Source organism: Tenrec ecaudatus, chromosome 12 (genome assembly GCF_050624435.1).
Source record: "Tenrec ecaudatus isolate mTenEca1 chromosome 12, mTenEca1.hap1, whole genome shotgun sequence".
In the NCBI taxonomy this organism is placed as follows: Eukaryota; Metazoa; Chordata; class Mammalia; order Afrosoricida; family Tenrecidae; genus Tenrec; species Tenrec ecaudatus.
Window position 1 is genome coordinate 52,769,273 of NC_134541.1, and position 280,546 is coordinate 53,049,818.

At 40.0% G+C, this 280,546-nt stretch overlaps 1 protein-coding gene and 3 pseudogenes across 4 annotated transcripts; all 4 read left to right on the plus strand.

The window, feature by feature from the left end:
* Positions 1 to 14,942: 14,942 nt before the first annotated feature.
* On the plus strand, positions 14,943 to 20,060 carry LOC142422661 (checkpoint protein HUS1-like; annotated as a pseudogene).
* A 12,905-nt stretch (positions 20,061 to 32,965) lies between these two features.
* Positions 32,966 to 207,945, plus strand: KIZ (kizuna centrosomal protein). Of its 4 annotated transcripts, none has more exons than XM_075564044.1 (13): positions 32,966 to 33,155; positions 35,581 to 35,643; positions 39,311 to 39,473; positions 60,481 to 60,573; positions 90,879 to 91,524; positions 92,573 to 92,885; positions 125,414 to 125,530; positions 142,802 to 142,883; positions 167,844 to 168,003; positions 190,761 to 190,865; positions 194,663 to 194,759; positions 205,102 to 205,145; positions 207,813 to 207,945. In XM_075564044.1, the coding sequence occupies exons 1-13, from the start codon at positions 33,067 to 33,069 to the stop codon at positions 207,917 to 207,919; spliced, it is 2,079 nt and encodes a 692-aa protein (XP_075420159.1). In that variant the 5' UTR covers positions 32,966 to 33,066; the 3' UTR covers positions 207,920 to 207,945. The 4 variants fall into 4 exon arrangements, with proteins under 4 accessions (XP_075420159.1, XP_075420160.1, XP_075420162.1 ...); XM_075564045.1 differs by having other exon boundaries at positions 90,879 to 91,455; XM_075564047.1 differs by lacking the exon at positions 194,663 to 194,759.
* Positions 125,563 to 132,024, plus strand: LOC142422222 (ubiquitin-associated domain-containing protein 2 pseudogene; annotated as a pseudogene).
* A 1,271-nt stretch (positions 207,946 to 209,216) lies between the features above and the next one.
* LOC142422663 (14-3-3 protein zeta/delta pseudogene) lies at positions 209,217 to 210,195 on the plus strand (annotated as a pseudogene).
* The last annotated feature ends 70,351 nt before the right edge of the window (positions 210,196 to 280,546 follow it).

Below are 280,546 nucleotides of genomic sequence, written 5' to 3' on the forward strand. Positions count from 1 at the left end.
GAAACAAGTGCTCATAAAAGCTGTCATAGGATGGAGGTTGGGGGGAAATTGGGAGCTAATAACAAGAAGTACAAGAAAGAAGAAAATTCTCTGAAATTGAATGGGGTGATGATTGTACAACTCTTCCTGGTTTGAGTGAACTAATGCATTGTCTGACATTTGGATTATGTATGTATATGTGCATCTTTATATAATCGTAGGGCTCTGTTCGTTCCCGGACATCCCAGTGGTGAAGGAGGTCAGTTCAGAGGAGCTGTTCAGAAGGAGTGATCTGTGTTCCTGGCTGCTCAGAAAGAGGCAGATGTGACAGTCCAGGCAGAAGCCCCTGTCCCTCAAACCCCCACATTTGGAAGAGAGTCACTGGGCAGGAGGCTGGTGGAAATGTGCCAAAGAGACAGGAGGAAGGGAGGTCCTGATGACTAGTTCCCTGATTTTAAATATGCATTTCTACACTCATGGATAGATTGAGGGACTAAACCTCAATAAATGCTCTTTGCCATCCCCTCCCCACCCCGCATTAGGTCAATTAGTCCTGCAAATTGAGGATCTATCATTCAACTGCTTCTGCACACATCATCCAATTTGACTCTCTGAGCAATAGAAAACAGCAAACAAAAGGGGGATCATTCTCCACATCTGGAGCATGGAATATATATATGAATCATCAGCCAAAATTTTTTGTGATTCTGTTTTTTAAAATAACCATTTTAAACATAGTGTTCAGAACAAATGTAATCCCCAAAAGTAATATTTTTCTATACACACCAAAGCAAAGTGAGAAGGCTAGCTCATTCTTGTGGAAAATGATGTGAATTTAGCTAGTTGGCAGTTTTCTAAACATGTAAGAAGTCAAGTCAAGGTATTATCCCTTTTTAATATGTAAAATGAAAACAAAAGTCAACCCAGTCAATGCATGTTCAAAATCTCTAGCAGTTAAATTTTAAAGGTAAAATTGCATTTTACCCTTTCTACAAACAAGTGATCAAATACCCCAAAAAGTATACATAAAATCTATTTTATAATAGCATATTATCAACAATAATAAATGTATCTGTGGCTATTCTTGTGATTTTTTCTACTTATCTGCACACTGCCCCTTTCTACCCTACACACAGGAGATAATATCAGACACAACACACACATAAAATATACCCTGTCAATGGCATTGAGTTTTGTTTTGAGGCAAAATTTTAACTCCCAAAGAAGCTAGTTGGGAGGGGTGTGTGTGTCAATAATATGATGTGCACTTATTTATTTACAAACCAACAGAGGGAAAATATCTTGACTATCTTTAGGCAGTACATGCCTAAGTGGGTCTAACAAAGATAGTGACAATTGTTGGCAGAGACTGAGAGAGGGAGGACATTTTATCCTGGGAGCCCTCTCTAGTTTAGTGGGCTATTGACAATAGCCTGCTAAAAAATGTATCTGAAGGCTTCACTTTAAGCAAAGTAAAGGGTGGGGAAGCTTTTTTACTGCCAAAGGCCATTTGGATATTTATACCATCATTTGCTGACCATACTGGTCAAACATTTAATTAACTCACCCCTCATGTGAGCTCTGCAGGTGTACTGGTTACACATTGGGCTGTTGAAATCAACAGCCACTCCTGGGGGAAAGACGGGGCTTTCTACTCTGGCAAAGAGTTATAGTCTCCCAGAGGGGCCGTTGTGCCCTGTCCTATAGGGTGGCAATGCATCGGCATCCACAGGATGACAGTGAGGTTTTTGTTTTGTTTTCTTTATAATGTGATAGCTGGAACTTTCTCTTTAGTGAGTCATGTGATGTTAGCTGGTATTGATTATTTTGAAGGTCTGGTACACCAAACATTGCCCACACCTGGCTTAAAGATTAGAGACTTTCAATAGAACCTGTATTACCCAGATCAGACAGAATGGTTTGTGGATTTGCAATTGTCTGCTTCTGAAATGTGGATTGAGGAAAGAGAAAACTGAGAAATTTGAGCAGGGGGTAGGTGGAGTGGGGGTCACAACACAATGTTTTGTTGAGTGAAGCCACTCCAAATGGGGAAAACTGAATTATACTCCTCACTAGCCTCATTCTGGTCATGATGCTACTTTTGCACACTTTTGCACCCATTGGGCTCTCTGAGGAATGCTCTGGTATGAATTTGGGATAAGGGTTTAATCTCTTTTGCTGAGGCTCAGTGAAGTTATATGACTTATTTAATACATACTACTCAAACATTTAAACAGTTTTACTATTCTGAAACTCTTTTTGAAGTTAAGAAATATGGAAAGTACCCTTGACTGGTGATTACCTCAGTCCTTAGTTTTACGTTGTAGCTTTGGATATGTCACTTTATAATCTGAATTGCATGCCTCCCTAAACAAAGTCCAAGGTGGAGATTCGAGTCTAAGTAGATGTTTAAGATGATCTCATGATGCAACACAGAGGGGAAGCAGAGAAGAGAAACTGGAAAGGAAAAACTAAATTATCAAGCCTGTGACTCCTTTATGTGCTTGATGATTAGAATTTAATGCTAGAAGAACTCTAAGAGGCAATATAGACTCCCTACCTGAGGGGGAAAGGAATTATATTATCCTAGTCTTGTTAGTAACTGGTGGAGAACAGCTGAGGGTGAGCTGTGTCCCACAACAGCAGAGCCGATTCTGGCCACCACAGAATGTACTTTGGCGAACAGTCACAAGTGCTGTCAGTTGGTCGACGGGTTATTATTCCTAGAAATGGCAAATGCCACTGTAAATGTTTTCCCGAAGTGGCGAGACTATCTCAGCCCACACGCTATTCTGCAATATGACCTTATCAACTCTCCATCAAAGGACCCCTGGTGTCACAGAGACGTTAAGTGCTTGGAGGCTAACCTAAAAGGTTAGCAGCTTGAACCCACTAGGTGCTCTGTGGGAAAAACACAGTTTCGGGAAACCTATAGAACAAGTCCTTCTATCCTCTAGCTTGCTGTGAGGACAGATTGACTATTGGTTTTGCTTGCATCCAAGAGGCCCCGGGAGTGCTGCGTCCAGTAGGGCACAGTGGAAATGACACTGTACTAGCTGCAAGCATAGATCATAACTGGCCTGGAAACCTCCACTTCCTGTTTCTTGAGGTGCTTTCTCCTGAGATGGTCCTTCACAGAACCCACCTGCAATGCTAAGATATACGGAGAGGACACACGTAGGCACTCTGGCTACCACCCGTCCCAGATGAGCTCCCAGCTCAGGGCCAGCATCAGCCAGTGTTCGTGGCAATGACTCAAGCTTTTTAAAAAAAATCATTTTATTGGGGGCTCGTACAACTCTTATCACAATCCATACACGCATCCTTTGTGTCAAGCACATTGGTACATTTGTTGCCATCATCATTCTCAAAACATTTGCTTTCTACTTGAGCACTTGGTATCAGCTCCTCATTTTTCCCCCTCCCTCCCTGCTTCCCTCCTCCTTCATGAACCCCTGATAATTTATAAATTATTATTATTTTGTCATATCTTATACTGTCTGATGTCTCCCTTCACCCACTTTTCTATTGTCCATCCTCCAGGGAAGAGGTTATACGTAGATCCTTGTAATCGGTTCCCCCTTTCCACCCCACCCTCCTTCTACCCAGTATAGCCACTCTCAGCACTGGTCCTGAAGGGATATCTGTCCTGGCTTCCCTGTGTTTCCAGTTACTATCTGTACCAGTGTACATCCTCTGGTCTAGCCATTTTTGTAAGGTAGAATTGGGATCATGATAGTGGGAGGTGGGGTGGGGAGGAAGCATTTAGGGACTAGAGGAAAGTTGTATGTTTCATCATTGCTACACTGCAACCTGATTGGCTTGTCTCCTCCCCGAAACCCTTCTGTACCGGAATGTCCAGTTGCCTACAGATGGATCATGGGTCCCCAATCTGTACTCCCCCTCATTCACAATGATTTGATTTTTTTTCCTTTGATGCCTGATACCTGATCCTTTTGACACCTCATGATTACACAGGCAGACAGTGGCCAACCAAAATCTAACTGTAATCACATAAAGAACACCAATGAAGAATCAGTCAGCTGAGTCTAGTCTAAAGAGCCAGAAGAAATTAAACACAACAACAATGTTTCTCATGAATCTATAGATAATAAGAATTGGTCCTTACACCATCTACTAAACTCAGCTTTTCAGAACCTCCATTCTATCATCTCTACACTGAATACTTGTCTGAGACTGACCTTTACGTCTTTTCAAACTTCCTCATTCTTAAGTTTCCAATACTCCAATACTCAGATAAGGAAATGGAATACTTTTGCTATCATGAAATTTATAGTATGTATTTTGTTAGTACTAAAAATAAAAATATGAGGAAAAAAGAAATAGGATATAATGGATGGATTACTAATTTTTTTTTAATTATGGGACCTGAATGGTCATGTTATTAATGGAAATAATTATCAGGATATGGTGCAGGACCGTGCAGTCTTTTGTTCTGCATAGGCTCACCATGGCTGGGAACTGTCTGGGTGGCACAACAAAAACAATATGTTTCAAAGGATCACAAAATAGTGCTTGATACTTCTCTTCTACTCGAAATTATGGCTACCCGCCACCGCCACTCCCCAGGCTGTGAGCTCAATGCAGCCAACAGCGCGGAGAGCTCCACAGTGAGGTTCTCCTCTTGTCTGGGATTCTGTCCCCTTTAGGGCGTCAGCCTGGAGAAATCGCTGCTCCTGGCAGGGGCGCAACTGGCGGCCGCAGGCTCGCCAAAGCTAGAGCGCTTTAAAACGTTCTTGGTTTGCTTTGTGAGTGGAAATCACACACCAAAAAGGGATTCAGGAGAGACCCTAGTACCCTAGTTCTAATTTCAGGACTCCACCTCCCCGTTTCCTTCACCTTACCTTCCAATTTTCTGGTCTGGTAGCAGGAACTCCGGATGGGTGAGTCCTATTGGGTCGCCATTTTCCCCGGTCTCCAATAATGCTTGATATTTTACCTAGATTTAAAAAAAAAACTTTGCATCATTTTTTTAAAAGATCATTTTACTAAGAATTTTTATAGCTCTTATAACAATCCATACATCAATTAGATCAAGCATATTTGTACATATGTTGCCATCATTATTTTCTAAGCATTTACGTTCTGTTTGTACCCTTGGTTATCAGCTCTGCTTTTTGTCCCTGCCTCTCCCTTACCCTTTTGACCCCTTGATAACTTATAAATTATTATTATTTTCATATATTACACCAACTGCTGTCTCCCTTCCTCCATGGTTTCTGTATCCAAAGACTTCTCCTTCCATCTAAACCAAAAAAAGTAAACAACTGCCATGCAGTGGATTCCAACTGATAATAACCCTGCAGAACAGACAAGAACTGCCATAGGATTTTGAAGGCTTCAGTCTATAGAGGTCGACTAGCACCTATTTCTCCACGAGCAGGTGGAGGGTTCCAACTGCCAACCTTTTGGTTAGCAGCTGAGCACTTACCCCACGCAGCCAACCAACCTTCTTCCTAAACCCCACAGAGACCATTAAGCTCTAGTGCTTCGACCCTATTCTTGGTGCAGAGGGACAGTTTAGCAGAGTTTCCTTTGGGGCAGGAATAGATTACTGTCACCCTGTAGTAAGTCTTCAAATCAGTGTTAGTTCTCCCATTTTTTTTTAAGTTCAACCTTTTCATTTCTAGAGTTCTTCTGAGTGGTGCAAATGTTACTGCACTCAACTACTCAAAGCATGGAAATTGGAGGTCAAGTTAGAGCAGCAGTTCTCAACCGCCAGATTCATAACACTAGTGAAATAATAGTGATGAAGTAGCAACAGAAATAATTTTATGGTTGGGGGGGGGTGGTCACCACAACATGAGAAACGATATTAAAGGATCGCAGGATTAGTAAGGTTGAGAACCTCTGACTGACCTAGAGAAACTTCAAATGAAGTGTCTAGTGATCTACTTGTGATAGTTACATAATTTCATGCATACTTGAAAAGTAAGTGTAGGGGTGGGATCTAGCCTTTCAATCAGGTCACAGCCACGCTGATACCAGCCAGAGCCCTGGAGCTGGAGAAGCCATGTGGAGACCCACACCAGCACTGAGATGCTTCCACCGCCACTGGATCCACAAAATTTTCCATCCACAGGCCTGTGATCTTCCTGCATTGGGCATCATTGCATGTGTTGTGTGAATCTGAAGAGAAATGTATAGATTTGTATCAGACATATGGGCTAATATTGGATTTATGGACTTGATCTGGACTGGGCTGGGATGTTGTCTTAATATACAATTACTCTTTGATATAAAGCTCTTTCTTATAAACATATGAGTGTTTCTGGATTTGTTTCTCTAGTCAACCTAGACTAATACACAAGACAAGACTGAAAGGGCATGACTCATATAACATGACTCATGACTGTGGTCCCCAGTACTGCCCATCAAGGACACACCAGGCAAACTCGTGGAGTAGAGTGGTGGTAATCTACTTTACAGTGCACGCTACGTGAGGGCAAGATTATCTACATCCTTGGTTAATGATCAGAAGAAATTCAATGGAGGCTTATTCTATGTAGGAACTCTGCAAATGGATTCAGGGCAGTCACTATCATCCAAAGCCTGCTGCAAACCAAGGTGCTCAGAATTTAAATTCTCATACAACTTTCAGTAACCAAGGATGTCTTATTTGCACATCAAAGATTGTTAGAGTCTTTCTCCAATCCTGATGCTGCCTACTTCATACAGTCAGTTTCTCAGATGATTTGTTTAGCATATAGATTGAATAGTTATACTTCAAGGCTAATTTCCACTTCCAGTACACCTCTCTTGATTTGAAACCATGCAGTACCCCTTGCTCTGCTTGAATGACTGCCTCTTAGCTCCAGTATCCAGGTTCCATATGCGCACAGCTAAGTGCTTTTGAAATGTTCAGTCTTTGAAATGTTATCCAGAGTTTGTTATGATTCACAGTCAAATGTCTTGGCATGGTGACAAATAAACATCTTTTGTATATTCTCTGCTTCAAATAATAGTCATCTGACATCAGCAATGATATCTCTCCTTCCATGATCATTTCTGGATCTTACTTGAATTTCTGACAGCTCCCTGTCAATGTTCAACTGCAACCATTTTTTAATTACCATCAGCAACATTTACTTGTATGCAATATTGAAGACATTTTCAATACTTCAACATTTTCAAACCTTTCTTTTGACATTTTACCTTTCTTTGGAGTGGACATAAATATGGATCTCTTCCAGTTGATTAGCAAGGTAATTTTCTTCCAAATTTCTTGGCAAGGGAGTGCTTCCAGCACTGTATTAGCTTGTTGAAAATTTTCAGTTAGCTTTCCATTAATTTCTGAAGTCTTATTTTTCACTAATGCTTTTAGTGCTGTTTGGGCTTCTTCCTTCAGTACCATTGGTTCTTGATCTTATGCTACCTCTTAAAGTGGTTGAATACATCAATCAGTTATTTTAGATACAGTCACTCTGTGCATCCCTTCCATCCTCTTTTTTGCTTATGTTGAACCGTATGTACAGTCTTCTTATGTACAATCAAAACCTTGTGGGATTTGGTTTATTGGTTTGGAGATTTGGGGTCTTCTTTCGTGGTACACCCCAGCCAATTTTCTGAATACTGGGTGGAGTTCTTCCATGATACCTCCTAGTTTATTGCTTAATATCTGAGGTTTTAAGAGCTTAAAAAAGACCCTTCAACACACAACAATTGGTCTCTGCTCACCTGGAGTCAGGAATAGGAGCATATAGAATGTGTGACTAATTGCTTCCATAAAGAACTATTTTTTCTCATGAAATCAGAACTGGACGTTGCCCATTATTGGTTATTTTGATCCATAGAAGATTGCTGCGTGAAATGGAGGAAAGGCAGAACGGAATTTCAAATTCTCACAGAGCTCAGCCACTTTGTAGCCATAGGGCTGGAGACATTCCTAAAACCCTATATTATAATCGTTTTTATAAATACAACAACATACAAATAAACATCTTTCTTATACTCTCTGCTTCAAATAATATTCATTTGACATCAGCAATAGAATGTTATAGCATAACAGTGATATTATGCAAATGAGGGGGGAACAACTCAGAAAAGTAAGGTGAGAGCACGCAATTGAAAGAATAGACTCTGCTTTCTTTTGGATTGAGGTGTTTTTGTTTTGAAGTTGTTGTTTTCTGTATGATTTTCTTTATATGGAATCTTGGTTGGTGAATCTATAGAGATAGTAACTATATTAATAGTTCCTTAGGGTTATGGCAAGAGAGGTTGTGGGGAAATAGGGAGCTAATGATAATAAGGACAAGAATGAAGACATTTTGTAAATGATTGTGGTGATGACTGCACAACTTCTCTGTATTAAAATTATTATTTACATGGTATGTGAATTATAATTTAATAAAACTGTAAAAACGACTAAAATATGTTACCTCTTTATAAAAAATAAAGAAAACTTTATGGGGACAATGTTTCAACTCATTTTCAGAAAGAATGAGATAATATTGAAGATGAAATCTACAACTTCAGACTATCCACATCAATTTTCAAGGAATCAATTTTGGTCATGACCTAATTGAAGAGAACCCACAATTAACAGCATAAAAAAGAGTCAACATAATAGGTATCCCAATTGGTTCATCTTATATAATACTGACTGAAAATTTTGTGCTAAGAAAACTTGCAACTTGATAGAGGCAAAACTCTTGCAACCAGACAAGAGCAGAATTTTCTCTTTTTTTAAATTATATAAATCATTTTATGGAGACTCTTGCAGCTCTTATCACAATCCATACACACATGCATTGTGTCAAGTACATTTGTACATATGTTGCCATCATCATTTTCAAAACATTTTTTCTACTTGAGCCCTTGGTATCAGCTCCTCATATTTTCCTCCCTCTCCCACCCTCTCTCCCTCATGAACCCTAGATAAGTTATATATATATATATATATATATATATATATATATATATATATATATATATATATATTCATGTCTTACACCAGCTGCTGTCTCCCTTCACCCATTTTTCTATTGTCTGTCCCCCTGGGAGGGGATCATCTGCAGATCATTGTGATTGGTTCCCCCTTACTCCCCCCACCTCCCCCTTACCCTCCTGGTATCACGACTCTCATTATTGGTCCTGAGAAGTTTATCCGTCCTGAATTTCCTGTGTTTCCAACTATTATCTGTACCAGTGTACATCCTCTGGTCTAGTCAGATTTGTAAGGTAGAATTGGGATCATGATAGTGAGGGGCTGGAGGGGAGGAAGCATTAAAGAACTAGAGGAGTGTTGGATGTTTCATCAGTGCTACACTGCACCCTGACTGGCTCATCTCCTCTCTGAGACCCTTCTGTAAGGGGATGTTCAGTTGCCTATAGATGGGCTTTGGGTCTCCTGTCCACACTCCCCCTCATTCACATTGATATGATTTTTTGTTCTATGATGCCTGATACCTATCAACACCTTGAGTGTTTCTTCCATGTGGGCTTTGTTACTTCGCAGCTAGATGGCCTCTTGTTTATCTTTAAGCCTTAAGACCCCAGAAGAGTAGAATTTTCTAAGGAAATTTTAAACAAGTAGAATTGAGAACCAGAAGAATTTCTTCAAAGAATTATAACAGGAAATGAAACATACCTTTACCATTGTGATCCTGAAGACAAAGTACAGTCAAAGCAATGGCTACTAAGAGATGAAAGTGGTCCAGTCAAAGCAAAAGTGGTCCAGTCAGAGCAAACAGCATGGCAACAATTTTTTAATCTTTTTATTAGGGGCACATACAACTCTTATCACAATCCATACAAATATCAGTTGTGTGAAGCACATTTGTACATTCATTGCCCTCATCATTCTCAAAACAGCCACTCTCCATCCAAGCCCCTGGCATCAGCTCCTCATTTTTACCTCTCCCTCCCCACTCCCCCTCCCTCATGAACCCTTGATAATTTACAAATTATTATTTTGTCATATCTTGCTCTGTCCCATGTCTCCCTTCCCCCACTTTTCTGTTGTCTATCTGCCAAGGAGGAGGTTATATGGAGATTGCTGTAATCAGTTCCCCCTTTCCAACCCATCTTCCCTCTACCCTCCTAGTATTGCCACTCACACCACTGATCCTGAAGGGATCATCCACCCTGGATTCCCTGTGTTGCCAGTTCCTATCTGTACCAGTGTAAATCCTCTGGTCTAGCCAGAGTTGCAAGGGAGAATTCGGACCATGATAGTGCGGGGTGAGGAAGCATTTAGGAACTAAAGGAAAGTTGTATTTTTCACTATAGCTACATCGCACCCTGACTGGTTCATCTTCTCCCTGAGACCCCTCTGCCAGGGGATCTCCAGTGGCCTGCAAATGGTCTTTGTGTCTCCACTCTGCACTCCCCCCCTCATTCACTATGGTAAAATTTTTTGTTCTGGTGATGCCTGATACCTGATCCCTTTGACACCATGTGATCGCACAGGCTGGTATGCTTCTTCCATGTGGGCTTTGTTGCTTCTGCGCTAGATGGCAGCTTGTTTACCTTCAAACCTTTTAGAACCCAGATGCTATATCGTTTGATAGCTGGGCACTATCAGCTTTCTTCATCACATTTGCTTATGCATCTGCTTTGTCTTCTGTAATTGTGTCGGGAAGGTGAGCATCATAGAATGCCAATTTAATAGAAGAAAATATTCTTGCATTGAGGGAGTACTTGAGTGTAGGCCCAATGCCCGTCTCCCTTAATACTAAACCTATAAACATATGCACATAGATCTATTTCCCCATCTTGATATATAAATGGATTTACATATGTACATGTCTTTATTTAGACCTCTATAAGTGCCCTTAGCCTCCTAGCTCTTTCCTCTATTTCCTTTGACTTTCCTCTTGTTCCACTATCATGCTCAGTCTTCATTTGGGTTTCAGTAATTCCTCTTTGTTACATTACCCTTGATCATGCCCTACCAGGCCTCCTACACGCTCCTCACCATCAACTTGGATCACTTGTTCACTTGTCCCTGGTTTCTTAACACCACTACCTTTCCCCCCACTTTCCCCTCTCCAATGTCCCCTCGGAACTGTCGGTCCCGTTGTTTTCTCCTCCAGATTGTTCATCCAGCCTATCTTATTTAGACAGACCTGCAGAAATAACAACATGCACAAAAACAAGACAGAACAAAACCAAGCAACAATATACAACAACAACAAACCAATGACAACAAAAAAATACACACAAGAAGAAAGAAAAGCTTGTAATTAGTTCAAGGATTGTTTGTTGGCCTTTAGGAGTGTTTTTCAGTCCAGTCTGTTGGGGGCACCAAGCCCTGGCCCCAAAGTCTACCTTTGGCATTCCCTTGGGACCTCGCTGCTCCATTCCCTTGCTGTTCTGTTGCACCCCTTGAGTGTTTTGCACGGCAACAGTTTTTGCGGATGTTGAAGGCATTTACTTGTTGGTGTCCTGGAGGACTTATTATGAGTATTCTGTGATAAAAAATAGACAAACAACAATCCTTCTGCTCATTCTTCTTGTCCCACAGGGTAATTTTATGAGCAGACCCGTGGGAAATCATTGGGCATCCACCATAATGTCGTGATTTGACACTTTATGACTTCTTTCCGTGCCCCAATTTAAAAAATGTTCGAAGTTCACTTTCTTCTTTTAATAATGTTAAAAAGGTTGCATCAACATGGTTAATTCCCAGCCCTCTCAGTTGCTTAGAGATGGACTAAATGGCTGATATCATTACTTTAAAAAGTATCTTATCATTTGATCTCCATTTGACCCATTTTAAAGTTGTTTCAATTTTTAATATTTTCTGCTGTCTTTTCTATTAAGGTTTATTTTTTATTTTGTCTTTTTTCTTGTTGTTTTATATGATTTTCTATATATGAAATCCAGGATAGGTAAATATAGAGAGACATAACTGGATTAATAATTACCTGGGGCATGGCAGGGGAGGTTGGGGTGAAATGGGGAGCTAACAACGAGTTTGAGAAAAAAGAAAATATTCTGAAATTAAGTATTATGATTGCACAAATATTCTTAATATGATTAAGAATGATTAAGTTGTGTGATATGTTGTGTGAATTATATTCCAGTAAATTTATATTTTAAAGCATCTCAAGCTTATTGGCAGCTATGTTGATAAAATTTACTTTTTAATTTAAAATTTTTAAAGAATATAATCAATGTCACTGAATTGTTGTACATATAGAACAGTTTAATTGTCTTATTTTTCTGTATATATTTTAATAAGAACACAACAAAAAATTAAAAATTAAAACTTCAAGAGACCAGAATCACTAGGGGATTTCATTTAACCTTCTTGTTGGTGTAGGTGCCATCAAGTTGGTGTCAACTCACAGTGACCCTCTGTATGTACAACTGAATGAAATACCGGGTAGCACATCATCTGCACAATTGTTATGTCTGAGCCCATTGTTGCAGCCACGGTGACAATCCCTCTCATTGAGGGCCTTCCTCTTTTATGCCGATGCTCCACGTTACGAAGCATGATGTCCTTCTTCAGGAACTGGTTTCTCCTGATACCAAGTCCAAAGGACATGAGAGGAAGTCTCATCCACCATTCTTGCCTCTGCTTACCATTAGTGTACTCCATGTCCTCATCTGGAAAAGTGGAAATGAGATATATAGGGGGCTAGGCACAAAGTAAAGCTCAATCGATACTAGCTATTTGGGGATAATTATTAGTGGACAGGTGTGCATTTCTAATCAATAAAAATGAACCTGCTGCCATTCTTTTAATGACTTTATTTTGCTTATGCACCTGCTTTGTCTTCAGCAATCATTTCGGGAAGTTGAGCATCATGGAATGGCAGTTTAGTGTTCTTGCATTGAGGGAGTACTTGAGTGGAGACCCAATGTCCATCTGCAACCTTAATACTAAAACCATAAATATATGCACATAGATCTAGTTCCCCATCATCATATATAAATATATTTACATATGCACATTCCTGTAATTAGACCTCTATAAATGCCATTTGCTTCCTAGCTCTTTCCTCTATTTCCTTTAATCTTCCTCTTGTCCCACTATCAGGCTTAGCCTTCATTTGGGTTTCAGTAATTCCACTCAGTTACATTGCCCTTGATCAAGTCCTACCAGGCTTCTTGCACCCTCCTCACCACTGATTTTGGATCACTTGTTGTTCCTTTGTCCCTGGGTTGTTTCCCCCCGCCCTATTTCCTTTCTTCCGCCTCTCCTTCTCTCATATCCCCCAGAACCATTGGTCCCGTTCTTTTCATCTCTGAATTATTTATCCCACCTCTCTTATCTAGATAGACATGCAGATATACATTAATAAGTGCAAAAACCAGGCAAAGCCAAATAAACCAACAAAGGAAGTCAAAACCAGTTAAAAAACAGTAACAACAGCAGCAAAAAAAAAACAACCACAAAATAACAGTAACAAAAAGAAAGCCACTGACAAAAATGAGAAGCCTATAAATAGTTCAAGGGCGTTTGTTGGCCGTTATGAATATTTTGCAGTCTGGTCTGATGGGGTGCCACACTCAGTCTCCAAAGTCTATTTTTGGTATTCCCGGAGATTTCATGCCCTGCTGCTCTGCTACCTGCCCTCAGTGCCTCGCCCCAGAGTGATGGGGCCAGACCATACACTATTGCCTCACGGTGTCTCCAGTGCTGTCCCGTGCGTCGCCATGGTTCAGTGAGGGACACCGTGTGCCGTGGTGGGGCCGGCCCTACTGTCCTCCCCGTGCGTTGTCTGCTCTTAGCAGGAACATCGTCCTTGGGGCTTGGTGGGTCAGCATGTCCTCCCATCCCTCTCCATCCCTTTACGTTTCCCCCGTGTGCTCCAATCCGATGCGCCCCCTCTCTCCAAGCTGTAGCCCCAGTGCTGTCGTCTGAAGGGCATTCTTCTGGGGTGGTGGGGTGGCGGTGTCCACATAGTCGGGATTGGGGCCGGCTGCGCAGCTCTCTCTGATGGTTCCCTAGTACATGCCGGTATGTTGTATTCACGTCTTGGCACATCAGGTTGAAGCCTGGTCTCTCTCTCTCCTTCTCCTTTGGAGATATAAACAATACTTTCCCCTTGGCAACCCTCCTTTTAAAGATGAGCAAAACCAGGCCTTCAAAATGTTAATGTGCTCAAAGTAGATGTGAATATGAGCCAGGATTTGAGCTCAGTTCTTCTGGTTATAAACCACAAATACTTGAAAACGATGATATTCCTGAAGCGTGGTAGGCTGGGATCTCTACAAACAGATGGAAACTTAATCAGAAGTTATGGTTTTCCAACTGAATGTCATCTAGTGCCTATCAGTGATGCGATCAGGTGACCTGACTCTGACCCTGAGTGAGAAACGGACGACGGCAGGGTTGATAAAGAATAGACAGGGAGATTAAGAAAGGATTTTGAAAGATAGAGAAAAATCATGAGAAGCATAACGTGGACCTGAAGCTCTGAAAATTCTTCTGACCTTCCTGAAGGGGTGGTGCTAGCTTATGCTTATTAAGAGCTTACCACTAGGTATGATTCTGGAATTAAGTGCACCACATGGCTTAACCTATGTGCTTCTCTTGACAATACTGAGACTTTTATCTTACCTTCTCAAGCTGCCCTTTAAAATCGCTGGTTAGGTCTTTGATGTCAGCTTTTCTTCCATTTGCTTTAGGTATTCTATGTTCAAAAGGAACTTTCAGAATCTTTCCTTACATCCATTCTGGTCTTTTCTTTCCTGCCTTCTTAAGGAGCTTTTGTTTTCTTCATATATAATGTGCTTAATGTCACCCCACAACTTACCTTATTTTCAGTCATTAAGGTTCTCTTGATATTTATCAAGCTGAAAGAAATGAAAAAAAATCAAATCGGGAGTTGAAATACTGAAGGCTTCTATAGGAAAATAGTGAATGATGCAGGTAGCATCAAGAGAAAATAGAAGGAATACACAGTCACTGCGCCAAAAGGAAGTGGTTGACATCCAACCACTTCAAGAGACAATATGATGAAGAACTACAATGTGATGACAATATGAGACAATATGATGACAAGAGACAATATGATGAAGAACTACAATGTAATGACAATATGAGACAATATGATGACAAAAGACAATATGATGAAGAACTACAATGTGATGACAATATGAGACAATATGATGACAAGAGACAATATGATGAAGAACTACAATGTGATGACAATATGAGACAATATGATGACAAGAGACAATATGATGAAGAACTACAATGTGATGACAATATGAGACAATATGATGACAAGAGACAATATGATGAAGAACTACAATGTGATGACAATATGAGACAATATGATGACAAGAGACAATATGATGAAGAACTACAAGTACTTAAGGAAAAAGTCCAAGCTGCCCTGAAGGCATTGATGAAAAACAACACACACACACACACACACACACACCATCCCCGCCAGGGAATGACAAACAACCAAATGAGATGTTTCAATAAATGGATACAAGATTGGAAGCAGCCACACATGTATGCAACCAAAATTGGAAAACAACTATCTGGCCAACCAATTGGCAGAGACCCACTGACACACTGACTGGAAGAGACTTATGTCTGTGCCCATATCAACGAAAGCTAACTCAACAGATTGCAGAAATTGTTGAAGTACAACATTGAAATCACCACTCACTCACTGTCATCGATTTGATTCTGACGATAATTCAAAAACAGGTTCAACAGTACATGTCAGGGAGCTGCCAGAAATTTAAACCTGGTTGAGAGGGCTTAGAATGAAGAATATTGTTGCTGACACAAGGTGAATATGGGCTGAAAGCACAGAGTATCAGAAAGATGTTTACCTGTGTTTTATTGACCATACAAAGATATTGGACTGTGTGGATCACAACAAATTATTCTATGAACGACATAGGAAGACTGGTAATCCCAGATCACTCGATTGTGTTCATTTGGAACACAAGAGGCAGTGGTTCAAACAAAACAAGGGAGAATTCATGGCCTAAAATCAGAAAACGTCTGCTGGACCCTTGTGTCCTCTCAGCATAATAGCAGTCAGCTGGGTTTTCTAGAGAAGCCAAACCCAGGCACTTATATACGCACATAAAGGGAGAAGTTCATATCAGGAAAGGAATTTGTACCAAGAGTGTGGCTTACAGAGTGGCTCCGTTCCGTAGGTCAATTGCTGGACTGAAAGCTTTTTCTGATTCAAGCAGTGCTGGGCTGAAGTGCCCACAGGCAAGAAGCAGAAGGGCAAGATCAGGCAGTGGTGGCAACTGTGTTGGCAGCAACTGTGTTGGCAACAGCTGCAGTGAGGGTAGCTGTGGTGATGTCAGCGGTGGTGACATTTCAGGCTATCCCTGAAGTTGTTGTTGCTAGGTGCCATCGAGTCAGGTCTAAGTCATAGCGACCCTCTACCCAGCAGAACAGAACACTGCCTTGTCTTGTGTTAGCCTGACAATTGTGGGTAACTTGGAGCCCATTGTTACTGCCACGATTTCAATCCATATTGTTGAAGGTTTTCCTCTTTTTGCTTTCCTTCTAGTTTACTAAGCATATGATGCCCTTCTCCAGGGACTGGTCACTCCTGATATAATGTCCAAAGTATGTAAGATTAAGTCTCACTATCCTTGCCGCTAAGGAAGAGTCTGGCCATTCATCTTCCAAGACAGACTTGTTTGTCCTTTTGGTACTTCATGGTACTTTCAATATTCTTCTCCAGCAGCACAATTCAAATGCACCAATTCCTTTTCTTTCTTCTCTATTCAATGTCCAATGTTCACATGCTTATGGGGCAATGAAAAATACCTTGGCTTGTGTCAGGAACACCTTAGTCCTTGAAGTAATATTCTTGCTTTTCTTTCTTTTTAAAAAAATCATTTTATTGGGGGTTCATACAATTCTTATCACAATCCATCCATCCATACATACATTGTATCAAGCACATATGTACATTTGTTGCCATCATCATTCTCAAAAATTTGCCTTCTACTTGAGCCCTTAATATCGGCTCCTCATTTCCCCCTCCCTCCCCATTCCCCCTCCTTTATGAACGCTTCATAATTCATAAATTATTATTATTTTGTCATATGTTACACTGTTTGATGTCTCCCCCCTGCCTTCTTTTCTGCTGTCCATCCTCCAGGGAGGAGGCTATACATAGATTCTTGTAATCAGTTCCCCCCTTTCCAACCCACATTCCCTCCACCCTCTAGGCATCACCACTCTCACCACTGGTCCTGAAGGGTCCTCTATCCTGGATTCCCTGTGTTTCCAGTTACTATCTGTACCAATGTACATCCTCTGGTCTAGCCAGATTTGTAAGGTAGAATTGGGATCATGATAGAGGGGGGGGGGGGAAGCATTTAGGAATTAGAGGAAAGTTGTATGTTTCATCATTGCTACCCTGCACCCTGACTGGCTCATCTCCTCCCCACAACCCTTCAGTAAGGGGGTGTCCAGTTGCCTACCAATGGACTGTGCGTCTCCACTCTGCACTCACCACATTTACAATATGATTCTTTTTTAACGTTCTTGCTTCTCAACACTCTAAAGAAGTCCTGTGCAGCAGATTTACCCAATACAGCTTGTCGTTTGAACTCGATGGTTGCTTCCATGAGCATCAATTGCAGATCCCAAAAGACAGACCTACAATCTGACAACTTTAAACTTTTCTCCATTTGTAGTAATGTTACCTATCGGTCCAGTTGTAAGGACTGCCAGTTCAATTGGACTAGTTATGTGCCTCCAGGTGGGAGTATTCCTCCCTTTGGAACAAGGACTTCTAAACTTAAAGAGCATGGAGTCACCAAGTCAGGAAGCAAAAATGATGCTGCTAATGGGTCACTAGGAGTGATCATGTGTGATGCCACTCCCATTAATACCCATTGTTTCCTGGAACCACGGATCCTAGCTATTAGAGACACAGCACCATACAACATATATTAGTCACTGGTTCAGAGAATAGTCAGCCTCCTGGAGAACATTGCCCCACCCTGCAAGGGGGTGCCGTGTACCTTGCTCCATAATTGTGTCTTCAGAAGGCCATTCCATTGTTCTTTCAAGCTTGCGGTGTATAGTTGCCGTTTGTGTTGGTGAAAAAAGGCTGTGTAATGAATAAGTCATTGGTCTTTCAAAGTTCTAGTATTCAATCCCCAGTTTCACTTCTATTTCCAACTACTGTCCCTTTCTCTTCATTTCCAACTTTGGTATTCCAATCACCAATAATTATCAATGTATTTTGATTGCATGTTTGGTCAATTTTTGAGTGAGGTTGTTGGTATAAGTCTCCAATTTCTTCATTAGCTTTTGTGGTTGGTGCATATACTTGAATTAATAGCTGTATTGGCTGACTTTCCTTGAGAGCAGATAGATATAATCCTATCACAGACTTGCTGTACTTTGATTTTGAATGTACTTTTGTACAATGAATTCAATGTCATTCTTGATTGTGTTATTCCTGGAATAGTAATTCAAATGATACCCTAATTCAAAATGCCCAATACAAGTCTACTTCAGCTTACTAATGCCTAAGATATCAGTCTTTATGTATTACCTTACATCTCTATGACTTCCAATTTTCCTAGAATCATATTTCACACATTCTAAGTTCTGATTATTAGGAGATTTTTGCAACTGTTTCTTCTACCTTGAGTCATATGCCATCGACAAATAAAGATCCCAAAGGCTTCATTCCCAAAGAATTTATTTTATCCACATCACCATGGTCTCCTCTACTCTGAGAAAGCAGCTCCTCCTCAGTCACACCTGGAGTGCCCTCTGACCCATTGGGCTCATCCTCCAGCACTCTCTCTGACCATGTTCTGCTTCCATTCGTTCGGCCTCCAGTATCTGACAATGTCTGGAAGACTGCATAGGATTTTCAGAGGCTCCTTTCTCTGAAGTGGGGAACTGAGACCTTCTTTGTTGTCTATTCTTTGTCTGGAAGCTCCACTGAAATCTGTTCATGTTGAATGATCCTGCTGGCATTTGAAATACTAGTACAATAGCTTCCAGCATCACAGCAACCAAGAAGCCACCAGTGTGAGGCAAACTGACAAAGAAGTGGTGGTGCAGGAAAGTAAGTGGTTTAAAAGGGGTGCTGGCAAGAAGAGCGATAAAAGGGAAAAAAAGTGTTCATAAGAATGGACTAAGGGATTTGTTAGCCTTGAAGTTGTGGGCTAATATCATGGACACAGCCTGTCTGAACAACTTCACATGAGAACTTCAATGAATTTCAAATGGAAAGTATTTCAGCAGGAAACAATGAGATTTATGTAGAACTGGCACAAGAAAATTTATCTCATGCCTTGAAAACCTCAGAGAATGCCAGAAGTTTGAAAATCACACTGACATAAGAATTTCCCCTGCCTTGCAGTCTCTATAGAAGTGTTGTCTGTACCAAGCAGTAGTCACATTTTGACACATGACATCCCATAAAAGTTATTAGTAGAAAGTTGTGGAAGGATTTACAGTAAACTATAGTACCAGAATCTAATGTTAACATTTACTTACCAGTGTTGAAGACTATGAAAGTGTTAAGGAAAAAATGAAAAATATTAGCAATTACCTTTATGGATTACAACTCGGTGCAATGAAAACAAAAGTCTTCACAACTGGGCCAATAGGTAACGTCATAATAAAGGAAAGAAAAATTAAAGATGTCAAGAATTTTGTCCTGCTTTGATCCACAATCAATGTTCATGGCAGCAGCAGTTACGAGATCAAACAATGTCTAGCATTGGGTAAATCTGTTGCATACGACTTCTTTAAAGTGTTGAAGAGCAAGAGTGTTGCTCTGAGGACTAAGATTATTGAAGTAAACCTAACTGGAGAATTGAACTTTTCTATTGCTATTGAAGTAGAAAACTTCAGTTCAAGATTAGTGTGTGGTACAACTCATTTTAAAGATCTCAAAATGCCCCCATTAGCCTCAGAAGCTGCTTCTCCAAGTAGAAACCTGGAAGAAATGCCTTTAGTATGCACAGATATTAAGAAGCTCCTACAGTTTCTGGCTGGACAATAAGTAAACCCTACAAAGGCCTTGTACAATGTTGTGAATAACTGGATTGCTTGCTTTGATTTGCTTCAAGATGTGTCCCCTCAGGATCTCATTCTGATATTGTCTCAACACCAATCTTTCCAGACTTAGTAGCTCAACAATACTTGTCATAATGAGAAAAGGTTATAGGTTCATGTTTTCTAAGTGATTGGCCTATGTGCTCAGAGTAGCATAAAATATACACACTTTATTATTTCCCCTTCTATAAAATTCTAAAGATCAAGTTAATGAAATACAGCTGGATAAGCACATTATTTCACAAAATGTTTTTATTCTCATATCTGTTTTGTTTTTCTTTATGATACTGACAAGAAAATTTGGAACTTATTTACCCAGACTTTACATATTCCTTTTTGCGGGGAAAAAGGAAAAAAAAAAGACATGGGTAGCAGAGAAACAAGGCACTAACCCACCCAAGGGGAGAGTATTGTTTATATCTTCAAAGGGAAAGAGAGACCAGACTTCAAAGCAGTTGTCCAAAACATGAATGCAACATACCAGCATGAAGTATGGAACCAATAGAGTTCTGAGGGGGCAGCCCAATCCCAACCACATGGACGGCCCTCCCTCCCCGCAGAAGAATTCACTTCAGAGGACGGCACTGAAGCTACAGCTCAGGGAGAGGGACATGTCTGATCAGAGCACGCAGGAGCAAATGAAGGGAAAGGAAGAGAGAGTGGAACACACCCTGGTCCACCAAGTCCTAAGAATGATAGTCCTGCTCAGAGCAGCCAAAGCACAGGGAGGACCATAGGGTTGGCCCCATTATGAGACACGACATCCTTCACTGACCCATAGCACTAAGAGGAATAACACTGAAGACACAGTGCAGGAACTGCGTCCTGACCCCACCACCCTGAGGCAAAACACTAAGGCTGTGCAACTGAACAGCAAGGGGAACAAACAACAAAATCCCCAGGGAATACCAAAAAAATAGACTTGAGGGCCAGGGTGTGGCAACCCATCAAACTCAACAATTGTTTTCTTTTGTTGCTTTGTTTTGCTCTTTTTTTGTGTGAATATTATTATCTCTGCAGGTCTATCAAGCTAAGAAAGGCAGGATAAACAATCTGGAGGATAAAACAATGGACTGGTGGTCTGGCAGGACATGGGAGGAGAAAGGAAGTGGGTGTTGACAAAACCAGGGACAAGGGAACAAGTGATCCAAAATCGATGGCTAGGAGGGTGGGGCTTGATCAAGGGCAATAGAGCCGAGAGGAATTACTGAAAGGCTGAACATGATAGTGGCACAAGAGGAAAGTAAAAGGAAATAGAGGAAAGAACTAGGAGGCAAAGGGCATTTATAGAAGTCTAAATACAGGTATGTACATATGTGAATATATATGAAGATGGGGAAATAACTCTATGTGCATATATTTATAGGTTTAGTATTAAGGTAGCAGGTGGACATTGAGCCTCTATTCAAGTACTCCCTCAATGCAAGAACACTTTGTTCTATTAAACTGGCATTCCATAATGCTCACCTTCCTGAAATGATTGCTGAAGACAAAGCGGGTGCATAAGCAAATGTGCTGAAGAAAGCTGATGGTGCCCAGCTATCAAAGGATATAGCATCTGGGGTCTTAAAGGCTTGAAGGCAAACAAGTGACCATCTAGTTGAGAAGCAACAAAGTCCACATGGAAGAAACACACCAGCCTGTATGATCACGAGGTGTTGAAGGGATCTGGTATCAAGCATCAAAGAACAAAAAATCCTATCATTGTAAATGAGGGAGAATGAAGAGTGCGGACCCAAAACCCATCTGTAGGCAACTGGACATCCCTTTATAGAAGGGTCACAGAGAGGAGATGAGACATTCAGGGTGCAGTATTGCACTATAAAACATACAACTTTCCTCTGGTTCTTTAATGCTCCACCTCCCACCCACCCCACAATCATGATCCCAATTCTACCTTACAAATCCGCCTAGACCAAATGATGTTCACTGGTAGAGATAAGAACTGGAAACACAGAGAATCCAGGACAGATAAACCCCTCAGGACCAATAATGAGATTAGCGATATCAGGAGGGAAAGAGGAAGGTGGGGGACAAAGAGATGTTAGACAGTATAAGACATGACAAAATAATAATAATTTATAAATTATCAAGGGTTCATGATGGAGGGGAAAAATGAGGAGCTGATACCAAGGGTGTGTTAGTCTGGGTACAGTATAGAAACAAATCCACAGAAACCCATATGTATAAGAGAGAGTTTTATATAAAGAGTATGTGCACATCAAGAAAACATCCCAACCCAGTGCTGCCCAAGCCCACAAGTCCAACATTAGCCCATATGTCCAACACCAATCCAAAAAGTCCTCCTCTATCTCACAAAACAAACGCAGTGATACCGACTGCAGGAGGAAAGCCAAATCAGTGAACGTATAAGCATCTCAGGGGTCTCCACATGACTGCTCCAGCACCCAGGGCTGCTTCGGGGCAGGTCCATGTGGCTTCTCGTTGGGGATGTCTTACAGGAAGTGAGCCTTGCCAGCTGAAGCAGGGAACTAGCTAAGGCAGCTGCAGCCTGTCCGACCATCAGAGAGCAAGAGATCCGAGAACTAGAAAGGCAAAGCTCACCAAGCCATTTATCTCTCCGTCCTTCAACTAATCCAACATGTGTTTATCAGCCAGGTTGACACAATAAACATTAACCATCTCAAAGGGCTCAAGTAGAAAGAAAATGTTTTGAGAATGATGATAGGAACAAATGTACAAATGTGCTTAACACAATGGATGGATGGATGGATGGATGGATGGATGGATGGATGGATTGTGATAAGAATTGTAGGAGCCCCCAATAAAATGATTTTTAAAAAGATATCCCTAACTCAGTAATGATATCTTCAATCACTTCATATGCATCTGAAGGCTGGGTAATAAATAAGGAAGGCCAAAGAATAATTGGTGCATTTGAACTGTGGTACTGGTGAAGAATACAGAATTTACCATGGAAAGCAGCAGCAGGAGAAAAATCTGTCTTGGAAGAAGTACAACCAGAATGCTGCTTAGAAGTGAGGTGGGGCAGACTTTCCGTGGACATGTTATCAGGAGAGAAAAGTTCCTGGAGCCGGATATGGAGACTGATAAAGTCGAGAGTCTGAGGAAAAGAAGATCCAGGGTGAGATGGACTCACTGATACAATGGTCGCAGCAACGAGCTCAAAGGCAGCAATGATTGTGAGTATAGTTTAGGACTGGACAGTGTTACATTTTGTTACATCTGGATCAGAACCCACCGAAAGGACAATGCCACCCTGAGAACAAGGCACTAACTCATCATTTCACAGGTGAGGAATTTGAGACACAGCATAATTAAGTAATCTGCTTAAGGTCACAGAGCTTATAAGAGGTGATGGTACTTTATCATGCATGAAGGGCACTCGAATCCATATTCTCCACCTCTATATTCTATTGCTTCTTTCAGGATAGTGCAGAATGGCAAGTAATTTCTGGAGCAGGCAAGGTAGTCTATGTGGTCATCATCACTGAGGTGGTTCACAAATGAGTGAAAGTAACATCTCCACAAAGGGACACACAGCACATAATGAGAAGTAGAGTATTCTACACCCAGCAGCCTGTCACCTTGCAAGCATAAATACATAGCTGTATTTATTTACACGGTCAGTTAAATTGTATATATTATTCATAGCCCTCTAGTTTCACCCTGCCTGCACATAGTATGGAAAGGCTTAGAGCACACCTTATTTTCATCCTTTGTAGTTAGAAATACTTGTTGAAACCTGATGAGAACTGTGTATCCAAGTGGTAAGCAATGATGAAATTTACCAAATGATTTTGGAGGAGAATCTTGGCAAAGATTACTTATATATGATATTGCCACCCAATAGCCTGCTGCTCATTCAGCCAAGGATCTAGGGCTGTGGAATAGTCCATTCCAGGTGACAGTGACTTACCCTGGGAGAGAGGGGAGGACGAGGATTTGCTACTTCAAGTTTATTGCTTCTGAAGTTTTCTCTCTGTCAAAATAAGAAATTTGGAGACATCTTGGAAGCACAAATTTCAAGATACCAGGAGCTCTACACATACAAGAGTGGTGTGGTTAAGTAGTGATTCTCTAGCAAGAGAACTTAAACTTTGTTTTTTTCTATTATTATTGTTTTGTTATTATTTAGCATTTATTAAAAACAAAAAAACCTAATTGCCACCGAGTTGGTTTTTTGAAACATTGCAAATGTTAAAGACAGTGTACCACTGCCCCCTTAGGTTTCTGAGACTTTAAATCTTTACAGGAGCCAACAGCCTCCTCTTTTTCCACAGGAGTAACTAGTGGTTTTGAAACTCTTGTGGTGAATGTCTTAGTGAGCAACTAGAGCTCCTTCAAATTCAGTAGAACACTCCTATTTTAGAGATTCACACACCTAACGTGTGTGAAGACAGAGACTCTGTCTTCCATTGATTTGTTGGATAAGCAGTGCCAGCTGTAGAAGCATAAAACACGGCTTATCGCTCATTCAAGTCGCAGGCCAGTGCCCGCTGCAGGGCATGCACTCTTCTCCCACAGCCTGCATCTGCACCCAGAGCCAGTACCATCTGCATCCACATTGACATCCAGCGGGCCACCTAGTGAATGGTTGGGGGAAGTCAGGAAATTTGGGGTCAGGTCCTGGAATTGGTTGCAACGCAACGGCTCACATCTCATCAGTCAAAACTTCACTGTACAGTTGACATACGTTTATCTAACTACCATACATGTGTATGTTAAAAAAATTCTTCCAGGTATCACAGTACACATCTTATACAGGGGAAAAAGTATATCACTAAATGTTAAATAATGAGTTTCTAAGCCATGTAGTGTTGAAGGTGGGAGAGAATGGACTTTGAAATCAGCAGGTCTCTGTGTGACTCCGACTGCTACCCCCACCTTGACTAGAACACATGCTCCATAGAGGGAGAGTGCAACGTACAGGTGACGCCATAGCCTTCCCCTGCCAGCTACACACTTAATTAACCTCTGCTTCCTAAGTGAAGGTTCGAATAGCAGAGGATAAAATGTTTGCATTCAAGCAATTATAGACTTAAATGTAGAGTTTAATAACAGTAAAATCATTGTAACATTTTAGATGTAAAATTCTAATTTATACATAATTGCAAAAACAATTTTTCATTCATCAATATAAGTGTTTCTGAGCTACAAAATTAGAAATTTCCTGTGAGCCATCCTAAGGGACTTATGAGCACTGGGCTTAAACATGAATTTAGCTTGCTGTTTACTTAATAAGGATATTAGAAACATAGGTTCTGCTGATTTAATCCAACTCGGAGATGCATATGCGTTAGAGTAGACATACACTCTACAGGGTTTTCAATGGCTAGGTTTTCAGAAATTGATTGCCAGGCCTTTTGTTGGAGTCACTTCTGGTTGGACTTTGTGGGGAGAGGTCAAACGCTGATGGACATCCTCCCCAGGGTAGTCACCAGACTACAGAGTAGCCTCTAGGGCAGTTAGTCAACCAGACTATATGGCAGGCCTCACTCCCTGCTACTGGGGACAATAAACTATTCCTCCTTGAGTCCTGTAACCAAGCGTTCTCACCCTACCAATAATGATCTCTATCAGTTGAGTCAGGGAACAGGCCGAACTGACTCTGTGACATCCATAGTTAAGTTATCCGCCCATCGTATCACATGTATTGCATGTATGTCCCTAGACCACCCCCTCTCATTACTGTATTACCTATAGCACAACCCCTCCCTGTGATGTAGGTACTCACCTCTAATTAGGGGGCTTGCATGTCCCCGGAAAATATAAGAAGCCTGGGCTACCATAGAAGGAAACGCTCTCCCTCCACGTGGACCATCGAGTGGAGCTGAGGTGAGCATGCTACCATGAAACGTGTCTGACTCCATTTATTTCAATACTTCACTTCTATCTCTCATGCTCTCTATAACTTTACTATGATCTTTACTTATTATCGCTGTACATTTGCGCCTACCAGACCCATAATGATGTGTTAGGGGCTGTCTTCCCCTGACAGGACTTAAACTGCGAAACTTTGGGTTAGTAGTAGAGCACATTAACTATTTATGCTACCTGGGAATCTTCCGGGTTTTAGGAACCTATAATTTGAATTACATTTTTTAACATTGCATCAATTACTAGAGTTTGACCCCAGCCAAGTCTCTTGCCTGCCCTGAACCTTTCTTCTCTATAAAATGAGCAGGTAAGGCTTGACACTTCCAGTCACTTTCAGTTGAGACATTATGTGACCTATATAGGAAACTTTGAAGTTCTAAGCAGACTTCTGATGACCCCCAGTCCCAGTATGGCTAAAAGCAGAGTAGTTTATACCTATATCCATATCAAGGAATTTAAGGAAAAACAATATTGAGAAGAATACTCCAATAGGCTAACAATTTTAACTGGAAGAATTTATTAAGTCTGTCACCATTCAAAATGCATAATTTTAGCATAAGCACTTTAGAAATACTCATTTACTTTACTATGCACTATTGTTAATAAAGAAGGCTCTGTATTTAGATTTGTCAAATGTCATTAATGAATCAACTACAGAATGCAAACTATAATTATTTTGAATTATCTATTTGCTGTTTACTTATAGTTAATTTTAGCCTTGATCTAATAAAAATGATTGCCTCATGTGCTTACTATATATTATTTGCTGAAAATTACTTGTTACATTAATTGTGGGATTTTATTTTCCCTTAAAAAAACTAATGTGAAAAAAAAACCAAAACAAACAAACAAACAAACAAAAAAACTAATGTGGATGGGGTAAACCTAAATAAAAAAATCCTAAAAATATAATGCATTGTTGGGTTGTAGTAACCTTATAATGCCTGAAATTTAATTTTAGGAAAAATTTTTGTTTTTATTCTTTACTTTCATAGTTATCAATATATATAACAACCAAAATATATTAAATATATATAATTTGCAATGTTTTTTTTAATTTTAACAATTTATTAGGGGCTCATACAATTCTTATCACAGTTCATATATATACATACATCAATTGTATAAAGCACATCTGTACAGTCTTTGCCCTAATCATTTTTTTCTCCTCTTTTCTTTTTTTACATTTTATTAGGGACCGCAATGTTTTTTAAATGTAACCAAATTGTCACATTCATCTATGGGTTTATAATACAAGAATAAAAAATGCACCTTCATTTATATATTATTTTTCATCTTATTTTATTATTAAATTAAAAAACAAACTGTAAGCTTATTTTATTTATAGAAACAATACAAAATTTATTTTTTTATAATTTTAGTGTGAACAAAATTGAACAAAACAATTTTTTCTTTTGTGATACAAAGATGAACTTTGCATTTGGTGAACCCTTGCAATTTACATTTTTTGCATCTTCCTCTGTTTGTGACCTCAGGGTAATGGTGAAGACCATCCAAACAGGTATCTCTTCCAGGGATACTTTTGGTGGCAGAACCTCTTTTCTTTTTGTTTGCCAACTCAGCATCAGTAAAGCTAGTAGAAGGTGTGGCTCTTTTTGTTGGTCTACTACTTTTTCCTTCAAGAAGAAGAGCTTCGGCGATGCTCATTTTGAACTCTTGCAGACTTTGTTTTTTTTTGTAACTGAAGGCTCTCACAGTCTCTACAATAAAGTAGCCAAGAGTTCACAACAGTCACTTTTATAAAATGAAAAAATAATTTGTGATAATATTTTTTCAATCTGATGTGAATGCTGTACAGTGCAATTAGCAAGTCTATCAAATCAACACCTCCCATAAACGGATTGTAGGTTTTCACAATAGGGGGGCAATCGATTGTGATGGCTTGTTTTGTCTTTTTGTCATATTGCTTACAGTTGGCCTTTGGTCTGCCAAGGCAAAAGTTGACAAACGGTTTACAACTCTGTTATCTGCCCATTTCACTACACGCATTTCAGTATCCTCAACTAGAGCAGTCACTTCTTGATGGGACCCTTTGCCTCTTTTCATCAAAGCTCTGTCCCTGATTAGTGGGATGCAGGCAAATGATTGATTCTAACAGTTCCCAAGCTAAATATTTTTTTCTTTGCTAAAGTTGTCATCAAAGGAAGTCATGTAAACCAGTTATCAAAATATAATAAATGGTTCAGTCCAACAGGAATTGATTAGGCCAATTTCAGCACTACATTTGAACTAGCTCCCAAGTCAGGTTCTCCTTATACCGGTCCAATTTTCTCTGAATATATGAAAAAAAATCATACATGATGCCTTTGTCATCTCAAAGAACAAACAATTCGTATTCCCACTTGTGTAGTTTTCTGGGTATATATTGTTTTATGCTTGATCTACCTTTGCATGCAACTGTCTGTTCATCCATGCATAGCATTTGGGCATTGGCATTTCCCGAAACTTTTTTTGTAAATGGTCTATCAAAGGTGGGATCTTGAATAAGTTATCTGTTTTCTCATTCAGTAAGGGAATTTTTGAATTATCATTGAAGTGAATCTTGGACTTTATATCTTCCCATCTATCTCTACTTATCACTTCCGATACAATAGAACAGTTTCGTTTGCTCTTCCAATATAAACGTGAATTTGAGAGCTTCACCATCGACATAGCAAGCAGTGTACCCCAAAATTGCTCAAGTTCCTGGCTACTCAGTGCAAGAGGTTTATTGGGATTTTGCTGGATTGCATAAAGATTTGATTGGTCGACAATATGAGTAATGATATCCTTCGAGAATAAAATTTCTAAAATATTCAACAGGACGTTTTACTACTCCAGAAGAATCTATTTGTCCTAACCATTCAGGCCTAGGTCTAGTTGTACCATCTCCAGAAATGTGCTGCCAAAGAGGATTTCTTGATGTAGCTGGCTTTGAACTTGTAGTTATTGGAATTTATTCTTCAACAACTGAAGTTTCTAACTCATCTTCACTAGTATTCTCATTACTAACTACGAGGTCTTCTAATTCATCCAAATCAGAATAATTGGGCATATATTCACTTCCTATCATGGGAAAAAGTAAATATTGTTATCAAAATAGTTTGAATAGCAATATAATTAAAATTTTATATTGTAAAATCAAAAAATTTAAATATAATACACATTTTATTTACCAGTTTCATCCATATTAGCATCTTGTTCCTTCTCTGAGTCTGTACCGCTTCCATTTAGGTCATAAATTTGCTATTTTCCATAAAACAAATCACAAGCCATGCTGTGGTAATTTTTGTCACCGTCGATTCAAAAGACGAATATAACGAAGTCGTTACGTTTTGAAAAAGCGGAAATATATAACAAATATAATATTTTGTATTAGTATTACACCTTTGACATAAAACTACAGTTTTATGAACATATACAAAATATCAACACTAAAACTTCCCTAGAATGAAAATTATCGTAAAATGCACTGAACGCCAACACGCACTTAACCTCAAATGCACAGTCAGTCAAAACATGTGCCACCATTCTAGCATTTGCCGCTAAAATGCGTGACTGGCGGCGTGCATTTGTACTAGGAAAGTGCGACGATTTCTCGCCATCGTCGTCGGCTCCAAAAGCTTCACAATTTCGGTACCAGATACGTTTTAATTAAATGTTACGAAAACGTCGCGCTCGGCGTTATAGGGGTAAAATATTGATGTAGCTAAAATCAATAAAATTAACCCTTTTACACTAACTTCAAATTCATTTGGTATAGCGATATGAAAGAGTATACAGTAGCGGAATGGATTAATCAGCGTTCGGTGAGTTGGGTTGATGAGCATGCGTTCGCAGGAGGCCCAGTTACCTAGATAGCACTCTGATATTCTCCTCTCAAATGGGTCCAACTTTTCGGAAGCCATCAAAGACCTCTTTCTTGGGGCTGCCCAGCAAAGTTGTGGCTATGTGTTGGGCTGCTAACATGAGTTTGAAACCACCAGCAAGTCCTTGGGCGAAAGACAAGGCTTTCTATTCCTGTAAAGAGTTACAGTCTGAGAGTCATACAGGGGCAGTTCTAGTCTGTCTTAGAGAGCCACTACATGTAAGAATTGACTCAATGGTAATGAATGTTTTCTCTTTCCCTCCCAACATGATCTTTGCTGTAGGCCTAAGGAGTGACCAAGAAGATACTGAGCTGGGACCATGGACCAAGCTTTGACTTGTGGCTGGGAGGGAGGGAAGTTACTAACAGAGAAGGGCTGAGCCTTGAGGGACTGGGGAAGCAATGTGTTGGGGAGGAGTCAGAGAATAAAATTCCAGCTGGGTTTGCCAAGTTGTTATGAAATATATTGGTCAAAGTAACAGAGAGAACGTAGTTCATTTGCATTTTGCTGTCTTTGTTTATAACTTTTAATATGTATGTGGATGATACTAGACCCTCCACTATACTTTTGCCTTGGACTTGAAAAATATGAGGGAAAGTTAAGAAATTTTTATAATTTTACATCACTGCCTTTTGAGAGTTTCATATTTCTTACTCCTGATCAATTTACTAAATTTGTCATACCTATCATCTAAGCTGGGATAAAGAGATGGCTTTCTACTCCCATTAAGAGACGCAGTTGTGGAAACCCACAGGGGCAACTCTACCCTATCCCACTGAGTCACTATGAGCTGTGATCAACTTGATGGCAGTGAGAGTGAGAACCATGCAAACAAGAAGTCCCAGGGGCACTATTAACTGTTGGATTGCTAACCTCAAGGTTATAGGTTCAAGCCCACCAGCCGCTCCTCTGAAGAAAATGAGCCTATTAGGTTGCTATGAGTCCGAATTGATTCGATGGCAGTACGTTTTTTTCTTTTTATTAAGTAAATGTGAAATTAATGACTATGAAAATAAATCAAAAGAAATAAACCATAAGTGACTAAAGAAATTCTGTGCATAACGGTTGTCTTTCATTTTTTAAAATTCATTTTATTGGGGGTCATACAACTCCTATCACAATCCATACATACATCAATTATATAAAGCACATTTGTACATTCGTTACCCTCATCATTCTCAAAACATTTGCTTTCCACGTAAGCCCCTGGCATCAACTTCTCATTTTCCCCCTCCCTCCCAACTACCCTCTCCTTCATGAACCCTTGATAATTTATAAATTATGATTTTGTCATATCTTACACTTTCCAACGTCTAATGCTTAGCTTTCTTAAGGAAGCTGTTTTCCTAAAGTATTGATGATAAAAGTTGAAACTATGCTCCCTTGAAACAAGAACACTTTGTTCTATTAACCTGGCATTCCATGATGCTCACCTTCCTGACAGAATCACTGAAGACAAAACGGGTACATAGCAAATGTGGTGAAGAAAGCTGAGGATGTCCGGCTATCAAAAGATATGGCTTCTGGGATCTTAAAGGTTTGAAGGCCATCTATCTCAGAAGCAACAAAGCCCACATGGAAGAAGCACACCGGCCTGTGTGATCACGAGGCGTCGAAGGGATCAGGTATCAGGCATCAAAGAACAAAAAATCATATAATTGTAAATGAGGGTGAGTGCAGAGTGGAGACTCAAAGCCCATCTGTAGGCAACTGGACACCCCTTACTGAAGGGTTGTGGGCAGGATATAAGCCAGTCAGGGTGCAGGGTAGCAACGATGAGGCATATAACTTTCCTCTTGTTCTGAAATGCTTCCTCTTTCCCCACCCCACTATCATGATCCCAATTTTACCTTAGAAATGAGGCTAGACCAGAGGATGTACACTGGTACAGATAGGAACTGGAAACACAGGGAATCCAGGACAGATGATCCCTTCAGGACCAGTGCTGATATTGGCGATACAAGGAGGGTGGAGGGCAAGTGGGATAGGAAGGGGAACCAATCACAAGGATCTACATATAACCTCCCCCCCGGGGGGGGGGGAACAGAAAACAGAAAAGTGGTTAAAGGGAGACGTTGGACAGTGTAGGACACGATAAAACAATAATAATTTATAAATTATTAATGGGTTAACAGGGAGGGAGAGTGGGGAGGGAGATGGAAAAATGAGGAGCTGATATCAAGGGCTCAAGTAGAAAGTAAATATTTTGACCCCATTTAGGCCTTCCATGATTGTACATCTTGCAGAAGCAGCTTTTCCCATCTTTCTCCATCAATGGAGTTGTCCATTTGAACTATGACTGTACAGGAACATGCCTGCTTCAGGAACAAGTTGTTTGCAACTTTTCACTGGCCATCATTTATGAAGCTATCTGCAATACTAACCAGCTCCTTACGTTGTATGTTGTTTTTTACTGAAGTAACAAATACAAGGGAATAAAAATATAGAATTTCATCAAAAGTATTGAGTTTTATGAAGTGAATAAATATTACACACATTAATTTTTTTAAACAGAAGGATGGAATGAACCTTACTACCGGCACATAGAATACGTTGTTGTGCAGATGAATATTAAGAGACTGAGGAATGTAAACCTGTGATTTCCATACTGGGCAGCTACCCAGCCAACCGAGAACCTTGATTACCGGTGACGTTTTAAAAACAGGTTCGGAACTACACAAAAAATTAGTTATGGTTCTGCCCAACCAGTGCAAACCGGCTGAATACCATCACTGAGTTGAATACTAAAGATAAAAATGAAGTGGATTGTTCCTGCCTAATTCCCGTTGTCACCTGAGATTTTGGTGCCTAATGGTTATGCATTGGGCTGCTAACTGCAAGGTCAGCACTTTGAAACCAACAGCTCTCTACTTCCTTAGCTTTGGGGAAAAAACGCACAGGGGCAGCAGTGCATTTGTTTTTTGGTCATCCCCGTTCTCTACCCAGAGGGGATCAGGAACCGGTTTAGAGTTGAAGTTCCTCAAGACAGGTCTATCCTCAGAGGCGCCACTTCAGGGCGAATTGTGAAGCGTGCGGAAGAGGCGGAGGAGGCGGAGGAGGAGCCGGGCTCCCACCCGGAACTGGCGGTTCACAGCCCTGCACAGCTGCCGGCCCCGCCCATCACAGCGCCTCGGCCCGCCCCCTCCTCCGCGGCCCGCCCCCTCCAGCCTCAACGCCCCGCCCACCCCGTTCCTCCGCGGCGCCCCGCCCCTCCGTGGCCTCGGTCCCACCCCCTGCGCCGCGGCGCGGTACCTTGTTTACCCGCGGTGCATGGTGGGGCGGTCGCCCGGGACAACCCGGGTCTGCCCGTAGGCCGCGCGCCGGGAGCACGGCAGCCACGGCCACGACATGGGCCGGACCTCCGCGCCATCCGCGCCCCTGGGGAGCCCCGACTACTACGAGAAAATATGCCGCCTCCAGCACGGGCTGAGGGACAGGTACAGCAAACCGGGACGGAGGCGGAGGCGAAGGCGGTACTCGGCTGGCACGGAGGGTGTTGTGGGTGCCTTGCCCCATCCTTCTTCACCCTGGGTGGCCCTGTGATTGAGTCCGCCAGAGACGCCTCCAGCATCGGAAGGGTGTGTGTGTGTTTGTGTGTGTGTGTGTGTGTGTGTGTGTGCAGAGATGAGACACTCCGCGTTCCCACCCCGATCGCCAGCCGCCACCACGAAGGCTCTCTTCCTGGGAGGCCCGGAGTTCTCCTGCCTGTCACTCTTAATCAAACCTGGTGAATTTCTCTACTCCTCCTCTGCCAGGCCCCCTCCCAGTCTCTTCAAATTGTCATCCCACCTGACAGCTGCACTGCATCAATGATGACAGGTTCAGGAATGCAGACGGTGAGAAAGAGTGTGCGTGTGTTTGCACAAAACATAGGCCCTATTGACATGCAGAAGGTATTTCTGGCCTTCCCCGGAAGGATGACCAGGTTTCCCGAGAAGTTATGAAATTTCCTGTGGGAAAAGCCCAGCTTCCAGAAGATACATGATACCTTTGGGACATGGAAGAAAGGGATCACTGAAAACGGTCATACTTAAGAAAACGTAACGGAAGAAAATTTAAAAACTAATTTATTCCAACTGCTTAAAACATAAAGTTGTTGAGACTCTTATTTAGTTGCAAATGTAACTGGAGTTAAAAATCTCAATAGTTGGCAAGGAAGGAAATTGAATTTTTTTGTTTTTGTAAGCAAAAACACTTTATAAGTGTTAAGAATAGCAATTTTAGTGGACAGACAGGTATGTGTGACATTTCTAAAGTGCTGATAATTACATGTAAGGTAATGGTGGAAATAAGTGGTTCGGAAAAGGAATTATGTTCATCTTTTTTTAGATTTCTTTTTGCCAAATATTTATAGAGCATTTACAATGGGCCTCTTCAATTGACACCACCATGTTGTACCCCTTAATCCTTTTTGACATGCTATTTTCTCTAACACATCACCTCTTGCCCTCCCCATGACCTCTTCATCACAAACTTGTGAAACGTTATTCCTTAAGACCCTTTACTGCCCTGGGTTGATCACTCCCATTCCCTAAAAGATGTGACCTCAGTATTATGATAGCACTCTAGCTTAAGTGACCATTTATAGTAACTTGCTCCCCACTTGGATTGAGAATTCCAGGAGGGTGGAAGCCATAGATGGCTCGATCTTTAGCGCACAATGGAGTACCCAAGGAAGAAGGGAAGATGCTACATGCTAAGGGTTTGTTGAATGGGTAGTTGAAATCTCTGAGCCAACTAGGGTGTAGAAATTACAAATGTTCTGTGGAGCCCTGATGGCATTGTCAAGTAAGCATTCGACTTGGAACCACAAGGTGGTGTTTTGAACCCACCACCCTCACCTTGTGAAAAGGTGAGGCTCTAGGCTCCGGTAAAAATTTAAATTGGAAGTAGATCTGTGGGAACAGACAGCCTCATCTTTCTCTTGCAGAGTGGCTGTTGGATTTGAACCCCTGACCTTGTGGTTAGCAGCTCAGTGGACAGGCCACTATGCCATCAGTCAGTGACGAATAATGGCAACAATAAGAATAATACAATGAAGTTTCCCCAAATTCAAAGTACTAGTGATAGGGACCTTGTATTTATTAAATGTGAGACAAAGCCTTTATTTCAGAGCTAGTTTCCTAACTTAGCCACCTGATTCTTTCTAGGCTTATCTGGTTAGGAACAGAGGAGAGAAAGCCACCAACCTTTAACCCAGAGTAGATTTAGGGGAGCATTGCTTTCAGACATGGTTGAGCTCTTACCACTAAAGTATCACTGTGTCTTAAAATCTGGCCATATTGTGTCTTACACTTAATTATACATTGTATACTTGTTTATTGTATGTTGTCCTCTATCCAGTCAGTGTCTTCTGAGTGCTGTTATGTTGAGAAGATTGCAACTAATGCTTGAAACAAAATGTTTATCACTTGTTGAATGGAAAGCAAATTTATTCTGTAAACTTTCATCCAAACTGCAATAAAAAGTAAAAAAAAGAGACAGAAATATAGCCAGAATTCTCAATATAACAGGAGGGGACACAGTAACCTTCAGGCTTTAAACCAAGCCTAGCTCATCATAGACTTGGTAAAATATTTGCATAATAAGTAAACATAATTCCTATCCTTTTCCTACTTTATCTCCCCATTAACTTTGAGTCAGTTTTTTGCCTTTATATTAGTGTCTTTATTGCCTCGTAGATTTGACTCTGAGGTATTTCTGTATCTAGACTAGAGGTTCAAACACAGCTGGCATTTTTTGCTTCTGGGAGAGATCAGAAGAAACAGTGTTACAAAGGCATTTTGAAAGAAAATAATGTTCTAAGTTTGACTACCTAAAGCTTATGAATATAATTTGTAAACATTTTCTTTCTGTATTTAGTGAAAAGAAGAGATTGGACCTAGAAAAGAAACTTTATGAATACAATCAGTCTGATACTTGCAGGTAAGAAATGACAGTGGTAATAGTCTTCAAGCATATTTGTATATGCTAACCAATAAAATTTGTTGTTAGTTACTGTCCGAACAAGTTGGTTGCCACTCACAGTGGCCATGTATTCAACAGAATGAAACAACGTCCTGGTCCTCTGCCATCCTCACAATTATTACTGTGTGTGACCTCATTAGTAAAGCCACTGCATCAATCCATTTTGTTGAGGGTCTTCTACTTTTGCACTGTCCATCTGCTTTAACGAATATGAAGTCCTTCTCCAATAGCTGGTCCCTCCTGAGTACGTGAGATGCGGTTTCACCATTCTTGTTTCTAAGCTGGCTCTGTCAGCTCTCGCTCTGTCTCTCTCTCTCTCTCTCTCTCACTCTTTAACCATTTATTGTAGTTTGCGTGTAAGTTTTTGAAATAAATTAGTTTTTCATTCAACAATTTATACACATATTGTATTATAACATTGGTTATGACCCCTCATTAGAATAACCCTCATCCTACTTCCTCCCTGGTCACCTTGTTTCCATTTATCCATCTTTCCTGCACTTGCCTACCTTCTGAGATTTGTTTTTGGTCTCATATAGTTGACTGTACTAAGGAGTTCGTTTTAAGATTAATTACTGTCATGGATTGAGTTCCAGGTTTGAAGGGTTTCTTGCGCTGTACTGGTCTATATCAGACAACTAAGTCTGGTCTTTTTTATGATTTTGAATTTTGTTTTACTTTCTCTTCCCTCCCCTCACCTCACCCCCATTTTTCCTCTGTTTATAAGCTTTTATTGTGATCCTGATCAGAGCTGTTGGTAGTAGTCTGGCTGTACTTCCTCCAAGACGGACTTGTTTGTTCTTCTGTCATATTCTTCCTCAGCAACATAATTCAAATGCAGTAACTTCTTTGGTCTTCCTTCCTCATTGTCCAGTTTTCACTTGCGTATGAGGCGGTTGAAAATGCCATGACGGGGGACAGATAAGCTGTGTGCGCCGTGTGGCATTTTTGCTGTTCAGTGCTTTCTAAAGGAGATCTTCTGCAGCAGATTATTCCAGTGTACTAAGTTGTTTGTTGCATTGTTTGTGGATCCAAGTAAAACGAATACTTGGCAACTCCATCTTTCCTTCGTTTATCATGAGGTTACTTGTTGGTCCAGTTGGGAAGATTTTGTATTTTTTATTTTGTGGTGTGACCCATACTGAAATTTTAGTTTTTTGTCTTTATCAGTAAGTGCTTCAAGCCCTCTTCACTTTCAGCAAGCAAGGTTGCGTCATCTGCATATTGCAGGTATTAATGAGCCTTCCTCCACCCCTGTTAATGCAGTTGTCTTTGTATGGTCCTGCTGCTCAGATTATAACTTAGGAATCTAATTATGAGAGCCCCACTAGCTCATAATGTCTGCGGTCCTGGGATAGTTACTTCAACACTCTGTGCCTCCAGTTCTGCATCTGTAAAATAGGGGCACATATCTGAACCAAAGTAAAAGTCAGTTTATTACTATTTTTCTCAATGTCATTGTTGTTACTGTTTATCACCTCTGAATTTCAATCATTACTGTTTTCCCTACTTGGAATGTTTTACTCTTTAAACTTTTTATTCATACCTCAGATCTCAGTTGAAATTTTTCTCAACAGGAAGATCTCTTTGACCCCTCAGTTAGGTCAGGTTGTCCAGTACATAAGAGCCCCTTGTGTTTCTCTCCTAGCATAATCCTACTTTATTGTGCTGATGTAACCATGTCTCCTGTTGACTCTTGCTTGGTTCCTGCACTTACAATATGAATGATTGGCTATATGATTTACTTATATGATCAGCTTTGAAGGTTATTGTGGGGACAGGAACAAAGCCTCATGTAAATCAGTGATTCTCAACCTCCCTAACACTGTGGCCCTTTAATACAGTTCCTCACGTTCTGGTGACAACCCCACCCCCCCAAACCATAAAATTATTTTTGTTGCTACTTCATAAGTATTATTGTGCTACTGTTGTGAGTCAGATGACCCCTGTGACATCTTTCGATGTCATCGAGGTTGCATCTTTTAATAAAACTATGTGGTCTTATATGCTGAGCAAATAACTGACCTTTTAGTTAGCTGCCCACCTATTACACCACCAGGCCCCACAAGGAGGTGGGACATTATAAGGAACGCATAACAAGTAGTTAACAAAGCCTCCATTGTGTGCTCCCTGTTTTTTTTCACCCATCACCATCACCATCATACTAACTTTTATTTGAGGGACAATCAAGGACTTAGAATCTTCCACTGTCTCCACACTCAGGCACTTTGTAAAGTTGTTCTACATGGAGTAAGTACAATAGTTTAAGTATTTTTAGGTGAACAGCTTGTTTTGAAATTTGCCATTTAAATGAATGCTAATAGACTACCGTATATACTCATGTATAAGCCGATTTTTTTCAGCACATTTTTAATGCAGTTTTTGTGGTAAAATTAGGTGCCTCATTCTGTGATGCTCATCTTTCCTACATGATCGCTGAAGACAAAATGGGTGCATAAGCAAATGTGGTGAAGAAAGCTGATGGTGCCCAGCTATCAAAAGATACAGTGTCTGGGGTCTTAAAGGCTTGAAGATAAACAAGAAGCCATCTAGCTCAGAAGCAACAAAGCCCACATGGAAGAAACACACCAGCCTGTGTGATTATGAGGTGTTGAAGGGATCAGGTACCAGGCATCTAAGACCCAGAACAAAGTCATACCCAATGTGAATGGGGAGTGAGACATGGAGTAGAGACCCAGTGCCCATCTATAGACAATTGGACATCCCACTACAGAGGGGTCACAGGGAAGAAATGAGCCAGTTAGGATGCAGTATAGCACCAATAAAACACACAACTTTCCTCTAGTTCTTTGGTGCTTCCTATCCCCCACTATCATGACCTCAATTCTACCTTATAAATTAGCTTAGACCAGAACATGCATACTGCTACAGATAAGAGCCTACAACACAGGGAATTCAGGATAGATAAACCCTTCAGGGCCAACAATGAGAGTAGAATTACCAGGAGGATTAGGGGGTGGTGAGGGGAGAAAGGAAGAACCGATCACAAGGATCAACCTATAACCCCCTCTCGGGGATGAACAACGGAAAAGTGGATGAGAGGCGATGAAGGATGATGGAAGATATGGAAAAAATAATCTATAACTTATCAAGGGTTCGTGAGGGAGGTCTAGAGGGGAAGAAATCAGGGCAGGACGGAGCTGATATTCTCAAATGAGAAGAGAATGCTTTGAAAATGATGATGGCGGCATATGTGCAAATATGCTTGACACACTGGATGAATGAATGAATTGTGATAAGAGATGTAAGAGCCCCCAATAAAAGTAAGGGAAAAAAAATTAGGTGCCTCGGCTGATATTTGGGTTGGCTTATACCCAAGTATATACGGTGTTTATCAGAATATGGTTGTTTAGACCCTGCTCTTGAAATCATTAAATTTTGTGAAGTAAATCTATATAAATGTTTATTTTATGAATGTTATAATGAATGTTACATACATTTCTCAGTAGAGTTATATTAGATATAGCCATGTGATATCCCATGAGACTCCATTAATTTTCTCCCCCTAAAAATTACATGTATAATGTATCCTTTGGGTTTCAGTATTTAACAGTAAGGTAAATTCTCTTAAGCTTTTTCAAGTAATCTGTTTTTATTTTTTTAGACTAAAGCTGAAGTATATTAAATTAAAGAAATACCTAAAGGAAATATGTGAATCAGAAGAGAAGGCTCATATTCGAAACCAGGAATATTTAAGACGGTGTGAGCACTTCCAAGCTCATGTTGGACACTTCACTACAAACACAGACAAGCTTCAAGAGCTGAAGGTGATGTCTTATTTTATACTATGCCTTTTTAAATCTTATGTTAATAAACTTAGAAGTTCCAGGTCACGGCAGGTTTATTTGTTCATACAGAGGATTAAGTATCAGTTTTCTCTGTGAATTAACATATAGCCAAATTTTGATCAGAAAACTTTAAATTATATTTTTGAAGATGTCCTACTTGGGCTACAGAATTAATGAAATATGTATTATTTGTAGTGTATTTATTAATAGAAACAGGCAGTCCCTAGTCAATACCTAGTACAGTACCTAACTCATGGCAGGCCCTTCCAGGATTGCTGGCAGGGTGATTCAATTTGAAGGGCACACAGATTCTCTTTAAGGTGCCCTTGTGGTGTGAATTAGGCATTCCACAAGGTGCCCTTGTGGTGTGAATTAGGCGTTCCTCTCATGGTTAGTGGTTTTAACCCACCAGCCTTTCTGTAGGAGAAGATGTACAGTCTTGGGAACCTTATGAAATTATATGGAACTGACTCAATGGAAATGAGTTTTTGAGAGGGGTCTCTTCAGAGATCGCTTCCTTGTTTTAAAGAGTTCTTTTGATGTGGTGCATTCTTCTGTGCTGATCAGGCAGGGAGTTGCATAAAGGCTGAGTGGTAGAAGTAGCCCCAGGGAGTTGTGACCCGGAGCCACTACTCTTCATGGCCTTTGTGATTCCCACACCTTTTTCCTTGGCCAAAGTTAGGAGGGCCAGGAGGCAGACCTTTCTCTTGCAACTTACCCTGGTCCGGGCTTATTGACTAAGTTAAGTGGATATTGGCTATAGAAGAAGTTGGCTTTAACATTTGTCATTTTCTTAGCTCTAGGAATTTCTTCCCAGCTTTTATTGTAAAAAAAAATTAAATACACAAAAATTGGAGGAATTACTCTAACAAATACTCTTATGCTCTAGTATTTTGCTATATTGCGTTTACATATGCTACCTCTCATTCTTTATTTGAATATTTTTCCTGATTAATTGAAAGTATGTCACAAACACTTGATCAGCCTCCTGAGAAAAGGACAAATCTTAATAATCATAATACTGTTAGCATATTTTAAAACATTAAAAACTCATGTATAATTTTATTTAGTTATTCCTGTTGAAAATTATCACAGCAAAATATGTACCAATTAAATAATTTCTACATATATCATGTTAATAAAATTAATAATGATCCCATAAAACCATTTAATATATAGCAATGATGGAAATATTCTGTACCTATGGGAGCCACTCGATGGCAGTGAGGTTTTTTAACTGTTTACTATAGTCGCCACTAGGCTAGTAAGCACTTAAAATGTGGTTTGTGGTGGTTGGGACCATTTTAATTTTGTTATTTTAATGAACTTAAATAGTCACAGGTAAGATTCTCTATGTCTTGCTACAGTCTATCAGGAGGCTTATACAAGGGGGCTTCAAAAGTTTGTGGAAAAAATGGAATTAAAATATAATGGAATTTTTCCATGAAATCTTTGAAATCCATTTGATCATCATGTTGTTTTTTTTTTATAAATTATAGTGATGACTATTATTTCTGTTCCAAATTAGGCCAGTGAGAGTCTTTTCAAGTCAGTTCTTGTCCTTTGGACATCAATCCATTAATTAGTAGCCTTCTTTGTTTTGGGACACAAGATGTTCCGGGTTTATCTTGAACATCAATCAATCAGGGGTTCCCTCTAGTGAAGAGAGGGATATTTAAAAACCAAGATCCGGAATTTGGATGTGCTCGAGCAATAGCAACTTAGCGACATAAAAACATTTGAAATTCCTTTTTTCATTTTCATTCTTTTGATCAGGATTCTTCTATAAAATCTGGAGCTTCAAATTATGTGAAACTGTTCAGTCATGGCTAACAGAAAGAAGGGCAGCATGTGAGTTGTGTAGCAATCAAATCTCTAGTATGTCAAAATTTAACCCAAATGGGAATCAGGCAGCAGTGACTCACTCAAAGATGGAATTGACCAAACTGTTTTCATTGTGTGTCATTGGCCACCATCATTGAGCAGGGCAGCACTATTGCTTCCTCAAAATCTGATAAGCCAGGGATTTGAATGCTATTCAGTGAATATACTGCCTTTCTTTCTGTGGGCCATGACTAAGTAATTTCAAACCAGTTTGAAGCCCTGATAGAATCTTTGATCAAAGTGCTCAATAATGATAGCCAGATGCCACAGAGTTCACAGGTTCCCAAAGTTACTTGGTCTTTTCAGAAAAAAAGTCACTCAATTTCCACATTAAAAACTTTTTGGACTATATCCCATACTCAATGATAAAGTGTAGGTATCTGCTTTTGGAGTTTTCTTTGATCATTTCAGGGTCTTCCCCTGCCACAGGGGGCAGTATTACCCATTTGGGGAAATACTGATGTAGTTCTTTTGATCTCATAGCAAAGGAGGCAGTTGCTCCTAAAGGCAATTATCCACACATTCTATAACCCCCTCCTCTTCCTAACTTCCTTCATTGTTCTAGGTGTATAGAAACCAATCTTGGATGGCCACTTGCAAGGCTTTAAGGTACATCAAACAAAGAGATAGATCAAAGGCACTAAACATGCAATTAAACTAATAACTAGGATGCCCCATGATCCTAAACCTCCAAACCAAGGAACCAAATTCCATAAGATTTTTTATTGTACACAATCAACCTTAGCAACTGCTGTTTCACTGTTATTGTTGTAAATATATCTATCATGCAGCTTCTGCCAGTTCAACTTCTTACAGGTGTAGAGCTTAGTGGCAACAATTGCAACCATCAAATGTGCAGCCCTACCCTTAATCAATGAGATTCTTGTCACCATTAGCCCTCCCTTCGGCTCTGGCGATTCCGAATACACTTGCTTCTCTATATATTTGCCTTTTCTTTTCATATAAGTGAAGTTGTATAATACTTGTCCTTTTGTAATTGAATGAATTCAGCATAATGTCATCCAGCTTTATTCATTTTGTGGCATGTGTTCGGATTTCGTGTATCCTACTGGCTGAGTAATAATATGAATGTATGTACCACATTTTGTGTATTTATTTGCTGGTAGGCATTTAGAATGTTTTGCATTTTGGCTATTGTGAATAGTACTATAATGAGCAGTAGCATGCAAGTCTCTGAGTCTTTGCTTCCAAGTCTTTGAGGTGTATACCTAGGAGTGGAATTGCTGGGTCATGTGTCTAAAAAGACAATTGCTAGTTCTATTTGTTAGATTTTTAAGGAACCGCTACGATGTGTTTCATGACAACTGTACCATTTTGCACTCCTGTCAGAAGTGGGTCCACCAGCACACCACTTGGCTGCCATTGAGTTGAATCCAATTAATAGCAAGGGTTTAAATCTTTACGGAATCATATAGCCTCACCTTGAGTGGCCTGGTAGGTTTTTTACTGCCAACCTTGTGGTTAGCAGTCCTATGCTTACTTGACAGTGCCAAAAGTACTTCAGTTTTCTCACATTCTTGCCCGGCTCTTTGGGGGAGGAGACAGGGAGTCCTAGTGGCATAGTGGTTGTGCTGCTAATTACAAGGTCTGCAATTTGAAACCACCAGCCCCTCCTTGGGAGAGGAGGTTTTCTATCCTCATCAAAAGTTAGAGTCTCAGTGCTTTGAGAATGATGATGGCAACAAATGTACAAATGTGCTTGATACAATGGATGGATGTATGGATTGTGATAAGCATTGTATGAGCTCCCAATAAAATGATTTTTTAAAAAACTCCCAAAACTAATGGGATATGATTAAAAAATTCAATGGAAATGGTCAAAAAAAAAAAAAAGAGTTACATTCTCAAAAACCCACAGGTGCAATTCTACCCTGTCCTGTAGGGTCGTTACGATTCAGAATTAATAACTGAGTTTATTTTTTTGGTGAGACATTGGAGAAACCCAATGTCAACAGCTGAAACCAGGTCAGGGGCCAACTGTGGACAAGGCCATCAATTGCCCATGTGCAAGTTCAGGTTGAAGCTGAAGAAAATTAAAGCAAATACACAAGCAAAAATACGGCCGTGAGTATATCCTACTAACATTTCAAGAACATCTCAAGAACAGATTTTATTCACTGAATATTAATGATGAAAAAATGTGATAAACTCTGGAATGATATCAAGAACAGCATACATAAAGATAATTAAAAAGTCAGGAAAGAAAGAAAAGATCAAAGTGGATGTTGAAGGAGACTCTGAAACTTGCTCTTAATTGTAGAGGTAGCTGAGGCAAATGGAAGGAATGAAATCAAACAGATGAATTTAAAATTTCAAAGCACAGCTTCAGAAGACAAAGTAAAATATTTTAATGAAATATGCAAAGACTTAGAGTTAGAAAACCAAAAAGAAAGAACATGATCAGCATATATAAGGCTGAAAGAACTAAAGAAAACATTCAAGCCATGAGTTGAAATATTTGAGAGACTATGAGCAAAATATTGAATGATGCAGGATGCATCAAAACAAGATAGAAAAAATACACAGTCACTGTCCCAAAAATAAATGGTCTCCATCCAGTCATTTTAAGAGGTAGTGCATGAGTGAGCGCCAAAGTAGTGAAGGAAGCAGTTCAAGTTGCCCTGAATGCATTACCCAAAAACAAGGCACCAGAGATTGATGAATTACTAATTGAAATGTTTCAACAAGCTGATAAAACACTGAAAGCACACACTCATCTATGCCAAGAAGCTTGCAAGATAACTACCTCACCAACTGACTGCAAGAGATTCATATTTGTACCCGTTCCAAAGAAAGGTGGCTCAACATAATGTGCAAATTATGGAACATCACCATTAATATCACATGCAAAAGTAAAAACTTGCTGAAGATCATCCAACAGTGATTTCAGCAGTCCATTGCCTGGGAGTTGCCGAAGATTCTGTTCAGATTCAGGAGAGGACATGGAACAAGGGATATTATTGGTAATATCAGATAGATCCTGACTGAAGACAGAGAATACCAGAAAGATGTTTACTTGTGTTTTATTGACTATGCCAAGGAATTTGACTGTGTAGCTCGTAACAGATTATAGGTCTCCTTGAGAGGAATGGAAATTCTAGAACACTTTATTTTGTTCATATGGACCTGTACACCGATCAAGAGGCAATTATGCAAACAGAACAAGCGAATACTGCATGGTTTAAGATCAAGGACGGTATACAGCAGAGTTGTATTATCTTATACTCATTCAGTCTGTATGCTGAGCAAATAGAGAAGCTGGACTATATAAATATGCATCATCAAGATTGGAGGAAGGTTCATTAACAACCTGCAATATGCAGATGACACCATCTTGCTTACTGAGAGTGAGGAGCGCTTGAAGTACTTGCCAAGGAAGACAAGGATTGCCGCCTTAGTATAGATTACAAATCAGTGTAAAGAAAACCAAAATCCTCACACCTGGACCAATAGGTAGCATCATGAGAAATGGAGAAAAGATTGAAATTATCAAGGATTTTGCATTGTTTGGATCACAATCAATACTCATGGAAGCAACAGTGAAGAGATCAAATGATGGATTGCATTTGGTAATTCTGCTTCATAAGACTTCTTTAACCTGTTGTGAAACAAAAATGTTACTTAGAAGACTTGGGTGTGCCTGACTAAGCCACGATATTTTCAGTTGCCTCAGATGCATGTAAACATTGGACACTGATTAAGGAAGACCGAAGAATCCATGTATTTGAAAGTGCTATGAATTGCTTAAAGAACCAACAAATCTGGGAAGAAGTAGGGCTGAAATGTTCCTTAGAAGCCAGGGTGGAGAGGCCTCATCTCACCAGCTTTGGACATGTCATCAAGAAAGACCAGTCCCTGGAAAAGGACATCATACTTAGTAAAGTAGAGGGGCAGTGCAAAGAAAAAGAAGACGTACAATGAGGTGGACTGACACGGTGGCTGTAACAGCGGCGCAGGCATAGGGACCGTTAGGAGGAAGGCACAGTACCGAGCAGTGTTTTGTTTTGTTGTGTGGGGTTGCTGTGGGTTGGAGCTGACCAGATGGCACCTAACAAAACGGCAGCATGTATTTATTTTATATTTGCTGTTTGTGCTTTTGTTCTCATGCTAGATTCCTTTCTGAAAGTTAGGCATAAATGTATTGTCTCTATTTTCTTTTAAGAATTCTATGGTTTATAATTGCTCACCCAGGTTTTTAATCCATTTTAATTTTTATATATGATATGAGGCATAGATCCTGTTTCATTATTCTTGATGTGGAAATCCACTTTTCCCAGGAACATTTATTAGACTCTTTCACTGTCACATGGATTTCACACCTCTGTATAGGCTTGTTTCTGGGTTCATGTTCCTATTTTACTGGTATGTATGTCTATTGCTAAGAGCACCACCCACGTGTTTTGATTACTATTGCTGTGGAGTGTATTTTAAACTCAGATTATGTGACTTCACCTACTTTGTTTTTCTCATTTTACATTGTTTTAGCTATCAGGGCCTCCTGCCATTCTGTATAAAATTAAATATTGGTTTTTCTTTTTCTGTAAAGAAGGCTGCTGAAATTTTCATAAGGATTACATTGAATCTGTAGATCCCTTTGGGTAGTACTGACAGCTTAATGATATTGACTTTCAAACCATGATAATGGAACATCTTTCCATTTATTGAAGTAATCGTTAATCTCTTTCAGAAGTATTTTATCATTTTTATTCTAAAGGGGGGCTGTGTTGTCTTAGTTAGCAATTTCTTATGTTACGTTTCTAGGATCTAAATCCATTGCAATGGCTACACAGAACCCACAGACAAAATTCATGGTTAAAGGGTTTATTAAGGAAGTTAACACTTTGTAATGCCAGTGAGAAATGCTCAGGGTACAGTTGTTTATCAGGATGTATTACAAAGTTCTTTAGGGTCTTCTAATAAATGCCCAAAGAGGCATACCCTTCTGCTGGAAGCCTACAGCTCCTTGTGTCAGCACACGCAGGCTGCTGAATTCAGTGCCTGGAGGCACCCCACTCCAGGAAGCCTCAGCCCAGGGGCAGTCAACTCCACTTCCAGGATTAGCAAGCTCAGCTTCCCCAACTAAGTGCCGGGAGACACTCACTTCACAAGCCAGCCTCCTACACAGAAGCACTCAGCTTTACTTGCTCTGTGGGAAATCCACAACTGTGTTCCATGATCTGGCTCCTGGTTCTGCTACTGCTCCTCTGCTGTTATAGCTGTCTTCTAGGGATCTTGGGCCCAGAGGATGTGTTCCACACCTGGCCACACCTGGCTCTTGCTGATAATGAGATCTCCTCCTTCTCATATATGCACAGCAGGATGGCACTCTAGGGAATCCTATTCACAATTGCCCACAGGTGAATCCTATCAGTATCTTCCCACTTCTTACTAGACCCATGCAGGAATAGGTCATTTGTTGGGAGTTACAGACTTTGGCTCAAAGAGCCACATTTAATAATTCATTGCCCCTACAGAATGGAACTTTTCCACAAAACTTTTGAAGCCCCTCATAAAAGTCTTTCATGTCCCTGGTTATATTTATTCCTGGGTATTTCATTGACTTGGATGCTTTTATAAGTGGAATAATTTGCCCAGTTTCCCTTTCAGATTTCTCATTGCTGGTAATTAGAAACGGAATGAATTTCTTCTTCTTTTCTTTAATATATAAAAATAAATTCCAAATGAGTTTAATAATTGTTTTCAAACTTTTTAAACTTAAGGTTAAAAAAAATAACACCTGAAATTATTGAGATTTGAAACAAGATTTCTTTAAAAAGTAGCTAAGTATACATTATAAATAATGGATACATTTGATCATAAAATAGGAAAAGCGTCATGTCTTTCTATACAATAAGATACTTAAACAAAATCAATTGGAAGATCAGAGCTTTGGAGAATATGGCTGCACAAATATATAACAGACAAGTACATACCACACAGTGTCTTCCAGACAGTGCGTGACATTGTGACCTTACATTCCACAGAACGAAACACCATCTCTTCTTCCTCCAACCTCACAACCATGCCCATGTCTAAGTCCATTCTTTTTGACCCATCACATGTCTAAAGTATCCGAGACAAAGTCTCCCCATCGTCACTTCTAAGGACCATTATGGCTATGCTTTGTGCACTTCATGGTATGGTTAATAATATTCTTTCCCAGCACCATAAATCAAAGGCATTGAATCTTCAGTTTCTTATCTTTTTTTAACTTATATTTTGGGAGGTTAAAAATACCATGGTTTGGGTCAGGCACATCTCTGTCTTCAGAGTGGTATCTTTCGTAGCTAATTTGCCCCAAGCAATTCGTCATACATCATTTGACTTCCTGACTGCTGAATTCCATGAGTGTTAATTGTGGAAGCAAGTAAAATGACAGATTTGACAACTTTCATATTTTCTCTGGGTATTCTGTTGTCTGCTGAATGGATTTTTATTGACCTTGTACCCTGCAACTTTGCTAAATGTCTCTATTTGCTCTAGAAGAGTGCTTATGGGTTCCTTGGAACAATAGCAGTTTCTAGCTTTTGCACTCTATTTTTTGTTTTGATTTTAATCCTTTTTATTTCTTCAATTTGTCTTTATTAAAAACCATGAAAAATCTGCCTTTTATTTTATTAGTTTCTCATGTGTGCAACAAAATAATTTCTTTGCATTCCCCCCCACCAGAATAAACGCATTTAAATCTATAGTCTGCTTCTCTGAAACAGTTTCAGTATATTGCATAGGTTTTAATATGTAGTATCCATTTTTAAATAATTTTATTGACATAAATCATATATCTTAGAATTCGGTAGCTAAATCATACTAAAACGAGTTGTACAAAAACCGAGTTATGCAATCATCACCACAATCAGTTTTAGAATATTTTCTTTCTTATATTCATTGCTATTAGCTCCCCACTTACCCCTAATCTCCCAGCCATGCCCCTAAGGAACTATTACTCTAGTTTCTCTCTCTGTAATAGATTTACTTACACTGGATTTCATATACAGAAAAACAAACAAGTAAACCCCATCAACAATAACAAAATGAACCGAATACAAGGATCTACATATAACCTCCTCCCTGGGGGGGATGGACAACAGAAAAGCGGGTGAAGGGAAACATCGGACAGTATAAGATATGACAAAATAATAATAATTTATAGATTATCAAGGGTTCATGAGGGAGGCGGGAGCGGGGATGGAGCGGGAAAATGAAGAGTTGATACCAAGGGCTCAAGTAGAAAATAAATGTTCTGAGAATGATGAGGGCAACACATGTACAAATGTGCTTGACACAATGGATGGATGTATGGATTGTGATAAGAGTGGTATGAGCCCCCAATAAAAACTATATATCAAGGGTTCAAGAGGGTGGGAGGGAGGGAGGAGAAAAAGAGGAGTTGATACAAAGGACTCAAGTAGAAAAAAATGTTTTGGAAATGATGATGGCAACATTGTATATATGTGCTTGATACAATTGATGTATGGATCCCTGTAAGAGCTGTAAAAGCCCCCAATAAAATGATTTATTAAACTTAAAAAACAGCAAAAAATCTCAATTTCAAAGAAAGCAGAAAATATTAAAAACTAGAACAAATTTAAAGTGGGTCAAAAAGAAGAACAAATGAGAATGTGTTAAATTTTAACCTATCTATGTCTTTAATAATCCATTTTCCAAATGTATTCTGTCTAATAGGAAGGCTATTCACATCCCTTATCAATGGTCAGAGGGAATTCACCAGAGATGTAATCTATGTGGGGATCCTGCAAATGGCTTTTGGGCTTTCACTGTCTTCCTTAGCATGATTTTCCCAGGCTGAGGTTTATCTACTGCACTGTGAATGTGCAGACGCCTGTGATTTCCCCAAATGTGAGAACCTTGACTGCAGAATTTGTGGTAATGGGGACTGTGTGTTCACTCTCTCCTTAAAAAAAAAGAAAAAAGGGTTTCAAGTTCTATCCTGAAACACCTGTCTGCCAATAACAGAACAATATCTACGCACCTACAAAGATCATCAATTACTACTGTATTTCAAATTTACTCACCACCAATACTTACTAAGATGAAGATACTGAAGAATTTTAGCAGTGTCTGCATTCTGAAACTAATCAAAGATGCAATCAAGGTACATTGATATCACTGCTGATTGGAATCCAAAAGAGGAGAGAAAATAGGACTTGCATGATAAAAATAATGAAGATCTCAACGTAGAATTTTGCAAGACCAATGCGTTAATCATTGTAAAATAATATTTTTCAACAATATAAACAGCAGTTATACACATGGACCTACCTGATAGAATGCATGAAAAATAAATCGACTGTATCTGTGGAAAGATACAATGAAGAAGTTCAATATTATTAATCAGAAAAATGCCAGCCCAACTACAAGATAGACCATTATTTGCTCATGCAAGTTCAAGAAATTGAAATCCACAAGGGCCCAATATGAGCTTGAGTGTATTCTGCTTGAGTTTAGAGAACATCTCAAGAATACGTTTGAAACAAACAACAACAAAAAACCGTAGTGGGTAATGGGGAGCTGATATGAAGGAGTTCAAGAAGGAAGAGAATGTTTTGAAAATGAGTGTGGTAGCAATTGTTCAATAATGCTTGATGTGATTGATCTGTGAAATGATAAGGTATTTGTATTAGCTCCCCCCAAATTGTGTGTTTTTTTAAAAATATATTTGACATGTTGATCAATAATGACCAAAGATTGTATGAGTTTTGAGATGACATACAGACATTATACATGAAGAAAGTAAAAGGTTATAAAAATACAGGAAAGAAAAGACCAACACAGATACCAGAATACTCTGAAATTTGCTCTTGGATGTAAAGTAGTTAAAGCCAATGGAAGAAATAGTGAAATAAAAATAAAATATGAACAGGTTTCCAACAGTGGCCCACGAAGAAAAGTAAAGTATTATAAAATATTCAAAGATCTAGAGTTAGAAAACTACTTAGCATTTCTTAAGCTTAAAGAGTTGGGGAAAAGAAAAGACGTGGTCAGGCCTCTGTTGAAGGGCCTGTAACCACAGAGGGCTGTGAGTAGCCTTGTTAGCGGACAGAGAGCTGTCACTTGATTGTGGTAGACTGGTTATGTGAAAATGCTGTACCGTGTCATTTTAGCTCCCTTTTGATTCATTTAAAAATTCCGGTTTTTTTTTAAAGTAGTGAAGGATAAATGCATGTGGAGTAAACCTCTGGTGAAGCCCCTCTGACCACAGATCAAGGGGATAAGTAGCCTTACTCTCGTGCAGAGGGCATTGGAAAGTGGATTATTACAGACACAATTAGGTTTTAATTGAACAGTTTATCATGTAATCTCCCCTTTGACCCATTTTAGGAACCCTGGTGGCATAGTGTCTGTGCATTAGACTGCTAATCTGAGGTAGCAGTTCAAATCCACTGGCTGCTCTGCCAGAGAAAGATGAGGCTCTGGACTCCAGTAAAGACTTACAGTCTTTGATACCTACAGGCTAGTTCTACTCTGCCCTACAGGGTCGGTCGCTGCATCACAATCAACTCGAGAGGGTTTTTTGGACCCATTTAAAATTTGTTCTAGTCTTCAGTATTTCTGCTCTCTTTTCCTTTTTTTTTTTTAAACATTTTATTAGGGGCTCATACAACTCTTATCACAATCCATGCATATACATACATCAATTGTATAAAGCACATCTGTACATTCTTTGCCCTAATCATTTTCTTTTTTTTACATTTTATTAGGGGCTCATACAACTCTTATCACAATCCACACATATACATACATCAATTGTATAAAGCACATCCGTACATTCTTTTCCCTAATCACTCAAAGCATTTGCTCTCCACTTAAGCCCTCTGCATCAGGTCCTCTTTTTTTCCCCCCTCCCTCCCCGCTCCCCCTCCCTCATTCTGCTCTCTTTTCAATTGAAGTTTCTCTATTTTACTTTGCTATTTTTTTTTTCTGTAAATGAAATCCAGCATAGGTATATTTATAGAGACAGTAACTGAATTAATGGTTTCTTGGGGTATGGCAGGGGAACTTGGGGGGAAATAGGGAGCTAATAATAAGTATAAGAAAGTGTTCTAAAATTGATTGTGGTTGTGGTGGTGATTGTATAGTGTGTAAAAATAAGACTGAACTGTTGAATTGCGTGCTATGTTAATTATATGCCATTAAAAATATTAAAGCCTCAAGTTGTAGTATTGAAGCATTCTATGGGCAAAGTATTGAATGCAAAAAAGACGATAGAAGGACGACACGGAGTCACTGTACCAAAAAGAAGTGGTCAACGTTCAGTCATTTCAGGAGATAGAATATGATCAAGAACCAATGATATTGAAGAAAGAAGTCTAAGATGTACTGAAGGCATTAGCAAAAAAATGGGCTCCATGAATTGATGGAATGAATACCAATTGAGATGTCTCAAGAAATGGATGGAACACTGAAAGTGCCCATTCATCTATGCCAGGATATTTGGAGAAAACTACCTGGTTAAGTGATAGAAGGAAGTCAATTTTTATGCTTATTTTAAACAAAGGTGACCCAACAGATGGTGGAAGTTATTGAACAACATAAATGTTCTCACATACATGTAAAAATATACTAAAGGTATTTCAAATATGGTTGCAGCAGTTCTTCAACAGGAAACCACCAGAAATTCAAGCAAAGTGTATAAAAAGGATATAGATCAAGGGTTATTTTACCTATGATAGCTGAATATTGGCTTAAATTAGAGAAGATGAGGGTGATGCTTCCCTGTGTTTTGTTAACTGTGGGAAGACATTCAACTTTGTGGACATGATAAATTATAGATGACATTGGGTTATAAAGCATGGGCTTTCCAGAAGATTTCTAACTACAGTTGTGAAGTATGGGCATTCCAGAACCCTCTTGCAGAGACTGTATGTGACCAGGAGGCATTATCCCTGGAACAGAACAAGGGGACACTGTGTGATTTAAAATCAGCAAAGATGTCGGTGTTGTATTATTTCACCATACTATTCAGTCTGCATGCTGAACAAATAGTCTGAGAAGCCAGACTTTGTGAAGAAGAAAGTGGCACCAATATGAGAGGAAGTATAATTAACAATGTGTGATATGCAAATAGGCTACATTGCTTATGGAAACAGGACTTTAAACACTGATGAAGATGAATGACTACAGCCTTCAGTATAGATTATGCTTCAACATAAAAGATTACAAGAACCTCACAACTGGACCAATAAGTAAAATCATGATAAATGGATAAAAGATTCAAGTTGTTAAGGATTTCATTATATTTGGATCTACAATAAATGCTCATAGAAGTGGTAGTCAAGAACTCAAATGATATATTGGAAGTAGTAGTCAATAACTCAAATGGCATTCTGCCTTGGGAAAATCTGTTGCAAAAGACGCCTTTAAAAAGTTAGAAAGTGAAGATTTCCCCTTGAGTAAGATATACCTTAACCAAGTTATATTTTCAATCCTTTCAAACACATGGGAATGCTGAAGAGTGAAAAAAGAAGACTGAAGAATTGATGCAGTAGAATTATGCTGCTAGTGAAGAATATGGTGAAGTATACTGTGACTGCCAGAAGAACTAGCTGTACTTTGCCTTAAATGAAGTACAGCCAGAATGTTCCTTAAAAGCATGAATGGGCCCAGACGCAATATCTTTTGATAGCTGGGCACCATCAGCTTTCTTCACCACATTTGCTTATGCACCCATTTATCTTTAGTGATCATACTGGGAAGGTGAGCAGATGATGATATGATTTTTTATTCTTTGATGACTGATAACCGATCACTTCAGCACACGTTAGTGTGCTTCTTCCATGTGGGCTTAGTTGCTTCTGAGCTAGATGGCCTCTTGTGTACCTTTAAGTCTTGAAGACCCTAGATGCTATATCTTTTGATATCCAGGCATCATCAGCTTTCTTCACCACATTTGCTTATGCACCCGCTTTGTCTTCAATGATCGTGTTGGGAAGGTGAGCATCATGGAATGCCAGTTTAATAGAACAAAGTATTCTTGCATTGAGGGAGTTCTTGAGTGGAAGCCCAATGTCCGTCTGCTACCTTAATACTAAACCTATAAATATATGCACATAGATCTATTTCCCCATGGTCATATATAAATCTACATACATATGTACACACCTTTATTTAGACCTCTATAAGTTCCCTTTGTCTCCTAGTTCTTTCCACTATTTCCTTTTACTTTCCTTTGTCCCACTATCATGCTCAGCATTCATTTGGGTTTCAGTAATTCCTCTTGGTTACATTACCCCTGACCAAGCCCTACCAGGCCTCCTACACCCTCCTCACCACCGATTTGGATCACTTGTTGTTCCCTTGCTCAGGCTTTGTTAACACCACTTCCTTTCTCCCACCTGCCCCTCTCCCATGTCCCCCTGAAACCATTGGTCCTGGAAACACAGGGAATCCAGGACAGATGATCCCTTTAGGACCAGTGCTGAGAGTGGCAATGCCGGGAGGGTAAAGCGAAGGTGGGGTAGAAAAGGGGAACCAATTACAAGGATCTACATATAACCTCCTCTGTGGGGGATGGACAATAGGAAAGTGGGTGAAGGGAGATGTTGGATAGTGTAAGATATGACAAAATAATAATAATTTATAAATAATCAAAGGTTCATGAGGGAGGGGGCAGTGGGGGGAGAGGGGAAAAATTGAGCTGATACCAAGGGTTCATGTAGAAAGCAAATATTTTGAGAATGATGATGGCAACAAATATACAAATGTGCTTGACATGTTTGTATGTATGGATTATGATAAGAGTTGTACGAGTCCCCAATAAAATGACTGAAATAAATAAAATGTAAAAACCTCAACAACAACAAAAAAGCAAGAATGGCAAGAATTGGTCTCCTGTGCTTCAGTCATCTTGTGAAGAGGGAGCAGCCCCTGGAGAAAGGCATGATGCTTGTAAAGTAAAAAGTGAGGAAGATTCTCAAGGAGAGGAAGTGACATTATGGCAGCAGACAGAGCAACTACTGGGAGGAAGGCTAGGACTGAGCAGTGTTTTGTTCCACATGCCTAGTCTGTGATTTCAAGAACAGGCTGGAAGACTCAAGAGCAAAAGGAAGAAATGTGAAAATCATTTTTGGTAAATATTTTTATATTGAGATCATAAGTTGTGAATAGAATATACAGTAAAACCTGTGAAGGCAAACTTCCCAGGACTGCCTTGTTTTTCCAGATCGTGCAAATTTTGTGCTCTTTGACACTTAACTACTTAACACGCTTTTACCCAGTTTTATCACACTTTTACCCAGTTTTATCACCTGCCATTTTTCTTTTTTTTTTTAAATTTTAACAATTTAAAATTTTTCTGTCATTCTCTATCAGTGGAAAATATTTTAATTTTCCTTTTCTGGCAGTTTTCTTTCTCCTGTACAGGTTATACTTTTTGCTAATTTTACTGTATATGAAATAAATAAGTGTAATGAGATACTAATTAATATCAAAATTGACAATTTTAAAGAAAAATGACTATTGAAATATGAGAAATTTAATTTGTAATTATGATTCAAACATTATATAGTTGTTTCTTTGTAAATTTTAGACAACAGATGCCTTTAAAAATTTGTGTTTGTGTTATAAATCAGCAGGTCATGTAGCACAGATATGAAGAGTATGAGTTCCTTGTAAAACTGTCTTTTGTGCATCCTTGAATCCGAAGTTGAATACTTTGGTGAACCTGACTCCAGATAGTGATGCCAGCAAACCAGCCATTGGTACCATTTACCTCAGCTGGTGGTGCATTTAGCGGAGCTTGTTTTCCTTTCTGCCACTCCCTTTTTAAAATTTTGTGCCAGTGTCCAGTGATTGTCTGAGGTACAAGAGAACTATTGTCTCTTTTTATTCTTGCATCTTCAAGTATAATTTCTTTATCTCCTTTGTTGACCTACCTTATGTTAAGGGTTGGGGAAAAGGTATTCTGATTGAGCACCTTCACACTGTATTGCGCCAGCACCCAAAATTCCATGGGTATTTCCCCTTGAGAAGAATGCATTGAATGTTGTTGGTAGGTGCCATCGAGTTGGTTCCAATTCATAATGACCCTGTTCAACAGAGTAAAACCTTGCCCACTCCTGCGCTAGTCTTGCAATCCTTGTTATGCTTGAGCCCATTGCTGGTACCACTGTGTCCATTCCTCTTGATGAGGTTCTCCCTCTTTTTCATTGCCCTTCTACTTTATCAAGCATGATGTCCTTTCCTCGGGAGTAGTCTCTCCTGACAACATGTCTAAGGGATATCAACTGGACCAATAAGTAACATCATGATAAACAAAGCAAACATTGAAAAACATTTAATATGAATGAACTATAAAATAGCAGAATTCTGTAAAGCGAAACAGGGGGAAACTGTGTGGGAGAAGTAGGGATTTTACCCAAATTTTACTAGGTGAATTCGTATGTCTCAGCTGATCTTATATAATTGTAAAAATTTTTTTAAATGGGCTAAGTAGTAAAAGAACTTGCAATTAATTTTGAATTGGTACTTAAATAATTTTCAGAGATTTTAAGGATATTGCTTTTTTAATATAGTTTTGTGGTTCTATGGATAAAGAAACGGAATAGAATTCGACTCAAGAATGTAGTTGTTATTATTGCTGTTACTCTGAGTACGATGACCTTCTTTCCCTCTTTTTGCCCTCTCCCCACAGTTGCCCTCATTAACTGCTTTTAAGTAGGATTCATAGTGACCCCAATAGAATAAAGTAGGATTTCTAAAGCTGTAAATCTTTCTGAAAGTGGACTGCCACATCTTTCTTCCCCAGAACAGCTGGTGAGTTCAAACGGCCAACCTTTCAGTTAGTAACTGGGTACTTTATCTGCTGTACTGCCAGGGTTTCTTAGAAGGAGGTCCAATTAGACATAACTTAAAGAAATTTTCCTTGGGTTCCCTGGGCCCTTACCTTAGTTTGTTTTCTCCCTGAAGCAGATCCTGATACAAGGACTCAAATTTCAATGGTTTATGAAGTACAAGGAACAATAGTATAGATAGATATGTGTAAGATAGACCGGCTGGTAACTGGTACAAGGTTTACTATTTAACCAGCTACTACAGTTGGTAATGGAGCTTCATTCCACAGGGAAACTGGCATTTGGTGTAGAATATTTGGACTATGAAAACATCAGCTTATTAACATCACTGATTGAAGACTGAAGTGGGGAAGACTGCAGGCTATGGAAATTATTAACTATCACTCCTCTGAACAGAAAATCCTCCTTAAGTTCTGAAGGAACCTTCAAAAACAAACTAAACTCAACTGCCATCGACTTGATTCCACTCATAGCCACTCTATAGGACAGGGTAGAACTGTCTCTGAGTTTCCAGGACTGTAACTGTTTATGGGAGTAGAAAGCCTCATCTTTCTCCTAAGGAATAGCTGGTAGTTTTGAACTTCTGACCATGTGGTTAGCAGCCCAATGTGTAACCACTATGACACTAAGGCTCCTGAAGGAAACTTAGGCATAGATAAACAGATACTGGAACTCAAGCACCTGGAAAAGGTCAAGGTGGGTATTTCCAGCCTCTTATTTCAGTGCGAGGCATAGGACTGGCAGATCCAGGCTTATTTTTGGGGGTGGGGGGTGGGGGGACAGGACCTCTACTCGGCAGGAATCTGTTTGTTTTCTTACTGCCTAAAATCCTTGAGCATTTGCTCAGGCATTCAGGATAAAGTGTAAATGTTTAGGTATGTTAGCCACAAGTTTTATCAAGACATGGTTTGGTTTTGCTAACCACAACAACTCTTAACCCCGCCTTGACCCTTCCCTTCCCCGTGCACACACTCACATTCTCTCTCATATCTCACACAAGTACATGGAAGTACATATTTTTCCAACGCCCCTCCCCATCACCACCACCATTCTCCCTCCATCCCTGTGTCTCTCCTAACTTTTCTATTTGTTATCTCCAACCCAAAATCTCGTTACCTCTGTCTTCCATATCACTCCAGCTCATCCCTTGTCTTTCACCACCATATCATCCCAGTTTCTTCGTCTTTATCTTTCCCTATTGCATGTGTACATTCTTTTTTTCAGTCACTTTTTCACTCCTTCACTTGCACTGCGGTGCTTTAATCATTTGAACAATTTGCATTTCGTTGAAATCCTCACATTACTCAGAGCTCCTTCAATTAGAATACCTCTTCCCTACCCTGCCCTTAGGTTTATGTTGTAATTATCCCAGTAAGTACTTCTTTCATGTATTATAATTATTTATTATAAAATGCAAAAAAAGGTATGCATTTTATTTGCATCCATTGTAGACTCCATAGAGCCCTGGCAGTGTAGTGATGGTTAGGCTGCTGCTCTGCAGAAGAAAGGAATTTTTCTATTCCCATAAAAGGTTCCAATCTCGGAAACACATAGTGACATTTCTGCCCTGTCCTGAATTATAGAGGTCAGAGTTGACTGGATAGCAGTGAGTGAGCTCCGTATCTTAGCATTTCTATGCTCTCGGTGTCTGCCATAAAACTATCTGGCATAAAGTAAGCATTCAGTAAGTACTAAGACTTCCACTCTTGACTGAAATTTAGTTTCTCCATTTTCCCCCCTCTCATTTTCCATGAACTGTAAACAACTTTGTGAGAATTAATATGATATTGACTATACCCTTCATTCTACCTTCCCACGAAGCATTTGTATGTAATAACAGAGGCATTCCGAAGATCTGGTATCATTATCATGTTTAAGATGTAACCCCTGCTGAATGTTCCATTAGGTGTATGCCTGTAGGGAATACAATTTGAAGAGAACAAGTCTTTTGGGTTTTCATTTGATTTCTACTAGGCATCTAGATGGCCACTGAGGGCAAGGCATGGTAGTCTTTTCTACATGGAACCTTGTTCTTAAAGAACAGAGTCCTTAGCAGGTTCTGGTTTTTTTTTTTTGTCTACCTAGTGTTGTGCCTGCTATAGATAAGTGAATAAATAAATAGTTTTCTATATTTGTTAAAATTTTCCATCTAAGAGAAAGCATATACTTGTACATTGGGAAAATAGTAGGGAAGAAACCAAGAAATTGTTTCTGATATTCACCAGAGACAAACTGGACAATTTGTACCCATTCCTTCCATTCTGATATTAGGTCAGCTAATCTATTTAGTTAGTGATTCACTTATCTTGTAACTGAGAAGTGGCTGTATAAATCCCTGATCTTGAGTGTTATGGAATTGGGTTTGAGGGGTAATACCAAACATCATGTATAAGTAAAATGTAAAGAAAGATGTGGTTTTAGGTCCTAGAGAATGCAGGATTATAGTATATGTCAATCATCAGTTTATCATAGCAAATCTCGCATTTCAAAATCCATTGTACAGTTTTTATTTGCATCATTAATTTAGAAAAATATTCAGACTCACTGCCATCGAGTCAATGTTGACTCACAGTGACTCCAGTGACTCTCTGGGTTTCTGAGACTCTTAACTGTTTCCGGGAGCTGACCACCATACAGTTCAGAGCTCACGCATAATCACTACACCACCAGAGCTCCTTTAGAAAAGAGAACCTAAACTTCAATATGTTTTTCAGATGCCTTAAGTGCAATCTAATTGAGCTTTTAAAATATTTTTTCTCATTTTTCTTTATGAAATATTTTATGCAGTTACTATTTCCTTTTTGCTTTGGCAAAATGAATTGAATAAAATCTGTTTCTTTCCATGAGAAAATGCTGTATTGTTGGATATTACAGCTCTGAAATGGCTCTATAACGGGAAAACAGGTACAGTGCCCCACCTATGCTTATAACTGATTCAGAGGGCATATGTTATTGCATTTGTAGCCACCGGAAAAAAGCACTTTTTATTAAGCCTCAAATTAGGTGATAGTTTTATAATCCACCTCCCATCTCTTCTTTAAAGATGTGTTCCCTTGGATTTTGTAAAGTATAACTATTTAAAGAGCAAACCTCTGTGACTTCAAAGGTGATGTAAAACAGTATAATGTTTTCTTAACTGGCTTATTTCTTTGCATTTTCTTGGTTTCTTTTGTCTTTTATCATTTATGCTGGCCTTATAAAACTTATTTAACTGGATATATATTTTAGATCATTATTGTCATCTATCATGTTAACAGCATTCTACTAGAGGAAATAAAAATCCTTCCTCTTATTAAAAGTGGGGTACCATTAAACTATTTTGAAGAAAACATCAGCTCTACATTGCTTGTTCACTTTATGGGTGGGATAGTGAACTCACCTGTTTTAGTTTCAGACTAAGAGAACAATTTCCTAATTGTATTATCTCATAGGTATGTTGCTAATTGCAATAAATCAACTGCCTAATTTAGAATATGTTCAGATACTTATCTGTGATGGGCTTTTCTAGGTTTTAATTTGAATCAAAGTATCTTTTATGCCTTGTCTTTTGGAAAAAGTCATTTTATGATTGGATCACTTTGTCAATTATAGCATGGTAACATTGCACACATCTTTATATAGTTATTAATGTTAGAGAAAACTTGATTCTTAGGGTACTGATCATTGATGCCTATGATATACCACATATACTTGAGTATAAGCTGACCCGAATATCCACTTAGCACCTAATTTTACCACCAAAACGGCATAAAAACTGTGCTGAAAAACTTGATTTATACTCGAGATTTCATTTCCGAAAAATGGAATTTATTGTAAGTTGATAATTACACAAATAGTATACTCTATTGAACTGTTAGAGACATGACATTATATTTAGCTATCATATAGATTGGAAGTGGTATACATTTTCCCCTCTTAGGACAAAACTATTCAGAGAAAATACTGTGTAATGTGTTACTTGTATATTGAAATAACTGGATTTTTATGGTAGTTTAATGAAAATGTTGTCATGTGGTTTATCTATATTGAAGCTTAACTCCTTAAATTGATGAAAGATTAACCAATAAATTCAATTTTATATTTAGGTATTTGCATTTCATACAACTCAACTTTTGATAAATACTTAATTGTGAAATTGCCTAAGATAAGTTTATATTTCATTGTTCCTTTTATTCTATGAAAATTGCAGTGTATTGCAGTAAAGCTCTTTTAGATTAAATGTACTAGATATAATCGTAACCACCAAAAAGTAAAACTCTGTTCATATTTAGAATGAATATGAGACTCAAATTAAGAAAACACAAATACTCTCAGAAGATAGCCTGGGAATAAAAGGTGAACTGAAAGATGAAGCCAGGGAAAAGGTAATAAATTAAGATCTTAAACTTTATGGTATCATAGACTTTCTGGAGTATTCATCTTTTAAACTATTGCTTTAAAAAATCATCTTATTACAAAGATCTCTTTTGAATAAGCCTTAAATGATTGTTTAACTGATAGAACACTGCTTTAATGTCTAGTCAATTAAATTTGCTGAAAGGCAGTCATTTGGGGGTTAAAAGAGATAGAATTGGAAGGAAGCTTCGTGTCCTTAGGAGGTAAACTTGTGCATGTCTAAATAACCCTTTATAGATTTTTTAAGTTGGAGAAATATTTTAAATGAAGAGTAGACAAAATGTGATATTTTATTGTTTTTTCTTTACATATAATTTTGCACATTTAACCTTTTCATAGAGAAAGTAGAAAGAAAAGATTGCATATCTAAGCAACAGATAAAAAGACTGGCATGGAATACTTAAATAAATTCTGCTATGTATCTGCCATAATGCAGGCTTCTAATCCTACTGCCTATCTCCATATAAATGATTCTGTTCAAGACCATAGATGTTTTCTTCACTAAAAGCAGTAAAGCTCTTTTAGATGAAATGTCTAAAAACATCTTATAATAACTTGGAGCATGCTGGCAAGAGTAGTCACTTGTGACTATGTGTGAAACCCCCTCAGCCAGTTGATAGTGTAATAAGCAAAAAATGGTAGCATCACTCCATTATTCAGAAAAGCCAACAGCGTGCTTGTTCCTTAGGCTGCAGCATTCATTAAGAAAAGCTTACTGGGCTGAAAGCTGGAAACAGATGATAACGGGATATGATTTTCATATTTAATGCTTTCCTTGGAAGAGTATGTGTGCTACAGATTGATAGAAGAATCAACTGCTACTTTACTAAAAGACTTTCAGGTTTGCCCTATAGCTACCGATGGAATCATTCAGCCAAGAAATTAACTTTTTCTCCTTTTACCTGCTTTATATATCTGCTAAGCAGGCTGCCTGGCTGACAGTAAATGTTATTATGCAGTTAACTGTTTGGTATTTAAGACGCTTATCAGAAAAGAAACAGAGGCCACACTATTTTGTTTTTATAGTAAAAGGAAGGTTTAGTTTTTTTCTTCTGTGCATTAGCAGGCATTAATCTAAGTTTATACGAAGTTAAAGTTTTTCTTCAACATACATTAAAAAGTTTTTAAAAAATAGAATTTAGAGTATTCTTTAAACTGTAAAATACAAAACATAAAACCCCAGCAACCTTGACCTATATAAAAGGCTTTTCATATAAGTGATTTGCATTCCATTAGATGTATGCTGAATGTGGTATGATGTGATAGGCTTCTGAATTATTCAGGCAACTCTCCCATTTGACATTTAGTCATCAAATAATTGACATGTTTTTAATCTATAAACCAATTTGTTCTTTCTATGCCATTCCTGATAGACACATTCTTAGAACAGCAGTGTCAATGGTACTTAAGTAAACCAGAGCCTTTTTTTTCTTATTCACATTACTGATTGTCTTTTTAAGTCATATTTAAAATTAGGGCAAGAACCATACAGTTGATAATCTGTTAAAATATTACATATTAGAATTAGAAGAGATACATTTGTCATTTATAGGGAAAAGTGTCATATCTTTAAAGACCTTGACTATTAACTGTATGTGAGAACCAATTAAGTAACTTATTGAGCTTGATTTGCCATTTCATACCTTTGCCAATCTTTCATTGGTTTGAGCAATTAAAAGGTAAGTAATTTCAGCAAAATTATGAATGAGTTCATCCTACTTGTATAATTCCAGAATAATTTCCCATTATATGAGTTATATATTTTTTCCAGTGGAAATCTGTGTACCTCCTCATTGGTCAACCAAATGATTTAGTCTCACTGTCCAGTCTTTGGTCTTCAGAGACGAGCCTCAGAGCACACAAGAGCCTCACTAGTTGAATCATAAATAGTCATTGAATAATTATAGAGCATTGTCTATAAGAAGGCCCAGTGGGCCTCACCATGAATGCCTCTCGATGAATAGCACTGTTCCTGCCTTCGAGATGTTTACTACAAAGTGATGTTCTTTCTAAGACACGGGATTGTTTGCGAACAGTGCTACTTGTATGAGTCAGTAAGAACCCATTGAGGAAGAAAAATACTGCTTCCTCTGAAATGATTTCCTCAAGGCATGATGGAGGAGGTGTATTTGAGCTGGACGTGGAAATATATGAAGGGCATCAGTCAGGACAATGTGCTAGCCTTCCAGGGGTGGGCATTGTTATATGTAAAGGAGTAGAATCTGGAAATCTCAGTGGGCAGGGGCTCGGTCTTACTGAAGTCTAAAGTTCCTATAAAGTCTAAATGAGCTTGCTATTTTTAACATGGAACTTCTTAATACCAGTGTCCAGAATTAAGATTTCCTTGTGGAATTAGATATTTATATGTAGTGTAGTGGTTAAGCGTTGGGCTGTGACCTGAATGGCTGGTAGTTCAAAACCACCAACAGCTTCTCAGAAGAAAGACGGGGCTCTGTACTCCTGTAAACAGTTACAGACTTGGAAACCCACAGGGGGCTGCTATGAGCCAGCATTGACTCCATGGCAGTGTGGCTGTCAGTGGACAGAGCAGTTACATTGTAAATGTTTGGCTGTAGGAAGATGAATCTGGCAATACTGTGGAAAATGACCCAGAAGAAGGAGACTGTGCTATATAGTACAGTGAATTACTTAATATAGCTTTTCTAGGTGTGGTTTTTGTAAATCCCACCAGATGACTGGGTAGAACCATGAAAATAGGGTGTATGGAGTACTATTGTAGGGATTGCCATCTCTCTGGGTTTAAAAGGAGCCATGTCACAAGCTAGAACAGCGATCCTGCTGCCATTGAGAAAAAAGAACCAAGAGTGCAGCTTGCATTTTGGACCACAAGATCCCTGTGTATTGAACCTCCTCAATCCAGGAGACAACTGTGACACCAAAAATGTGACAGAGAAGGAGCAGCAGCAAAGGCAACAGCACCAAGAGCACAGAACAGAGGAATGGGCTTCTTAGTCTACAGAGCAAGAAAGCTGAGTGGCCTTGGAGGTTCACTTGTAGATCGTGGTGTCTCCAAGCACTTCATGGGGCAGCTAGATTTGCTAGCCCATAGAGCTAGAGCTGAGTACCCTTGACCGAGGTTTATGGTGATGTGGAATGCTTTTACGTATTTGGTGGCAATACTAAAAGAGCTTTGTAATACCGATCGAGCAGTGCAGAGGCCCTGGGAGAGATGGGCCTGCAGGCACAGCTGGGAAAAGGTTCTCCCCAACAGACATCTGTATTCCAAACATTTTTGATCTTTAATTCTAACCTATTATTTCCCTAAGAACCCCCCAAATTATATGACTATTTTCTGTGGCCATTGTAGTGAATTACCAAACCCACCATAGAAGTGTTGTGAGGGCTGTGGGAAAGGAGACTGGGATCAAAATTAGCTAGATGATGAAGGCATGGCTGACTTCTGCCTCAGCGGATTTAGCGTTGGGGTAGTGTTGAGTTGAGTTTGAGCTTGTTGTTGAGTGTGATTTCCTTCCCTTTTGTGCCCTCCTCCTTTTCAGAGGAGGTCAGACACTTGCCCCATCCCAGATGCTTGCCCCATCCTTACTCTGGGAAAGTCAGATCAGCTTATATCGCAGAAATTGACTGAGTGTACAAATTGAATGGTGCCCATTGGAGTGGAAAGCACTAGCAGAGGGAAGAGGATGCATCAAATTAATGCTAATTCTGAATGTTAAAAGTAGCTGTGTAAATGTCAGTCATCAGCAGTAACCTGGATGGTCTACGAAGAAAAGTAGTTAATAAGTAGTGTTTTTCCATGTCTTCTATGTTAAACTCCATCTTGGGTTTTCACTGAGATATAGTTTCATGTATTTAGCGGAAACTCTATATAGTCATGTGTTTTCTTAGGAAGGTAATAATTGCACTATTCATCTCCCAAGTTTGTTTTCACTATTAATTACAGTATTTTCATTTTTAAATGAAGATAAGTGAGAAAAAAGTATTGTTTCTAAGCTTCCATTTATGGATGCACAGGTCTTATTCTAAACAAAATGTGTGTAAACATGTCTCAGCGATCAGTGGATGGCTATGGCCAAGTGCTCTCCATAATGTATTCCTTCACTCATTGTTCTCTTGATAGGGTGCTTTCACACACACACACAAGATGCCTTAAATGGTTTTGAGGTCAGACCCAATATCAAATTTTTAACAAAACTCAAGTGAATATTTTCCATAATCACTGAAGTGTTGCAGCCAATTTATGAGAATGCAGCTCCATATAAAACTAGTTTTTAATCAAGCACTTTAAGAAAGGTTAGGAATACCTCAGAGATAAGCCAAGAAGCTAGGAAAGTGGTTGAAGTCCAAAATCTGGTGCAAGAAAATCGTAAAATTACTATTGATGCAATAGCTACTAAAACTGGAACTCGCATAGCTTGGCATTTTGAATTTTAAATGAATATCTTTGTCTCACCAAACTTTTGATTGGATTGGGTTCCAAAGGTGTTGTAGTAAGATCAGCTTGCTCAGAGACATTCTCTCCCCATCAGTCTTTAATGAGAGCAAAGCTAATGAAGATAATTTTATGGACCAAATTATAACTGGGATCAAGTTTTGGATTGACCAATAATCTAGAGAGCAAGGTCCAATTAAAATAGTGACTTTTGTGGGGATGTACTGGGACAGTTGTATTCAAGGCAAAGAGGTCAGCTCAGAAGGTTACACCAAATGTTGGGTGAGATTCCAAATGGAAAGTCTTGACAGTTTTCCTTCAAGGGCACAGGGTGTTTGCAGTTAAGGTGAGGTTATTATGAAGAGTTTTAAGAAAATTGGAGTCTTTCTTCTTCCAGTTAAAGATGATAACGTAGAGTTACTCTTCTACTAAACTGAACAACAAACGATTCAGAAAGTGCAGTCAGAGGAAATTGTCCTGATCTATGAGAAAAAGGTAGTTGAATGAGCCAAGCACACACTTATAAGACTGAAAACAGGGAACTAACAGGATAAATCTGCAATGAAGATGATTACAAAGAAAATAGAGGGGGAAATGTAGATAGCAAACATTCAAATAGAAAGGAAGTCCACATCATAAAAGAACAGACTACCTTACATATAAGACCCCAGATGCTATATCTTTTGATAGCCGGGAGCCATCAGCTTTCTTCGCCACATTTGCTTATGCACCCATTTGTCTTCAGTGATCCTATCAGGAAGATGAGTACACAATGATATAATTTTTTGTTCTTTGATGCCTGATACCTGATCTTTTTGACACTTTGTGATCACACAGGCTGGCGTGCTTCTCCCATGTGGGCTTTGTTCCTTCTGAGCTAGATGGCCACTTGTTTACCTTCAAGCCTTTAAGAACCCAGATGCTATCTCTTTTGATAGCCAGGCACCATCAGCCTTCTTCACCACATTTGCTTATGCACCCATTTGTCTTCAGTGATCGTGTCAGGAAGGTGATCATTATGGAATGCCAATTTAATAGTAAAAGTGTTCTTGCATTGAGGGAGTATTTGAGTGGAGGCCTAACGTCCATCTACTACCTTAGTACTAAACCTATTAATATATGTACATAGACATATTTCCCCACCATCATATGTAAATATATTTACATATATACATGCCTGTAGTTAGACCTCTATAAGTGCCCTTTGCCTCCTACCGCGTTTCCTCGAAAATAAGACATACCCATAAAATAAGCCACAACAGAATTTCTAAGCATTTGCGCAATATAAGCCATAACCCGAAAATAAGACATAGTGATAGGCATGGCAATGTAGCATACCGGTGTGGAGCGGTAATGAAGACAGGCAGCCCTTCTCACCTGCCTCATTGTGACAGCTGCTATCTCGGAGGGGACCGCAGAGGTGAGCGCAGCCCCATCCACAAGGTCGGCTCCCCTGTCCGGTCCCAGTCATTCTGTGTGTGCTGCAAGCTGAGGCGAGGAGGGAGACACAGACAGTGAAAGTAAAAATCTCCTCAGTGAAGTGAGGAGCAGGACGCTCTGCTTCAGGTGTTGTGTGTCCTCAGGGGGAAGAAGGAAAGCTGTGGCTGCCCTTTAACTTAGCACTGTGGGTCGATGTTCCAGAAGAAGATGACTTAACTATATTTGAATCAATGTAGATTGTTGTACCATACTTAATTAAAATAAGACAACCCCTGTAAATAAGCCATAATGTGTCTTCTTGAAGAAAAATAAATATGACAGTGCTTATTTTGGGGGAAACATGGTAGTTATTTCCTCTTATTTCCATTTAATTTCCTCTTGTTCCACTATCATGCTCAGCTTTCATTTGGGTTTCAGTAAATCCTCTCGGTTACATTGCCCTTGATCATACCCTGCCAAGTCTCTTATACCCTCCTCGCCACTGATTTTGCATCACTTATTTTTCCATTATCCCTGGGTTGGTCAATACCACTTCCTTTCCCCCACCTCCCCATCTCCCTTGTCCCCCTGGAACAATCAGTACCATTGTTTTCTCTGCCAGATTGTTTATCCATCCTATCTTATCTAGATAGACCTGCAGAGATAATAATAATATGCACACACAGAAAAACAAGACAGAGCAAAGCAAAGCAACAAAAGAAAAGAAAACAACAACAACAAAAAATAGAAAAGCCAGGGCATGTACACTAGTACAGATAGGAACCGGAAACACAGGGAATCCAGGACAGATGAACCTCTCAGGACCAGTGGTGAGAGTGGTGATACCAGGAGGGTTGAGGGGAGATGAGGGAGAAAGAGGGAACTGATTATAAGGATCTATATATAACCCCTTCCCTGGGGTACGGACAAGAGAAAAGTGGGGGAAAGGAGACGTTGGACGGTGTAAGATATGACAAAATAATAATTTATAAATGATCAAGGATTCTTGTGGGAGCAGGCAGCAGGGAGGGAGGGTTAAAAATGAGCTGATACAAAGGTCTCAAGTAAAAAGCAAATGTTTTGAGAATGATGAGGGCAACAGATGTACAAATGTGCTACACACACAATGGATGTATGTATGGATTGTGGTAAGAGTTGCGGGAGCGATGGAGGGAGGGAAAAAAAAGACTTGTACGAGCCCCCAATAAAATGATTTTTTTTAAATAGAAAAACCTGTAAATAGTTCAAGGTCTGTTTGTTAACCTTTAGGAGTGTTTTCTGGTCGAGTCTGATGGGTTGCCACGCCCTGACCCCAAAGTCTATTTTTGGTACTCCCTCAGGATTTCTTTGCTCTGCTCCCCTTGCCCTTCTGTTGCACACCCTTACTGTTTTGCCTCGGTGTGGTGGGGTCAGATTGGGCACAATTCCCACACTGGGTCTCCACTGTTGATATAATAATTTCTTTTCTGGCATCGTTAGGTTATTATCTATTGTTCTTATAGACTCTCTTTTTTTTAATTTTTTGGTAAATGTTCTCTTGGTTTTGAAAATTTCTTTAAGTTTTCCTTATTTGAAAATTATTTTATAAAAAGAAATAAAATAAATAAAATAAAAAATAAAAAGCAAGATTGAAATACCATAAAAAAATTATTTTAAAAATAAATTTTAAAAAAGTAAAATTATTATACTGTAATTTAAAAAAATTAAAATTATTAGTAAGCTGTATGAGAATGCATTTAAAGACTAAATATATATTTTTAAAATGTGTTAAATCCTGAAACTTGACTGAATAAAATAAAAGCTGCAGAAGAAAAAAAAAAAGAAAATTATTTTATTTCTCGCTCATATTTGAGGCATAATTTTCCTGGATTTAGGATTCTTGGTTGGCCGTTTTTTTTCTTTCAAAACTTTGAATATATCATTCCATTGCCTTCTTGCCTCCATGGTTTCAGTGAATAAATCTGAACTTACCTAATGATTGATCTTTGTATATGATTGTCCTTTTTGTCATTGCTGCTCTCAGATTTTTTCCTTTTATCTCATATTGGAAAGTTAAATTATAATTTACCTTGTTGATTTTCTTTTGGGGTTTCTTCTGTTGGGAGTTCTCTGTATATCTTGAATAGTCATTTTATGTTCTGTTATACTTTTAGGGAAATTCTCCCTTAATACTTCATTAACTCTTCTCTGTGGTTAATATTTTCTTCTTTATATTCTGGGATATTTATCAAGGTTATGTAGTGTTTCATAAAATTTATAGACTTTTTTCAGCTTTTTGGGTTGTTTATATAGCTTGGTCTTTGTGTATTTTGGTCTTGAGAAACTTATCTCGGAGATTACTGATTATTGTTTCCATCCTTATTTTGTTTTCTTACAGGGTTACTCAGTTCTAATATTTTGGTGTTTGCCTTTTATATTTTTCTTTGAAGTGGTTGAATTATTTCTAGCTTTTCATTCATTTAGTCAGAATGATCTTTTGGAAGATTTGTGAATCCCAGTATGGTAGCTTCTGTTTTTCCTCTATTTTGATAATGTTTTCCCTGTAATATCTTAAAGTAACTGGGTTGTTTTACCTTATTTCTGCAAGTCTGTAGAGCTTGACTGCTGTCTTTGTAATGAAGAGGTTTTTATATTTATCTCAGAGTACAAAGCAATTCCCATACTTGTGTTGTGGAATCATGCTGGCAAATCAGTACTAGTCCACTCCTAGCAGAAGCCAAAGGCAGAAAACAGTGAAATATTGCCTTTGTCCAAATCTTGGTTTCGCGGCTGGCTCCTAAGTTAACAGAGGATGCCAGGTGTTGATCAACCTGACCAACATGACAGAGCAAGAGAGGCAACTATTTATAAGATAACTCACTCAAATTATTCTCACGGACCTTGTATGTGAGTTCTTGGTTTGGTTACTATATGGATGTGGGCTCATGGGCAGGCAAGTGATAGTGCTTTAAATCCTGGCCCCATGGAGGAGCACTAATTCACTGCTGAGCTGACTGTATGCCACAATGCAAGTCCTTCCAGTTCCATACCCACCCAGTGTTGGTCAACTCTCTTGGAGTCCTGGATAAGTTACACCACAGTCTGGTCTCCATGAGCTCCAGTCAGGTGCTGCAAGTCAGACCACAGCAGACCTAAACTTTCCTTGTTTGGCTGGTGTGCAATGAGCTGGTTAGGGCCTAGAACCCTGTGGGTGCTCCTGCCCCAGTTCTGACTTAATGTCTCCCCAGTTATGTTGGAGGAGTGTGCTAATCTTCTTCAGGAGAGAGGTATGGGAGTGTCAGCTCACAATTAGGATCCAGAGAGAGTGAAGTGAGGCAAAGTGGCCTGGACTGGTGGCAGCACAGGGTCCACAGCTTTGTTTTTTAGGGCTCTTAGTGTCAATTCCCGAGATGTAACTAGCATGGACTTGCCCTGGTAGTTTAGTGGTTACATGTTAGGCTGCTATCTGCATGGTCGGCAGTTTCAACTAACCAGCAGCTACATGGGAGAAAAACTGGCCTTTCGAGTCCTGTAAACAGATACAGTCTCAGAAACTCACAGATGGCAGTTCTACCCTGTCCTATAGGGTCGTTATGAGTTGGCATCAACTTAGTGGTAGTGATTTTGGGTATTTGGAATGAGAACAGTGGTCAGTTTTGCCATTCCACTGAGTATAAAGTAAGTAATCTCAGATGCAAGAATGGAGGAAAACTCAGAAACATCAAGAAAGAAGAGCTACAAGCATAATTCATATTTAGACCCCAAGATGCCTAAATGAAGAGGCAACAGCAGGAAGATGGCAGTAAAGGAGCAGAACTGAGACCAAGAGGCAGAGCAACAAAATTCCCAGTCCATGGAATGAAGAAAATTGAGGGTCTTTTTTGGTAGGAGACCCGAGTGCAGAATGGAATGATGTATTAGGCTGGGTTCTTTGGAAAAGTGAAACCAGTGATGTATGTGTCTGTGTTTCTAAGTGTGTGTCTACACTTAGACACATACACACATTTTATATACAAACATGTGTATGTGTACACTCATATTTAGAGGGAAAAATGTCAAGGAATAAAAGCTCAAACAATTGTAAAAACGGCTAAGTCCAGTCTAGTTATAGTTCATGGGTCAGATGTTAAGATGGAGACTTCTGATTCATGTAGTTGTGGGGACGAACAAAACAGGAAGCAGGAAAATGAACTAAACGGCAAAAAGATGAACCAGGAAGACCACAGGCTGGCAGATGCAGAGGTGGATGAATCCAAACACAGTAAATGAGGCTTAGAGTCAAATGACTAAAAGGATGGCTTCTGGTAGGCTGTTGGCTCAAGTCCAAAGAACCAGAACTTAATGAACCAGATACAGGATCCAGACTCAATATGATGCAAGGAATTCCACAGCATTTATCTAAGTAGTTTATATAAGGAGTATGCCAAACCCCTTCAGTAGGACTGTGACCTGAGCAAGAAGGTTACATCATTTCCCAATATGCTTATAATTGATTGGCTGCTTACAGCAGATCCCATTATAGAGTTTATTACATTGTGTTATGTAACATCATGGGGGATTATAAAGCCTTAATGATCAAACCACTGAGAATCCTGACCCAGCCATGATGACACAAAGCCTAAATATCACAGATACCTTTTGGGCACATATCAATACTCAAGGAGCTGTCCAACACTTGACCAAGGAGGGCAGAGGCCAAAAGGCCAAATGGTGTAGATCAAGGACCTTTGAGAGCTAAATGAGCACTACAAACAAAAGGATTATAACTTTCACGTTTCTGATCTGGGTTGGTAACCTGTTAATTTCTCTAATAAACCTCATAATTATGAGTACTGTTATGAGTTCCATTGCAACAGATTATAAAATACAGCAGAGAAAGTAGAGTGTTATGGAATGGATGATTGATTTCAGAGTGTAGAATAAAGAAAGTTGGAGGGTGGACACTTGTCTGACTTCTACCTCATAAGAATCATCACTGGTGCACACCTTCCTGACATGATTGCTGAAGACAAATGTGTGCATAAGCAAATGTGGTGAAGAAAGCTGATGGTGCCTATCAAAAGATATAGCATCTGGGGTCTTAAAGGCTTGAAGATAAACAAGTGGCCATTTAGCTGAGAAGCAACAAAGCCCACATGGAAGAACCACACCAGCCTGTGTGACAACGAGGTGTAGAAGGGACAAGGTATCAAACATCAAAGAACAAAAAATCATATCAGTGGGTGCCCACCTTCCTGATAAAATCACTGAAGACAAACGTGTGCTTAAGCACATGTGGTGAAGAAAACTGATGGTGCCCGGCTATCAAAAGATAGAGTGTCTGGGGTCTTAAAGACTCAAAGATAAACAAGTAGCCATCTAGCTCAGAAGCAACAAAGCCCACATGGAGGAAGCACACCATCCTGTGTGATCATGAGGTATCGAAGGGATCAGGTATCAAGCATCAAAGAACAAAAAATAATATATTGTAAATGAGGGTGAGTGCAGAGTGGAGACTCAAAGCCCATCAGTAGGCAACTGGGCACCCCCTTACCAAAGGGTTATGGGGAGGAGATGAGCCAGTCAGGGTGCAGGGTAGCAATGATGTGAAACATATAACTTTGCTCTAGTTCTTAAATGCTTCCTACCCCCCACCCCCACTATCATGATCCCAATTCTGTCTTACAAATCTGGCTAGACCAGAGGATGTGCACTGGTACAGATAGCAACTAGAAACACAGGGAATCTAGGGCAGATGACCCCTTCAGGACCAGTGGTAAGAGTGGCAATGCCTGGAGGGTGGAGGGAATGTGAGGTGGAAAGGGGGAACCGATTACAAGAATCTACATATAACCTCCTCACTGGGGGATGGAAAACAGGGAAGTTCATCAGCATAGTTAAGGGGATTGTCATAATGCCACTGGTCAACATTACTCTCAAAGGGGAGAATTTGAAACCATTCTCCTTGCAAACAGAAACCAGATAAAGATGTCCTTTATCAATATTATTCAGTATTGTGCTGGATGACTGGCTCAAGCTATAGAGTCCAGAATGGGGAATTAAAGGCACTCAAAGTGGCGAAGAAGTCAAACTATATTAGAAGATGAACTAATCTGATTGAAAATCCCAATGATGCAATAAGAAGATTATTGGAAATAATTTAAAGATTCAACAAAGTGGCAGAGTATAAGACAAATATGTAAAAATCAAAGTCATTTGAAACAATAAAGAGAACTCTGAAAACGAATTTAGGAAAACAATACCATTTGCAAAACTACTCAAAAGATGAAATACTCTGGAATAAATCTAACTAGAAATGCAAAATACCTATACAAAGAAAACTTCAAAACATTAATATAAGAAACCAAAAGAGAATGGAAGAATGTTGCTATGCTCATGAATAGGAACACATAAATAACATATTGAAAATATCAGTACTATTCAAATCGATCTACAGGTAAAATGCAATATAGATTCAAATCTCATTCTTTATTTTTTCTGATCTCATTCTTTAAATAGGTGGAAAAAATAATCATCAACTCTGTATAAAGACTATTAAATTCAGAGAAAGTAGAAGGCTTCACACTTCCTGATATCAAAACTTACTCTCTAGCCTTGGTAACCAAAATATTTGTTAGCGAAACAGTCCAAACAATGGGGCTGGCAAAACTTTCCTCGTTGTAATCTCTTTAGTTTCTTCATGTATGATGTCATTGATGCTATTCTATAGCCTGTCAGTTTTTTGATCATTAGTGTTCAGTGCATTAAGGTAGTCTCTAAATTCTGGTTGGATATATTCAAGATTATATTTTGGCTCTTGTGGATTTGTTCAAATTTTCTACATCTTCAGCTTAAACTTGCATATGAGCATTTCACGGTCTGTTCTGGTGTTGGTCTATGGCCTTGTTTTAGCTAATGGTATTGAATGTTTCCAATGTCTCTTCCCATAGATGTACTTGATTTGATTCTGTGTCTTCCATCTGATGAAGTACATGTGTATACCCACCTTGAATGTTGTTGCAAAAAGGTACTTGCCATGTATAAGTCATCAGTGTTGCTAAATTTGGTCATGCGATCCTAGAGTCATTTCTATCACCAAGGTCATATTTTTCAACTACTCATCTTTTTTTGTTTCTAATTTTCACTCTCTAATTAATCATCAGTAATTATTAATGTACCTGTATTGCAAGTTTGATAATTTCAGAATGTAGAAATTGGTAAAAATCTCTAATTTACCCATCTTTGGCATTAGTGATTGGTATATAAATGTTAATAGTAGTCATATTAACTGATCTTTCTTCAAGGCTTATGGATATTACCTTATAACTGATAATGTTATATTATGAAATAATCTTTTCAGCAATGTATGTGATTTCATTCTTTTTTCAATTTATCACTCCTGGCTTAGTAGACCACACAATTGTCAGATTCAAAATGGCATTTGAAAAGCCTATGTTAGCTCACTAATACCTAAGATGCCAATTTTTCATCTTTGATTACTTCAATTTTCCTAGATTTATACTTCATACATTCCATGTTCTGATTAGTAACGGATATTTGCAGTTGTTTCTTCTCATTTCGAGTCATGGTAAATGATATGTATGTTACTATGTACATTCACACATGTACGTTCACACATGTACAGTCTGCTCCTTTAAACCAAGGGTGGTGAGACTTTGATTCATGTACTTTGGACATATTATAAGGAGACATCAGTCCTGGAAAAGAGCACCATTCTTGGTAAAGTATAGGGGCAGCAAGAAAGGAAGACCCCAGCAAGATGGATGGACACTGTGGCTGCAGTGATGAACTGAGAAACATAAAGATAACCGTGAGGACGGCACAGTCCTGGGTGATGGTTTGTTCTGTTGTACATAGGGTCCCCGTGAGTGGAAACTGACACAATGGCACCTAACAACAACAATCTTGAAGCTGGACATCAGACTTGGTAAAATTGAAAGTCATTACACACAAAAGGTTCAAATTTAGCAGTAGCTGTGAGAATCGCAGTCCAGTGTACACAGAATCACTGTGAGGACCGACCCAACTCTACCTTTTTTTTCCAAACATGTTTACAATTTTGATGGTTGTTTCCTCTATTTCTTGACTCTCTTGGACCAATGGGAACTGGGCCTGAAGTCTGCTTCTTCTCTTAGTAGATCAGATAAAGTTGAAAACAATTGCTCGAGTGAGTAACTCAAAGGCATTTCCTTTGAGATTCTCCTCTCTGAGACATGCTTACTCCTTTCTTTTGTATCTTCGTTGTTGTGAAAAAGGAGGAGAATTCCTTAAATTGCAATGTATTCCTAGTGCTGGATAAATAGGTCTTGAAAGTGAAAAACGTAAAGATCTCTCAGACCCACAAGTTGATTATTTGTAGGCAAAATATTGAATGATGCAGAAGACATCAAGAGAAGATGGAAAGAATACGCAGATTAACTGTACTATAAAGAACTAGCTGACAGTCCACCATTTTAGGGAGTAGCACATGAGCAAGAACTAGTGGTGCTGAAGGAAGAGGTTCAAGCTGCACGGGCTCCAGGAGTTGACGGAACAACCGTTGAAATGTCTTCGAAAGCTGAAGAAGCACTGGAAGCCCTCACTTTTCTATGTCAGGAAATTGAAAAGACAGCTAACTGGCCTACTGCTCATTCCAAAGAAAGATTACAGAATGATCAAACTATGGAGCGATATCATTGATATCACACACAAGTAAGTAAGTTTTTACTTAAGTTCTTTAACAATGGTTAAAGTCACACATTGACAGGGAACTGCCAGAAGTTCAGGTCAGATTTAGAAGAAAATGTGGAACAAGGGATATCATTGCTGATGTCAGATGAATCTTGGCTCAAAGCAGAGAATATCAGAAAGATGTTTACTTGTGTTTCATTGACTATGTAAAGGCATTTTGTTGTGTGGACCATAATAAACTATGGATAGCTTTGAAAAGAATGGGAATTCCAGAACACTCCATTCTACTATGAGGAACTTGCAAGTGGATCAAGAGGCAGTTGTGCAAACAGAACAAGAGGAAATTTAATGGTTTAAAATCAGATACAGTGTGCATCAAAGTTGTATAATCTCACAATATTTGTTCAGTCTATATGCTGAGCAAATCATCAGAGAAACTGGATTATATGAAGAAGAATGTGACAGAATTGGAGGAAGGTTTATTAACAACCTGTGGTATATAGATGACACACCTTGCTTCCTGAACATGTGGAGGAATGAAGATCAACTACTGTAGCCTTCATTATGGATTATAACTCAATGCAAGGGAGACCAAAGTCTTCACAGCTGCACCAATAGGTAGCAATATGATAAATGGAGAAAAGATTGAAGTTTTCGAGAATTTTGTCTCACTTGGATCCACAATCAATGCTAATGGAAGCAGCGGTCAATAGATCAAAAGATGTCTTGCATTAGGTAAACCTGCTGCATAACAAGGATGTTTCTTTGCGGACTAAGGTACGTTTGACCCAAGCCATGGGATTCTCTATTGCATCATATACATGTGAGAGTTCGACAGTGAATAAGGAGGACTTGTAGAAGAATAAATGCAACTGAATTGTGCCGGAGAAAAATATTGACAGTAGCATGGACTGCTAAAAGAACAAGTAGTTCTGTATTATAATAAGTAAGGCCAGAGTGCTCCTTAGAGGAAAAAGTGACAAGATTTCATCATACAGACTTTGGACATATTGTCAGGAGAGACCAGTCCTTGGAGGACATCATGTTTGGTAAAGTGGAGAAGCAGTAAAAAAGAGGAAGACCCTCAATGAATTGCATTGACACAGTAGCTTCATCAATGAGCTCAGGCATAGGAATAATTGTGAAGATGGTGTAGGGCCAGGCAAGTTTTCCTTCTGTTAGGCATAGGGCCGCAATGGGTCAGAGCCCATTGATGGCACCTAACAACAACAACTACAGAGAACCTGATGGCATTTTTAAAGTTACAAGAGACTATAATAAAACCTACTGATCTAGAGCTGAAGAAATTCACATTAAAAATAGTGTTACAAGATAAAGTTCTAATTGCACTCTCATTTAGATCTGCCCACAGACATCAAGAAGAAATTATAGAAGTTAAGGATCGATTCCAAAATTCTATAGACCTTGCTAATAAGTTTTGAGAAAACATGAGAAGTGGTCTGTTCACAAGAAAGAAGTTTACTCGAACTTTCTCTGTTTGTCTTTGTCTTAGGCTGGGCTATCTAGAGAAATCAACCAGTGACACTCACCTTTGTACATGGAAGAGCTTTAATATAAAGCAGAAACTTGACATCGAGAAGGCACCCCAGCCAGTCCAAATCCAGTTCATTGGTCCGAAGCTAGCCAGACCCTTTTCAGACTCAAGTAACTGCAGGCCAGTGACAGTGAAAGGTGACAGGTGAAGTGGAAGGAAGGGAAGTCACAGACCATTGACTGCAAAGTCATGTGGATCCAAGGTTGGTGCAGACATCACCAGGTGCTGACACCTCTCAGGGTTGAGTGGCTTGCATGGGGCTACCACTGCAGGCAAACCAGAGTCCCAGCAAGGATGAAGGCAAAGGGCAAGAGAGAGGTAGGACGTTACCAGTTTCTCTCTCATAAGAAGTCCACACCTCCTCAGAGGCAGCAGCAGTCTGTGGCTTATTTAACAGCTTGGACTCCACCCCTATACTTTCATACAAATTCAAGTTGACATAAAGTCTTGTTGCCACATTCACTATACCAGCTCCTTATAGATGAAGGGAACTGAAATACTTCTTTAAGATTTTTAGAGGCTGAAATGTTTACTTCAGGCAGAAACAAATATATTTGAAAACTTTCTAAAGGCATTGGGGTCTTTGAATGTCTATCACTTCCAAGATTGCCTAATAGCTATAAGTTTGAGTCTTTCATGCTTTTACCACCTGTTGTTATAATCCTTACTTATTATCTTCTAACCTAGACTTGCAGTTTATGTTTGCCTTGGTAGATATATGATAAAAGTATAAGATGGTCCAAAGTTACCGTTCATAAAATCTTAGGCACATATTTTACACATAAGATGGCCAAGTTCCTGACTTGGTGGCTAAATCAGTTAGATGACTGAACTTAAAATTACTCCCTGTACTGAATCAAATACCAGACAGCCTTCCTTCTGATGGGTGACCCACCTGTAAGTACAATATGATTATCTCCACATATGCTACTTGTTATATTATTTAATTTAAAATTCTGTTAGTTTAATGTCGTTATCTTTTGCCTTTTAAGGTGATAGACACTTGCATTAAGAATGCTTCTGTTAGGGCAGCGGGAGTAGATGAGCCAGTCAGGGTGCAGTGTAGCAATGATGAACCATGAAATTTTCTTCTAGTTCTTGACTGCTTTCTGCCCCTCCCCCCCACACCCACAACTCCCCACTATCATGATCCCAAGAAAAGTATGATCAGGGCTGTATACTCTCACCATACTTAATCTGTAAGCTCAACAAGTGATCAGGGAATGTGGATTATGTGAAGAATTTGGCATCCAGAGGAAGGCTTTTGAATAGCTTAAAATATGCAGATGACACAACCATGCTTGCTGAAAGTACTTGCTGACGGAGCTCAAGGATGGCAGCCTTCGGTATGGATAACAACTCCATCTAAAGATGACCAAAGTACTAACATCTGGATCAATAGGTTAGTAACATCATGACAAATTGAGAAAAGAATCAGGTTGTCAAGGCTTTCACCTTGATCCACAATCAATGCTCATGGAAGTAGGAGTTAAGAGATCAAAAGACAAGTTGCATTGGGTAAATCTGCTGCACAAGACCTCTTTAGAGTGTTGGAAAAAGGATTTGATTCTGAGGAATAAGGTGCCCCTGACCCAACCTGTAGTATTTTCAATTGCCTTGTATTATGTGAAAATTGGACATAGGATAAGGAAGACTAAAGAATGAATGCATGCAATGGATTGGGGTGCTGGAGACGATTATTGAAAGTACCACAGACTGCTGAAAGAACAAATTTGTCTTGGCAGAAATATGGCCAGGATCTGTGATGCTCACCTTCCCTGACATGATTGCTGAAGGCAAAATGGGTGCATAAGCAAATGTGGTGACGGAAGTTGATGGTGCCTGGCTATCAAAAGAGATAGTGTCTGGGGTCTAAAAGGCTTGAAGATAAACAAGTGGCCATCTAGCTGAGAAGCAACAAAAGCCACATGGAGGAAGCACACCAAGCCTGTGTGATCATGAGGTGCCGATGGGATCACATATCAGGCATCAAAAACCCAAAACAAAAATCATATCAATGTGAATGAGGGGGAGGGTGGAGTAGAGACCCAAAGCCCATCTGTAGACAATTGGACATCCCCTTACAGAAGAGTCATAAGGAAGAGACGAATAAGTTGGGGTGTAGTATAGCACCAATGAAACATACAACTTTCCTCTAGTTCTTTAATGCTCCCCCACCTACTAACATGACCCCAATTCTATCTTACAAATCTGACTAGACCAGAGCATGTACACTGGTACAGATAAGAGCTGAAACACGGGAAATCCAGGAGAGAGAAGCCCCTCAGGACCAATACTAAGAGTAGTGATACCAGGAGGGGAAGGGAAAGGTGGGCAATTAAGGGGGAACTGATCACAGTGATCGAAATATAACCCCCTCCCAGGGGGATGGACAACAGAAAAGGCATTTTTCAGTGTAAGACATGTAAATATATATATAAATTATCAAGGGTATATGAGTGAGGGAGGGGAAGGAGGGGGAAAATGAGCTGATACCAGGGCCTCAAGTAGAAAATGTTTTGGAGATGATGGCAACATATGTAAAAATGTGCTTGATACAATGAATGGATGTATGGATTGTAATTAGAGCTGTATGAGCCCCCAATAAAATGATTTAAATTATTGAAAAAAAGAAATATGGCCAGAGTGCTTCTTAGAGGCAAGGATGGTGAGACATTGTCTTATGTACTGTGGGCATGTTGTTCAAAGAGACCATTCCCTGGAGAAGGAGACCATGCTTTGTAAAGTGGAGGGGCAGTGAAAGAGAGGAAGGCCCTCAGCAAGATGGAGGACGCAGCGGCTGCCACCGTGGGCTCAAACTGGGACAGTTATGAGCATGGTGGCAGAGTGGCGCTGTTTCCTTCTCTTTTCTGTCGGCTTGTTTTGGGTCAGAACCGATGAATTGCACCTAACAACAACAAAGGAGAAAGTTATGACAAACTAGTGGGAACTGCAGCATTGCATGTTATAAAATGAGAGTAAGAAAGAAAACACTTAGTCCAGCAATCACAGTGGCCTTCTTAAAAACCTTAATCCCTAGTTAGGTTATTGTTAAATTTGAAAAACTCTTTAAGAAATTTATTAATCACCTTGGAACAAATAGCAGACAATCTACTGAGACAGGAACATAACAAATGCTTAAACTCTTTAGTCCAAGGGCCCCCAAACGACAGCAGTTTTGAGCTTTATTTTTACTAGGCAGCAAGGTAGAGTCTGTACAGTAGTCAATACTTCTTGCGGCACATAGGTGCATAATACAGAGAAGGTAGAAGAAGACATACACCAAATTAGACAGTAAGGCAAATATGTACACATTTTTACAATGCTATAGACACCTAATATACTTGAGTTGGTCCCATCAAGAATAGGCATGTGAGGAAGGTCGACGTTACACGGAAGACTAGTAATTCTATCTGCATTCCACTCAAGTGTTAGTCTTCACGGCTGCTTCATATGTAGAGGGGAAAAAAACAGCTTGAGACATGGTAATGAACATAGGTCTTAATCACCACTGTGAAGTCTCCTATTGAAGACAGCCAAGGTGGTAACCAGTGGGATACCAGCACTGTGAATTTAAAGCACCTGCTATGGCCACCATCTTAAGCTCAGGTTAACTAGCAGTGTTCTATTTTCAAGCTCTAATCAAGAGGAATAAAGGCGTCACTCCCAGAAGCTGAAAGGCACTTGTTCTGCAGAAGCTGCAGCTTGCACTAACAGCCCTGTCTCCATCCTGTACCTTGAATAAGTCCAAAAGTACTGTAGTACTCTATCTACACACATACCTCAAAGCACTAAACTACACTAATGGATAGGAAAAGTCCTAGAAAAATCAGGGAGAAATAGTGTGCATACAGAAAGAAAGAGATACATGCACATACACCAGTTAGAAAGTGTGGACTAAAAGTGTTCTCAGAGCTAAGACATGTAGAGACAGGGAGTTATTTTCTTTTCCCTTTCATTTCAGGTGGTTAGAGCAACCAACCCCTTCTGACTTTTTTTAATAATAAAACCTAAGAATCTTTTCAGTGTGAAATAGAGGAGGGAGAAATGCATAGTAATATGTGTTTTTAGTCTTACATTGTTTTTAGACAGACACAGCATTGAGGGGGACCAATCCATTCCTCACCTCTCATTTATTTTGTTTCATGATGATTAAGACTTTCCCTTAAGACAACTGTTAGGTTTCTGGAATTGATAAGACCTCAGTTCTTGGCTTTGCACGATGAAAAAATTCATGCTGAAACCCATTATGTAATCCAAGTGGGTTTTTATGAAGGACAAGTTTCAGGTTTCACAGTCTCAAAGGGGTTCACAACTGGGCCCACATAACCCCATGGAAAAGAGTACCCTTGCATGTGGATCTTGGAGTGGGAATCCAGGAGCCCAAGAACCCTAGAGGCTGTGGGCCTCAAGTAGGCCCAGAACTGTCTCATGTGCATGTGACCAGGAGCAGGGTAAGAGAGCGTCCCAGAGCATGCTCCCTGCCTTTATTCTAGCCCACCCCCTGGCTGGGTGAAGGCGTGGCTGATGGTATTGGCTGTTAGTCCCACCTGGGTGATATCATGAGCCTGGGCCTAGTTTGGCCCAGCCAGATGTATCTCCCAACTGATTCAAGGGCTTGAGTACGAGCATACTCAGTTTGTGGTCTTCATAGGTGTCTAATGGTTGCCTGATTTCTTTCCAGTCTCCTCTATGGGGACCTTTGCAGGCATGGGAGGGACAACCTCCTTTCCCTAAACTAGCTACCTAACACAACCCTTGTGTGTTCCTGTTGGGATTTTCTGAACCAACAGACCGAATCGATCCTGAGGAAACTTAGAGGGGAATCCATGAATAAGCTTAGACCTATGTGTCACTCATAACCTCAGTACTCACAACCTCAAATCCAGCATCTCCACTCACTCCCCTTATTATAGAATAGGAGTGATTTCTACTCAGAGAGGCAGGATGGTGATTCTCTGTACCTCATATAAGCAGAAAGCAGCACAAAAGGAGGGACCTCTGCCTCGGATCCCACAAAGAATTATGTGTATGAAACCTCTCAGTGGGGGATGAGACAGGACAAGGGAGTGAAAGTGAAGATTTGGACAGAGCATGTGTGGAGTGTAGGACAATGTCTTTGAAGTACATTTCCCAGAACCTCTTACTACCCTTAGCAAAAGTTCCCCCCAGGAGGAAGTCCCAAAGAATCTTATATACTGCATATGCATGGAGGAGGTAAGAAATACTGAGACAGCCCATACTGGCTGGGAAGGATTTCTTCCTCCTATGAATGAATTCGTTAAATTGCTTTGTTTGTCCTATGTTGTCAATATTTACTTCCAAAAGTAAATATTTCCCTTGGTAAGACATGAACCTGAATTCTGATAACGCACTATGGAAGTTATATCTGACCAAGTCCAAGAAGCAATACAGGATTAGTAGTTATATATAAAATTAGTTGTGATTTGGTTCTTTCAATAGCTAAGCAAACTAACCTCCGAAACAATCTTTATTAAATAAAGACAATCAGAAGGGGTTTTCTGTTTATCCTTCAGGCCAGAATTGGGGAGTATAACGGAGCTAGCTGTCTTTTATTTACATGTCTGGTCTGCAGGGATTCCTTTACTTCTACAAGGGAGTTCCGTGTTCTTTGTATATGTTCCTTCTTCATCTGTCTTTCCTGTGTTCAATTTGCTCCATCCTGCATTTCCAGATTAGCAGAGAGATTTGTTAGGGCTACCGCCCCTATTTCCTTGTGATGTCACTTTGGTAGTTTGGTGGTCAGAAAGTGAATGCTAAGTACTCAAGATCGCATTATGACAGTTTCAAGGTTTGGGATGTAATCAGGGCTCTAGCATCAATGCTTTTGGTTTAAGGCACTGAGCCAGTTCTTCTTGATCAGAAATTGAGGATAGGACATCAATGATCAACCTGAGCTTTGCTGGGGTCCTAGATAGCAGCCATGGCAGGCCCTTTAAACTCAAGGTGCTGATTTTCCACCAGATAGTGTCTGGTTCTTCACCAGGATTTACATGTGAGTGAGGTCTCCATAAAGCATAGTGTAGTATAGATCAGAGCAGAGGTGCTTCACCTTGGTCTAAGCCATTCTCTTTTCTCTACCATGTGCAAGACACTGAAAGGTAAGTGTACTTATGGTATGTCTACTAAGAGCATAATGCAAACGTAAAATACTAATAACCCTTTAAAAACTGACCTAGCCCACGTGCCTATTCCTGATAGTAGTAGCTATGCAAATATAACTGATGTCAACAAGGGTGTTACCGTGTGTAGCCATGTGACTTATTGTCTTAACTCTGCATATATCTTGTTCTACTTCCCTTTGTGGTTTATGTGCTGCATAAAGTATTAACTATAGCATAAACTTTACCATGCTGGGCTAGTAAAAAATCCAAAGCCAATCTATTTCCAGTGACTCTTTGACAAAAGAAGGTAGGGATCTCTGTTGTAGTACTTCTTTCCCATCATCAAATTCATCTGCTTTTTCTCCCATAGTTTCTCCTCTGATTTAACTATGCCATAACTAGGAGTTTTAAAGCTCTCAAAAATGACCAGTCCTAATTTGATTATTTGGATTAAAGGATTTCCTAACTCTTGTTTTATAATATGCAATGGTTTGATATGAATATACCAATATTTACTTGCATCTTTATACTATAATCATCTAAAGGTAATCCAAAGTTACCCAAGTACACTGTGCATATATTCCCATATATTTAAGAACTACAGCTTAAATTATGGATGACAGTGAAACCCCAAATCCATTTACAGAGTCCCTGCAAGGATTAAGTCTCCATTGAATTTCCAAAGACCATTGTCCAGGGATGTGAATAGTCTTACCCTCAGACAGTATGCATCAGAAAAGGAATTAATGCCTTACTCAATGCAAGAACATGTTGTCCTATTAAATTGGCATTCCAGGAGGCACATCTTCCCAACACTATTGCTGAAGAAAAATGTGTGCATAAGCAAATGTGGTGAAGAAAGCTGACGGTGCCCAGCTATCGAAAGATGTAGCATCTGGGGTCCTAAAGGTTTGAAGATAGACAAGCGGCCATCTAGCTGAGAAGCATCAAAGCCCACATGGAAGAATCACACCTGTCTGACCACGATGTGTAGAAGGGACCAGTTATCAGACTTCAAAGAACTAAAAATCATATCAGTGGGTGCCCACCTTCCTGATAAGATCACTGAAGACAAACGTGTGCATAAGCAAATGTGAAGAAAGCTAATGGTGCCTGGCTGTCAAAAGATAGAGTGTCTGGGGTCTTGAAGATAAACAAGTGGCCATCTAGTTCAGAAGCAACAAAGCCCACATGGAAGAAGCACAACAGCCTGTGTGACCACGAGCTGTCGAAAGGATCAGGTATCAAGCATCAAGGAACAAAAATTCATATTGTAAATGTGGGTAAGTGCAGAGTGGAGACTCAAAGCCCATTGGTAGTCAACCAGACACCCCCTTTACTGAAGAGTTGTGGGGAAGAGATGAACCAGTCAGGGTTCAGAGTAGCAACGATGAAACATGTAACTTTCCTCTAGTTCTTAAATGCTTCCTCCCCCTCACTATCATGATCCCAATTCTACCTTGCAAATCTGGCTAGACCAGAGGGTGTATATAGTTACAGATAGCAACTGGAAACACAGGGAATTCAGGACAGATGACTCCTTCAGGACCAGTGGTGAGAGTGGTGATGCCTGGAGGGTGAAGAGAATGTGGGGTAGAAAGGAGGAATTGATTATAAGAATCTATGTATAGCCTCCTTCCTGGGGGATGGACAGCAGAGAAGAAGGTGGGGGGAGACGTTGGACAGTGTAACATATGACAAAATAATAATTTATGAATGATGAAGGGTTCATGAGTGGGGGGAGTGGGGAGGGAGAGGGGAAATGAGCAGTAGATATTAAGGGCTCAAGTAGAAGGCACATGTTTTGAGAATGATGATGGCAATAAATGTACATATGTTCTTGACACAATGGATGAATGTATGTATTGTGATAAGAATTGTACAACCCCCCAATAAAATGATTTTTTAAAGGAAAGAAATTCATGCAGATATAGGTAGCTTAAATTTTAATATCTTGTCATTTTTTCCCTTTTGATCCATTTTTAATTTGTTCTAGTTTTTATTATTTTCCATGTTCTTTAGGACTGATGTCTTTCTGTGTTTTACTCTTTTAGGGGATGGGGGGGGGGTGTTAGGCCAGGTTGACTAGAGAAACAAATTCAAGGATACTCATATGTGTAAGAGAGAACTTTTTATCAAAGAGTAATTGTATATTGAGAAAACATCCCAGCCCAGTTCATATCAAGTCCATAAGTCCAACATTAGCCCATATATCCGATACCAATCTAGAAAGTTCTCTTCAGACTCATGAAACATATGCAATGATGTTGAATACAGGAAGCTCACAGGCCAATGAGTATAAAGTCTTGTGGATCCAGTGGCAGTGTTAGCAGCTCATCACTGGCCTGGATCTCCACATGGCTCCTCCAGCACCAGGGCTCTAGTGTAGCTCCATGTGTCTTGCAAATAGGAATGGCTTTCAGGGAGTGAGTGTGTGTCCTCCTCCAGTGAGCTATTTCTCTCCTTAGCGCTTCCAAATGAGATCATCAAGTTGTGACCTGATTGACGGGCTAAACTCCACCCCTTCACTTTTAAGTTTCAAACTGACAACAGATTATGCAACTACAACGGGGAATTGTATAAATTCCTTAAAATGAAATCCATGATAAGTAAATCTACAGAGATAGTAACTGGAATAAGAGTTTCTAAATGTATAGCAGGAGAAGTTTGGTGAAATGGAGAGCTATTAACAATGAAAAAAATGTTCTAAAAATTTTCAAATATATTAAAACCATTAAATTATATGGCAAATAAATATATGTCAACAAAACTGTTAAAAACAATCTACACATGAGATCACCCAAGTAAATCTGCTGCGAATAGGAATTGGATATTTCAAACTACTGTAATTAGATCCACCACGCAGACACTCACACCCATAAAGGGCACATAACATTTCTTGAGAAGCAGAGAGTGTAGAAAAATTTGCATGTGGCAACAGTTTCTTTTTTAAAACAATTTATTAGGGGCTCATATAACTCATCACAGTCCATACATATACATACATCAATTGTATAAAGCACATCTGTACATTCTTTTCCCTAATCATTTTTTTCTCCTCTTTTCTTTTTTTACATTTTATTAGGGACTCATAGAACTCTTATCGCAATCCATACATATACATACATCAATTGTATAAAGCACATCCATACATTCCCTGCCACAATCATTCTCAAAGCATTTGCTCTCCACTTAAGCCCTTTGCATCAGGTCCTCTTTTTTTTTTCCCTCCCTCCCCTCTCCCCCCTCCCTCATGTGCCCTTTGTAATTTATACATCGTTATTTTGTCATATCTTGCCCTATCCAAAGTCTCCCCTCCCCCCTTCTCTGCTGTCCCTCTCCCAGGGAAGAGGTCACATGTGGATCCTTGTAATCAGTTCCCCCTTTCCAACCCACTCACCCTCCACTCTCCCAGCATCACCCCTCACCCCCTTGGTCTTGAAAGTATCATTCACCTTAGATTCCCTGTGTCTCCAGCCCTCATATGTACCAGTGTACAGCCTCTGCCCTATCCAGCCCTGCAAGGTAGAATTTGGATCATGGTAGTTGGGGGGAGGAAGCATCCAGGATCTGGGGGAAAGCTGTGTTCTTCATCAGTACTACCTCGCACCCTAGTTAACCCATCTCCTCTCCTAAACCCCTCTATGAGGGGATCTCCATTGGCCGACACTTGGGCCTTGGGTCTCCACTCTGCACTTCCCCCTTCATTTAATATGGTATATATATACATATACACATACACACATAAATCTCTTTTTTTGTGCATTATGCCTTATACCTGGTCCATTGGCACCTCGTGATCGCACTGGCCGGTGTGCTTCTTCCATGTGGGATTTTTTGCTTCTGAGCTAGATGGCCGCTTGTTCACCTTCAAGCCTTTAAGACCCCAGACACTATCTCTTTTGATAGCCGGGCACCATCAGCTTTCTTCACCACATTTGCTTATGCACCCATTTGTCTTCAGCGATCCTATCATGGAGGTGTACAGTCAATGATATGATTTTTTGTTCTTTGATGCCTGGTAACTGATCCCTTCGGGACCACTCGATCACACAGGCTGGTGTGTTCTTCCATGTGGACTTTGTTGCTTCTGAGCTATATGGCCGCTTGTTTATCTTCAAGCCTTTAAGACCCCAGTCACTATCTCTTTTGATAGCCGGGCACCATCAGCTTTCTTAACCACATTTACTTGTTCACCCACTTTGGCTCCAGTCGTTGTGTCGGGAGAGTGAGCATCATAGAGTTCCAATTTAATAAAAGAAAGTATTCATGCATTGAGGGAGTGTTTGAGTAGAGACCCAAGGTCCTTCCTCCACCTTAATGCTTAACCTATAAATATAGACACATAGATCTATTTCCCCATCCTCCTATATATATTTGCATGTATATGTCTTTGTCTAGACCTCCATAAATGCCCTTTGACTCCTAGCTCTTTCCTCCATCTCCCTTGACTTTCCTCCTGCCCTACTACCATGCTTCATCGCCACCTGGGCTAGAGTATACCTCTTCTCTAAGCAACCTTACCCTTGATCATTTCCCACCAGGCCTGCCACTCCCCCCTCTCTACCATTTGGTGTCCCATGTTTTTCCCTTGTCCCTGTGTTTGTTAACACCACTTTCTTACCCCCCCTACCCCCCACCCCAAGTCCCCCCGGAATTGTCGGTCCCATTGTTTTTCCTCCAGATAGTTCATCCAGCCTGTCCTATTCAGACAGACCTGTGGAGACACTAACATGCACGAAAACAAGACAGAGGAAAACAAAGCAACAGTATACAACCAGACCACAAAACAACAAAAACAAACCACTGACAAAGAACAGAACAAAACAGTTCACAAGAGAAAAGCTTGTAGTTAGTTCAGGGATTGTTTGCTAGCCCTTAGGAGCATTTTCCAGTCCAGTCTGTTGGGGCATCATGCCCTGGCCCCAAAGTCCACTTTCAGCATTCCCTGGGGACCTTGCCACTCCATTCCCCTGCTGTTCCGCTGCACTCCCCCAGTGCTTTGCCTCGGTGTGGTGGGATCAGGTCAGGTGCAATTCCCACAGTGTGTCTCCGGTGCTGTCCCCTGTATCGCCCTTAGTCACTGAGGGGCATAATTTCTCATAGTGGGGCCAGCCATGTTGTTCTCTCTGTGGACTGGCTGCTCTACTCAGGAACATCATCCTCAAGGCCTGGTGGGCCAGGCTGTGCTCCACTCTCTCCTCCTGCCCCTTCATCTGCTCCCGTGTGCTCTGATCAGATATGTTCATCTCCCGGAGCTGCAGAGTCAATGTAGTCCTTTGGAACAAATTCTTCTCGGGGGAGGGGCAGGAATCCACATAATTTTTGGTGCTGGGGCCAGCCTCCCAGACCTCTCCACTGGTTCCCTACTCCACGCCGGGATATTGCATTCACACCTTGCGGCACTGGGTTGAAGTTTGGTCCCACTTTCCCTGTGGAGATATAAACAATACCCTCCCCTTGGGTGGATTAGTGCCCCATGCCCCCGCTCCCCTTTTCTTCCTTATATTCATCCTTTTGTTTTCCTTTCCCCACCTCCTCCACCATTGTCTACCATGTACATCCCTGGTTTTGGTCTGGTCCCTTCCATAGGCAACAAAGTTTCTGTTAGGGATTGTCACCAGTAGATATTCTTCCCCACACTAATTCTCCATTGGTGAGGTTATCCCTGCCTCGAGGATTATCAAGATAAGGTGAGGTCACAGATGATGAGCTGCAGTTTGAGATGGCTTGTCATAACATGCTCTATGCCACCCACCTATTCTGGATTAGGAGCCCTCTCCCTGTGGGATATTTACTAAATCGGTTTGAATATTCATGATGAGAAGAGGTATGGAACAGGTATGGCACAAGAAGCCTCACCTGCTTAGACCTTTCCTAGATCTTGGCTGATATGTCTCTTCACGTTGTGGTGATGCTAAATGATTAACTATAAGAATAGGAAGTCTCTTTTAGTTCTGTGAATGTTTCTAACAAATTATCAAACCCATTGGTGGTAGTGAAAACTACTAGAAAGATTGGCTCTTGCCTAATTGGTAGGGTCTAGAAAGACAGAGTCTTAACTTATGGAGAACAAGCTTTGGGTAGGTAGGGTCAGAGAGAAAGTGCCACCTTGATGGTGACTGATAGCAGGATAATAAAGTGGGAAAGTGAGGCTGTTAGTTCTCTTCACATTTTAGCCTTATGCCAGATATTCTTAACAAAAAATATTAATATATCTTCCTCTATTCAATAGACCTCTGTGAAATAAATTCTGTTATGTGTATGGGCATACTGTATACCCTCTGGAAGGTGTTCAGTTCTTTTACTGCTCACAAGAAAGAATTCAGGCAAGAGGCAGCATTCAGACCACAGTCAAAGAAAAGGTTTGAGTGGAATGAGTGAGTTTATTGAGAGAAGTACTTTGGTGTGTGTGGTTGTTGGATGATTTTGTCAACTACACACTCAGGGGTGGAATCAAACCTGTGAATCAAGTGATAGCTTGCTGACACCACCTGGGCATGCAGCCTTTTGTATAAGAGTTGTATAAAAACTGCTATCTCCTTGCCACATTGCCTTCCTGCTTCTTGGGACTCTGTGCCTGCCTCAAGGGGCAGCCCCATGTGGGCCACTCGATCCCTAGAGCTGTCAGCACCCCACCATGTTTTCACCAACCTTGGATCCATGTTACTTTGCATGCACTGGCTTGTGGTCAACCTTCTTCCTGCTTCATTTTTCTGTATCCCTGGCTTACAGCTATGTTAGTAAGTAGAGGGACTTATGAACTTACAGACTTATCAGACTTATAGATTTGAGTGGTGGATCTAATTACAGTAGTTTGAAATATCCAGTTCCTATTCGCAGCAGATTTACTTGAAGTGGCTGGGATGCCTTCTTGATATATAATTATTTCTGGATATAAAACTCTTTCTTATACATACACAAGTATCACTGGATTTGTTGCTCTAGATATCCTGCTCTAGACAGCATGTAATACCATAGGACTTCCCAGGTACTCTTACTTAGGGAATAGTAGGGTGAAGAAGTTTTTATTCTGTTAGTGGAAGACTTTCCACCATTGGCTGTCTTTCTGGAGGATCTTCTGCTATTGGCTGGCTTTATGCAGTATACTTCCCCTTCCTCTGCACCTCTGTCCCCTTGTTCCCAGGCCCTGAAACAAAGATTCAATTTAACCATTGTCTTTACTTGACTAAGTACCCATTCATTATCTCTCTCTCTTCCATTGATTAGCAAATGTGTATTTTTTTAGCCTTCCTTTTTGCTGAGGAGCAATTGGGGAAGTTGCCTTCACCTCCCTTCTGTTTTAGCATGCCTTTCATTGTCACCTCTGTCCTCTTTGAAGGTTGGAGGAACTACTAATGATGCATACAAGAATGAAGAAAATGTTCTAGCACTGATTGTGGTGATGATTGCATAACTCTTCTTGATACAGTTGAACTATGGAATCATATAATTTATGAACTATGTGCCAATAAAACTGTTAAAAAGAAAACACAGCCCCTATCCCCCCACCCCCACAAGAATTAATCTTGGAAACTCCTAGGGGCAATTCTACTGTGTCTTGTCACGTCACTATGAGTCAGAATCCATTTATTGGGTGTGAGTTTGGCTTTTTTGGCTTTCTGGCAATACTGTTTTATTTTGGGGGTGGGGTGTGGAGTGGGGAGTGGTATATTATAGTGACTTTTCGTGTCTTAAAAATTACTTGAAAATGTTTAGAAAAAACTGGTATTATTCCTAGTTTGACTTGAATTATTCTGTACATGATACATTATAAATTTTAATGTACTTCTGAAGGTGATTATTGCATTTTTTAAAATATTATATATAATACCAGAGAAGATTTTGGAATTCCCATAGGCTTTTATATATTTATATCTTTTTGAAAAATGTGCATCCCCTAATCCTTGACACTGTTTGCTTTGTGAAACAACATTGTTATTAAAATATGTAGACAATACTGTTTCTTATTTGTTTATTATATAGAATACCATATGTAGTATGAAATGTGGTACTGATTTCAGTAATCAGGTTTCTTTTACCTAATTTAATTTCTAAAAACTATTGATTGTTCTTACACAATAGATTTAACTCACATCTCTTTTGATGTTGCAGGTTATAATCCAGGCAAGAATTAACTTGGGGACAGCCATGTCAAGAGGATTGTATCAGCCAGCAACAATCTTTCTGGGCCGCCAAATGTCAGCCGTCTCAAACATTGGAGATTTCAGTACAGAGCAGAAACCTCCCCAGCCTACAAAGAACTTTTCAACTCCTGTCCCACATTCATGCCAACAGACAGTCCTGAGCAGCAATGTGACAGACAGCTGTGTAGTACAAACTAATAGTGACACACAGTGCTTAAATAAGCCTGACAAAATAAATGGAAAGACATCTCTTCAGATTGGTGAGGAAACGCCAGTCACAGTCAGTGTATTGTCTGAGGGGGAAAAAGCTCATTGCTTGGAGATAGGAAGCAACACACGTCACAGCAAGAGTCGTTTATCTGAAAGCAAAAAGTCTTCTGAACTTCATTCCCCATTACCGGAAAGATTAAGTCCAGAGAACAGAACCACTGATTTAAAGTGTGACAGTTCCAGCAGATCAGAGGGATCAAAGGAAGAAATACTGACACAGGAACATATTGAAGTCAAGGAAGAAAGAACAGGACCGCCAGTCTCTCGGATAACAGGTTCAGAATACTGTGCATCTGAAAATAAGTGTTCTCAAGAGAACCATTCTGCTTGGAAAGATGTTTTAGGTGGGAAGAGAGACTGAGTTGATTTGTTGGTGCTTGCTAATATTTCTGGGTGGTAACAGTCATGTATAAGGACAAAATATACTCTTATTTATGTGTCAAAAGACAAAGTGGGTAAATTAGAAGTAATTTTTCCCTTTAATTGCAATTTTCTGTTTATTTTTTGAGGGGTGAAATACAGCAAAACCTACTCCCATTCAATAGTTCTTGGACACATAATGATTAATTAGTTACATTGGTTATATTTTTCACATTGTGTCAAGATGCTCTTTAAGAATATTTGAATATTTGTATTTTATTTCATTTCGATTAACTATACTTATTTATGTTTTATAATAGCTGTTATCCATTTTAAAAATCATTTTACTGGGGACTCATACAACTCTTATCACAATCCATACATCCATCCATTGTGTCAAGCACAGTTGTTGCCATCATCATTTTCAAAATATATTCTTATTACCTGTGCCCTTGGTATCAGCTCCTTCTTTTTCCCCATCCTCCCTCATGAACCCTTGATAATTTATACATTATTTTTCCATGTCTTGCACTGTCCGGTGTCTCCCTTTACCCCCTTATCTGTTGTCCTCCCCACCCCAATTAGTCCTATATTAATTTTTTAATGAATGAAATACATAAATATGGCAATCTTTACTTTTTGAGTGAAATTGTTACTTACCATATATACTTGAGTATAAGCCAACCCAAATATCAGCCTAAGCACCTAATTTTACCACCAAAACTGCATTAAAAATGTGCCAAAAAACTTAGCTTATACACAAGTATATACGGTAGTTTAAAAGTGACTTTAAGAGATACCGTAGTTTTGATATAAGGTGTGAAGAGAAATTTAGGGCAGTAGACTCAGCGGAGTCTTTCTACCTCAATAGTAAGTCTGAATAGACATTCTAATGAGATACATATATGGAAATATTTTGAAGTGTTTTTAAATATGTTTTTCAGGTTTGCAGTTCCACTCTGTGAAGTGCAAACCCTTGCATCACTTCTCCTGCGGTCTCAGATAAGTAACGCATTCATTCCATTCTTACAGATTGTCTTCCTTATGGGTCCCCAAAAGCACAGAGCCCCTACAGAAAAACTCAGGAGGAGCAGGAAGTGGAAAGCTTGAGCAGCAGCAGTGACCTTACAGTTTCTGTGAGTGAAGATGATCTGATTTTAGAGAGTCCTGAACCACAGTCAAATCCATGTGGCAATGCGAAGAAGGAAGATGGAATGAAATCCTTAATATTAATCCATTCTGAACAAGACAGAGACACCCTCTTCACTGAGCAAACTAATTGTATTTTGCAAAACCTGAGTTCTCCAGATTCAGAAAAGGCGCCTACTAAATCACCAACAGGAGAGTAAGTAGGTTGTTGATACTTCTTTCTATTATTAAATTTTTAGATGCTATTCCATTAGAAATGTTTTATCGAGCACTGTCGTGAATACGTGTGAGTTGCTGATAGGTGCCAACAAGTCCGATCCAACTCATAGCGACCCTGCGTCCAGTAGCACAAAACATTGCCTGATCCTGCGCCAGCCTCACAATTTTTGTTATATTTGATCTCATTTTCGAAGTTACAGTGTCGATCCATCTTCTACAGTCTTCCTCTTTATTACTTCCTTTCTACTTTAGCAAGTGTCCTGTCCTTTCCAGAAACTGATTTATCCTCAACATATCCAAAATATGTGAGTCAAAGTCTCAACATTCTCTTTCTAAGGAATATTCTGAAAGTACTACTTACAAGACAGATTTTTTTGTTGTTGTTCTGGCAGAATATTTTTATTTCCAGTATTCTTTGCCAAGTCATTTTTTAAATGTATCAATTCTTCTTTGGTCTTCCTTACTCTATGTCCAGCTTTCATACCTATCAGGCAATTGACAATATAATGAGTTAGGCTAGGCACACCTTAGTCTTCAAAGTGGCAGCAAATTTTCCCAGTGCATTATGTTTTTTTAATTCTTGATGTCTGCTTTCATGAGCATATACTGTTGAATTCAAACAAGATGAAATTCATGATAACTTCAATCTTTTCTCCATTTATCATGATGTTGTCTATTGATCTAGTTGTGACAATTTTTATTTTCTTTACAATGAATTATCCAAATTGAAGGCTGCAGCCCTGATTTCATAAGGAAGTGCTTCAAGTGCTTCCTCACTTTCAACAAGGATAGGTGGGTTGTCTGAATACAGCAGTTGTGAATAAGCCTCTATCCAATCAATGCCTACCTCCTCTTTGTATAATCCAGCTTCTCTGATTATTTGCTCAGCATAAAGATTTAATAAATAATGGTGACAGGATACAAGCCTGACACACTCCTTTCTTAATATTAAATCATCAGAACTCTCCTGTTTTGTTTTAACAACTTCTTGTTCTATGTACAGATTCCACATGAGTACCATGACATATACTGTAATTCTCACTCTTCTCAATTTTATCCATAATTCTTATGATCCACATAGTTGAATGCTTTTGGGTAGTCAATAGCACAAGCATGGAGAAACAGCCTGGCTGCATAGTCAGGGTGACTATCAATCCCTCTCTCAAAACAACTTTTGGAGTTTCAAAAAGATTGTAGCAGCCAGAGTCCCAGACCTTCCTCTGAGAAAAGCAACAATTGCTGAAAGTGCCGCAGGGAAAAACTGACAAAAAGAACCCTGGAAAAGGGAAAAGAAAGACATGGATTCAGTTCTATCATGGCAGGAAGCCTATGAGACACCAGCCCCTCTCCAGCCACTAATTAATTCCATTCCCCAAGCATAACTGGGGAGAGGAAAGTTGGCCAGGAGGATGCATGGACCTCTGAGCCCTGGTACTGGGACTGCCCCAACTCTCTCATTACATATTGGCTGGATTGAGGAGATGGGTTTTCAGTGTACTGATTCCTAGCATCTGGCTGAACCGCTTAGAGTTTGGATTGTGGCAGAGTTACTGCAGAGCAGCACGAGGACTGACCGTCTCTGAATGGGTACAAAAGTAAAAAAGGCACATATTAAGGAAGATGATGGGTCAGGTCAGTAATGAGTGCATATTTCACCTCAGGCCGAGGCCCAGGTAACAATTCCTGCCTATACACAAGTCCGTGCCCAAGTAATAATTGGACTCAACTCCAACACACAGGCCCCCAGAAGATAGTTTTGGTAAGCACTATTCTAATTAGTCTCTTCTTTTGCTAAATGTTCTGGTTTGAACAATAATTACCAGGTACCCCTGTAGACTTGAGAGCCAACCTGAAAACCAGAACTATGACAGAGCTCATGGTATATTATTTCTGGTCTTTGGCCCCTGTTGAGGCTTGGATGGAGAAGACTTGTCAGTATAACCTTGACTATCCAGGTCAGTAAGGCTGTATTCAGTGTCAAATATCAAAAACAAAGTAATTAATAATAACACTATATCTTAGAAGCAACCATTGATCTCCACAGACTTGAGAAAATAGCACAAGTAACAACACCACACATAGATGTCTACCTGTAGGAGGAGAGGACTACTGATCCTCCTAAGTGAGAGAGTACAGTGATGGTTTCCAGTTACTTTGACGGGAGAAAATAGTAGATAGAGATGCAGCAGAAACTTGAGCCATAATTCAAGTACTCAGGAGTGCCTTGGAGGAACATACTGACAAAATGAAGGAAAAGTTAGAGCTAATACAACAACTTAAAACAAAAATACAAAAGGCAAATAGCAAAATATTAGAGCACAGTCTATGAATAAGAAATAAAATAGATGATATTACAGCAGAACTAAATGAGATAAAAGTATAATTTTACAACATTATGAAAAATTATATTCAAAAATTGAAAATCTAAAAGAACTGGATATATTTCTAGTAATGAATTATTTACCTAAACTATCAAAAAATGATATTAAAAATCTCAGCAAACCTATAACATGAAAAGAAATGGATCTATTCATCAAAAAATCCCGTCCCACTAAGACCCAAGGACAATATTCCTGCAAGGACAACGCACAGAAAGGACAGTAGGGCCAGCCCCACCACGAGACACTACACCCCTCACTAAACCATAGTGCTTCAGGGGACGGTACTGGAGACACAGTGCGGGAATTGTGCACAACCTGACCCCATCACGCTGGGGTGGAACACTTAATGGCATGCAACAGAGCAGCAAGAGGAGCAAAGTGGTGAAATCTCCGGGAAATACCAAAAATAGACTTTGGAGACAGTGTGGCACCCCATCAGACTCGACTGGAAAATTCTTGTAAAGTCCAACAAACAGATCTTGAGCAATTTATAGGATTTTCCATTTTTGTCAGTGGCTTTCTTTTTGTTGTTGTTGTTCTTTTGTTGGTCTTGACTTCCTTTGTGGATTTTTTTTTGCATTGCCAGGTTTTTGCACTTATTAATGTATCTGCATGTCTATCTAGATAAGAGAGGTGGGATAAATAATTTGGAGATGAAAAGAACAGGACCAATGGTTCTGGGGGTTACGGGAGAAGGGGAGATGAGAGAAAGGAAAGGAGGTTGGGAACCAACCCAGGGACAAGTGAATTAAATCAATGGAGAGAAGGGCATAGGATGCCTAGTGGGGCTTAATCAAAGGCAATGTAGCAGTGAGGAATTAGTAAACATGAATAAAGGCCAACATGATGGTGGGACAAGAAGAAAGGAAATAGAAGAAAGAACCAGGAGGTAAAGGACATTTATAGACGTCTAAATAACATATCTATGTGTTAAGAATTAAGTTTGTAGATAGACATTGGGCCAAGACTCAAGTACTCCCACAACACAAGAACAGTTTGTTCTAACAACAGCATTTTGTGATGCTCACCTTCCCTACACAATCACTAAAGACAAATAGGTGCATAAGTAAATGTGATGAAGAAAGCTGATGGTGCCTGGCTATCAAAAGATACAGCATTTGGGGTCTTAAAGGCTTGATGATAAACACGCAGCCATCTAACTGAAAAGCAACAAACCCACATGGAAAAAGCACAATAGCCTGTGTGATCATGAGGTATTGATGGGATCAGGAACCAGATATCTAAGACCCAGAACAAAATCATACCCAAGGTGAATGGGGGGGGAGGGCATGGAGTGGAGACCCAGTGCCCATCTGTAGATAGACATCCCCCTACAGAGGGGTCACAAGGAAGAAATGAGCCAGTCAGGGTGCAGTGTACCACCAATGAAACACACAACTTTCCTCTAGTTCTTTGGTGCTTCCTTCCCCTCACTATCATGACCGCAATTCTACCTTACAAATTGGATTAGACGAGAACATGCACACTGCTACAGATAAGATCCCACAACACAGGGAATCCAGGATAGATACTACCCCCCCCCACCCCCGCCAGGGCCAACAATGAGAGTAGAGATACCAGGAGGATTAGGGGAGGGTGGGGCGAGAAAGGGGAAATCAATTACAAGATTAACCTAGAACCCCTGTCACAGGGACGAACAACAGAAAAGTGGGTGAGGGGCGATGAAGGACGATGTAAGATGTGAAAATAATAATCTATAACCTATCAAGGGTTTGTAGGGGAGGGAAGGGGGAAGATGTGGGGAGCTGATATCAGGGACTCAATTGAGAAGAGAATGCTTTGAAAATCATGATGGCAGCATATGTGCAAATGTGCTTGACACACTGGATGAATGTATGGATTGTGATAAGAGATATAAGAGCCCCAATAAAAGTATATAATTAAATAATTTTTTTTAAAAAAGACTTCCAAAACCCAGAAGTCTGGAAGCAGATGGTTTTACTGGGAAATTCTATCAAATCTTTAGCGAAGAGTTTATACCAATTCTCCATAAAGTATTTCATAATATACAAATGGAACATATGCTACTAAATTCATTTCAAGAATCAGCCATAACTCTGATACCTAATCCAGGTAACAACATCACCATAATTGAAAATTAAAGACCAATACCTCTGATGAATATATATGACAAGATTTTCAACAGACTTATACCCAATATAATTCAACAATGCATCCCCAAAACAATACATCATGATTACATGGGATTTACACCAAATGTGCAGGAATGGTTTAATATTAGAAAGATAATCTGTATTTCACCATGTAAGCAATGGAGAAATACTATATGATTATACCAATCAGTATCTAAAAGGCATTTGAAAATTTTGAACATCTATTCCTGATAAAAACACTCAATAAAATAGGCATTAACACAGGATCAAATTAAGGGGAAGGAAGAGAGAGGAGCACATCCTAGCCCACCAAGCCTTGAAGAAAATATCCCTGCTCAGCTGCCAATGCACAGAGAGGACCATATGATTGGCCCCACTATGAGACACAACATCCCTCACTGACCCATAGCCCTACAGGGGACAACACTGGAGACATTGTGAAAATGTCAAGAATTAACAAAAATATTTTATAAATTCAATACAATTCCAATCCAAATCTCACCACAATTTTTCAAACAAATGAAATCACAAACTTTTCACGAAAAGGGAAAACTCAAATAAAGCCCTATTAAAAATAAAAACAAAGTAGAAGGATTTTCACTCCCAGACCTTAAAACCTCCTATATAGCCACAGTAATCAAAATAGACTGGTAGTGGTACAGTGATAAATATTAAGATAAACAAATTAGAATCGAGAAACCAGAAATAACAACCAAGTACCTATAGATACCTAATCTTTGATAATGGACTAAAACACATTAAATGGGTAAGAGATAGCCTTTTCAACCCATAATGCTGGAAAAACTGGATCTTCACCTACAAAAGAATGAAACAGAACCCTTCCCTTACACCATGTATGAAAACAAACCGAAGATGGATGAAAGACCTAAACATAAATCACAATTATCGAGACCATTAATGAAAAAAAATAGGGACAAACTTAAGGACCCTAATAAAAGGCATAACCATATGCTACTGTACATAATGAAAATAGCCACACTATTCTAAGGGTCTGTCTTGTGTTGTGGTGTGATTGATTGATAAAGAGCAAATCTCTTTATCGCAACCATTAGCAATAAGAGAAATACAAATTAAAACAATAATGAGATAGCACCTCACAGCAAGACTTTGGGCACTAATTGCTGGAGTTAATTCAGACAGTGGAGTGCTTTCACATTGCTGATGGGACTGTAGAGCTGTAAAGTTGTACAACCACTACGGAAATTAGTGTAGCACTTAAACAAATCCAGATCCAAATACCAGTATTATCTCTACTGGGTATATACCCTAAAGAAATGAAGAATACAATCCAAACCGACACATGCACAACTCCCATAAGCGAAAACACACACAAACTCCAATTATAAAGGACTGTAGAAACAAGTTGTGATGCATTTAAACTATGGAATATTATGCATCGATAAAAAAACAATGACAACAGTCTCAAACACTGCAAGACATGGACACAGAGACCATTATGCTTAGCACAATCAGTCTTACCACTAGCTGCTCTGTGGGAGCAAGATGGGGCTTTCTACTCGCGCAGAGTCCCGGGTTCGGAAGCCCACGGGAGGCATTCTGCCCTGGCCGGCAGGATTCCTGTGAAGCAGCGTAGACTCAATGAGAGTGTGTTTGGTTTGGGTTTGTACTCCTTGTCGACTTGAGAGCAAAAGCCTACCCTTGACTTGGTGTTTATTTTTATAGTAGGAGTCTTGTACGGTATTTGTCCTTTTGGAATTGGCTAATTTTTCTCAATTTAAAAGATTCTAGGTCCATCCATATTGCGAGGTGTTTCGTGGTTTAATTGCTGGGGTTTTTCAGGGATGTATTTTATCCCATTGTGTGTATGTACCAGAGTTTCTTTATCCAGTCTCATACTGATGAGTATTTGGCTGTTTCCAGATTCTCGCTCTTGTGAATTGTGCTGCAGTGAACATGAGAGAGCATAGTTGTACATCAGCCTTGTTTTCTGCCTCTCACTTCTTTGGAGTATATGCCCAGAAGTGGTATTGCTATGTTGTACTTGATTTCTATTCCCAGTTGTTTTAGTGAGCACCACATTGCTTTCCACAGTGATTATACATTTTTGCCAGCCCATCAGCAGTGTATGAGGGGTCCCAAGAAAACCCCTAAATTGTGCTGGCCAGATCAGAGCTTTTAAGTATGCATTTTTCCTGCTATACAAACATTGAGCAACTTGCTCTGAGTTAATGTACCCATTGACGTTGCCTGGGAAGGTTCTCTCTGGTCACAGGGAATTTTTTCTTAAAAGCATTTTCTCTCGAACCTCATTTTTTGTGATGGCCGATTTGAGAGAACAGTTTTTGACTGTGAAATTTGGTTCCCTGCTTGGGAAAGATGCTGCAGAAACGGTTATGATGTTGAACACAGCTTACAAGGACAGTGCTATGGGAAAAACTCAAGTGTATGAGTGGTTTTCTTGTTTCAAAAAAAAGTTAAATGTCAATTGATGACAAATCTCGTTTTGGAAGTCCGTCAACTTCTGGAAGCGCAAAAATGTTGACTCGTAGTGCATTGAGAGTTTGTACCAGCAGGTCAGAATATTAATCAAGCTTTCTATTTAGAGGTTCTGAAAAGATTGCATAACAGCATATGACAAAAAAAGGCCTCATTTGTGACCGACAGGGGACTGGTTTTGCCACCATGACAATGTACCTGCTCTCGCAGCCATCTCAATGCACCATTTTTGGGCAAAAAACAGCATGCCTCTCGTGCTCCATGCACCTTACTCATCTGGCCTTGCTCCATGTGACATCTTTTTGTTTCCCCAAATGAAGAGGGACAATGAAGGACCACAATTTGATGGCATAGAGGAGGTAAAGCAATAAAAGAGGGATATGCTGTCAGCCATCCAAATAGATGAGTTTGAAAAATGTTTCCAAGAATGGAATCGGAGATTTAACAAATGTATTAAGTGTGATGGAGAGTACTTTGAGGATGATAAAATTGTTTTATAAAAATATTTAAATACATAGCTTTGGGGAAAAAATTGGGGGTGGGGGAATACTCCCTGGTAGAAGAGTTCCCATCTCTCCACATCCTCTCCAGCATTAGTTGTTTTTTTTACTTGAATTGATCTTTGTCAATGTAAGATTTTTTTTATTTGAATCTCTTGTATGACTACTTATCATAAACATTTTCATGTGTTTATTAGCTATTTGAAAATGTTTTAGAACCATTTTATTAGGATGTAACTCACATATCATATAATTCAATAGTTCGATCAAAGAGAGTTACACAATTAGAACATTTTCTTCATTATTAGCTCCCATTTCCTTGCAACCTCACCTGCCATGCCTCTCCAAGGAACCGTTAATACAGTTACTGTCTCTGTGGAGTTCCCTAACGTGGATTTCATATAAAGAAGGGGAAAACCCACAAACAATATCAAAGTAAAACATTTAAAATCTCAGTTGAAAAGAAAGCAAAATATCTAAAACAACTTTAAAATTGGGCCAAAGGGAGATCAAATTATAAAAACAGTACATTTTAACCTAACTACATCTGCCATAATCAAATGTCTGATAACAAGGCTATTCTCGCACCTCAACTATGACCAGAGGGTTTCTCTGGGGGCTTAATCCCTGTGTGGATCTTACAAATGGATTTTGGGCTTCCATGGTTAATCATACCCTTCTGCAAACTAAGTATTCACAATTAAAGTTCTGGTACCATTCCCTCCTTCGGATTTGGATTATGTAATTTACAGTACTTGAATCACACAGGTTGATCTGCTTCTTTCATGTGCCCTTAGTAATGACATCTCACTTAAGTGGTTGCTTGTTTTCTTTTTATGTTTGTTTTTTTATAATAAATAATTTTATTGGGCTCATACAACTCTTATCACAATCCATACATACATCAATTGAGTAAAGCACCCTTATACATTCTCAAAATTTGCCTTCCACTTGGGTTCCTGGAATCAGCTCGGTTTCCATTTTCCCTCCCCCGCCCTCATGAACCCTTAATAATTCACAAATTATTATTTTATCTTACACTGCCCGGCATCTCCCCTCACTCACTTTCCTGTTGCCCATCCCCCAGAGAGGAGGTTACATGTAGATCCCCGAGATCTGTTCCCTCTCTCTACATCCCCTTCCCTCCCGATGTCGCCACTCTCACCACTGGTCCTGAGGGGTTCATCCGTCCTAGATTCCCTGTGTTTCCAGATCCCTACTGCACCGCTGTGCATCCTCTGGTCTAACTAGGTCCGCAAGGTAGAATTGGGATCTTGATAATTGGGCGGGGTGGGGTGGGGGAGGAAGTGTTCAAGAACTAGAGGAATGTTTTGAGTTTCATTGTTGCTACCCTGAACCCTGTGAACCCTGAGTGACTCATCTCCTCCCCACTACCCCTCTGCAAGGGATGTCCAGCTGTCTACAGGATGGGCATTGGTTCCCCATCACGTACTCCCCTCATTCACGGTGATATGATTTTTTTTGTTTGAAACCTGGTCCCCCTCAACCCTTCATGATCACACATGGTGGTCTTTGTTGCTTCTGGGCTAGATGGCCGCTTGTTTACTTTCAAGCCTTTAAGTCCCCACACTCTATATCTCTCAGTAGCCAGGCACCATCAGCCTTCTTCACCACACTTACTTATGCACACATTTGTCTTCAGTGTTTATGTGAGGAAGGTGATCACACATGATGGTTTTTGTTCTTTTGTGTCTGTTACCTGGTCCGTTCAACACCTTGTATTCACTTAGACTGTGTGCTTCTTCTCTGTGGGCTTTGTTGCTTCCCAGCTAGATGGCCACTTGTTTGCCTTCAAGCCTTTAAGACCTCAGATGCTATATTTTTCTGATAGCTGGGCACCATCAGCTTTCTTCACCACATTTGCTTATGCACACGTCTGTCTTCAGTGATCATGTTGGGAAGGTGGGTGTCATGGAATGACTGTTTAGCAGAGCAAGGTACTATTGTATTGAGGGAGTGTGCGTGAGGAGGTCCAATGTCCACCTGCTACCCTACTACTGAACCTATAAATATATGCACATAGGTCTATTTCCACCATAACCATAAATATGTTTACATATGCACATATTTGTATTTAGTCTTCTCTGTATGCCCTTTACTTCCTACTCCTTTCCTCTATTTCCTTGCGCTTTCCTCCTGTCCCACTACCATGTTCAACCTTCATTCTGGTTTCAGTAATTCCTCTCAGTTACCTTGCCCTTCCTTGGTCACTCCCTACCAGTCCTCCCATCCCTTCCCTGCCACTGGTTGTGAACCACTCGGTTTGCCCTAGTCCTTGTGTTGGCCAACACCTCCTCCCTTTCCCTACCTCCCACACTCTCATGTCCCTCCGGGACCATTGGTCCCGTTATTTTCTTCTCACATTGTTTGTCCAGCCTATCTTAGCTAGGTGGACCTGCTAATATAGTAATATGTGCATAAAATTGGGGATGGCTTTGACAGCACCCAAGTGACACATAAGAACATGGCATCGACAGCAGCAACACCGACACGCAGACAAAAAAAGCCATTGCCATACAAAATTTAAAAGAGAAAAACAACACAAAAAACCAGCAAAAAAAATTCTGTTAGTAGTTCAAGGTCTTTTTTTAACTCATTTTACTGGAGGTATTAAGAGCTCTTATAACATTGCATACATCATTTGTATCAAGCATATTTTTACTTAGGTTGCCATCATCCTTTCCAAAGCATTTTCTTTTTACTTGAACCCTTGGTGTAAGCTAATCTTTTACCCCCTCCATCCCCCACCCTTCCACCATTGTGAATCCTTGATAAATTATATATTGTTATTATTTTGTATCTTATACTGTCTGTTGTCTCCTTTCACCCACATTTATGTTATTCACCACCTTTGGGGGGGGACTATATGTCCAACCTTGTGATGGGTTCCCCCTTTCTCCCCATTTCCTCTCCTTTACCATCCCCCTACCTTCATGATATAGCTTCTCCCACTTCTGTTCCTGAGGTGTCTTATCTGTCCTGAATTCCATGTGTTGAGAGATCTTTTCTGTACCAATGAGTATTCTCTGTCTAGCCAGATTTGTAAGGTAGAACTGGGTCATGGGAGTGGGGAGGGGAACATTCAGGAACTCAAGGACGGTTGATTGTTTTTTTTTAAAAGGCTTTAAGACCCCTGATGGTATTCCTTCTGATTCTAGGTACCATCTGGCTTCTTTACCACATTTTGCAGTAATCGCCTGCAAAGAAGAGCCATGTCATAAGAAATAATTGTTCTTAGATTGGGACTAGATTAAGTGAAACCCCAAAACCCTTTCATATATTTACATATGTCTCTGGTTCACCTTAGAGACATCATTGTTATTTTATGTTAGAGAACGTTTTCAATCATCCCCTGGGGCACTGCCATTGCGTGACTCAATAGTGACCCTAAAGGACAGGGTAGGTGGCCCCTGTGAGTTTCCCAGACTATAAAACTTTACAGGAGTAGAAAGCCTCATCTTTCTTCAATGGAGCTGGCTGACCTTTTGGTTAGCAGCCCAATGTGTAACACATTGATAGTGTTATTAGTTAATTCAATGGTGTAGAATTTAAAACAATGTTGAGAACAGAAAATTATACAAGTATAGACTCAGAATAAATGAAGTATTTACTTTTACAGATTAACCTCATAAATTACTGGACACCTTTTACACAAATAATAGTGGTTGGTGATTGGGTAAAACTGTGACTAATATTCATTCACAACAGCAGAGCCACACCTACCAGATTAATAGATGTCATAATGAAACAAGTAGGTTATTAAAATAGGAAGTATATGACTATTCCCGGCCACTGTTCATTGGACACCCTCAAGGCAAGAGATTTGTTTGTGTGACAGTTCTCTGCCCTGGGGCTACCATCCGCCTCTCACACTATGGAGCGCCAGCCCTATGTCCAAGGGCTACGGGAGGGTATGAGAAAAAGCCAGGTTCACTTAGTGGGGTTTTCATATTGAGTCCTTCTGATGTGGCCTGTAAAGGATGTTGTGTACCTCAAAAGAACAGAATCTGAAGTCCCAGTAATCTATAACACATGGACTGGTCACCAAGGCCTGCATAGAAACTAGGCCAGAAGTGAAACTTAGCACCAGGCATATTCTCCCCTTGGGTTCTATGTAAGTATTGTTCAGCATTTTTGTTTTGCTCGTTTTTCCCCCAATGGGAAGGTGTTCCGCCCAATTTTCTTACCAACAGAATGGTATTCATCTTCTTCGAGACATATATTAATGTAGTTCTGTCCTTTGCCTGGTTTGGTCTCAGGGTTATGCTTGCTTCAAAGAATGAGTTTGTGACTCTGTTGTCCTTTTCTATATTCTGGAACAGTCTGTGTAGAGTTGGTGACAACTGAGTCCTTGATAAAAATTTTCTATGAAGCTATCTGGTCCTGTGCATTTCTTGGTTAGAATATTCTTGATGACCTTCTATATTTCTTCTTGTTACAAGTCTATTGAGGTTCTCTGCATCCATCTGCATTAATTTAATTAGATGATAGAGTTCTAGATATTTAGTCATTTCTTCTAGGTTACCAAACTTGTCTTTTATGATACTGTGTTGTTATTATTTTTATTTCATTTGAATCTGTTATGATGTTTCCCTTTTCATCTCCAATTCTAGATATTTGCGTCTTTTTCCCTTTCCTTTCTTGTTTGCCAATTTTATTAACCCTTTTTAAAATCATTTTATTTGGGGCTTGTACAATTATCACAATCTATACATCCATCCATTGTGTCAAGAACATATGTACATTTGTTGCCATCATCATTCTCAAAACATTTGCCTTCTACTTGAGCCCTTAATATCTGCTGCTCATTTCCCCCCCTCCCTCCCCACTCCCCCCACTCATGAACCCTTCATCATTCATAAATTATTATTATTTTGTCATATGTTACACTGTCCGACGTCTCTCCCCGCCTTCTTCTCTGCTGTCCTTCCCCCAGGGAGGAGGCTATACGTAAATTTTTGTATTCAGTTTCTCCTTTCTACCCCACATTCTCTCCACCCTCCAGGCATCACCACTTCTCACCACTGATCCTGAAGGAGTCATCTGTCCTGGAATCCCTGTGTTTCCAGTTGCCATCTGTATCTGTGTACATCCTCTGGTCTAGCCAGAATTGCAAGGTAGAATTGGGATCATGATACTGGGAGGGAGGAAGCATTTAAGAACTAGAGGAAAGTTATACGTTTCATCATTGCTACCCTGCACCCTGACTGGTTCATCTCCTCCCCACAACCCTTAAGTAAGGGGTGTCCGGTTGGCTACCAATGAGCTTTGAGTCTCTACTCGCACTCACCCACATTTTCAATGATATACTTTTTTGTTCCTTGATACTTGATACCTGGTCCCTTTGACAGCCTTTGGTCACACAGGCTGTTGTGTTTCTTCCATATGGGCTTTGTTGCTTCTGAGCTAGATGGCCACTTGTTTATCGTCTAGCCTTTAAGACCCCAAACTCTATGTCTTTTGATAGCTGGACACCATCAACTTTCTTCACCACATTTGCTTATGCACACGTTTCTGTTCATTGATCGTACCAGGAAGATGGGCATCCATTGATAGGATTTTTAGTTCTTTGATATCTGATAACTGGTCCCTTCTGCACCTTGTGGTCAGACAGGCTGGTGTGCTTCTTCCATGTGGGTTTTGATGCTTCTCAGCTAGATGGCCGCTTGTGTATCTTCAAGCCTTTAAGATCCCAGACGCTACAGCTTTCTTCACATTTGCTTATGCACACGTTTGTCTTCAGTGATCGTATCAGGAAGGTGGGCACCCACTGATATGATTTTTAGTTCTTTGTGTCGGGAAGGTGTGTATCCTAGAATGCCAATTTAATAGAGCAAAGTGTTCTTGCATTGAGTACGTGCTTGAATGGAGGCTCAATGTCCATCTGCTGCCTTAGTCCCAAACCTATAAATATATGCACATAGATCTGTTACCCTACATTCATATAAATATATTTACATATGTACATTCCAGTCTTTGGATCTCTATAAATACCCTTTGTCACCTAGTTCTTTCCTCTATTTCCTTTTACTTTCCTCTTGCCCCACTATCATGCTCAGCCTTCATTTGGGTTTCAGTAATTTTTCTCACTTACCTTGCCCTTGCTGAATCTGTACCAGGCCACTCACACCCTACTGATTTTGGATCACTTATTGCTCCCCTGTCCCTGGGTTGGTCACACCACCTCCTTATCCCCACCTCCCCCTTTCCCGTGTACTCCCGGAAATATTGGTCCCATTGTTTTCTCCTCTAGACTATTAATCCAGTCTATCTTATCTAGATAGATCTGTAGAGATAATAAAATGCACCAAAAATCAAGTCATAGCAAAATAGGCGATGAGTGAGAACACAGCTATGACAATAAATGTTAACCCTTTTTAAAAACTAACTTCTTGTTGAATGTTTCCATTTTTTCCAGTTTTTTTTGTTTCTGCTGATTTTTATGATTTATTTCCTTCTGTTATTAGACTGCTTTTGTTGTCCTTGTACCAGTTGTTGAAGATGTTGTGTTAAGGTTTTGATTTTGGACTTCTCTGTTATTTTTTTTCATATGTTGGTTAATTGTTATTAATTAACCTCTGATCATTGTTTTTGTTGTATTCCAAAGGTTTGGATGTGTTATTTTGTCATTTTCATTTGTTTCTAGGAAATTTTCATTTTAAGCCAAATCCGTTTTAAGTGATATATTGTTCAGTGTCTATGTGTTTGTCTTTATGCTTCTGATTCTTCTTTTGTTAATTTCTAGTTTTATATTGTTCTGATCTGAGAAAATGGATTGTAGCATATCAATGTTTAAAAAATATATTAAAACCTGCTTTGTGATGTAACATGAGATCTATTCCTAAGGATGTTCTGTTTGCCCTGGAGAATGATGTATACTACACTGTTGTTGGATGAAGTGTCCTGTATATACTAGCAGGTTGAGTTGGTTGATTGTATTGTTTAACTTTTTTCTCTCTGCAATGACTTCCTTTCCTGATGATTTGTCATTCCTAAAGAGCGGAACATTGAAACCTCCTGCTATTATTGTTGAGCTATCTGTTTCTCTACAATTCTGTGAGAATTTGAATGAAGTCATTTCAAAGGTCTTTAATGGAGGACATAGGTTTCTTATGATTATGTCTTCTTGTTCCTTGGATCATTATGTAATGACCATCTCTCACTCTGCTATGTAGTTAGAAGTCTATTTTTCCAGAGATTAATATCATTATACATGTTTTTGTTGTTGTCATTTTCTTGCTTTCTCTCCCCCTCCCACCTTCCCCCACCATCCCCAGACAATTATGGGATTTATTAAGGAAATTAACAAATTACAAGTCAGGTCAGATATATTCACAGTATTTTGCAATATTTTGTCAGGTTGTCTTTGGTCAGGACAAACTCTTCTTTGATGTTGCCTCAGGCAGACCTCCCTCTGGCCCTGAATTCTTTGTCTCAGCAGTTTCTGCCCTCCTCAGACAAGTTACAAAGCTGCTTTAGCATTCCTGTTAACTGCTCAAAGTGCACTCCACTCTGACATAAACCTCAACCTGAAGATATTTGGTTCTAGTTCTATGGGTCAGCAAACCTGGCTTCCTTGATGAAGTGCAGGGAAGCACCCTACTCTCAAACAGTCTCCTGCCAGAGGCACTCAGTTTTACTTCTGTGAGCAGGAAGCTCATTACTCTGCTCTCATGCTCTAGCTGTTTCTGCAGATCCTCTGCTGCGTCTCTGATGTCCTCCTCCCGGAGGTTCAGTTTGCAGAAATCTCAGGATCCAAAAGATATTTTGTCATTCTGCCTTTTCTTTCTTGATGGCAGAGATTTTTTATTATCACAATGAGATCTATTAACTATTACTCACAACTGAATCATACAATGTTATGAATATCTTTACCCACTTCTCTTACTCAGACCCATCAGGAAAAAGTCATTTGGTGAAAGTCACAAGGGATGTGTTGCCATTTTCTTTATATGTTTTTGTCCAGGCTTTGATGTTTTGTCTGTTTTTGCCCTTATATCTGAGGTATGTTTCTTGTAAGAAGCATATTGATAGGTTTTCTTTTCTTATCCAGTCTGCCACTCTCTGTCTCTTGACTGTGCACTTAATCCATTAATATTCAATGAGATTATTGGTGTGTGTGGGTCGTTTTTAGGAGCTCAGATCATGTAGTGGTTAAGCATTGGACTGAGATCTGCAAGTTAGCAGTTCAAAACCCTCAACCACTCTACAGAAGATAGACAGGGCTTCTTACTCCTGTAAAGAGTTACAGTTTTGAAAACTCCTAAGGACCATTCTACTCTGTTCTATAGGGCCAGTTTGAGTCTGCAATGACTTGATAGCAATGAGTTTGGTTTGGAATTTATGGGTTTAACACTTTCATTTTCATTTGTGGTTTTGTTTTGTGCGTGTGTGTGTGTGTGTGTGTGTGTTTTGATTAGTTTCATTGTTCTTCCTATCTTTCAGTGTTGTTTTGGGTACTGCTTTGAATGTTTGGTTTTTATGAGGAATTATCTTGTCTATTGGTCTCAGGTTTGTCTGCTACTGTTGATTTTTTGGTCATAGTGCTACATTTAGTATTTTTTGTAATGATCTTGTTTTTGCCCTTTCTTTTAATTTATCCTTGTCTTGGAATAGTTTTATTTCTCTCTCCTATTTGAATGATAGTCTTGCTTTACACAAAAGTCTTGGATGACAGATATTTTTTCCTTGAAGACTTGATATATGTCACTCCATTGTCTTCTTTCCTTCATGAATTCTGCTGAGAAAATCCAAGCTTGTTCTAATTGCCATCCTTTGGTGTGTGACTGTTACCTTTTTCTTGCTGTTCTCAGAATTCTTTCCTTGTATTTGATATTGGAGAGTCTGACCAGTTTGAAACACTGTTTTTCTTTTGGGGTCTATCTTGATTGAGGTTCTTTTAGCTTCCTGGGTAGTTATCTTTTGCATCGTTTGTGCAGTTTGGAAAATTTTCTTCTAGGAGTTCTTGGATTATTCTCTCTGTAGATTCTTTGTTTCTTCTTCTGTAATCCTTATAAGTCGTAGGTTGTTTCTCTTGATTGTTTCTGACATTGTTGGCAAGTTTTCTTTGGTTTCCTTTGAACTTTTTGTTGCTTGTTCTTCCCTTATATTAGAGTAAAAAGATCTATCTTCAAGCTCACTCTCTCTGGTTCCCATCTTTTCTATTCTATTTCTCTGTGGGGTATTTTTTAAGTAGGATGGTGTAATTAAGTTATTGGAGTGCTCGATTTATGTGTTTCTTACTGGAGTTATTATTTTTGGTGAGGCTTATAGTGAGGTGTCTTAACTTCTCTATTCTTTTTTTCCTTTGAGACTCTATATTCATCTTTTTTACATGCACAGTCATCATTCTTCTAAATTATTTACCAGTAAGTAATTCCATAGCGTGTTCAATTTCCGTCATTTTCTTTAGATCTAGAGTCACTTCAGAACAGCAGAGGAAGAGGGGTGGAATAGATCAGAAAGTAGAAGTAGGATGGAAGTAAAGGTATTAGTGGGAAGAGAAAAAGAGGATCAAATAGTGGTAATTTGAAGAATGTACCCCCCAAAAAATCCCTTATTTGAAAGGACAAAAGAAAGGGACAATAGTTTGATTCAAAGAAGGGGTGGGAATAGAAAACAACTGGAGGTCTAAGTTCTGTCCTGGGAGACTTCAAGAATGTGAAAGGCAGAGATCACTTGAGCAATTGGAAACTGTCGAGGAGTGAATGTCTCTGCCCACTTGGGTGTTTGAACGGACAGGGCTAAGTTTACGTAGAGACGGGCCTAGACGCACCGGGGTTGAGTGGGGTTGTGGGATTTGAAAGACCAAGTGCGGCTAATTATAATAGGTGGTTTTGGCGTAATAGGGTTCAAGCAGCCCAGGTTGAAGAGGGTGAGGCTTACACTGTTAAGATGATGGCATTCTCTTAAAGGTATGGGGAAGGGTGAGCTGTGTCAGGCACCTTCCCCTGGGGAAAGAAAGGTCACTGCTCTGGATGGCCTTGGAGGGCGGGAGAGTATGAGGCTTCTCAGAGTATAGAATGTTATTTTCATGACCTGGAGGGTCTGATTAGGGTATTGATTGGGGGATGGGTTTGCAAGGAGACTGGATTCTTGGGGTTGTGCGCTGGCACTTCAATAGGGGTGAGAAGTGGTTACAGGAGCTGTCCAAACCTAGGGCAAAAGCCTTGAGCCTTAGCAGAGGGTACTTGCCAGCCAGGGCACTCACTAGCCAAGGGATAAAGAGGCTGCTGGGCAGTCTAGAGGTCAGGTATATGGAGTCCACATCAGCTGGGAAATTAAGAGGCCTTTCAAGTCTGCTATGAGATTGGCAGATAAGATTGCCAGGACCACCCCACCATCCCCCCCCCACACACACACACACCACCACTACCACTTACCTGTTATCCTCTGCTGCTCCCACTCCCACGGTCTCTGGCTCTTGGGGAATCAGGTAACTTATCTATTGAGTAAATCTCTTCCATTGCATATACCCTGTCTTCTCTTTCTTGGTGTCTTCTTCCTGATTCTAGGAAAGGGACTCACTGTCTTGTTTGATCAATCATCCTTATTGAACCAGAACTAGGCTCTAAATCTTTACAGAAGTAGAGTGCCTTATTATTTCCCCCAGAGCTTGTACTTAACCCCTTCCATCATCAGAACTCATTCACTTTTCAAATAGACTGATTTTTTTTTTTAAGTTTCTCAGTAGTTACCAAAAGCCTAGGTGTAAGGGGAAGTTTTTCTTAGAAAATATACCCCATGAATAATGAATCAATATGAAGCTCTGAAATAAAGGCAACATGAATGGGAATTCATGAGAAGTTTAAAAAACAAACAGATTGAAACTCATATTCTGAAAGGGATCACAGATTCTAAATTATTTCTAGAATATGCAATTAAAGATATGAACACTAAACTAGCAGTCTAGTAGGATAGAATGCAGGTTCCTTTCTCAAGGATGTTAAGAATTAGATTGAAACTTTATTTCCCAGAGTTAAATACAATTCCTAACCAAATGACAATCCTCTGAGATACCTTCATACTAACAATTCAAAACCTTGTCTTATTTTTCCTTAACTTAATTCATTCTGCTGGCTGGAGGCCTAATCTCTTTATTTTAAATATACTAGATTCCCAATATGGAAAGGAGATAGCCTTAGCATTCATACTAGGATGGACATTAAAGGGGGCAGGAAGGGCATAGCTTTGACGTTGTAGGACCCAGTCTTGTGTTGTTAATTTGGATGCAGCAACCTGCCGGGCAGCAACTCTACTTTCCTGATGTCTTTTAGAAACTTCAGAAACATCCCACTGTAATTGCTTAATTCAAGAGCTTTTCTGTTCTAATTTCTTTGGTAGAATATTTAACTCAGATAATTCAAAAGAACCTCAAAGGAAACACATATATATTTTTAAAACTTCCCTTGGTGAGTGGATGCCAAGAAAATAGGTGCAAGCGGGTGACAGGTCAGTGGTGCTTGTCCATAAAGTAGGCTGCTGGTCCCAAAACTAAACTCTGAATTACCCCTAGATATAGCATTTCCTATTTTCAAAGACAAATTGAGTCTTTTCAAAGTTTATGACTATCAGCTCAGAAAAATTCTAACAGGGGTTTGGGCAGCACATATCTTAAGCCAGTGTGCATAGGACTGTGTTTTGTAGCTAGCTAACAGGAAGCCCAATGCTTCTGGCCCATCTTCCGAACCAGCTTAACCCGTCACAGGAGCCTTTAACCACTTTCTGAAGTTGACAGCCACTCGAATGCCTTTTGAATGGCCAACCTGTACCCTGAGATTCCACAAACTTGAAAACTTCTAGAAACTTCTAGTGTGTTTTGGGTAAACTCAGAGACTCTTACTGCCACTATCATAGGTGAATTCTTTTTTATTTTATTTTATTTTATTGGGGGCTCTTACAGCTCTTTTAGCAATCCATACATAAATTGTATCAAGCACATTTGGATATATGTTGCCATCATCACATAGGTGAATGCTTGCAAGACCGAATGAAAACAAAACCAATAAAGACAAAAGGAACCAGATTATTCCATAACCCTTGAAGAAATATGTAGAGACAAACTCCAATTTAGAGAAGTTAATTAATTACCTAGTTGGACTCCTGAGAAATTCATGGAGCAGAGCCCAAACAGGTCTGCCAGCATCAAAGCTTGATCCTTGAGTGTTTGGGAGTCACTACAGGTGATACATCTTTAAATCCCATGTCTACTCCCAGGAAATGCCAAAGGGGAAAACTGTAGTCTCTGGTAAACATTGAAGCAAAGAATGTTATTGATAGAATACAACAGTTCTGACCAAGAAGATTAGTCTACATAGTGAAGCTAAGCATTCCAAAGAACAAGTAAGCAGAGTAGTTCTTTAAAGGGGTTAAGGTGCCAAGTGTCAGCTTCTTCTGTGTAAGCATTTGGTTGGATGTCACTCACAAAAGCTTTTTCAAGTAATTCTTATTGGGTTCATTTTAGCTAAGGGGTTATCTTTAGAAACACCGTGGTACATTCTGGTGTTTCCTGGACCTGATCTTAAAAAACCTTATTCTAGTTGGCAAACGTTTGCCTTGTTAGCAAACTTTCTGAGAATTTCAAAGCAGAAGTAACTGGAGAAAGCCAAAATGACCAATAGGAATCCTCAGTCACACTAGTGCCTTGGTTGTAGAGTTTGAAGTGTGTTCTTTTCCAAGATTTACCATTTTGTGATATATGGTTCTAAATTCACTTAAGAGGAACTAGAAGCATTTTTATGAATTTAGCTTTCATTCAGGTTTGGTGATACTTTCAGATGTTTGTCTTAATTTGCCTATTTTCTTCAACATGCATATTTTCCCTTTACATGACACTTGCCACTGCAATGCAGGGGACCTCTGGTCCTTTTCCTCCTATCCCACCAATTCTAACCTTTGTCCCACAAGTCATCTTCTGCATTGCTGTTCTGGATAAACAACCCAGTCCTGGCAGGTTGAAGCATCGGGGTATTTACAGCATGCTTTTCCTGGCACATTGATTCCCATTCTGACCTGTGCTGCTTCTGCTAGCTCACTTATTTTAATCTGAAAAATTCAAGACTTTTCTTACCTTTATGCTTGCTTAATTTTCAAAAGTCCAGAACCAAATGTCTTAAGAGGGCAATAAATAGTCTTAAGAACTGATCATCTCCAAATGAGCAGTAATCACAGTCAAGGTGACTTGATGTCTGTATAGAAATGGATATTAAAAAGAAATCTCCACTGTTTACCTGTGCCTTTTCTCCAGCCTTTGTCAGCTGTTTTACCATGACCTGCTGGCCCCTGTCAGAAGAACAGGGTCTCTCGGGTAAGCCATTATTTCCTGGTGTTACCACAGAGCTACCACCATTAAGTCTGATGGGACGTGGTACTTGTCCTTCGTGGCCCTGCATGTTGGGAGTCTTCATAGAAATACGTTTTCTGAGGGAAATAATCGTGGCACTGGTTCAGCCTCTGTTGTCATAGGGACAGCAGTTCCTTCATTAGTAAATGGGATTATGTAGTTTCTTCTCTGATTCATTGAATATTATTTTCTATTTTCTTTACAAAGTAAAATGGGTCATTTAAACATTTTCTGAATTTCGGAAAAACAATTTTTCCTGTTATATATCCTTTCCATTTTCCAATTTTGAAGAGTTTTAATTTCTGGTATTTAATTTTGCTCAGGAAGAATTTGATAATCTTCTTAGGAACCAAGTGATGAAGTAAAATGTAATAGAGGAAGAATTTAAGAAAGAACATATTGGCTAACACAACTTTCAATAATAATGCCACATATCATATCTTAATTTATTGGTAATTAAGGGAAATAAAGTAAAATGCATCATGTAATAGTGCTATGGATAATGTAATTGTACTTTACTAATTGTCTAATTAAAAGAACTGTATGTGATTCAGGAGCCCTGGTGGTGTAGTGGTTACGCATTGGGCTGGGATACAGAAACCCACAGTGGGTCAGGGATGGCTATAAGTCAGCATTGACTGGATGGCAGTGAGTTCTGTTTTTGGATATGTGATTCATCAGGTGGCAGATGCTTTCTCATAACCAGAACTCAGAGAATTATTTAATGAACATGTATTAGACAGTGCCCAGCAGTTGCTATTAAAAAATGCAGACATATTCTGCATATGGTATTTTGGTCAGAGGAAAAGAGCGATGGATATTAAATTGTGGTTCAGTAAATGCTTTGGAGAGGAGGCATGGCTAGAATAACATTTCTACCCAGTTATCTAGAGGATGGTAAGAGTTTAGGTCATTTACTTTGGACATAACTGTAGAATAGACCAGTCACCGTGGTTGGAAAAGTGAAGGAGCAGTGAAAATGAGGTAAACCCTCAATGAGATGAAATTGACATAGTACATAAAACAGTGAACATAAGCATACCAACAATCATGAAGTTAGTACAAGACTGGAAACATTTTATTCTGTTTTACATAGTGCCATTGCTGATTCCACCACCAGTAACAACAGCAGCAGGAAGCTTTCAGTGATCTGGAGTCCAAAACCAAAGCACTGCCGTTGAGACGATACTGATTCATAGTGAACTGACAGTACAGAGAACTGTTCCTTAGGTCAATGAAACAAAAAGTAAACATCTGTTTGGTATTTTTCTGATCCATCTGACATCAACAATGATATCCCTTATTCCATGTCCTTTTGACTAACTGACTAGAAGAGATCTATATTTCTACCTATTCCAAAAAAAAGTGACCCAAAAGAATGCTCAAATTATTGAACACTATCACTTATACCATGTGTTAGTAAAATTTTAATGACCATCATCCAAAAAGAGTCGCAGTAGTACATTGACATGGAGCTGCCAGAAGTTCAAGTCGGATTCAGACGAGGATGTGGAACAAAGGATATCATTTCTGATGTCAGATAGATCATGTCTGAAAGCAGAGCATACCAGCACAATACTTGCTTGTTTTTATTGACTATGCTAAGGTATTAGACAGTATAGATCATATGCTAACGATGGTTAGCTTTCAGAAGAATGGGAATTCCAGTTCACGTCAACAGGTTCACAGATCAAGAGGCAGCTTATGCAAATAGAACAAGAGAATACCACTTGGTTTAAAATCAGGAAAGGTGTGCATCAGCGTTGTGTCCTCTCACTATACTTATCCAATCTGTTTGCTGAGCAAATCATCAGAGAAACTGGATTTTATGAAGAAGAATGCAGTCTCAGGATTGGAAGAGGGCTTATTAACAATCTGTGATATGTAGATGACTCAACCTTGCTGACTGAAAGTGAGGAGGACTTGAAGCAGTTATTGATGAAGATAAAAGATCACAGCTTTCAGTTTAGATTACAACTCAATGTAAAGAGAACCAATAGCCTTACAACTGGACCAATAGTTAACAGGATAGAGAAAATATTGAAATTCTCAAGGCTTTCATCTTGCATGTATCCATAATTAATGCTCATGAAACCAACACTCAAGAGGTCACATGATGCCTGGTACTAGGTAGATCTGCTGCACAAGACTTCTTTAAAATGTTGAAAAACTAGGATGTTGTTTTGAAAACTAATGTACACTTGACCCATGACGTGGCATTTTTAATTGCCTCACATGCTTGTATGAATGGAAAATGAATAAAGAACACAGAAGAATTGATGCATTTAAATGTTTGTATTATTGAAGAATATTGACAGTACCATGGACTGCCAGAATTGGGTTTTTTTTCTTGGAAGAATTGCATCCAGAATACTCCTTACAAGTGAGGATGGTAAGACTTCATTTCACGTACTCTGGACATATTATCCGGAGAGACCAGTCCTTGGGAAAAGATATCATGCTCGATAAACTAGCCATTTGACAAAAAAGAAAAAGCCCTTCAAGAAAATGGTTTGGCACGCAATAATGAGCTTAAGCACAACAACTGTAAGAGTGGTCCTAAACGAAGTCAGCTGCTCATTCTGTTTTACATAGAATCACGATGAATTGAAGGCAACCAGATGGTACCTGAACAACAATATAGATTTAATCGTATTTTTGAAGCCTTTCGAAAATATAGGACTTGGTTTGTTAAAACGTTCAGAAGCCGTGAAGCTGTATGATAAGTCCTTTGTGTTCTTTTTTGATACAGATATTTAAAACGAGGTAGGTAAATGCAGGTGATTGGTTCCATCCAACTAAAAACCAAATCCACAGGCATCAAGTCTTGTGACTCAGACTGAGAAAGAGTATAACTTCTCATTTGCGTTTCTGGGATTGTAAATCTTTTTTTTTTTTCAATCATTTTATTGGGACCTCATACAACTCTTATCACAATCTATATATACATCCATGTATGAAGCACATTTGTACATTTGTTGCCATCATCATTCTCAAAACATTTGCTTTCTACTTGAGCCCTTGGTATCAGCTCCTCATTAAAAAAATAATTTATTAGGGGCTCATACAACTCCTATCACAATCCATACATCAATTGTGTAAAGCATATTTGTACATTCATTGCCCTCATCATTCTCAAAACATTTGCTCTCCACCCAAGCCCCTGGCATCAGGTCCTCATTTTACCCCTCCCTCCTAACTCCCCCTCCCTCATGAACCCTTGATAATTTATAAATTATTATTTTGTCATATCTTGTTCTGTCCCACATTTCCCTTCACCCACTTTTCTGTTGTATGTCCTACAGGGAAGAGGTCTCATGTAGATCCTTGAAATTGGTTCCCCCTTTCCAACCCACCGTCCCTATGCCCTCCCAGTATCACCACTCACACCACTGGTCCTGAGGGGATCATCCGCCCTGGCTTCCCTGTGCTTCCAGTTCCCATCTGAACCAGTGTACCTCCTCTGGTCTAGTCAGACTTACAAGGTAGGATTTGGATTATGACAGTGGAAGAGGGGTGGGGGGAGAGGAAGCATTTAGGAACTAGAGGAAAGTTGTATTTATCATCGTTGCTACATCGTACCCTGACTGTCTCATCTCCTCCCCGAGACCCTTCTGTAAGGGGATGTCCAGTGGCCTACAAATGGGCTTTGGGTCTCCACGCCACACTCCCCCGCTCATTCGCTGTGGTAAGATTTTTGTTCTGATGATGCTTTATACCTGATCCCTTGATACCTCATGATGGCACAGGCTGGTGTGCTTCTTCTATGTAGGCTTTGTTGCTTCTGAGCTAGATGGCCACTTGTTTACCTTCAAGCCTTTAAGACCCCAGACACTATATCTTTTGATAGCTGGGTACCATCAGCTTTCTTGACCACATTTGCTTATGCACCCATTTGTCTTCAGAGGTCTTATCAAGGAGGTGAGCACACCAGAGCAAACAACCTTATCTTTCTCCTGTGAGTGGTTGGTCAATTTGAATTGCTGACTTTGTGGTTAACAGCCCAAAGTATAAGCCACCCTGGAAACCAGCTTTCTGAATCTCAGAAGACTGCAGTTAGTACTCTGACAAGGAAACTGGACCCTTTGGCATGCCAGGAAGATTTATTATCAACCACTGTGCTGAGCTGTGGGATTCATAGAGTTCAGAAAGAAAATGGCCTGCAAATACTAATTCAGACATCTGTAGTCATCACCAATGATTTCTTGCTACTAAAGACATGTGATGGGATTAGGTTAGATACCTCAGTTAAATAATGGAAGAAAACACCTCTTAACAATCTCTCAGCCCTTCCATTCTCTCATAAAGAAAAACCATTAAATATGTCGGGAGTCATGGGGGGGTGAGTAGTTCTGAAAAGCAAAATAGAACAGAATGATGAAGTCTGCGTTGAGTCCGAGTAAGGGAAAGGCAAGAGTTTTCCTTGTGCAGTTTCCACTACAATGAAGAGGACCTTAGAACAGACTGGTAGTCCCCTACAAAATGTAGACCATAATTCAAGCTGTCAGCCTAATCATGCTGTTTCCAGGTACAGAGAAGGGGCCCTTGTTTTCTGGTGAAGAGAAGGGACCTTTGTTTGCTGACCCCTGATCTGTAGCCTGCTGCTGACAGTCCTGTCTGTTTGCCTTTGTGTTAGTGCCCCTCCCTCTCCTCCTTTAGGCATTATCCTCCCTTAAAGTGGCCCCCTGGATGGGACCACCCAGGGGGCTGTACAATGGGGAGTGAAGTAGCCACCAAAACATAGTTTTTTTTTTAAAGACAGCTCCTTTAAAAGAAAAATACTGTTTATGTATGTGTTTGTCCTTTCTACAACTGTTTTGTGTGGCAAACAAAACCCCCTATACAAACTTCACTGTGGCTACACATACAGCTGTCCCAGCCATCCGAGGTCAGGCTTGAGATAGTTCTTCCAGTTTATTTTCCCAGGACACTGAGCTTGATGCAGTTTACATTTCCACACTTAACTTTACTGTCAGGAAATTTGGTATCTGAAGAAACAAATTTTACTATCTATATAAAACTATTTTATCAACAGTCTTCTGTGTTGGTGCCTTGCCATTGCTTTTGGGTGAGCTCTGTCTGTAATTCTATTTAACAAATACTAGCAGTGTGCAATTCAGCATTCCAAGGATTAGCAGTAGCCAATTGTTAGACTGTTTAAATCTTAATTTGCATCATTATAGGTCATTATGAGGTAGAGCTTCTGCAGCCTTCTCTGTGGTTCTCAGTTGTTTTTGTATACCTTTGGGTAGTAAATCACTAGCAGTTTTCTTGTATTGGTGAAGGTGCTACATTACTTCTCTAGATGACCAGTATACTACACAGATGAATTAGTACTTTAGATTTTGACTGACAACTGTGCTCTTCCCAGGTGTCAGCAATAGTCATGATATATAATGAGAAGGATTTCATAGTATCAGAATATTAATTACAAACTAATATAATAAAGTAAATATCATAAGAATATTGCTATCATAAAGTAAAATTTCTCCTCTAGTTATTTACAAGAAAAAAGAGGGTATTAAAACAAGATATAAACAAAATCCAAATATGATGAAAGAAAGAGTATCATAGTTTAAATTGTGAACACCGAATTCGTAGAAGGTTATGGAGGACAGTGGGAACCCAAAATCCATCTGCAGAGTATCTAGTCAGATTAAGCCTCTGGCAGATCCCCTCTGACCACAGGCAGGGACTCGAACAGCTTTGCAGCCAGACAGAGATTAATATAAACCTATCAGAGATCATTGTAAACTTGATTATGGTGGATGGTACTATGGTATGTTATGATACCTATTTAGATAACTTCCCTCTTGACCCAACCTGAATTTGCTCTAGGTTTAAATATTTCTCACTTGTTCCACAACAGGGATTTCCTCTATGACTTTTAAAAAATATTGCTGATGGTCTTTTTTTTCTTACTCTTTATTTTTATAATTTTTTTCCTTTCTGTTTCATTTTGTTTTTTATTGTTTCTATTAAGTTTCACAGCTTAGGAAGCGAAACACAGAGGGAGTCAATGTCCAGAGACAATGATGCAATGATTTAAGGGGGGGGGGGATTGGGGAGCAAATAATGAATGCCAGAGGGAGGAGGAAGCACCAGAACTGATTGTGATGATGTGTATACAACTTTTTTTAAGAGCAAGTTAACTATGGGATTTTATATTAATAAAACTATTTTTAGAAACAGGGATAATGCAAGTGTGCAATAAAGCAGGTAGCACAAGAGAATACCAATCATCAGAAAGCATGATGTCTTATTTTGCAATCTTGAGAGGAACCTGGAAAAAGTCCCATGCAGTTACCTGGTAGAATTTGCTTTCTGTAGTTAATTTCTTGTAACCCTTATTCAGGGTAATGTTTGCCTATAAAGTAATTCTCAGTTTGTAATACCAAAAGAAAAACATCTTTTCTTACTTCCTTGCTAAAATACACACACAGACACTTTAATTTTGAGTATTCACATTAGCCTGACTGAAATGGAGTTTCCTTTTAAATTGTCTCAAATTTTGTATGACTGACTGGAAGATAGAAAATGAAGATATAAATCTTTTTATTTTACAAAAAATTATTGATTGTATATTTAACAAGGATGCTGTTGGGATAGTGGATTACTAACCATAAGGTCAGCAGTTTGAACCCACCAGCTGCTGTACAAGAGAAAGATGAAGCTTTCTGCTCCTATAAAGATGTATAGCCTCACATACCCTCAAGGGCAGTTTTGCTCTGTCCTATAGGGTCTCTGTGATTCAAAATTGACTTGATGGCAGTGAGCTTGGTGAGTTTGGTATGTTTAATTATAAGTTGGTTAAAATAGACTACCTCCTTAATACGCCATTTGTGTTTCCAGAGAGAACTGTGATTAAGGGGTTTTGTCTACTTGCTAGACTTCATAGAGAACAATGATATGAGAAGAACCCAGGTTGTTCAAAATCAAACTCACTGCCATTGAGCCAATTCTGACTCATAGCAACTGTGTAGGGCAGGATAGGATTGCCCCTGTGCGTTTCCAAGACTGCAACCCCTTACATTAGTAGAAAGCCCCTCTTTCTCCAGCAGAGCGGCTAGTAATTTCAAACTGCTGACCTTGAGGTTAAAAGCCCAGTGTGTTACTCACTACACCACCAGGGTTTCTTTCCAGTTTGCCCAGGTCATGCTAAATCCTAAGGAAGACTAGGCATGGCTCCCTAACTCATGCCTTTCCATTTGGAATTATTTTGGTGGGACTATAAGTAGGAAAAAATCAAGGTCTTGAATTTTGAAACACTTTTAATGCTCTCATTAACACATGTAGCCTTTAATATTTAACTCTACAGTACCAATCTCACTGTAAATAAAACCAAAATCCTCACAACTGGATCCATAGATAACACGATTAACAGAGAAAAGATCGAGGTGTTCAAGGATTTCATATTGCTTGGATTCACAATCAATGCTCATGAAAGCAGCAGTCAAGAAATCAAACAATAACTTGTGTTGAGCAAATCTGATACATGATACCTCTTTAAAGTATTGAACAATATGCTAATATGTTCATTTGAGGACAGCAGTGCACTTGACCCAAACCATGGTCTTGGACATTGAATACTAAAGAAGAATGGATGCATTTGAATTATGGTGCTGGTGAAGAATATTGACAGTACTATGGACTGCCAGAAGAACAAAGAAATCTATCTTGGAAGAAATACAGCCAGAAAACTCCATGGAAGTGAGGATAATGAGATATGCTCTCATGTCCTTAGGTGTCAGGAGAGCCCAGTCCTTGGAGAAGGATCTCGTGCTTGCTAAAGCAGAGGCGTAGGAAAGAGAGGAAGACCCTCAGAGGGGTGGAATAACAGTGGCTGCACCATGGGACTGAAACCTAACAGACTAGTGAAGGAACAGGCAGTAGTTTGCTCTGTTTTGCATAGGGTCACTATGAGTCAGAACCAACTTTATGGGACAGCACCTAACAACAACATACAGTGTAAGAATTATTTTACTTGCTTTTTTCACGCATTTTCAAAAGAGCTAATGGACGCTCCATGAAATAAAGCCTGGCATCAGATGGGAAGATCACTGTTACACATCCTCAGCAGAGACCAGACACCATCTTGTAACCAGAGAAGTTTCTTCCAGAGTAGTAATAAATTCTATAAGGACAGTAGTTGTGGCTATCTTTTTGCCAAGTATGTGTGTGTATATTGAGTGTGTGTGTGTATATATATATACATGTATATATATATGGTATGTTGTAGAGGATTTTAAATCTAAATACAATTTATAGAGCTATATGTATTAAATTATAAATAGGATAAAAGCAAGACAAAGACAATTCATGTGGATGAGGGATATCATCAACACAAGGTCCTAATGGCATCCAAGGATTTACAGAAAGCCAGTTCCTTAAATGAGATATGGCACACAGGGAACTTCTCACAAAACATGGTTGACCACAGATCAATACATCACACTTCCGAGTACAACAACATGATAAAGTGGGATGCATACCAGGTACTCAAGGATGGTTGAAAATTAAGGGGGGGGGGGGAGGAATCAATGTAGTCCACCATTTAAAAAGGATTTTAAAAATAACTCATAACCATATCAAGCAACCCAGAAAAGGCATATGACAATTTGTAACACTCATTCCTGATGAAAATATTCAACAAAATAGGAATAGAAGGGAAAGTTCTCCACACTATAGGTGATAGATGAAAACCCAAAAGCCACCATCTGCTCAGTGGAGAAAAACTGAAAACATTTCTCTCGAAAATGGGCACCAGATAAAGATGGCACTTATCACTACACATGCTGGAATTCTTAGGCAAAGTGATTAGACAAAAGGAATCCAAATCAGCAAAGAAGTGAAAACCTCATCTTCAGGTGATAGGATTTTATATGTTTAAAACTCTAAATTCTCAGCAACCCTACAGAACAGGGTAAAACTGCCTCTGTGGGTTCCTGAGACTGTAACTTTTTATGAGAGTAGAAAGCCTCATCTTTCTCCTGTAGAGAGGCTGGTGGTTTCAAACTGCTGACCCTGTGGTTAGCAGCTCAATAGTGTAACTCCTTATGTCATGAGGGCTCATTAAAAACAAATGAAGGATTCATCGATGTATCAGGATACAAGATTAACACAAAAATCGTATGGATTTCTGTAGGTGAAGCAAGCTCTGACAATGAAACAATACCATTTACTATAGCCGCCCCCAAAGGAAATACTTACACCTAACTAGAAAGACAAAAGACCTAGACAAAGAAAACTATAGAACACTACTTACAAGAGAAAAGTAAAAAGGAGAGAGACCTATATAAATAGGGAAATGCTCCATGTTCATGGGTAAGAAGGTTTAACACTATGAAGATGTCATTTCTACCAAAAGCAATCTATAAATATAACACAATAATGATCCAGATCCCAACTTCATTCTAACTTTATTTGGAGAGGGAAGAAACCCGAGATTAGCAAATACCTTAAGAAGAACAAAATAGGAATTCTCTCCCTTTCCCACCTCAAAACCTATTACATAGCCACAGTAATCTAAACAGCTTGGTACGTGTACAATGGTAAGTACATAGACCAATGGAGCAAAATAAAAAACCCAAAAATAAATCCATCCACCTACAGGCAACAGGTCTTCAACAAAGAACCAGAGAACATTAAATTGGAGAGAGTCTGTTCAGCAAATGGTTCTGACAAGATTGGATCTCCATCTGCAAGAGATTAAAACAGAACCTATACCTCACTCCACGTACAAAACAAACTCAAGATTAATGAAAGACCTAAATTTAAATCCTAAAGCTATAGAGATCATCATGAGGAAATAGGGACAAATTTAAGGTCCCTAGCACATGGCAAAAACACACTAGCAAATATAATGAAAAACACACAACAGAAGACAAAATATATGACTGAGACCTACTAAAAATAAGACATTTGTCTATATCAAAAGACTTCATGGGTTGGGGGAGGGGGTGGAAAGGCTTCATCAAAAGAGAGCCTATCAACTGGGAAAAATTCTTTGAGGACACAATGGACAAGGCACTAACCTCTGAAACCTGTATAAAATTTTATCACTCAGGAAAATATGAATAATTCAATTAAAAAGTAAGCAAAGGATATTAACAGCTAGTTCATCAAAATGACATTCAAACGGCTAACAAACATATGAAAAAATGCTTATGATCACTAGCCATCTGGGAGATGCAAATCAAAGCAATAATGAGATATCACCTTATACTGGCAATGACTGCCCAATTAAAAACAGAGGGAGAGAGAGAGAAGAGAAAAGCACAGATGCTGGCAAGGGTGTGGAGCACTTGGAACCCTCCTGCACTGCTGCAAGTCTGTAAATATGTGCAGTCACTGTAGAAATTGACATGTTGATACCTCAAACCACTGGGAATAGAACTTCCTTGTGAAACGGCAATATTTTGTTTGGTTTTTGCCCTAAAGAAGTAAGAAACATAGCACTAACAGACAAATGCACTCTCACATTCATCACAGTGCAGTACTGTGCACAATAGCAAGAAACTGGGAACAGCCCAAATAGCTATAAAAAATTTTCTTTCTTAATACCAAAGAAATTTTGATTCCTAAACACCATGGAGTACTGTGCATGGCTGAAAAGCCATTTTGAAACCAAGAAGCACCTCATAACATGGATTAATCTAGAGCGCAGTGAGTGGAGTTAGTAAATCTCAAAAGGACAAACATTAAAGCAAGATGAAGACTTACATATCAAAAGGAGCAGACCAAGGGGGTGGATGCAGGAAGAGAGGGATGATGAAGCAGCGGACTAGAGAGTTGACTGGTGTCGACTGGAGGAAAGTGAGGACCACAGAGAGAGAAGAGAAATCAGAGGAAGGAGGTTGCAAGGGTGGAACATGGGCATGGGAGGTGCGTGGAGCCGGGCGGGGGCGGGGGTGGGGTGGGGAGTGATTTGAGCTATTGAGTGCAAAGCTGATGGTCTGAAATGTAAACCCTCAGCTCACAATAAAACATAAATAGATGAACTGCAAGAGGATAATGAAGGATAAATGCCTCTTCCAAGCTTTACTTTTCTTGTTAAAAATGACTGCAGTAGGATCCAAATGAAGAAATAATCATTATTTTTCTGCATTCAGAAATAGAGGATGGTAAAATTTCTTTTTAAAAGTCCTAAAGTTAAAAATAAACAAACAAACAAATAAAAGTTCTAAAGCTTAAAAAAGAAATAGAGGATGAAGCCTATACTTCAGCTAGCAGTTTTCAATTTCTTAGACCTGATAATGTAAGTAAATTTTATATGAATTACGGAGATCTAATTTTGTTATGATTGACAATATAAAATTAGCCCTTTCTGCTGTTAAGATTATCAAGCATTCCTATCAGTCAAGTGGAATGTAGAATTAAATTGCACAGCTGTGGATTTGAACATCATTAATGCTATCAAAGAGTTAAAAGTTGCTTCCTCTGATGGATTTAAAACAGCTACGTATACACTAGTTTTCAAAATACCTCATTTTACATCTTTGGTGAGAGACAGTATAGTTGCTGTATTTTTATGTCTTGATTATATTACAGATATATTTCAATGAACCATAAAGAACCACCATAGATTCTAGAAGCTGGCAGTCTGTGCTTAAATAAGCATCTCATGTAGCACTTACTATATTTTATAGGTTCTATAATGACACTGACATTCAGAAAGAAGACGACCTTGGAGCCTGTGGAACAGCCGTCCTTCACCAGCTTCAGAGACACCAGGCTGCAGGTAGCAGCAGTGAAAAGCAAGTCAGGTACGACTGTCATGACATGGATCCTGGGTACAATGGGCGTTCTTGTCAAATGCTTCAAAAGGAAAGAGATCACAAAATTGCAGAACACTAGCCTATACTGTCAACAAAAAGGTAAACACATACAATTATCAGTTTAACTTTCTACTTTATCATTGTCTTAGTTTTTAATGCCACTGTAATAAAAAAATATAAGTAGGTGTCCTTAAGAAACACTTTTAATTTCTCAGTTTAGGAGGCTTGAAGTCTAAATTCATGGCACCAGCACTAGAAGGCTTCCACTTTTCCCAGCTCTGGTGAAAATCCTTGTTCTTTGGTTCCTTGGTGATCTCCCTGCTGTGTGACTGATAAGGTATACCTCACACTGATGTTTTTCTTTAGCTTAAAAAAGAAAACCCATTTCTAATCAGTGTTAACCACAGATATGGAGGTTAGGATTCACAACACATTTTTGAGGGATACTCTATAATAACCCCCCACTTTTTTACAAGTATATTTCTTTCTAACTTTTAAGTAGATTTATTCACTGCATTCAGCAATGTTTGAAGTCAATGCGTGTACGTGAACTGAAACCAAAACCCACTGCCATAAAGTCAATTCCAACTCATAGTAATGCTACAGAACAGAAAAGAATGGCCCTTTTGGGCTACTGAGATTGGAAATCTTTATGGGAGGAGTCTAATTTTCCCCCCACAGAGTAGCTGGTGGGTTTGAACGCATCATTGGAGTTAGCAATCCAATGCACACCTGACTGTGCCATTAGGGTTCCTTACCTGTTCTAAAATTTATGTAGATTGGCTTATTTTTCAGGGTTAAGGAGGGTAATATTTAACTGGAAAATTATCAACATACCAGGATATAATCCAGCAGAGCCATTAATTACAGGGATGTCCTTAGCAGCTCCAAACCTTAAATTTGAGTTCTTAAATTTCCCAATACCAGGAGCCTGGTAATGTAGTGGCTGTGTTGAGTGCTAACTGAAGGTTGGCAATGTGAAACTACCAGCTACTCCTTGGGAGAAAGACAAAGCTTTCTACTCCTACAAAGAGTTACAGTCTCGAATCTCAGAAGAGCAGTTCTTCGCTCTCCTATAGAGGCCCTGTGAGTCGGCATAGCCTCAGTGGCAATGACATCCTAGTGATGCAGGCCCCCTGATCTCGGGTTGATTCTGCAGTTCTAGCAGTGGTTTTACAAGTGTCGTCCCTGGGCCAGACCTCAACAACACTTGAGAGCGTCTTTCTGTTGTTGCTGGGTCCTATCAAGTTAGTTACAACTCTTAGGGATCCTACGTACAACAGAATAAAACACCACCTGGCCCACGCCATCCTCAAAATCGTTATGCTTGAGCCCATTGTTGCAGTCATTGTGCCAGTCCATCTTGGTCAAAGACCTTGACTTTTTCTTCACTTCTCTTCCACGCTACCACGCATACTGTGCTTGCCAAGGGATTGTTCTCTCCAAATAGACCCAGAGTCTTGTGAGACAGCTTTGTAATCTTTGCTTCTAAAGAGCCTTCTGGCTATATTCTTCCAAGACAGAACAAAATTTATAAGTCATTTTATTGGGGTCCATTACAGCTTTTATCTGTACCAGTGTACATGTCCTGGCCTGTCTGGATTTATAACATAGAACTGAGGTCATGGTAGTAGAGGGGGAGGAAGCATTAAAGAACTCGAGGAATGTTGTGTGTTCCATCAATGCTATGTTGCACCCTGGCTGGCTTGTCCATTTAGCAGTCCATGGTACTTTCAATAATCTTCATCAGCCCCATAGCTCAAATGCATCGGTTTTTCTTTGCTCTTTGTTCAATGTCCAACTTTTACATGCATATGTACCATTGAAAATGCCATGGCTTAGGTCAGGTACACCTTAGTCCTCAAAGTAACATCCTTGCTTTGACCCACTTGAAAGAGGTCTTTTTTTTTCCTTTTGAAAGAGGTCTTGTGCAGCAGCTTTACATAATGCAATGTGGTGTTTAATATGTTGATTACTGCTTCCCTGAGCATTGATTGTGAGTGCAAGCAAGATGAAATACTTGACAACTTCAATGTTTTCTCTGTTTATGATGATGTTACTAATTGGTCCAATTGTAAGTATTTTGATTCACTTTACAGTGAGTTGTAATCCATACTGAATGCAACAATCCCTGATCTTTATCAGGCAGCAAGGCCTTCTCACTTTAAGCAGGATTGCGTTCTGAATATTTCAGGTTATTAATAAGCCTTATTCCAATCCTGATATTGTATTTTTCTTCATAAATTCCTGATTCTCTGATTCAGCATACAGATTGAATAAGCCGGGTGAGAAGATACAACCCTGATGCACACTTTTCCTGATTTTAAACCATGTAGTATTCCCTTGTTCTGTTCAATTAACTGCCTCTTGATCCGTGGACAAGATGAGCACAATTAAGTATTCTGGAATTCATATTTTCCTGAGGACTATCCATAGTCTGTTATGATCCACACGATAGAATGCCTTTGCATGGTCAATGAAGCATAAGTAAACATCTTTCTGGCCTTCTCTTCCTTCAACCATGATCCATCCAGCTGACTTCAGCAATATTCTTAGCAATATTCTCAAGGTCACCCCAAATACACTGACTAAAGAATGAGGGCGTGGGATTCAGCCCTTTAGATGTTAATGAGCCATCTATAAGGATTCGTTAAGTTTGAGAGCTCCTGTCTCAAAGATATGGCTAGAATGCTCATAAAGCTAGGATGGGAGCAGGTTAGCTGCTTTGGGGTAGTTGGCAGATGTGAACCAGGAGTCTTGGAAATTCTCTTAAGTTGGTTAGCAATTTATTCCATATCATTTATGCACCTTCATGGCCACAGAAGGTTTGTAGAATTGGAGCTATCTATTTGGTTCATAGAATTACAAATACTTATAATTTCTTATAGCTTATCCAGTACTGCCTGCTGGTAAGCACCTACATCTTTTTATAAAAATGCTATATGAGGGACAGAAAAAAATGGCCTGGTGAAGTTGTCTTACCTCCTCTAGCTTTCTGAGGAGAAAGAATTTCCATCAACAGCCTATGACTTATATAAAGCAGTGCCTGCTGAAAGCAAGAACTTGAAGACGTTGCTGATGAAAATTGAGGACTGCAGCCTTCAATATGGATTGCAACTCAATGTAAAGAACACAAAAATCTTCACAACTGGACCAATAGACAGCATCGTGATAAGTGGAGAAAAGATTGAAGTTGTCAAGGATTTAATTTTGATTGACTACAATCAATGCTCATGGAAGCAATGGTCAAGAAGTGATGTGGTGTATTGCATTGGGCAGTTCTGCTGTACAAGATCTCTTTAAAGTGTTGACGAACAAGTGCGTCCCTTTGAAGAGTAAGCTGTGCCTGACCCAAGCCATGTTGTTTTGAGTTGCCGCATATACATGTGAAAGCTAGATAATGAATAAGAAAGACTGTAGAAAAATGGACACATTTGAATTATGGTGTCAGCAAAGAAGATAGAAAGTACCATGGATTGTCAGCAGAACAAATACATCTGTTGTGGAGGAAATACAGCCAGAATACTCCTTACAAAGGACAGTGAGACCTTGTCTAATGTACTTTGTACATATTATCAGGATAGATCAGTCCCTAGAAAAAGATACCATGCGTGGTAAAGAGGGCTGTGAAAAGATGAAGACCCTCTAGTAGGGGGACTGATGGAGTGGCTGCCGCAGTGGACTCGAGCATAACAACAGTTAGGAGGACAGCGCAGTGTTTCATTCAGTTGTCATATGAGTTGGAACTCGACAGCTTAGTTACTACAAAACAACTGAGGTTAGATAAAGCTCCTCCCTCCAATCTTACTACCAATTCAAAAACAGCTGTCTCTCCCATTACACTTCTTAGACTGGGTTGACTAGAGAAACAAACCCAGAGACACTCATATATATATATATGAAAGAGCTTTATATCAAAGAATAATTGCATATTGAGAAAACACCCTGCCATAAGTCCAATTGAGTCCATAAGTCCAACACTAGTCCATAAGTTCTCTTCATACTCATGAAGTAGCATTCAATGATACAAAATGCAGAAAGATCACAGGCCAGTGGGTGCAAAGTCTTGTGGCTCCAGTGGCTGCGGAAGCATCTCGGTGCTGGCGTGTGTCTCCATGTGGCTCCTCCAGCTCTCCGAGTGAGTCTCTTCAACAGGAATGTGAAGCAGAAAGAGAGAGAGGGTTGCAGGTTTCAACAAGCCTCCACCTGGTTTGTCAACAGGAAGACAAAGGCAGAGAGAGAGGGGCCAGCCTCCAGAGAGCCATTTATCTCAGTTGCCCTCCAATCAAGCTGCTTCCTGATTGATGGGTCTAACTCCACTCCTTCACTCTTAATACCCTTAAGCTGACATAAGATTACTTAACTACCACAACACTCTTCTTTGTTATGTTCAATAATTCATTGCAATGACCACACAGAACTCATAGGTAATAGTCAAATGTATAGTGTTATTTAAGTAACCTGTTGCAATCCAGGATCAGGAAATACCTGGAATATAGTTTGTTTGTTTTTTAACCCCAAACAGCATGTTCTCAGTTATGCTTGTATAGAGTCTTCTTTCTGGCTCTTGGCATCACAACCTGGTCTCTGCCATGCTCGGGGCAAAGCTCTTTAGCTTCACTGATAAGTACCTAGAGGTGTCCCATTCTATGTTTGATTCTACCACTAAGCCTCAGTTCTCTAGCTCCATACGTCAGCAAGCCTTGCTTTAACAGGATGCCCAGATGGACTACACTACAGCAGCAAGTCTCCTGGCCAAAGGTGCTCAGCTCCCTCGCTCCATGAGTTGGTGTCTCTGTAGCCATTTGCATTTTGGCCTTGGAATCCCACTGTACCCTCTCAAATTGATCTCCTTGTTCTGTCACTGCTTCTTACCATCTCACATTATATCTTCTCAGTACAAGGACCCTAGGTCCAAAGGACATGCTCTGGTCTTATCTCTTCCTCTTGATAACAGTGGTTTCCCCTTTCTGTCTCTGGGTAGCTCATTTTAAGCCTAGCAGAATGGAAAAACAGACTCCTTCTTTTGCTGTGATTCCATATACTTTTTAAAATCACCCCCCCACATGCACACACATACACAAGAATATCATGTACTTTGTTTTCATTATAAGCAACCAATCCATTCCCCTTGGGGAACATAAGAACCTTATTTGCATCATTCTGCCCAATCACTTGGGTGGAATTATAATTCTATGACAAGAAAGAACATATTAAAATGATTCTTTACATTACAGGGACCAACTCATTTCTTTTTATTAAAATACACCCTCACTGTATTTTAGCAAAACACAGATTATTACTCAGATGTGATAAGTCCCCCCATGTCTGGAAGCCACCCACCTTAAGGTATCCTTGTTGACTGAAAGAGTGAAAATGGCCTTGGGTCTGACCTCACATTATTTGTCTACCATTAATGTATTACTTATTCTGTAATGTGGTCCCCGACATTGTCAGTGACATAAATAAGAAAATATGGCTGGCTAACCATCAGCTCCAGTGGGCTTTACAAAACACCTGTCTAAGAGTCTTCAACTAGATCCCAGTCCCCTGTCCCTTTTATTGGCTCTCCTCCTGCCACACTGTCAGAAATTCTTCCTGTATGACCTCCAGTCTATAAAAGACGTCCAGATTTGGAAGCTGATAAATGGAAGAATAGTCTGCTTTGATTTGAAAGATGCTCTCTGCAGGAGTCTGCTGATGTATAATCTCAGGATATTTGAAAGAAGACAGGGTAGCAGAAATTGTCCATGTCTTTTGCTGGGCTCCTGGTTTTGTCAGTCGTGTTTGACTCGATCGTTATGGAAGCTCTACAGTACAGTATTCACTGCTGCCTCTAATTTGCTTTCTGGGGTCCTGACGCCTGTTTACCCTGCTTGTACCATTTTGCTGCTCCATATCAAGACTCTAAGTGGCACAAATTCTGGGCTAGGTTTTCATCACAAACAAGATATTAATTATCCATTGGAACTGCAGCTTTTCTTCTCGGGTTCCTACATCTGGATTATAGCCCAAGTAGACTTATTTCTAGTATATGCTACAAGAGCAATTTGTTGAAGGTTCATTAGGTGCTCTGCATTTCTACCTGGATGGCAAAGTTGTTTTCTTGGACGCTTGAGCTCATCGTTCAAGTTTCTGAGACTGGTGGTGAAGCCAGAATCAATGTGGAAGTAACAGTAGATATCCAGAGACGAAGAATGGAGCTGTTTGATGTGGAGCTGATAATCTCTCAGTTTGCTTAAGTGTGGAAACAAACAGCAGCAGAGATAAATGATCAAATGCAATTGGTTTTTTTCCCTCCTTTACATTAGCAATGAAACAATCATGATATTTGGTTATCTGAACAAGCATCCCCTCCTCTAGCGGTTCCTGAGGAACAGGTTGCCTGGCTTATGAAGAGGTGATTTTACAGAGCTGGTGCTCTGGAAACCTTAAGCTTATCAAACAACGACACTAATATGTCTACCAATTTCCTGCTGTAGTCCTCATGGTTCCAAGGCCCCCAAACAGGGACAGGTCACATACTGTGGAGTGACAGTCAGTGTAAGCTTCCTGCCAACTCAACCCAGGAGGAGCGTGCACTGTAGCAGTGATGTCCTCACAGGTAATGGTGATCCCCGCTGCACCCCTGTCCATACCAGGATTGTTACAGTCAGACTATCAAAATTAAGCTTGCCATTAAATTAGCATGTATTTTCTATCTTTACTTTTCTATTAAGTATTTCCCTTAGTTTGGAGAGTCTTAATTCTTTCCTCTGTTACCACATGCTTTTTGACTATAATGCATCATCCCTACATAGTCTTTGGTCATAGTCATCCTAAAAGGTGAAGTGATCATGTTATTTCAGAAAGGACATATTATTTACTATGGACCTTTCTAAGCACTACTCCACCCCACCCCACCCCCAAATGTTTGAAACTCTACTGGCTGCCCAATATCCCAGCACCATGAGAGCTTAGCAATGTATACCTGCCATGCAAGGTATCAGGCATATGGTAATGGGGATGGAGAAGTAGGGACTGAATCCCACTTAATTTCATTGTCTAGGAAACTGTTCCTTACTACTCCTTAGTTCCCTTTAAAGAATAACCGTAATTGAACACCAATTTGACTTTCTGAACAACTCTGTGAAACTTAACTGGGATTAATTTTGCTCAGAATACATAGAGCTAGTTTATGCAACATCGGGGTTAGAAATGCAGCAAAGAGCTGGCAAAGAGAGTGGGCTTCCTGAAGCAAGACAAGGGCAAGACGAGTGCTCTTAGACAAAGGTAAGAACCATATCACCTTGCGTTTTCACCTAACTTCTGTCCTGGCTTCAGGCAAAACCTTCCTTTGGAAGGTTTTTCTAAGTTTCCTGGTGGCACTGATCAGCATTGCCTGCAGGAAAAGGAAAGGCAAGAAGACAGGAGATGGGCTGAAATAAATATTTAAAGATGTATAGCACCCCGATTTCAAAGAGTGAAGAAAAATGTGCCAACGATTATGTTCTATAGAATTAGCAGAAACGTGTCGAATTCATGCAAATTTAGACACGTGACACAATAAAGTCTTTAATGTGTTTTTTAAAAAGAAGCAGTCATTTTCCTTGGATTAGAGTTCAGCATAAATCTAGTGTATTTTGGATCTCATCAAGGGGTGAAATGGAAGTCAGGATAACATTCTCTAAAAGGATCTTTCACAAGAAAATGTCACCATAAGATGACTCTGTTTAGTAGATAGAAAACAGAGTTTACAAATCTTGTGTGTACTTCATATTACTTTCTGCATCTGTACTCATAAACTATAGGAAACTCTATTAAAGTATAGGAAATGCTGAAAATGATCTTTCTAGTTAGTTGTTTTCCAGCCTATTGTGATGAAATGTGACCTTTTGCTACGGTTGTTTGGAAAACATGCTTGGGTTGTTTTTTTGTTGTTGTTTTTTAAGAGGAGTGACTTTTGGCCTACTTTTCTACAAACTAACTCCATTGCATGACTCCCTAAAGTCTAGCATGCCAAATTCTGATTGTAGGTGCAAGGTAAGGCATTTATGTCTACTAGACAAGGATGTTTTTATAGTGTTTAGACCATTGGTTTCTCCTCTGAAAGATTGAGTTTTCCATGAACTATCCATCTACCACCACTGCCAGAACAAAACACTTTCTGGTCCCGTACTATCTTCACAGTTGTTATTATATCCGAGCCCACTGTTGCAGCCACGTGCCAATCCATCTTGTGGAGGGCCTTTCTTTTTCTCACTACCCCTCAACTTTACCAAGCAGGATGTCCTTTTCCAGGGACTAGTCTCTCCTGACAACATGTGCTAAGTATGGGAGATGAAGATTTGTAATGCTTGCTTATAAGGAACTGTGTTAGTCCGGAGAGACTAGAGAAACAAATCCATAAAGACTCAAATGTGAGTAAGAAAGAGGCTTATATACAATAGCAATTGAATATTGAGAAAACATCCCAGCCCGGTCCAGATCAAGTCCCTAAGTCCGATATTAGCCCATATGCCCTAAACCATCTATAAGGTCCTCTTCAGACTCCCGAAACACATGCAATTATACCGAATGCAGGAAGATCACAGGCCAGTGAGTTGGAAGTCTTGTGGATCCAATGGCACTGTGAGCATCTCAGTGCTGGCAGGGGTCTTTATGTGACTTCTCCTGCTCCAGAGGTCTGGTTTTATCAGGATAGGTCCATGTAGCTTCTCATCCCAGATGTCTCGCAGGGAATCAGCCTTGTCAGTAGAGAGTCTCAAAGGGAATGTGCTGAGAAAGAGAAGTGTCTCTTGCCTCTAAGCAGGAAAAAACAGGAATTCCCAGAATTCTCAGGAGAAGGTCATGCGCATACAGAGACCTCACTGGTTATAAGACCAGACTCCAACCCCTTCACTTGTAATCCTCTCAAATTGACACTAGATTATGGAACAACTACAGGAACATTGCTGGCTGTACTTCTTCCAAGATAGATTTTGTTTATTCTTTTGGCAGAAACTTGGATAGAAAAACGATTTTAAGAAACTTAACTCCACCATAGAATGTCATCTCTTGCCTACCTGGTTTCTGCTGAGGAATCAGAGTTTAGTCTAATTGGGTCCCTTTTGTAATTAATGTTTTGTTTTTCCTGAGTTGTTCTACAGATTCTTTACTTGTCTTTGATTTTTGAAGAAAAAAATGTATGTGTGTAGTGATTTTCTTTTGGAGGTCTGTTTTCTTCCATAATCTGATCTAGCATAGTGTGGTCAATTCCATGATGGGTTCTTTTACGTAGCAGCCTGCTGTTGTAGGGAGAATAGACTTCCTTAATCTGGTCACAGCCTTCACATGATTGAGTGAAGTTTTGTTCAGGCTGTGGTGTATTCATAATATTATTTGCTAATGTGTGGAAGGTGGCTCACTTCTATTGCTGGATATGGATTCTGCATCTGGTTTGTCAACCTCCTGTTAACACCATCTGCCAATCCAAGATGCCATCAAAAGACTGCCAACCTTGGGTTCATTTAGCCAATCTCATGCAGGCATCCACCAGCATATGGCCTTTGTGCTTCCTGTTCATAAGCCCCTGTAGCTACAGGAGCAGGAGAAGCCTTCAGCTTTCATCTGACCCATGGGCTTGAACCAGACCGGATTTATCCACATCTACCACTGTATGAGCCATTTATTGATATAAACATATATACTTACACATACAAGTATCACTGGTTTTGCATCTCTAGAGAACCCAGCCAAATACTATGAAAGAACCCATTTCTTCTCACCTTTCATGATGGCAAGGAAAGTTTCTTCCAACTCTTAAACAATTTCCTCTGTCCACTTTAAAAATTGCTTTTCCTGTTTTGGAATTCCTGTTCCACGTATGTTATTTCTCTTAATGGTGTTCATATAATTCTTAACTTCTATAACTGTTTCATCTCTTTCTGCTTGTGTCCTGCTTTTTCGCCCTGTCAGTATTAATTCACTTATCTCTCTGTTCCTCAGTCACTCAGAGCTCTAAGTTTCTTATCTATATCTGTTCTCTCAAGTCATTGTTGTAGAGGGACTATTCAGTATATTTGTCTCATTTGCTATCTTGTTGGTAGTTCTTATTACTTGCTAGAAATCTTTAATTTCTTCATCTTTGACATTAGTGGTGAGTGTATCAATTTGAATAATAAGCTATATTAACTAGTCTTCCTTGTAGATAGATAGCTGACAGCAATGGATTTCAGGATACAACTTGAAATGTTGCTTTTAAGAATGAATATAAAAACATTACACTAAGGGCAAAACACTAAGGGCATACAACAGAGCAGCAAGGGGAACAAAGCAATGAAATCCCTGGGGAATGCCAAAAATAGACTTTCGGGACCAAAGTGTGGCAACCCATCAGACTTGACCGGAAAACACTCCTAAAGGTCAACAAACAAACTATAGGCTTTTCTTTTTATGTCATTGTTTTTTTTTTTGTTGTTATTGTTTTGTTTTGTTTTGCTCTGGCTTGTTTTTGTGCTTATTATTGTCTCTGCATGTCTACCTAGATCAGATAGGTGGGATAAAAATCTGGAGGAGAAAACATGGGACTGATGGTTCTGGCGGGACACAAGAGAGGGAGAGGTGGAGGAAAGGAGGGGGTTGTCAACAAACCCAGGAACAAGGGAACAAGTAATCTAAAATTGATGGCGAGGAGGGCATAGGATGTCTTGCGGAGATTGATCAAAGGCAGTATAGCTGAGAGGGGTTATTGAAACCCAAATGATGGCTGAACATAATAGTACAGCAAGAGGAAAATAAAAGGAAATAGAGGAAAGAACTAGGAGGCAAAGGACACTTATAGAGGTCTAAACACAGGCATGCAGGCATGTACATATAAATATATTTATATATAATGATTGGGAAATAGATCTATGTACATATATGTTAAGTATCAAGGTATCAGATGAACATTGGGCCTCTACTCAAGTCCTCCCTCAATGCAAGAACACATTGTTATAATAAACTGACATTCCATGATGCTCTTTTTTCTGACACTATCACTGAAGACAAAGTGGGTGCATAAGCAAATGTGGTAAAGAAAACTGATGGTGCCCAGCTATCAAAAGATATAGCATCTGGGGTCTTAAAGGCTTGAAGATAAACAAGAAGCCATCTAGCTGAGAAGCAACAAAGCCCACATGGAAGAAGCACACCAAGACTCTTTCTCATAGTTTCTCTTATACTGGTAGCTCCACTGAAACCTGTCCCACATTGAGAGACACTGCTGATATGTGAAACTACTGGTGACCTAGTCTCCAGTATCATGGCAAAATACAAGCAATTACAGTATAACAGATGAATATTGGTTTCAGATTCAAGAATTTTATGGGCACAGAGTGGAATGACACAGAAAGCCTCAAAAGGAGATGGAAGGAATACAGAGTTGTGCATCATTGATCAGCAGTCCACCATTAAGAGGATAGTATATGAACAAGACTCAATGGTATCAAAGCAAGATTTCAAAGCTGCTCTGAAAGCATTAGTGCAAAGAAGGCTACAGGAATTTACAGGATGCCAATCAAAATGTTTTAACAAATGAATACATGCTATGTACACTCATTTGCTTATGGCAAGAAGTTTGAAAGACAGCCATCTAGTCAACTGACTAGAAGAGCTCCATAGTCATGCCCCTTCTAAAGAGAGATGACCCAACAGACTGATGACGCAATCATCAAAATCCTTACTATAGCAACCAAGTACCATTTTGCTGAAGATAATTCAACAGGAGTCACAGTAGTATGTTGACAGAACTGCCAGAAACTCAAACTAGATTAGAAGGGAAGATGTAGAATAAAAAATACCTTTACTCATGTCAGTTTGACCTTGACTGAAAGCAAGAATACCTTAGTTATACTTACCTGTGATCATTGACTATGCAGACATTCAATTCTGTGGATTCTAACAAATTATGGGTACCACGATGAAGAATGCAGCTTCAAAACACTTAATTGTGTTCATGTAACACCTGTACATAGAGCAAGAGACAGTCATTTAACCAGAACAAGAAAATTCTTACTGTATGCACTTGAGTATAAGCCAACCCGAATATCAGCCAAGACACCTAATTTTACCACTAAACCTACATAAAAATGCTGTAAAGCAATGAATGTATAAGGGTGCTTTACTCAATTGATGTATGTATGGATTGTGATAAGAGCTGTATGAGCCCCAATAAAATGATTTATAAAAAAATGCTGAAAAAAACTTGGCTAATACGTGAGTATATATGGTATACATGTTTTAAAATCAGTAAAAAAACATGCATCAGGTTTATGTCTTCTCACCATGCCATACTAATTCATTCTAAACGCTAAGCAAATAACATAAATGTAGAAGAACAAGACATTAGGTCTACGGGAAAACTCATTAACAACCTGCCACATACACTTGACACAATTTTGCTTACTGAAAGAGAAAAAGATTAGAAAGACTTACTGAAAAAATACATATGGATTACAATTCATAAATACATATGGGTTACAGTTCATAAGTAAAACAATTCTCTCATCTGGGCTAATAAGCAGCATTACTCTAAACAAGAAAGGATTAAAATTGTCGAGTATTTCATTTTACTTAGATCCACAATCAATGCTGGTGGTTGCAGCAGTCAGGAAATCAAATGACACATTGCATTGGGCCTATCTGCTCCGAACATCTCTTTATGATCAGAGGGGACTGGAGGCTTGATCCATGCGGGAACCCTGTAAAAGGATTTGGGGTTTCCACTGTCATCCGTAGCCTTCTGCAAGCCAGGTGTTCACAATTAAAACCTTTCCCTCCTTCAGATTTGGATTATATTATTTATAATCCTTGGATCATCCCACTTATTATATTTCAGGGTTGTGAAAAGCCCTATTGTCAAACAGCATTATAAAGTCGATGATGGCAGATGTAGTTATGTTAAAATATAATATCATTTGATAATCTTTTGACCCATTTTAAAGTTTATGTTTTTTTAAAAAGTGAGGATAAAATGCACATTGAATTAAACCTCTGGTGAATCCCCTCTGACCATAGATCAGGGATGTGGAAATCCTTGCTATTGTGCAGAATGCAGAGAGAAAGTAGATTGCAAATGCAGTCAGGTTCAAGTGTAGCGCCTTATCATTTGATCTTCCTCTTCATCCATTTTAAACTTGTTCTATTTTTTAGTATTTCATACTTTCTTTCTATTGAGGTTTTTATCTGTTTTTCTCTATTATCATTGCTAGGTTTTTTGTTTGTTTTAATGTTTCTCTGTATGTGAAATTCAGGATAGGTACATCTAACTAGATAGTAGCTGGATTGACGGTTCCTTGGTGACATGACAGAGGATGTTCGGGGGTGGGGAGAGCTGATCGCGATGAATACAAGAATGAAGTTTAAAATGCCCTAAAACTGATTGTGATGATGATTGTACAACTCCCTCCCCCTCCCAAACACCATTTTATTGGGAGCTCATACTGATACCATGTCATTCCATAGTTCAATCACATCAAGCAGTATTATATAATTGCTACCACAGTCAGTTGCAAAGCATGCTCTTTCTTCTTGAACTCTTTAACATCAGCTCTCCTGTGCCCCTCTTCCACTGTACCCCCAGGAATCCTTACTCTAATTGTTGTCTCTACAGGTTCACCAATCCTGGGTTTCATATACAGAAAGACAGAAAAGCATAAAAGAAAATTTCAAACAGCTACTCACGATGACAAAATATATCAGCGATAAATGCCAATATGAAAAAAGTAAACAAACAGAAAATGTTGAAAACCAGATCAGGCCCACCGTGTATCAGACGGTGGATCAAGTGACATGGTTTGAACCATTTAAATCAGCTCTCCAATACTCTCTATTTGGTAACTAGTTTATTACCTCTCCTCCATTTCCTCTGTTGAATTCCTAAATGAATCTTTGGAAATGTCAAGACTTTCTTTATCATATTTTTGAAGCCAGACAAAAAGTGTCGGAGACAGTTGCTGATGTGAATATTGCTTTCTTTCATAGCGGTAGGAGTCCTGGTAACATAGTGGTTATGCGTTGGGCTGCTACCTGTGAGGTCAGCAGCTTGAAACCACCAGCCAGAGACAGGGCTTTCTACTCAAGGAGTTCGTCTCAGAGACTCACACGGGCAGTTCTAGCCTGCCCTGCAGGCTCGCTGTGAGTTGGCCTTGCCTCAGTGACAGTGAGTTTGAGCTCTTTCACAGCTACCATTGCCATGTGTGCTGAGACTGGATGTGCCCTAGTCAGTACTGCACACTGATTGTCACTATCCTGCTCCCTTCAGCCCTGGAAAAATACTGCCTATATGACTTTTGAGGGACCACAGTAAGATCTTTAAAGTCCACAATCTTCTTTCTACTGTTTGCAGTCCTTGCCCTCTTTGCCTTATCCTGGTGCCCCTCAGTACCCAGAAGTTATTGCTGGAAAGTCTTCTAATTTACATATTCCTGTCTGCTTGTAATCTCCATGGTACCCAAGCAGTAACTATTCAATTTGATTAACCATTCCAGAAACTCAGATTTGTAAAGAGCGTATTATCTGTACTTGTTAATGACTCTGGTGCTGTACCAAACAGAATGGAAAGCAACGAATGGATATGAAATCCTTAAGCCTTGTTGCACAGAAAGGTGGGTATGGCAGAGTCCCTGATTAAATCAGGGCAGTTGACATCTGTTTCTTTGATCCAATTATCTGTAAAGTGAGGCATCTGTACCATTCCACACTCTGGATACTTCTGAGCTCCTACTGATAAAATAAAACAAATGAAAATTAAACATACACATTTTTTCTGTCATTATATATTGTGTTAAAAGATCTTCATAGGAAAGATTTATTATTATTAGTTGAATAACAAATAATTATTTTAGACAACCATGAGATATTATAATATGATCCATGTGACTTAGATTGATAAAAGTGTTGCTTGCTATTGCCTTGTCAAAACATTTTAACATAAAAATTGTTATTTGTTTTATTTTATATGGAAGAGTAATGAGAACATCATTGTTTTGTGTTTCTAGGTACAGCTACTTGTCTCTATAATTGGCTTCTTTCAGATCCAGTCATCCAGTTGTGCTCTCAAATACATGTTGAAAGATTGAATCTTTTATACGGTCTAGGCCAGGGGTGGATAGCCTTTTTTTTCCAAGGGCCATTTTTTTTTTTTAATTTTTATTTTGAATTAGGTAGAGAGATTTACATTTCAGACCATCAGCTCTGCATCCAACATTTCAAATCACTCAACACCCAATGTTCAATCCCAACCACTCAGCCCCCTCGATTTCTCTTCTCCCTTGTGTGCTGAAGATCATCCAACCACAGTTCCAGCACGTGTTAGACAGGGTTCTCTAGAGAGAGAACACCAGATTGCTGATAATGTTATATAGATACAGATGTATATAACACAAGAAATGAACTGTTAAATTATATTCAGATAGATAGATAATACAAGAAATGAACAGTTAAATTATAAAGCAGTACAAATGGCTCAGTGCAACTCACTCCCATGAGAGAGTTGTGAGTCCTTCAAGTTTTTTTTTTTGTTTGTTTGTTTTTTAAATTTTAACAATTTATTGGGGCTCATACAATTCTTTTCACAGTTCATATATATACATACATCAATTGTATAAAGCACATCTGTACAGTCTTTGCCCTAATCATTTTTTTCTCTTTTCTTCTTTTACATTTTATTAGGGACTCATACAACTCTTACCACAATCCACACATATACATACATCAACTGTATAAAGCACATCCATACATTCCCTGCCCCAATCATTCTCAAGGCATTTGCTCTCCACTTAAGCCCCTTGCATCAGGTCCTCTTTTTTTTCCCCTCCTCCCTCCCCCTTCCCCCCTCCCTCATATGCCCTTGGTAATTTATACATCGTTGTTTTGTCATATCTTGCCCTATCCGGAGTCTCCCTTCCCCCCTTCTCTGCTGTCCCTCTCCCAGGGAAGAGGTCACATGTGGATCCTTGTAATCAGTTCCCCCTTTCCAACCCACTCACCCTCCACTCTCCTAGCATCGTCCCTCACACCCTTGGTCCTGAAGGTATCATCCACCCTGGATTCCCTGTACCTCCAACCCTCATATGCACCAGTGTACAGCCTCTGTCCTATCCAGCCCTGCAAGGTAGAATTCGGATCCAAGGGCCATTTTTATATTTATAACATCACTCATGGTCCATACTGGTCAAACATTTAATTAACCCACCCCTAAAGCGATGGCCAGAGCTGCTTCTCTGTGGTGAGACCTTTGATGCTAATTGGTATCGATGATTTCATAATCCGTATATGGCCTGCCAGCCCCACCCTAGGTTTAGGTTATGGTATGAAAAAAATTAGTTTATTTTTTTCTGTCTATTTCATTCTGTCTTTTCTGTTCAGAACAACATTTCAGGTGTTATTTTTGTCTTCATTTAAATCCTTAATCAAAATTATCAATATGTTATAAGTAAGTTGTAATTAGGTAATGCTGAACCAGAAAAGCTACCTATTGTTTAAAGTCGATTACAGCTATGGCAGCCTCATGTGTTACAGATAGAACTGCCCACGGGGGTTTCTTACGGACAAAGATAAGACTCTTTCATCCTGTAAAGATCTGCAGCCTCAGAAGCCCCAGGAACAGTTCTACTCTGTCCTACAGGATCATTGTAAATCAACGAACTCAATAGCAGTGGGTTCAATCATTACAGAATCAGATCACCAGGCTTTCTTCCACCGTGCCACTGAATACTTATAGAAATATGTTTGTACACATGTTGTTGGAATGGACCTTGAATCATACTAGTAATACTTTTTGACTTAGCCTCATATTTTAGGTTTGGCTAAAATGTAACTGGAATCATCCCAAGAGGGATAGGATAAGGACCTATGACAAATTGCATAGGACTACACACACAAAGACTATATGGGAAAAGTGGTTAGATCTGAAGTTGAATTAATTGTATAATGTCAAAGTTGAGTTAATTATATAATATCAGAGCTAGGTTTCCAGTTTTAATCATATAATGTAGTCATATAAGATGTTACCAGTGTGGGAACTAGCTAAAGGGTAAGCAGAATATTCTGTATTATTTTTGTACCTTCTAGTGTATCTAAAATTAATTTTTTAAAAGATACTTTGACCCTGGATATTCCTTTAGTTCAGAATATTTTAAGTTCCAGACATTTCTACATAAGCTATATTATACTAACTCATTCCCTCAAAAATATTTATATTTCATTAATAATAACCAAATGTTACTTTTCTCTGTGTTTCCTGCTTCTGTTTTGTAGATCAGAACAAGCACCACATTCAGATTTATTGGGTCAGCATATCACCACAACAAAAGAACAAGGTCGTTCTCTCAACAAAGAGGTACCTGCGCACTTTAAACTTGTTGCAGATAAAATGGAATACCAGAGGATGAAAATTAATAACTTTTCCCTTCCAAATAATTTTTAGGATATAATCAAGACATCATATCTTTCAATAGTTCAGTCATATCAAGCACCATTGTACAATTGCTACCATAATCATTTTCAAAATATTTTCTTCCTTCTTAAGCTCCTTGATATCAGCCCCTTTCCTGCAACCTTTATTCTACCTACTCTGTAGATTCACTCAATTCAAATGTCACATACTGAAAAACATAGGGAGTCAAGAATGGTACCACCAACAAGCAGCAATGTGGGGAAAAAACAAACAGAAAATATTAAAAATCACATCAAGCTCAGAGTGTGTCCAAAGGAAGATCAAACCATTCAGGTCAGGTTTATCATTTTAATCTACTATAATTGTCTCTCCAATACTCCTTTGTCTAATAACCTGGTTATTTCCACCCCTCATTTGTCGTCAGAGGGGAATCACTGGAGGCTTATTACATGTGTAGATCTTACTAATCTTACACGTATAGGCTTATTACGAATGCATTTTGGACTCCCACTGTCATCTGTAGCCTTCTGCAAACCAGAATTTCATAATTTAAGTTTTGATACCATTCCCTTTCAGATTTTGATTATATCTTTTCCACTCATTGGATCACAGGTGTTGGTATGCTTCTTCGATGTGGACTTAGTTGATATTCCATTTAGATGGCTGCTTGTTTGAAAACAAGTCTGTAAGACACCTGTTGCTATTCTTTCTGCTAGCCAAGTGCCATCCTACTTCTGCACCACACTGCTATAGCACTCCCATCTTCCATGCTTACTTCATGAGGGTGTGTATAGAGCAGGGCCATGCCATAAGAAATAATTGTTCTTATATTGGAGCTAAGATTAAGTGTCTCTAGGTCACCATAGAGCAGTGGTTCTCAACCTTCCTAATGCCATGCCCCTTTAATACAGTTCCTCATGTGTGGTGACCTCCAACCACGAAATTATTTTCATTGCTACTTCATAACTGTAATTTTGCTACTGTTATGAATCGGGTGACCCCTGTGAAAGCGTCGTTTGACCCCCAAAGGGGTCATGACCTGCAGGTTGAGAACTGCTGCCTTAGAGACTTCTTTGTGATTTTATGGTAGAGCATCCTATCGATCATCTCTTTGGTGCATAAAGTCCTTCTGTTTATAGTGTCATTGATTGAGCCCATGCCAGTGCATTTAAAACACAATTGAGAAAGGAAGATTAAACAACCAACTACAAACCACAGTCCATGAATTATTGACTTTCACAGATTCAATCCTTACATGACTGTTTACACAAATAATGGGAGCCGGTGGTCAAGGAAAGCCTACAATAATATCCACTGACAATGTCAGACACAGGTCTGCTGGAATAATACATATCTTAACAATCAAGTAGGGCACTGAAGTCGTTAAATAAATGTTAGCTTACTTGCCAACACATCTGTACTCTTAACATAGCTGTCCTCTGCTGCTTCACACTCCTTGGAATTTTGGCTTTAAGTCCTTAGAGTTACAGTAGAGTTTGGGGTAGAGCACAGTTCACCTAATAGGGTTTCCATATCGCATCCCTCTGGTATGGCTTTTGTAATGTGTTGTTGTGTTAGTCTGGGTAGACTAGAGTAATAAAGCCACAGAAACTCATATGTATATAAGAGAGAGTTTTATATAAAAGGTAAGTGTACATTACGAAAGCATCCCAACCCGGTGGTGTCTAAGCCCATAAGTCCAACATTAGCCCATATGCCCAACACCAATATACAAAGTCCTCCTCAATCTCACAAAACACATACAAGAATGCTGACTGCAGGAGGAAAGCCGAATCAGTGAGTATGTAAGCATCTCCGCACTGGCAGGGGTCTCCACGCAGCTGCTCCAGCACCCATGGTTGCATCAGGGTAGATCGATGTGGCTTCTCCTCAGGGATGTCTCACAGAAAGTGACCCTTGCCAGCTGAAGCCGGTAACTGGTTTAGGCAGCTGCAGCCTGGTCCAACCATCAGAGAGCAAGAGACCCAAGGGAAAAAAAAGGTGAGGCTCACCAAGCCATTTATCTCTCCACTCTTCAATTAATTCCACATGTGTTTATCAGCTAGGTTGGCATAATAAGCCTTAACTGTCTCAGTTGTGCTTCTCCAAGATCCAGGGTTCAATGTCCCAGTATTCTATGGCCCATGGCCTGGTTCCCTGGGGGTAAAAAGAAACCCAGACCAATGTGTCCTATTAGGAGCCTCGTATCAGGCATTCTCTTCTCTTGGGTTTTGTGAAAATATTGTTAGTCATTTTATTCCACACTAAAAGATTTGTCTTCTTCCTTTTTCTATCAACAGAAATATCCTTGTCTTCTCCAAGATGTGTATGCTCCCCTTCCAGCCTCTTGATTAGATTTTCCTGTCAGTATCACATCACTCTGGTTGGAATGGATGCTGGTCTGGGGGGCCCTAATCATGTTTTTGCATGGAAGTTACTAAATGATCATTGTCCTTTCCCCTGCTCTTGAAAATCTGACCCCGCTGAAGCGAGGACTTCTCTCTCAAAGCAGTTTTCAAGATCCGCATATAGAAAGGGTTGTGTATGGTTCGTGGGCACTTGTGTGAGAGAGCCTGACTAGTGCGGGATTTTGTCTTCATCGGGGTGTTCACCCTACAAACAATGGGCTCGCACAGTATTTGCCCTTTTGTGATTGACTCACTTCACTCATCAAAATGATTTGCAGATATGTCCATATCATGAGGTGTTTCCTGGTTCCAGCACTGTTTTTTAGGGATGAAGGGTATTCCATTGTGTGACTATACCAAAGTTTTTTAAATCCATTCTCCTACTGATGGGAATTTGGACTGTTTCCGCTTCTTGGTGTTGTAAATTGTGCTGCAGCGAATATAGGAGAGCGTACCTCTGTTGTGATCAGTCCCTTTTTTCTTTGGAGTATATGCCCAGCAAAGTTATTGTTTGGTCATACGGTATTTCTATTGCCAGCTGTTTTAGGAATCGCCCTATCACTTTCCACAGGGGTGGTACATATTTACAAGCCCACCAGAAGTGGATGAGAGTTTCAATCTCCCCACACCCTCCCCAGAACTTACTTTTCTCTGTGGCTTTTTTAATTGGGTTATGACTGTTGGTGTTAGATAGTATCTGGTTGTTGTTTTGACTTGCTTTTCCTGGATGGCTAGTGAAGGAGAGCATTTCCTCTTGTACTTGATAGCCATTCTGGTGTCATCCTTTGTGTATTGTCTATTCAGGTCCTTTGCCCAACTTTTAAGATTTGTTTTCTTGTGGTTTGCAGAATTCTGTTGGTTTTACTAACTAGTTCTTTGGCTGTTATGTCATTGCTAAATATCACTTCCCAGTTTGTGGGCATTCATTTTGCCCTTTTGATGAAAGCTCTTGACGTATAAAAGTGTTTTATTTTAAGACATCTCTTTTATCTTCTACTGTGTGTACTTCTTTGTTATATTTGATAGTCCATGTATTCCCTGCACTAGGGCCCTTAGATCTAACCGAATATTCTCATTGATGATCGTAATAGCTTTAGGTTTTACATTTAGGTATTTGATCCACTTTGAGTTTATTTTTTATGCATGGGTTGAGGTATGAATCCTGTTTCATTCTACTACAGATGGACATCAAGTTTTGCAGCGCCATTTTTTTCCATATGTATATTTGTTGCTATACATTGCCATCTGATAACACCTTTGTGCTGTGTCCCAAAGGTTTTGGTGTGTTGTATTCTCAATTGTTTCAAGGATTTTGAAAGAGCATTCTTTATTTGATTCAGTTGTTCTTAAGTAGTTTGTTCAGTTTCCATGCAATTGATTTTTTATCCCTTTCCTTTCCACCGTTGAGTTCTAGTTTTATAGTGTGTGGCCTAATAAAATGAGTTATAGAATCTCAATGTTTTCAAATTGATTACAACTTGTTTTCTGAACTAAAATGTGGGTTATTCTGGAGAATGTGTCCTGGAAAAGAATTTATACTGGGCTGCTCTTGGGTTGAGTTCTCTGTATGTGTCTCGGAGGATGAGTTGTTTGATTGTATTGTTTAGTGTTTTTCTGTATATATTGAGTTCCTTTCCAATGATCTCTCTTTTAGTGAAGTTGTCTTTTATTTCTGTGTTGTTTTGAGTATTGTTTGCATTGTATTGACTTCTGGGTGTTGTTGATTTGTATATCGCTCTAAAGTTTGCCTGCTGTTGTTGATTCTTTGTCCAAAATGTTCTTATCAGTATTTTTAAATCATTTTATTAGGGGCTCATACAACTCGTATCACAGCCCATACATACATCAATTGTGTAAAGCACATTTGTATATTTATTGCCCTCATCATTCTCAAAACATCCACTCTCCACCCAAGCCCCTGGCATCAGCTTCTCAATTTTCCCCTCTCCCCATTCCCCCCTCCCTCATGAACCCTTGATAATTTACAAATTATTTTGTCATATCTTGCACTATCCGATGTCTCCCTTCACCCACTTTTCTGCTGTCCATCCCCCAGGAAAGAGGTTATATGTATATTCTTGTAATCAGTTCCCCCTTTCCAATCCACCCTCCCTTAGTATTTTTTATGATGGTCTTGTTTTTACAGATTCTTTTAATTTTCATCCTTTATAAATACCCTTATTTTTCCTTCTAATGTGAGAAATAATTTTGCTGACTATAAGATTCTTGGCAGTTTTTTGTTTGTTTGTTTTTCAGGATTTTATATGTCACTCCATTTTCTTTTTGCCTGCTTGATTTTTTTCTGAGAAGTCTGCACTTATTATCACCAGTCTTACTTTTTAGGTGACTACTCTTTTCTCCCTAGCTGCTCGCAGGATTTTCTCCTTTCTTTGCTATTGGATGGCTTGACTCAAATGTGTCATGATGTTTTACCTTGTGGGTCTATCATGTTTGGCATTCTCTCAGCTTCTTGAGCTAACTGCAAGGTCAGTAGTTCAAAACCACCAGTCAGTCAAGGGGAGAAAGATGGGTCATAATATTCCCTTAAAAAGTTACATGCTCAGAAACTCAGAGGGACAGTTCTTCATTGCCCTGTAGGGTTACTTTGAGTTGACACTGATGCAATGACAGTGAATTTAGTTTGATTTGGTTTAAGTTGCCGATATTGGGCAAGCTCAAAAGCTTGGTGTTTATCCTTATAGTAGTGGTCTCATATGACGTTTGTCCTTTTGTGTTTGATCAGCTTCACTCAGCATGTTTTCTAGGTTTATCCGTGTGGTAATGTGCTTCATGGGTTTATGTATGTTTTTTCATGATGCGTGAAAATAATGATTTCATTTGGCATTGTGGATGACTGTTCCAAGGAATACTGACTTTCATAGAAAAAAATGAACAAACAGGAAACCATCTGGAGGAGCCATGATGACAGAGATAAGGGAGTGAGGGGTGTGTGAAGAGACCCTTAAAGATAGACACGATTTTGACAGACTGATAAGGCATGAAGGAGATGGAGTGGTGCAGTGTGTAAGCGTCCAGCTGCTCAATCTGCAGTTCAAACTTACTTCTGTAAAGATTGCAGCCTTGGCAGCTCTCTGGGATGTTCTCTTTTATGCCATTGTGTTCCTGTGCACTAAAAACAACTTGACCGCAGTTGGCTACAGCGCCCGTGAAGGACAAGGCAAGTAGAAAATGCTGTTTTTACCAAAGGAAAAGGAAGATCAGCACATATCTAGGAAATAAGCCTAGAGGGTTGGCTCATGTCTGGGGGTTCCTTATGGTTATGAGATGAAGTTCAAGAAGTAATTGGGGTCATTTTGTAGAGTTTTTACACCTAGACTAGGAAATTTGTACTTAATAGACTTTTTGAAGCCATTCGAATTCTTTTCACAGAGCTGTAAGGGTTTTTTTCTGCAGTGTCTCCAATAATTTCTTCTATTTTGGTTTAGGACAGAGTACAGGAACCCCAACCGTGTTCCAGGCAAGGGGAAGAAGGAACTACTTTAGGAGAAGATGCAAAGGGGGAGTTTAAAGATAGTGAACAGGAACTAATGGAACCTAGTCCCAAAGAAGCACAAGAGATGAGCTCCCACAAGCCCATATTGAAAGCTCTTACATTTCAGTCTTCACTCCCATGAGAAGCTATATTCACAGAGATGGTCTCTCTTTAAAATTAATGTAAGGTGACCAGATTTTAACATTGGTAAAATGGGACACTATTGATAAAACTCATATCCTGGCGAAATAGCCACATGGCAGCCGAAAACCGTTTACCCTAGCTTGTCCTGCATTCTTTCCAAAAATTGGGACTTTGTAAAACACCGTGGACATGGGGAAAATTGTTAAAAATCGGGACGTCTGGTCACCTTAAATTAATGTCTGTGGATTTGTCTAGTATTTTTATTCTTATATCTAATACAGAGTTTCTGGCTTTGATTTTTTAAAATAATGTATTTTTGTGTTTTGGTGAAGGTTTAAACAGCAGCTTTGGTTTCTGTTCTACAATTTCAGTAACACTGGTTTTATTTCACACTGTGTGGATAATTCTCATTTCAGTTCTGAGTGTTTCGTTTCATTAATCTAGTTTCCATGACCATTTACACTCTAATCTTCATTTTAACACAATTATTGATGGTTTGGTCTGATATAGGTAAATTTTGAAAAGAACCTAGGAAATGGCAGGATGCAGTGTCTGACCTCCTTCAGTGACACAAGGAGGAAGGAGAATCCAGCTTCACAGGAGCCTAAGGACAATTTGTATGAAGCAGAAGGGCTCCAAGCTTCCACCCTCCAACCTTTTCCCTTATTCTTATGCAAACCACCCTTCCACAGCATTCTACCCTGCTTAGTGCAATAGTCCTTTGCAAGGGCCACACAGAGCTCAAAGACGATACAATACTTGGTATGGGATTTGTTAGGGAAACGAACAGATTACAACAAGCCAGGATCAGAAATGTTAAAGATGCAGTTCCTTTGTTCGCAGGGTCTTTTCTCAGCTGTGTACACAAGCTTCCTCTCTCTGGTCCTTGGCCTCTCTGCCATGTAACCCCTTGGCCTCTGTACTACTCAGGCAAGTGTTACAAAGCCCCTTTAGCATGGATAAATGCCCAAAGAAAACGCCACTCTGCAAGCCAGCCTCTTATCCATAGACTCTCAGCATTATTGGTGCCATAGGCTGGGAAACTCACTCACTCTTGCAAGATTTCAGTGCTGCTGCATCTGCTGCCACCACTGTGTCTAAGACACATACCACTTATGATGGTTATGATTCCACTTTGTTGATGGTTGTCAGAGTCTCCCTGCTCCTGATATGAATCATTTTATACCTTGCAGAATGACAGAATTTATTAATCCCAATGTTAGAATCCTCAACACCTTATTTGCATGCTCCTATCCCATCATCTCTACCACTTGTCTGGCAGTTTGTCATACTGTGGTGGCTTGTGTGTTTCTGTAATGCTGGAAGCTGTTTCACTGGGATTTTAAATGCCAACAGGGTCACCCAGAGTGTGAACAGTCTTCAGCAGAACTTCCAGACTGTGAACTGATGATGAAGAAGGAATTGGTTGCCCACTTTGGAGGAAAGTAACCACTGAAAACCTTATGCATAGCTGTGGGGTACCAGTCCCCACAATCAAATGGGTACAAAGAGCAGTTGTATAATTGAGGAGTAAAATCAAAGAGACATCAGACAAGATATAGCATGCATTTGCTCACCTCTGGGATGACCATGATCTCAGCAGCCAGGTCCATGCAAAGAGAGTAGTATATTTCTAACCAAGGCTTATATACACTTAGGGGGTGTGCAAGCCCCCCTAATTACAAGTAACCACATGTGTAACAGGAGGGGGTTGTACAATAGGCATATGTGTGAGAGGAAAGGGATGAGCTAGTGGTTTGCACACAATAGGAAGGGCAGGCACTCGGGCATATGTGTGACAAAATGGGCAGACTCTACAGTCAAGATGGCAGCCTAACTTTGCTCCTCCTTGAGTTGGCTTGACCTTGTCTTTGGGCTCTCCTTCAGGTGAACAATCCACTGTGCTTATCAGAAGAGAGTGGGCCCCACCTTGGGTGGGACAGACTATAGGGTCTGATTGCTCTAGATGGCTGATAACCCTCAGGGTGATAACCTTTAGGCATTTGACCTCCAAGTGTATAGTCACTGACCTTGTGTTAGCAAGCAGCATCTTAGGTTTGGCATATAATATGGGGGACAACCTGGGGAATAACGTTTCTGTATCCCACACATAGCCCCTAAACATTGTCATTACTGAAAATCTAATAAAATAAATGGAGGCAGAACATTGTCTGAGATAGTGCCAGATGTCCGGAGGGTGTTCAAAAGGTGACAAGAATCGACTATGGTGATGTGACTGGAGTAAAGCCGATGGGAGTAGAGCCTTTGGAATGTTTATTTCCTGATTTCATTTCCTAGTCAAGGTAAGAAGAAACAACTGCAAAAATCTGCTAGTGATCAGAACTTGGAATGTGCCAAATATGACTCTAAGAAAATTGGAAGTCATAAAAATGAAATGGAAAGCATAAATATTGATATACTTGGCACTCATGAGCTGAAATGGACTGGTATTAGCCATTTATATCAGAAAAATATGATTTACAAAACTAAAAGTTAAAATCAATATTATTTACTATGCCTGGGAATAACACAATCAAGAAGAATGTCACTTTATTCATTGTCAAAAAGTACATTTCAAAATTTTAATCTTGAAGTACAATGCTGTCTGTGATAATGTTATTTCTGTTCACTGTCAAGAAAATCCAATGAATATAGCTATTCACATTTGTTCACCAACCACAAATGCCAGTGAATAATTGACAGATTGTACCAAATGTATCAAAATGCATTGGTAATTTTATAGTGATTGTAATGCAAATGTTGGAAACCAAAAGGATGGAACAGTAGTGGGAAAATATGGATTTGGTGATAGGAACAAAGCATGACAAAATTTTATAATACGGACAACTTGACTTCCCCAGGTGGGAATAAAGACTACATCTGTAGGAAGAGACAGTGAAAAAGCTCAGTCTCAGCAGCTAAAACCAGGGCCAGGGGCTGAATGTGAAACAGACCATCAATTGCTCATATGTAAGTTCAGGATGAAGCTGAAGTAAATTGAAACAAGTCCACAAGGGCCAAAATACAGCCTTGAGTATATACCACCTGAATTTTGAGAACATCTCAACACATTTGATGAATTGAACACTCTTGAAAGAAGACCTGATGAAATGTGGGAGGATATCATGAACATCCTTCATGAAGAAAGCATAAAGGTCATTAAAATGTCAGGAAAGAAAAGTTCAAAGTGGATGTCAGAAGAAAATCTGAAACTTGCTCTTGATCATACAGCAAATGGAAGTTATGAAAATTTCAAAAAGCAGCTGAAGTCGACAGTGTAAAATATTATAATGAAATGTGCAGAAACCTAGAGTTAGAAACCAAAAAGAAAGAACATACTCAGCACATCTGAAACTTAAAGAACACACAAAAAAATTAAAGCCTCGGTTTCAATATTAAAAAATTCTATGGGCAAAATATTGAATAATGCAGGAAGCTTCAAAAGAATATATACAGAATATATGGAGTCACTATACCAGAAAGAACTAGTCTACATTCCAACATTTCATATGAGCAAGAACCAATGGTTGTGAAGGAAGAAGTTCAAGCTGCACTGAAAGCATTAGCCAAATACAAGGTTCCGGGAATTGATGGAATACCAATTGAAATGTTTCAACAAGGGAGGGAGGGGTGGGGAAAAAAGAGGACCTGATGCAAAGGGCTTAAGTGGAGAGCAAATGCTTTGAGAATGATTGGGGCAGGGAATGTATGGATGTGCTTTATACAATTGATGTATGTATATGTATGGATTGTGATAAGAGTTGTATGAGTCCCTAATAAAATGTAAAAAAAGAAAAGGAAAAAAAAGAAAGAAAGAAAAGAAAATGATTAGGGCAAAGAATGTACAGATATGCTTTATACAATTGATGTATATATATGTATGGACTGTGATAAGAGTTGTATGAGCCCCTAATAAAACGTTTAAAACAAAACAAACCCAAAAAAAGAAATGTTTCAACAAGATGATGAAGTACTGGAAGCACTTACTTGTCTTTTCTAGGAAATGTGGTCAACTATCTAAAAGAGATTTATATTTGTGCCTGTTTTAGACCAGGTTGACTAGAGAAACAAATCCAGTGTCACTCATATATGTATACTAAAGAGCTTTATATCAAGCATCCCAGCCCAGTCCAACTCAAGTCCATAAATCCAATCCTAGTCCATAAATCTCTCTTCAGACTTACCGTATGTAGCCACATGCAATGGTGCAGAATGCAGGAAAACCATGGGCCAGTGGGTGCTGAGTCATAGGGGTCCAAGGTTAGTGGAAACATGGCAAGACTCTAAGTGTATTCAGGGTCGGTGGCAGGGAGTCCCAGCAGGCAGGAAGGCAGAGTGCACAGAGCAAGAAGGAAGTTCCTAGGGCCCTCCTTATGAGAATGTCACACCCCCAAGGAATCAGTTATCAGTCTGTGATCTGATTGACAGGTCTGACTCCACCTCTAGCCAGGAGTGTCTGGTTGACATTAAGCCATCTAACTACCACAGTGCCCATTCCAAAGAAAGGTGCCAACAGCATGCTCAAGCTATAGAATAAATGTCATTAGATATTGTATGCAAGTAAAATTTTGCTGAACATCATCCAACATTGCAGCAATACAGAGATTCAAGCTGGCCTCAGAAGACACATGGAATAAGGGATAACATTACTGATGTCAGATGAATCGTGGCTAATAACTGAGAATACTCAGTCTGTATGCTGAGCAAAATCATCAGAGAAGCTGAATTATATGAAGAGGAATGTGACATCAGGATTGGAGGAAGGCTTATTAGCAACCTATGATACAGAAATGACACAACCTTGCTTGCTTAAAGTATGGAGGAATTGAAGTACTTGCGGATGAAGATCAAAGATGATAGCTTTGGGGGTGGATTACAACTCAATGTAAAGACCAGAATCCTCACAACTGAGCCAATAGGTAAAAAACATCATAAATAGAGAAAAAAATTGAAATTGTCAAGGATTTTTTTGTTGCTTGGATTCACAATCAATGCTCATGGACCCAGCAGTCAAAAGATCAAAAGACAAGATGCACTGGGTAAATCTGCTGCAGAAGACCTGTTTAGAGTATTAAAAAGCAAGGATGTTACTTTAAGGAGTAAGGTGAACCTGACCAAAACCATATTTTCAATCATCTCGTATGTGTGTGAAAGTTGAACATTGAAGAAGGAAGACCAAAGAAGAAGTGATGCGTTTGTTTTGTGGTGCTAGAGAATGGTATTGAAAGTACTGTGGACTGCTCAAAGGGCAGACCGATCTGTGTTGGGAAATGTATTACCAGAGGGCTCTTTAGAGACAAAGATAGCAGGGCTTACTCTTACATGCTTTGGACATTTTTTCAAGAGATACTAGTCCCTGGAGGACATAGTCTTTGGTAAAATGGAAGGGCATGAAGGAGAGAAAGACCCCCAGGGAGATGGAGTGCGACAGGGGCCCCAGCATAGGAACAATTGTAGAGATGGCTCAGGACCCTGCAATGTTTGGTTCCATGGTGCATAGAATTGCTGTGGTCTGAACTGACTCGGTGGCACCTAACAACATGCCATTATCTGGTGGGAGTTACAAAGCTTATGATTAGGAGAGTCATACCACAACAGGAGCATGGTATTTATAGGTTATATTCATTTTTTTAGATAACTTGTTATCTAGCTGCAGTGTGACCTTGGGTCAGTTTTTGTTCAGGTTTCAGAGTCTCAATGAATCATCCAGTCCATTTGGTCTGATTTGTTTGTTTTGCTTGTAGGAATTCAAGGTTCTCATCCACATTTTTCTCTTTTCAGTGTCCATCTATTATGGTCCTGATTGGAATAGTCAGCTAGGCACCATATAGTCCTTCTGATCTCAGGGTAGATGAGGCTCAGGTTTGTGTAGACTACAAATTGAATAGTTTCCTCTTGAAATCTTTGGCTTCTTTCTCTTTTGCTCCAGAGACATAGAGGCCACATTATATCTTATTTGGATACTTTGGCTTTCTTTTTTTGTTTTTATTTCCGTAGTGAAAAGATTCCACGTGTTCCCTTCCTGAAGGCAATCCTCACTACTTCTGAATTTAAGTTATATGCCTGAGTTTCTATGTGATCCAGAACTCGACTATCACCCCTTAAGATTTGAGTACCTTCAATCCTCTCCATTCCTCCCATTAAAAATAATCAAATGAGTTTTTAAAGGCATTTGAAACATATGTACTGTAAAGTGATGTGATGAACCAACTCATACCATACCCGCAAACCCAAATTTACACTTGTTACCATTGTACTACATTTGTTTCAGACTGGCTCTTTCTCTTTCCCCTCCCACTCCCTCTATCTCCACCTTCATCTATTCTCCCCCCCCCCCCCCTGTCCCCACCACCCACCTTCCTCCTTTTGATCTTTCCCTAACCTTCTGGTCTTCCTTCCCCTCTAATGCCCTTTCTTCTTTTTCCTTTGAACTTCTCATTACTCCTATGCAGCTTTCAGAGATAACCTTGTGTTTCTGTTTCCTGTTCACATTGTCTTTTTAAAAATCATTTTATTAGGGACTCATACAACTCCCATCACAATCCATACATACATCAATTGTGTAAAGCACATTTGTACATTCATTGCCCTCATCATTCTCAAAACATTTGCTCTCCACATAAGCCCCCGGCATCAGGTCCTCATTTTTCCCCTCCCTCCCCACTCCCCCATCCTTCATGAACCCTTGATAATTTATAAATTATTATTTTGTCATATCTTGTTCTGTCCCACGTCTCTCTTCACCCACTTTTCTGTTGTATGTCCCCCAGGGAGGAGGTCACATGTAGATCTTTGAAATAGGTTCCCCCCTTCCAACCCACCGTCCCTATGCCCTCCCAGTATCGCCACTCACACCACTGGTCCTGAGGGGATCATCCGCCCTGGCTTCCCTGTGTTTCCAGTTCCCATCTGTACCAGTGTACATCCTCTGGTCTAGCCAGACTTGCAAGGTAGGATTCGGATCGTGACAGTGGGGGAGCAGGGGATAGGAAGCATTTAGGAACTAGAGGAAAGTTGTATTTATCATCGTTCTACATCCCACCCTGACTGTCTCGTCTCCTCCCCAAAACCCTTCTGTAAGGGGATGTCCAGTGGCCTGCAAATGGTATTTGGGTCTCCACTCCGCACTCCCCGGTTCATTCACTATGGTAAAGTTTTTTGTTCTGATCATACCTGATACCTGATCCCTTGACACCTTGTGATCGCACAGGCTGGTGTGCTTCTTCCATGGTGGGCTTTGTTGCTTCTGAGCTAGATGGCCAATTGATTACCTTCAAGCCTTTAAGACCCCAGGCGCTATATCTTCTAATAGCCAGGCACCATCAGCTTTCTTGGCCACATTTGCTTATACACCCATTTTCCTTCAGCCGTCGTATCAGGGAGGTGAACACACAATGATATGATTTTTTTTGTTCCTTGATGCCTGATAATTGATCCCTTCAGCACCTCATGGTCACACAGGCTGGTGTGTTTCTTCCATGTGGGCTTTATTGCCTCTGAGCCAGATGGTGACTTGTTTACCTTCAAGCCTTTAAGACCCCAGACGCTGTATCTTTTGCTAGCTGGGCACCATCAGATTTCTTCACCACATTTAGTTGTTTACCCTCTTTGTCTTCAACGGTGTGTCGGGAAGATGAGCATCATAGAATGCCAATTTATTTATTTATTTTTTTACATTTTATTAGGGGCTCATACAACTCTTATCACAATCCATACATATACATACATCAATTGTATAAAACACATCCGTACATTCTTTGCCCTAATCATTTCAAAGTATTTGCTCTCCACTTAAGCCCTTTGCATCAGGTCCTCTTTTTGTTTTCCCTTCCCTCCCCGCTACCCCCTCCCTCATGAGCCATTGATAATTTATAGATTGTTATTTTGTCATATCTTGCCCTATCCGGAGTCTCCCTTCCCCCCTTCTCTGCCGTCCCTCTCCCAGGGAGGAGGTTACATGTAGATCCTTGTAATGTAATCGGTTCCCCCTTTCCAACGCACTCACCCTCTACTCTCCCAGCATCACCCCTCACACCCCAGGTCCTGAAGGTTTTCATCCACCCTGGATTCCCTGTGCCTCCAGCTCCCATATGCACCAGTGTACAACCTCTGCCCTATCCAGTTCTGCAAGGTAGAATTCGGATCATGGTAGTTGGGGGGGAGGAAGCATCCAGGATCTGGGGGAAAGCTGTGTTCTTCATCGGTACTACATCGCACCCTGACAGACCCATCTCCTCTCCTGAACCCCTCTATGAGAGGATCTCCAGTGGCCAACAAATGGGCTTTGGGTCTCCACTCTGCTCTTCCCCCTTCATTCACTATGGTATGTATATGATGCCTATACCTGGTCCCTTTGGCACCTCGTGATTGCACAGGCTGGTGTGCTTCTTCCATGTGGGCTTTGTTGCTTCTGAGCTAGATGGCTGCTTGTTTATCTTCAAGCCTTTAAGACCCCAGACACTATCTCTTTTGATAGCCGGGTACCATCAGCTATCTTCACCACATTTACTTGTTCACCCGCTTTGGCTCCATCAGTTGTGTCAGTAGGGTGAACATCGTAGAGTGCCACTTTAATAAAATAAAGTATTCATATGTTGAGGGAGTGCTTGAGTAGAGGCCCAAGGTCCTTCCGCCACCTTAATACTAAACCTATAAATATAGACACATGCATAGATCTATTTCCCCATCCTCATATATATTTTTGCATGTACATGTCTTTGTCTAGACCTCTATAAATGCCCTTTGACTCCTAGCTCTTTCCTCCATCTCCCTTGACTTTCCTCCTGCCCTGCTACCACCACACTCAGTCCTCACCTGGGTTACAGCTATACCTCTTCTTTATGTAACCTTACCCTTGATCATTCCCTACCAGGCCTGCCACTACCCCCTCACTACCATTTTGGGTCCCATGCTCTTCCCTCGTCCCTGTGTTTGTTAACACCACTTCCTTACCCCCTCCCACCTCCCCCTATCCCAAGTCCCCCCGGAACTGTCAGTCTTGTTGTTTTTCCTCCAGATAGTTCATCCAGCCTGTCTTACTTAGACAGACCTGTGGAGACACTAACATGCACGAAAACAAGATAGAGGAAAACAAAGCAACAGTATACAACCAGACAACAAAACAACAACAAACCACTGACAAAGAACAAAACAAAACACATCAAGAAAGAAAAGCTTGTAGTTAGTTCAGGGATTGTTTGCTAGCCCTTAGGAGCATTTTCCAGTCCAGTCTGTTGGGGCATCACGCCCTGGCCCCAAAGTCCACTTTCAGCATTCCCTGGGGACCTTGCCACTCCATTCCCCTGCTGTTCCGCTGCACTCCCCCAGTGCTTTGCCTCGGTGTGGAGGGATCAGGTCAGGTGCAATTCCCACACTGTGTCTCCGGTGCTGTCCCCTGTATCGCCCTTAGTCACTGAGGGGCATCATGTCTCATAGTGGCACCAGCCATATTGTTCTCTCTGTGGACTGGCTGCTCTAATCAGGAACATCATCCTCAAGGCCTGGTGGGCCAGACTGTGCTCCACTCTCTCCTCTTCCCCCTTCATCTGCTCCTGTGTGCTCTGATCCAATATGTCCCTCTCTCAGAGCTGCAGAATCAATGTCGTCCTTTGAAATAAATTCTTCTCGGGGGAGGGGCAGGAATCCATTTAATTTTTGGTGCTGGGGCCAGCCTCCCAGACCTCTCTATTGGTTCCATTCTCCACGCCGGGTTGTTGCAGAAGGCCAATTTAGTAGAAGAAAGTATTCTTGCATTGAGGGAGTACTTGAGTGGAGGCCCAATGTCCTTCTGCTACCTTAATACTAACATTATATATATGTGCACATAGATCTATTTTCCCATCCTCATGTATAAATATATTTGCATATGTATGTACATGGAGGACAGCCAAGCAGACTTTAACAAACGTGAACAAAAACTTAATAAAATCATCAGAGAAGCTGAAGAAAACCTGTTCACATTTTCATTTACTGCTTTATGCATGACTCTGTATACAACCTATAGTTCTATTTTGTTTGCAGTATTATGCTGTATGTATGAATTTTTAAGATGGTGTGCTTTAAGGGAACCAGAACCTTTATTATCTGTTAATAAATGTAGACATTAGGAAGGATTTTATTTTAATATTTCACTTTTGCTTTCCGTTTTTCCATGTGGGGGTCCTTTTTATACCAGGGACTATGTTGGGCGGTGGGCTACTGAGGCCATTGGCACCATAACAGTAACATATCCAAAGTTCATTGCTAGGATGATGCTTTTGTGTGCACTAGACTATTTTTCTGAAAAGGTGGAAGCAGGAAGCATTCACAGTGCCTCTGGCTGTGCTTTTATGGACTGGTTACCTTGGGGAGGCAATGTCCTCTAGTTTGGCCCAAGGATACATGGGAATACCTACTTAGCTAAAGTGTAGCCAGTTTAGAACATTAGTTAATATCCATAGATAAATTAACAATGCTTTGTTTTGTTTTATTGAGACATATAAATTTTAAAAACCACACTCGATTTTAAAGACTTAGTTTGAAAAGAAGAATGAAAAAAATCTCACTGACATATTTTTCTTTTTTATTGTCATGAATTATATTCCCAGCCTTCTGAAATATTTGGTTTCTGAGGCTATAAATCTTTATGGATACACATAGCTTCATCTTTCTTATAAGAGGGGCTGGTAAGTTTCCGTCATCAACACTGGAGTTAACAGCCTAACCCATAGAACTATCAGAGTTCCTTGGTAAATTATTCAGAACATAAAATATGCCGTCTTTACAATTTGTTGTACAACCCAATGCATCAGAACAGTGCCTTATCCCAGCATTTCTACAACTCTCCTTCAGGGTTATATCAACTTTCTAGAATTATGCCGTAGTGTAGTAGTAAGCAGAGTATTTGATTGCCTTTCCCTTCCACAAAATGTCACAGTGGTCCATCATCGTGATGGACCAATAGCATTATGCTTATTTGGCCTAGTAAGAAGTATCAATGACTTTAGACTTAGACTTATTGGTACCATGTTTCCATGCTCAACCCACCCCCCCCCAAAAAAAAAAACCCAACCAAACTCACTACTATCAAGTCAGTGCCAACTCATAGCAACCATTTAGGACAGGGTAGAACTGCACCTGTGAGTTTCCAAGACTATAATTGTTTATGGGAGTAGAAAACTCCATCTTTGTCCTGCTGTAGAGTAGAAATGGGAGTAGAAAACTCTATCTTTGTCCTGCTAAGTGGTTGCTGGTTTCAAAACACTCAACTTAAGGTTCTCAGCCTAAATTGAGACCACTACTGTACTAGGGTTCATCTGCTGGCTAAAGGGTGGGAAATCAACCCAATAAAAATTAAGTGCTGTGCCTTCCACCTCAGTGCAATTTCTACAAGTCCAGTGGTGTGGAGCATGCTGAGATATCCCTACTAAAGTAATTTGGTAAAGAAATGTAACTTGTTGCATCTGGCCTTTCTCATAACTAAAAAGAGGTCCGGTGGGCCTCTTTGGATTTTGGAGGCAATATATCCCTCATTTGGGTGTGCTACTCTGGCCTATGTATCAAGTAACTAAAAAAGCTTCCAGCTTTGAGTATGGCCCAGAACAAAAGAACAGGTTCAGGTTGCTCTGCTCTTGGGCCATAAGAGCCTGCTGATCCAGTGGTGCTTGAGGTGTCCTTGACAAATAGAGATGCCGTTTGGAGTTTGGGGCAGACTCACTTTTGGTGAAGCACAGCACAGACCCAGGGAGTTTTGAAGCAAAGCTCTGCCATCCTCTGCAGACAACTACTCCCCTTTTGAAACACAGCTTTGGGCCTTTTACTGGGCCCTAGGGAGAATTGGGATCTTACACAAAAATGATTATGACATCAAAGTGGTGTCATCAGGCTGTGACGCATGGATAGGTTGAACTCCACCCCTACCTTTACCCAGGACCATCTAGTTGGCCTCATTCCTAACCATCACAGATGGCTAAATTGCGAGTGCAGAGATGCACAGCGTCAGAGAAAAATGCCACCAAAATGGTGTGGCCCAGGCAAGCCTTTGGAACTTTACAAGGAAATGCTTGTGAGGATTCTCGGTCTGTTTCTTTTCACACATCATTCTGTAGTGATTAGAAACATAAAGTACTTTTTGAGTTGTTTGTGTGTGTTGCAACCATATATACATTTAGTAAATATTATGGGTTAAATATCTTTTTAGGTGCAACCGTAAAATTATATAAGTGATTTTTCAAATTTTAAGATAGTGCTACTAGAAATTACTTGGGTAAGAGTCTATTGAAACTCAGAAATACTTACTTTCATCCCTTGGGTAAGTGGCTAATTAAATAGTCACATGTAAATGATGTTTACCTGTGGGTCTCTGTGCTATTAGCTAGAGTCAATCCTGTCACTTGAGTAAATACATCATTAATTAAAGCTGCAGAAACCCGGATTATGTCCCCTTGAGACCAGATAAGATCCACAGCGCCTGAGTAATCTGTTAGGCAATTACATAATTGAGTGTCATGCTTTTAAGTCAGAAAAATTTGTAATTTATGTGTAAAAAGTTGAGGTGGGTGCTTCATTAAAACACAAAGATTCAAAAAAGAAAAAAACCCCACAAAGATTCTTAATATTCCTTTTCTCCCAAGCAACATCTATTACTGCAGTGGAAAGCTTTCTAGACACCAGAGAGCAGCATTTGGGGATGTTGACACAGTGCTTGCAACAAAAGGCTCGAGCCGAGCAACAATTGCTAGGATGGTGCAGGGGTCAGAGCCCACTTTATTACACCTGACCCTGTTGAGCAGCTTGAGCCCACCGCTCTCTCAGACAGGTACCTTGATTCTATTCACCAGAAACATAGATGAGTTCTTCACTTCTCTCACAAAAATGATAGATTATTTTCTTGTTCTTGTTTCTTATATGCTTGTTGGCTGACTCAATAATATTCTCTCCTTTCTTTTAATTGCTATATAGTGATATAGTGATGTTTCGATGTTCTTTAAACATTGAAAAATTGTTTCCTATGTCCAACAGGCGATTCTTAAGAGTTGTTTCATCTGTGTATCAGTGAAAATACCATCTGATACTGTCTACATTAGCGGTGTTTAATGATCTTGCTTTTCTCTAAGTAATACTAAGCTACCTATATGAGAATTGCACAAAATTCTTTCACATTCATTTTTCTTTCTTTTTTTTAAACATTTTATTAGGACTCATACAACTCTTATCACAATCCATACATGCATCAATTGTGTAAAGCACATCTGTACATTCCTTACCCTCATCATTTTCAAAACATTTGCTCTCCACTTAAGCCCTTTGCATCAGGTCCTCTTTTTTTTCCCCTCCCTCCCCGCTCCCCACTCCCTCATGAGCCCTTGATAATTTATAAATTATTATTTTGTCACATCCTGCCCTGTCTGATGTTTCCCTTCACCCACTTTTCTGTTGTCCATCCCCCAGGGAGGAGGTCACATATAGATCCTTGTAATCGGTTCCCTCTTTCCAACCCATTCACCCTCTACCCTCCCAGTATCGCCCCTCACACCCCTGGTCCTGAAGGGTATCATCCGCCCTGGATTCCCTGTGCCTCCAGCTACTATCTACACCAGTGTACATCCTCTGCTCTGTCCAGACTTGCAAGGTAGAATTCAGATCATTGTAGTTGGGGGCGAAGAAGCATTTAGGAACTGGAGGAAAGCTTTATTCTTCATCGGTGCTACATCGCACCCTGACTGACTCATCTCCTCCTCTAGATCCCCTCTGCAAGGGGATCTTCAGTGGCTGACAAATGGGTTTTGGGTCTCCACTCTGCACTTCCCCCTTCATTCAACATTCATTTTTATTTGTATTTATAGTACCCATCATAACAGTAAAATTCCTTTAGTGTTAGCATAATATGTTCTTTTTTTAAAAAGCAGAAAATAAAACCTTGGCATACTAAGACAAATAAAAGAAGATGCAAAAGGTAGTCATTATTAAGCTCCCCATATAACCCTATTGACATTGGGGTATGTGGCTTTTAATATTAGTACATTGACAAACAGGGATTGTAGGACTGCACTTTTGTGTATGTAACCTCTCTTTTAGGGAACTTCCTTCTCTGTCATTACATAGTCTTTCACATCACCTCAAAGAGCTGCTCAGCAGCTCCTCTGTAATATTGCATTTCTTCTTTAGCATTTCTACATTGCTTTTAAATCTTCTGCAGTAAAATTTTCAATGTATATGTGTGCAATTTACTTTTTTACAAATACCCATAATATAGTTGTAGAGTTAGTTCTAGGTGTAGAGATTAGCTCAAAAGGTATGTACTTTGTTTAGGTGGTTGCAACAGATTGCCAGGTCTTACTCTGAAAGAGTCACCAGATTGACCAGGAATGGGTGAAGATATTTGTATAAACATTTTATAAAACATTGCTACTATCGGTGTTGATATTTTTGTTTTTCTTTTGCCAATTTTCTATTTTTCATTTGACCTTTACTACAAGTGAAGTCAAAATTTTTCCTACCTATTTATCAGTCATTTGTACTTCTTTTATAATTTGCTAATTTATGTTCTTTGTTTATTTTTCAACTAGGTTAGTAATATTTTCCTTATTGACTTGTGAGTACTTTTGCTATTTAAATTTATGAAATTCATTGTAATCTTTTTAACAACTTCATTTTTATCTTTCATTTTTCTCAACAGTGTTTTTGATACCTATCTTTTCCGTTAGTATATTCACCTGTTTACACATTGGAACACCACAATTAATACATTTTTAAATATCAATTAAGAGCCAACTTGACAGCAAAATTGATATTAAAACTTAAATAAAATTTCTATAATTCTAGACACAGTCTTAAGTGTAATTTTTAGGACAATTTATATACTGTGAGGCCTGAAACATAGGTAGCAATGTTAATCATTCTGTAAATACTGTATACCTTGGCATTTAGTTTCTAAACCCAATCTTTTTGGGTCCCCACTCCATACTCATCATTCACAATGATACGCCAAACCCTATCTTTTAGTTGCCAAGAAGGCAGAAATGTGAAGGAAAATTTTGTTATTTAGAAGCTCTGATGTCATAGCAAATTAAGTGTTGGACTGTTAACCACAAGGTTGGCAGTTCAAACCCACCAGTCACTTCACAGGAGAACAATGAGGCTGTCTGTTCCTATAAAGATTTACAGTCTTGGAAACTAAAGAATAGTGCTGCTCTGTCCTGGAGGGTCACTGTGAGAATCAATTCAACAGCAATCAGGTGAGGTTGAATTTCTTGATACTGCTTTAAGTGGGCATGTCTAACAGAGAAACAATCTTCTAGTCTTCCCTCCTGGGCTCCAAATATCTATAATTCAAAGAGAAATTTTATTAGCTATTAGATAAGATTAAATCCATATTGGTCCATTTATAAACTCTCTCAGAAAGGCCTATATGATAACATTGTCTTGTAGCATTTTCAGAGAGTAAGTTCCGATTTTCAGGGCCTATTCAGTCCCAGCATGAGGCGTGTAAAACAATAACTTATTAAATCTTCTTTAGGCATTCATTCCTTTACAGGCATGGGTCAGTATTGTCAGTCTAATATTTACATAGCCTACAGATGGGCTTTGGGTCCCCACTCCGCACTCTCCCTCATTCACAATGATATAATGTTTTGTTCTTTGATGCCTGATACCTATCCCTTCGACACCTCATGATCACACAGGCTGGTGTGCTTCTTTCATGTGGGCTTTGTTGCTTCTGAGCTAAATGGCCGCTTGTTTACCTTCAAGCCTTTAAGACCCCAGATGTTATATCTTCTGATAGCCAGGTACCATCAGCTTTCTTCACTATCTTTGCTTATGCACCTGCTTTGTCTTCAGTGATCGTGTTGGGAAAGTGAGCATCATGGAATGCCAGTTTAATAGAACAAAGTGTTCTTGCATTGAGGGAGTTCCTGAGTGGAGGTCCAATGTCCATCTACTACCTTAATACTTAATCTATAAATATATGCACATAGATCTATTTCCCCATGGTCATACATAAATATATTCACATATGTAGATGCCTGTATTTATACCTCTATAAATGCCCTTTGCCTTCTAGTTCTTTCTTCTATTTCCTTTTACTTTTCTCTTGTCCCACTATCATGCTCAGCCTTTATTTGGGTTTCAGTAATTCCTCTTGGTTACAATGCCCTTGATAGAGCCCTACCAGACCTCTTACACCCTCCTCACTATCAATTTTGGATCACTTGTTGTTCCCTTTTCCCTGGGTTTGTTAACACCATTTCCTTTCCCCCACCTCCCCTTCTCCCACGTCCCCCTGGAACTGTTGGTCCAGTTGTTTTCTCCTCCAGATTGTTTATCCTGCTTATCCTATCTAGATAGACCTACAGAGATAATAAACAAGACAGATACAAAAACAAGACAGAGCAAAATAAAGCAATAAAACAAAACAATGACAACAAAAAGAAAAGCCTGTAAATAGTTCAAGGTCTGTTTGTTGACCTTTAGGAGTGTTTTCTGCTCGAGTCTGATGAGGTGCCACGCCCTGGCCCAAAAATCTATTTTTGGTACTCCCTCGGATTTCCTTGCTCTGCTCCCCTTTGCTGTTCTGTTGCACACCCTTACTGTTTTGCCTCTGTGTGGTGGGGTCAGATTGGGCACAATTCCCACACTGTGCCTCCAGTGTTGTCCCCTGTAGGGCTATGGGTCAGTGAGGTATGTCGTGTCTCATAGTGGGGTTGGCCATATGGTCTTCTCTGTGCATTGGCTGCTCTGAGCAGGGATATCGTCCTCAAGCCTTGGTGGGCCAGGATGTGCTCCACTCTCTCTTCCTTTCCCTTCATTTGCTCCCATGTGCTCTGATCAGACATGTCTTTTAAATTCATACTTGGAAGTGTTCTTCATACACTCAGAATTTTGGATACACAGAATAGGAATTTGATCCTCTCGTGGACATCAGACTAGATCTGGAGGGGTGGAGACCAAAAATGAGACATGTCTCAGGTAATCCAGAGAACATACTGGCTGTTGTAAGATGATAAAGCTAGGAGGCAGTGTCCTGAAAGCCTTCAGTATGAATTGCACCTCAACATAAAACAAAACTGTATTAATAGGCAATATCATGATAAGTGGACAAAAAAGTGAACTTACCAAAGATTTCATTTTTCTTGGATCTACAAACAACCCCCAGGAAAATAAATAGCAAGATAATGAGCCCTGGGGCAATGGCTAAGTCACAGATGTGTCACTGCATCATTTTCCTGGTACCACCTTGGACTTGCATAGTAGACAAGTGCCCTCCACTCTCCCTCACCCCACTACATTTCTGGAAATGTATACTAGAAGAAAGATGTTGGGTTTTACTATCCAGAAACTACTCAGTGGTACTGCCTCACACACACTCACACAGCAAAGTGGTGCCCAGGGAACATAATACACCTGCCATATCATAGATATTCTTCAGAATCAAACTAAGCCCCAACTCACTGCCATTGAGTCAATTCCAACTCATAGTAACTCTATAGAACTGGGTAGAACTGCCCCCGTGTGCTTCTAAAACTGAAACTTTATAGAAGTAGAAAACCTCATCTTTACTCCCTGATGCCTTTGAACAGCATTCAAGAAATAAAAAATATTTTGGATTGTGCAAATCCGCTACAAAACACTGCTTCCAAACCACAGTATTTTCATTCACCTCTTGTGCATGTAAACGTTGGACACTGAATAAGAAAGACTAAAGAAACCTTGATACATTTTAATTACAGTGGTGGTAAAGAGTATTAAATGTACCCTGGGCTGCCAGAAGTATGAAGAAATTTGGTGTGGAAGAAGTATAGCTATGGTGCTTCTTAGAAGCCTCGATGACAAGACATTGACTCATGTACTGTGGCTATGTCATCAGGAGAGAGCACTGTGCCTGGCAAAGTAAAGGTCAGCAAAAAAGAAGACGACCTTCAGCAAGAGGGATTGACATAGTGGCTACAATAGAGTCACATGCCACAGCAATTGTGAGGATAATATAGGACTGGGCAGTGCTTCACTGTAAGTCAGAACTGCCTCACACTAAGATACTGAAGGCTGGACATCTTTATGGAAGCAAACTGCAATTTCTTTCTTCTGTGTTGGGTTCTAACCACTGACCTTCAGTTAGCGGTCAGGCACTTTAACACGGTGCCTGCCACCAGAGCTCCTGAGACAATTTAGGGCTCTTCAAAATCAGTTAGGCTGAAAAAAAAAAAAAATCAGTTAGGCTGTATAGCAAGTAACTTTCCCTACGCTTGCTGCAGACTTAGAGATAGAATACAGACCATCTTTGTTGAGGTTTTGATTTCAATCGCATCAGTTATCTTTTATTCAGTATATCCTCATCAGCTACAATTTTTCTGTGATCTTCCTCATGTTGGGCATTTCAGGGGTCACTTTTGGAAAGTTGGTAACACCACACATCATATATTTTAAGATGTTTCTCAGATCAAACCAACTTTATCTTACATGCTTACAAAACAAGGAAATACAATGAAATGTAAATCCTTCCTCAATCGAGCAAGTCTGGAATTCTGACTTGTGTCAGAGAAAATGGACCAGCCCAGAATGAAGAGGGAACCAATTCAGAGGGGTGTTATAGCTCATGTACACACTTCACAAGTGAAAGAACATTTCTGCATTGCCTAAGATCTTCCCTCAAAAAAATAGTATTATTTTTAATGTAAATTGTTATAAAGAATTATGCTGGGAAATAATCAGATGTTAATTTATTGTGAAGACATTTTAATTTCAGATAAATGTCAGGGAAGCAAATTAAATTCTAAATAAAGCTTAACGTAAAATTAGGTTTGAAGGCTGGGTCTTTGAGACCAAGAGGAATGTGGTTACAGTTTGTTTTTATTTCTTTGTGCTTTCTTTGAAACCCTGTAGGCAACAGCATTATTGAAAAAGGCCCTTACAGAAGAGTGTGAGGGTAGGTCGTCTATTCATAGCAATGAATCATCTTGCAGCTTGCCATCTATTCTGAATGACAATGGTGGAATAAAGCAAGCAAAGCTATGGCTCAACAGTGTTCGCACCAGAGAACAAGGTAACTATTGTTAGCGTGTCTGTCCAAAGCATACGTGCTTCCAGAGTCACTGTGACATCCTGCTTTTCAAGGTGTACCTATAAAATAAAACCTTCTGGAGGATCCCTCTGATTTTAATACATATAATACGTTATTTTTTTTATACCACCTTCCAGTAAGTATGTATGTCCTTGTTGGGTCTAGCAGGAATGGGAAACCAATTTTAAGTCTGTAATTCTGTTGAACTTCTAATAAAATAGGTATTTATAAGTTATGAAATCTTAAAAGAACTTATCTTGAGGGAAGCTAATTTTCATCTCACAAAGATGAAGGTAAATCCCTGAAAATTATTACATAAAAAATTGTAGAGTTTTTATATTACTTAATAGCATTTATTCAGAATTTTGAATATTTTTAAATTATGAATAAGTTCCATTTTATGATAAAACATTAAAAAATTATCATAAGACCTTGTCAGAGTTTGAACAAATTATAAAGAAGCAATGAATTTATACCTCCAACATTTATTAAACAATTTTCAGTATCCAGAAATTGTGATTATTTTAGCATTCCTGTTAAAATAAGCAATAAACTGCTATAAGGGTATTTCTAAGACAGCTTTGAATTTCTCAGGATATATTCAGAAGCTGATATATCTGTGCAGGATTTGAGATTTGCTTGTTTTAAATCTCACCCAAATTTGATAGATGTTAGGCTAAATTACTGTGCACGAATGCAGTACAGATAGAGAATAGGTTTGCTTTTTAGGAACAATATTGTTTGAGACAAGAAAAACAATAAGCAGGAACAAGGGAAAGAAGGCAGTGAAAAAGAAAAGAGAGTTCAAACGAAACAAAGGCTGATCCCAGAAGTGGAGCTGTGAGCTACATTGTAGTTTGCAAATGTGAGAGGTTCAAACAGCAGCGAAGACAAAATAAGGGAGAAAGTGTGGCCACAAAGACCCCAATTGCAGGCAAAATGGGTTGCCTACGAGTTTCACCCACAGGATTGAATCTTATTACATAAAATATTCTAGGTTAGTGGTTTATGGACTCACTATGAGCAAGTATATTCAACTACTGTGTGCTGGATCAGAAGATTCATCCTAAGGTAAAATGTGAGCTTATGTTACCATAAGCTAGATTGTGCATTTACACATGTGAGTGTCCCCATCACACAACTTTTCGGCTCCTGTGCTGTGTGAAAAAGTCATCCTCCATAAGGAGCTTCCCATCCTATGGAAAACGACAGATTTTTCTGATTTGATTCTTTTCTTTCCTGTAATAATTGTATGTCATTAGAATTCGAGCCAGCATGGGGGTGGGGGGTAAGAGGGGAGGGGTGGTTGCCAGACAGGAAGCATGCATTTTTGAAGCCTATCTGATAATAAAAATTTTAACACTAAGGTTTCATCAAGTCCTAGTTAGATTTCTGGAAAGCAAATGCACTAGATTTGTTTAGCTGGAACCCAAATTATATCACTACTAATTTTAGTTTTAGAATATCAGCAGCAGCAATTAGTCTTCTGAACAGAGTTCCATTTATTGTACTTCTAAATTTACTAGTGTCTTATTTTGAAAAATAGCATATTAATTTATTATATATTCAAGGATCTGACTTTAAATATTTACACATGTGACTACATCATATGTTGGGGTTCTGAAGCATGCGTGAATGTACGTCTGAGGTATCTATAAGCAGAAAACATCTTTTTAAAAAACAAACAAACATTGCGCTTCATGGCATGATGATTAGTTTTTCTTTCTCATGTTTCTGTGATTAACCCTGGGTTTGAAAAGTGGGGTTTTAATAGGACAATTATTCTATATATTATGCATCAGATAGCATTTTGTTCACAAATACAGAGGTTTCTTTTAAAGCTGTCCTAGTAATATTTTTAGTTTTTTTAATTCTTTTTTTGTTTGTGTTTTTTATTCTTTATTTTGAGAAAATTCTGGTAATATCCCCTTTTCATTATTTCTATTAATAGGAGAAGTGTAGATGAGCCCAAGTTGCAGAGAATCAACAAGTTGTTTATATGTTTTTTCCTTTCATTTATGATTAAATGTAGATGTCTCAAAATTTATTACCATTAAAATTATGAAAATCTTACCAAGGAGAAACGGGGAATGACCTAGTTGCCCATTCTTACTTCTCTTTGCACGATTTTTTTATGCTTATCCCATAGTGGGAGGATATGCAAATCCCTAAAATTAATACAAATGTCATTTTCTCTTAGACTTTGTTTCTAAAAGAAGAGTACTGGGGGGGGGGTTAATTGTTCCTCTCTTGAAGAGACACATTGGCCTTAAGAGTGACATGGCGTCAACATTTTTTTAAATTATGTTTTTGGGCAGCAGCAGAACCTTTATTTTATTATTTCAGTTTTATGAAATTTTCTCAACTATCATTCCACATAATGTTTTCACACAATGTCTTTAGCAACTGACATTTGTAAATATCTGGTTCTTTTTTTATAATATACGTTATTGAAAAGTGGGGAAGGGTTTACATTTTAGATCAACAACTTTATAAGAATTTGTAATTTTATAACCTGCCATTGATGCTTTAGTAATTTGCATTTAAAAATGCATTGTTCCTAATCTGAGCAGGCCATAGTGTTAGACATGTAAGTTAACTGGGGAAATGGGAAAATGTTCAAAACCATTTACTGTCTTAGGGCATTGTCCTCTCGAATTGCCATTCCACCTCCTTTCCTTCTTTGCTCCCATCCCCCGACCTCCCATGAATTTGCTATCTGGGTGCCTTCAGCACCCTAGCTCAGCTTACATATGGTTGTATCTGTTATTGCAGCTCCTTTGATCTCTAAATTCTTAATCATCATCTCTATTAGATTTTTATGTCTTTTGGCATAATTACTTGGAGATTGGTTTTTGGTAGGGCTCAGTGGATCTATCGTTTGATTTACAAGGGAGTCTCTCGCTCGCCCTTTGTAATGCTTTTTGTTGAGAATTTCCTCTTTGTGGACACTTGCTTGTTTTGTTTGTATGAACTGAATTTCTTCTAAAATATGTCAAGGCGAGGCTGGGGGCTGAGTAGATATAGCAGTTGACTCTGGCTTTGCCAGTGCCAGCGTTTCATACCCTGCTCGATTTCTTTATTTCTCTGTGCCTCTATTTTCCTTCTGTTAGCACAATACCTGAAGTGATTGTCTTCAAACTTAAATGAGATTATGTTTGTGGACATACCAATACATAGTAGCTGTAATATTCATGTGAAGATTAGTGCTAATGATTTCACCTGCCCTTCCCTCACAAAATCCACAACATTTCCACACCAGTGGTATCTAGTTAAAAAGAAATCTCATAGAGAAAAAATACAATAAGTGGGGTAGGAGAATGGGGAGAAAGTCTGAAAGAAGGAAAAATCCTCACATGAGGCCCTGCAACGGTATGTGGACTCCAGAACTCTAGTCTGTGATGCTGTAAACTCCTTACCTTGCCTGAGTTGCCTTAGCTGCTTGGGAGCACAAGGATGAAGGTAAGTAAAAAAATTTGCTATAAAATCTTAGAACCCGTTGTTAAAATATTGAAATGTGAAGCTGTTCTTTCTAGGCATGTCTTCATCTAGGTCTGTACACTTCTGAATGTGGTGTTTCCATCTGTAGCCTTCCCTGAAGAACTCTGCACTCTTTGTTTGATACCACATCACATCAAAACAACCGTTTTAGCATCCTCTAGGGACTCAAATCATATTCCTACTAAATGTTCTGTTGTTGCAGTTTAGTATTAGGAACAGATGTAATTTTGAAGGGACTTTAGGTACATGCAGTCACTTTTCCCAACAAAAGTCTTGTAGACCAGCCCTTGCTACCCATGAAAAATGAGCAGGTGCATGGTCTGAATAGAAGAAAATTCCTCCATGAAACTTTTTGCCCTTTTTCTCATCAGTGCAGTTTTTAATTTCTTAAAAATTCTCTATAATAAACCCTTGAGATCATCCTGAGTTCTTAGAGAAAATCTGCCAATATTACCACTGTCGAATGCCAAAATCACAATCACCTTAACTTTGTTGAGGTGACCTCTCTGTCTTGAGTTTAAGTAGCCCAGCAGATCCCCTTAGATTAAGCTGCTGTTTTCATTAGACCTTTGGGGGAAGGCATCCTAATGAAACTAAGACAAGTACATTACTGAGAGGACTGGTCCGCTAAAGCCATCTACTAATCACAGATACATGTTTAAGCAGTCTTTTTGGAAGAACCTCGTGTGTATGAACTTGAATCCTAATAGCAATACCTTTTACTTACCCTTATACTATGCTGCTCTAAAACCCACTGCCAATAAGTTTATTTCAACAGCATTATTCCCAGCTCTGTCTCAAAGTATAATCAGAAGTGTGTGTGTTTTTAATGACTCCCAGAGTTCTGTTAGTATTAAGCTTCAGTTACTCCACGGTGCCTCTGAATCGGAATCCACTCGATGGTAGTAGGAATTTCCTTCTCTGTCTTACTTTCCCACTGCCCTTCCTGATACACTAAATCACTGCCAGGGAGTCGGTTATGACTCATAGCCTCCCTGTCAAACAGAGTAGTACTACTGCCTAGGGTTCCCGAGGCTGTTACGCTGTACGTAAGCAAACACTCCCAGCGTTCACCCTTGGAGGGCTGGGTGGATCTGAATCATTGGTCTTACAATTAGCGATCCAACATGTAACCCACTATGTAAGCACTCATAAAATAGTGATACCCTATAATACCATTAGTTAATGGATGAAAGTTACAATTTAAAGCCAGTTGGTGGTTTGAACCCAGAAGGGTGTTTACCTTATCAAGGAGGAATCCTGAGGAAAGATTGGTGATACTCTTGGAAGTTCTAATCAGCACTGTGAACATGAAGAAACCTCCCCAAAAGAGAAAAATCCCAAAAGCCTGACAAAGTGAGTCCAGGAGAGTCAAAGCTCATATATCTGCCCAGGCATTCCTTTGTGGCATCACCCCTGCATCCTCATGGGTGAGAATGGTACAGAGCATCACTCTCCCCTGGATGTACCAGTTCACAAATAACAGTGGACTGATAAACGCAGATGCCAAAATGTGTATGCACATATTTGTGCCCAAAGCTTCTAATATCTCTTTCACCCTCTACAGTATGCACAGTATACAAGAGCTTGTTGAAGACTTTTAGAAGACTTCCAATACATGCACAGATTAAAAATGTGAAGCTAGAGGTTCAAATAACTTATCTGGTTCAAATAACTTATCTGTTTGAATATGGAATCCTTCCTATAAGCAGCCAACAGAATTACTATTATGTGAAGAATGTTATATTATGAAATATTTAAAATACCTTTTAAAACCAATTTAGTAGAGACATGTTTTCTCTGTACTCTATGTGTACGAATTCCATTGTATATGAAACTACAATTTGCTTATCTGTTCATTCATTGATGAGCACTTTGGCTGTTTTAAATTTTTTGCTATTATAAAGAAACAAAAAGGAAGAAAGACACAATAACCATAGGTGTACATATGGATGTTCATTTAATTGTTGATATTTCAGGTCTGTAGGTTGCATGCCTGTGACTAGGATTGCTGGATCATATGGTAGTTCTGTTTCTGTTTGCCCATACTGCTTGTTTCATTTGATCATCAGCCAGCAATGTATAAGGTTCTCATCTCCTCGCATCGTTGCCAGCGTTTGTTGTGCCCACGTGTTTGTTTTATCAGTGCCATTTTAGCCAGGATAGGATGGCACGCATTGGCGTTTTGCTTTGCAGTGATATTCCTTCATATGACACGTTAGTGTCATCAGAGTATAACTGTTCCAAAATTTTATGATTCAAAGTTACTTGTTAAAGCTGTTCCTCAAATGATGACTTTGAAAGTTCCAGTATTAACTTCTAGCAGTCCAACCGCACTCTTCAGTGTGAGATCCTTCTTTTTGTCTTACTTTTTAAAGCCATTTCAAAAGGGAAATGTCAAGTAGTCAAGAAAGTAGTCAAGGGCAGATCCTGGAGCAGGCACAGAACAATAGGCAAAATGGATGGGAAGATCTGAAATCATACCAATTTCCAAATGAAGAAGGTTCTGGGGATAGTGGTCACTTGAGAAGCGTGCAAAAGATATGGCACCATGGTTATACATTTGACTGGGCAGCAGTTTGAACCACAGTTCAGCAGTTCAAAACCACCAGGTTTCTCCATAGAAGGAAAGATGCGGCATTCTGCTCCTGCAGAGTCACAGTCTCGGAAACCCGCAGGAGCAGTTTGACCCTGCCTTACAGGGTCACTATGAGTCAGCATCAACTCAAAGGTAGAGTTTTTTTTAATATGTTTAATGAAGAACATTCATTGAGCATCACTGTAGAGTGCAGTCCAAAAAAATCCTTTTGGTGAGTGTCATAGGGAAGGAGGAATTCACAGCCCAGTAATGGAAGAACTTTTTAGCATGTCATTTAAGCAAAACCTAGATGAATGTTTTCTAACTATGAGCCTGCGCTTGGAGGGCGAACTACGTCAGGAGCCTGTTCTAGAGGAATTTGGAAGACAAGAAGAGTCTTCTTCTGGGAACTCTGGCATTTCTTAGAATGCTAAAAAGAAAAAAAAGCATGATGCTCACTCCATCCCAGTGGAATTAAATGTGCCAACATTCTCATATCTGTATTTTCCTTTCTTATTTGGTTATACCCCAAAGCATACATTTCCTTGGTAGAAGGACTTATCCCTGAAGAGTTTGCTATAATTATAAAGACATCTGCTTTGTTAATCATTATGGGTAGCTATGTATGAGTTTCAAAATTCTAGCTTCCATAAACTGTGCTAAGATTTACTAGAAACCTTCTAGTACATATACCCTTATATGTACCCAGAATAAGTTATTTCTGAAGCCTATATGATCTGTTTTTATCACAGTCTAGCCCTTTTATTATTGTGCTTTGCAGTTCTTTTAAGAGTCCAGGTAGAAATTAGAGATTTGTTTTGTTGTCTATGTTTTATACACAAATACAGTGTGTAATATATCATTTGCATGTATGGCACTATCATACTTGAGCAGAATCTGAAAATATCAAGGACAGCAAAAGACTGGGTTCTCACCTTCACTGAGCCTCCATCGTCTCTACTCTTCCTGATATCCCTGTAGGGTGATTAAAAGTAACTCTTCGTATAGATAGGCAAACAAACACTTGAAAAGGTTAAGTGAATGCTCAAAGCTATACAACTAGCGCAGTAGAACTAGAATTGAAGCCATGCTTCAGGATTGTACTACTCCGTCTCTCTTACTTTACAAAAAGATAACTGCATCAGGAAGTCTGAATCAAGTAATTATTACTAATGTATAACATGACAAAAGATGAACCCAGCAAGATATCTCTTGAGATCAATAATATATAAAATTGAATCTTGCGTTTCTTTTGTGTTAGGCCTATAGAGGGAGGCAGCTTGCAAGAATGTGCATTGTACCAAAAGTGTGCCCTGAATACATCTGGGACTTGGAGAACTTATGCAGGTAGTAGGATATTCAGGTCAGTGTTTCCATGAGATACTTAGGATAGAATTAAAGTGGTACTTATCTCGATTATCAGAGAAATTCTCCCTTTGAATTACTTAATATCCTCCCCATTGAAGTCTCTCACTGACCCACAGGGTCTGCACCCTCCTGTTCTCTGTTTCAAATTACTCCCACTCAATGCGTTACAGAAAGTGATATTTTTAATATGTGGTCATTAATAGTAATCATTGGCAATTTCCCTTGTGTTCACACCAAATTTGACTTTCAATGCTAAATAAGTTGCAGTTGTAGCAAATGATACAGTTTATGCTAAATTTTATAAAAACCTGGTCCCTGAGATGGCATCTGGCACAGGGTAAGCACCTCGTCTGTCAAAATGAATGAAAATGGATTTGATTCAAGGCAGAAAACTATCCCTTTCAGCCATTCATTCTACTGGTACTTTTTCCCCATCCCACGTGCCCATCCTGGCAAAACTCACCCCCTTAAGCTCCATGTGAAAAGGAATCTCAGCTTTTATTTCAAGAGGATTAATCCTCTAAGAATGTCTATTCAGCCTCTCATTCTTTTGACACCAATTCTCTTGGTCAAGTTGTGCTGAAAGTGGTTGTTTGACTATGCCATTTCTTATTGATATTCTTTGGCAAGCTGAAATATTCAAGGTCATACTAAACTACTTCCATTTAGGAGCTTTCTGGGAGGTCAGCATGGATTTGATGGGTGCCACTTGGGGTATGGGCAGTGTTTCCAAAACATTAATGCTTCAATTTTACATCAAATTGGAAAAGAGCTGGAAATACACAAAGACTAAGTTATCATTTACCCTGAGAGTATTCTGTGATTACCAGATTGTCTAAGTATGATGGCCTAACACCTCCAGTACTGAATGTACTATATATAATGTGCTTCACCTGTCATAAAAGAGAATAAAGTCCCTAATGTTGTTTCCTGCCTTCACCCCTACTCCATACAAAAGCGAGTGAACCACCCTGTGCTGCTGAAGTGTCCGTTAGGGTTTGTCTCTGTGACAAGGATCAGGTGCTGAGACCTGACCCGTAGGCCTGCTGCCTGCTGTTGTCGTCTGTATCAAACTATTCTCACTCGCTGCATTGCAGAGGGTGATGTTTTTAATTGTGTGGACATGTGTGGGGGGGGAGGGGATGCCCTTTGGAAGAGTGCTCTTGGTTGGATACTTCCGGTGTTCAGAGAACTGAACTCATGCGTGCCTAGGGCAATTTTCCACAGTGTCTGTGCAGTGGGATCTATGTGCAATTTTGAAATCTACTCGGAATACAACACAATTCTAACCTGGATCACAACTTCATTATTTAAAGACATGGAAAAATGAACTACCAATTTAAATGGAAAGGAAAGAAGCCCAGGATAAGTAAGAACGACTCAAAAAGAAGAACAAAGTAGGACACTTAATCCCGTCCCAACCTCAAAACCTATTACACAACCACAGTGGTTAAAACAGCCTGTACTGCTATGATGTTAGATACATAGACCAGTAGAATAGAATAGAGTACCCAGAAATAAATTCATCAACTTACACACAACTGATCTTTAACAAAGAGCCAGAGATCATTAAATGGAAAGAGACAGTCTCTTCAAAAAATGATGCCTCCAAAAAGGAACAGGGAGTATGCCCCACCCCTTGTACAAAAATGAGCCCAGATTCATCAGAGACCTAGCTGTAAATCCCAGAGCTACAGTGACCACCAATGAGAAAATTAGGACAAAGTTGAGGGTCCTAGCGCATAGATTACTATCAAATACAGTGATGACTAAAAATAAGGAATTTATGTTTGTCAGAAGATTTTTCAAATGACAAAATGTAACACCTTATCATCTTATCTCCCTTTTGGCCTATTTTTAAGTTGTTTTTGGTTTTAATATTTTCTCCTTTCTTTTCAATTAAGGGCTTTCTCTGTTATTGTTTTTTTGCTTTTTTTCTTTTGTTTGTTTTATATGATTTCCTGCACATGAAATCCAGGATAGGTAAATCTGTAGAGAATAACTGGATAATAATTATCTTGGGGCTTTGCAGGGAAGCTTGAGGGGAAATGGAGAGCTAACAATGAGTACAAGAAAGAAAAAACTTCTTGAGATTGAATGTGGTGATGATTGTACAACTCTTTAAATATGATAAATAGAACTATTAATTGTATGATATGGGAATTATATGTCAATAAAACTATTTTTAAAGACTCAAAAGATTAAATAGTGAAACCACGGAATGGGAAAGAATTTGTAATAATAGCACACTAGAAGAGGGACTACCATATATACTCAAGTATAAGCCGACCCGAATATCAGCCAAGGCACCTAGTTTTACCACAAAAACTGCATTTAAAATGTGCTGAAACCCCCCAATAAAATGATTAAACAGAGAAAAAGAAAAAACAAAATAAATATAAGTTGTGTTCATGGAAAATGCCCCCCCCCAAAAAAATATTCTGAAAAATGTGACTTATACATGAGTATATATGGTAATTCTAAACACTATAGAAAACTGCAGCACCTCAAATAAGAAAAAATAAATAAACAGCCCAATTAAAAAGTGGGCAAAAGACATGCACAGACAGTTTACCATAGATGCCATCCAAATGGCCAATAAACGTGTGAAGAACTCATGGTCACAAGCCATCTGAGAGATGCAAATCAAAACAGCAATGAGATACCACCTTGTACCTGCATTGACAACCAAGTTGAATAAAAAATTATTTTAATTATTGAAGAGGCTGCAGAGAGATTGGAGCCCTCATAACCTGTTAGTCGAACTGTAAATATATACAACTACTCTGGAAAGTGATAGGGTACCATCTCAAGCAACAGAATAGAAAGTCCATATGACTCAGTAATACCTCTGCTGGGTATCTATCCTAAAAAAGTAAGAGGCATAACTTGACCAGATACATACACACCCATATTCAGTAAAGCACTGTTCACAATAATAAGAAAATGGAAATGGCCTAAATCCCATTAGTAGGATGCATAAATAAACTCTGGTACACACACACATTGGCATACTATGCATTGGATAAATAAGAAATGATGGAACCAAAAACAAAACCCTTCATGACATGGATGAACCTGGAGAATATCATGCTGAGTGAGATTATTTAATCACAAAGATACAAGTACTAATTAGACCACAATTGTAAATGAAAAAATATATTTAAATTATAGGAGAAAGATTTTCATAGCAACCGACTTTGGAGACTGCCAGGGGCAGAAGGGCAATGGAGGGGAGAGAAAGTAATGGACTAGAATACAGATGAAGGGTGTTGATTTGATGTAACAGATGATAGCAATCAATAAGAGGGAGAAGATAAATCAAGGAATGGATGAAAGACACATTTGGGGGTGTTGATTAGAATATGAAGTTGATGGTTCTTATTTACAATATTTTTTTAATTTTGAAAAAAAAGTATACTTAGGCCAGAGCCACAGCCTCCATCACTTGCTTCAGATGCCGGGAGATGGGACCCGGGCATTGGTGTGTCTGGATAGGTCCCATGGCACTCCCAAGCTAGGAAACCACTGAGCAGATAGAGACTGAAACCTAAAAGAACCCCTGTAGGCCATGGTGTAAAGCACCTTCATTCCACACAGCAGTCTCAAGTTGAGAGAAAGAGCTTAGCTTTTAGCTATTTCCATAAAATCAAAGGTGAAAGGAATGTATAACTTTCTAGGATTGCCGCAACAAAACACCATATATTGGGTGGCTTCAAACAACAGAAAATTAATTTTCTCCCAGCTCTGGAGGGCAGAAGTCTAAAATTAAAATGTCAGTAGGGCCATATTCATTTGCTTTCTTCCATGCCTCTTCTAGCTTCTGCTGACTTCTGATCTTCCTTAGTTGATAGAGAGCAGCATAACCCCAACCTCTGCTTCCATCTTCCCGTGGCCTTCTCTGTGCCCTCTCCTCAACATATAAAGACTCTAGTTCCTGGATTCAAGGCCCACCCAAAATCCAAGGGGATTGCATCTTGAGATCTTGAACCAATTACATCTGCAGAGACCTTATTTCCAAATATGGCCACCTTCTGAAGCTTTGAGTGGAAATGAATTTGTGGGGAGGGAAGAGGTTGTGGTAGTCCTTACACATTATCCAAGCCATTTTACTGCTATAAAAAGGAAGGGTTTCTTATATTTTAAATGTCTAGGCTCCAATTGACCTTATGTAGTGATTGTACCTGACCCTTCTATAGATGTTGATAATTATAATAGCGTTATTAATGCTATTATGTTTATTCATCTCACTATATAATTTGTTGAATACAGACTGCTAAAAATACTGCTTTAAGAAAAATGTAATTTTGCCAGTAAGCTAGAACTTCCTCATCAAGTGGTCAAACTTTGAAAAGTTAAAAGTTCTAGGGCTTTCAGAATTGAACATTTAAATTCCATAATGACAGTGTTAAGAGTAATCACGGCTATTATAACTTTACCTAAAAAACAATGCCAGTAAGGCTTTTTCTGTTTAAGTCAGTCACAAGTCTTACATTTATTTTCAGTTTTAAATATTAAATTTCTCTATGAAAATTAAGACTGATTTTTCCTGAAGCAGCCCCAGGCAACCCACGTGAAGGAGCAGTTTCTCTGCTCTGTGCCGAAACCTTCTCTGTGGGGGAAAAAAAGTTTGCAGTAAATTTATACTTGGATTAATGGTGGAGAAGAATTTATTGCAGACAGTTTGGAAGAGTTTCAAATAGGGCTTCTTGTGACACATCTGACCTGGTACATTCCACGAACCTAGACTTATGACCTTAAAAAAAAAACCTAAGCATTTTCTGCATTTTCAGAATTGTGAAATAACCTCTCACTAGCACTCACTGCCACAGAGTCCTTCCCAATTCATAGCAACCCCATCGTAGAGAATAGATCTGCTCCCGTGGGTTTCTCAGACTGAATCTTCATGGGAGTAGAAAGCCTCATTTTTCTTCCCTGGAACAGTTTTCTATTTTCTCACCTTCATTTGAGGAGATTTTTGGACAAATTATTTTTGGATTTTAAGTGATATTTTTCTTATACATTCATTAAGGTAGATTAGCTTAACACTTTTGTTTTATTTACAAAATTGGGTTTGCTACATCAGCAACATATCTAGTAATATATACATGAAAACATGAGTGTCAAAATACACTGAGGGAGACCCATTAGACAGAAAATATTTTTCAAATATATTTAATTTTAAGACTCAACATGGTTCATCTAAGAATAGTTGTTACCTTTCCTTACTTAAAGATGTCCAGTTCTTTTTTGTTCAAGGTCAGTTTGCTGTGAGTATTGTTTGCATCTCTTGGTGTTCTTCCTTTTCCAGACTCAGCTCTTCATTTTTTCATTATGGATTTCTTTGAAAACAGTGGGCGGATGAGATTCTCTGCTAAAGAGATGCCCCTTAGAGGCCAGTGAATTCTATGTTTATATCTCTTGTTATGGGCAATTAAAAACACTTGTTAATCAAATATTTACTTTTTTAAATTGGAAGTAGTAAGCAGTATTTAAGTAACTGTACATTTTCATATAAAAGAGAATGAAAGAAGTTAAGGCTTTTCTTTTTCCTCTCTTCAGTATCATCTTTTCCACCTCCCGTTATTCAACATGGTTTCATATTGATTTTCCTACTTGAACCATCCCAGCCCTTCGAAGGTGTCTTTGTGCAGCTCGTCTGTCTAGAGTCTGTCTGGAGGATGACAGGGCCCCAGAGGGTGCAGTGGTGAATGCTCAGTTGCTAACCAGAATGTGGCTGTTGAGAGCCTTCCAGCCACTCCAGGAGAAAGTGTGGCTGTTTGCCCCTGAAGACTAAAACCCTTTGCCAGGAAGGCAATGTAAACGCATGCTGCCCCTACAAGATACAACACATCTTCCCCATAGGGTTTCCAAGGCTGTAAAGATTAGACACAGAGATTACATCTCTGGAAATCTTTTGAGGCTGTTTTATTCTGTCTTATTTGGTTGCTATGAATTGGAATGGAATTAGCTACATCAAGTTTGGTTGCAGTTTAATGGTATGACACATGCCATGGGAGAATGATCCTACTTCTGGTACACCGTTGTCAAACACTTTCTCAAATTAATGCACTTTTTACATTTTAACTTCACTTTGCCATTGAACCTTTGGAGGCAGGGGATGGACAACGTGTCCAGAAGTCTTCAGTTCTATTACTCTCATCAGGACAGCTGCATCTCATGCAAAAATTGTCGAGGCTGCTTCATTGACTTTCTATGTGGAGCAGGGCCATAGGTTTAAGAATCAAATGCCAGAGAGAAGCCATGAATGGGAAGCAGGAGTAGATTCTGATTGAACTGGAATAGAGAGATGAGCCATCTCTCTGAGACCTCCAGATAACTGGCTCAGAACAGCTTGGAAAGGAAAACACCCATCCCAATTGCAGATCCTAGATCCTCAAAAAATGTAAAATACATGAGATATGGAAATAACATAGCTTTGTGCGTTAGGTTGAGTTGTCTAGAAAGCACATTAGTGGCACTCGTCTATGTACAAGAAAGAACTGTTTTTAAAAAAGAAAGAAATTTATATGAAGAAGCAACTTTACATCAAGAAGGCATCCCTGATTAGGTTTCCAAAATTTTCTGTATTTTTGGTTTGTATTGTTTTCATTTTTCTTTGTACATATTACAATGTATCTCAGAAGTGTTATATTATTGGAGGTCACTCTTTTGAAGTTGTGTTATATGCTTTTCTGTTTTTCCGTATATGAAACCCAGGATTGCTGGACCTATAGGGACAGCAAATAGAATAAGGGTTTGGGGAGAAGGGAGGTACAATGGTGGTGGTGGGATAAAAAGGATATGATGTCAAGGAATCCATGTAGGAAAAAAAATGTTTGGACTGATTGTGGTAACAATTGTACAATTCTACTTGATGTGATTGAACTATGGAATGATATGATATATGTATTAAATCCCAATTAATAAATAATTTTAAAAATCATTATATTGGGAGCTTGTACAATTCTTATCACAATCCATACATAGCTCCGTTGTGTCAGGAACATATGTACATTTGTTGCCATCATCATTCTCAAACATTTGCCTTCTACTTGAGCCCTTAATATCTGCTGCTCGTTTTCTCCCTTCCTCCCCACTCCCCACTACCTCATGAACCCTTCATCATTCATAAATTATTATTATTTTGTCATATATTACACTGTCGGACATCTCCCCCCGCCTTCTTCTCTGCTGTCCATCCCCCAGGGAGGAGGCTATATGTAGATTCTTGTAATCAGTTCCCCCTTTCTATCCCATATTCCCTCCACCTTTCAGGCACCGCCACTCACCATTGGTCCTGAAGGAGTCATCTGTCCTGGATTCCCTGTGTTTCCAGTTGCCATCTGTACCTATGTACATCCTCTGGTCTAGCCAGATTTGTAAGATAGAATTGGAATCATGATAGTGGGGGGCAGGAATCATTTTAGAACTAGAGGAAAGTTACATGTTTCATCGTTTCTACCCTGAACCCTGACTGGCTCATCCCCTCCCCACAGCCCTTCAGTAAGGGGGTGTACCATTGGCTACCAATGGGCTTTGAGTCTCCAATCTGCACTCACCCACATTTTCAATGATATGCTTTTTTGTTCCTTGATCCTTGGTACCTGATCCCTTCAACAGCCTGTGGTCACACAGGCTGGTGTGTTTCTTCCATGTAGGCTTTAGTTGCTTCTGAACTAGATGGCCACTTGTTTATCTTCGAGCCTTTAAAACCCCAGACGCTGTATCTTTTAATAGCTAGGCACTGTCAGCTTTCTTCACCACATTTGCTTATGCACACATTTTTCTTCAGCAATCGTGTTGGGCAGGTGTGCATCCTGGAATGCCAATTTAATAGAACAAAATGTTCTTGCATTGCGTAAGTGCTTGAGTGGAGGCCCAATGTCCATATGCAGCCTTAATACTAAACCTATAAATATATGCACATAGATCTGTTTCCCCACACTCATATAAATATAATTACATATGTACATTCCAGTCTTTAGGCCTCTATAAATACCCTTTGTCACCTAGTTCTTTCCTCTATTTCCTTTTACTTTCCTCTTTTCCCACTATCATGCTCAGCCTTCATTTAGGTTTCAGTAATTTCTCTCAGTTACCTTGCCCTTGCTGAATCCCTACCAGGCCACTCACACCCTCCTTGCTACTGATTTTGGATCACTTATTATTCCCCTGTCCCTGGGTTGGTCAGCACCACCTCCTTGCCCCCTCCTCCCCCTCTCCCGTGTCCCCCCTGGAATCATTGGTCCCATTGTTTTCTACTCCAGACTATTCATCTAGTCTATCTTATCTAAATAGATCTGTAGAGATTATAATGTGCACCGGAAATCAAGTCATAGCAAGATAGACGATGAGTGAGAACACAATTTCCCATAGAAGAATAAATTAATTAAAAGAAAAAAATTTTTAAAGAAAGAAAAACCTGTAAATAGATCAGGATCTGATTTTTGATCTCTAGGCATGTCCTTAAGTCAGGTCCAATGGGGTACCATGCTTTGGCCCCAGAGTCCGTCCTTTGTACTCCCTCAGGGGCTCCCTGCTCTGCTCCCACGGTTGCTGTGTCGCATGCTTTTAGTGGTTTGCCTCAGTGTCACAGGGTCAGTCTGGGCCAGTCCAGGCCCTGAGTCTCCAGTGTTGTCCCCCTTACGGCCCTGGGCCATCAAGGGATGGTGTGCTCATAGTAGGATCAGCCATATTGTCCACTCTGTCCATTGGCTGTTCAGAGCGGGGATATCGTCCTCCAGGTCTAATGGGCCAGGATGTGCTCCACTCTCTCTTCCTCCCCCTTCTTTGGTCCCATTTGCTCTGATCGAACATGCCCCTCTCCCCTAGCTGCAGCTTCAGTGCCGTCCTCTCAAGTAAATTCTTCTGGGGTGAGGGGCAGTTGTCCACGTAGCTTGTATGGGGGCTGAGCCCTCAGGCCACTCCTCTGGCTCCCCACTCCTTGCCGGCACACTGCATTCATCTGGCACTGGCTTTATATCTGGTCCCTCTTTCCCTGTGGAGACACAAACAATACCCTCCCCTTGGGTGGGGCAGTGCCCTATTCCCCCATCACACATATTTTCCTCCTTCCTCCCGCCACCCCCGTTTTAGTTGGCTACCATATGTACCCCTGGATTTGGTCTGGCCCCTGCCAATCTACCTGGACCTCAACCCTGGAGTGTTTGTATACAGTAGCTTTTTCCCTGTGCCCCTTTTACACTTACCTTTCTGTTCTCTCTTTTTATATATAAACTTACCTGAGCAGACTCATGTTATACTTGTCCTTTTGTGCTTGGCTCACTTCACTTAGCACAATTTCCTCCGGTTCTTCCCCTGTGTCGATATGCTTCATGTGTTCATCACTGCTTTTTAGGGATGCATAGTACTCCATTGTATGTATGTACCACAGTTTCTTAATCCATTCGTCTGTTGATGGAAATGTGGGTTGTTTTCAACTCCTTGCGATTGTGAACTGTGCTGCAATGAACATTGGAGCACAGATGTCCGGCCGTGGTTTGTTTCTTGCCTCTTCGGGATTTATGCCCAGTAGGGGGATTGCTGGGTCGTATTGTAACTTGATTTCCATCTGTTTGAGAAATCGCCAAATCTATTTCCATAGTGGCTGTACATACCTTCAGGTCCACCAGCAGTGGATGAGAGTTCCTATCTCACCACAGCCCCTCCAACGCATGTTGATTTCTGGTTTTCTGAATTGGGCTATCTTTGAGGGTGTTAGGTGGTATCTCATAGTTGTTTTAATTTGCATTTCTCTTATGGCTAGTGATCGGGAGCATTTTCTCATATGTTTATTGGCCATTCAGATTTCCGACTCTGAAACTTCTGTTCAGGTCCTTTGCCCACTTCCTCAGTGGGTGATTAGTTTTTCTCTTATTGAAAGCTTGCAAAGCTTTCCCAATCCCAATTAATAATAAATCTTTTTTTAAAAAGTCATTCTAGGCCAATAAGTCTGATGTTATCTGAGGCCTTCTTCAGACTCGTGTAGCTGCTGACTACTGACCCCAAAAGGTGAATTGAGAAGCAGGGAGATCGCAGGCCAGTGGGTACAGAGTCATGTGGATCCAAGGTTGGTGGAAACGTGGCAGGGTATCAACAACTCTTAGGGTCAGGCAGCCAGCATGGGGCACCACTGAAAGCAGACACACTCCCAGCAAGGATTAAGGCAGAGTTAAAGCGAGAAGGCAGTCCCAGTGTCCCCTGTACAAAAAGCCCACGCCCCACGGAGGCATCATCATGCTGTGACGTGATAGATTGGATTCTTCCCTACACTTTGATACAAATTCAAGCTGACATAAAATCTACTATACCTTGAGCTTCAGACCAGTAATAATATTAGTACTAACTTGTATTTGAACAGAATACTTAATCCCCACACACCTGAAATCATCTTACAACTGTTAATATCGCACAGAAATCCTCTCCTGAAAGTAAATGAGTATATTTTCCTGGAATCTGAGAAAAGAGTCAGCCTACTGAAGTTTAATTCCTCGACCTTGAGATGATAGATGTGAAGGAATTATAAACTACACCAAGTTCCAGTGTTTGAGGTTTTATCAAGTTGATTTCTTTTTTTTAATTTTCCCCTCTAAAATTCTGTTTGCTCCATTGCCTGACTTTAAATGCACTAAGAGCGTAGGACCATTAGGATTTTGGCTTGTATCCTAAAAACTGGAAAGCTTTTTGATTGCTCTTTGAAAATAAAAGCAAAGTAGGGTGCTTTAACCTTTTAAAAATAATTAACGTTACCATTTTAGAGTGTATAAAATTATACATTCTATCTTTAATCTTATCGATACTTTTTCTCTCCTGAAATTACTATACAGCATATCATGCTGGAATAAAACCATACCTGAAGTAATCTGCATATTGACATTATCTGAAAAGCATTTCAGTACTATTGTAGATTAGTGGGATCAACCTATAGTAGGAAATATTTTATATATTCCAAGACAGTATTTGACTCATGCACACAGAAGTTAATACAAAGTATTTCCCTTTCTCCATGTACCACATCTGATATTTTTCTTCTTAATTTTTTAAATACTAGTCTAAACCCACCAAGAAGCTTTCACAATACAGCAATATTAAAAACAAAAGGCAAAATGTTGCCTCCAGATCTGTTCCCTTCCAAGTAAAGAGTCCCTGATCTATACATATTTTAATTACATAGCAGGCATTCAACATTCCAAAGCATCGTGTTTATTTTGATTGCTTCTTAGTAAGGGAAGATAAGTCATATTTTTATTCTTCAGTGTGGCGTTAGTTTGTTTTAATCCAGTAATTAAGGAGCTCTTGGTTAAGTTCTTAAACTGATCCAGCAAAAAGCAGCTGACCTCCTGCCTGTGAGGATGACAGTGGGAACGCCTTTGCAGCGCTGATGAAAACGTGGAGATAGCTACTGAAGGCCACCAACAGCCCAGAAACGGTTTTCATTGGTCTGTGCTAAATTCCTGTTGTCTGCCCTCCATCTAGCCTGGCATCTGAAGACTGAAGGTCATAGGGAAGATGGTGTCACTTGGGCTGGTTGAATAATTGTCTTTTCCAACAGTCTTTCCCAAATAAACCTACAGCAGCATATACTCTTAGATGATCTACCAAGCCAAGGGAATTGTTTCAAACAAAAAAAGGTTAAAGTTGCTGCTGATTGCTTCAGGCAATTGGCTATGCTTCCTGCAACCTCCCCCTTTCTTTCCCCAGACAAGCTTTGGTTAAACTTTTTCTGTGGGTCCCTAAGCCATCCTGCTGTCACTGTTTTTCCTGTACTCCTCCAGTCTCTCCCAGAGCCTCCACACTCAGATGTGAGCCTCAAGTCAGGGTGAGAGTACTCCAGAGGGTCTGGATGGCTCTGGGGTTCTGTGCTGTCTAGATATTTATGTTGCTGCTCCAGCGAAAACTGAAATCATCAGTAATTATTTACTTGGGCTGTTGAGTCTAGCCATAGACCACTCAAAATAAGTGGCTGGAATTCAACTTCTCAAATAAACTCACATCACATGTTCTTAAATCATGAAATTTGAGTTCACGTAAATTGATTTTGCTTGATTGATTGTATTTTATACTTTCTGAAAATTGACAGGTAAAAAAATAATTTATATATATTTGAAAAGTTCTAACTTAGGAAAACTATGGACTTGGTGATAGAAGTGAAGCTGGAGATCACATGATAGAATTCTGCATGATCAATGACTTACTTATAGAAAATACCTTTTTACAAGAAAACAAAAGGCATGGACTTCTCCAAATGAAACATACAGAAATCAAATTGACTACATTTGTTGAAAGAGAAGATGGAGAAGGTCAATATCAGCAGCTGATTATGGAGCAGACAACCAATTGCTTAAATGTAAGTTCAGGTTAAAACTGAATAAAATTAGAACAAGTCCAGGAGATCCAAAATATGACCTTGAGTCTATCCCACCTGAATTTCAAGAACAGTTTTGCTGCATTGAGTACTAATGACAGAAAACATGATGAGATGTGGCAGGACATCAAAAACATCATTCATAAAGAAAGCAAAAAAGTCATTAAAAAGATGGAAAAATTGAAAAAATCAAAGTAAATGTCAGAATAGACTCTGAAACTTGCTCATAATCATGGAGTAGCTAAAGTACATGAAAGAAAGGATGATGTCAAGGAGCTGAATAGAAATTCTCAAAGGACAGCTCAAGAAAACAAAGTAAAAATATTACAATAAAATGTGCAAAGACCTAGAATTAGAAAAATAAAAAGAAAGAAAACACTCAACACATCTGAAAGATTCCATGGGCAAAATGTTGAATGATGCAGGAAGCATCAACAGAAGATGGAAAGAACACACAGAGTCACTGTACCAAAAAGAACTAGTCAACATTAATCATTTCAGGAAGTAGCATATAAGCCAGAACCAATGGTGCTGAAGGAAGAAGTCCAAGCTGCATTAAAAGATTTAGCCAAAAACAAGGCTCCAGGAATTGGTGTAATCCCAATAGAAATGTCTCAACAAGCAGATGAAGCACTGGAAACGGTGATGTGTCTGTACAGAAATTTGAAAGACAGCCACTGACTGGAAGAAATTCATATTAATACCCAATCCAAAGAAAAGCGACCCAACAGAATGCTCAAATTATAGAACAAAATCACTGATATCACATGGAAATAAATTTTTGCTGAAGATTATCCAACAGTGGTTGCAACAGTACATTAACAGGGAGCTGACACAGGTCAGGTCATATTCAAAAGAGGATATTGAACAAAGGATTTCATTACTGATGTCAGATGAATCTTACCTGAAAGCAGAAAGATGTTTACTTGTGTTTTAGTAACTGTGCCAATATATTAAACTGTGTGGCTCATAACAAACTATTGATAACTTTGAGAAAAATGGGAATTCCAGAACACTTCATTGTGCTCATGGGGAACTTGTAAACATATCAATAGGCAGTTGTTCAAACAGAACAAGGGAATACAGCATTGTTTAAAATAAAGGTGTGCAATGGAGCATCCTCTTACTATACTTATTCATTCTGTAGGCCGAGCAAATCATCAGAGAAGCTAGATTATATGAGAGGGTACCCCAAAAAATCAGAATTGTACTGGTTGGTACAGAGCTTTCATAGTGTGCATTTTTCCCACTAGGCAAGCATCAAGCAACTTGCTCTGAGTTCGTGCACCCAGTGACGTCACCTGGAAAGGTTCTCTGGTCACAGTAAAATTTTTTTGAAAAGCAGTGGTACTCAAACCTCATTTTTTGTAATGGGCGATTTAAGAAAACATCACACGGCTCAGGAAAAATGCCACAAAAACTGTTGTGATGTTGAACACAGCTTACAAGGACAAGGCTATAGGGAAAACTCAAGTGTATGAGTGGCTTTCTCATTTCACAAGGTGAAATGTTGATTGATGACAAACCTTGTTCTGTGAACTCCTAGTGCATTTGGAGTTTGTGCCACAGGTAAGACTGTTAATCAAGATTTTTATTCAGAGATTCTGAAAAGATTGCACCACATTGTGGGGCAAAAAATTCCTGATTTGTGGCAGATGGGGGACTGGTTTTGCAAGCACCACAATGCACCTACTCACACAGCCATTTTAGTGCACCAGATTTTGGCAAAAAATGGCACGCCTTTCTTTTCCCCAAACATCTGACTCACCTGACCTTGCTCTATGCAGCTTCTTTTTGATTTTGCAAATGAAGAGAGACATGAAAGGACAGCAATTTGACAACATAGAAGAGGTGAAGAAAAAAACGAGGGAGGTGCTGTCAGCCATCCAAACTGATGAGTTTGAAAAATGTTTCCAAGAATGGAATCTCAGATTTGACAAATGTATTAAGTGTAATAGATAGTACGTCAAAGGTGATAAGGTTATGTTGTAAAACAAAAAAAGTTAAATACATAGCTTTGAAAAAAAATTCCAGGTGGTTTTTTTGGGGGGGTACCCCCTCGTATGAAGAAGAATGTGGCACCAAGATTGGAGAAGAGTCAATTAACAACCTCCAATGTGTAGATGACACGCTTTGCTTGCTGAAAGTGAGGCAGACTTGAAGCACTTGCTGATAAAAATCAGGGATGGCAGTCTTCAGTATGGATTACAACTCAATATAAAGAAGACCAAAATCCTCAAAACTGGACTAATATGTAAACATCATGATAAATAGAGAAAAGATTGAAGTTGTCAAGGATTTTAGCTTGCTTGAATTCACAATCAATGCTCATGGAAACAGCAGTCAAGAGATCAAATGACATATTGCATTGGAGAAATCAACTGCACAAGACATTTTCAGAATATTGAAAAGCAAGATTGTTACTTTGAGGGTTAAGATGTGCCTAACCCAAGCCAGGGTGCATGTGAAAGCTGGGCATTAAATATGGAAGACTGAAGAAGAGCTGATGCATTTGAAGTGTGGTGCCAGAGAAGAGTATTGGGAATACCATGGGCTGCTAAAAGGACAAGTCTATCTATCTTGGAAGAATGATGACCAGAATGCTCCTTCGAGGCAAAGATGTCAAGGCTTAATTTTATATACTTTGGGCGTGTTGTGGGGAGAGGGAGCAGTCCCCAGAGAAAGACACCATGCTTGGTAAAGTATAGGGGCAATGAAAAAGAAAACCCTTGGTGAAGTGGATTCACACCGTGGCTGCAACAATGGGCTCAGGCATAGGAACAATCGTGAAGACTGTGCAGGATCACTCTGGGTCAGAACCAGCTTGAGGGCACCTAACAACAACAACAACTTAGTAGGAATAATCTAAGATATTTATCCCTTAGCAAGAGAAAACTCATATTCTGTGTCTTTTTTTATCTATAGAAACAAATGCCTACCAGTTGAAGCAGTCTACTACCATTCAGGATAATATACACCAAACTGAAGACAGATTCCAAAAAGTGGATGTTTCCACTTCACATTTATCAGGTAAGTAAACACAAAGGGTCGATTCAACACTTGAAGCCAATGGTCAAATGGTCAGGTCAGTGGCCAGGCCTATGTTAAGGGAAATGAAGCCATTGTTTGAAAGGTTCTAGAATTTGCTTTGTAACAAATTGTCACTGTGTCAGAATGATCTAGTCCCTTTTCCAATATAATGGTGTGGATTGGAGTGGGGATGGCAGTCCCTCTTTCGCTGAGTCTGTGCTGTCTGTGCCTGGCACAGCAGGTGGCCCTCACAAGTCCCTCAGTCCCACTTGATATGTCACAGTAGCCACTTGTTTCAAGAGCCACAAGAGACACTCCAAATCCCTCTCCTTCCCAGGTCTCCTAGTTTCTTAATCAAATAGGAAGTGCCATGCTGGGCTGCCTTCCCTTGGTAGAATGTCCGGGCATTCTGAATTCTGAAAGACTATAAATTCCAAGATGACAGTTGTATCTATGTAAACTCAAATCAAACTCACTGCCATCATGTCAATTTTGACTCACAGCCGCGTTCTCCGACAGAGTAGTGCTGCCTTGCTGAGTTGTCAAGATTGTTTGTACCTCTTTACAGGAGTAGAAAGCCTCATCTTTTCCCCCCAGTGGCTGATCCTGTAGGTAGCAGCCTGACTTGCAATCACTATGCCACTAAGGTTCCGTCTTTTTGGTTTTTTATGGAATTTTCTTGTTTCCTTGTACTTTATCATATTTTTTATGGTTTTTTTCTTGTTTCCCTACACTTTATCATATTTTTGATGTTTTTCAGTGGTTTTTGTTTTATTATACCTATTTTTTAGTATGTTACCTTAACTCCCTTTTTGAAAGTGAATTAATAATAAACTAATAGAGAAATACATTCTAATGACTTTCTTGTTTTTTCCATAGCCACCATGTAGTAATTTAACATATCAGAATTAACAGTGATTTCTTAATATCACCTTCAGATGTCACACTTTTCTTAAAGTTGTATGTCTTTGGAGAACTAAATATTAGTGTTTCTGAGTTAATTGATGCAAAATTTTGGTTTCCCTTAGGACTTAATAAACTACAGCAGGGTAAATGCACTGGGGTTGGCTTACTGCTGTTGTAGTGATAACTTTATTATTTATTTATTTTAATCATCATTTTATTGGGAGTTCTTACAGATATAACATTTCATAGTTCAGTCACAAAGTAATATTTTACACTTGTTACCACAATTAGTTTAAAAATATTCTCCTGCTTGACCTCTTTGATATCTGTTCCCCTTTGTCCCATCCCTCCCCCTCCCCCAAACCCTTGTTATTGTACACACACACGAGGGGATACCAAAAAAAATGGATTTTTTTCCAATCTATGAATTTAAACTTTTTTACAAAACAACTACAGTATCTCCAAAGTACTCTCCATTGCACTTAATACATTTGTCAAATCTGAGATTCCTTTCTTGGAAACATTTTTATTTTTAAAATCATTTTATTGGGGCTAATACAATTATTATCACAATCCACCCACATATATCCATTGTGTCAAGCACATTTGTATATTGGTTGCCATGACCATTCTCAAAAAATTTGCTTTCTGCTTGAGCCCTTGGTATCAGCTCCTCATTTTTCCCTTCCTTACCCACACCCTAATCCCTCATAAACCCTTGATAATTTTATTATTATTTTGTCATATCTTACACTGTCCAGCATCTCCCTTCACCCATTTTTCTGTTGTCTGTCTCCCAGAGAGGAGGTTATATGTAGATCCTTGTAATCGGTTCCCCCTTTCTACCCCTACCCACCTTCGCTCCACCTTCTCGGTACCGCCACTCTCACCACTGGTACTGAAGGGGTCATCTGTCCTGGATTCCCTGTGTTTCTAGTTCCTATCTGTACCAATGTACATCCTCTGGTCTATCAAAAGATACAGCGTATGGGGTATTAAAAACTTGAAGGTAAACAAGCAGCCATCTAGCTCAGAAGCAGCAAAGCCCACATGGAAGAAGCGCACCAGCCTGTGTGATCATGAGGTGTCGATGGGATCAGGTATCAAGTATCAAGGACCAAAAAAAATCATATCATTGTGAATGAGGGTGAGTGCAGATTGGGGACACAAAGCCCATCTGTGGGCTATTGGACATCCCTTTACAGAAGGATCGCAGGGAGGAGAAGAGCCAGTCAGGGTGAAAGGTAGCAACAATGAAACATACAACTTTCATCTAGTTCTTAAATGCTTCCTCCCCACCACTATCATGATCCTAATTCTACCTTACAAATCTGGCTAGACCAGAGGATGGAGTGGTAACTTTAAAACGGAGCCTACTCTGCCCTAATAGGGAGCATCATATCTTTGGGAAGATGTAACATTTCATAAACTGTTTACTTTTATCACCTTCTTCATGCTTGAGTCACAGAACTAGTGTCTAGGAGGATCTTAAAAAGAGCTTATCCAGCCACCTCACTTTACATATGAGGCCCCACCTGCATTACTACTGGTTTTTAGTCACACACAGTTCAGAAGAGAATGCCACAGATGTTTTTTTTTTTTTTTTGGACAGCTGGTCAGACAGGTTCAAAGAATGAATAAATTTTATATAAGTTGTAATCTATTGGATATGCATTTAAAAACTATGGCACTATCAATAATGTATTTGTTCATTAGTTTATTTTAAGTGAAGAAGTCTTTTACTGGTTATGTGGTCAAACACTTTTCCATTCCATTAACTCACTTTACCTTTTGCGCTATATACTTTTCAAGATTGCCGAGCTTCCTGCGTTAGGACCACAAAAGTGCTTCTTATGAACGTGACTGCCAAGCGTGAGACATTTATACGTATTCTTCATCTGGTCCCACATTGCTCTTTACCTCCACCTTTCACAGTAACCCTAAGGCCTTCCCCGTGCTCTAACGAGGAGGAGACTAAGGGCTCAGAGTAGCGAGGGAAACTGAAGTTTCCATATACCAGATGAACTTTCCCCGTATTGGCACTTACGCCGTGGTAAGCACAAACCACCCACAAATCGAAGTGTTCAAGAAGCACATGTTTCAGTTGCTTTCTACTAGAGACGTTGTAGGTCTCAGTCTTTTAGTCTCTGGTCTTGTCACCAAGGAAAGCCACTTACACCTCATATCGGAGTTTTCGTGTCTGAAAAGACCTTGTCCTGTTGAGCATGTGGAGAATCTCTTCAGCCTGAAAGTGGCTGCATTGTCAAGAGAATTGTTTTGCAGTAGTTACATGCAGGCAAGTAGGTTATAGGGTTTGAAACTCAGAAAATGCCATTTTAAAATATGATCTCTATTTATGATCTCCAAGAACCAATTAAGAACCAAAAGTATAGCAAAAGCATCAAGGCTGAGGAGGCACGGAGGCTGAGTCGGAGATTGTCCTGCTGGTTAGGTCAGGTGCACCAGTTTGGGACAGAATCTTATTGTGCATTCTTCTCACTGACCTTTCCAGGCTGGCTAGCCAGTGGCCTTCAGGTTTCAATGGGAATTTAGCCTCCACTAGAGTTGTAAAATAGAAGATTTGGTGGAGGACTTCAGAGGTAGGTAAGGTAGGTACCAGCAGCAGTGTTTTATTCTGAGATCCAATTTCTAGAAACTGACCACTGCCCGTGAATTACAGCAATGTGAATAAGGCGCTTATGCTTGCACATGCATCTTGGTTATTTAAAGCAGAACCTGCCGGCCGGCGGGCCTGCCTCGGAGGCCCCCGTGCCTTCTGTGGCTCTAGCAGCATCTTAGCCCTGTTAGCAAACTTGTGGGGCTGCACCTTCCTCCGCTGTGCTTCACCCCTGCGTGGCGGCTGACACTCTCCATGTTGGTGCTCATCACAGGTCTGAATATCGCCAGCAGCACATTCAAGACAAAGACAACTAACAAAATCGCTTCGCAAGAGAGTTTTTCATCAAACAAAGGAAGTCCTTTGTCAAGGTAAAGCCGTGGAAGCCTTTCTGAATAGCAGCTACAAGATGAAAACTGTCCCTTTGCAATGAGTTAACTCTGCCTGTGTATTATTTTGTTGTGTAACGATGGAGGGTTATGGTTTGGGTTTTTGTTTATCTAAAATAACAGTTGAAACTTAGTCTACCTTTGAAAATACTTGCACCAGAGCTCAGTATTGTTTTGCAGCTGTTGTTTCCTTGGTTTAAGACTCAGTTGACACCTCAGTGAACCACAAATTAGCATCTACAGCTGCTCGCAGTAGGACTGCTTAGAGACCACACAAAGGAAGTTGTTAGAAAAAGGGCAGAGAGAAAACATCAGGCCTTAAGAGAAACAAAGTGGCATGTTTCTAGTTTTTGAGACAGCTGATATATCAACTAGCAATTGGGAGATAGACAATTTGTATTCATTTTCATTTGAACCAAACATTTAACTGAGAGAATCCTTTCCTTTTCCGGCTGCTTTTTCCACAAGAGCAAAATCTATCTTCTCACTGTGTCCAACTGCAGCATTGGCATGTTTTCTGAGCAGTGTGAAGTGAGTTGTGTCAACATACAATACTAATCATGCAATGCCATCAGATCCTTGAGAAGGCGTTTCTAGGTCTGATGAAATACCTACCTTTTGGCTTTGAGTTAAATATAATTTAAAACACCATAGAAAGTTCCATTTTCTAATACTATTTTTCGTTAACAAGTGTCCTTAAAAATGATCTATCATATTATATTTTAATTAATTACTCTCTCAATGAAATTTTAAAACAGGAACTTTACATGTATAAGATCCCAGAAGATAAAAGTATTTGGTCTAGAACTATAGTATTTTTACATGAAAATTTACATTTTAATTTGTATGTACTAATAGTTTAGGATCATAAAATAAGACTGACTTTTGCATTAATTTTTTCCTTTTTAGAAACCTCACAAGTTCAATGTTAAGGGACTGCTCATTTAATTATTAGGAATTATTATCTTAATAACTAAGTGTTTAATCCATATTTTAAACAAAGTAAAATACAATACATTATGTGACAGGAAAAGTTTTAACACATTGTGTTTTTATGAGTTTATGCTGAGTTCAAGTCTTAAATTTTCTCAAGAAAATTTAAAAAAAATAAATTCTATTATTTGGCTTTAATAATGCATCCCTTTTAGTAATTAAAGAATATTAAAAGTGTTTATTTCCTTATATTTTAGAAGTAATGAGAAACCTAATTCTTATCTTTGTATATTTTCTTTGGCTAATTGTAAAATACATTTCAAAAGCAACAGGATTTTTTAGGGAATTTTATCAACCTGATAATTTCACATCTTGTGTCTATATTTCATTAAACTAAAATTAACTTTTCTCCTCTTCAGTTTGAGGTGGGGCCTTTTTGTTATTGTTATTTCTGCATGAAATTAATATCCTAAATAAATTATAAATAATCTCATAAGCCTCTTTTTTTTTTAAAGTCCTGTCAGACAGTCTTGATTGTGGACACTTGATAATAATCCATGGACGACAAGGTCTGGACGTTGAAGGAGTGGCTTTGGCAGAGCATCTTTCCTGGGAAAGTTCTGGTGCTGGACTCGGGTTGTTAATACGCCATTCTAGGCTTGAGAGAGCTCTGATTTTGCTGTTTGTGGCTGGATTCACTGAAATTTCTTAGAGGCTTGCATTTAAGGATCCCACTTATTCTAGTCACTCCTTGAGCTGTATTGCTTTTACAAGTGGTCTCGAAACCCAGTGCTTGAGAGTAAACATAACGGCGCAGTACTGCTGTAGCACTTTTAAAATTTATTCTCTGCTCTATTTTGTCAGTGAGCTGATGAGCAATCTCAAAAAAGAAAGAAAAAAAAATCCTGCTCTACCTAAAAAAAAAAAAAAAAAAATGGCTTCTCTGGTGTCCTAGAGACAATAATTATGATGTGTTAGTTAAGCCCAAACTACAGCTGAGGGATTTCACTTTAAAGCAGCGGATTGGGCGCAAAAAATGCATTTATAGCTCTTTGTCTGCACCTCATTATGTGTGGGCCTGATTCATTAAGTAATTGGTTTGCAGTTGTTTACATGAGTATTAAGGCCTTCTTTTCAGCAGCCTTTGAGAGATACATTGTGCAAATGTTGCCTGTGATGAATGCAGAATGAGGGCCAGAGGGTCCCTCCTATTGGCTAAACAGTGCACTCTGTTGAATAGCCAGAGAAAGGGATTGGGTGCTGCTTTGCATAGCAATGACTTTCTTAATAAGTGTTACAGATTAATACACACAAGCTATAAAAGATGCAAAGAGATACTCTTAGCACATTTATACATGCTCATTTTATCGTGATGGTGGTAGAGTCCGAGTGCTTTCATATTCCATTTTTCAGAGGAACGGCTTCAGTGCATGAGCCGTAATAGAATCCAATGTTTATTGTATTATAAATCATGGGCAAGTAGGCAGATCAGCTACAGTTTATTATTAAATATTCTTTCAATGTAAATCTTTGTCTACTATTGTATTTGCTTCAGCAAAATCATTTTGTGGTTGAGTGGAGCTGAAAGGCGTAATGTATGAAGGAATGGGTCCTAGTAGGAAGCTGTTCTACAAGTAAAGACCACTTGTTCCCTTTTGTCCAGTGGTGCATGCCAGAGCTTCCTTGCCTCAGCAAGCATTGTCTCGCTCTACCTTCCCCACCAAGCAGTTTGCACTCTCCACGATCCGTTCAGTCAATGGAGAGTATATTTTAACAACATGCCATGTACCTTCATCTAACTTTTTTACCAAAAGAAAAGCATGTGTATTTATCACATAATTGCCTGAGGGAAAGGTAGCAGAAGTCGCCCAGTCACCACAGCCTGGCAGGACCCTCAGATAGCCTGCAGTGGGAGGCATTCCCTGCCAGCCCTGCACGCCATGGGATCGGCCAGCTGAGGGCGTCAGCGGGCAGCTGGTGCTTTGGTATGCCTTTTAATCTTCCTGGTGGCTGTGCCATTTTCCCCAGAGAACAGTCTAAAGATCACAATGAACCAACAATACCGTGAGATAAAAAATGATTTTTTTTCTTCTAAATACTTTAGGTCCTCGTGTATTAGCACCTGTTTGTGTCTCTGGCTTAACAATTCTGTATTATCCTTAAATTGTATTGAATTGGCAGCTTTTCAAATATTTCACGTTTTGGGTGGGGGGGTTTCTATAATAAGCCCACTGACTTATTTTATTTGTAGAGAGCAGAAAAGAGCAATCGCTTGCTTGATAAAAGGGAAGGAAGTAACAGGATGACGCCATGCAGCTAAAATTGACATCTGCTGCAGGGCCCCAAGTTAACCATCAGAGGGCGCTCGGACTTTGTCAAATTAAAATTCTCAGACCGGTTTGTCTTTACATTTTTTAATTAGTATTTACAGATTTCTTAGCACATTTGTTGGGATTTCCTTGCTTCTGGAGTATTGTTTTGGCTTGTATTTCTCCTGAACATATCTATTTTTAGAAAAACCATAGCTGAAGATGCTATTTGATAAACATTAGTAATTATTCCAGCTAACAGTCATTATAAATAATAGAATTCAGAGTCTTGTAACCACATCTTCTCATCCCTTAGTTCTTTTCGGACTATAATAGGGTCCCAGAACTGAAAGGACACTGGACTCAGAGCCTGTTCATAATGCTCCCCAATGCTGTAGACTGATCCCTGGACAGTTCTCTCCTAAACCCATCTGACATGCCCCTGACGTCTCAAAATGTAGCTAGATTTGGTAATGCAGAATTTTTTTCTCTAAACAGTTAACTTGACCATGAGGTTGAAGGTCAATCAATGTGTTGCTAACATTAAGGCTGGCCCCTAGTTCAGCTCCTTCCAAAAGTGTCCTCATAGGCCAGCAAGGAGTATCCGACACCCCTCTCAGGACACTTTAAGGACCCCAATCTCTGCCACCACACCTCTGCTCACTGATCACTGTTAGCAGCTCTACTCTGAGTCATGCCCTCTATTGCATACTGTTTCCTGTGCTGTAACGTCACCTCCCACACTTTTATTGGAATACTCCTATCCCGCTTCATGACCGGCTGATGCCCACGAGATTTCTCAGGCTTAACACCTAACCTTCTAGATGTCCCTCACAAAGAGGATCTGGCTGTACAAAATGCCTCTTCTGCCCTACTTCTGTCGTCTTCATCACCTGTAGCCCAACCATGTGTTTACAGGTACTCACTACTATACGCACCGTATTAGAATTGAGATAACTGTTGAGCATCCAAAATGAGTGAGCCTCCGTATATAGCCCTACTGTCCACCCAAGCCCAAGTGCCCCACCTCTTTGTGACATGATGCACCAGGGCTGAAAAATCAGCCAAATATATTGTCATCGAATCGATACCATCTCATAACAACCCTCTAAGAGTGGGTAGACCTGCCCCTGTGGGTTTCCGAGACTATCTCTTCATGGGAGTAGAAAGCCTTGTCTTTCTCCCCTGGAACAGCTGATGATTTCAAATTGATGATCTTCTGTTAAGGTATAACTTATAGCCACTACCCGACCAGGGAGTAAGACAGTCCACAAAGTTATATGTATGAGTTTTCTATGACGGTATGGACACATTGTGGGGATAACATGCCTTTCTTCAGTTTGTTTTCCTAGGACTTCTCTGGCAATTACATCCCCTATGCACCCTCATTGTTCAGGAAGCAGGGTGGTGAGCACACTTACTCAGAGCCTATTGGAGTTTTTCTCAACTGCCATCTGTCTGCTTATGAAAACCTATCTGACCCCTGACCCCAAAGGTCAGGGCATGCAGGTCTTAGGCACATAGCCCTTGGAGAGCATTCTCAGCTCCACTCGCTGTCACCATTTTGATATGTGTCACCATAGTTATTCTGACATGTCCCCCACTGGTTACGTACAGAGATGAAACCTGTGTTGTTTACTACTCTAGCCCTAGCACAGAACAAGACATGAAAGTGTCATCTTCGTGACATTCTCGGAGTGAATGAGTAGATGTATGAGCAAGGATCTAAATGGCTGCAAGGACTCTTCCCACCTGTGCATAACAGGCTGGCCAGGGTAGCTTCCCAGCCTGCCAGCTCTGGATTTCTTGGGACACATTCCTTAACTTCTCTGGGTTCCAACACCCACATAGTGAAGGTACGGGGGTCAATAACCCGTAAACTCTCTGTAATAATTTCATAGTGGGCTTCTTATTTCTAGATTTTCTATGTCTCATTTTGGGACTAGTGGACTCCCCAAGATTATCAGTGAACATGGCTACTCCTTTACTCTGTAGTAATCTTAGAGTCCTCTAGTCACAAGGGGTCGAGCAAGCCTGGATTTTTCTTAAGAACTTAAAGTTCCGTTCTACATTTTCTCTCATTCTATTAAGATCCATCTTCTAGATGGACCTAGGTTATAATAGAAGCTGGACATCAGCTAAGTCTTCAGGTCTCAGAGTAGATGAGGCTATAATTCATGCAGATGATTCATCCTGAAGAAACTCGATTTTTCCTTTGAGTCTTTGGTTATCTTTCTCTTTTGTCCCACGTGAGCAGAGACCAATGTTTGTGTCTTAACCACTTGCAAGCTTTTAAGACCCTACTCCCTAAATGGAGGTCTAGAATATAAACCTTATTAGCCTCATTATTCCATTTGATCAAGTTATCTGACAAGACAGTGGTCCTAAGCCTACACACCCAGAAAAGCGATCCCATGAAGTATATGCTTATATATAAGAAATACCCATAAATGTGTGTCCATACACACATGCAGGCTTCCATATATATATATATATATATATATATATATATACATACATACACACATGTCTGCATACATGGATATGTGCTCACACATAATTTTACTACATGTGTCATTTTACATATTTCATAGAAACTACTAAAAGGCCCTCTTGTGTGTGTGCTATCTTTTACTCTTGGTCAAGCTTGGCAACATTTCCCCCTCACTTGGCATTCACTTTTGCATGACCAAAAGTAACAAGTGTCTACCAACTAACAGGTGAATTCCCTTCATCCCTCACCTCTAACATTCAGTAATATGCATAAGCTTTTATATACTTAGCTATTTATACCATTTCAGAAAAGTAAGAACATAAAGTCGTTGTATATTTGGCTTATTTCATTTAATACAGTGTCATCCAGGTGCATCCATATTGTAAGATATTTAGAGAACTAATCTTGACTTCTCTATGAGTGTATTCCATGTTATGTATATACCATGTTTTACACACAAATAGGTATGGTCACATTTTACTAGAGCCCTTGTAACGCAGTGGTTTAGAGCATGACCGCCGATGCAATGGATGGCCGTTCAAACCTACCAGCGACTCTGCGGGAGAAAGTGGAGACACTACTTGCATAAATGTCACAGTGCTGGAAATCCTGTGGGCAGGACTACCCTGTCAGAGAGAGTTGCTGTGGGGAGCCGGAATTAACCCAATGGCACAGACACCACTAACACATTTATCCATCCCTCTACTGACGGGCATTTAAGTTGTCTCCTTCAGTTTGCCATCATGAGTAATGCTGCAGTGCCCCAAACACTTGAAAGCCGAGACTTATATGCCACCGTTCATTGAAGCCCTCGTCACAATAGACAAAGGGTGGACACACCCCAAATGTCCATCAGCAGATGCACAAGTAAGCAAAATGTGGTATCGACATGCAGTGAACCACTACTCCTCGGCTAGAAAAATGAAGTCTTGAATACGATTCTATTGTGTTTTTAGCAAAGGTTTACACAGGGGATTAGGCTTTGATTTAAAAATTTCTATACAACTTATTTAATACATTGGTTACTTTTTTATTATTTCAAAAGGAAGCAGAAAATGATGTAAAATAGTACAAATTAAGAATGGGTTAAAAGGGAAAACAAATGACAAGATGTTAAATTTTAACCTGACTATATCTACAATAATTCACTTTCTGATATATTCTCTCTGTGAACAGGGCTTTTCCCGGCCCTGGTCAGTGGTCAGAGGGTATCAATGGAAGCTTATTCCACATGGAATCAAGTATATATGGGCCTTTAATTGTCGTCCGTATCCTTCTGCAAAATGGATGTTCTGAAGTTATATCTAATACATTTCACTCCTCTGATTCTGGATTTTGTTATTTATGGTCCTTGGATCACACGGGCTAATGTGCTTCTTCCACGCGGGCTTACCTGTCACCTACGCCCAAATAAACTTACTCCCATGGAGTCGATGCTGATTCATAACAACCCCACAGGACAAGGTAGAACTGTCCCTATGAGTTTCTGAGACTTTAATTCTTTAGAGGCCCCTCTTTCTCCTGCAGAGTGTCTAGTGGTTTCAAACTGCTGGCCTGTGGATCACAGCTCAACACATAATCACTACACCACCAGGACTTCGTCACTTTATTTAGATGGTTGCTTGTTTTAAGATACACACTTAAGACTCCAGATGCTATTCTTTCTGATAGCAGGTTGCATCTGATTTCCTCACCACACTTTGCTATAGCATCCTTATCTTCAATGATCCCTTCATGACAGTAAGTATTGAGCGGAGCTATCTCACGAGAACAGGTTATTCTTAAGTTAGAGCTTGTGGTTGAGTGTGAGCTCAAAATCCAGTCTGATATCTAAGGTGTACATATTTTCCTGTTCCACTTTAGTGACTACTTACCAGTTTTTTTTTAGGGATATTATAAGTGACCTCCATGGGGCCTTTAGTAATTCTAATCATGGTGCAGACTGACATTTTGCTACATCCTTAAAGACAGTGTGCTGAATGAAATAAGTAAATTACTAAATAACAAACATTGTACTGTTCACTATTATACAGTGCACTATGTACAATTATAGTATGCACTGTTCACTAGTCACATACCTGAGAGGAAAAGAAAAAAGTGTAGTTGTTAGTGATTATTCGGGGTGAAAAGGCGCAGGTAGAGGAAATGATTCCTTATAGAGGACTGAGTTTCAATTTATAGTGATGAAAAAAAATCTCATCAAGAGCTTATTCGAGGTTCTGTTAATGAGTTATATTCCTGTGAAAAGTTGAATTGGCAAAAAGTATTTGAAAGCTATATTTACAAATACGACCAAACTGCTGAGGTGTGTTTCATATAACCAAACAGCTCATGGAATTTGGTTCCTTGGTTTGGAGGTACAGGGTCATGGTTTTATCAGGCATCCTAATTGGTCAAATAACATGTTCAGTGCTTCTAGTCTATCTCCTAGTTCATTGTGTAGTATCCAGGGTCTTTAAAAGGCTTGCAAGCAACTATTCAAGACACACCTATTGTTTTCTCTTTTCCTGGAGCAACAAAGAAGGGAGATTATATGACTAATTGCTTCCATGACCAAGGGCCTCCTTTGCAATGAGACCAGAAAAACTACATAGTGCCTTACCACCATTATTGAGCATTTCAATCAGAGATTTGATAGAAGAATCCTGATCATAAGGGAGAACATAATAGAAAAGAATAGCAAATTGTCTTGGAACCCAGACTTTGTGGAGCTAGATGTTGTTGTTGTTGTTGTTCTGGTTGTTCTTGTTTTTGTTGTGGTTGTTAGGTGACATTGCATCAGGGCCAACCGATGCTTTCCCTATGTACAACAACATGAAAACTACATGATCCTGTGCTATCCTCACAATTGTTCCTATGCCTGGGCTCATTGATGAAGCCACTGTGTCAATCCATCTCATTGACGGCCTTCCTCTTTTTAGCTGCCCTTCCACCTTACCAAGTATCATGTCCTTCTCTAGGGACAAGTCTCTCCTGACAATGTGTCCAAAGTATGTAAGACGAAGTCTTGCCCATCGTTTGCTCTAAGGAGCACTCTGGCCATTCATTTTATAATACAGGGCAGTGTGTTCTTTTAGCAGTACCCAGTACTTTGAATATCCTTCAGCAGCACCACAATTCAAATGCATTGATTCTTCTTTGGTTTGCATTATTCATTTTCCAACTTTAACATGCCTTGCGATTGAAAATACCATGTCGTGCTGTGTTAGGCAGAGTTCTCTAGAGACACAAAACCAGGACACTCAGATAGATAGATAGATAGATAGATAGATAGATAGATAGATAGATAGATAGATAGATAGATAGATAGATAGATAGATAGGTTTATACCGCAAAAAATAATATGACAGCTAATTGGTCTACACAGCAGAACAGAGGGCTCAGTTCAACTCATTTTCATGGAACAGTTAATACACTGAAGTCTTTTAACTCATGTAGGCTGCGGGGTCCAAAGTCTAGGAAACAGACAGCGGAGTCCTCCCTCAGGCAAGGCAAGCAGAGTCTGCCTACAGACAGCACACAGTAAGGTGGGTTAGCAACAGTGAGTAGGTCAGGAGCTTAGGGAAGCAGGCCCTGATGGGATATCAAACTGAAGCAATGCAAGGCAACAGGATCCACCAGCCTCAAGCTCAGGTAATGTACACACCAGCAGCGTGGCAAAGCAGGGCTTGAAAGAGCCTCAAGCTCTAGCGAAAGGTTCCATGATCCATGGGTTGGCTTGGCCCACAGGTGGTGTAGCACACAGGTTGAGGCAAAGAACTAGTTAGAGCAGCAGCACCTTGGTCCGATCACTAGAGAGCAAGAGAGACAGGGGTGGGCCTGGCAGAGCTATTTATCTTTTTGCCTTCTAATCAAACTGCAACCTGATTAATCTCATTTGTTCCTATTGGCCAGGTTGGCACAATAAACCTACCTAGCACACTTGGGTTAGATGCACTTAATCCTCAAAGTAAAATGCTTGATTTCAGTATGCCACAGAGGTCTTGTGCAACAGATTTATCCAATGGAATGTGTCTTTTGATCTTTAGACCATTGGGTCCATGAGCATTGATTGTGGATCCAAACAACATGAAATCCTTGGCGACCTGAGTCTTTTCTCTGTTTATCATGTGATTGTGTCCAGCTGTAAGGATTTGGGTCTTCTTATTCCATATGGCTGCAATACTTGATCTTCATCAGCAAGTGCTTCAGGTCCTCTTCACTTTCAGCAAGCAAGGTTGTGCCATCTACGTATCACAGGTTATTAATAAACCTTCCTCCAATCGTCCGTAAAGGGATAGGTGTGATGAATTCACAGACTAGCCAGCATCCAGGAGGCTAGGGTACCAACTATTGGGAAGTGCGGTGGAGGCTGCATACTGAGTGCTGGCTGTGTTCCCACAGAACTGGCCAGGGTGAGCGCTCATAGTGCTGCCCGGCACAGACACCCTTCTGCCCCAGAGGACTCGGACATTGTTTGGTTTTAAAACTTTGAGAATAAATGTGAAATTTCTGGCTTTCAGTAATCAACATATGTGCCTTATGAAAAGTTGAGTCTCCTTTTTATCCCTTCCAGAACTTAGGACCTTTTTCTCTTCTTTTTAAACAGGCATGAAAACAAAAGGAAACTGCCTGTCAACTTAAAGTCTAAAGGTAAGAGAAACAACCAGACACAAACTTTCTATTCTGTATTTTTCAAAAAGAGTTGCCGGATATGTGTGCTTCCACATGATTTGCACCATGTTTGTGATCAAAGGAGAAGCTTTTGTAACGCTCAGGGTGATCTTGGTCCTGGAGAGCCTCAGTTCCTGGCTTCTGGAGACAACATCACCAGTAATCCGTGACTGGAGCACACGTGTGCAATGGGCCACAGGTGCTTAGCTTTTAGTTTGCGGCTATGAAGTTCCAGGGGATCCTGACTGCTTATCTAAGTTGATTACTAAGAAAAGCTTACTGTACCCACAATCTTTCTGTCTCTCACAGGATTATCACTGGTACACACATTGCTATTTCCTTTGTGAATGACAAGGCTCTTAGAGTAGGCTCTTTTCCTCATAGCTAACCCTTCCCTAACTTCTGGGTGTCATCCACCTGGCCACCAGCACCCGAAACCTGGCTCGGTCGTTTTACCTTCGTTTCCTCTTCGTGGCCTGGCCTCAGCCCTGCTTTCCACCTTAGTTCTTCCCACGGTCCTGCCCTCTCTGGATCTAGCCACAATCAGCTTTCCCTGGAAATACCACATCCCTGTCCTTTCTAGTAGTTCCTTCCCTTCTCATTGGCTCACTCAGCTCCGCTTCATCCATCGAGGCCCCTCCTTCCACAGGAACACTGTGCCAGATTCCATGCCAAAGCTGGACTCTATTACTCTGCTTTCAACCCTACCACCAGTAGCTTATAATTGAGAGCATGGATTTGAGTCATATAAACTGAGTGTGACTTCTTGGCCAGGCGCTAACACTGTAGTTGGGACCTACAATATTTAACCTACCTAAGCCTCAGTTTGAGGGCTAAAGATGAGGCTTTCTACCTCCATAAAGATTTCCTCTCAGAAACCCACAGGAGCAATTGCTATGAGTTGCAATCAACTGAATGGTAGTGAATTTTGAGCATGGTTAAGCCTCAGCTTAAGCCCTGGTGGCATAGTGAGTTGTGCATTAAGCTGCTAACTGCAAGAGTTCAAAACCACCAGCTCCTCACAGGAAAAAGATGAGACTTTCTCCTCTCATAGGGATTACAGTCTCAGAAACACACGGACAGAGCTACGCTGTGCTTACCATTACTATGAGTCAGAACTGACTCTATGGCACTGAGTTTGGACTTTAGGTTTGGAAGCCTGTTTGCTCAGTAAGATAGAACTGTAGGGTGCTGTCCGGAAAAGACAGGCCACATCCAAGAATAAGCCAAAAAGTAGTCTTACTAGGGCTCCTAAAATACACTAGTTAATTCCAGACACAATGTGTTTAAGCATGTCTGCAATCAAGGAATGGCTGCTGACAAGTTCTCCCAGTATGCACTGTCTTAGTCTCATTAGGGCGCCTTCAAAAGTAAAGATTCATTCAGAACAGTGGCTTCTGAGGGGATCTAATGGGCCAGTTAAACTCAAGGCCGAGAAGTCAGTTCAGAAGGTGGGGAATACTTTCAATTAGTAAAGGTTTCTATAATTTCTCAGCAATACTTTTTTTACTTACCCTCATATAAGATATTAGCTAAGAGCTGAAAGGTCAAGCTATGTGTTTGAAGATAGTCAATGTAGTAAATGCTGTGGGTGGGCCCACTCCATCCGATCAGACCCCTCTGGAAGTCATCTCAGCCACTATTTCCATCCATCCATAGAGCCTTCTGCATGGAATCATTGTGTACTTGTGCCTGAGGGTTTTCTCTAGCCACTGGGGGCATTGTCACCTCACAGGTCAGTCCAAAGAGCAAGCAAGTTAATGTCCCCAAACAACATTCCATAACCAAGAGATGTAGGTTCGTAGATAAGTAACCCCACTTCTTTACTCTGCAGGGATAATTTGGGATGTGTTCTACAATGTCTCAGAGGATCCCCAACACGATAAGCCCCAGTTGCCCATAACCAGCCTCCATTCCTTGAAATACCTTCATTGGCCTCCCTTCTTCCCTGCATTCACTTCCTTACTCTCTCCCCATGTTTTTTGGGGATCCCCTCCCAAATAAACATAATATACTGTTCTCAGAGTCAATATCACTATCTATTCCTCCACCATATCTCTTCCTTCTCTCTGTTCTCATAAAGAAACAACGAGAAAAAAGGAGGAGCAACTGAGATGATAACACTAGGTGGTATCAGGCTTAGTAAGACTCCAACTGACCATATGTCCTTGTTGACTCTTAAGCCCTGTGATATGGCAAAAGTAGTCCTGTTAGGTTGAGTGTTGGCCTGCTAACAGCAAGGTTCGTCATTCACACCCACCAGCCACTGTGGAAGAAACATGAATTCTCTGCTCCCATAAAGATTTGCAGTCATGAACACCCTCTGAAGCACTATTACTATTACTCTGTCCTTCAGGGTCACTATGAGTGAGAAGTACTGGTTGATTTTGGGGTCACATAGGAAACAACTGGGTACAACAGTGCTTTTCATAACCATGCATTGAATTCCTTGGGAAGGATGTAGATTTGTACAGTATAAACATACACTCCAAGTGTATCTGGTCAGATGCATCACGTGGTGTATCTGCTAGACCTTTTACCAGCCACTTCTCCAATTGGTCATCTTGCAATGCTGTTTCAAACACAATTCACCAGAGCTAATTAGAATGCAGGAAGATTTAATGTCTGTCTGGTTTTGTCTTCCAGCCTTCTGGGGTGAGTCTGATGACAGCAACTCAGAAATTGAAGCTGCTTTATGTCCTGGAAACCGTAACACATCTGCTGATGATTCTGATGATTTTAATAGTTATTAAGTTACAGCAGCAGTTAGAAATAAAAAGTTTTAAACAAGCCTGTGTTCCTTTGTGATGTCCACAATAAGCAAATCCTTTTAACTTTTCTAATTATTCGATGCAAAAACGTAGGACCACATTGCTGCCTTAAGTGAAATTTCATGGCATAAGTGTGAATCAGCCTGTGTTTTTAAGTGTTATCAAAAAGTAAGGCAATTAATGCAACACCCATAAAATTTCCAGTTGACGTCATTGCAGACATGTTTTGGCTAATTCTAAAATGCATATGGAAACTCAGCAGAACAACCAAAGCAATCATGAAAGACAAAAGTATTTGCAGTAGTCACATTTCCCTATTCGGAAATGTGCTACAAAACTACAGTAACTAAAACAATGAGATGTAACAATTTATTAGTGATTCATTTCACTTAGTAGTGTATTGATCTACATAGAATTTATAACTAAGAAGCTGAAAATAGACCCTTATATTTAGGGTCAATTGAATCCAACAAGATAGCAAAAAAATAGTACACCATAATCAAGTGGTATGCATATCAGGTACACAAGAACAGTTCACCATTAGAAAAGCAATCACTGTGAGATAAGCCTCTCTTCCCAACAGAGGATGGGAAGAAACTGGTTGCCAAACCGGGCATTGACGAGAGGACCACAGAAGATCAAAATGATAAACCCGCCTGGAACAGTTCACACCTTGTCCGTTGACACCCCTCTGATGCACGGTTGGCCTGATCTGGGTTTCAACATTTCCTGTATTTTGTGTTGTTGTTAGTTCATATTGGGGGTTTTCTCAAACGTGTTTTGCCATCGGAGGTGAACCTCTTGATTTCTGTTAGGTGTTTTGAGTTCAAGAAGGAAAAGAATGCTTTGAAACTGACTGTGATAGCAATTGTGTAATGGTGCTTGATGTGATTGAACTATGGAATGACGTTATATCTGTATTAACTCCCAATAAAATGGTTTTGAAAAAAAGAAAAACAATCAATGTGATCCACCACATAAATTAAAAAAGAACCACATGATCATATCAGTCAACACAGAAAAAACATTTGACAATAGCTAAAGCCTTTTCCTAATAAAAACCTTCAACAAAAACAGGGGTAGAAAGTAAATTTCTCAACATAATAAAGACCATCTATAAGAAATCAACTGCTAACATCTCCCTCAATGGAGAAAAACTGAAAGCATTTCCCCTTTGAGGAGGAACCAGAAAAGGATGCTCCCTATCACCACTCTTCAATATTGTGCTGCAAGCCTATCCAGAAGTATGAGACAACAAAAATAAATCAAACTAATACAAATGGACAAAAATGAAGTGAAATGTAGGTGGCATGATTTCATTTGCAGAAAACCCCAAGAACTTGCCAAAAATGATTGTTAGAAACAAAAGAGTCAATAATGTATCAAGATACAAGATTAACAACCAGAAATCAATCAGACTCCTATGAACTAATAAAAACAGCTCTCTCCCTGAGACTGCTGAGTCTGTCTGCCGCCACCCATTCCAGACACAGAGCATCCAGTCATGGATGGAAATGAGCTGGTGAAAAAGCCAAACTGGCTGAGAAAGCGGAATGGGTGGCAGCCTGCAGGAAGCCTGTAACTGAGCCAGGAGATGGTTATCCAGTGGGGAGAAGCGTCGTCTCTCGGTTGCGTATAAAAATGTTGTGGGAGCGCAGATGTCATCTTGAAGGGTCATCTCACGTATTCACCAATCAACTGAAGGTGCTGGAGAATACAGAGAAAATGGAAATTGAGTTAAGGGATGTTGCAATGATGTACTGTCTCTTGGAAAAGTTATTGATCCCCAGTGCTTCACAGAGAGCAAAGTCCTCTAAAAATGAAAGAAGGCTGTAGTTACTTGGCTGAGGCTGCTGCTGGTGATGCCAAGACAAGGACTGGGGATCAGTCACAACAAGCATACCAAGAAGCTTTTGAAATCGAAAAGGAAATGGAACCAACACATCCTATAAGATTGAGGCTGAAAAAAAAAAAATTGGGTCTTGCCCTTAACTGCTCTGTTATACTATGAGATTCTGAACTCCCTCTGGAGAAAGCTTTTGATGAAGCCATTACTGAGCTTGTTACATTTAGTGAAGAGTCATCCCGAAGACAGCACACTAATGTAGTCACTGAGCGCCAACTTGACATTGTGGACATTGAACCCCAGGAGACAGAGGCTAAGTAGGAGAATGGGGGTGGGTGTGACAATGACCGATCTTCCAACCTCTGTCTGCCTCGTTCTGAAATTTACACAAATAGGACTATCCCACAAATAGTTTTCTGTTCACAATTTATGCTAGATTTATACTACTACTGTTTGCTATTTCTGTATTTCCCATGTGGTTTTTAGGTTTAATAGAGCCAGTTAACATTTAGAAACTTTTCAGTTTGCATCTTGAGATGGCCATGATGGGAATGTGGGATTTTTATACAAGTTACAAGTGTTTGGCATAGCCCTTTGGTATTTTGTGGCTTCTCGAGGGCCAGTGTGAAAACTGCTTCCGTGTCTAAGCAAAGAAAACTGCCTACCTACTTGTTTGGCCTGGTGGGGGATAAGGGTGCAGTTATTGTAGCTACTTTGAGGTTGGAAGCACTAACAAGGCTGTGGTAGGTATCTCATGGATAGTACAGATGGAACCATTTGTATCTATGGGACACACAATCTCAATGTGCACACTTGTCTACAACTGCAAAAGTGTGCCCGTAGACAAAGTTGTGGCCCCGTTTACTCTGGAGTAGGATAGAAACAGTTCACATTCCGTTATTTTTAAATATTTTAGGTAACCTAAGAACAGATGTGCAAGCAAAGATGCAGTAGTAATGAATTGCTTGGTATCCATGACTTATATATCATGCAGAGCAGTAAAACCAACACAAAAAAATGTATTTAACTTTTTTTTAGGTTTTTTGCTTTTGTGATTTTCTTTTATACTTGCCTAACATGCATGTGCTGTAAAACTAGTTAACAGGTAATGTTTTATGAAATTTTCATGAACAACCCAAGCATAATTGTTAAGAGCATGTATTAAGTTGATGTAAGTGGGATAAAAGTTTTATGAGTGGAAAAACCAAAACATCTCTGAAAAGGACTTCAAGAAAGCAATGCCATTTGCTGTAGCCACACAAAAGATGAAATATTTAAGATTAACTTAACGAGAGAAATAAAAGACCTATACAAAGAAAATTACAGAACAATATTACAAGAAACCATGAGACCAACTCAAATGAAGTAATACCCCATATTCATTGATAGGAAGGCTCAATATCATAATAATGTCAATATTACCCTAAGCAATCTAAATACATAATTCCAACCCAAATTCCACCTTCATTCTTTAAAGAAATGGAAAAACTAATAACTTTACCTGGAGAGGGAAAAGGCCCACGATAAGCAAAAAAAAAAGCCCTTAAAAAAAATAGAAGGCGAGGCACTACCCAACCTCAATAGCTACTACATAACCACACTAGTTACAACAGCCTGGTACTGATATAATGGAAAGCACACAGACCAATGGAACAGAGTAGAAAACCCAGAAATCACCTACAGCCAACTGATCTTCAACAAAGGGCAAGAGGTCATGTAATGGGGAAGAGAAGATAGTCTCTTCAACAAATGGTGCTGGCAAAATTGGATCTCCATCTTCAGAAGAGTGAAACAAGTCTCAGAACTCACCCCGGGTACAAAAAGCAACAAAAAATAAGACCTAAATGTAAATTCCAGAGCTAGAAAGATCATCACTAAGAAACAGGACAAACCTCAGGACCCTATTGCAGGCCACAGATATATTATCAAACATAAGGAAAGCAGCATACACATTAGAAGACAAAATAGATGACTGGGATCTACTAAAAATCAGACATGTATGTTCATCTAAAAAGTAAAAAAAAACCCACAAATGGGAATGGGTGAGAAATCCTTTATCAATGACACAACAGGCCAGGAAATAAGCTCTAAATTCTATCGAATATTGCAATAACTCAATAAGTAAAAACTTACAAAGTGGGCAAAAGACATGAACATACAGTAACCAAATTGTTACTATGCACATGAGAAAATGTGTACAATTACTAGACTTCCAGGAGATTCCAGTCAAAACAGTGATAAGCTATCACCTTACACCGATGACACCCCCATTTACTAGTTCTTAATTGGACAATTCTGACCTAATTTCAGTGCAGCCCAGGGTGATCCAGTCTGTGCACTATAGACTCCTGGGAATTCAAACTCTTGTTTTTTCAAAGTGAAAAACATCCTTATGCCACACCAGAAGGACTCAATGTGGAAACCCGCTAAGTGAACTGGACTTTACCTCAAATTCCCCTGTAGCCCTTGGACTTACGGCTGAAACTTTCTATTGTGAGAAGAAGCAGGTGACTACTAGCCCAAGGGCATAGAACTGGCAAATGTTGGACGTTAGTTTGAATCTCTTGCCTTGAGGATGCCCAATGAAAGGTGATCTGGAATTACCATGTACTTATTAATTTAATGCCCTCCTTGCTTCAATATGACATGTATTAATCTGGTAGGCATGTCTCTGCCATTCTGAATGAATATTATTGGAAGATTTTCCCTATCACCAACCTCTGTTGTTTGTGTAAATAGTGCCCTAAGAGTTTAGTCTGTACAAGTCTACAGTTCAGGTATTTGTGGTTCATAGCTGGCCAATACTCATATAATTCTCCTTTATCAATAGAGTTTTAAATTCTGTACTATTGGCTAAACTCATGACACTATTAATATGAAGTTGTTAATCTCTGAGCTGCTAGTCAGAAGGTCAGCAATTCGAAACCACCAACCAGCTCCATGAGGGAAAGATGAGGCTTTCTACTCCTATGATAATTTGCAGACCCATAGATTCACAGGGGCAGGTCTAACCTGCCCTATGGGGTTGCTATGAGTCAGCATTGATTTGATAGCAGTGGAAGTGATGCCCCAGGGGGATGACTGATAATGCTCTCTAACATAAAATGAGAACTGTATCTATAAAATGAAGCAGAGACATAGAAACCATAGCTGCATGGATAGATTGTGTAGTTGCACTTAATTCTAGCCCCAATGAAAAACAATTAGTTCTTTTGACATGGCCTTGTTCAATGCTTGCCCACATGAAGAGATCACTGAAGATACTGGTGCTATAGCAGTTTGGGAAAGAAACTAGATGGTGCCCAGCTGTCAGAAAGAATAGCATCTGGCATCTTAAAGGGTTGTTTTAGCACAAACAGCCGTCTTAGTGAAGTGGCAACCAAGTCCACGTGGAGGAAACGCACCAGCTTGTGTGCTCCAAGGATTTTAAGTTATATAATCCAAATCTAAAGGAGGCAGTGGTATCAGAGTTTAAATTGTGAACGCCTTGTATGCAGAAAGATGACGGAAGCCCAAAATCCATTTGCAGATTCCACACATGGATTAAGCCTCCAGAGAATCAAGGCCTTCTGGTCACCATGAGGGATGTGGGCACCCCTGTTACCAAACAGAAAGCATTGCAAAATCAATTATGGCAGACATAGATTTAAAATGTAATATCATTTGATATCCCTTTTGATGCAGTTTAAGACTTTCAGTTTTGGTTTTGGTTTTTCTTGGGGGCTCATGCAACTCCTCACAATCCATACGTACATCAATTGTATCCAGCACATTTGTACATTTGTTGCCATTATCATGCTCTAAAACATCTGCTTTCTGCTTTAGTCCTTGGTATCAGCTCCTCACTTTTCCCCTCCCTTCCTGCTCCACCTCCTTCATGAACCCTTGACAATTTATAAATTATTTTTTTTCATGTCTCACACTGTCTGACGTCTCCCTTAACCCAATTTTCTGTTGTCCGTCCCCGAGGGAGAAGGTTATATATAGATCCTTGTAATCAGTTCACTCTTTCCACCCCACCCTCCCTCCACCCTCTCGGTATCACCACTCTCACCACTGGTCCTGAAGGGATCATCTGTCCTGGATTCGCTGTGTTTCCAGTTCCCCTCTGTGCCAGTGTACATCCTCTGGTCTAGCCAGATTTGTAAGGAGGAGTTGGTATCACCATAGTGGGGGACGGGGGAGGCAGAAGCATTTAAGAACTAGAGGAGACCCATATGGCCAATAAGCATATGAGAAAATGTTCCAGGTCATTAGTCATAGAGAAATGCAAATCAAAACAACCATGAGATACCACCTAACACCCCTGAGGCTAGTCCAAACCAGCAAATCAGAGAGCAACAAGTGTTGGAGGGGCTGTGGTGAAATAGGAACCTTCCTCCACTGCTGGTGGTCGTGTAGATTTATACAGCCACTGTGGAAAGCAATCTGAGATACTTAAAGAAAATGGAAATTGATCTACCTTATGACCCAGCCATCCCTCTGCTGGGCATATACCCAGTGGAAGCAACAAATAAAACACGACCAGTCATCTGTGCCAATGTTTATTGCGGCACAATTAATTCCAAAGACTTGGAAACAGCCTAAGTTTTCAGCGATAGATGAGTGGATTAGTAAACTCTGGCACATACACACAATGGAGTCCTATGCAGCACAGAAAAGCACGACGATCACATGAAACATGTCATTTCATGGGAAGAGCTGGAAGGATTCATGTTAAGCAAGGTAAGCCAAACTCAAAAGCACAGGTATAATATGAGTCCCCTGAGGTAAGTACAATCAGCACGCCAGGAATAGAAGAAAAAACACCTCTCTCGCAATAAACAGGTGGAAGCATAGAGAGTTGGAGGGAGGGCAGGGCACACCTAGGGAGGTACATGAGAGCCCATCATAAAGAAGGGGAAGCAGGTCAGGTGGAGGGAGAATCGGGGTGGGGAGAAACTGAGGATGGCACAGGGGGAACAGGACACTAAGCCATCCAGGGGGAGGGTATTGGTTGTGTCCCTACAGAACTGGAACGTGTATACGGACCCCACCATGACAGGCCAAACCACGAGGGCAACGTAATATGTGGAGGAATCCACAAAGAGACTGGACCATACGCTGGCCCTAACCAGATTTAGCCCGACCCCCACGATGGAAGGGAGTGCCACAGAAAATGAAACTAGATCGTCTGGTGTGGGAAAGGAACTGACCTACCACACCACACCCAGAAGGAAGCTGAAGCACAGGAAGGAGGAACGGAGCAGAGCACACCTGGGCCCACCAAGCTCAGAGGATGATAGCCCGGCTCCGAGAGCCCAATGTACAGAGAGGACCATACAGCCAGCCCCACTATGAGATGCAACACCCTGCACTGACCCATGGCCCTACACGGGACAGCACCGGAGACACAGTGGGGATGTGCGACTGAGCTGACCCCACCACACTGAGGCAAATCACTGGGTGTGTGCAATGGAGCGGCGGGGAAAGCAGAGCAAGGAGGTCCCGAGGGAGTATAAAGGATGGACTTTGGGGCCAAGACGTGGCACCCCATCAGACTTGTCTGGAAAGCACTCCTAAAGGTCAAAAAACAGACCGTGAACTACTAACAGACTTTTTTCCTGTCTTTTTTTTTCTCTTTTAAATTTTGTATGGCAGTGGCTTTTTTATCTGTCAGCGTGTCAGTGTTGCTGCTGTCGATGCCATGTTCTATGTGCCACTTGGGTGCTGTCAAAACCATCCCCAATTTTATGCACATATTAATATATCTGCTGGTCCACCTTGATAAGATAGGCTGGACAAACAATGTAAGAAGAAAATAACAGGTTCCGGAGGGACATGAGAGTGTGGGAGGTAGGGGAAGGGAGGAGGTGTTGGCCAACCCAGGGACAAGGGAACAACGAGTGGTTCACAACCAGTGGCAGGGAGGGGATGGGAGGACTTGTAGGGAGTGAGCAAGGGCAAGGTAACTGAGAGGAATTACTGAAACCAGAATGAAGGCTGAGCATGGTAGAGGGACAGGAGGAAAGCGTAAGGAAATAGAGGAAAGGAGTAGGAGGCAAAGGGCATACATAGAGGCCTAAATACAGATGTACACATGTAAATATATTTATGATTATGGGGGAAATAGACCTATGTACTAAACCTATTTATAGGTTTAGTAGTAGGGTAGCAGGTGGACATTGGGCCTCCTTGCACACATTCCCTTAATACAAGAGCACCTTGCTCAGCTAAAGGGTCATTTCTTGATACCCACCTTCCCGACATGATTGCTAAAGACAGACGTGTGCATAAGCAAACGTGGTGAAGAAAGCTGATGGTGCCCGGCTATTGAGAGATATAGAGTCTGGGATCTTCAAGGCTTGAAAGTAAACAAGCGGCCATCTAGCCTAGAAGCAACAAAGCCCACATGGTAGCAGCACACCAACGTGTGATCATGAAGGGCTGAGGGGACCAGGTTTCAAGCACCAAAGGCGGCGGTGGGGGTGGATCATATCATCATGAATGAGGAGGAGTGCATGATGGGGACCCAATGCTCATCTGTAGACAACTGGACATCCCTTACAGAGGGGTAGTGGGGAGGATTTGAGTCACTCTGGATTCAGTGTAGCAAGAATGAAACTCACAACCATCCTCTAGTTCTTAAACACTTCCTCCCCCCAACTATCATGATCCTAATTCTACCTTGCAAACCTGGTTAGACCAGAGGATGCACAGCGGTACAGGTGGGAACTGGAAACACAGGGAATCCAGGACAGATGAACCCCTCAGAACCAGCGGTGACAGTGGCGATACCAGGAGGGAAGTGGAGGTAGAAAGGTGGAACCGATCACGGGGATCTACATATAACCTCCTCCCTGGGGGATGAACAACAGAAAAGTGGGTGAAGGGAGACGCCGGGCAGTGTAAGATAAGATAAGATAATAATTTATAAATTATTCAGGTTCATGAAGGAGGGGGAGCGTGGAGGGAGGGGGAGGGGAAAATTAAAAATGAGAAACTGATTCTAGGAACCCAAGCGGAAAGTGAATTTTGAGAACGATGAGGGCAATGAATGTATAAGTGTGCTTTACACAATTGATGTATGTATGGATTGTGATAAGAGTTGTATGAGTCCCAATAAAATGATTTTTAAAAAGAAAGAAACAACTTTATCTCAAGAAGGCATCAGAGCCCAGTCCAATTCAAGTCCATAGATCTGAAGCTGGCTGGGTCCCTCTTCAAGCTCACGTAGCTGCAGGCAGATAGCAAATGATGGTAAAGTGGGAAGCAAGGAGATCTCAGATGGACAGGTGCAAAGTCATATGGCTCCAAGGTTGGTGGGAGTGTGACAGGATGCTTCCAGGGTCAGCGGCACACCTGGAGCCACCCCTGGAGGCAGACACAGAGTCCACACAAGAAGGAAGGTAATGGGCAAGAGAGAAATTCTCACTGTCTTGTCTTATAAAAAGTCTATACACCCATGGAGGCATTGCCAGGCTACCAATTGATTGACAGGTTGGACTCAACTGCTACCTCCACACAGGTACCATCAAGTTGACATCAAAGATAATAACCACGGATGAGGAACACCTTCTACTGTCCCCACTCTCCATATCTACCAGATTGTTCTAAACAAGGATACCCAACCGCAAGGTGAATTCTGAGTGTAGGCCACCAAAATAATGCATCCCAGTAATTTCTCAAAAGAAACCAAACTAAGGTCTTCCACAAGGAATGAGAAATCACATATTTTCCACATAAAACCTCTACCAAGGGAAATGAGCCCTACACAAAAAACAATCATAAATGGTCCTGCATCTTCTTCCCATAGAGAGGGGCTCTCCTTGAACTTCTCATTTCCATTAATTGTTTTTATAATTGCACTCCTTTTATAATTATCAACCAACGTGCCACTCTGCCTACCCTGACTTTTCGCACTACCATATGGTTTGATTGACTCAGTACCTAGTTATTATATTGGTTGATGAGTTTTAGCTAGGCCCAAATTATCTCTTTGTGACAGCTTACGAGATTCTTCCTCCTTCTCACCAAAAATATTAGGAAATAAAACAATGAAAAATTCTAACAGCTTTTATCCAAATCTCAAGCTTTTGTCCATTTGAATATCTGTGTTACTAGTAATTGTGTCACCAGGAGAGTGCGTCAGTGACAATCAGATTTTGATACATTAAACTGGGCAAAAGCCTGTTAAAGAAGATTGAAATAATTCCAGCCCCAAATCCAAGTAGATAATGTTTGTATTACTCAAGAACTTACCTGAGTGACAAGAACTGAGTTCATCCGATAGAAACACTCATTAGCATTCAGCAGCCAAGATTTCAAGTCTAACCACTTTTGATTGTGATTTTTTTATCTTTATTTCAAAATTATCTTACAATCTCTGACTCTAAGGTAGCTCCCTTAAATCTATTTAAATGGCATGTGGTCATCACCTGCCTCCATCCACTGATGTTTTCCATTTCCTTAGCCCAGTCCAGCTATTGACACAAAGACTAATATTTGATGACAGATGGCTCTGTGAGCTTCTGGTAAGGCCATATCTCACTTTTGGAATGCAAGTGATAACTGAGTTCCTCTAGAGCCTTATTTATTCTACTATTATTGTGCACAAACTCATTAGATGTAAAACATCCTGCCAGTCAACTTGATCCTGTTCGCTCCCAGCTGTCATGCTGGCAGTTCAAAGATGACAACAGATGATACTGATAGACAGTACTGCGGCCATTCCCTGACTTCCCAAATTTAAAGCTGGTTGCTGCTCTACCCAGGGAATGTGCTAGAGAAAAGCGCTGGGCTGCCCCTGGGGCACCCTGCCGTTCAGTGATGACTGTAGCTCACTAAAGGCCCATGGAGGGGCTGCTGCCATGGCTGCCTCGCCTTTGCAACAGCGCGGAGCAGCTTTATGATGGGACCAGATCCCGTCCCTCCAGGTAGTCTCAAGGAACCCAAGCTCCAAATTCGTCCCCCAAATCCATCTTTCCTCCCTTGCAAGATAGGCCCCTGTCTAGTGACATTGCTCAAACATTTCTGGTAGGCATTTTAGCAACAGTGTAAGACAGCAATTTTTTTTTATTCATTCAATATGACATTTACTCAGTAGCACTTGCTAGGAACAACATAAGTTCTTTAATGCTTCCTCCCCCTTGCCCCCCGCCCTCACTATCATGACCCCAATTCTACCTTACAAATCTGTCTAGACCAGAGCATGTATACTGCTACAGATAAGAGCTTACAACACAGAAAATCCAGGGCAGATAAACCCCTCAGGACCAACAAGGGGATTAGCGATACTAGGAGGGTGGGTAAGGAAAGGGGAGGGGGCAAGGAAGTAAGGGGAAACTGATCACAATAATCGACTTATGGCCCCCTCCCAGGGGGACAGACAATGGAAAAGTGGGTAAAGGGAGACAGCAGTCAATGAAAGATATGGGAAAAAAAGAAGAATTTATAAATTATCAAGAGTTCATAGGGGAGGGAATGTGTGTATGTGGTGGGGTGGGGGTGGGGTGAGGGGATGAGGAGCTGATATCAAGGGCTGAAGTAGAAAGAAGATGTTTTGAAAAAGATGATCACAACATATGTACAGATGTGTTTGACACAACAGATATATGTATGGATTATGATATGAGATGTAAGAGCCCCCGATAAGTTAAATAAAATAAAAAGGTTGCTATGAGTCAAAATTGACTCGACAGGAAAACAAGGATGCTACTTTGAAGACTAAGGTGCATCTGATCCAGATTATGGTATTTTCAATGGTGTCATATGCATGTGAAAATTGGACGTTGAATAAAGAAGATCAAGGAATAATCGATGCATTTGAATTATAGTATTGGAGAAGAATATTCAAAGTACCATGGACTGCCAAAAGAACAGCAGAAAAACCAACATGGCATTACACAACAACATAAGCAACATAATAACAATATAAATCTTAATCATGGCATTAAAATATATTTATATGAAGAACCAGACATACACAAATCATTGCATATCTGCCCCAAAGCCAATTAGATAGATGCACAAGCTTCTTAATGTTGAATGGAAGGATTCTGGTGAATATTACAGCATGTGTGACATTATTTTATTTCATAAAATATATTTATAAAGGCTTTCAGAATGTTACTCTCACTCTCTGTCCCTTAAGGCTTGGCTTCCTTTTCTGCAGGTAGTGTGTGATCAGCGGAGAGAGATCATTCCTTGTTGACCCTTCGGTTAGCCGGTTTCACTCCTCACAGTCCTTCCCAGGAAGCAGTAAGAGACATAATGCTAGAGAAATCTCAAGGCTATAACCAGGACAGGGGGAGTTAAGTGTAAATATATAGTAATTTCTTTCAGAGGGAAGATCTCTGCAAATGATGGGAAGGGACTTAAAGCGAGAAGCTAAGGCAAAAGGACATGGTGCAGCCTGATCTTCAGATTGGTCTCAAGGAAAACCATTGATTAATGGCCTTAAAGAGGAGAAGAACAGCAGCCCTGCTGCGTGCTTTTGAGATTCCTGAAGGGCCTCTCAACTTAGCAGAATTCCCACTAGGAATCTGAAGTAAGCAAGAAAGAGATGCAGAGGTTTCCCCTTGAAGAGCACTTTAGCCTGGGCTCATCATTCAAGACCAGACATTTGTGTTTTTATACTGTTTGTATTGTCCTGATCAAAAAGCATTAGTCACAGTTCCTAGCTTTATAATTTCCTGAAGGTTTCAAGTCAGGTCACGCTTCTCTTTTCAGAGACTTACAGATGATGTAGAATCGCAACACCAAATAAAAAAACAAACTCTGTGCCATGGGATCATGGCCATCTTCCTCCATCCTTAATGGTTACAAGTGGAAGCTGAGGTGGCCACATTCCTACTGCAGCGGTAGAGGGTTGCTCTCTGGCCTGCACGAGAAATGAGATAGACACCTATATCAGTAAGGAGCTCTGCTACCTTTAAGCCCATCCAACCCCTGGTCTCAACTCTTTCCCCACAAGAGTATTCCCCCAGGATTTCTCATCGCTATTTATGTTGAATTCTCTACATCCTTACTTGGTTCAGTGAACCTCTACAAGGAGAAAGCCAACATCCACTCTGACAGCAGAGGAAGCATATTAAAATTTTTATCTCTATGGTCTACTTTAGAGGCAGCGTTACTAACTCCTTAAGAAATAACAGAAGGGCCAACAGGAGAGGAGAGGTACCAGGAGAATTAAGGGAGGGTGGGGGAGAGAGGGGGAACCGATCATAAGGTCAACTAGAACCCCTCCCAGGTGGAAAAGTGGGTGAGGGGTTATGGAGGATGATATAAGATATGGAAAAAATAATCAATAACTTATCAAGGGTTCATGAGGGAGGGTGGGAGAAGAAATGGGAAGCAGATATCAGGGGCTCAAGTGGGAAGAGAATGCTTTAAAAATGATAATGGTGCATATGTACAAATGTGCTTGACACACTGGAGGAATGTATGGATTGTGATGAGATGTAAGATTCCTCAAAAACAGTATTAAAAAGATAATAGCATAATTAACTTCCATGGGACATATGATAAGTCTAAGATTAGTATCATTAATTTAAATGGCATTAATTTTAATGGCATAAATAGAAAACACTAGGAAAATTGACTATCTAAGAAAGCCTTTTAGACTAATATACACAGATCATTCATTTACACAAATTAAAACTTAAGTGGCAGAACACTGTAAGAAAACAATAAGATGATCCCTTAAGAACTAGATGATCCCTTCAGGACCAGTGGTGTGAGTGGCGATACTGGGAGGGTGGAGGGAGGATGGGTTGGAAAGGGGGAAACAATTACAAGGATCTACATGTGACCTCCTCCCTGGGGGACGGACAACAGAAAAGTGGGTGAAGGGAGACATTGGACAGTGCAAGATATGACAAAATAATAATTTATAAATTATCAAGGGTTCATGAGGGAGTGGAAGCAGGGAGGGAGGGGAAAAATGAGGAGCTGATGCCAGGGGCTTAGGTGGAGAGCAAATGTTTTGAGGATGAGGGCAATGAATGTACAAATGTGCTTTACACAATTGATGTATGTATGGATTGTGATAAGAGTTGTATGAGCCCCTAGTAAAATGATTTTTTAAAAGAAAAAAATAAGCGTTGGGCACAACCCTTAATACATCATTTTATCGGGGACTCATAACAATTCATATACCAATTGTATAAAGCACATTTGTACATATGTTGCCATCATCATTTTCAAAACATTTTTTTACTTGAGCCTTTGGTATCAGCTCCTATTTTTTTCTCTCCCTCCAGCCCCCACCTTCCTCCCTTGTGAACCCCTGATAAATTATAAATTATTATTGTTTTCATATCTTATACCATCTGCTATCTCCCTTCATCCACGTTTCTGTTGATCGTCCCCCAGAGGTGAGGGTGTGTGTGTGCTGATCTATATGTTGATCTTGAAATCAGTTCCCTGTTCCTCCCCCTTCTTCTCCAACCTTCCCCTCTTTACCTTCATGGTATCAGTACTGCCATTACTGTTCCAGGGGGTTATCTGTCCTGGATTCTGTGTCGAGAGCTCTTATCTGTAGTAGTGTACATGCTCTGGTCTAACCTGGTTTGTAAGTTAGAACTGGGGTCATGATAGGGGAGGGAAGGAAGCATTAAAGAACTAGAGAAATGTTGTGTGTTTCATCTCTACTGCACCCAGCAACAATTTCAATAACACTCATTCACTGAGACAAAATTATTAGTCTTTAACTGTTCTTTGATAAGGGCCCCCAAAATAACAAACAGGAAGCAGATACACACTTTAACAAGTGGTTCTGGAAAACCATGGATGTCCACCTGCAGAAAAATGAAACAAGACCCTTACCTTACTCCATGCACAAGAATAAACTCAAGGTGGATCACAGACCTTAAGGTAAACCCCAAAATTAATAGGGCCATTAATGAGGGAATTTGGATAAACCTGAGAACTTTGGTGCCGGGAATATAAAGAGCAGCTATCAGAAATGGGGAAGGACACAAATACAGAGGAGGCACACATTGACAAGTGGGATATACTGAAAATAAAACACTTGTGTACACAAAAGAATTTGCCAAGAGAGTAATAAGAGAGCCCACAGACTGGGAAACATCTTTAGCAATGCAAGCTTACAATAGGAGAAAAACTAACTGCCCACTGAGAAGGTGGGCAAAGGACCTGAACAGAAATTTCAGAGTTTGAAACCCGAATGGCCAATGAGCATTTTAGTAAAATGTTCCCCATCATTAACCATAAGAGAAATGCAAATTAAAACAACTATGAGATACCACATAACACCCTCAACAATAGCCCAATTCAAAAAATCAGAAAGTAACAAGTGTTGGAGGGGTTGTGGTGAGATAGGAACTCTCGTCCGCTGCGGGTGGACCTGTAGGTATGCGTAGTCATTATGGAAATTGATTTGGTGATATCTAAAACAGATGGAAATTGAGCTACCATATGACCCAGTAATCGCCCTAACTGGACATATATACCCAGAAGAAGCAAGAAACAAACCACGGCCAGACATCTGTGCTCCAATGTTCATCATGGCTCAGTTCACAATCACAAGGAGCTGGAAATAACCTAAATTTCCATCAACAGACAAATAGATTAAAAACCTATGGCACATACATATACTGGAGTACTATGCATCCCTAAAAAGCAGTGATGAATGCATAAAGCACATTGCTGCCTGGGAAGAATTGGAGGAAATTATGCTCAGTGAAGTAAGCCAAGCACAAAAGGACAAGTACAACATGAACCCACTGAGGTAAGCTTAAAAAGCAAAAAGAGCATAGGGGAAGAGCTACTCTATCCATACAATCCTGGGGTGACGTCCAGGCACTCTGGCAGGGGCCAGACCCAATCCAGGGATGCAATGGCAGTCTACTAAAAAAGGATGGAAAAGAAAAAAAAAAGACATGGGTAGTGGGTGAACAGGCTACTAACCCACGCAAAGGGAGGGTGTTGTTTATATCTCCACAGAAGAGGGAGAGAGACCAGACCTCAACCTGGGTGCCAAGAGAGGAATGCAACATATCGGCATGAAGCAGTGAACCAATAGGGATGTCAGTGGAGCCAGCACCAATCCCAACTACGTGGAGCCCTTCCCCAGAAGAATGCACTACACAGGACAGCACTGAATGTACAGTGCTACAGGGGACAAACACAGTGCAGGAATTGTGCCCTATCTGACTCCACCACACTGGGTGAAACACTAAGGGCATGCAAAAGAGCAGCAAAGGGAGCAAAGGGATGAAGTCCCGAGCAATACCAAAAATAGACCTTAGGGGTAGGGCGTGCCACCTCATGAAACTCAACCAGATAACACTCATAAGGGTCAATAGACAGATCTGGAACTATTTATAGGCTTTTCTTTTTTGTTGTTTTTGTTTTTGCATGTCTATCTAGATAAGATAAGCAGGATAAACAATTCCAAGGAGAAAACAATGAGACCCATGGTTCTGGGGGGACATGGGAAAGGGGGAGGTGGAGGAAAGGAAGGGGGGAGCCAACAAACCCAGGGATAAGGGAACAACAAGTGATCTAAAATTAATGGTGAGAAGGGTGTAGGATGCCTGGTGGGTCTTGATCAAGTGCAATGTAGCCAAAAGGACTTAATGAAAGCCAAATGATGACTGAGCATGATAGTGGGACAAGAGGAAAGTAAAAGGAACTAGAGGAAAGAACTAGGAGCCAAAGGACATTTATAGAGGTGTAAATACAGGCATGGACATATGTAAATATATTTATATATAACAAGGAAATAGATCTATGTACATATATCTTTATATATTAAGTATTATGGTAGCAGATAGACATTGGTTCTCTACTCAAATACTCCCACAACACAAGAACACTTTGTTCTAATACCTTGGCTTTCTGTGATGCTCAGCTTCCTGACACAATCACTGGAGACAAAGCAGGTGCATAAGCAAATGTGGTGAAGAAAGTGGAGAATGCCCAAAGATATAGCATCTGGGGTCTTATAAGTTGAAAATAAACAAGCGGTCATTAGCTGAGAAGCAACAAAGCCCACACAGAATCACATTAGCCTGTGTGATTATGAGGTGTCTATGGGATCAGATATCAGGCATCAGAAGATCAAAAACAAAAAATCATATTGATGCAAACATGGGGGAGAGCAGAGTAGAGACCCAAAGTCCATCTGTAGGCAATTGGACATCTCCTTAGAGAAGGGTCACAGGGAAGAGATCAGTCAGTCAGGGTTCAGTGTAGCATCGATGAAACATACAACTCTCCTCTAGTTCTTTAATGCTTCCTCTCCCTCACTATCATGGCCCCAATTCTACCTTACAAATCTTGCTAGACCAGAGAGTAGTACAGATATGAGCTCACAAAGCAGGGAATCCAGGATATAGAAACCCCTCAGGATCAATAAAGAATATAGCAATACCATGACAGTAAGGGGAAATTGGGGGAAAATGTATTAACAACACCCCCACCCAACCAGGGGACGAACAACCGAAAAGTGGTGAAGGGAGATAGTGGTCAGTGTGAGATATGAAAATAATAATAATAATTTATAAATTATCAAGGGCTCATGAGGGAGGGAAGATAGGAGAGGGAGGGAGGGGAAAAATGAGGAGCAGATTCCAGGGGCTCAAGTAGAAAAGGCAAATGTTTTGAAAATGATGATGGCAACAAATGTAAAAATGTGCTTGACACAATGGATGGATGGATGGATTGTTATAAGAGCCGTAAGAGCCCCCAATAAAGTGATTAAATTAAAATATATCTTTCTTCACAATTAAGACACATCACAAAAAGCAAAGAAAATAGAAAAACAGCAAACATGGTAATCTCGAGTGGTCAATTATGGAGCAACCACAAACAGTAAGGGATTCAAAATGAAGCCCGATGGCTTCGAAATCCACAACTGCGGGACAGCAGTCCAAAGGTGTATTCCAGTTTCTTTCATCCAGCTGACTTAGTGGGGTTCCCAATCGGATCCTCTGGTAGTACCTATAAAGATGCTGCGCCTTCAAAAAGGCATAACCCACAATCCCGGATCTCCAAAGGCAGAAACAAATTTTGTCAAAATCTAGTCACCGGCAGATACACTCTAGAAAAAGGCAAGAATCCCAAACAGCCTGCCTGCCTGCCTGCCCTGCAGAGACAATTGCTATCTTGAGCTACGCTGATTCCAACACGGTCCCTAGCCGCTGACATCCCTGAAATGGACACGGCCTGAAGCTGTTCTGGCTACAAGTATTTCTCATTTCTCCCCTGGCATTCTGAATGGTGACGGGTCTTCTCCCTGTCACACACTATTTTTGCCTTTATACTAATATCCTCACCACCTAAGAAGTGCAATTTGTTTTTCACGATTCTCTGGTTTCCCAGCTGTGAAGGACAGGAGTTGATGTAGAATGATAATAACTGATGCCAGGTGCTATAGGGACTGCAGGGGTGCGGGGGTGGGCAATGGGGAGGGAAGGGGGATTTCGGAAGTCAGTAAAGAAGGCGGGAGAGGGGAGGGAGCACGAGCATGGACGGTGATGGCACAGCTCCTTTCAAAGGCGATTTAACCGTGGGGTGGGGAGTGCTCTAAGATGTGGCGGTGATTGTGCAATTCCCCTTAATATGATTGAACTGCTCGATTGTATGCTATGTGACTTATGTGCCAATAAAACTGTTGGGGGGGGGAATTAAAATAAAGTATAGTGAATGGTTGTCAGGCAAAAAAGTCACAATTAGATACATATGGGTAGTTCTTTTTAATTAGGGCTCCGTACTAGTAATGATACGCATTTTCCCAAAGACAAGTTGCCCTTCCCTAATTTATCTACAAAGAGAAGTGAAATAGCCTTCTGAGAGAGAGAGAGGGAGAGAGAGGGAGACCCACCCCCACAGGTAATTAATTTCCATAGGAAATCACTGAGCACCATGGAAGGAGTGTCTGTAAAGTCAGGGTGCCTGAGGGCAATGCTACCTCAGAACTCTAGCCTCCCCCTCCCCCCCCCAAATGAAAAGGCGATCCTGACTGAGAGGCTTCCTCTGAAGCATGTGTTTTTAGGATGGACATTGAAGAAAATGGTAACGATAATGAGCACTGGAAACATCACAAAATTCCATGGGAGACCTGATTCAATGATTACATAATCTGCCTTAAACCCAATGAAGAGTCCGATTTTTTTCTTTGTTGAAGTTTCTGCCTTTAAACAGATTGAATTCTGGAATAGGGCAATGATCCAAGTAAAATGCTCTGCTCTTCTGTCTGGACTTCACCCCTTTAAAAGACAATGACCCCCACTGCTACTCTGGTGGAGAGGATTATAATTATGCAACACCTTGTGAAAGAGGGAAGGTTCAAACTGTAAATTGTAAACTACGTTATTCAGGGAGGCTATGAAGCAATGAACAGGGCAGCCAATTTGGGCTAAAGGCGGATTCAAACGTAAAGAAGAGTCTTCAAGGCTAACTAACCTCAGGCCTACAGACCCTTTTGAAATGCAAACAGCCCTTGGTTTAGAGAAGAACAAAACAAAACAGATTCACCAGTTTTTTTTTTTTCTATTTTAAGAGCAAACCCACAAAAATGGATCTAAGTCATTGTGGCAGTTTCATAATCTTCTGTCAACTTAATGGAAGGGGTGGAGTCTAGCTTGTCAATCAGGTCACGGCCTGATTGATCCCTCTTTGTAGTCATGACCTTCTCCTGAGGTTTCTGGGAACTGGTCTTCCTCCCTGGAGGAGGGACACACCCTCCATGAGACATTCCTGCCGAAAAGCCACATGGAACTATGCTGATGGCAGCCAGAGCCCTGGAGCTGGAGGAGGCACGTGGAGACCCACGCCAGCGCTGAGATGCTTCCACCACCAGTGGATCCACACGACTTTCTACCCACTGGCCTGTGCTCTTCCTGCGTTTGGTGTCATTGCATGTGTTGTGTGAGTCTGAAGATGGATTTATAGACTGGTATTGGACATACAGACTAATATTGGATTTATGGACTTGAGCTGGACTGAGCTGGGATGTTTTCTCAATATACAATTACTCTTTGATATAAAGCTCCTCTTACACATATATCGGTATCAATGAATTTGTTTCTCTAGTCCACCTGGACTGACATGGTCATAAAGGTTTTTAAAATGCATTTCATGGTCTTAACTCTACACCGAAGTAAAGTTCACTTCCACTCAAACCTTCTGCAACTTAAACCTATGCCTTCAAGTTAGCCTTTGGTATCTGTCACGTTGTAGTATAACCAGACATCCCGCGTTAAGACATACCTTATGTAATGTTTGTAAGGAATTCTGGGGCGCAAAACAGCACCAAAGATCCAATTGGCAAAGTTTAGAAGCAGGCTTTATTGGGAGGCTTGCGGGTGGATTCAGCAACTCAGGGAATTGAGCCTTTGAAACTGTGCCTTGGGGAATTTAGGCTGCGTTTTTATATCCCTGCTGGCAGGCACAGTTGGGAAGGGTTCAAGCTGGGGAGGATCTGTGCACACAGGTGCTTCAGCAGGGAGAAGGTCTTTAACCTTATCTATATGTCAAGGATGGGTAGAGTGGGGTGTACTTATCTTCAGAAAACATTCTGGCTCCGGGACTAGCCGGGTTCAGGAATTTGAAGGTTGAGCAGGGGAGGGGAAGATCAGTGAAAGGGAGGTCTATGAGAGGTGAATTCTGAGAGCCAAGCTGAAGGCACCAGATTCAAAATGGAGCCCCTTTTGCCAAGACCAGGCAATGCTGAGAGACTCAATGTAGTCACAAGGCCAGGTGGGTTCAAACAGCAAAGTTTATTTCTCACCTGGGTGCAGGCAGGCTGAGCCAGAATAGTGCATCAGATGGGCTGAGACTACAACTTTCTCAAGGACTAGAGCCCTTATATGCTGTACAGAAATAAGGAATGGGCTTGGCCCCTTTGGGGTGGAAAATACAGACGGAGGTCTTCTTCATGGATCATCACCATGAGAGCTCCGGGTAGTCGTTTATGGACGTCATCATGGCTCCGCTGACTCCATTGTGGTCATCGCTGCCCTAGGCTGGATGGTTTCTGACAAAGGCACTTTCTCTCCTGTTTGTGCAGAACTTTTTATAGGGTCTGCCTGTGGGCAGAACTATATAGGGTGGGCTCAGGAGCAAGCATGGGGGAATACTGGTTCTTAGCAGACTCTAGTAAGCTTTAGGATGACTTTCTTTTTCCCTCTAAAAAATAAAATACAAAAAGTTCCTATTAATCATCCCATCTTCTTTCTATCCTTTCAGTCTATGGTAAATCTTTTAACTCATTTCTTAGGATGATTTTCATGTCTCTTATAATAACTCTTTATAATTATTCAAATGAAAAAGGAAAATTAAACACAGTATTTCACAGACTTGAATATAGATATATCTTTCCCCAGAAGTATGAACTCCTAATTATAATCAACATCAATTAACTCAATTTTAATATCAGCAAATTACTTGAAAGATTTTGAGAGGCTTTGTTTAGATGGATCAGTGGACACTAGTGAAATAAAGATTAATTCCTTTTAAGCTTTTTCTTATTTTATCTAAATTTAACTTCCTTAGATTTTTTTAAATGCCTACATGTTAACTTTTTAAAAACCTGGTTGTCAAGTCAATTCTGACTTAGTCACCTCCTAAGATGCAGCAGAAATTGCTGGGCATGGCTCTTGTTGCAAGAGATCAGTTTTACTTACGCTGCCACGTTTGCTTAGCAGCTAGCACTTGATTTGCTGTGTCATCTAGCCATTTCTGCCTAGATGTGGCTGGAATTAACTATTGTCATTTGCATATCTGAATCAGCCTAGGCTGAAAAAAGTGGATAAACTGGTTTTCCCTCTCTTTGAAGAAACAACATTCTATATTTAAATCTCTTATGGAGGTCTAGATTCTAAGATTAATATACACACAGATAAACCTGTCGAAATGAGATACTTCATTAATTCCTCATTATATCATAATATTAAAACAATTTAATTCACAAGCACTTGTGTAATAAAATCAATAATTACATTCACAATTACATTCACATGTTATACAATCAAAACTGAGCTCTTTTTTAAAAATCTTTTTATTGGGGCTCATAAGGCTCTTATCACAATCTGTACATACATCAATTGAGCAAAGCACCCTTATACATTCGTTGCACTCGTCATTCTCATAATTCACCTTCCACTTGGGTTCCTACAATCAGCTCGGTTTCCCTTTTTTTCCCCCACTCCCTCCCTCCCCGATCCCACCCTGGTCCCTTGATAGTTTATAAATAATTATTATATCTTATCTTACACTCCCCGGCCTCTCCCCTCACCCACCTCCCCATTGCCCATCTCCCAGAGAGGAGGTTACACATAGATCTCCGAGATCAGTTCTCCCTTTCTACACCCCCTTCCCTCCTGGTGTCGCCACTCCCACCGCTGGTGTTGAGGGGTTCGTCTGTCCTAGATTCCCTGTGTTTCCAGATCCCCACTGCACCGCTGTACATCCTCTGGTATAACTAGGTCCGCAAGGTAGAATTGGGGTCATGATAATTGGGAGGGGAGGAAGCGTTCAGGAACTAGAGGAAGGTTTTCAGTTTCATTGTTGCTACACTGAACCCTGAGTGACTCATCTCCTCCCCACTACCCCTCTGGAAGGGATGTCCAGCTGTCTACAGATGGGCATTGGGTCCCCATCATGTACTCCCCTTCTTTCACGGTGATGTGATTCTCACCACCACCCCACCTTTGTTGTTGGAGACCTGGTCTCCTCTGCCCTTCACAATCACCTATGTTGGTGTGCTGCTTTTGTGTGGGCTTTGTTGCTTCTGGGCTAGATGGCCGCTTGTTTGCTTTCAAGCCTTTAAGTCCCCAGATGCTATATCTCTCAGTAGCCGGGCACCATCAGCCTTCTTCACCATATTTGCTTATGCACACTTTCGTCTTCAGCGATTATGCGAGGAAGGTGATCACACAATGATTGTTTTTGTTCCTTGGTGTCTGCTACATGGTCCATTCAACACCTTGTATTCGCTTAGGCTGTGTGCTTCTTCTCTGTGGGCTTTGTTGCTTCTGAGCTACAAAACTGAGCTCTTAAAAAAAACAGACACATACATATATATTTTAATTTATAATACCACCCAGAGGTAAGAATTTTATATTTTTTTATATAATTGTTTTGCTCATAAAAGCTTTGTCATATAAAAAAATTAATAGGTTTTCAACAGTACACCCTTTGAAGAGGGTATCTAATCACAATTAGGACAGTTTGCTAATGGAAGAGGAAAAAAATAATTGGAAACCCAAATAGATTGCTCTTAAACTTGAGCTAGAGGTCCATGGTGGGCTCCTGTTCACCATGTCAAGCCCAACCATAAGGCAAAGCTCTCATTCAAGGTAGAAACCATTTTGTGTGAAGGTCAAATGCCTGACTGCTAACAATCTATAAGGTCCCTCACGTCTGAATGTTCCCTCCTGATAGTTCCTGAGACTGATTCACGGTGACCTTATAAAACTAAGTAACCCTATAGGACAGGGTCGAAGTGTCCTTGTGAGTTTATGAGGTGGCAAATCATTACAGGAATAGAAAAATTAACCTTTCTCCTGCCGAGCGACTGGCAGGTTTAAATTGCTGTTCTTGTGAGTCAGCAGCTCAAAGCGCTGGCTTCTGGTGAGCCAGAGTTCTGCGAAAAATAGATTTACCTTAAATGTCTGAATCCTGACCCAAAATGTTTCAAAACACAGTCCTATTTTCCAGGCTGACTCTGGATCCCAGAGAAAAGAAAAAAACAACCCACTTTGCCAGCAGTTTCCATTATGAATAGAATATATAGTTTTATTATGAACTTAATATGCATATTATATTTTCTTGCACCCCCACCAAACATGTGCAAAACCACATGACTCCAGAATTCTCTTCTCTCAAAAGCCTAACAGAACTCCAATTTTCAGAAGATTCTGAGTCATGCAAACCTAGGCATCCCGGGCAAAAAGGACAGACAGAATGCAAAAATAATTTACAGCTGAGAGAACACAGAGCAAGATGTAATAAGACTGAATAAATTTTCTGGAAACCCCAAAACACGAGTTTGCAATTTCCAGGGTGCTTCCCCCGAGGGTCCGTGGAAATGGGAAGGAAATTACCCTCTTTACTGGCACCCAGTTTCCTAGACGCCCCCGCCACCCCCCACCACAGAGATCGCACCAGGAAAGACAGCTTTGGATTCCTGTTTTCTAACTATGACATTTGTTTAAGGTACAAAAGAGACCCCCATCTCAAATATAGTTTAAAAAGAACATTTATTAAACCGTAAAGGACACAAAGGCAACAGAAAAACACAGACACCTCATGCAGACAAGGCCATTAGCATGAGGTTAAAATGGTGCCCTCTATCTACTTTTGATGTCCCCTGCGTTATTCGATATTTTGCCCATTACTTTTAAATTTTAGGATACACTGCTTTCAGTCTCAGAACTCTTCCCTTCCTTTTAACACTATCTCAAATGAATTGCACCTGTGACCTTGGAATACCTCGTACATACAGCTAACTTCCACGTTGAAATCTTCAAACCAATTCTTCTCCTGGATTTTAAACTCACAGAGCAACATCTCTACTTGGTGATATAATCGGCAGATCAAAGTTAACATCCTGGCTTAGTTATCCAGTGCTGCTGTAACAGAAACATCAAGAGTGGCTTTAGGAAAGGAGTTTATCTTCTCTCAGTTTCGAAGGACAAATGTCCACATCAGTTGTCCTAGGCATTCCTTCTTCCATGCATTCCTCGGCTTCTAGACCATCTACAGATGGCATCGGTGTTCCTCCAGGAGGATGTGTCTGTGTCTATTCTGGTCTTTTGATAAGTCCGAAGCGATTTGGTTTGAGGTCTACCCTACACCAGCATGATCTCATTAACATAATGCAAAAATCTCTACTTCCAAATAGGGTCATATTGACAGGTGCAGCTGAGATTTCAACATAAATTTGCTCCATAACAATTTCAAAATATGAATTCTTGTTATCGTCCCCAAACTTGTTTCTTTGTCATCTTCCCAACCTCGTGCTTGTGAAACCGCCAGGGCCGCCATCTTTTCTGTCCTCCTTGCTCCTTTCTCTTCGTTTACTCCTCACTAACAACTGTGTCCTCTCTTATTAACTACCCCCACTCCTCCTATCCTGTTTCACGTCGCTGCTACCTACAACCCAGACTACTAGTCCCAAAGAGGTTCCTTCTATGACCTATTACGGTGTAACAAATAACCCTAAAATTGCGTGACTCAACAACCATTTGCTATTTCTCAGGATTCTGTAGGGTGATCCATGGGTCCTAGAGTTTCATGGGATGCCATCTGGATGCTAGGATGGCTAGAGCTAAAATGCTCTCACTCTTATGACCGGGCGTCGAGGCGACCTCCTCGGCTGGGAGCACAGCTAACGCTGCGATCTAGGAACCTTCATTCGCCTCCTTAGGAGTCTCTCCACACGACTCCTGAGGCTTCCTCACAGCCTGGCGACCAAGTGCTGAGAGGGAGCATCCGAAACACTGACAAGGAAGCCGCGGGTTCTTAAATGACAGCCTTGGAAGCTGCACAGTCATTTCCGTGCATTCTTTCCGTCACAGCAGTCCCAGGACCAGGCTAGATTCAAGCAGTGAAGAACAAACTCCTTTCCTTGAAAAGAAGCATGGCAATGTAATGGTGGTTAACGTCAACCTTCACCTATCACACCGTTCTCCATTCTTGCCACCCTATCAGGTAACCTTCACATAACTTACAGAGACTTTGAAAACACAGACCATGGCAGCCCTATACGAAAAACCTACCAATAGCTTCTCATCTCATCCAGGATAAAAGTTAGATGCCTCATCCAGGGCGGATGATACCTTCAGGACCAGGGGTGTGAGGGGCGATATTTGGAGGGCAGAGGGTGAGTAGGCTGGAAAGAGGGAACCGATTACAAGGATCTACATGTGACCTCCTCCCTGGGGGATGGACAACAGAAAAGGGGGTGAAGGGAGACGCTGGACCGGGCAAGATATGACAAAATAATAATTTATAAATTATCAAGGGCTCATGAGGGAGGGGGAAGGGGAAAGGGAGGGGAAAAAGAGGACTTGATGCAAAGGGCTTAAGGGGAGAGCAAATGCTTTGAAAATGATGAGGGCAAAGAATGTACAGATGTGCTTTATACAATTGATGTATGTATATGTATGGATTGTGATAAGAGTTGTATGAGTCCCTAATAAAATGTTTAAATGAATGAATGAATGAATAAGAAATTGAAGATTGTGCCCTTCCTGTCAAATAACTATTTAATGTTATACCAAAAAAAAAGTCGGATTCCTCTCCATGGTTCTCAGGGATTGCAATAGAGCCTCACCCTCTCGGCTATCTTCTTCCTCCTACTCACCCATTCATGCCACAGAGACCCACGCTTGCTTCCCAAACTCCTCAGTTACTTTCATGACTATGCAGCCCTTCTGCCCAGATTCTAGAGATCTTCCTATGCATCACTCTTTTCCTTATTTTAAAAACAAAACAAAGGAACAAAAGATATTCAGCCACTGAGTTGGTTTCAACTCACAACAACCCTGTGGGACAGAGTCAAACTGCTCCTGTGAGTTTACAAGGCTGTAATTTTTACAGAAGCAGAGAGCCTCCTCTGGTAAGTTAAAACTTATGATCTTGCAGCCCAATGGGAAACCCGCAACACCACCAGGGTTCCTTTTACTCACAAGTGTCTAAAAAAAACCCAAACTACCTCAGCAAATAGGTCTTGCCTAGAATCACTCACCCTACCAAATAATGTATGGCAAATACTGACAGAGTACCAGCTGAGTACCAGACTCCACAGAGAAATTAAACAGCTGACCATGATCCTGAGACCAAAAGAACTAGGTTATGCCTGCCTACTATGACCAACTGACCTGAAAGGGATCACAATAGAAAGTCTTGGATTAGAATGGGAGAAATATGTGGAACGAAAGTCAAACTAATACAGAAAACCATCCCTACTGGTCAGGTAGAAACTGGTGGAAACACAAGACTACGACCCTTACTTAGTCACTTGTCAGACCTGGAACTGAAATCAGCCTGATGCTCAATTTTCAACCAAATAACAGAGAAGTCTATGAAGTGAACCATTGGAATAATCAATCATTTGAAATCAGAAGAGCAGTATTTGCCCCAGGGTACGGGGAAAAAAGGACAGAAAAGACCATGTATGTCAGCATGTTAAGTGCAGGCCACAAATGTCACAGGAACTAAACAAATAAAAGGCCATTTAAGAAGAGTGAGAAGGGTCCTTAGAGGCGATCTGGAATAGATCCTGGCTCATTGTGTGCGGACAAAAGAGGTGAGAGATCACGGAGATTTAGGGCCAATCCACATGAGTTGCACCACTAGATACACTCAGTGTGCAGTTTCCTGTAGCTTTAGAGAAGTGCTGGCCCCTCTCTCTGGTGCAGGGCATCTTTAAAACAGAGCATTTGTTTACACACAGAGGGACCCTCTGTCTAGAGGGATCCTCTGTTAGGGACAGAAGGATTTTTTAAGTCAGATGAATTACCTTTGAAAATGGACTCCATCACATGAAAACACTCTGTCTTTTGGTGTCATAAAAATTCCCCTTTTGCAACCATCAGCTAAACTACTCTGTAAAATCTAGAGATTCCTAAGCCAGTTCTCATTAAACAAGTGACTCCAGGATGGGAAGATAGAGACCTTAAACTGCCATGCACTTGAAGAAAAGCTTTTTGATTCTGATCATCATTATGTATCAGAGGTCACTATTAATATAGGGCATTTTCTTATTCTGCTGTACTAAATTCTGGCATATGAGTAGCTATCACATTGTGCACTTGTCAGTCAGAGAATAATTCTTTCCATAACACAAGTGTCTAATTCTGTGTTTTACTTATTAAAGTCTCTAAAATTATGCTATTTTAACAACATGTATTAAGACAAAGAAAGGCTTGAACTGAGGGGACTATTCAGTTCAAAAATGTAGGGAATCGCCTTGAAGAATAGTATGTATAAAAATTTTTGATAGAAGAGATAACAAATTATGTTTTCACACATTTTACCCTAAATTACTAATGTTTTTATCCTTCAAATTGTTATCTTGTCTTATTATGCAAAATTGAACATCGGTGATTGTGCAAACATGTAATTCTTTCCCCTCATGCCTTGCTTTCATTCTCGTCATTAGCATGACCTGGAAGAAATCACAATCTGGGTCCAAAACACATTAAGGTACCAAATCTAGCCCATGTCAATGGTTCTGATAGTTTCCAATTTTATTCAAATTTAGCATGACCGACTGGATGATTTTATTTTATTTGCTTAAGCAATAGATGAATAGTGAGATGGAGTAGCTACATTTTACTCATTTTCCTCCTCTTTGTAATAATGACTAAGTGTCAACTCCAATTTTTAGTTTGTGCTTTAGTTAAAATCACATTAGCCCACTGAGTTACCATAGACTCTGTACAAACTATCTGTTACTTTTTTTCCCTTTTAGTTGCTATAGTGACTCACGGTCATCCTATAGAAATAGTACATATCTGTATCTTCCACAAGGTTGGCAGGTAAATGCTAACTTAATATTTGTCAACTGAATCGAAGAAGAGAAAGTTCCTTCTATACTCAGATCCCTTCAATATGTTACTGAAGTACTAGAAACCTTCATACAACATAGGCATGTCTTCCTTTCAAGTAAAAATTCTAACTCAATGTCTTTGCAATTTGTCTTTAGAATAAAGTGAGACACATGTTTGCATCTATAACCATACAATAGAGTCATGTTATAAATTGAAACGTGTTCTCCAAAAATATATGTTGAAGTCCTGGGCCCAACAGGGTAGAATCCCACAGCTCCCTAGAGGAACAGCATAAAACATAGGTACACCAAACTTTTTGTTCCCGCTCTTTGAATCAAAGTTCAATACTGACTGATCATTTCTGCTCTTTACCATTCTTCACCATTGAGCAGTAGCTTGAGTTGCTTCAGAGCACTCTCCCTGCCCCTGCATAAACTGGATCAGTTCCAGGTCCCATTTCAATTTGCCCAGCCAAACGCCTCTGAGTTAAAGTTTATTACGCCAACCTGGCCGATAAACACATATAGGGTTAATTGAAGGGTAGAGAAATAAATGGCTCGGTGAGCCTTGCCTTTCAAGTTCTCGGGTGTCTAGCTTTGTGATGGTTGGACCAAGGTGCAGCTGCAAGGCACACTTCCTGCAAGACATCCCCAAGGAGAAGCCGCATGGACCTACCCCAATGCAGCCCTGGGTGCTGGAGCAGCCGTGTGGAGACCCCTGCCAGTGCTGAGATGCTTATACGTATACTGATTCAGCTTTCCTCCTGCAGTTAGCGTCATTGCGTGTGTTTTGTGAGATGGAAGAGGCTTTGTGGATCGGTGTCTGACATATGGGTTAAGGTTGGACTTGTGGGTTTGGGAAGCACTGGGTTGGGATGTTTTCTTGATGTGCACTTAACCTTTATATAAAACTCTCTCTTACACATGAATTTCTGTGGAATTATTTCTCTAAAGTACCCAGAGTCACACACCCTCACGTGGCTGGTCATGGGAGCTCTGTGTGGACAGCAGACTGCAAGGTGAAGCTTGGTTTACATATATTCACTACCCAAGCAACATGTTTTCCCATTAATCTTTTTTCCCTTCACTTTTTCATTCCTTGGCATGTTTCTCCATGCCCTCCTTCCTCTCCCTTTAGGCATGTTAAATACCACACCAAAAAACACACAAACCAAACCAAAACAGGCATCCTCATCCAAGCAGGTTTATTATTTTTTACTCTTTGTTTTTATACCCTTTTAACTTAGCCTATGCCCTTTTGAGGTATGCAACACCCATCACAGTCTACACCAGAAGGATCCAATCGAGAAACCTCACTAAGTGAACTGAGTTTTACCTTAAACTCACCTGTAGCAGATGTAGAGAACTGGAGTCTCCCTTGGATTTAAAGCCAAAATGCCCTAGTGAGAGAAGCAGCAGATGATTGTTATCCCAAGCTTATGGAATCGGTCAGTGTCAGACTTTGGTTTGTACCTCTTCCTTTGAGGATACCCAATGTACGGTGGCCTGGGACTATTATCTATTTACTATTTTCTTGCTCTCTTTGCTTTTTCATGACCTGCGATCGTATGGCAGGCATGGTTCTGCCGTTGTCAATGAGTGCTATTGAAAGTTTGGCCCTATCCCCAGCCTTCACTCAGCTCCTTAAGTTTAATCTGTACAAGTCCACAACTTATCTTTATCAAAAGTGTTTTAAACTGTATACTGTTGGTGAAATTAATGACACTATCAATCAAGTTATCTTATGCACCATGGAGATGATTTATAAGATTCTCTATTTAAAACGATAATGTCTCTAAAATGAACCAGGGACCTATATAAACCACAAATATATGAATGAACTTTAGAGTCACACTTAACCCCAGGCCTAATCTAAGGACAGTAAACTCTTATGACATGGCTCTACTTGATAATTGCCCTCCTGGAGATGTCACTGAAAATATAGGTGCTGTAGTAAAGTATGGTAAAGACTCACATGGTGCCTGACTCTCAGCAAGTCTTCAGATCTAGTGGAATTTTCCCTGATGGGTTTCAGGCTTTCTTGTTAGCCTTGACCTTTCATTTTATTCTAATTTCTCCTTTGGGGCATGGGAACGTTTATTTATGTTTGCCCCACCATTGTGATAAATGGCTGTATCTTAGGTTTTAAAAGTGCACAGATGGAGAAAAAATCGCTCCAAGATGGAACACATGAAGAATCTCATTCATATTTGCCTTTGGTAATTTAGAAGGTGAGATTTTGAATGTAGGGTATGTTATGGATTGAACTGTTTACCAAATATGTGTTGTGACCCTAACCACTTTGTCTATGAATGTAAGCCTGTTTGGAAGTAGTGTTACATATCAATGTCTTATATTATCAGTGTAGAGTACATTGTAATCCCAATAACCTCTGAGTTTGTAAGGAGCAGCACAGATACATAAACAAGCAAGTACAGAGAGTGTCAATAAACGCCCTTCAGCAAATTCTAACTCATCGTACCCTGCAGAAAAGAGTAGACCTTCCCCATAGCGTTTCCAAGGCTGTTAATCTTTATAGAAACATTTTCCTGTGGGGCAGCTGCTGAGTTTGAACTACTGACCATTTGTTCAGCATCCAAGTATTTTTGTCATGCACCACAGTGTTTGGAGGGGACCAAAGGGTGGAGCCCACCACAAAAATAGAGTTGAAGTCCTAACCCTTATACCTGTGGATGTGACCCTGAGTGGAAATAAGGTTTTAGTGAGGGAGGCATGGTCCTATGCTAATGTGGGAGGTATGGTCCTATGCTAAACCCTTCTGAGTGGTGTCTCAAAAAGAAAAAGCGGTGTCATCATGTGATGACATGATAGATTGCAGAAGCAATCAATATATTCATTCCTGATGTGGACTTGTAGCCTCCAAATTTTGAGACAGTGACTCTCTGTTCTCTGAAGCCACCCACTTTTGTTGTTCTTTTGTTTGTTTTTATTTTATGATAGTACAAGAAAATTAAGACAAATTCTAATGCTGGCCACTTGGTTGGCCGGCGTGCTTCATTGGTCACCTGGGCAGCCACACAAAGAGAAGAGCTACAGTAGTGCAAATACATTTGAAACCCAGAAAGTACTGCCACTTATGTGAAGCTTCCCTATCAAATAGCAAGCAGTCCAAGAAGGCGTGGGCATGCGAAGTACCAGCGTGGTGGACGATGAAGCCTGCTAAGCAGAGTAAGTCAAAGGGGAGGGAGCAGCAAGGCTGCTAGACTAAGGGGCTGAGTTACATTCTCTAGAAACCAGAGCTTTCAGAGGTTTTGAGAATGGGAACAATGTTAGTGGAGGTCATTTTGATAAACACTGAACACATAATTAGATAAAATAGTAGAAAAAAACTCCTTGGGAAAAAAGCTGGAAGTTTCTTACACAATCAAACACATATACCAGGTACCCCTTAATCCTCAGTATTTTCCTTAAAGAAATAAAAATATATTACCACAGACTGTTACATGAATATTCATATAAGCTTTACCATAAAATTAGGGAACAACCCAATGGCCCATCAACAGATGAATGAGCAGATTGTGAAATGTCTACACAATGGGATACTACCCAGCAATAAAAAAGGAACAAACTCCTTTTACAGCAACATGAATATGAAGTTTGAAAATACTGTACTGAGAAAAAGAAGCTAACAAAGCAAGGTAGGTCTATATATATATATTTCACAGGACAAGAAGTAGATCAATGGTTGTATAAGACCCAGGGGCTGCGGAGAGAGTTTCAATGGCAAAGGAGCACAAAAGAACATTTCTAATGGATGGATTTGTTCTATAGTCTTTATCTTTATTTTATCGTTGGTTACCCACATTTATTCAATTGCCAAATTCACTGAAGTATACACTTTTATGGAAAGCATTTTAATGTGTATGAATGCTACTCATGGCTGTCAGAGCTAGGGCTTCTGAAGCTGCAAATCTCTCCGCAGAAGGCCTCAGCTTCCCCCGCAGAGCTGCGGGTGGGTTTGTGGTTCACAGCCCAATGCTTACTCAACAGTCCCACCCTTACCTTAATAAAGTTGATTGGAAAAAGAAAAGAACTATATTTGAACATAGATGAACAAGATTTAAAAAAAAATGATGACTTTCCTAAAGGGCGTATGTTCTAGCAGGAAGATAATGTGCAGAGATCCTGACACAGAACTCCTGTATTTAAGAATGGTGGATGGCTCTGAATTAAGTGTAAAAGGAACATTTGGACCAGAAATAGTGATAATGAGGATAGAAGGTAAACATGTATGTGTGTGGAGAGACGAGGGGGTCACGATGGCTTGGAGCTAGTTAATGATGCATCATTTTAGTGACGATCATATTTATCGCACTCTTCCCACAGAAATTCTTGCTCGATTCCTTTCTCACTGCAAACTTCGTTTTCTCTTCTGAACTTACAGTCAGTTCTATTTGTTTAATGTGTTGGTAACCATAGTAATCTTTTTGCTTGACTTGTTATTCTAATTGCTTATTGTTTTTAAAATGGAAATGTGTTCATGCCTTACCTAATGTTCAAAAACCCAGTCTGCTCAAGTGAGTGCTAGATTCCATGTCTCCTGAAGACCTTAAGGATGGAAGCCAGACAATTTTTATAGATGCTTTTGAATCATCCTGACTTTATGTTCCTTAAATTGAACTGTGTTAATATTTAAAGGAGGCAGAAACACCTAAATTCTACTGCGCTTGTACTTAGGAACGAAGTCGGGAGATATTAAAGTTTGGGACTCCCTCAGGAATTCATCTTCTCTCCTACTTTAATTGACAGGGCAAATTTCTCCCACACAGTCAAGATCCTCTTCATTATGTCCTACCTTCATTGAGTTGGTGAAGTTACCCACTGGTTTTATACCTTAAACTCACCCCCCACCCCCTCCTTCATTCAGGAATTCCACCCAGGGCAGTCAAATTTGTATTCGAAGCCTGGCCAACTCTGACCAGAAATCAGGTGTCCGTGTAAGACGTACCTTGACAAGTGGATTAGATGTTGTAGTGAAAGGCAGATAAATGTCACTCATGCCACTCTAAATCAAAGCATAGACTTCCTTATCAGTGTGTAGGGTCGAGGTCTTACCTCCAGCACTTCTAGAGCGCTTTACACGTTAGTACCCTTTAAATGAAGGCTTTCCCATCCGGTTCCCTTCATTTATGCCCCAAGAAGGAATTCACTCTTTGAAACATTTGGCTTCTGTCAATTTCCTGTCTTTTCCTTTAGCTAACAGTACACTCTGTAGTTTTAAACAGAAATCTGCCAGAATTTTCTCAAATTTAATATTAGGGAATAAAATGTAGTGAGACCTATGAATAGTGCTGAATCTTGGATATCTTCAATCTGCTTTACAAGCAAATCATATTCTAGCAGACTCTGATTGTTTGGGGTTATTTTTAGGTGTAGAGATTAGGGGTGGGATGCTGGAAAGCGTTAGGTCTGGAGGCCTTATAAGGCCCACAATATCATTTGGTTTGGCCCTGCTAAGGCAGAACTCAAAATTCAATAAATCTAGGAGCTTTTTCATAGCAACATAAATTTATATTAAGTGAATCATAATAACATAAAATTTGAGGCACCAGCTATCAAAAGAGATAGTGACTGGGATCTTAAAGGATTGAAGGTAAACAAGCGGCCATCTAACTCAGAAAAAACAAAGCCCACATGGAAGAACACACCAACCTGTGTGATTGCGTGGTCCCGAAGGGATCAGTTATCAGGCATCAAAGAACAAAAAATCATATCATTGGCTGCACACCTCCATGATACAATCGCCGAGGACAAATGAGTGCATAAGCAAATGTGGCGAAGAAAGCTGATGGTGCCTGGCTATTGAAAGAGATAGTGTCTGGGGTCTTAAAGGCTTGAAGGTGAACAAGCGGCCATCTAGTTCAGAAGCAATAAAGCCCACATGGAAGAAGCATACCAGCCGGTGCGATCACGAGGTGCCAAAGGGACCAGGTATAAGGCATCATGCAAAAAAAAAGAAAAGAATATATATATATATATATGCATGTGTGTGTATATATGTGTGTGTGTATGTGTGTGTGTGTGTGTGTGTGTGTGTGGATATATATATATATATATATATATATATATATATATATATATATATATACAATAGTGAATGAAGGGGGAAGTGCAGAGTGGAGACCCGAGGCCCAAGTGTCGACCACTGGAGATGCCTCATAGAGGGGTTTAGGAGAGGAGATGGGTCAGTCAGGGTGCGATGTAGTACCGATGAAGAACACAGCTTTCCCCCAGATCCTGGATGCTTCCTTCCCCCAACTACCATGATCCGAATTCTACCTTGCAGGGCTGGATAGGGCAGAGGTTGTACACTGGTGCAGATGGGAGCTGGAGGCACAGGGAATCCAGGTGGACGATACCTTCAGGACCAGGGGTGTGAGGGGCGATGCTGGGAGAGTGGAGGGTGAGTGGGTTGAAAGGGGGAACTGATTACAAGGATCCACATGTGACCTCCTCCCTGGGAGATGGACGGCAGAAAACGGGGGGAAGGGAGACTCCGGATAGGGCAAGATATGACAAATTAACAATCTGTGGATTATCAAGGGCTCATGAGGGAGTGGGGAGCGGGGATGGAGGGGGAAAATAAAAGAGGACCTGATGCAGAGGGCTTAAGTGGAGAGCAAATGCTTTGAGAGTGATTAGGGTAAAGAATGTACGGATGTGCTTTATACAATTGATGTATGTATATGTGTGGATTGTGATAAGAGTTGTATGAGCCCCTAATAAAATGTAAAAAAAGAAAATGATTAGGGCAAAGAATGTACAGATGTGCTTTATACAATTGATATATGTATATGTGTGGATTGTGATAAGAGTTGTATGAGCCCCTAATAAAATGTTTAATAATATAAAATTTGAGGCACAAGCAAGGATTGTCCTGTATGGGATAGACAAGACACAAGAAAAAGTATGCTACTCGTTGACTGCCTATGGTCAGTCCGCCTGTATTGTATCAAATAACAGTCAGAACCAGACGGGCTGGAAGAAAGAACACATACTGCCAAAGTATGTTAACACATTGTGGCAAAAACTACAGCGATCTGGTGACGATGAGACGGTTCTTTGCGATGTCAATGACCTTGCCTTTGATGTCAAAGATGTTGTTGACTTGTTTGTAGACACAGATGATAACTCTAATACAACCTTTGTGCACTTATCCATGATCAACAATCCTTGCAAAACCAGAATCTCAGATGAAAATTAAGGGAATTAATTTTCATGCAGAAAAGAACACGAGTTGCTGATACGAATATTGGATATGTTCCAAATCTAGCCTGAAGACTTAGAAGCAAATATTTGTATCATTGGCGACACACCCACTGATGGTGACTCAAACATACGTGGTAAAATAAGTGAATAAATAAAACCTTAAGAGGCGTGACGTCCTACAAATGGCGACTACAAAGGAAGACGAAGTTGATGCAGTGTCTGTCTTTACAGCGAAATGGACAAATGATTAGTTTTGTTTTTGCTGAAGTTAAAGGCAAACCTGTGTGCCTAGTTTGTGACAATACATTAGTAATAAATAAATAGATGGATAGATAGATAGATGATAGAAAGATAAATAATAGATAGATACATAGATGGATACATAGATAGATACATAGATAGATAAAAAGCCAATCTGGAGCATCACTACAACTCAAAACATGTTAAATTCAATGAATTGGGGGGCTAAATGCAACTGATAAAATCATTGTTCTTCAGGGAAGTTTGGAATCCCAACAAGCCTCTTTCGCTCGGCCTCACTGTGACAGAGACAAGGTATTCAGATGAGTTATGTTGTGAGTGAGCTCATCACAAGGAAGAGGAGGCCTCAGTTGAGGGAGAAATTGTGGAAGAGTGCATGGTGTTTGCTGCAGAGTTGTTAGCCCCAGATATAACTTAACATCGTTTCCCTGGTGCCTAGCTACCAGTAAGAATAGTGTCTGGGATCTTAAGGAATTCTCTTTTAAAAAGCAGCCATCTAAGTGAGGCATCGTTCAAGTCCACAAGGAAGAAGCACAGCAGCCTGTGTGATCCAAGGATTGCAAATATAAAATCCAAATTCATAGGAGGGTATCAGCATTTAAATTCTGAACACCCAGTTAGCAGAAGGTTATGGATAAACAGTAGAAATCCCAAATCCATGTGCTGGGCCCCCTCATGGATTAGGCCTCTGGTGGTTCCCCTCTGCCCACAGTCCAGAGATGTGATTAAGGCACATGCAGTTAGGCTAACATGTGATATGTCATCATTTGATCTCCCTTTTGATCCATTTAAAATTTATTCTAGTTTTTAATATTTTCTGGTCTCTTTCAACTGTTTTTTTCTATGTTTTTGTTGTTACTGATTGCTTTGCATGTTTTTCTTTATATGAAATCCCAAACAGGTAAATTTATATAGTCAGTAACTACATGGATAATTACCTAGAGGTTGGGGGAGCATTGGGAGCTAACAACACTGAGTGCAAGAAAGAACAAAATGTTCTAAAAGTGATTGGGGTGATGATTGCACAAATCTTAATAAAATTCAATTGAATTATTGAATTGCTTGATATGTGAATTTTATGCCAATAAAACTAGTTTTTAATGTAAAATTCTTAGAGAGTGTTAGTTTTTCTCAGACAACCATCTCAGATTGGATTACTAATTTAGCCCAAGATATTGAAAAAACACTGAAAGAGTCTGCAGGCAATTTCAAATTTTCTCTCTGTCTTGGGATGAGATAATGGACACAAAAAGCGCTATCCTATTAGCTGTTTCCATTTTGGGGAGAACTGCAGAGTCGACACATAGGACGAACTGCTGTCACCGGAAGTAATACGAGCACCACAAAAGGTGAGAACTTATTTGACAGATGTGTTTTATCAATAAAAAAATTGGAACTCACGTTTGAAAAGTTAAGTGACTTTACTATAGATGGCATTCTAATCATGGTTTCTGGGAAAAAGGGTTAATTGCATTTGTCAAGAAAGAACGGCATCATCTCAGTGTTGATCCAAGTGATGACTAGATGCCCCGCATCAACCACCAAGAAAGTCTCTGTGTGTAGTCCTGCCCCTCAACATGCAGTGCCAACAGCAGCAGCATGCACAGGGTTCGCCTATAGCAGAGGCTTGAGCAGCCACCGGTTTAGGGAGGTTACTTAATGATTTTCACTCCAAGTTCACTGTGAACTTTGGTGGCTGAATTATGGGAACATGCTCAGGAGGTTTACCCGCCGCAGGATAAAGTCATGGAAATGAGCTTCATGGAGATGGAGGAAAACCTGTCAGGGAGTTCAGTGATAGTAAGGCGCTGAGTGATTTCGCATTCATGCTGGACAGCACCATGTACATCTCAGAGCTGAATATCAGTGGCAGGGCTCCAAGTAGCTTCTTAGCTTGCTGCTTTCAAGAGTGAAATCATTTGAAGTTAAATTAAGACTGTGGAAAGTGCGACTAGAGAGAGAGAACAGAGTGCATTTCCTTTTGTAGAAGAAAAAAGCCTTCTGCAGCATTGGGATACTCCAGTGATGGTGCAAAATTAATTGAGGCATTTGATGAAGATTCTAAAAAGTCAAAAGTAAACAAATAGAACTCTACATTTTTGTGACACCATTCAGTGGGGAACCAACTGAGGTGCCTGATTACATGCAACATGAAATCATTACGCTGCAAAGCCATAATGAGTTGAAAGCTAGTATAATCACCTTGTACCACAAGAGTTCTATAAATGTTGCATAAACAATGATGAATTTCCCACTTTGAGGAGACATGCACTGAAATATGCACCTGGCAGGAGAAGGGAAGGAGCAATATATCTGATTGTGACAATGTATACACAACTCTTAAAAAGTGATTTAACTATGGAAGTGTATAGAATGTAAATAGATCAAGAAAACTACTAAAAAAGAAAGAAACCAAACTTGACCTATGGTTACCATGGGTGAAGGAGGAAGAATTGTTTTTTTTTAATCATTTTATTGGTGGTCATACAACTCTTATCACAATCCATCTATCCATCCATCCATCCATCCCTCCATTGTGTCAAGCACATTTGTACATTTGTTGCCCTCATCATTCTCAAAACATTTTCTTACTGCTTGAGTCCTTGGTATCAGGTCCTCATTTTTCCCCTACCTCCCCGCCCCTGGCCCCCATGAACCCTCGATAATTTATAAATTATTATTTTTTCATGTCTTACACTATCTGACGTCTCCCTTCACCCACTTTTCTGTTGTCCGTCCCCCAGGGAAGAGGTTACATATAGATCCTTGTAATCGGTTCCCCCATTCAAACCCACCTTCCTTCTACCCTCAGTATCGCCACTCTCAGCACTTGTCCTGAAAGGATTATCTGTCCTGGATTCCCTGTGTTTCCAGTTCCTATCTGTACTAGTGTATATCCTCTGGTCTACCTAGATTTGTAAGGTAGAATTGGTAGCATGATAGTGAGGGGAGGAAGCATTAAAGAACTAGAGGAGAATTGTACGTTTCATCATTGCTACACTTCACCCTGACTGGCTCATCTCCTCCCCATGACCATTCTGTAAGGGGGTGTAGTTGCCTACAGATGGGTTTTGGGTTCCCAATCTACACTGCCCCTCATTTGCAATGTTATGATTTTTTTTTGTTCTTTGATGCCTGATACCTGATCCTCTCAACACCTCATGGTCACACAGACTGGTGTGCTTCTTTCATGTGGACTTTGTTGCCTCTGGGTTAGATGGCCACTTGTTTACCTTCAAGCCTTTAAGACCCCAGATGCTATATCTTTTGATAGCCAAGCACCAACAGCTTTCTTTACCATATTTGCTTATGCACCCATTTGTCTTCAGCGGTTGTGTCGGGAAGGTGAGCATCATAGAATGCCAATTTAATAGAGGAAAGTATTCTTGCATTGAGGGAGTACTTGAGTGGAGGCCCAATGTCCATCTGCTACCTTAATACTAAACCTATAAATATATGCACATAGATCTATTCCCCATCATATAGTTTTAATACATGCCTGTATTTAGACCTCTATAAATGCCCTTTGCCTCCTATTTCTTTCCTCTATTTCCTTTTGTACCACTATCATGCTCAGCCTTCATTTGGGTTTCAGTAATTCCTCTTGGTTACATTGCCCTTGAACAAGCCCTACCAGGCCTCTTACACCCTCCTCACCACCGATTTTGGATCACTTGTTGTTCCCCTATCCCTGGGGTTGCTAACACCACTTCCTTTCCCCCATGAAGGAGGAAGAGTTTTTGATTTGGGGGTATTGAATTTATTTTAATGATGGTGGAACATGGAAGAAGCACACCAGCCTATCTGACCATGAGGTGTCGAAGAGATCAGGTATCAGGCATCAAAGAACAAAAAATCATATCGTTGTAAACGAGGGTCAATGCAGAGTAGAGACCCAAAGCCCATCTGTAGGCAACTGGGCATCTTCTTATAGAAGGGTTGTGGGGAGGAGACGAGCAAGTCAGGGTGCAGAGTAACAACGATGAAACATACAACTCTCCTCTAGTTCTGAAATGCTTCCTCCCCCCACTATCATGATCCCAATTCTACCTCACAAATCCGACTAGACCACAGAATATACACTGGTACAGATAGGAACTCGAAACACAGGGAATCCAGGACTGCTGATCCCTTCAGGACCGGTGCTGAGAGTAGCAATACCGGGAGCGTGGAGACAGGGTGGGATAGAAAGGGGAAACTGATTATAAGGATCTACATATAACCTTCTCCCTGGGGGATGGACAACAGAGAAGTGCGTAAAGGGAGATGTCAGACAGTGTAAGATATGACAGAATAATGACAATATATAAATTATCAAGGGTTCATAAGGGAGGGTGGAGCAGGCAGGTGGGGAGAAAATGAGGGGCTGATATCAATGACTCACGTAGAAATCAAATGCTTTGAGAATGATGAGGGCAACAAAGGCACAAATCTGCTTGACACATGGATGGATGTGCGGATTGTGACGAATTGTACAAGCCCACAATACAATGATTTTTTTAAAATGATGGTGGGACAATTTGAAAAGGGATATTAGTAATATAGAGAGGGTTGTACAATATTAAGAGTAATGAATTATACATTTAAAAGTTGTTGAATGAGAAAATGTTTTGTTGTGTATATTTTTACCACAATTTTAAACAAAACAATTACACAAATAACAATGAGTATAAAGAAGGAAAAAATGTTGTAAAATTTATTGTGGCAATGATTTCACAACTTCTCCTGCTATGATTGAAGTACTGAGTTGTATGATTTGTGGCTGAAATGTCAATAAAACTGTTAAAAATAAAATAAATATATGTCTCTGTTCATAACAATTTACTGCTCCAAGCAGTTCTTTTCAAAACTTACCATCACAAAGAGTTGACTGTGCTCCAGACTGTCCAATGCAAACCTAGAAAAACAGTATCAAGTAGCAACATCACCAATACCCGCTAACCTCGTACAACTCACCAATGTTTTGACCAAATACAGCAGGCCAATATTTAAGTTGATCATTTTGTATGGCCCACAAATAATGTTATAAATATTCAAATGAACCTTGGCATAAAAAGCATTCCACTCCTGTTTTTAGAGCATGGAATTTGTTATCTAAATTCATGTACTAACAAGTCAAATCTTGTTCTCAGAAACCAAAGCTTGCTAAAAGATTACCAGCAGCACGTCCACAAATACAGTGCACAGCATTGTTTCCCAAAGGATCGAAGGACTATGATACCCACGAATAGCCTTGTAAAGAGCAGTTTGCATGGTTAAATCCGTTTCAAGAGGAGGCACACAAAAGCAATTTGCCACAGAAATGCACTCTGCTTAACCCCCAGTACTAAAAGTTGAGAACTCCTTCCTCACACACTTTGAGTCAGATTACTCTGTTAAATGCCTTTGACCTGACATAAGAGGTGAGCACAGGTACTGGAGGCTATTTCACTAGTATTTCAAAGACCAGCAAGGTCACCCATGGTGTGTTAGTCCAGGTTGACTAGAGAAACACATCCAGAGACACTCATATACGTGCAAGAGAGAACTTTATATCAAAGAGTAATTGTACATTAAGAAACAGTGCAGCTCAAGTTCTTTGTCTGATAACAGTTTATAAATTCCTCTTTAGACTCACGCAACACATGCAATGATGCCGAATGCAGGAAGATTACAGGTCAGTGGGTAGAAAGTCTGTGGATCAATAGGGAGTGGAAGCATCTCACCGTTGGTGTGGGTTTCCACGTGGCTTTTCTAACTCCAAGGTTCTGGCTGTCATCAGCATAGCCCCATCTAACTTATCAACAGGATTGTGAAGCAGAGAGAGTGTATGTCCCACCTTTAGGGAGGAAGACAGGAGTTCCCAGAATCCTCAAGAGAAGGCCATGCTCACACAGGGGCATTCTTGCCTATGACCTGATTGACAGGCCAGACTTCACTTCTTTGCTCAAGTTGACAGATTATGTAACTGCCACACTTGGTGAACAGAGCTTCCAGACTAAGACAGACTAGAAAGGCCTGGTGTTCTACTTCTAAAAATTAACCACTGAAAACCATAAAAAATCACAGCAGGTTATTATTTGACTTACTTGCTTCAAACAAGGCATCACGAGGGAACAGTTTCCAGAGAAGGTGAGGGAGACCCTTTGTGAATTGACACCGTAGCGATAACTCTACTGAAACTTGATGACTGCGAAGACAGCTCAGCCCCTGGCAATGCTTAGTTCTGCTGGGCATAAGGTCACCCTGAACTGAAATAATCTCAGCAGCTATTTATCTCTATAAGACCTTAAAAATGCAATGAGGAGCTGATAGCAAGGGCTCAGGTAGAAAGCAAATGTTTGAGAATGATGATGGCAACAAGTGCACAAATGTGCTTGACACAATGGATGGCTGTGTGGATTGTGATAAGAGTTGTACAAGCCCCAATAAAATGATGCTGAAGAAATGCAACTGTCACAACTAAAAACTACATTTCAAATCATATTTTTATTAGCTACATTTCTGAGCTGTATTATAAAGCTCAAAAAGGATAAGACTTCAAATAAACAAGCATGCCTCATAGCTTTTCTCACCAGTATCATGTCATTATGCCTGTGACTCACAGAGGCTCTCAATTTGGGGGGGAGGGGTATCAAATTGCTTGTTCTCAAGAGCCTTCGTGCTATTAAACAACTTCATTAAAAAATTACTGAGGACCCAGGGTGGGGTTTGTTTAGGTAAATGATATATACCAATATTTACCATGTTGAAAATAAAAACTGAAAAAATTTCAAAATACCTGCTCATTCCCTTAAAAATAACAACTAGTGGTGAGATAAATCCCTAAAATTATTGCCTGGAAATAATTTTAAAATCATAAACCAAAAGTATCCTCTGAAGTCTTCTTAAAGCCAAATAATAATTTTAACTTAATTGGTAAATATGTCTGCTGTGAGCTTTATGCACTTTAAAACTATAGGGGATCAAACTGACAACAACTCACAAGATTAGCGAGTCACAATAGGTATAGAAGAAAAGCCACTTATCTCACACTTTGGAGGTTGAAGTACAGGCAGTTGGGTGGGGAAAGAGCAAACCCAAGGATGTACATGTCATTCCAACACAAAGGAGGGGAAAGGTGGGGGTGGGGAGAGGGAGAAAAAGGGTAAAAAAAAAAGAGGGGGCAGGGCACTAATCCACCCAGGGGGAGGGTACTGTTTATGTGTCCACAGAGATGGGCGTGTGAATGAAGACCCCATCATGGTGCACCAAACTTTGAGGGCAACATAACTACGTGGAGCAAGCTCTCTCATGAACAACGAGGTCTACAAGGCCGGCCCAATCAGAGCCAAACTGACCCCTCCCTAGAAGTATGTGCAATAGAGGACACCATTAAACAGTCCCCTACAGGTTGGGGAGAGAAGCAAACACACAGAAGCAAACCGAGAAGATAAAAGAGAAAGTGGGGGACTAGACCCCATACTGGCACACCAAGCTCTGAGGATGATGGCCCGACATGGAGCTGCTAAGGCAGAGAGGACTTAAGGGCCGACAACAGCTCAGGACATGATGTGCCCTTGCTGGAGCATGCTGGGGACCCAGGGCAGGGAATGAGTCTGGTCTGACTCCCCTCTCTCACACACACATGCACACACAGAGGGCAAACCAAGAAAGGAACATAACAGATCAGTAATGGGAGCAAAGCCAAGCCACAAAGCTCCCGAGGAGTCTGAAGATAGACTTCAGGCTAGGAGAGGCAGTTCTAAACCCTCCCCCCCTCGCCCCCCACCCCCGCCCCAAGACAGGGGGGAGGACAGGGGAGGTGCGGCAGATAGTAATAAGGGTCAGTGGGCAGACCTGAAATTATGTATGCCTTTTTTTGTTTATTCCCCCTCTTTTTATTCAATCTTTTGCTTTCTTTTTGCTTTGTCTCCATTGTTGTTGTTTTGCCTACCTATATAACGTAGGCATGGGAAGCAAGCCTGAGGAGAGAGCACTAGGACTGACGGTTCTGGAGGGACTTGTTGGGAGGAGGGGGTGGGGAAAGGAGTAGTGAGCAAACAACTTCATAGACAGGGGAATGACCAGGGAATTAAAAGCAACGACAAGGAGTACATAGAGATCCTGGGGGTGTGGGAACAACAGCAATCTAGCTGACAGGAATTACTAAGAGGCAGAAGAAAGCCGAGAGTGATGGTGGGGCAGGAGGAAGGTAAAAGGAAACAGGAAAGCTGTAGGAAGCAGAACTATGACTAGAGGTGTAAATATAGATGTCCACCTATGTACATCTAGTAATTCATAAAAATAGAGGTATTAGGTTCTTCCGGTGGCGAAGCTGCGGCGGATCCAGTGCCTGGCAAAATGGCACCAACCAGCAGCTTCACTGGATCCCTCCTTTTGTAAATTACGCTTTGGGTCTTTTTTTACCCATTCTGAAAGAGTTGCCCCTATGCTCACAATAAAGGCAGAGGTGTGACAAAAAAAATAGAGGTATTAGCCTATGTACATATATTTATATATCAATACTTTGAGGAAGTGGACAGAATTTGGGCCTCTGCTCAAGCCCTCCCTCAGCACAATAACACTTTATTCTAACAACCTGGCATTCGGTGATGCTCACCCTCTTGACACGATCGCTGAAGACAAAATAAGCAAATATGGTGAAAAAAGATGATGGTGTCCAGCTATCAAAAGATATAGTGTCTGAGGTCTTAAAGCCTTGAAGTTGATCAAGCACCCATCTAGTAGGGAAGCAACAAGCCCACATGGAAGAAGCACACCAGCCTGTGAGATCATGAGATGTTGAATGGATCAGGTAACAGGCATCAAAAGACCCAAAACAAGCAAACAAAAAAACATATTATTTAGAACACGGGGGATGCGGGGGTCAGAGCAGTGACCCCAAACCCACTGTAGACAATAGGACATCCCCTCATGGAAGTCACAAGGAAGGGATGAGTCAACCAGGGTGCAGTATAGCACTGGTGAAATGCACAACACCCCTCTGGTTATTTGAGGCTTCCTCATCCCCCACTATCATAACCCCAGTCTTGCCTTTCAGTTAGGGCTAGACTGAATCATATACACTGGTACAGATAAGAGCTCACAAGACATAGAATCCAGGTCAGACAAACCCTTCAGGAACAGAAATGAGTAGCGAGACCAGGAGGGTAGAGGAAAGGTGTGGGGAGGTAGGGAGAACTGACTGCAATGATCAATAGAAATATGGGTGAAGGGAGACAATGGTTGGTCCAAGATATGAAAACAATAGTTTATAAAGAGGGTCACATGGGTGAGAGGGAAGGAGGGAGGGAAAAAAGGAGCTGATACCAAGGGTTCATATAGAAAGTAAGTGTTTAGAAAATGATGATGGTAACATGTGTACAAATATGCTTGATACGATTGACATATGGATTGTTATAAGAGCTGTAAAAGTCTCCAATAAATGATCTTAAAAAAATAAACTAGAAACTTTAGCCAGCAAATATTTTATTCATTTATATATAATCGTTTTGTTGACATATCTTACATAATCCAATAAATTCATTCACATATAATTCTGTTGTTCAATCCCGTCCAGTGGAATTATACAATCATCAATGCTATCAGCTCTTCATTTCCCCCTCTCCACCCCGACTCTCTTCCAGTACCCTCAGGGAACTGTTACTCCTGTTACTGTTTCCGAAGCGTTATCTATTTTGATTTTCATGTACAGAACAATCTTAAATATACAAATGAACATACATAAATCTAACATGATTATTGGAGTAAAACAAATAAAAACCTTAATAGTAAGGCGAGGAAATATTGAAGAACTAGAGGTTATTTGTGTGGTAATTAGTTTAATAGTGAAGCAACCACTCAGGAAAGGAGAGTGAGGATGGTGACACAACTCAAGGGTATAATCAATGTCACTATGTGGTAAATGTAAAAACTGTTGACTACAGTATGGTTTGCTGTGTATATTATCAACAAAAAATAAATAAATGTATGAGGAGGTACCTCCATAAAAACAGATTAATTTTTTAAAATAAAACAACCTTATCACCTTCAAAGTACTTACACTTAATACATTTGTCAAATCTATGAGTCAATTCTTGGAAACATTTCCCAAACTCAACTGTTCGAATGCCTGACAGCACCTCCCTTGTTTTTTTCTTCACCCCTTCTCAATTGTTAAGTCACTGGCTTTCATAGTCCTCTTCATTCGTGGAGACAAAAAGAAGTTGCACAGAGCAAGGTCAGGTGAGTCAGGTGCATGGAGCAGCGGAGGCATGCTGTTTTTTGCCAAACACTGGCACACTGAGATGGCTGCATGAGCAGGTGCACTGTCATGATGGCATAGTGACATAACTAGTCTCCTGTCTGCCATAAATCAGGTCTTTTTGTTGCACATGGTTATGCAATCTTTTCAGAGCCTCTACATAGAAATCTTAGTTAACAGTCCGACCTTGTGGAACAAACTCCAAATGCACTATGAGTGGACATTTTCATCTGATCAGGAAGTTGACGGATGTGCAGAATGAGGTTTGTCATCAATAGACATTTCACCTTTTTTGAAACAAGAAAACCATTTGTACACTTGAGGTTTTTTTCCCCCATAGCACTGTCTTTGTAAGCTATGATCAACATAACAACAGTTTCTGCAACATTTTTCCTGAGCAGGAAACAAAGCTTCACAGCCGCACACCATTCTCTTAAATCAGCCAGCACAATATACAAGGTTCAAGTGAAATTGCCTTCATGAAAAACATTCACTGGGACCAGAGAGAACTTTCCCAGGTGACACCACTGGTACACTAACTCAGAACAAGTTGCTTGATGGTCACCTAGCCTAGAAAATGCACACTAAGATAGCTCTGCCCAGCAGAGCTTTTTTCTGATTGTTTTTTTGGTGTGTGTGCGTGGGGGTGGTGGTACGGGGTACCCCTCATATATAAAAATAACAAGAAATCCATTACGTGTTAAAATAAATATCATCTTAATTAAAATAACTATATTTAATTTTTTTAAAGCCCTCATAGGCTATAGTGTAAACTGCACTATTAACCAACAGCTTAATGGCTCAAGTGCATTAGCCTCTCCTTGGCTGCATAATTCCGTAAAGATTTATAGTCTCAGAGATGCTATATTAGGTTGGATGAGATAGAATGCATTCAATGGCAGTTGTATATTTTCCGAAACAAAAAAAATGTATGAAGACTATTGGCATTATTTTGTATTTTAAGCAATATCAAACTTCATAGAAGACAACTTCATTCTCAGATTTGTTTTTGATTGAATCTGTTGAGATGTCATATGTCACATAAAAATTCCCAAACCCTCCCTCACAGAAGGCTCATGGAAGAGATGATTAATGCAAGATGAAGAGATGAAGTACGGACCGAGGAAATATACAACATTCCTCTAGTTCGTTTAGGCTTCCTCTCCACGCCCCCCACCCGCCCCATCATTACCTCAGTTCTACCTCACAAGTCCTGCTAGACTGGAATATGCACATTGGTACAGATAAGTGCTTTGGACACACGGATTCCAGAACAGATAAACCCCTCAGAAACTGTAATGGGAGTAGTGATACCAAGAGGGTACAGGGAGGGGGGCAGAGGGGAGAAAGGTAGAACTGATAGCAATGATGGATGTATAAACCACCCCCATCCCAAAGGGATTAATAACAGAAATGTGGGTGGAAGGATATAGCAGATGGTGCAAGATATGAAAAACTAATAATAATATATAATTTATTAAGAGTTCATGAGGGTGTGAGGTTGGGGGCAGGAGGGAAAAAAGAGGAGCTAATATCAAAGGGCTCAAGTAGAATGATAATATTTTGAAAATGATGATGACAACATATGTACAAGTTTGCTTAATATAATTGATTTATGGATTTGTATAGTATCTGTAAGAGCCACCCAATAAAATAATTTTTTAAAAAGTCCCCAAGCCCAAACTCACTGCCATCAAATTGAATCTGACTCATAACCACCCCCCATTCAAAAAAGAAAGAAAACAACTAAGCTAATTGACATCAAGTCAATTCTGACTAAATTTTTACAAGAGTAAAATATCTAATTTTTCTCCTGAATTATGGATTACATGTCGGGCTGCTAATGACAATGTCTACAATTCAAATCCACCCGCTGTTCTACAGGAAAAAAATAAATCTCTCTGTTCCTGTAACATTTACAACCTTGGAAATCCACAGGGGGCAGTTCTATCCTGTCCTGTAGGGTTACAGTGGATTGGAATCAACCCAATGAAAATGAACTCTGGACATTTTATTGCCATTTCTTTTGTGTGTGTGTGGTTGTATCTTGTTTTGATACTGATGGTAAGCTATTTGAGGGCAATATTTTCTCTGCTTCTAGATATTCAATAGATATTAATACTTTGAGTCGCAACTTTATTAAGAAATGTTGCAGAGACAGTGCTACGTGTTTACTAACCCTTTTTCCTATTTTTTTTCCCTTGAGTACTCATAAAGACTACATTTCCCAGTCCCCTCTAAAGTTGGGCTGGGCCATATGACAGGTTTTTGGCCAGTAAGATGTGAGTAAGAAGTGATATAAACCACCAAATCTGGCTCTTAAAAACATCAAATACAAATGAATAAATAATAATAAATAAGCATCAAATGCAGCCCCCCTCCCCTGGCTAACATTTGTCCATGATAATGTCATGAGATAAGCTGGCAGAGGCACAGTATGCAAACAACGTGATCCCTCCATCACTACACAGAAGTCTTGAAATGTGGCCTACCTCCACAGATGATAACCTGATAAGACCTCAAGGTTACTCAGCACAGCTAAGGCTCCCTGCGGGTACTCTTGAGTAAGTATTAGATTGCTAATTGCAAGGTCAGCTGTGCCCAGATAATAATCAAGCCGTCTGCTCCCATTAGGATTTATGGTATCAGAAATTAAATGTAATCACTCTCAAGATCAACTTGATGGCAGTGGGTTGTGGGTCTGGTTTTCTATTTGATAACAGTGTGTTTGGTCTTTTGCTTTGTTTACCCCAACAGTGCCTGGTTTATCCTGATGTTTTTGTTTTAGGGTACAAAGGGACCCCAATGTCAAGTGCAATTTAAGGAAAACATGTATTAAGTTTTAAGTAGGGCAAAGACAAGACACAAATTAGTTGAGACACATCGAGGTCTCCTGTGTTTTGACCTCAAGCCTAGTCTTTTCTCTCACTGGCCTGGCTGGAAAGAGCAATGACAAATCAGTATTACTTAAAACGGAGTTTTTAGCTACTGGTACCACTGGCAAACACGAGTAGTCCCAAGGGGGTTCAGCATGGCTCATGGGGGAGAGATGGGCTCCCCAAGTCCAGAGCTTCTGCCTCTACTTCTCCAAGGGGCTCTCTTCTGTACCTTCCACTCTGCCATCCTGGCTAGAAATGATCCCTGGTCTCCGCCAGTGTCCCATTGAGTAGTGCTGACTTGCCCCTCCCACTCCCCTCAAAGTCCTGAAGCAAGATTAGTGTTCAACACTTATGAATGAATCCTCCAGAATCCTGGAGTATCCTGACCCCCGGAGGGCCTAGCTGCTCTTGCCATCCCCTCCCACTGCTCGTTTGTTTGCCCTGCATCTCATTCTGGTCTTTTAACTTATGTGTCATTTGCATAACTCAGCACCTATGAAAGTAGCTTCAAGTTGGAAAAAAAGTGAAATAAAAGGGTACGAGCTCGATTTAAAAGAGAGAGAAATCATCCTGGATGAGGGAGGCATCTGAGAATTTACAGTTAAGCAGCAACCTAAATAAGGCATGGAACACATAGGAAATGGTCACCAATTCACATTTGGTGGCAGATCGATAGGCCAGTTATAAACAGAACTACAAGAGCTGGAATGGGAACATAATTGGGACAAGTACATTCTATTCGAGCAGTGGCTCCTAATGCCGCGACCCTTCAATGCAGTTCCTCAGGCTGTGGTGACCCCCAACAATAACATTATTTTCGTTGCTACTTCATGACTGTAATTTTGCTACTGTTGTGAATTTTAATGTAAATATCTGATATGTGAAAGGGTCATTCAAAGTCCAAAGTGGTCGTGACCCACAGGTTGAGAAGCGCTGTATTAGACAGAAGAGTATACAAGATTTGATCAAGGTCTTTCCAACAAGGCAGTCAGGGCATGACCCAGGCAACCCCCTAAAGAGAGTGTCCATCTCTGGGCTGGCTTGAGGGAGGCAGAGGGCATCTACTACCTGGTGACTGAGGGCAGGCCTAGTCTCATGCCCAGTTAATAGTCAGAAGGAATTCAGGTAGGTTTAATACCTGCGGGGACGCTACAACGACTTCTGGGCTTTCACTGGCATCCCCAGTCTTCTGCAAACCAGGTGCTCAGAACTTACTCTCCAATACATATTTTAGGAAATAAAATGAAAATGGAAAATAGTGTAAGACACGATACCATAGCATAGACAGGAGAGTCATGAAATGCGCTTGAAAATGGGGGCTGCAAAGGAGACAATTTGAGGTCCTGTACTGGGAGTAATGTACGGAGAAACAAAGAGCAGAAAATTAGTAGAATGTTCTTTGGCACAAAGGTGGTGGAAAGGTTACAGTGTCAATTCATCCAAGTGGTCAACATCCTATCCATAGTTTGTTATGGTTTTGTGATAAAGACTGATGTGTAGGTGGCGTTTGACCTCCTCTAACTTCACAAAGGGGAAGGCAAATCAAACTCCACGTCGTCATCCCCCACGGCTAATTACTCTGGGGCTGAGGTCAGACGTGACTATACCCTTTAGCCTTCCCTGTCCTTCCCATACAACTGGCTGTTTCTCCCATGGGCTCAATACTTCATTGCAATGACCACACAGAGCTCACAGACAATACTTATGATTATGGAGTTTATTCGTGAAATGAACAGGTTACAAATGCTCAGGAGGCAATCCTTCAGGAAGGGCAGCCTCTTCTCTGCTGCGTCCTCATGCATGCCTTTCTCTGATCTTTGACCTTCAGCCTTAGGGCCTGCTGACGGCTGCTGTGCTTGCGCAGTGTCACAAAGGTAAAAGGCTGGCAGTAAATGCCCAGAGGCACACAACTATGCCATAAACCACAGCATCAGGATTGGGAGAAGGCTTGTTAACAACCTGAGTAATGCAGATGACACCACCTTGCTGGCTGAAAGTGAGAAGACTGGAGGCACTTGCTGATGCAGATCAAGGATTGCAGCCTTCAGTGTGGATTAGGACTCAATGTAAACACGACCCAAATCCTCACAACTGAACCAGTAGGTAACATCATGATAAATGGGGAAAGGGTTGACATCATCAAGGATCTTGTATTGTTTGGATCCACAAACAATGCTTAAGGAAGCAGCAGTTGAGGTTAAAAAGATGCATTGCATTAAGTAAATCTGCTGCCCAGACCTCTTTAGTGGATTAAAAGGCAAGGATGCTACTTTGATGACTGAGGTGCACCTGAACCAAGCCATGGTGTTTTCAATAGCCTCATATGCATGTGAAAATTGGATATTGAATAAAGAAGATGGAAGAAAAATTGATGCATTTGAATTGTGGTGCTGGAGAAGAATATTCAAAATATCATGGACTGCTAAAAGGACAAACACATTTGTTTTGAAAGAAGTATGATCAGAGTGCCCCTTAGGGGCAAGGATGGCAAGACTTTGTCTTACATACTTTGGACATGTTGGCGAAGGATATTATGCTTGGCAAAGAGGAGGGGCAGTGAAAAAGAGGAAGGCCCTTGTGATAGTTACCCATAATTTCATGCCAACTTGAGAAATGGGTGTAGGGGTGGAGTACAGCCTGTCAATCAGACCCCAGCCTGACGATGCCTCTTTGTGAGTGTGGCTTTCTCATGAGGATTCTGGGAACATCCTCTCTTTCTCCCTGGAGGTGAGCCACACTCTTGCTCTGCTTCACCTTCCTGTTGAGGGGCCACACTGAGAGCTGAGGAGCCACATGGAGACCCACGCATGTGCTGAGATGTTTCCACTGGCATTGGATTCACAAGACTTTTCACTCACCGGCTTGTGATCTTCCTGCATTCCGCATCATTGCATGCGGCTGAGTGAATCTGAATAGGAATGTATGGACTAATAGCAGACATATGGGCTAACATCAGACTTATGGACTTGATCTGGACTGGGCTGGGATGTTTTCTCAATATACCATATCCCTTTCATATCAAGGTCTCTCTTAGACATATATGAGTGTCTCTGGATTTGTTTCTCTAGTCAACCTGATCTAACCTAGCCCCCAACAAGAAGGATTGGCTAGTGGCTGCAAAAATGGGCTCAGGTATAGGAACAATTGTGAGGCTGGTTCAGGACTCTGGAGTGGTTTGTTCTGTTGTGAATCTGTTTGCTATGGGTGGGAACTGATCTGATGGAAGCTAACACAAACAGCAACAAAAGCATCTGCAAATAATAATATCTTTTCTCCTTTCTGACCAATTTGGATGCCTTTTATTTCTCTTTTTTGTCTTACTTCCATGGCTAAGAATTGCAATATAATATTGACTAGGTGTGGTGTATGCTGAGCAAATAATCAGAGAACCTCTATTATGTGAAGAAGAATAAGATATCAGGATCAGAAAAAGCTTATGAACAACCTGTGATATGCAGATGACACACCTTGCTTGCTGAAAGTGAGGATGACTTGAACCAGTTGCAGATGAAGATCAAGGATTACAGCCTGAACATGGATTATAATTCATTGTAACTTATTGATACTGAGTCAATTCTCTCTGTAAAGTAAACCAAAATCTTCACAACTGGACCAATAGGTAACATTATGATAACATCATGAAAATATTGAAATTGTCAAGGATTTCATCTTGCTTGTATCCACAATCACTGCTCATGGAAATGGCAGTAAAGGAGATCAAATGACATAAATCTGCTGCACAAAACCTCTTTAAAATGTTGAAAAGCAAGGAAGTTACTTTGACGACTAAGGTAGGCCTGCCTCAAGCTACGGTATTTTTCAGTTGTCTCACGGTCATGTGAAAGTTGGACATTGAATAAGGAAGACCAAAAGAGAACCAATGCATTTGAACAGTGGTTCAACACATTGAAAGTGCTGTGGACTGCCAAAAACCCAACAAATCTCTCTTGGAAGAAGTAGTCAGTAGGATCCTTAAAAGCAACAATGGCGAGACTTCATCTCACATACTTTAGACATATTATCCTGAGACTAATCATTGGGAAATGACATCATGCTTGGTAAGCTAGCGGGGCAGGAAGTAGGAGGAAGGCCCTCAACAGAATGGATGGACACAGTGGCTGCGACAACGGAGCTAACACAGAACAATTGTGAGGATGAGCCAGACCAGGTGGTGTTTTCTTTTGTTGTACGGAGTAGAGTCACTATGTGTCAGAACTGACTTGATGGCCCCTAACAGCACCTCCTATTTACAAGGGGGAGTGCTTCTAGTCTCTGTGTTGAGAATAGTGGGGGTTACTGATTTTGTATTGCATATTATGTTATGTTATATTCCTCAACTCATGTTGAGGAATTATCCTTCCATTCCTATTTAACTGAGTTGTTGGGTTGTTTTTTTTTTCAGGAATATGTGCTGGATTTTATCTAATGACTTTTCTGCATTGATTAATATGATCATAAGATTGTTTTCCTTTATTTTTGTAGTGTATTATGTTGATTGTTCTTATAATGTTGCACCATCTTGGTAAGAGTCCCACTTCTTTGTGATGTATTATGTTTTTTATATATGCTGAATTTTATTGGTTATAATTTATTGAGGATGTTTGTATCTTTGCTCATGAGAGATACTGGTTTGTAATTTCCTCCCCTCTGTTATCTTTGCCTATTTTCGGGGGGTTGTTCTTGATTCCAAAAATGAATTCAGGTATAGTCCATTTTTTTTCAATGTTCTGGAATAGGTTAGTGGAATTAGTGTCAGGTTTTCTCTGAATGTTTGGAAAGTTCTCCAGGGAAATCATACTGGTCAGGACTTTTTCTGTTGAGAAGGTGTTTGTTTGTTGCTGTTGTTGTTTTTAATAAGCTGTCCAATTTATTTTGTTTTAGATGTATTCAAATTTTCTACCTTAGGTTGTTTGTTTGTGCAGTTAATGGGTTTCTATAAATTTGTTAAGTTCCACATTTCTAAATGTACTGTTACTCATAGTGCTGTTATTAGCCTTCATATTTTGGTTGGTTCTGTTGTGATGTCACCTATTTTATTTTTTACAATATTGCCTTTTACTTTATTAAATTTGCCAGTGGTTTGTCAAATTTTGTTTATATATTTTTAAGAAACAATTTCTAGTCTTGCATATGCTTTCTATTATTCTTTACTAGTTTTATTGGCATACAAGTCACATATCAAACAAATTAATAGTTTAACCATATTAAGTAATCATCACCACAATGAATGTCAGAACATTTCCTTCTTTGTTGTTAGCTCCCTATTACCCCACAGCCTCCCCTACCATAACCCTCTGTAATTATTAACCCAGTTACCATCTCTGTAGATCTACCTATCCTGGAATTCACATATATAGGAAACCTAAAAAGCATAAATAAGAAACAAACAAACAAAACTTGAGAATGACAAAATAAAACTTCAATAGAAAAGAAAGCAGAAAATATTAATAACTGAAACAATTTTAAAATGAGTCAAAAAGGAGACCAAATGAAAAGGTGTTATCTTTTAACCTTAGTAGATCATCTATACTCCTTTGCAATGCTGTATGATAGCAAGGCTATTCACATCCCTGGATGTGATAAGTAGGTTTATTGTGCCAACCTGGCCAATAGGAACATACGGGATTAATAAGGTCACAGTTTGATTGGAGGGCAAAGAGATAAATAGCTCGGCAAGCCCCGCCTGTCTCTCTCTTGCTCCCTGGTGATCAGACCTCAACTTGTGAACTCCACTACTTTTGGGCCACCCAACCCGTGAATAATGTTGCTAGAACGTGAGGTTCCTTTGAGACCTGCTTTGCCACACTGATGGTGTATACATCACTTGGGCTTGGGACTGGTGGATCCTGTCATCTGGCTAACTGTTGGTAACCAGTCCTGCTGTTTACTGCCTGTGGTTGAACTGCCTGCATTGCTCTACGGAAAGACTCAGCTGTCTGCTTCCTTGACCTTGGACCCTGCAGTCCTCTTGAGTTGAAGAACTTCCAGTATATTAACTGTTCCACAGAAGTGAGTTGAACTGAGGCCTCTGTACTGCTGTGTGGACTAATTAGCTGTTATATTCCTTCGTACTGTACATATCTATATCTATCTATCTAAAATCTTAAGTGTCCTTGTTTTCTTTCTCTAGAGATTCCTGTTTAACACACTGGATTGTGGTCAGAAGGGATTCACCAGAAGGTTAATCTATGTGAGGACCCCGAAAATGGATTTTGGACTTCTACTGGCATCCATAGCTTTCTGCAAACCGGGTGTTTAGAATTTAAGCTCTTGACACTGTTCCCTCTTACAGATTTGGATTCTTTTATTTACAATCCTTGAAAACACAGGCTGTTGTGCTTCTTCCATATGCGCTTAGTTGATGCCTCACTTAGATGGCTACTTGTTTTAGAGAAGTCATTAAGACCCAGATACTAATTTTTTCTGATAGCTGGCTCCATATAATTTTGTCACCACACTTTGCTATACAGCATCTGTTTATTTAGTGTTTTTTTTTCTCTTTTCATTAAAAAATCATTTTATTATGGGCTCATACAACTCTTAGTACAATCCATCCATACATCATTTATGTAAAGCACATTTGCATATTCATTGTCCTCATCATTCTCAAAACATTTGCTCTCCACTTAAGCCCCTGGCATTGGCTCCTCATTTTCCCCCTCCCTCTCCACTCCCTCATCCCTCATGAATCCTTGATAACTTATAAATTATTATTTGATCTTTTCACGAGGAGGAGTATTGAATAGGGCTATGTCATAAGAACAAATTGTTCTTAGATTAGAGCTTTGATGAAGTGTGAGCCCCAAATCCATTCATGTATCTATGGTTTATATATTGAGTTTGGTCAGACTGATTAGAGAAACAAATTCATTGACACTCATCTATGTATAAAGAGTTTTATATCAGAGAGCAATTGTATATTAAGAAAACATCCCATCCCATTTCAGATCAAGTCCAAAAGTCCAGTATTATCCCTTAAGTACAATACTAGTCAAAAAATCCTTTTCTAGACTCATGCAGCCACATATAATGATGCAAAATGCAGGAAGACCACAGGCCAGTGGGTGCAGTCTTGTGGAACCAGTGGTGGTAGAGCATCTCCAGGTCTCTCACAGGAATCAGTGTGACTCCAGCCGCTCTCTGAGTGACTCAACAGCAGGAAGGTGCAGAGAGGGGAAGTAGCCAGAATCCTAATGAGAAGGCCATGCCCTAAAGGGGTCATCATCAACCTGTGACCTGATTGACAGGCTAGACTCCACCCCTACACTTATTTCTCAAGTTAAAATGAAATTTTGTAACTCCCACGTATATGCCTCTGGCTCATTTTAGAGATATAACTATCATTTTATAATAGAGAGCATTATAAATCATCACCGTGTGCATACGGTACATCTAATGATAGTATCTGAAATTTAGCCAAAAATATAGAATTTAAAACACTGTTGAGAAAAGGTAATTATACATGCATAAACCAGTTTATACATGAATTGTTGATTTATACAGATTAAAGGCTTAGGTGCCTGGACACTATTTACAATGAAGGCTAGAGATAGGAAAAGCACTTTAAATAGCTCTCATTCACAACAGCAGAACCATGCCTGCCGGACTAACACACCATTTCAAAAATCAAAACACAAAGAGATCATGAAAACAGTAAATACTCACATATGGCAAACTTGTGCCGCCATTCATTGCCTGAAAGCAAGAGATTTGAATCAAGATCCAACAACCACAAATTCCATCACCTTGGGATAATCATCATCTGTTTTTTTTCACAAAAGAATATTTCAGTTCTTTATATCTGCTGCAAGTGAGTTTAAGTAAAGCCCTGTTCACTTAGTGGGGTTTCCAAATTGAATCCTTCTAGTGTGGACTGAAGGATATTGTGCACCTTGAAAGGACGGGGTTTAAATTCCCAGTCTGTTCAAATCATTTCTGTTGTAATCTTTTATGTTTTCCATTCTTCCAGAGACGTTAGTATTTTTTTCTGTCCCGTTTCTAATTGCCGGAGGTTTTGGGTAAGGTGTTTATTTCGGTTCGTTCTTCTTTTTTTGATGCTGCCATTAGTTGACTTCTCAACACTGCTGTTGCTGTGTCCCAAAGAGTTTAGGATGCTGTGTTGTCATTCTTCTTGATTCTAGGAATTTTTTATTTCTTCTATTATTCAAGAGATTTTCAACAGGATGTCATTAAATTTCCATGTATTTGATTTTTCCCTTGGATATTACTTATTGATTTCTACTTCTATAGTTTTATGATCCAAGAAGATTCTTTATGTGGATGTTTTAAAATTTATTGAAGCTTGCTTTGTGGCATAATGTATGGTTTATTTTGACGAATGGTCCATGTGTACTGGGAAATATGTATTGCATTTTTGTTGGCTCAAATATTCTGTATGTATTTATGAAGCCAACTTGGTTGTGTTGTCTAGATGCCCTGTTTGCTGAGTTTCTTTCTAGTTGTTCTGCCCTTCTTTGAACGCGATGAGTTAAAGTCTTTTACTATTATTATGGACTTATCTATTTCTCTTTTCAATTCTGTTAATATTTCTTTATGTATTTGGGAAGCACTTTCATTAGTTTTTTTAAGATCATGTTATTGAGGACTCTTACAGCTTTTATAACAATCCATACATAAATTGTATCATATTGGTACATATTGCCATCTTATTATCTAAACATTTACATCCTATTTGAGCCCTTGGTATCAGCTCCTTTTTTATCCTCCTTCCCCCCATCTTCATGATCCCTTGAAAAATGATGAATTATTATTATTTTCATATCTTACACCATCTGTCTCCCTTTCCAAGAGGTTCTTCCCCCTCCTCTCTCCATCTATCCCCTACTCACCTGGTATCACTATTTCCATTTCTGTTCCCGAGGGGTTTATCTGACCTGGATTCCATGTGTCCTGAGCTCTTATCTGTACCCATGTACATGCTCCAGCCTAGCCCACAGTGGAAGGCAGGATTGGGGCCATGATAGTAGGTGGTGAGGCATCCTCAAGGAACCAGAGGAATAGCATGTGTTTCTTTGATGCTATACTTGACCCTGGTTGACCCATCCCTTGCATCCCCTCAGTGAGGGGATGTCCCATAGTCTATAGATGGGCTTTGGATCTCTGCTCCAAGCCTCCTCTTTCTCAATAATGTGATTTTATCAGGTTTTGAGGAAACAGCCCTGAGGGGAGGGGTTACATCTTACCTCCTCCAGCTCTTAAGGTGGACTGCCACAGGCAAGAGTCAGGAGTGCCTACACTGTCCATCCTTCTGAATCATAGTCTCACACCAACCATCATTCCCACGGACTCTGCTTCTCTGACTGTGTTCAACAATTAATTGCATTGGCTTCATGGAACTCACCGACAATGATCACGATTATGGGTTCTTCAGGGAAGTTAACAGGTTTCAATTTAAGTGAGAAATGCTCTGGACATGGTTGTTCAGCCAGGATTGTCTCTTTCCTGCCATGCCTACAGGTAAATCTCTTTCTGACCTTAAGCTTCTTGGGCTGGCCTCTGACCTTAGGCAATGCTGCAAAGCTCTTTTAGGGCTGCCAATAAATGTCCAAAGGGCATGTTACTCCACTCTAAATTTCAGCTTGAAAACAGTCAGCTCCTAACTCTGAGCGGCAGCAAACCCAGCTCCCAATGAAGTGCCCAAAGGCACCCCACCCCAAATTTAGCCCAAGCATTCTGCTTTACTTGTTCTCTGGGTTGAGAAGCCCACGGCTGTTTTATACTCTGCTCCTGGTTCTGTTGCTGCTGCTCCTCTGGTGTCAGAGTTGTTCTGTGTCAAGGGGATTCAATGCATGGGAATCCCAGGATCCAAGGTCACCCTCTACTCCTGGCTCTTCTGTTGCTGCTTCTGGAGCAGCACATTCCGTACCCAGCAGAATGGCCCTTGCAATTGGCCCTACTAACAGTTCCTCAAAGCTGAATCAGAGAATCCAGTGAGTATCTCCCTGCAACTTCTTTCCCAGATCCATCAGGAAAATGAATGTTGTTTGGTGAAGGTAACACAGTTATGACTGGAAGAGCCATATTAAATAATTTGCTGCATTACAGATAGTTCATGGTATATTCAATATTCTTTATCAACACCATAATTTAAAATACATCCATTTGTCAGCCTTCCCTACTCATTGCTCAGCTGTCACATGCATATATGATTGAAAATACCAGTTTGTGTGATAGATAATGTCATGCCAACTTGAAGATGTGTTCGCGTGTGGGAGTGGAATCCAGCGTATCAATCAGGTCACAGTCTGATGGCGTTTTTGTGGGTGTGGCTTTCTTATAAGGAGGACCTTGAGCAAGACGTGCCCCTCCCCCTTCACCTTCCTGCTCTCTGGCCACCCTGAGAGCTGCTGCTGGAGCTTTACCATGTTGCCACTGACCTTGGATCCCACCTGACTCTGCACTCATCAGCCTGTGATCTTCCTGCACTCTTTACCATTGCATGTGGCTTCATAAGTCTGAAGAAGGATTTATGGACAAGTATGAGACTTATGGACTTTGAGTTGGATTGAGCTGAGAAGCTTTCTTGATATATAATTACTTTGTGATATAAAACTCTTTATTATACATATATGTCACTGGATTTGTTTTCCTAGTCGACCTAGCCTAACATAGTCAGGTACACATTAGTCCTCAAAGGGATATTTTTGCTCTTTAACACTTCAGAAAGGTCTTTTGCAGCAGATATGTTCAATGCAGTATTGACAGCTGTGTCCATGGGCATTAATGGTGGACCCATGCAGAATTAAATAACCGACATTAATCTTTTCTTCATTCATCATGATACTGCTTATTAGTCCCGTTCTGCCCAGTAAAACCCATCACATATAAACGACACTGAGTTAAACTCAGCTTGCTTAGTATAAGTCTATGTCTGTATAGGAGCCCTGCTGGTGCTGCCAGGTAAGCCTTGGGCTGCTAGCCACAAGGTGGTCGATTCAAATGACCAGTGGCTCCATAGGAGAAAGGCAAGGTCGTCTGCTGTCATCAGATTTATCACCTTGGGAACCCTCGACAGGGGTGTTAGGAGTCGGAGCGGACTCCATGGCTGTAGGTTGGTTGGTTGGGGTTATCTGTTCTAGGATCCAAACCAAATCTGTGATTGCATTTTGTGCCCTCTTACACGCCTTGATGGAACGAAGGCACATCAGATAGCTAGACTTATGAAACCTGTGGAGGACAGGAATTGTTATTGAGAAAATACTTGGAAAGAATTCAGTGGAAAGGTAAGTAGTGCTCCTCTTTAACCTATCTGCCCACCCCACCCCAGCTCTGGGTGCTGAAATTGATTTGTCTTTTCTGAAGAGTTTAAGTTCTTCACTTATGGAAGGATATGACCTACAGTAGGAGCCCTAAATCCATCTGGAGTCTTTTCTTTTAGCCAACAATGTAAACAACTTGGCCCTTCGAGTATGCTTGAGAGAATTCCTCTATCCATCCTATGAGGGAAAGGTGACAGTCTCAGGTACTGACCTGGGCATGCCCTTGAAGGAAGGTGGGTTGCCAGGACCACATGACAATGAATTATGTCCTGGCCACGAAAGCTAAAGGGCTCTAGAACCAGTCCTGTAATGTTTTCTCATCTGCAATAGTATATATATCCCAATCATGGCCCCCTTCTCATTTCCACAGTCCTGCCTGTGACTGATTAATCTACTGCCAATCCCAGTTTGGTTGACAAATTTCCTTTGTTTTCTGTGCTTTGTGATTTAGGGCATCGTGCTGATGGTGTCCCTCATTTGCAGGGTTCCTTTTGGATTATCTTGCCTTTTTCCTTTGTCTTAATAAGTGGTCTCTCTAAAATATATTTCAACTTGGGCTCATTTTCCCCTTAGAAACTGAGGGACAAATTTGGCATTTTTGCCACTCAGAAGAGGGAGAAAGGCACAGAGAGCCTGAGTTTCTTAGTGCTACTACAGCCGAAACCCCACAAGTCAGATAACTTGAACAAAATTAACATTTATTCTCTAAAAGTCTAGGAGGCCAAACGTTCTATTTCAGGGTACCAGTTTTAGGGGACGGTCCTCATTTTGCTGTGGGGAAAATCCTTTCTTTTTAGTATTCCTTAGAGATCTCTATGTGGAGATCTTTGCCCCATCCACGCTTGCCAATCTGCTTCCTTTATATCTCTAAAGTGATTAGTTTAGAGTACACTAGTATGACTTCCTTAACAAATAAAACTCTATTCTCAAATGAGATTATATTCTTAAGTATAGAAGTTAGGATTTACAATACATATATTTTGAGGGACACAGTTTAACCCATTATACTATGTAAGGGCATGGGGGCTTTAGTTATTTTATTTTTAAAAAACATTTTATTGGGGGCTTGTACAACTCTTATCACAATCCATCCATCCATCCATTGTGTCTAGTACATTTGTATATACGTTGCTATCATCATTCTCAAAACATTTGCTTTTCTACTTGAGCCCTTGGTATCAGCTCCTCATTTTTCCCCTTCCTCCCCCCACCGTCCTCCATCATGAACTCTTGATAAATTATAAATTATTATTATTTTGTCATGGGGTCATGAAGTAGAAAAGGTGAGAACTAGTGAGTATTGGAAATTAGTAGATATATTGAACAGGGATTTGCAGACTAGAAATCAGGTTTTGAAACATTTTTATATAGACCTCAAGGGGGCAAAACAATCTGGCTATCTGAATGTCTGGATTACATTAATATGAAGAATAATATGAAATAAATTCTAATCATTAATAAGAACTCATACATTTCCAGTGTCATCAGTATTGTAATTATCATTCAAAAGAATCTTTGAAAATTTTTTGTGTGCAATTGGATTATTCAGTACCTCTTTTCCCTTGTTGTCCTTACACAATTCATTATGAATAGCCTGACGTATTTAATAGTAGTTTGATTACTTTCAAAATTTCATGTACATGTTGGCTATTTCAAATGAGGTAAGCTTTTAGCAAACTTACTTCCCATCCTCAATCAATTTTTCTTCATTAGCATATAATGAACCTATCATACAATTCAATAGTTCAATCACATAAAGAGTCACACAGTCATCACCATTGGTTTTAGGACATTTTCTTCATTTTTGTACTCACCACGAAATTAATTTTTCTTAACTTTTCAGTGGACTCTTGTTTTTAGTATACATAAATACAAGTTTAGGATCTGGAAGTTAATCTACTTTCTTGAAGAAAAGATGCCATCTAATATAAGCAAAAGGACTTAAAAAGCTATAATCGTTGAAACGGTAGCGTACTGAAGAAGGGTTTACACAAAGGAACCAATGGTCGCCCTGAAATAGACCCATATATGTATGAAAACTTGGAACATGACAGGATGGACTACAGAAAAGCTAAAAAAGAGTACTTAAAAATGCTATTAGAATAATTCCTTATCTATATGGGAAATAATGAAAACATATCCTTCTGAAACAAACAAAAAAAATTCGATTTGGACTTCAGTCCCAAATATGAAAGACAAAGCTTTTAGACGATAAATTTGGATATTTGACACATGTACGAAGGAGAAATAAACGTGCTAACCATAAAAGGAAAGCCAGATAAATTTTACTACATAATTAAGAACTTTTGTAAAAACACAAAAGAAACCAGAGTTAGAAAGTTGGCTGGAATACTGCGTGGAACATGCAGGAATTCGCAATTCACAAAGATTTACAGCCTCAGAAACCTGATGGAGTTCTACTGTCCTACAGGGAGGGCTTCTTACAACAAGCTACACTCACAGACCTTTAGTGCCCCAGCCCGGGGAATGTATTTAAAAAATACAATTCAAACATTTACTGATAATAAATCAGAGACATTTATTTTAAAGCAATTCTTTGGTATATATAATGTTACCATTAATTATAGACAAAATTCAAATTTGCATTATGAATGATAGATGCACCTTTAAATTTTACATAAAAATAAATTAAATAAATCTTGGCAGAATAGATGCCGAAATCTTCAATGTTTTCCAGAGTTGATCGATATCTTGATTTTATAATCATCAGTGCTTAAAACACTACTTTGCATATATATATAGTACAAAATGGAGTAAGTATGTTTAGATCCATTTAAGAAATTATTGGAAATTGTGTCATAAACACAAGTTAAAATTCACTTAATGTTTAGGAAACTCTAATTGTAAATCCATGTAACTTGATAAGCTTGCAAATTCTTTTTGAACTTTTAATAGCAGATGACTGATTTATTTTATTTCAATTGATTATATATTACGAATCCAACTTCTTTTTAGAATCAAACCTTGAAGGAAAGTATTTTTTAACAGTTTTATTGGCACTTCTTCCACATATCACACAATGCAGTAGTTCAATATGAAGAAGAGTCATACACTCATCAACACAATAAACTTTACAACATTTTGTTCTTCCTTGTACCTATTGTTATTAGTGTAATTATTGTTTTTAATTGTGGTAAGAAGATATAAAAAGCATTTTCCAATTCCACAACTTCTACATGTAGAACGCAGTGCCATTGATTCCACTCTTCGTGTTGGGCAACCATTGATATCCTTTCCCAAATTAATCCATTAACATAAACGCGAACAAACTCTTCCTCTTTTACCACTGGTAAGCATTGTAACTTTGGTTTCTTTATGGGGAAGTTTCCTTGATATAAAATTCATATATCATGCACTTCCATAGTTAAGTCGCTTTGAAAGAGTTGTATCTACACCATCACAATCAATTCTCGGGCTCCCATTCCTGCACTCACTGTTTGCTTCCCAATTACCTGCCCACCTCAGTTGTCTCTCTTCACCTACTCCTTCTGTGCGCAATAAACTGAAACCTAACAGAAACAATAAAAATCAGAAATAAAAATAATATAAAGATTAAAAAGGGTAAGCTATAAAGAGTAACAACGAGAGCACCAAAAATATTTTAAAAGCCAGAGAAAAAAATTCTGTCATCGAACAAGTGAGAAATATTTAAGCCGTGAGCAAATTCAGGTTGGGTCAAGAGGGAGGTCAACAGAGTAAGTATCATATTATAGCTTGGTTTGATCCACCATAATCAAGTTTACAATAATCTCTGTCTGATAATAAAGCTGTTTGAATTCCTCATCTGTGGCAGAGGGATCTGCCAGAGGCTTATTCTGACTAGATACTCTGAAGATGGATTTTGGGCTCCCACTGCCCTCCATAGCCTTCTACGTTGGGTGTTCACAATTTAAGCTCTGATACTTTTCTGAAAGGAAGTATTTCTGAAACTGTGTCAGATGATCAATTTTAGCTCTTAGAATTAAATTATTGGGAAGGTTATTTTCTGCTATAAAATCATCTGTAGCTGTGAAACATTTCTAAAGAACCATTTCCTACCATACTCTTCCACATGTTAACATTTTTAGCAAAACTTTTAATTTTACCTTTTAACATGTTAACATGTTTTCCTTGATGCAATGTTTAAATCATTGCATTTTTGAAAATATCTGACAAAATAATTACAGTTTTGAAAGCCACAAGTCAATAGAAAAAAAGGAATAAAATTTGATTTCGGCTCAAAAACATAAAAGCTTCATCTTTCAATTTCAACAATCTGTTTGAACTTTGCCTTCTGGAGAGCCACCCTACCTCTGTATATAGTCATGAGCTTTTGTATTCAGAGTCCATGTTTTTGTGAAAGTTGAAAACAAGCGGTATTAAGGGCATTGCTTTTGATGAAGATGCTTTTGATGATAGTGTCACAAAGCACAACATACAACTTTGGTGATTTTTTTTGGTTGGTGTTGCTATGACTGACTCCTGATGGATCATGTAGGGAGTAAATGTGATTATGTTCATTGCCAACAACTTTAAACTTTGGCAAGAAATCCAACATTCCATTCAGTGCTCCATCATTATCTGTACATATGCCAATACAATTTTTCCATTATAGACCTTCCTTTGGGAAAATCCAAACTTCCAAAAGGTGACAAACCAGTAATTCTTCATGCATACTTCCTTCATACACATATCTTACATAAGGTAACAACTATGCCATGTTAGAAATAACAGTTATTTCATCTAACTGAATTGTAAACTTTGGGTTGCCCTTATGCCTGGTGATAAGCTGCTAGAATTGGTCAGGACTAATTTTATAAATTCTTTTGGAAACAGTGCCATTTGATAAATACATTTAAAAATTTTATTCTATTTTTTCCATGAAATATTTCTGAAATTTAAAAACAAATCCTTTTTTTCAGGGCTCTTAAAGCTCCTTTCGCAATCCATACATCATCCATTGTTTCAAGCACATCTGTACAGATGTTGTTATCATCATTTTCAAAATGTTTTTTTTCTACTTGAGCCCTTGGTATCAGTTCATTGCCTCCCCCTCAAAATGATCCCTTGATAATTTGTTATTAATTTTTCATGTCTCTGCCAACTGCCGTCATCTCCCTTCACCTCCTTTTTTGGTTATCCATCCCTCTGGGTGGGGTTATATGATTGATTCTTTTCTCTCACACTTTCCCCTTACCCTCCTGGATTCCCTGTGTTGTGAGCTCTTAATCTGTACCAGTGTACATGCTCAGGCCTAACCAGATTTGTAAGGTAGAATTGGGGTCATGATGTTGGATGGGGGGTGGGGTGGAGGAAGCATTAAAGAACTAGAGGAAAGTTGTGTGTTTCATCAGTGCTATACTGCACCCTGACTGTCTCATCTCTTCCTTGTGACCATTCTGTTAGGGGATGTCCAATTTTCTACAGATGGGCTTTGGGTCTCCATTTTACCCTCCCCTTCATTCACATCTATATGATTTTCTGTTTTGGGTCTTTGATGCCTGCTACCTGATCCCATCACACATCTCATGATCACACAGGCTGGTGTGTTTCTTCCATGTGGGCTTTGTTGTTTCTCAGATAGATGGCCACTTGTTTATCTTCACACCGTTAAGAACCCACATGCTAAATTTTTTGATAGCCAGGCACCATCAGCTTTATTCACCACATTTTCTTATGCACCCATTTTGTCTTCAGCAATTGTGAGGAAGGTGAGCATCACAAAATGCCGTGTTATTAGGACAAAGTGTTCTTACATTGAGGGAGTACTTGAGTGGAGGCCCAATGTCCATCTGGGGCCTTAATATTTAACAAATAAATATATGTACATAGATCTAGTACCCCTTCATTATATATAAATGTATTTACATGTGTACATGCCTGTAGCTCTTCTCTTTTTGGCTGTTTTTTTGTTGTTCTGCTTTTTGTTTTCTTTTGTTATGTTTTGCTTTGTCTTGTTCCTGTATTTATTATTGTGTCTGCATGTCTGTCTAGATGAGCTAGGTGGAATAAACAATCCAGATGAGAAAACAACAGGGACTAATGGTTCAGGGTGGGGTGGGAGGTGGGAGAGGGGGAGGAGGGGGCAAGGAAGGGAGGTACCAACAAACCCAGGGACAAAGGAACAAGTGATCTAAAATCCCTGGTGAGGAGGGCATAGGCTGCCTGGTGGATCTTGATCAAGGGCAATGTAGCTGAGAGGAATTACCGAAACCCGTATGAAGGCCGAACATGAAAGTGGGACAAGAGGAAAGTAAAAGGAAATAGAGGAAAGAACTACCAGGCAAAGGACATTTATAATGGACATTTATAGAGGTCTATTTCTGACATTCTACCTCATATAGGGCTTTTTAGATTTTGAAAATAAGTAAGAATTTTCCTAAGATGCACATCAATAGTTGTTTTTAACGGCAACAAATGTCTAAAAACATTGATTACATTTGATAATTTTTTTTTTTTTGGCGTCCCTGGGTGGGCGCGAACTACATTTGATAATTTTAAAAGTTGTTCAAAATATTCATTTGGTTTATTGCAGGATGTAGCATGAGCGGTATGAAGATGTCATTCTAGTTCAGCAGGTTTTATGTTCTCCCCAGCCAAACCTTCATTACAAAGTAAGTGGAGTTTTCCCACACCATTATCATTACTAGAAGTAAAACCATAATTTCAAAAATGAATCAACATATTTTCTTTCCTTATCAAATTAGGTGTGCTATAACTTGGAAGCGAAGACTGCCACATGTATTACCTTTCTTGTCTAAATTTAGCCAATCACCCATAACCAAAAAATACTTTCATCCTAAATCATAAGTATTAATACTTCCTCAAACAAATAGTATCTTTAGTTTATGAAATTACATTTGTTTGTACTTCATTTTAAAAGCTGATGTTCAGACATCCCTGCTTGGAGCAACCAGTGGAATAGACCGTAGGGTCGGCCCCACCACGTGACATGATGCTCCCTCACTGACCCGTAGCACTACAAGGCACAACACTGGAGACATTGTGCTGAATGTGTCCCCAGTCTACCTCACACACAGTGGGGTGAAGCGTGAAGGGAGTGCAAATGGACAGCAAGGGGAGCAAAGTAACCAAGTCCTCAAGGAATCCTGAAAATAGACTTCTGACTTGGGGAACAGGGCTGGCACCTCATCACACATGATTGGAACACATACATAAGGGTCAGTAGACAAACGTGGAACAATCGATTTTTTGTTTGTTTTTCTCGTTCTGTTTTATTATTTTCCCTTTTCTCTCACCCTATGTCTATCTATATAAGATAGACAGGACGGACAATCTCGAGGAGAAAACAATGGACTGGTAGTTCCGGGGTGACATAGGAGAGGACTGGGTGGGGAGCCAACAAACAGGGAACAAGAGATTTAAAATTGATGGTGGGAGGGCGTATAATGCTGGGTGGGGTTTGATCAAGAGCAATGCACCTGAGAGGAAATACTGAGAGGCAAATAGAGGGTGAGTAAGATAGTGGGACAAGAGAGAGGTGAAGGCAATAGAAGAAACAGAAGGCAAAAACTCTTTATAGAGGTATAGCAATCAGCATTTATATATGTAAATATATTAATTTATAATGAAAGGGATAGAGGCCAATATACATGTATTTATATGTTAAGTGTTAAGATAGCAGACAGACTTTGGGCCTCTACTCAAGACCTCCCTTAACACAAAAACACTTTGTTCTGATAACCTGGCACTCTTTGATACCTTCCAACGCTATAGTTGAAGAAAAAATGGGGTGCATAAACAAATACGGTGAGAGAGCAGATAGTACCCAGCTATTAAAAGATATAGTGTCTGGGGTCTTAAACACTTGAAGTCAAACATGTGGCCATCCAGCAGGGAAACAAATAAGCCCACATGGAAGAAGCACACAAGCCTGTATGATCACGATGTGTTGATGGGTTCAGGTACCAAAAGATCCAAAATAATCAACTATATTGAAGTGAATGAGGGTGGTTGGTGTGGAGACCCAAAGTCCATCTGTAAGCAACTGGCTATCCCCCCACAGAAGGGTTCTAAGGAAGGGATGACTCAACCAAAGTGTAGTATAACACTGAAGGATCACACATCATTCCTCTAGTTCCTGAATACTTCCTCCCCCAACTACCAAGACCATCACAAATCTGGCTAGACCAGAGAGCACATATTGGTACAGAGCTTTTGCCTCGTGTAATTGAGGAAAGATAACCCCCCAGGGAACAGTAGTGGGAATAGCAATGTCATGAGGGTAGAGGCATGGTCAGGGAGGGGGAAGGAAGAGAAAAGAGGATCCCATCACAAGATTGGATACATAATCCTCTCCCCCAAATGGGATGAAAAATAGAAATGTGGGTGAAGGGAGACAATGGACAGTGTTAGATATGGAATAATAATAATATATAATTGATCGAGGATTCACACGGGTGGGAGGGTGAAGGCGGGAGGGGAAAAAAAGAAGAGCTCATCCCAAGGGCTCAAGTCGAAAATGTTTGGAAATGATTGTGGCAACATATGTATAAATATGCTTGATATAATTGACGTATGGAATGTTATAAAGGATGTAAGAGTCCCTGATAAAATTACTTTAAAAAAAGAATTAAAAGGAAAATTGATTTGCTCTGCAAAGCTGCACACAAGTCATAATAAAAGTTGAAAACAAAAACCCACAGTAAAAAACATTTAAAAAAAGGTGATATTCACACTTACATACATGAACAATGGCGATGGTACCAAAGTATTAATATTAAAGGACTTTTGTATTTACTTGTTGCAATTACAATTATGTTTCTGTAAAAGGAGACAATTTGTATTATCTAACATTTTAACACAATCCAATCCAATGATATACTAATTTGATACATGCTGAAGAATGACTAGGAAAATCATAAAAATCATTATTTTTCATGTAAGCAGTGTTCCTTTAACAACAGTTTTGCATATACAGTAATAACACTGCGATTCATGACATGCAGTAGTCTTGAATCTAAGTTGAGGTGTTTCTGGCAGCATTTGTTGGTGCTTGCCTGCATGCACAGGCAAAGCACACATGTGTTTCAGACCAAAGACTGCAGTGACATCATGTTATGCAACATGGGCAAGAGCTGCCAAATATACCTGATTCATTACATGTTTGATTTTGAATTTTGGTTGTTGGGTGTTCAGAAACCTTTATTCATATTTTTAAACAATTCCCACATTTAGTTTCCTCAACCCACAGGTTAAAGAGCTTTGCTAAAGGGCAGCTGTGATTGGAATTGACTTGATGGCAGGTTTGGTTTGGGGCTATTACCGTGGAGATTTTTGAGTGTTTCTAGCTTTAGGTTAGCATTAATATTGGTGTTTCTCTTCAGTCTTGTGGGCTTCTCCAGGTGAGAGTTTCTTCGCAGTAGTTGGGTGGATATTAAACTTTTGTATATCAAATTTTTTCAAAAGAAATTCTACCAATTTATATTCCCAACATAGCAAGTTGAGGTTTACAGCAGATTATCATGCCCTCAGGGCATTTACTGACAGCCCTGAAAGAGCTTCGCAACCTTCCCTGAGCAGGGCAGCGGGCAGGGCATGAGGTTTAAGGCCTGAAAAGGCCTCCCTGTGGGCATGGCAGGGAAGAAATTGTCCTAAATAACCAACTTGTCCTCTGCATTGCTCACTTAAATTGAGCTTTAACACATTGCATTAGATATTTATCCCCTAGCCTCACTATCATGAACACTCTGAGTGGTGTGGCCACCGTAGTGAATTATAAATCCTAGTTGGAAAAGTAGAGAGTTTTGTGGGAGGGATCGAGCATGAGCAGAATTAACCAATCTACCTTGGCATCAGTCTGGACAGCACAGGGGATAGCGGGGCCGTCTTAAGTACTTTGGGCATGTTATCAGGAGACCAGTCCCTGGAGAAGGATATCATGCATACAAAAGTAGAAGTTCTGTGAAAAAGGAAGAGCCCTAATAAAATGGACTAATACAATGGTGGCAAGTTATTGATTATAGAACCAGGTGGTGTTTCCTTTTGCTGTACAGAGTTGCTATAACTTGTAACTTACTTCAAGGCTTATAACACATTTGTAATTTTCATACCAGTTTAAACAAAGTGCCACTAGACCACAGAGAAAGGGACAATATTGTCTGATGAGTAACACAGATTAATACTTTCACAAAAGTCATTAAGGTTTAATAGATAAATATCTTACAAGATAGGATTCCATGAAATCTTTCAGAGGACCAAACAAAAAGACTCCTCCAAACCCACTGCCATGAAGTTGAGGATGACTCATATTTACCCTATAGGCCAGGGCAGAACTGCCCCTGTAAGTTCCCGAGACTGTAATTGTTTACAGGAGTAGATTGCCCCATCTTTCTTCAGCAGAACGGCAGGTGGTTTTGCGCTGTTGACCTTATGTTAGCAGCCTAATTTGGAACCATGACATCACCAGAAATTCCAAATATCAAATAAAATGTAAGGAGAACATTTAAGTCTCAAACAGGATACAGGCACATCATCTGGATGAGGTCATAATGGCATCCAAACCCTTAACAGGATACTTAAGGAGCGGTAAAGAAATCTGTCACAACGGCAAGACAGGCAATAGATCAATATATCCCAGTTGGAAGTAGAACTACTGAAGTGAGAATGGGACTATGATTAGGAGTTATACATTATGTTAGAAGAGCTCACAAGATTGGCCAGGAAATCTGGGCAAGACTCATGACTATGTGACCCCAACGGGCAGTCTCCATCAAAGACACACCCAAGCAAGACCACCCCTCCTTGGATGGTCAGGTGGGAGGCAATCCACGTTCTAATGCCTCTGCCTCAGAACAGTACTGTTCACATTCCTGGTGAATGGTCAGCTGAAGTTAAAGACAGAAACAAAACCCCAAACTCACTGCTCTCGAGCAGATGCCAACTCACAGTGACCCTATAGGAAAGGGAGTAGAACTTCCTGTGAGTCTTTTGGGCTATAATTGTTACTGGGAGTAGAAAGTCCTCTCTTTCTCCTATGGAGCAGCTGGTGGTTTTGAACTGCTAACTTTGCAGAACACAGCCCAACCCTTAACCACTATGCCACCAAGGTTCCAGACAGAAGTCCGGGGAGGCTTAATCCATGTGGGGATTTTGCAAATAGGATTTGGGCTTTCTGCAAACTTCGTGTTCAGAATTTAAGCTCTAATGCAGGAAATTTGCAGTCATGCAAACAGAACAAGGGAACACTGTATGGTTTAAAATCATGAAAGCTGTGCTTTAGGGTGGTATCCTCTCACCTAACTTAGTCAATCTGTAGGCTGAGCAACTCATCAGAGAAGCTGGCTTGTTAACAACCTTACAATCTTTGGTATACAGATGATGCTTGCTGAAAATGAGGACCACCTGAAGCACTTGCTGATGATCAAAGATTGCAGCCTTCAATATGTATTACAACTCAATGTAAAGAAGATCAAAATCCTAACTGGACCAATAGATAACATCATGATAAACCGAGAAAAGATTGAAATTGTCAAGGATTTTGTGCTATTTGGATCCACAATCAAAGCTGAGTCAAGAGATCAAAAGCAGATTGCATTAGGTAAATTTGATGCACAAGACCTTTTTTGAGTATGGAAGAGCAAGGATATTTCTTTGAGGACTAAGCCTAATTTAAGCCATGGTATTACAATTGCCTCATGCACCTGAAAGACTTTATATAAAGACCAAAGAATGGGTGCAATTGAATCGTGGTGTGGGAGAAGAATATTGAAAGTACCATAGACTGCTAAAAGGGCAAACCTATCTGTCTTGGAAGAAGTACAGCCAGAGTGCTCCTTAGAGGCTAGGATGGCAAGGCTTCCTCTTACATACTTGGGACATGTTGTCAGGAGAGACTAGTCCCTGGAGGGCAACATGCTTGGTAAAGTGGCAGCAAAAAAGAGGAAGGCCGTGCGATATGGACTGGCACGGGGGCTGCAACAATGGGCTCAGGCACAGGAACGATTGTGGGGATGGCATAGGACCATGCAGTGTTTCGATCTGTTGTGCATATGGTTGCTATAATTTGAATCGCCCTGATGGTACCTAACAACTGAAGAGGAAATTTCCAGACACGAGAATATAAATAGAAACATGTATTTGAAACTACCAGAAAGCCAAGGTCAAAGGTATTGTTTGTGCAAGTACAGGTTAAATTACCCCTGCTTAAGCGGAAAAACGGACTATATGAACTTAATCGCTATATTTGTTACATGATGAAACAGTGCCCTCAGGTGCACCGGACAAACTAAGAATCCTTAACCAATACTTTAGCAAACTGTTAGCGCTCCATAAATGCTAGTGGTATCAGCAAGGTTTATTGGATGCCAAGTGGAGGTGAAGCAACGTTAAGTAATCACCAGTACTTTTAGAGAGTTACT

Excerpts from the sequence above, each read along its gene's own strand:
- KIZ (XM_075564044.1), top strand. The coding sequence starts at position 33,067 with ATGGGCCGGACCTCCGCGCCATCCGCGCCCCTGGGGAGCCCCGACTAC. Across the intron at positions 35,644-39,310 it reads AATCAGTCTGATACTTGCAG|ACTAAAGCTGAAGTATATTA; the intron begins GTAAGAAATGAC and ends TTATTTTTTTAG. Across the intron at positions 194,760-205,101 it reads AAAGGAAGTCCTTTGTCAAG|GCATGAAAACAAAAGGAAAC; the intron begins GTAAAGCCGTGG and ends CTTTTTAAACAG.